The 274,429-nt window shown below is 38.9% G+C and overlaps 15 protein-coding genes and 2 non-coding genes across 24 annotated transcripts; 10 read left to right on the top strand and 7 right to left on the bottom strand.

Moving 5' to 3' along the window:
- Positions 1-2,817: 2,817 nt before the first annotated feature.
- hps6 (HPS6 biogenesis of lysosomal organelles complex 2 subunit 3) lies at positions 2,818-6,478 on the top strand. Its single transcript, XM_088351057.1, has one exon. The coding sequence runs from the start codon at positions 3,074-3,076 to the stop codon at positions 5,651-5,653; it is 2,580 nt and encodes an 859-aa protein (XP_088207183.1). The 5' UTR covers positions 2,818-3,073; the 3' UTR covers positions 5,654-6,478.
- Positions 6,479-7,193: 715 nt separating this feature from the next.
- On the bottom strand, positions 7,194-26,223 carry LOC148354247 (prominin-1-A-like). Its single transcript, XM_088351058.1, has 18 exons — positions 25,921-26,223; positions 23,569-23,813; positions 22,272-22,348; positions 21,599-21,804; positions 21,403-21,523; positions 19,746-19,809; positions 19,608-19,673; positions 17,914-18,068; positions 17,043-17,079; positions 16,832-16,973; positions 15,814-15,966; positions 14,210-14,333; positions 13,449-13,531; positions 13,262-13,346; positions 12,822-12,860; positions 12,374-12,463; positions 9,211-9,323; positions 7,194-9,089 (listed from the first exon to the last, which is right to left on the bottom strand). Exons 2-18 carry the CDS (start codon positions 23,771-23,773, stop codon positions 9,050-9,052), a joined length of 1,800 nt encoding a protein of 599 aa, XP_088207184.1. The 5' UTR covers positions 23,774-23,813; positions 25,921-26,223; the 3' UTR covers positions 7,194-9,049.
- A 1,402-nt stretch (positions 26,224-27,625) lies between these two features.
- Positions 27,626-64,085, bottom strand: ldb1a (LIM domain binding 1a). Of its 3 annotated transcripts, none has more exons than XM_088350791.1 (12): positions 63,843-64,071; positions 60,143-60,247; positions 40,260-40,362; positions 39,224-39,268; positions 38,948-39,023; positions 37,650-37,752; positions 35,980-36,152; positions 35,781-35,903; positions 35,630-35,707; positions 34,273-34,396; positions 34,044-34,186; positions 27,626-29,057 (listed from the first exon to the last, which is right to left on the bottom strand). In XM_088350791.1, the coding sequence occupies exons 2-12, from the start codon at positions 60,168-60,170 to the stop codon at positions 29,004-29,006; spliced, it is 1,050 nt and encodes a 349-aa protein (XP_088206917.1). In that variant the 5' UTR covers positions 60,171-60,247; positions 63,843-64,071; the 3' UTR covers positions 27,626-29,003. The 3 variants fall into 3 exon arrangements, with proteins under 3 accessions (XP_088206917.1, XP_088206918.1, XP_088206916.1); XM_088350790.1 differs by lacking the exon at positions 27,626-29,057 and adding an exon at positions 29,064-30,992 and having other exon boundaries at positions 63,843-64,085; XM_088350792.1 differs by lacking the exons at positions 60,143-60,247; positions 63,843-64,071 and adding an exon at positions 43,591-43,744.
- A 2,311-nt stretch (positions 64,086-66,396) lies between these two features.
- Positions 66,397-74,294, top strand: LOC148354244 (uncharacterized). The gene is made up of 14 exons (XM_088351947.1): positions 66,397-66,526; positions 68,046-68,138; positions 68,252-68,392; positions 68,552-68,620; positions 68,697-70,539; positions 70,631-70,684; positions 70,968-71,028; positions 71,254-71,315; positions 72,140-72,800; positions 72,868-73,059; positions 73,131-73,197; positions 73,276-73,397; positions 73,631-73,782; positions 73,870-74,294. The coding sequence occupies exons 1-14, from the start codon at positions 66,446-66,448 to the stop codon at positions 73,968-73,970; spliced, it is 3,699 nt and encodes a 1,232-aa protein (XP_088208073.1). The 5' UTR covers positions 66,397-66,445; the 3' UTR covers positions 73,971-74,294.
- LOC148354245 (small nucleolar RNA SNORA50) lies at positions 73,421-73,562 on the top strand. The gene has a single exon (XR_015852618.1). It is a non-coding gene; the product is annotated as a small nucleolar RNA SNORA50 (small nucleolar RNA).
- Positions 74,295-78,372: 4,078 nt separating the features above from the next.
- Positions 78,373-80,130, top strand: LOC148354243 (peroxisome proliferator-activated receptor gamma coactivator-related protein 1-like). Its single transcript, XM_088352021.1, has 7 exons — positions 78,373-78,470; positions 78,584-78,712; positions 78,782-78,973; positions 79,045-79,111; positions 79,190-79,311; positions 79,534-79,685; positions 79,773-80,130. The coding sequence occupies exons 1-7, from the start codon at positions 78,373-78,375 to the stop codon at positions 79,871-79,873; spliced, it is 861 nt and encodes a 286-aa protein (XP_088208147.1). The 3' UTR covers positions 79,874-80,130.
- Positions 80,131-83,490: 3,360 nt separating this feature from the next.
- Positions 83,491-96,240, top strand: oga (O-GlcNAcase). 2 transcript variants are annotated; one of them, XM_088351948.1, is made up of 19 exons: positions 83,491-84,012; positions 85,367-85,418; positions 85,489-85,586; positions 85,673-85,803; positions 86,156-86,327; positions 86,411-86,509; positions 86,590-86,874; positions 86,961-87,119; positions 87,199-87,383; positions 87,581-87,814; positions 87,920-88,123; positions 88,382-88,556; positions 90,544-90,597; positions 91,669-91,754; positions 92,759-92,863; positions 92,943-93,034; positions 93,818-94,010; positions 94,092-94,251; positions 94,416-96,240. In XM_088351948.1, exons 1-19 carry the CDS (start codon positions 83,844-83,846, stop codon positions 94,550-94,552), a joined length of 2,790 nt encoding a protein of 929 aa, XP_088208074.1. In that variant the 5' UTR covers positions 83,491-83,843; the 3' UTR covers positions 94,553-96,240. The 2 variants fall into 2 exon arrangements, with proteins under 2 accessions (XP_088208074.1, XP_088208075.1); XM_088351949.1 differs by lacking the exon at positions 90,544-90,597.
- Positions 96,241-97,659: 1,419 nt separating this feature from the next.
- On the top strand, positions 97,660-100,231 carry npm3 (nucleophosmin/nucleoplasmin, 3). Its single transcript, XM_088351308.1, has 5 exons — positions 97,660-97,851; positions 98,026-98,111; positions 98,191-98,310; positions 99,515-99,608; positions 99,770-100,231. Exons 1-5 carry the CDS (start codon positions 97,779-97,781, stop codon positions 99,880-99,882), a joined length of 486 nt encoding a protein of 161 aa, XP_088207434.1. The 5' UTR covers positions 97,660-97,778; the 3' UTR covers positions 99,883-100,231.
- A 2,652-nt stretch (positions 100,232-102,883) lies between these two features.
- LOC148354240 (E3 ubiquitin-protein ligase TRIM8-like) lies at positions 102,884-122,982 on the bottom strand. Its single transcript, XM_088351043.1, has 7 exons — positions 122,623-122,982; positions 119,041-119,659; positions 106,070-106,165; positions 105,760-105,993; positions 105,545-105,576; positions 104,721-104,833; positions 102,884-104,634 (listed from the first exon to the last, which is right to left on the bottom strand). Exons 2-7 carry the CDS (start codon positions 119,623-119,625, stop codon positions 104,063-104,065), a joined length of 1,632 nt encoding a protein of 543 aa, XP_088207169.1. The 5' UTR covers positions 119,626-119,659; positions 122,623-122,982; the 3' UTR covers positions 102,884-104,062.
- Positions 122,983-126,202: 3,220 nt separating this feature from the next.
- sufu (suppressor of fused homolog (Drosophila)) lies at positions 126,203-137,130 on the bottom strand. Of its 3 annotated transcripts, XM_088351703.1 has the most exons (12): positions 137,052-137,130; positions 136,766-136,934; positions 136,443-136,577; positions 134,635-134,771; positions 132,705-132,847; positions 132,554-132,639; positions 132,040-132,112; positions 130,642-130,895; positions 129,842-129,976; positions 129,615-129,753; positions 128,320-128,388; positions 126,203-128,248 (listed from the first exon to the last, which is right to left on the bottom strand). In XM_088351703.1, exons 2-12 carry the CDS (start codon positions 136,912-136,914, stop codon positions 128,159-128,161), a joined length of 1,410 nt encoding a protein of 469 aa, XP_088207829.1. In that variant the 5' UTR covers positions 136,915-136,934; positions 137,052-137,130; the 3' UTR covers positions 126,203-128,158. The 3 variants fall into 3 exon arrangements, with proteins under 3 accessions (XP_088207829.1, XP_088207828.1, XP_088207830.1); XM_088351702.1 differs by having other exon boundaries at positions 136,766-137,104; XM_088351704.1 differs by having other exon boundaries at positions 130,642-130,892; positions 136,766-137,104.
- An 11,015-nt stretch (positions 137,131-148,145) lies between these two features.
- Positions 148,146-152,400, bottom strand: mettl18 (methyltransferase 18, RPL3 N3-histidine). The gene is made up of 2 exons (XM_088351342.1): positions 152,224-152,400; positions 148,146-149,159 (listed from the first exon to the last, which is right to left on the bottom strand). The coding sequence occupies exons 1-2, from the start codon at positions 152,314-152,316 to the stop codon at positions 148,269-148,271; spliced, it is 984 nt and encodes a 327-aa protein (XP_088207468.1). The 5' UTR covers positions 152,317-152,400; the 3' UTR covers positions 148,146-148,268.
- A 231-nt stretch (positions 152,401-152,631) lies between these two features.
- Positions 152,632-161,552, top strand: zdhhc16a (zDHHC palmitoyltransferase 16a). 2 transcript variants are annotated; one of them, XM_088351223.1, is made up of 11 exons: positions 152,632-152,774; positions 155,021-155,284; positions 158,064-158,258; positions 158,333-158,421; positions 158,502-158,530; positions 158,878-159,011; positions 159,150-159,233; positions 159,317-159,402; positions 159,872-159,995; positions 160,089-160,159; positions 161,178-161,552. In XM_088351223.1, exons 2-11 carry the CDS (start codon positions 155,045-155,047, stop codon positions 161,278-161,280), a joined length of 1,155 nt encoding a protein of 384 aa, XP_088207349.1. In that variant the 5' UTR covers positions 152,632-152,774; positions 155,021-155,044; the 3' UTR covers positions 161,281-161,552. The 2 variants fall into 2 exon arrangements, with proteins under 2 accessions (XP_088207349.1, XP_088207350.1); XM_088351224.1 differs by lacking the exon at positions 159,150-159,233.
- Positions 161,553-162,923: 1,371 nt separating this feature from the next.
- ubtd1a (ubiquitin domain containing 1a) lies at positions 162,924-176,744 on the top strand. Of its 2 annotated transcripts, XM_088351075.1 has the most exons (5): positions 162,924-163,182; positions 163,526-163,612; positions 170,579-170,806; positions 172,765-172,950; positions 176,032-176,744. In XM_088351075.1, the coding sequence occupies exons 1-5, from the start codon at positions 163,131-163,133 to the stop codon at positions 176,253-176,255; spliced, it is 777 nt and encodes a 258-aa protein (XP_088207201.1). In that variant the 5' UTR covers positions 162,924-163,130; the 3' UTR covers positions 176,256-176,744. The 2 variants fall into 2 exon arrangements, with proteins under 2 accessions (XP_088207201.1, XP_088207202.1); XM_088351076.1 differs by lacking the exons at positions 162,924-163,182; positions 163,526-163,612 and adding an exon at positions 166,982-167,243.
- A 1,136-nt stretch (positions 176,745-177,880) lies between these two features.
- rrp12 (ribosomal RNA processing 12 homolog) lies at positions 177,881-203,310 on the top strand. Its single transcript, XM_088351738.1, has 34 exons — positions 177,881-178,087; positions 179,812-180,032; positions 180,101-180,184; positions 181,315-181,391; positions 181,466-181,571; positions 181,642-181,758; positions 181,827-181,965; positions 182,030-182,157; positions 182,919-183,017; positions 183,092-183,183; positions 183,251-183,362; positions 185,249-185,349; positions 185,437-185,551; positions 187,490-187,632; positions 187,707-187,828; positions 188,995-189,059; positions 189,123-189,285; positions 189,345-189,499; positions 189,577-189,644; positions 191,251-191,344; positions 191,425-191,583; positions 194,347-194,427; positions 194,528-194,633; positions 195,389-195,496; positions 195,610-195,767; positions 196,786-196,877; positions 197,767-197,922; positions 198,001-198,170; positions 200,332-200,439; positions 200,504-200,550; positions 200,643-200,712; positions 202,259-202,326; positions 202,416-202,498; positions 202,573-203,310. Exons 1-34 carry the CDS (start codon positions 177,949-177,951, stop codon positions 202,685-202,687), a joined length of 3,861 nt encoding a protein of 1,286 aa, XP_088207864.1. The 5' UTR covers positions 177,881-177,948; the 3' UTR covers positions 202,688-203,310.
- A 436-nt stretch (positions 203,311-203,746) lies between these two features.
- On the bottom strand, positions 203,747-203,818 carry trnae-cuc (transfer RNA glutamic acid (anticodon CUC)). Its single transcript has one exon. It is a non-coding gene; the product is annotated as a tRNA-Glu (tRNA).
- A 3,026-nt stretch (positions 203,819-206,844) lies between these two features.
- On the bottom strand, positions 206,845-259,091 carry antxr1d (ANTXR cell adhesion molecule 1d). The gene is made up of 18 exons (XM_088351251.1): positions 258,787-259,091; positions 251,501-251,572; positions 249,930-250,001; positions 247,459-247,540; positions 247,362-247,392; positions 247,211-247,284; positions 245,648-245,716; positions 245,480-245,560; positions 245,352-245,412; positions 231,510-231,608; positions 229,964-230,033; positions 222,608-222,686; positions 222,335-222,430; positions 222,211-222,249; positions 220,655-220,753; positions 219,376-219,540; positions 219,220-219,300; positions 206,845-207,547 (listed from the first exon to the last, which is right to left on the bottom strand). Exons 1-18 carry the CDS (start codon positions 258,942-258,944, stop codon positions 207,266-207,268), a joined length of 1,710 nt encoding a protein of 569 aa, XP_088207377.1. The 5' UTR covers positions 258,945-259,091; the 3' UTR covers positions 206,845-207,265.
- A 3,333-nt stretch (positions 259,092-262,424) lies between these two features.
- On the top strand, positions 262,425-271,943 carry znf488 (zinc finger protein 488). Its single transcript, XM_088351252.1, has 4 exons — positions 262,425-262,572; positions 264,253-264,472; positions 264,540-264,768; positions 268,540-271,943. The coding sequence occupies exons 1-4, from the start codon at positions 262,562-262,564 to the stop codon at positions 269,523-269,525; spliced, it is 1,446 nt and encodes a 481-aa protein (XP_088207378.1). The 5' UTR covers positions 262,425-262,561; the 3' UTR covers positions 269,526-271,943.
- The last annotated feature ends 2,486 nt before the right edge of the window (positions 271,944-274,429 follow it).

Here is a 274,429-nt window from a genome sequence, read left to right as displayed (position 1 = left end):
AGACACAATACTTTTTAAAAAAAAATCTCAAGGCACACCATGCATCGAAAAATATTTAATTTCAATTTTTTTTATTTTTTTTATTTTAATGTTGCCTAAATTGGTGATAAAACTTGTTTCTAGGATGGTCACCGTGGCTCAGTAAATCATATAGAGTATTCATGTTTTGTTAATAATTTTGCAGTAATTTGGGACTTTTAACAATATTTCTACCATGTTTTTCAAGTTTTACTATTTTTTTTATCTTGCTTTTCTAGAAAAATACTAAAATAATACCTAAAATGAACAAGTATTATAGCCCAATGAAACAAAAAAGATGTATTATTTGTCACTTTTTTCAAGTTTCTTTTGTAAAATAAAAAACAATAATGAAGATCACCAAAATCAAGTACAAGATGTTTGCTACCTTTATTCGTATTATTCTTTTTTTGCGACGCTATCTTAAATGGCTTCATATAACAAAAATTATCTGCTGGTTAAAAAAAAAGAATTGTGTTTTTGAGGGGCAAAGTAATAATAATAAGAAGAAGAATAGTAATAATAATAACGATAATAACAACAACAACAACAACAACAATAAAATCAGGTTGTGTTTTGTCAAATTAAATTATAATTGAAATTGGCAAAATTCCATGCAGTAATTTACACTATTTCATTATTTTCTGCAATTAAATGTTAAACAGATTCATAAAATGAGCAAAAATGATATGCCAATAGAACAAAAATAAATCCGTTTTTTTCTCTTTAGTTAAAAAAATAAAATAATAATTAGAATGAGTAAAATTATGAGCAACATTTTTTCTTAATCTGATTTTTTATATTATGTCTTGCAGCGCAATCTTAAACGGTTAAAATCAGCCAAACTATGTGCTTACGTTTTCTTTGATTTAATTTGATTTAATTTACTAGTGTTTCCAGTGCAATCTTAAACAGCTCCCTAAAACAAAATAAATTATGAAATATACTAAGCATGTAAAAAGAAAACAAATTTAATCTGCTGCCACTTACTGATATGGATGAATGTAAATTAATCAGCTGATCTCTGGAAGGGAACAAAATAGTGATCAATGTGCTTTCTTGCAAAGATAAAATTGGATAGATAAAATTCTCAGGAGCACACCAAGCAACAATCTTAGGGACATTGGTTGAAAAACACTGAAGTACAGTATTATTCATTGTTATGGATGGATTGAATTCATTTAGTGTGGAAAGAGTAGCGTTTTCAAATAAAAGTAAAAATAAACCTGTCATAAAATTACCTTCAGATTAAAGGTTTTTCCCAAAAGCTCACTCAGTATTAAAATACTGAACTGCAGTTTTAAAAACGCACACTAAAAAGGTAAGGTGGCCACCTACTGGATATATATCAAAATTCTCCACAAAAACTGGCCAAGTCGTATTGAGTTGACAGGACGAGGCAATAAACCTCCACCTAAAATCACGAGACAGTGTTGTGGTGAGTAATGTCAGAAGAACTTTCGTCTTGATGCAATTATGTTATTAGAATCACAAGAAATTGTATTCAAACCAACTCAATTAAAATAAAGTCCTAACAGATATCGCAGTTATCAGTAATTGAATTAATGTTAAGGAGCAATGAGTTGCTTTCATTGCAGGAAACTGAATAAATACATGCACACATGTTTACATGGACATCAAAAAAAGAGTCCATATATGTCTGAATGTAGAAGTTATGTCTATGACTAATTGTTTGATTTTTATATGAGTTTAAATTGTTTCCTGTGTCAATTGTTTTACAGATATAATGTATTTGGTAGTATTTTGAATTAACAGTGAATACATTTTATCGTTATTGGTAATGCAGATGCAAAAATGACCTTGAATAAACCACCACATTCCAGCACTGTACGTCTTCTGGACGTTGGATTAAGGGTTAATTCTGGTCAGGTCTGTTTTGGACCTAATTCAGACCAAAAATTAACATTCAACGTCCATTCACTGTAATTTAATTTTTGTCAAAGAAATTAGTGGTTGTTGGGTTTTCTTGTCTAATATACTCCAATATTAGCCTTCATATTAGTCTTTAACGTTTTTCTTAAACGTTCACTTTTCAACCAAATAAAGATGTATTAGGGGCTAAACCTACCAGTAGGTGTCTTTGTAGTGTTCTATATCGTTTCGGTGAAAAACTTTTCTGAAAATGAATGCAAGTAGAATAGAACTGGAAGAATTATTAAATACAAACACAGAATATAGGAAAGAAATGTTGTTTTTTGTTTTTTAAATGTGTAAAGTATCAACATGACTGGCTTACAAATGTATGCATCACATTACTTGGGTTTTTAAACCATTTTGGACGTAGAGTTGTTTTTTTTGTCATTGATAACAACGTAGTGAACATGGTTTACATGATTAGAGATCATGATGTTAGTCCTGCTGCAGTATCACCAGACTGCAATATCCTTGAGACTGGGCAAAGAGCAGCCTATCATTTTCTGGGCTGTATTAATGACCATCTGTAGAGTGCTCCTGTTTACAGCTATTTTGTCAGTGGTTTGAATATAGTTTGAGCTTAAAAGGAATAACATATTTTAACGATTGTGTTTGTATCTATGCATATGGGGTTCTGGGTTGTTGGGTGGGAGAGGGGGGGTATTGTTTTTATTCACTGCACATTCAGTGCTTTTATACAGCACTTAAAGTTGATTTATTATTATAAAATAAATTTTAAATTGGTAGATAATCTGAAAATGTATGTCACAATTTCTTCCAAAACAAAAAAAAACGCGTACTTACGTAGATACAGTATACGCGTGCGCACGGTAACTCCAATTACCGCCCCTTTATGCAAATGAGGCAGTGTGTCCGGAAATGAGGGATCCCGTGATGTCAGCTAGTTCAGTGTTAGCATCGGAATGTCCCCAACTCGGCTCGCCCTCCTCGTTTCTCTCCGACAAGTGACAAGCGGAGCGCTCCGTTTATCCATTGCCATTCCTTGAACCGGCAGCTTAACCATGCCGGAATTGAATTCCCTCTCTGGTGGACATTAAACGGCGAGGGAGGCAAGCTCACATGACCTACGTTGGCTAGCCGGGCTTGTCGCAGGGGAGCCATGTCGCGTTTTGTGCTGAGGCAGCTGTCAGATTTTGGAGACTATATTGGCAAGGATGAGCTATACGAGAATTTAAAGAACGAAGCCAACGTCAGATTTGATAACGTACGCCTGAGTCCAGATGGACGTCACGTTCATGTCATCCTCCACAAGCCGAAGGTGGGTCTTGTGACTCTGGACAAGTATGAAATACCTCAGCTGGTCCACGCTCGAAAGAGGCTGGATTTATGTTCCGTGCGAGGTGTTCCCATTTTGGATCTTTTGTATTTGGAGTCTTATAATAATAATGGCATCAACAGGGACTATCTGACTCTAGCTGTTATTTACGAGAACGGAAAAGCAGAGTTTTGGGAGTTTCGTGATGGCAAAGGAGGATGGAGTCTCCTGCATACTGCAGATTTGTGTAACAGTCCCCGAGCCAGAGTGGTGTCTGTGTGTGCCTGCTTGAATCGAATCGTCTGGTGTGAGGAGCGACCCCCTTCGGAGAGTTACCCCGTCCTCAGTTCGGTCAGAACTAAGCTGAGATATTGTATCTGCAGAAGAGACTATGAACTCAAAGATGAGGGTGTTGTTTTAGGGGGTGTCACGATCGCCCTCCACAACAACCCCCGATTTTCTCTCTTCACCTCAGGTCAGTACGTATACCTTCTTCCGGATGTCAAAGTCCAACCACTGAGTAAATTCTTCCTTTCGTGGAACCCTCGCCGGGACACCTTCCGGATCGGCACCACGTGCAAAGCCACCCCTTTGAAAAAACAATCGGCAAAGGAGTCGGACTTTAGGAAGCTGATCACTGACTGCTTGGGGTTTCTGTCAGCTGTTGACCCACCTGAGATCCTCAGAGTTTCGCCTTCATCCTGCGGGGGTTTGTTAATGCTCCTTGACACGGGCTGGGTGTGCCTCCTTCAAAGTGACGGGACATTGCGCCGTGTTTATAAAACAGTGGATGCTGCGATTAAACACGTTAGCCTTTGCACGCACCAGAACACCTTGATGCTAATCATAGGCCAACATCTTTTGATTATAGACTTAAATTGCGGCAGACAGATAGAAACAATAACACTAAACAAGGAGGGGATTTTATTTTCCGACAGGTGTGAAGAATCGCCTCACCTGTTTTCTGAAAATGGCCTTTTTACAGTTGTACACCAGGGAGAGGACAGTGTAAATGTAAAAATAAACATTCAGCCCGGGGCACGCCTGGTGGAAGCAGTTTTTGAAGAGGCATGTAAATATTACCAGCAGAGGAGCTTGAGTAGCACTAGACTCACGGTGGATGCCTTAAAGACAGGAGGGAGGTTCCAGTCGCCCATCACATTAGCGTCCATTCTTGGCGACTATCTCGAACGGAAAACTGAAGAGCAGTTCCACAATGGCAAAATTGAAGGTGACATAAGTGAAGCCAAGCTGAGAGTTTCGCTGGGGCCTGAGCTGAAGGCTTTGGTCGGCGTGGAGGAGTTGAAGGGGACCCTAGTTTGGGGCAACGCCAAAGAAGTGGAGTTACTTTGCGAGAAGCTTGTCGGGGAAGAAGTTACTCGGCTGCTATTGTCATCTGAACTGCATCCAGACGAGTTACTCTACCTGAACTCCATATTTGATGTTTTCCCCTGCCAAGCGTGGAGAGCATCGCAGGCCACTCTTCAGTTAGACTTCAATGGCGTCAGCTCCCTGTCCAGTTTGGCATCTGCCGACACGTGGAAAGCGGTTGTTGGGTCAGCGCCGGGTTTCCCTGGAATTCCCAATGGTGGGTCTAAGCCAAAGGCTGGTCACAACGCCAGTTGCCCGTCATCCGCTGCCCAGCCTGCCTTCGAACTCCTCTGCCGCTCAGTTCTACGCTTCCAACCCGCATGGCTGCCCCGCTTCCTGCAAGTCAGCCAGCAGCAGCAGGGCTCGGCTGGGCTTGGGCTGAGCTTGGCGGACCCTACCTGGGGAGGAGACAGCAACGAGAGTGGCGTCCCCCTTTATAAGCGTGTTCTGGGTGTCCTCTCAAGCATGCCGATGGATGGAGATCAGCGGCGGGAACTGGAGGTGGAAGTCCTCATGGTCAGCGGGCGGCCTAACGCCATCCTCCAGGCACTAAGAATTCTGATCAGAGGGCAGCAGTGGGAGAAGGTGACCCAGGTGGCTCAGAAGTTTTGCAAACAGAGCCCCCTGCTGAATAAGGAGATTTTTACCACGCTGCTGTTGGAAGTGACCCAGCACAGAGATCTAGACCCCTACCTGGACCTGCTGTGGACCCTGTGCCCCGAGGACCTTACTGTCACCACCATCCTGAACCTGGTGCTGAAGAACCTCCCTCCACCTAGTACCCCATCCCACTCCTCGCTTTCCCTTTCCTTTAGACCGTGTTCTTCCCCGGCTCCTTTTGCTGACCCACAAGGAGATCAGGTGACCATTGGTCTTCTCAAACCTCTGCTGAGAAAAGTTCTTCAACGAGAGACCAAACCCAGCCAGCACTACGCCGATATCCTCCAGTCCCCCTCTTTCTCACCTACAGCGCCCCCTAACCTTTCCACAGAGCCATCCAGAACCAAGACAGACTCACCCAGGGACTGCAGCGAGCTGCCTGGTTTTCGCTAACTAACCATACACAGTATGACCAAAAGACTGTACAGTATTTAATATTACCAGGAGACTACTCACAAACATTAGAAAGCCTTTATCGTGTTACCATGTAAATAATTATACTTTTAATGTGTACATAATTTACCAGCTTTAAGTGTTACTTGCATGTGCATGCCAAAATCAATATTGGCTTGTTGTGTTCCTAACAATATTTGGGTCAAATTGTTTATTATTTATAGATAAAATAAGTTAACAGCAAAATGTTATTTTATTTCGATTGGCGTGCGTTTGGCGACTATGACAACCAATCACAATGCAGCTTTAAAAAACGGTAACTCTTTGGCCTTACACTAACCTTTTTTGAGGATTTTGCGTTTGATTTGATGAAACTCCTCATGGAAGGAATCACATGGTCTCACACGTGGTTAAGGGTTTACATTTCCCTCAGTTTAATTAAAATCTCTGTCCAATCAACTGACATCTCAAAGGAAAGCTTGTCCCTGAATGCTCTACGCTATCATCTTGACCCCACCCCAAATGCGCTTCCCAGCTCACAAGACATTCCAGATAGAAATGCCAAAAAGGGACTAATAGTTGTGTCTTCAAAATTGAATTAGGGGGTAATTCCAGCCAGCTCAGCTGCGTACAATTCTTTGCTCTAAAAGCGATTGCTCATTTCAGTCATGCCGAAATGTATCGTGAAACGATTTGTAGGCCACAACTTTGGTATTTTTCTGATGGCAGTTGCCAACATGATGTTTTGGTTTGACCGCTATTCCTGTTACACATTTCATGCTGCAAGTATTTCTGACCGAATGTTATTAAACTGTGATAAAATGGTTTCGGTTCTTTATTTTTATCTATCAAATGATGGCCACGTAGTTGCCATGGTTCTAATTGTTTAAACTGGAAAAATAAACCCCAATGATGTGAAACATGAGACACTAGCGCCACGCACTGGCGAAAAAACACCAAACATAATAACTTAGTTAATTAATTGGATAATTTCATATGATTTGGAAGCGTACTTACCAGTAAAGGTTTCACAACAGTGGGTGGGTTCTGTATGATGATGTAAAGGATCACAAGTGCGGTCCAAATGTAGAACCAGGGAGCCATCGGGAACAGCTTGATGGAATTTTCCACCTTCATGTAAAACTTGGGGACAAATTATTAGGGGGCACCTGGGCTGCAAATGTTTAATAATGATGTGCAGAGTGGTATTTTGTAAATTTGCTTGACTTTTCTTTCCTATTTTTAAATCATAATGTGTAATACAGTTCTTTCCCAAAATAAATATAAATACAATTGTGTTTGTCATCGATAGCAAAGTATTTATCAAAATTCAATTTAATTAATAATTTAGAGGCTCAAGGGGTATGATGATATAAAAATATTTTCGATAAGTCATAATCTGAAGCAAGGTAACCCATGAAATTTCAACTCATGTTCAGTGAAAATGGAAACAGGGCGTTTGCAGAATGACACTGCCGCTTAGTGGTGTTTTGTAGGTGTCGCTGGAATAATGACGTGTCAGGTCATTCATCTACTACAATACTGTATACATTTTTAATGAAACTATTCACAGTACATATCGGTACAGCACTCAAGCAAAACTGCAACAAATCAACAACAATCTGTTTTTTTCTTCTTCCTAAGGAAGATTTGACAGGTAAATATAAAGAAGCCTGCTTGCTCTGAATATCGCTCCTCGTTTTAATTGTATTTACAAATTTTAAAGAGAAAATACGATGAGGTATTACACAAAAAAATAAAACACTCACCCAAAAAGCAGCGTAAATAATATACTAAAAGTGTGTATGGCCTAAAATGAGTTAAAATATAGTGTTGAATGTGTTAAATGAACATAAAAATAAGTTAAATATTTGATGGAGCAACTGACATGATTTCTTTTTTTCTTTGAAAAATCTATGGTTTTGCCTGTCGTAATTATGAAGTCACTACCTCGATGTAATTTAGGGTTCCTTTTTTTCAATTCAGAATGAAAAACAGATGCTTTTGTTCAGTTTTACAAACAGCCACTCACCTATTTTACAGACATACCTGAGTTAAACAATGTTCATGCTAGCGGCTGGGACAAAGCTAGTTGTATAAGCATTTGATACATCTATTTATGCCCCTGACACCTACGAGTGTTGCTTTTCAATTTACTAAGCGGTTATTTTTTAACTCTTATGCTAGCAGCCTTGTGAGCATTAGTGTTAGCCGCATGAGCTTCCTCCGCTTTCGGTGAATCGCTTTAAACACACAATATCAAGAAGTAAATATATAAGTATTTTGTTGATAACATGTAATTTCACTGATTAGTTCACAGTTAACAGTTTTATTGGCTAGCAACCTATGTATTTATGTTATATTTAGTAGCTCACTCAATACAAATACTAACCATTAATATAACCCTTAGCTTATGTATTTCTTTACTGGCTCGTTTGTTGGCTAGCTTGTTAGCTTAAAGAAAACATTTCATATAGGTTGTGTACTAAGTAAGACTTTTTAATATATTTTACATACATACTTGAGCTATAATGGTCCAAGTTGATAATGCAAGTTGCTGTAAAAAGGCTTGGCCGCATTTAAAACAACTATTAATGGCCCTCACACCTTCTGAGCTTTGTTGTTTTTTTTTTTGGAGCATTAGCATAAGCCGTATGAATTTCCGCCGCTTAAGTTGAATCGCCTTAAACAAACGATCACAAATTTGCCCATGAAAATAACATTTATTTTATAAGAAAAGGCATTACCTTTGCATCAAAAGTAAGATTTATTCTTATTAATGCCTCTAATTTAGCATGAAAGGGCTTAAACCAGGAGTCGGCAACAAGCAGCTCTGAAGACGCATGCGGCTTTTTGTTGCTCATTGGCACTTTATCAAAAATGTTTGATATTGGAAAATTATATTGTATCTGGAGAAGAACAAAAATGAGGCAAACATTCTAAACGTTTTCCAACGTATATATATATATATATATATATATATATATATATATATATATATATATATATATGTATAAAACTTACTTGTTTTTTTTTTTGCAGCTCTAAACATATGGTTTTCTTGGGGGCGTTTTTTTGGTCCAAAATGGCTCTTTTAACATTTTGGGTTGCCACCAGCTTTAACTCACAACATATGAGTCCTTTAAACTTTTTAGACCCACTGCTACTGCTAGGATCTCAATTTCTTTTTACTGGAAACATGAATACCTTAACATTTCATCTGCGATAAGATCCAAAACTGCAGTTATGTCTCCTGGGGTTGAATCTACAGCCAGCTACCAAACTGTTCCTACGAGGCCCCGACTGATTGGAATTGTATCTCTAGCCGGAGCCAGAACTGCTGCTAAGATCCGTCTGGTGTATGCGATTGAGTCTTAAGTGTCTGCGGCAGGATTCTCACGCCATCCTACAAGTCCTGGGACTCGGTCGGTTTTTCCTTTAAAAGAAAGTTCATAACTCTGTCGATATATATAAGAAATATTCTCTTTTATAGTGACTGTGCTAACCTAAAACAGAGGAAGAAGAAATACTTCGGAAACTACGGTGTAAGTACTCACATCATGTCATCATTGTATTTCATTCTCCTGAAGAACTTTGCTAGTTTTAGGGAGAGTATGATGTTGGGGATAAAGAAGGTTGTGCACCAGCCAAGGCTGAACCAGAAGGAATTCTAAAGGTAAACAAAAAAGAGGGTCAGCAACGATCACCCTGATGAGATTATTCTGCTTCCTTCTGGTTTCAACATTGAACACCTGCAAAGGAGATAGCATGGGATGCCAGGGGTGTTGATTATTTTGACTACCATGTACTGTTTACATCATTGTCACAATTGTCCAATAATGTTGCTGTTCTTTCATACAAACACCCTTTAGGGCGGATGTGCATTTTTCAACCTAGGCTAGGGGTGTCAAACTCATTTTAGTTTGGGGACAACATAGAACAAATATTCTCACGGGTGCCAGACTAGTAAATGAATGGCAAAATTGTCTCTTAGCTCGAGGGATGGATGTCTTTTCAAGGCTCACAATTAAATTATGATTCAGGAATGCAAAATTGAATTATAAAAGTTATTCGGGTTTTTTTTTCCTCAATTTTCTTTAACAAAAGATTTAATCTCTTTTAGTGTTTAACCTTTTCTTTATTATTTATAATATGTATAATATTTATTTTAGTGCATTTGTAAAAATAAAATGCAAAACAACATATTCAACAGTTTATTTTACTCAGGGAAATTTATGCAGACAGGAAAGTGACAAAATAGTATACAAAACTCTAAATTAAATGGTTGATTTAACAAATTAAAAGTTTTCTGCTTTGTTTTTTTAATGAAAATGTTTACCTGCATATGGGAACTTTCCCGTTAGATTTCATATCAACTATAGAAAGGATATGAAGCTTCTTAAATGTCATGATTTGCCAATTGCCCTCACCTACGCTAACTCGTTTAGCCCCAGCTGCCACTTGTTTCTTAATTAGTTCTCCTCCTAATTAAACACGTCATTCTCATTCACTCCTTGTCAGTCTGTCTGCAAACCCCTGCGCATGCAAAAGGCAAGCACTTTTGACTCTGGCTCCCGTTTTGATCCTGACCTGTTTCCTGTATCAATACCCGATCCAAGCTCCGTTTTCCTGTCCCGGCTACCCATATCTGATTCTGTTTCCTGTATCGATCCTTGATCCAAGCTCCGTTCTCCCGTCCCGGCTGCCCGACTTGTTCCGATCTCCGATCACGCTGCGTCTCCCGTGCCGGCTGCCAGACTTGTTCCAATCTCTGACCACGCTTCGTTCGCGAGGGCTTCCCGCTCCTACTGGCCAGCCAGCACCAGATCGCTGTCTTTTTCCTCTCGCCCTGACTTCCCCGATCCCTTAATAAAGCATTGTGTGAAACGTTAAGCATTTGGGACCCCTTTGTCCTTAAAAAGAGCCTTTATATATTTTTTTCCCACCGCGCCTAGCTTTTTCATCTTACTTTTATCTTCTGTGTCCCGGCTACTCAGCGCATTAAGCGGGACAAAAGTAGGCAGGCGACGGGGATGGAGGAGAGTAATTTCACGCTTGTACAGGTTGATGAAAATGGTGAAAGTAATACAAGGCCTGTATCAAATACTGTTCAAATACCGAACCAAATCCCCCAAAAGATGAAGATAGAGGTAGCCTAGATGGTAAGGCGCCCGCTTTGAGACTGGGAGGTCGGTGGTTCGCGCCCCGGCCGAGTCATTCCCAAGACTTAAAAAGTGGTCGGCGGCGCCCTCTGTTGGCTGCGGCTGCATCGGCTCGCTACAACGGGTCAGGTGCAATCGACATTTCGTTCTGTGTGCATTGTTACACAGAATGACAATACAAGGAAATTATTATTATTATTATTATTATTATTATCCAAGCACAAGAGAGACATGTGCACGTGGCACACAGGCAGCTTGACAGAGGCTACAATGATAATTTTAGCCAGAAGATGATGTCAGCAAGTAAAATATTTTTTAAGTTAGGGACACTAACTTTAAACTTCTGCAAATACACCCAGGTGCAATTTTTTTAATATTCTATTTTTCTTATTGCCTTTCACAGCACCTCTCTGACTTTTATTTCAAGCCTAATAACATCGGGTTGGGTTTCCCCAAAGATCTCTGGTTGAATAATGGTAGCAAATACAACTTCAATGGGTACTTTGCAAGTGGTGACTGGATTTGGCGACATCCAGTAGACATATTTAGTACTGCAGATCATTGTAGCACATTTTTCTCTTGTGCGTCTTTCAGGAGTGTCTAGCAGGCCACATGAAATGATGTGGCGAGCCATATTTGGCCCGCGGGCCTTAAGTTTGACACAAGTGACCTTGGAGATTTAATAAAAAGAATAGGCTCTTGGAAGACCTATAAAAAGAATGGGATTCTTGAGGGTTGTTTGCACAGTCTTCTCCTGTTCTCCTTTGCAAGTTCAAAACCCATTGTTGTCTTCTATCTATATTTTGAGTGTGTACTAAACTATAAACGTATCACCTCCTAGAGTAGCCCTTTGACCAATTCTGACAAAAGCTCATCGATGATGGGTCATTGCCACTTTCTAGGATATTTTATTTGAGTTTTTAAATGCATCTTTCTGAGGGCAGATGTTTTAGCAGTTGACTCAGCCCATTTTAACCCTAATAATAATTAAAACCTGGTAATAACATAATAATAACATAAGAAAAACATAGAAATAACTTAATACATATTACTAAAGTAAAGCATACCCAACTTGAGGCTTTGCGCTAATCAGTAACCTAAAAAGTAGCTCTCAGCTATAAAAATGTGGATGAAATGATAGAAGGTCCCAAATAGTTTTACTATGGAATTAAATTCCTAAAAATGTCTGTGCTATATCTGATATAATTTCAGTAAAAATGTGTTCTTACAGATTATTTGTAATGTTAAAGTTTCGTGGTAGTAATTCAAATCATGAAGCATCAATATTTTAATTGCAACTGTGATTGTTTCTTTTTTTCAATGATATACTTCCCTACCAACAAAGTAGCTCCCTAAGAACACTTGAGTAGCCCATCAGTTCTGAAATAGCTCACCAGTGATACGTCATTTGGATTTTCTAGGAAATTTGATTTTGAACTAGCGTGAGGAATGATCAGTGTTTTCAAATCTGTGATCAATTCTTCCAAAATTCTATGGAAATATCCCATAATTTAAACATGTAAATGACTGCCTGATTTTGCACCCTTTTTTTGCTCACCAGAGACGACACAAGGTAAAAGCACAGGATACTCCTAGCAGAATCCAAAACTCCAGCTACAGATCCGCAGTGGGCAAACTCCTCTGTAAGCTGACAAAACATACATTTGGAAATTGTTATCTTGGTTCATCATTTGTTTAGCATCTTATATTGTATTTGTTATCTCCCTTGTTCGTTGATTTACTTCATAGCTTCAGAGTTAGCAGTAAAATCATTTGGCGGTGTCCTAAAAATATATTTCCTAAAAATATATTATGCAACTAATAATAAATATTTTTTTTTAAAAAGTGAGAAACATTTTTAAAGTTGCCATTCAGTTTTTAAGGATAAAATACAAATTCAAAATTATATAGCAGGAGATATACTGACAAGCTTTTCAAATATTTCTATCTTTAATTATTTCACTGATTTGTTAGCTCCTTAAAAAAATTCTATTCATTAGTCTTACCTGCTTTTTGAAACACATTAAGGTGAGATCTGGCATCTCCTGTAGATAAAAATACACCAATAATAAAATGAAGTCAAGTTTTCTAGCATGAAATTGTAAAGACTGGAATCGTCCATTTCATATTGTTTTGCAATAATGGCCGTAGAGAAAAGGAAAATTAAGTGTAAAAACCTATTTGGAGAATAAAAGGCTGCTCGTTTCCTTGTTTGTAAAACAGGCATTTTGCAAGAATCAAAAAACTTAGTTCTTCTTAATTAACTAAATCATTACGGGAACAATCAAACAATTACATTTTTCTTTTGCATGATTTTCATTAAAATGTCTTTATATTGTCAAGTGTTTTTGTAGCATTCTCAACAAATTCACTAAGGCTGAAAGTATTAATATTTGTTATTAAAGACAACGAGATGTAACCAAATGCAAAGAGTGAAAAAACCTACCGTGGATTTGTCATGCGAGTTATCAATATCATATTTCTGATTTAAGTTGAGTGCTGACCACAGAGGAGAGTCATTCTGGCAGTCCCTGGATACAGACATCATTTCAACCTCATCTTTCTAGGTAATTAATTGCACATCCCTGAACTACTAATACAGAAAAGGCATTTGGACGTGTTAGTTCGTCTACCTGTATAATTCATAGAGAGTGACAGTCGACCCCGGGTCTAATAATTTTGCAATTTGCAATGATTCGCTGATATTCGGCGCATCCTGTCAGGAAGAACAGAAACGGCTCATTACTCATGAGCCTAAATATGGAGGTCCGATACCGCCAGATGTAAAATTAAAGGTACAAATATATAAAAAAACTACACCCCATCCAGTCTCTGCACCTCATTCTTACTAGGGTCATAGGAGCCAATCCCAGTTGTCTTCGAGTAGTGGGCAGGGGACACCCTGATCTAGTTCCCAGACAGTCGCAGAGCAAACAGAGACATACAACCATTCACATGCTCATCTATACTTAGGGAGCCTTTGCAGTCACCGATAAACCTTAGATGTTTTTTGAAAAGTGGGAGGAAACTGGAGGAAACCCACCCAGGCATGGGGAGAACTTGCAAACTCAGCACATGAAAGGTACCTGGTTTTGAACGCAGGACCTAAGAACTGCAGCGCAACCGCGCTAACCACTCAAGCTGCCGTGAAGCCCATAAAAATAAATGAACACATCAATAAATCATGTAATACCTAAATAATAAATGCAATTAATGCATTTTGACGTTTATTTACTTGGTACTTATTTTATCATTTATGTTGTCATGTATTTTGTTGTGTACTTTGTCACGACAAAGAGTTATTCAAATGAGGAGGCAGGTCAAACTGGCTGATCAGTCCTCCATACTTAACGCTTTCTGTTTTAATAAAATAGAATAATTAAAAACTTTTTACCTTCAGCAGTTCTCCGCTGATCCAAGGCGCGCACACTATCGTGTGAACGTTTCCACCCGCCAGGAAGAGCAATGTCACAAACAACATAAGCAACCATGAGAACACGAAGCTTAGATTTGCCCCGCTAAAGTAAAAAAATAAAATAATAATAATTACATTTGAGAAGCAATGAATTGTGTTTTAAATCTGTGAGCATTATCGACGTACAGTACGTTTTTCCATTTTAGCAAATTATTTGTTTCATGGTGTTAGGGTAATAATGTGAATAAACAAATAGTATGTAAGAAAAATGCATGTACAAAAATTGGAGTAAAATTAAACATAAAAATAAGAACATACTGTACATGTTTTTTTTAAATAATTGTAAATGAATGACTAAATGAAAAAAGGTCTAGTCCATAATTTGATTGCAGAGTTCCAACACTGCATACTTTCTCATCAAGAGGTTGCAGGTTTGATTCCCGGCTCCTCCGTGTTATATGTCGAAGTGTCCAAGACATTGAATCCCTAATGCCCCCAATAAGCAGGTCGGCGCCTTGCATGGCCGCTATTGGTGTGTGAGTGTGTGTGTGTGAATGGGTAAGTGTGAAGTACATTGTAAAGCGCTTTGGGAGGTCATTGGCTTGATAAGCGCTATATAAATGCAGGCCATTTACCATTTCTCTAATACTCAAGAATAAGTTAAGTTAACTGTGGTTGAAATAAACATTCGTGACGGATTTTTCTTCTGAACTATGTGATTTTCTTTTTCTTTGTGTGACAGTCTAATTTCTGTCATGCATTAAAAACTTAAAAGAGAAAAATAAAATAATGAATGGGCAAATGTTTAAAAAGAAGTGCCTAAATTGTAAGAGTATTTCTTATTCCAACGGGGGCGTGAAAAATACATTGAGAAGTGCCTTGGGGTGTCAAGAAGTGCAACTTTGTTGGCAATAGAAAGCATCTTGTTATGCCTTTTGGGCTCTGCCGCGGTCCCTCCATAGCATTTTGTTGACTTGATAGCTTTAAAAGAAATGTAATAAGATTTGCACGTCCGTAAAGTAGGTTCATAAAGTCAGTGTATGTGTGTTTTTAACCAGCCCTGTTAACGCTGAGCGGCATTAGCTCAGGAGGTAAAGCGCTCATCTTTGGATCAAGAGGTCGCAGGTTAGATTCCCAGCTCTTCTGTGTTGTATGTCGAAGTGTCCTTGGGCAGGATACTGAATTCCAAATGCCCCCAATAAGCAGGAAATTGCCTTGCATGGCTGACTCTGCTATCGGTGTGTGAGTGTGTGTGTGAATGGGTACGTGTGGAGCTCATTGTAAAGTTACTTGAAAACCGCTATATAAATAAGCCATTTGCTTGTGTTTCTGAAGTGTTTTTGCTGTGTTACTTGTTTTGCATTGTCTCTGTGCCTTTTGTGTGCTTCTTATTAAAAGTTTGAAAACTCTTCTGTTTTCTGTCTTTCCCTCTAAATGTCTTCACGGTTTAATATGGACACACGTGGCTTATTGTCAGGTGTGGGTTATGTATGTACAAAATGTTCTTAGGTGCGGCTTATAATCAGGTGAAGGTTTTTGTCCGTCAATTACGTTAGTATTTTTTTTAACTGAGGAGCACTCACATCATGAGGAGAAGTCCACCAATATTAGAAATATCTGAGCGCATTGTGGGTTCTTGAACCTGTCTGAGACCAAAGTGCCCCAGAAGAAGACCCAGGCTGTTACAAAGTACCACCATGAAGACCATAAAGTTCAAGCAGAGGGACACGCGCCACCTGATGAAAAAAAAACAACGGATTAAATCACGCCTTTTATTAGGGTCTGTACACCTTTTTCATAACCAAGGACTTTTTAAGGACTTTTAAAGACAATTTTCCAATTTCTCCAGTACAATTTGAATAAGAATTCCAGTGTGAATCATGTATTTTGCAGAGCCACAGATATATCTTCAATTTAAATATGTTATTTTTAATATTGTGTCTGGCATTTATCAAGACATTTGATTTTAAGATCTTGAGTAAATTGCAAATGTATTTTAAGAAGAATAACTCCCCATACAGGTGTTGGGTAAAAATTGACAATTATATGTTATAACATTACCGGTAAATAACTATTTACTATATTACTATTATATTAAATAGTAGTATGTAACTTACATTTTTGGTTGCAGGAAGTCATCCCATGGCAATTCACCACTGAGAAATGCTACATTAATTTTTTGCATGGCCCATAATAAATGTCCAAATTGATACGTAATCCTTGCACTAATACAGATTTATTAGTGCCCTGTTTAGATGTGGCATGCACCTGTCCTTTTGGACGCAACGCATAGGGGGGCAATGTTGCTTCATAGGACTATGGTGTACAAACTAATGCCAACTGCAGATAACCATGTGGGAGGAAGAAATGCAATGACAAAGGGAAGCCTCCAGAGAGCAGTGTTGGCGTCATTTTTAAGCAGACTTGTTGAAAAACATGGCAAGAATTTTAATCATTTACAAGCACTTGACCACAAATGTAAACACTTTTCAATCCTTTAAAACACAACATTACAATTCAAACATTTTCAAGAATTTCATGCACACATACGATCCCTATTTTATGCACCGTTGACGGTAGACACTCTAGGATTTTTTTTACCTGATATTGTCGGCACGCTCCAGTGTTGGCTCCCACCTCCTCACCTGTCCCCTTATATATTCCATTGGCTGAAGTAATTGTTCCCGATTAAATTGATCTGAAATTTCTTTGATCTTATTAGAGAGGTCCTTTTTGTCCTCAACTGAAGATAAAAGGGGACAAAATGAATCATTGAGTGTGTAACACGTAGCAAGAGGTGTTGATTACTCACGATTGTTGCTTCCCTCTTGATAGCTGGTGTGCTCCAACTGGTGACGTCAAAATGTACACGGTTATGTTTTGCCACTTTTATCACGCTTTCATTCATCTTACATTATTTGCATAAATATTCTATACTCCATACTAAGCTAAACAAATGTGAATAAGACTGAACCTTTCACCCATCTCTTCTTTAGAGGGACATTGTGTATTATATAGCGAAATAAAGAAATTTGTATTTATTTTACGTAACCTGCGGCTCACCTAGAGGGAGCAGACATGATTGTTTGCCATCTTGCACGTACGGGTACCCCAAAAACCAAAAACATTGTGAGAAATTGGGTAAAAAATGGTGCACTTTGCTAACTTCGAGTCTACATAGTTTGTATTCTTCCTGGTGTTTTTGTAGCACCCGTTTTCAGTGGCACTGCACAATACACCAGGTAATCAAAAATTACACACTGTCTTTTCAAGAGTCTGTATGCCTGCGAGACTCATATGAGGGCAAAAGTGATATTCAAAACAAACTATGGCAGAAACATACTTTACTTTATATTTAATGATTGTATTATTTTGATACTGAAATGGACATAATTACATATTTTCATTCAAAACCCTGTATACTAAACAGAACACTTATCTAAATTGACATTGAACAAAACCTAAACATGCATAAAATGTTATTTTTCAAAGTAGAACAAAATATCCCGTAATAAAGAAAAAGTCAATAAGTTATTTTTTTAAATGTATTGCATTTTTTTTAACTCAGGCTTTCATATGTAGTACCAAGAGTTGCTTTTAACTGAAATTCTTATTTAATTGGGCAAAGATCCTCTGTAAAAAACAGAATGGTTATACAGTTTTATGTTATTAGTCTTACTTACTTTTTCACCCTTTGTATCAATGGCCATTATATGTTTTTTCAAATCAGCATCTTGCAAAGTTTGGTTGATCCTTTCTGTAATTCCAGTTACCGGTTTGAACACGCTTTTTATTCCAGTTGTCGATTCATCTCCTAATGGTTCCAGTTCCCATACATCTATCAATGTAAAATACAAGGGAGTTGATGTATTGCAGGGGTGGGAAAACAACAATCAGTGGGCTGCAGATTTTTAATCCAGCCCGTCAAAAAAATGGGAAAAATACTATGTCGATTATACTAAATTGTCTTGATTGTCATTGATAACAACCTAGTAACATTATTTGCAACAAGATTAAGCATGGCACGCCAGGATAAACATGTTATAAGGGCTTAAAAATAGGAACATTTGATAAATATCATGTCAGGAAAAAATAGGCAAAGATATTTACAAAGTAGCGCTTGGACACTGGCCTAAATTGTTATCCTAGTGCAAAGGGAAATAGTGCATTTTAATAATAGTGCAATGTAAAATAGTGCAAAAACATTTAGCAGCAACAGAAATTCCCAAAAGTCGAAAAGTTAAATATGAATCCCCATTCTTCAATAAATATGGAAGATAAATATTTTTCACAGTTTTGTGCAATTTTTCTCCTTGTTTTAAGGGACCAGTAGCGCCTACCGGAAGGCAACAGGTCAAAGAGGTGGTGGCTGAGGTAAGAAGACTCCTTTATAATGATGATGGCACTGCTGTGGTCTCGCAAGCTGGCAATGTCCTCCAGACTGGGCTGAGAGCAGCCAATGATTTTTTGGGCTGTGTTGATCGCTTTCAGTTCTATATACATTTTAGTTTACTTACAATGGTAAAAAGTACTAATAGTTAATATATATTTTTAGTGCAACCCTTGTCCCTTCCTGTGTACTGTGCACAAAGCCAACGTGCAAATAACGTGCTTCAATTTTTCCGTACTTGCTATTTTGTTGGTAGTCTTTTTTTATTAAAAAAAGAAAAACACTTCTGAATTATTCCTATTGCATTTTGAGATATAATTAACGGATATTTCTGTAGTGCAGTGGTAAGCACATCTGCCTAACAAGTATAAAGTTCCTGGTTCAAGATTGGGTGAAAACATTTGTTGGCCTGGAGTAAGATGGTCGCCACCGGGCTCTACTTGCCAAAGACGCAGCACAGGAAATGGTGTCCTTAGCACCCTAATAGTTGAGGCTTTACACCAACCCACTGACCATTATCAAGTTAACGCTTGAAAAAAATACGTTACATGTATTTTTTTTTTTTCCGGATACTTCAAAAACAATTTGATGAAATGATCTGTTTATAAACAAATTTAACATATTCATGAAGATGTCTGCATGAATATTTCTTTAATAAATGCACATGACAAAAAAAATGCATGGGTCCGCATTATATATTTTTTTATGTATTACCGAGGTTTTGAATTCAAAACGTTATCTGCAAATTCAATCAATCAATCTTTTTTTGTTCTTCTTGCCCAGCACCCCAGCCAAATTTCTAAACTTGAGACTCAAAGTTTGCCCACCCCTATTTTACTGTCTAATATATGGTTGAAAGGGCTGCCGATGGAATTCAAATATTTCTATTTCTACAATTTTTAAGTATCTTTGTTATTCAGGTAGAGTGTAATGCACATGGCAGATTGGTCTCTGCTTTTTCAAATATTACAATCTTGCAAGCCTTACCCGTCCTCAGTTCATCCACACTATTAATATCCACATCTTTAAAGGCCATTTTCAGCAACTTCTTTCCTGTCAGACATATATATTAATACAATTCATAACCACAATGTCAAATATGAATACATTAAAAAAAAAATTTACCCATTCTGCTACTTGGAATCGTTTCGCCAAGCTTACTACTCTCGTTGCTCAAAAAATGTATTTGCTGTAAGCAAGAAAAAGCATTTTGATATAAGCATTTTGATATAAGGCAGTAACCTGTCTCCATTCATTAGAATGGGAAAGGACCAGAGAGGGCAATACCAGACTTCTATGGCTCTACTAAAATGCTCAAAATGAAACGAACTACAATATCTTATTTTACAATTCCAATCATGTTCAAATGCATTGTAGAAATAAATAAAGTAATTCAGTTGGTGACTGCTAACTAATTTTGTAAAACATTACATCGAAAGCTGCTTAACATTGAACATCATATTTTGGAATGGAAAATGAGATTTTTCAGATATTTTAATTGTTTTCGTAGTAGCATGTAAAAGCGCCGTGTTAAGGTCAAAAGTGGTTCTGAGAAAGGTGTAAACAGCCCATCAAACCCGTTACTGTATAAGTCCTGCAGATGGCACTAATGCGCCATAAAATTTAAATTAAAACAATTTAAAAAACGAAAAATCAACTTTGTCAATTAAAAAAATCATTGCTTGGTTCTTTTTTTTTGCCATTTTTTGTTTATTTAACACAAACTGCCTATTTCATAATATTTTATAGTCATTTCTGTACTTGGGTATCAGTTGGTTTCCAGGGAGCAGGATTTTTTCGATTATAAGTGACGATAGAGAAGGAAGACTTTTTGTGCATTTGTATTATTGAATATGAACCTTTATTATTATTATTATTATTATTATTATTATTACGTCTAGGCCTAAAGGACTGTCTTGGAAAATTTTAATATTTTGATATAATTCTTTATTTTCTGGAATGCAGTTAAAACAAACTCAAGTATTGCAAGAATTTGTTTTTAATATTGCTCATTATGGCTTACAGCCTACTAGTATACTTTTTTGTGATACAGTATTCTTATATTTCCAGATGTGATGTTTTGAGTTTTCAACACAAATAGGCTATATAACTTATCACAATATTCTACTTCTCTGAGACAGTACTGCATTTAATTAAATGTATTTTTTTCTATTACGGCCTAAAATCTTTCTTTTTGGTCTGTTTATATCTTTTTTTCCATTCCATTATCCGCATCTCTTATCCTCAGTGGGGTCGCTGAGGTGCTGGAGCCCATCCCAGCTGTCTACAAGCAGTGGGCAGGGAAGACCCTGAACTGGTTGCCAGCCAGTCGCAGGGCACACAGAGACAGATAACACATTTGTTTATTCAAACCTAGGGACAATTTGGACCGGCCAATTAACCTGACATGCATGTTTTTGGAATATGGGAGGAAACCAGAGTGCGCAGAGGAAACCCACGCAAGCAAAGGGAGAACATGCAAACTCCACACAGGATGGCTGGTAGCTGGATTTGATTCCATGACCTCAAAACTGTGCTAGGGATGCGCTAACCACACAGCCACTGGCCTGTTTAAATCCTATTTTTTCTTATTACTATATGTATTCCGATGTTTATATGTTTAATAAATTAAGCCAATCAATCAGAAGCATCAACACCACCACCTCAACAAAACAGAGCAAGAATAATTCATACCAGTATAAAAAAGGGCAGTTGCAATAAAAAAAAGATGTAACAAGGATATAACAAGCTTCCATCCACGATCAGCGATACTGCCAAGTACCTCAAGAAGGCTGTCAACAAATCCTTCATAATCGCCAATGGTTTTGTTGAGCTTAACTTGACTTTGTCTCAACCTCGCTGAGAATTCATCATTACTTCCGAACATGCACATGTTCCCCGCACTGCAGACACACTTAAAAATATTACCTCAGAAAATGAGACACTGTTATGTCATTATTTATTTAAAAATAACTTACAAGAGGAAGATTGTGAGGATGGCAGTGCTCATGAATATTTTTTTCCTTTCAGCGTATATGAGGGGTGTCTGTTTTTGGTACATTTCGCCGCCACACTTGCCACAGTGTCGACAGCAGGCCATCACAGAGCCGACGATGGGCATTAAAAGGATGTAGATGATGCCGAGGACCACAAACACCAAAAAGCCTGTCTCATAGGACAAGACCTAACCATGCAAAAATTGAAGTTCCAAGTTTTGCTTCTGTTATAACAACAAAAACACCTAATGCATTTTATCAGTATATACAGCATAGATAGGTAAGCGGGAGTTAGGTACGGTGGTAGCTCAGGATATGTTGAGCTAGCTGAAATGCTTAGCAGGTAGAGCTAGAGGGTTACATAAGTAAGGAGCTAGCAAGGTGGCTTTGTAAATAGTAAGGAAAGAGCTAAGTGGCTTCCATAAGCAGGGTATGTAGGTAGGTAGGTAGGTAGGTAGGTAGGTAGGTAGGTAGGTAGGTAGGTAGTTAAGTAGGTAGGTAGGTAGGTCGGCAGGTAGGTAGGTCGGTAGGTAGGCAAGTAGTAAGGTAGTTGGGTAGGTAGGTAGGTAGGTATGCAGGCAAGTAGTAAGGTCGGCGGGTAGGTAGGTTGACTTTTTTTAAAAACATTTTTAGGAGAAAAAAATAACACACTTACTTTTTGACGAAATGTTGTCCGGGTTAGTGCAGTGATATTACCTTTTTTCACAGCGTTTATTGCCTCAGAAATTATTTCTAGATCAAGGATTCAAGAATAACAGAACTGTGAATCCATCAATCAAATTCAGTGCACTTGAGTTATTCCAATTACAGTATGCTGTTTTACATTAAATAATGGGGTTTGTTGTCACTATTCCAATTTGTGTCGTTTATGTCATTTATTTGTCAGTGTTTTGCCAAAATTATCAGAGAGCTTCTAAGGCAGGGGTCAGGAAACCTTTTTGACCCAAAGAGTCAAAAAAGCATAAATATCTTGATTTTATTTTTGTAGCCACACCTTACATTTTAAGACTGTTTATATGTAGTTTCCCTCCCGCAGTTACTTAAGAGTTTTGAGGCCCATTTTGACTGTCATTTTTGTCCTAAACAGTTGTTTCAAAATAAGATACAAGCAAATTTTTTTTTTTAAATGTGGAAAAATACTTTAAACGAGAATACCAACGGATTTACCTTTGGTGCAGACGACACTAGGCAAGGGGAAGAAGCAATGTGCCCATTTCTACCGCTCACCCAATCAAATTGCCCTAGGAGCTTTGCTAAAAGTTCTGGGTGTTTGAAGTTTGTCTGTTTGTTTTTCATCATAAAGTATAAAAAATGAACATAAATGGTAGATAGTTTAATCAGCTTATTATCTAGCGATTTACAGCTAGAACAAGTTTTATTGGTGTGACACCTTGACTGAAAACTGTAGGTGAAAATTGTGTCCTATTTATACTATCTCAGAACAAGGTTCTTAAACACAACCTTCCAGTCTGTCTTCAGGAACAGATAACTTCTCATCCCTTCGTAGCAAATGTCATGTTCGCTCTTGCCCAGACACTCAAATTGATTGGGTTCAAAATGAACCGGCTGTTTATCTATGGTAATTATATTGAACTATAACTGTTTTTCTCTAGACATATTTGTCAAGGACATTCTTTCATCATAATTTACCATAGAATTAGGGTCAGAGAAACGTTGTTCACTACAATGGCTGCCTGCTTCGAAGCTGGCCTCACATGTTGTGCTAAAGCGATCTGCCATTTTGAAAGTGCTGTTACTTCAAGAGGTCACAGCTCTAGAGGAAACAAGCTAGATGGGTCAACTTTAAGACTCCATTTCTCAAGTTTCCCCATTGCGTGAATTATTTTGCAACATATTTGTATAATTGGGGGGAAGAAAACACACATTTTGTGCTTAATTGAAAAAAAAAATATTGGGGAATACCTCTAAGAGTCCTACATAGCAATACTGACCTTTGGGAAACCCATTGGGCTGCACCATACTAAGAAAGCCGTGGACCACACCACCCATGAAACTGCTGGTGCCATCATAGAAGTCTGCATATTTGCCACTACCCGCTGGCAGCTGCCAGCCTAAGATTTCCTTGCAATCTTGTGCTTCTGTGTAGGAGCCCAGGATCCAAAATCCTACGAACACTGCCATAATATTTTGCCACATCTTGTGAGCCTTCCTCCCTTGACTGGTGAAAGGCCTGGTCCTAAGAGTAGGGAGGAAAAAATGATGGCAAACTATCGATAAAATACTGTTTTAATACTAGGTTGGTGATCATTTACTGTGGAGAGAAATGCACAAATAAGGCAAGCTCTCATTAGATACAAAGTCACTCAGTGCTGAAGACATGTTTTCATGACATTTGCATTTTTTATGTGTGACATAGCTTAAGTGACAAGGAGGATGTCAACCGAACAATAAAAGCCCCTCGAGCTAATTTTTTTGGTTTTGAGTATAACATTTTCAAGTTCAATTACTAATTTTTTACAAGAGTTGTTGTTTTTATAATTATTTTTTACTGTGCTGATTTTTTTTAATGTTCATTTGGTTATATCTTGTATGTGTAACGATAGAACACATTTTTGGGGTCATGGAAAATCTGTGAGTTAAATATTTTATTTCAGGAATAAAAGGGTAGTCCTTATAGTCAGGTATTTTTATAGGAACAAAACTTTCTAGTTTTCATTAGGTAATTATATGTATACAGTAGACCCCCAGGACACGGCATCCTTACCTTAAGATGTTTTCACGAGACAAAGTGGAATAAGATGTTTTTTCGACAACAAATTTTTCCTGAGCTTAAAAAGCAAAATAAAAACTGTGTGGTGTGTGTGCTTATGAATATGAGTCGGGTCCTTAAGATGCTTGTCAGCTACTGGTTAAAATCATATAAGATACTGATTTGATATTGGTTTGCATCACAGCATCATGAAAATGTCAAAATACTATTAGATGAATTCCCTCCCACAATGCCGACCTCTCTCATCATTCAGCTTACAATCTTGTGTGCTTTGTAAAGACCTAGCTAGTTAATACAATCTAAAACAGTATTTTTTGTACTATATTTATTGAATATAGGTCCCAAGACTTGCAGTGATGCTAAAGGGAGGAGCCAAAGCACGATAACCATGGGAAGCTTGTGATTATCAAGAATTTTTTTTAAAAAGCACACGACTTGTTACCATAGCTAAGGATTTAATCCGTAAACAATCAACGATCGTGATGATCATAGTGAACAAGGAGGCCAATTAAACCAACAAATCTATAAGTAGTAATAACTGTATACTATCTTGCAGTGATGCTGAAGGGAGGAGGAAAAACATGAGAACCATAGAAAGCTTGTGACTATCAAGAAAAATGAAGAAAGCACATGACTTGTTACCCTAGCAAAGGATTATAGCCGAAACCAATCAACGATCATGATGATTATAAAGAACAAGGAGGCCAATTAAAGAAACAAATCTTCTATTAGTAGTACTCACTCTATACTAGTTTGCAGTGATGCTAAAGGGAGGAGCAACAACATGAGAATCATGGAAAGTTTGTGATTATCAAGAAAAATGAAGAAAGTGCACAGCTCGTTACCCTAGCTAAGAATCATAGCCGTAACCAATCAAAGATTATGATTATTATAAAGAACAAGGAGGCCAATTAAACAACAAATCTTCTATAAGTAGTTCTCACTGTATATGAAATGAAATGAAATGAAATGATTTGCATTTATTTAGCGCTTTTCAAGTCAATGACTTCCCAAAGCGCTTTACAATGTGCTCCACATTTCCCAATAACGGCCTTGCAGCCATGTAAGGCGCTAACCTGCTTATTGGGGGTATTAGGGGTTCAGTGTCTTACCCAAGGACACTTCGACTTGTAACACGGACGAGCCGGGATTCGAACTGGGATCCCAAGACGAGCGCGCTACCTCCTGAGCTACTGCCGTATACTATTTTTATTACTGTTTATTGTACATGTACAGTATTAATGTTTTTACCTTGTCTAATGAGGGTTGAAATGCATTAACTAGATCATTAATGTCGTTCTGGGGGTCTATTGTACTGCATATTTGTGACATAATTTGCACTGCAGCCCTGAGACTGATTAAAAACTACATTTAATGTATGTGATTTTTCTATCTGGGTACGTGTTTGGTGTTGGGTACTAATGTTAAAGGAAAAAAAGACACCATAAAGACCGCCTGAGAAAGACATTAGAAACTTCATTATAGCCCAAGTTGGGTCGACTAATAAAAAAGTACAGTAAATACAAATGAGCGAGAAGAATAAAGAATGTAGAATGTAGTTTGTGATACTCACAGTTACGGGCATTACATTTAGACATGCAATTTCATTCCTAAATCTCCTTTTATCGACTGTTCCCGTCCTCGAAGCCGTTTAAAAAAGTTAGCCAAAAGTTAGCTAAAGTTGTCCAAACATACATTAATAACAGGACTCCGCTAGTGACGTCACTCCACCGAGCTCCGGTCACTTTGAATATTAATTACATGAAATGAAAAATGTTCAATTTGTTACAATTGCATCGTTTCACTATTAAAGAGGGAAATAATTGACTCCAAATTAATTGAGTTGAAGGCTAACACGTATTTTTCGTCGTGGTTCCCCCACACACAAACGAGGGACATGTTACTGTCCTTCTTCATTATGACGTCATAGAAGACTGAGCTGTGTTAAATAAGGTCACGTGAATTAAAAACTGCGATAATGTGAAACTTATTATTTTAAAAAATGGGTCAGTTGAAATTGATTTAAAAAGTGTAATTAGCACTTTGTTATTAATTTGGTTCATAATAGCACTTAAAAGAATTTACAGGCTTAGTTTTACCACCCCACAAGCACACAAGACTTTGAGAAATAAAATCTTGCTTATTTATAGAAAAATGCCTATTCATAATTTATTTCTTTACTCTTATTAGTTATTTTCATTGCACTGTTTTTGCTGCACTAACAAACTAGCCCGGTCTACAAGCACTTATTTTGTGAATATTGCCTATCCATCCTAATATTCTTTATTTTCATCATATTTTTTTCTTTAAAATATTTTATTACATTTTTATTCCGGACTAATCGCGTTTTAATAAATGCACATGTTTAAAAGTAACGGTGTACATTATAATTCGATTAGATTCTATTAACAAATCTAGGCTATATCAATTATAATCAATCTCTTTATAAATGCATCCCAATTTCTGCTGTATATCTGATGGAATTTTGCTTGTATCTACTTTCTTTGAAAATTTAAAATGATATGTAAGGTGTTCCTTCATTGAAATTCTTTAGTGCGTTATCTTTAGTTGACTATTTTGATGTACAGTATTGTCTTCTGGTTGCTTAGTCTCTTTAGTGTTTTTGTTTTCAGTTTTTTTTTCTCTCACTCGTACATTGTCTGGTTCTTTTGTTAATTCTTGATATTGCCTCTTTGATTTGACGTTGTTACTGAATGTTTATTTCAAGTTCCAATAAGAAGGAAAATGTGTTTGACACCAAATATTTATAATTACAATAAATATTGCCAGTAGTTTACACAAGAACTATAAATTGGGATAGAAAATTATACTTTAATTGTATATTTATTTCAAAACCACAGAAGTTCAACTTTTTTTTTCAGCCCGGTACTAATATTCAACTATTGAGCAATGAGTAATCATCGATGGTGATACCAGGTACTGATCCCACTATACAATTAAAATAAAATAAAAAATCATGATTTCAAAACTTAAAATTTCGATATATTTTGTGCGTCATATTTATTAATAGGGACTGTGTCTTTTTAGTACGGACATCATCATAAAAAAATATTCACACTATGGTATATTAATCCTCCAATCTCTGGTTCCTGGTTATTAAACGGTTACTACAAATTGCAGAAACTGGCAAAAAGTAGCTTACAACATAAATATTTAAATAACTTGAATATATGAAAAATGGGTAGTGAACCAAATTCCCAGTGTTATGCAGTAGCCCACAAAGTAGGTATAAAAAAAGAAACATTGTTGACACACAATTTTACTCTTCATGATGCATTTTTACTGTATTCTTCTGAAAACATCGGTGAACATGAACAAAACAAAGTGGTCAGAAAATGTTCTGATGATTTTATTTGCACATCTGATACACAATTCAGATGGACTGGAAAACTACAACCGCAAATAGAAGCCATTTTGTTTGTGTGACTAATCAGGTTGTATTTGCTTGGTCGCTCCATGACAAAAAAAGAACTTCTTTTAGCATTTACTGACCCAGCAGCTCTTTTAAAAAAAACTCCACTGGTGATTCATCTGCAGGAAACTGGTGGATTGGACTGAAAACAGCATATCAGTACATAGAAAAATAAATAGTTTGTTAAACTGAGGCCAGAATTATTTTATCTGCAATTGTACCATTACAAATCACAATTTGAAAACAAAACTTAGAGGCTTTTATCTCTTTACATTAAATTGAGATATAATTCTAAGGAAAAGGGATACATAGAATAACTTTTACGGAAAGGACTAGCTAAAAATATACAAGCACGGACACAAACATGAGAAGTAAAGCCAACGTCATGATTTTTCATTCAAATCAATCATCATGGCGTCAGCAATATCGAAAGATTCTTTACATGGAGCTCCTTGGTCTGCAGCTTCCTTTAATCAGGTTTAAAAACAGTTCTGGGAAACTTAATACAAAACTTGTTTTCTTTTTATTTTACAATGGTGTCAAAATATTTGAGTAGCAAATTTGGGACGTTTTTCTAACTTATCATAATAAAAGATGACAACCAGACAATGCGCACAAAGCAAGCGTTGTTGTCATGTTGCAGGAGCGGGGAGCTTTTGCCGGTTTTTCCCCCAAAAAACTACACCAAAACTAAATTAAAAAAAAAACGTGCACATCAAAAGAAATGTGCATTTGTTTTTTTGATTAATAACAGCCAATTTGCCAAATGCTCCCCATTCCTGCCGTCCACTGTGTTAGCATAGCATTCAAATCACTGGCCTTGATTGACTGACAGAGTGACACAAATGGAGGATTCTATATCGATTCACATTATTACCATCACAAGAAGAAAGGTCTAACAGCAAATATTTATACATGAATATACTGCGAGGTTCAGATGGTGTACACTTCTTACATCAGCAATAAAGAGAAAAAGGAGAGGAGAAAAAAAAACAATCCAAAAATAGACTGGAGTTAATTGTGAAAACAGTGCAAAGAATATTTAGGGAGTATGTTGTTTTGTTTTTTTTTGTACATTAAGAAAAAAAGAAAATGAAAAACACTTTTGTCCACTCTTGCCCAGCGTACCACTTTTCTGCCGTAACCAAATGTTGCGTGCTGTCTCAAACAGAAATCTTGTGTGTTTGTGTGTGTTGGCGGTGTTCGAGAATGCGTAGTGGTTCTCAACTCCGGTCCTCAAGCTCCGGCACTGTACAGGTTTTTGTTCCAACCAGGTCCTACAAAAACAAATAATTTGAGTTTTATCAAAACGGATGAGTAATTTTGATACTAAAAAATAATGCATACTTTTTTTGCAGCCTGCAACACAAACAAACAAACATAAAACATTGTTTTTCTATGACATGAGCATAATAGATGCAGCGAAGAGGGAATGGGGAGGGAGGAGTTGTGCATTGGAGAGACCCAAGGTTGGAACAAGAACCCACAAAGTGGGCTGGCAGTGGCGAGCGCTTAAGGCACGATACAGGAAGTCTGTGTTTTCTTAATGAGAGCACACCGCCACCGCTTTATTCACCTGGGTGGACGAGGACTCGGCTTGAGCACCACTGAGCAAGCGCAACGATGCAACCGTCTGTAGTACAAGAGGCCCCCGGGATACGACGTCTCAGCCTTACATTTTCACTTAACAGTAGGAAATAAGATGTTTCTGTGACTCTACTTACGTCATGTTCCCCACTATACGACTTCGGCAACAAATTACTTTGCACAGCCATAAACACACAAAGTTCAAACTTTGTGGTGCTATTGCCTATGACGAGTTACACCTCTAAGTTTCCTGTCTGCAATTAGTCAAATACTGGTCTGCTATTGGTATGCGTCACAGCATCATTAAAATACAGGTATGCTATTGGCTAAACTACCTCACACAATACCTTTCTCTTCATTCAGAATCCTGTGTGTTTTATAAATAGGTCGAGTTTCGAGTTTCTTTAATTTTTTTTAGAATGAAAACAATAACCACATGTGCTACTTTTGCTACAACCTTATCAGGATATCATATTACATTTGGACTTATCATGCAAAACAAGATGATGAAAGAGCAATACATCTCATTTTATGTAAAGCAAAGAAAAAAATCTACCCCAAAAAAAAATTGTAAAATGTAAACCCACTTTTAAAATTTAAACAATGTTTTGGTTAAATATTTCAAATATAATACACATTTTCAATGTATTATAAAATATACTCAAGATCTCCTTGTGTCGAGGTAAACACAATTTGTGAATTTCCCGACGGTGTTGTAAATTTCCCTACGGGGATGAATAAAGTATCTATCTCTCTAAACATGTCATTATTATTATTATTTCTTTTTGCTTTATGTATTTATTTATTTATTTATTTATTTATTTGTATTTCTACAACATTTTGTTAACTTAGTTCAGTTGTTTGACTACATTATGGCAATTTTGTTTGAAAAGATGCAATGTCCAATAAAAAGCGTTAAAAAAGTTGGCAATATACTATATTAGTTTTTGTGATGATTCCCAAGTCTTGTGGTGATGCAAAAGGGAGAAACAAAAACATGATAACCATGGAAACAAAGATTGCGATTATCAAGAAATACAGAAGGCACACGCGTCGTTACACTCGCTAAGTTGCAGGGCCGTAAACAATCGACTATTAAAAAACGAGGACATTAGAGCAAGGAAATCTATGGGCATAACAATCCTTGCAAGAGTAAGTTTTGAAATCAGTTTCATTTTAAAACTGCCATTTCCTTATGCAATCAGCTTTTACTCCTTTCGACCAACTCAAGTCAGGTCAAACAAAGGTGAATAAAATTAAATTTTTCCTTTACATATATATTAATTTGTAATATTATTTGATCATATGCACGTATAGGTTTTGATCTCCCACTTAACGGCAATTTTCATTTTTCATCCCCACCTAAAAACAGATTAATGTCGTATCCCGGGGGCTACTGAAACCAAATTTTATATAGCCTGTAGGGGGTGCTAGCGGGGCGAGATGTCGTGCTAGCCCTCCTGGCTTGAGGGGGGCTTGCCGTTCCAAGGCGAGAGCGACCCGCCGAAACTGTCCTCATCATCCAGGCCGTTGGCCTCGGTGTTCTCCAGTCGAGTGATCAGACGCTGGTCCTGGCCACCACACTCCCCTCCCATCAGTGTGGGCTCCCCCACCATCATCACATCCTAAAAGGGAGAGTAAGGGCCGGAACATATTATCCCCTTTATAACGGGGGAGCGTTAGTTTTTTTTGGCCAATCCACCAAATGTGTTTTTCAGTGGCCTAATTCTTCTGGCAAAAGAGCTGTATTGTATAAGGGGGTCAAGGTTTCGTTCATCCATCTTTGATACCCCCACTTCTCATAGAGCCTGGAGCCAACTGACAATGGGCAAGAATCAGGGAAGGCCTAAAACGTCAAGGCCAGCAAAAGGCAGGGGACAAACGCCAGGGACCTAACAACAAATTCACACTTACGCATAACTGAGTCTATGATGAATCTAACTTGCGTTCCCAAGCTACCACATAGTATGCAAACGTCTAGCACCAAACCATAAGGACATTGGTGTCCAAACATTTCAAAAAAACAGGCCATATCTGGTCACCTGAAAATGTACGAGGGCTGACTATACAGCCAGGCATTCTTTGAACAGTCTTTAGTGAGTTCACTCTCCATGAAAGGTTTGCAGTGCTTGGTGATCAGCGTCACGACCTCATAGCTCGCCTCTGTAGCATTTTCATTTGACTCAGAGTCTTGTGAAAAAGGGGTGCTGTGCCGTTAAAAACAGCTTGCAGTTGTTCACGTGTTCACAGCTTTTGTTTTCAGTTAGCTTTTTCTAGTCAGCATGTTTTGTCTAGCACTGCCTCTTGATAACAGATTCTTTGAAAACAGCCAAAGTCTCTTGGGAAATCAGGTAAATGCAGTTGTTTCAGATTTAGGTGAAAAGAAATACTCTAATTTCCACTTATCCTGGAAGCGAGGGACCTCACAGTCAACTTCTCTTCTTTTTTTTTACACTCGCCATGTCGCTTGGCTACAATTCTCACAGAAAACTAAGGGCAAGGTGGTTAAAGGGCTACTGCCATCATCGGGTGGAATGGTGATATTTTATTTATTTATTTTGTCACAAATGTATTTTATTCTGATGTCTTCATTACACATATTATCAATTTTATGAAATAAAAAACGTGGGTCCGTAAAAATTTGATCATGGGCCGTCACTGGACATGCCTGTTCTATAAATACGGTAAATGTGACAACCAAAGGTCATTTTGTTATTAAATCAGGGGCTTGTGAGAAAGTCAGAAAGGCGCTTGATTTCTTCCCATTTGCATTTACAGGAAATTGTCAGTGAGACAATAGTGCCACAGACGTTTACCTGAATCATCTACAACAGTGTTTCTCAATTGGTAGCTTCCCAAAAGGGGGTCACGAACCTGTTTTAAGTTCCTTGGAAAAATAATGCTAAAAAACAAAAATAACTGGCGGTCAATTACACTACTAAAAGCTAGATGGTGATAATGCCCTGCAATTGCAAGTTGAAATTCGCCAATTGAGACCTCGGAATTAGACAGGTTAAGTTTGTTTACACCAGTTGGACATGGCAAAACCCAGATGCTATGCAGCAAAGAATATATGACATATGGATTGTATTACCTTATAACTGCACAGTCTTTCTACTCATTAATTTGGGATGTGTTTTTTTTTTTGCGTTGCTGCCGTTTTTTTCATTTAGATTTTTTTAAGGCACAGTACTAAAAATAGTATTTCAATTTTTATGACAGGTTATAATGCAACTTACTGGTAAGGTGACAATACCATCCATCCATTATCCACACTGTATATCCTCAGTAGGGTCACGGAGGTGCTGGAGCCCATCCCAGCTGTCTTCGGGCAGTGGGCAGGGGACACCCTGAACTGGTTGCCAGCCAGTCGCAGGGCACACAGGGACAGACAACTCACTCGCTCATTCACACCTAGGGACAATTTAGACCGTCCAATTAACCTGACATGCATGTTTTTGCAATGTGGGAGGAAACCAGAGTGCCCGGAGGAAACCTAGGCAAGCACGGGGAGAACATGCAAACTCCACACAGGAAGGTTCGATCTCATAACCTCAGAACTGTGCCGCACACACGCTAACAACTGCGCCGCCGTGGGTGACAATACCGTTTAAAGTTATTCTCTAATAGTCTTGAATACAAATCATAATTTGTGGTGGTACGGGTAAATAATCTTGGTAAATAATTTTGTTATAATCTTGTTAATTACCATTAAGTGAAAAAAATATACATTTTCCCCTGAAGTTGTTTGTTCATTATCTAAATTGTTCATCAGTGACTTATTAAAGAGTTATTTAAAGAGTTAATGTTTTTTAAATCTTTCAATAAGAAATATATTGTCGCTTTCATGTAAAAAAAAATATTTAAATTACGTTTTGGAGGTAATAACGGTGTTTCTTTCATCCTCCCGTAAAGAGATTCTTGGAGAGAGGTGTTATCCACATAAGATTAGCTTTTTTCTATATTATTTTGTTTTTATAGTTAAAAAACAGAAGTTAGCGATTTATTTCAGTATAAAATCAGCGGTAATCGTTACACTCAATATTCACGGAAACATTTTACTTATCCTACCACCTGTGCAGTAAATAAAGAAATAGCGATCTGCTGCCATCTACTGATATGGAAGAATTACTTACTCCCATAACTGCTGGTAGACAACTGCAAGAATTCTAAATGTAAATTTCTTGTCATCAATTATCTAAAATTGGAGAATTTCCTTCAGCACACCAAACAAGGGGACATTAGTGTGCTGCAGCACATTGGTTTAGAAATACTGAGCTAGAGAGGTTTAATCTCCAACTTCCTCCAGCATCAACAAAACGAAAAGCCTCACACCCAGCCATATTGCCGTTTATCAAATTACCATTTCTATTTAGCACTTTGTGAATACAAATTTTATATGAATAAGGGGTTTCATTCCAACTTGGGTCTCAACCAACCAAACAAACACAATGAGCGGCTCATTTACACAACTGAAGCTAAGTCAGTCAAGACAGAGAGACATTGCTTTTTTAAAAAAGGGAAAAGTACATAGCAGCCATAACAGCAAGTCTCTATCTCCCCCCAAGCTTACTAAAAAATACAGCCCAGTTTAAAATTAGCTCTATGATTCACGTCTTCAAATCCTTCAGCGAACCCTTTTAGCAGGGTAAGAAGAAATAAATGCCAACGAGTACCTGATTGGAGAGTGAGAAGCTGTTGGCTGGACTCTTCTTTTTGCTGTTGCTGTTGTTATTGCCGCCACCGCCGGAGCTGACAGTGCTGCCGCCTGATACTTTCCTTTTCCGTCGCTTGTTGGGCGCTTGTCTTGCAGGCTCAGCTAGAGGCAAAAAAGGAGATTTTAAGATTTTTCTTCTACTTTTGGTTCTAATCGAGCGTTTTGTTTGTATTATGTTCGTTTCTTACCTGGAGGTGCCACCATTCTCTGCCATTTTTGGAAAAGACAGGTCTTTAAGCAGTCTCGGGGGCTCAAACTGTATGTTTTGTGTCTTGACATTAGTTCTTGCATGGGCTCCAATATCACACAAAGCTAAGGAAGAGAATTTTGGGGACTTCTTTAATAACAGAAACATCATGGTCGGTCATTACAGCAGAGAAAATAATCGGGACTAGGTACTGCAGTGTGCGGTGCAGGACCACCAGGCTCCGCAATAGTCTAGTCCCCCTGGCCATTAGACTGTTAAATGGTCAATCTAACATATAGTTAACTTAAATCTAAACAGCTGCTAATCTGACTTTTTGCACTACTGGCAGTTTTTTAAAGCTTGCCACTCCTTGCACATTGCTCTCTGCACTATTGTAATTACAGCGTTATTGTTACAGTGTTAATGTTACTGTGTACCTGACTTGTTAACCTGACTGCCCATTTTGCACATCTGGTTAGCTACTCTTCTTGCACTATTGGCACTATGGTAAAATACTATACGTAGCCAAAATACAATACAACTTTATTTATATCTGTACATTCAAGGAAACTGTGGGGGTCAGATGCATCGACATTTCGTTCTGTATACACGTGTACTAGAATGACAATAAAGTAGATCTGAATCTCTGAATCTGAATCTGAATTACATGTAAAGCTGTGACCTGAGACGTCGGTTGGCGTCCAACACATTCCCCTATTTTGTTTTAAATATTGTTTAGTGCAGTTTATTTATTTTAGTTTGGTTAATTATTGCTATTTAAATACATATCCCACTTGAAATACTTGATTTCCTAACAGATGATAAATTAATACCATAAATTATAATAGTTAAGGGGTCGAATTGTGTACAGCACTGTTATTTGGTCAATTTTCAAATAATGCCCATTTTTCTTACTCATATTCATTTGCAGATTTCCAATATTTTGGTATTCATATAATAATTATGTCATAAATGCAGAACTCAAAAACACATTTTACTTAAAAATAGGGAACTAATTTGAATCTAAACATTTTGCCACAGGTCTGTACAGTTGAGAGCCCGATTTGTAAGCTTTAAAGATCTTACTTTACAGCACTATCACTGGCCATTAACGTAGCAGAGTCTGCAATGTTAACTGGTGGTTCTAGCGGTCAGGTTGGCAATGGTGTTAGTTTATATGTTTGTAACACTACCTGCTAATGCTAGCGACTAACATTTCGCTATAACCATGCTATTCCAGTGCTTAATAGAGGGGAGGGCAGAAGCTCTAGAAACTCAACGTCGGAGGCCAATGGACACTCTGGAAGTTCCACCATATTTATCTAGCATTGTGAGCACTACTGAAGGTAACTTCTTACACGGAGGTAGTTGAGTGTCGAGTTGGACAGCCCACATCTGGTGATATTTTTAGCCAACTGATCCAGCATCTGGGGATCCTGAGGACCAGATTGGACGAAATAAGACACGGAAAATAAACCCCAGAAGATTTTTTTTAGGCTGAGCACTCACATGCATGGCCAGGATGCTCCTAGGGAGGATCTCTCTGTGCTGTCTGATGCTGAAGTGCCACGTCTTGATCCTCATCATATCATCAAACATGAACTCTAGGTAAAGACGGCCCTCCACACAAACCTTAAAATGGATGTAAAAAAAAAAAAAGTTAATTTGAGAAGTTAACAAAAGTGGTAGGTCGAAAAATGGGCTGGACCTGTGTGAACATGGGTTTTCCATTCTGTGTAACCATGGTGCACTGGTCACAGTCAAGGGACACAAAATTACTGTGGAAGGATTCCTTTGGATGCTTTAAGTTGTAGAAGAGCTCTGTGGCACCGCCTTCAAAAATGCTTCGGAAATATCTGGGAATCAATGTCCGGCCAATGGCTGGAAGTAAAAAGAAAAAAGGATCAAGAATTGAGGGATAAAAATGTTAAGATAATTTGAGATAGAAATATTGAAAAATGTGGAATATAAAATTACGCAGTCATGAAATTCAAACATAGCCTCACATTAAAGAAAGTATACGGTATTTGAAAAAGAAGCTCATTTTTAAGACAAATTATGTCTTAGAATGAAAACTACCAGTACTTTGTGTCGATTTGTTGATTTATTTTTGAGAATCTTCTAAAGCCCTGCAAGTTATTATTTTTTTAGCCTTAATATATGCGATAGCAGGCTTTGTTATGCAAAAATAGGCTAGAAAATTCTATGATTTATTTTTTTGGAAAGCCATATTTGAGAAAGTATGTACCATACTACATAATAATGGAACCTCACACCTGCTATTTGGAAACTATAAAAACAGATATAAATCTATAATCATTAAATTAGACAGTTAAAGCACTTTTTCAAAGTAAAATCACAATTTTAGAGTACATTAACGACTAGTAAGTTGGGAAGCAGCTGATGAAATTGGAATGACCCAATTTTTCTCTTCAATTTAGATTCTAAAAATAATAGTAAAAGCTGAGCATTTCAAACAGGGAAAGCGAGCACATTATTTGGGTTGGTCTAGAAGCGCTTTTGTGTTTGAAGGCTTTTTTATGTGCGGAAAATGTGCAGTGCTAATAATTGGGCTGAATCCATAACTGCACTCACAGAGAGAATTTCCAGTCCCATCGCTCAACCCAAGTGATGTGCCACAACACCAGTTATTGGAAGTCATTAGGTGGCCAAACCCCCCAATTCCAACCCTTAATGCCGAGTACAAAGCAGGGAGCCAACGGGTACCAATGTTGTCTTAGGTATGACTGGGCCGGAGCTCGAGCCAACGACCTCCCGGTCTCGGGGCGGGTACCACAACCCCAAGGCCAGAGAGCCTTATATTTCTCAAAATTTTCTTTTATTTTGTTCAAATATCTGTCATGGTTATAGAAAACTTGTCCTTTGTTGGTGTGTCATATTTAAAATGTTTGATTCTGTTTTTGTTTTTTTTTAAATGGTGAAGGCTGAACAATGTGCCTTTTCTCTGAAGTGTGAATACAAAATGAACTAATTTGCAGTCTATTAAATATTGCATCATGTTGGTTGGATATTTTTTTTGTTAAAAAGAAACTCAATTCTATCTCTAATTACTTTTTCAATTAGTTCCTGCTTGTATTTGATGAGACACTTACATACAGGCTATTGAAATTAATCAAGAGACTAATTAATCCAAGGGGCGACCTATAACCACAATAGGTGATGGGATATTATCCATTACCAGTCATCCCTTTCCCATCTAAAGCAGGGAAAACAAATCTGTCTTGGACTTGATAAAAAAATGGCATTCTGGGTTGTCTACGACATGTTGCATCTCTGTTTAAATGTTATCTGAATAACCAAGTAAAACTAGTGACAGATTAATGGGCATATGTATTGTTCTGCAGTTCTTAATCTTACTGTATCGCTTGGGTCCATCTTCAAGGCAGAATGTTATGGTGAGCATTGCGTCATCCTCAAAAAACTCTGTGGTGAAGGCGTCCCACCACAAATTGTCACAATCCTGAAAGAACCAAAGACAACCCTCAATCCTTAGTTATCATATCTAATTTAGTTGCTGCAAGTCACCACAAATTTGAGAGGGAAAAAACAATCGCATTCCAAATGGACCTTTATAAATCAAAACCAAATTTTTAAAAAAGATCTATGGTTAACAGAGAAAATTAAAGTACACGGTGTACCACAAGTCATGAGCGCATTTTGACATTAAATATCTCTGAAAAGATCAAGGACATAAAAACACATCTGGTAAATTATGAAATCTTGGTATATTAATTATCTTCTAAAAGAAAACGCATGTTGTGAAATCTGGGTGGCCAGGACATAAGATTGTGATCATTCTGCCTAGACTGTCCAATCCATCAGTCTGGTAGTGTTATGTTCAGACACCGTCTCACCCCGAGGCTCCAGTGTGGTGCTGCCTTACGTGGTTGGAAAAAGAAGTCACCGGATTCTTTCTCACTCAATGTATTTATTGACCAGTTTTCCAGTGTGTAGAGGTATGTCTCACCATGTTTACTCTTTCAAAGAAGAATGATCCATGGTGGGCTTTCTTTGACATAGCACAAAAAAGTAAAGCATGAATAATGAAGGCTGTTGCAACCATTAACAATGCAACGCTGGGACGCGTTTGGCACAAATTTGACTATATGCTTGATGTGTGTCGTGTGACCAATGGTGTTCACGTTGAACATCTTTGAACATGTAAAAAGGGAGATTATAAGCTTTTTGAATGTATCAGATGTTTTCATATCCTAGATAGTTTCCGAGATATTCAATGTCAAAATGTGCCCAAGACTCTTGGAACCCCTTGTTCATTGCATCAAAAATCCTTCAGATGCAAAGAGATTCAATTTCATTTATGTGAGGCAACAGATGAAAAAAAAATGCACATTCTACAACTGCCAATTGAGCTGGGTGTCCGCTCAGGCATTTAAACAGTTGGCACTCCAATTACATTTTAACCAGGTTGATCAGATAATCCTATTACAGCCTGAATGTAAATGAAGTCGAGAGGGTTCAGGATTAATTTTGCTCTCCCATTTTGCCGCGGTAGGGCACAAATAAACCGCAGCTGGGAGGTAGATGTTAAAAACACAGCTCAGAATGATATTACAACTGCCTGATAAATTAAAAGAGCTGGTGTGTGTTTGTTGAATCTCTAAATCTCCCCAAAGAAATTGCGTGACATCTCTCACCTCTGTCCAATTCTGTAGCCTTTTGTTCAGCTCGTACATGCGATAGTCTGTCTGGTTTCCATACGGTGTGGGTCTCCTGGAGCAGGAAATGAGAAATTCAATACTCGGTAAGTAGTTCAAGCTGCACTGATGTTAAATCCCAAAGTACATACGCACGCAAATGTGTATGCCAAGTAATTACAGCAGATTTACAATCTTAGTCCTTGTTGACAAAATTGTTAAGCCTTGTTAAGGACGCTGTGAGTTCCTACTTGATTTGCAAGGCTCTGAACTCACCCCATTCCTGGTTCCATGTATGATGGAGGATACATGGGTGTAGGCCTGACAGTCAACACAGAAAATCAATCAGGATCAGAAAATGTCAATGCAGGAATGAAATCTGCTTTGTTTAAGACTGTCTCAGAATATTAGAACCTTTTTATGAAGTTATTTATTTTGTGCAATTAAAAAACAAAAGTTACTCACAGTCTACTTGTAGAATTTTTATAATATTGGAACATTTTGAGATAGAACGCCATAATAAGCAATATCAAGACAATAAAAATCTTGCAATACTTCAGTTGATTTGTAATAAATCCAGAAGGACATTGTTTTTTTTCAATTGCATTACAAAAAATAAAGAACTTTATCACTATATTCAAATTTTTTAAGATAGTCCTTTACTTGTGATGTTGAAAACATTAAATATAGCATTACATTATTATCAGTTTTAATGTTATTTTAATTATTTCCGGAATGTTTTTTGTATTCCCACTAATAATTATTGGAAAATCAGAATATTAAGTAAAATCACAAATTAAAAAAAATTGCATGGCCTCTGAGATGAAAAGGTTATCCCAAGACTTGATTCTAACATACAAAAATGTACCCTGGGCATGTTTGACTTTTTACAATACTTATTTAAAACATTGTTGCGGCAGTACGGGGAGCAGTTGCGATTGAAAAGTCAAAATGATTTTGCCTAACAAAACTGAATATGTTAAATTGCACCACTCTCCATTAAAATAAGCTTGATAAGAACAAAAGCATTATATTCTTGCATTGAATATAACATGATATTGCACTACTTTTCATTCCACTATTGTTACAATACACTATTGCACTATTATAACTTAGGCCAGTCTCTAAGCACTATTTTGTAAATATTTTTGCCTATTTAATCTGACAGTCGTATATCTTATTTCTCTCTTTAAAGTCTTTATTACATGTTTACCATTGATTGTCTAATCTTGTTGCATACTATGTTTCATCACGTTATTAATGACAATAAAGACAATTCAATCGATCATAAGTTTGGTTCATTGAGACTCACCCCACATCTCGGTCCAGCATAGCGCCTGGGTGAAAAGGGGGAAAGCTGCCGCCGTTGGGGGGTTCCTTGGGAGAGTACAGCTTGAATGACTTTGACGAACAGCCTGCGCAAAGACAGAGAAAAAGAGAGAGAGAGAGTAAGGGAGAGCAGGGAAGGGATGCGGGTAGAAGAGTTAAGATTTAGAGAAGATTGCTTCGATGAAGCTGCATCCAAAACACATCCTCCACAAGTAATCCAACTCTGACTGTTTTGTTCGGTTTCACTCCAATAAAAGTGAGCTGGGTGACATGTCATTTCATTCCCCTGAATCTCCCTCCCCTCCCCACCACTACTACTACCACCAAGCCTTCCAGGCTGCTTTCATTAGCTAATGCATCTTCAATCTGCTAAATGGGCAAGAAAAACAAACACGATCTGTCCGGTTCCTGCGGCATCCACACCGACCAGAGCCTATCGCCATCTGCACTGTGTGTACATCGCCCCCGCACTCAAGTTGCCTCCCAAACCCATCCCCCCTACTATCCACCCAACATGGCTGTTGTTAACCCTTGTCTGGACGGATAAGGCATTCATGGGAACATATTCATTCTATCAGACTTCACAAAGGCGGTGGTCCGTCCGACTAATGGTATCTTAAACTCTAGCAGACAGCGGCAGAGCGGGATAAAGGGTGGTGGGGTGGTTATTCCTTTGGAAACATGAGCCTGTCTGCCTCATTAGAGCCAGCCACTCGCTCCACACGTGCTTTCCTTAGACATTAATTATTGCTCCGCGACAGACTGTTGGATCATTGGAGCCTGCATGTTGGTGATGGTCTTATGTGGGGCATGAAAAAGCTCAGCCTGAGGTGGTGCATTGTTGATTTGATTTCACAATCCGTGTCTGAGCAGTCGTTAATGTCATCTTGCTGTTAGAAAGGTTCAGTGCCTTATAAAAACAAACACAAAATTGATTGCATTTAATCTTTTCAAGTCAAGTCATATTTATTTGTATAGCCCTTAATCACAAGCAGTCTCACGTATATGGCAACCAAGAACTTGTTTTTGAAGTCAGTCCAAAGTATATGATATCCTTGTTAGTAATAGATGTGTACATATTAATTATGTAAAGGTCATATGCTGACTCTCACTAATAAATGGGTTGAGATGTTAAGATTTTTGTGAGCTGCAACAACAGATGTACAAGCAGTTTCCACCCTTTGTTATCAGTAATTAATATGGGTCAATGAGCAGGATGTAATTATCAGAGTTGATGGGGGCAAAAACTTTTTGTGGTACATTTTAAACTAATATATTATCATCCATCACAAAGAAGTGCCCACCATTCACCAAATGCATCAGCAATTTCCGCAACTGCTTTGTGATGTGAAGCATCTTAAAACTGCACAAGCTTTCGGAGGAAAAGCTGTCCTATCCCCATCAACTTAAGTAAACATACTTCAGTCAGTGTTCATTGTCAATTTCATGTCGTACTGACTTATGCCTTCGATATAAACAACAATTTCCTAAAAGGTTCTGACAGCACCACATAATACAGTACATGAAACATATTGGTTTTGATTGATTGCCCTCTTATGATCTATTGATCAACCGCACAAAAGAAAAAATCTGCATGTGATCTATCAAACTGTGTTGATATCTATAAATTGATGTAGAATACTGGTGGTTAAGCATTACTTTCCAAGATTGAAATTCACATTTGTCCGAGATAAATAAATACATCAGATACTGCCCCATACATCCCTATTGAGAAATCATAATTCTTTAGTTTACTTGTCAAATGTGGTGAGTAGTTTAATTCAATTCATCTTTAAGAGTGATCAAAATATAGTTCTTATTTCATCCAAATTTAATCATTAGTTCCTTCATACAAATTGTACCAATTAAACCGGGATTAGTACAATTGAGAAAAAAATATATCTTACTGATGTTTTGTTTTTGGTAGATTTTGTATCTTTATGACATCTTATATTTAGGTTGAGAAACTCAAATTAAATCTTAATATTGTGATGTCACCAACTCTAGCATATTGTGCAGTTAAATTACAGTGGGAGAAAGTTATTTGTAAACAATCTGGGTATGGAAACGAAGTTATTTGGCATTTAAAGTAGATACTCATTTCAATTTATTTCAATTTAGCACATTTGTGGTTTGTTTAAAAAACAAATGCAAAAACAAAATATAAAACAGAGGAGTCACCAACATGGTGCCTGCAGGTAGGTAGCCCCTTGAGAACACCCAAGTGGCCCAAAAACCAGTTCTGAAAATAGCTCACCAATAATGGGTCATGTGATCTTTCTAGGAAATTAGATTTCAAACTGGGATGAGTAATCATTGACATGATCAATCATTCTATTTATTGTAGTTAGCCTATGATGTATGGGTGCTTAAAAAAGGCAAATTGGCTGAGCCTATTTTAACAATTATCTATGATCATTCAAACCTGGTAATAACATAGTGACAACATAGTGATAACATGGGCCTATTACAACCCTACTTCTAATAATTCCAACCTGATAACAATAATAGTAACATAGAAACAACATTGTAATACAATAATCTTATAGAGTGTTTGCAGATGTTTTAGTGGGTGACTGAGCCTACTTTACCCCTACTTTGAATAATTCTAACCTGGTAATAACATCATTTAGTAACAACACAGTAATTGCATCCATCCATCCAGGTCCTGCACCGCTTATCGTCACTAGGTGAAAATATCATTAGAAGTTGTAATTTTAGAACTGCATTCCAAACTGGTGGCCCTTCGAGCTAATCCGTAACAAAAAGTAGCTCTCAGCTTCTAAAAGGACGCTGACCCCAGAAATAATGCATCACTGGAACGATAATCAAATCTTATCTAAAAGCCTAAATCCGAGTAAACATACCCCAATAACACACTGACATAAGATGGTGTAAAATTCAAGTAATTAAAACACAATTGCATATTACATTATAGCTATATTAACATAATAGGCTAACGTGGTTATCCTCATTATCGATTCGCCCACCACTTTTGCAAACAATGGAGCTCCGTCCAAAAGCACGGACGCTCAAAGTGATCACACCAAGATGAAATATTTATAATAGCATTTAAAATTCATGAACAAGAACTCTCAATGGCAGTGTGTTACAGAAACACCAAGCCACACAAACACCGAGCCAAACACCGCTCATCCGCGTAAACGGAGCCGTAGGGCCGCATCCACGATCGGACGACGCTCGCCGTTGCTAAGCTATTGCTGTCGTCGTTAGATCGCTGTTAGCAACGTGATCCCTTCCCGATCGTAGCGGTGCTTTTTACCGATGAAATGCAAGCAATGGGCTGCAGTTACCTGCGGAGAAAAGACCACCGGAAGGCGGAGTTCCTAGCCAGCTAGCGTTGATGCTAGCCGGGCAGGCTGAACGGCGAAGTCGCCTGGGAGAGCACTTGGACGGTCCTGACACATAAGATGCCAACCGAAGGCGCGAACAAAAACTAACGAGCGACTAAAGGCAAGTATGAGGAAATATTTATATGTGCATACATATGCTGAAATAAGGTAATTTTAAATTAAAAAATAATTAACATACGTCTGCCGTGGTACTCTACTACCACCACTACTACTTCTGTATCCTTTGTTCCAGGCAGCCGTACGTCGATACTTGACGTAAAATAAAAAAGCCCCGCCCCTTTGTGACGGGATACTACCGCACGTCAATTGATAAAAAATACAGGTTCGCCTTTAATTATTAAGGGAAAACAATTCGACAAAATTGTGCAAATTTTAAGTTTCATCTACTTGAAAATTTTAAACATGAAAAACTAAAACTACACACGATCAACTTTAGTTATTTTTAAAAAAATACGTCAAACATATTGTACGCAAGAGTGTTGCATTTGCGTGAAAGAAAAAATACAGCCGTGCAACTATATTTATATAAAAAAAACCTTGTAAACATTTGTGTTGCATTCACTAGAATGATACATAAAAACTCAAAATGCAAACGTTCAACAATAAAAATTGGGAGAAAAATAAAAAATATTGTTTGAAAGTGTTGTTGCATTAACCCAAACATATCCATTCATTCACTATCTGCACCGCAGTAGGGTCGCAGGGGTGCTGGAGCCCATCATAGCTATTTTCGGGCAGTGGGCAGGGGACACCCTGAACTGGTTGCCAGCCAGTCGCAGGGCACACAGAGACAGACAACTCGCTCGCGCATTCACACCCAGGGACAATTCGGACTGGCCAATTAACCTGACATGTATGTTTTTGGATTGTTGGAGGAAACCGGAGTGCCCGGAGGAAACTCACACAAGCACAGGGAGAACATGCAAACTCCACACACGAAGGTTCAATCTCATGACCTCAGAACTGTGCCGCACACGCACTAACCACTGCTCCGCCGTGCTGCCCTACCCAAACATATATTTGAAATTAAAAATTATTAAAAAATAAATTGTACAAAAGTGTGTTAGATTTACTCAAAAAAATAACTTGTTTTTTTTCTGACAATATTTTAAAAGGGCTTGGTTTTTTTTTTAGGGGGCTGGGGGTCATTTTTATGCTCTTTTTTTCAGTTTATTGAATGTTTTTTGTCAGAACCAGAACAAATGGTTGACCCAATTGTGTAATGTTTACTCACAAGTTTGAGATATAGAGGAAAAACGCACGCCAGCGATCCGGTGCTCGCTGGACGAGGGAAGCAAGCCGTCCACAGGATCGGCGCGTGTTCGGAATGCGGAAGTGGGTCTTCCGGAGCGGGAGATCATAGCGTGGTCGGACGGGAAAACGGGTCGTTAGCCGGGACGAGAGTTTAGAACGTGGTCGGGGTCAAAAAACGTGTCGTAGCCGAGACAAACGGGGAAATCAGGAACAGACGAGTGGTATTTTTTTATTCAATGTCAAAATTTGCCCAAGACTTGCCACCCGAATCATTTGAACAAGCATTCATTCAGATTAATTTACAGTACAATTGAAAGTGTCTGCAAATTCCCCCCCAAGGATTCGAACAGAATAAAATAACTGTACGTAGTGTTTTTTTACAAGAATGCTGAACTTTTTATCGATATGATTCAAATTGTTCTTATCAAATCACACTTTAACACCAAGTAAGTAACTCTTTTCACCGGCCTCCACCTCTTTAACCCGTTGCCCTATGGTAGGCGCTACAGGTCCCTTAATACCAAGTCGAACCGGGTCAAAAAGTTTTTCCCCAGGACTATCACCACTCTAAAAAAGTGAGCATAACTGTGAAAATATGTAACTTGTGACTTATTTGGGCATTCTAGTTGCTGTGCCATATCTAATCTCATTGCATACAATGCTTCAAGTCAAGTCAAGTCATGCTTATTTGTTTATTTATAGCCTTTAATCACAAAAAGTCTCAAAGGGCTGCACAGACCACAAATTGCTGACCACAAACTATTATTCCACCATCCCCTGACCTAAAACCTACATGAGGGCAAGGAAAAACACAAAAACCTCAACATGAGGAAAATGAAGAAACCTTGAGAAGGGACCGCACATGAGGTCACTACAACAATGACAATTGAAACATTTTTTTAACTGTGGTCTTTTTTTCCCATATGAATGTTGATTTGAACAAAACAAAGTCATCCACACTTGATGTTCAATGAGGAAAACGTTCACATGAATTATAGCGCCTTATCATTTCATTTGTTCTGTCGGATGAATCAGGCAATGAAATCCATTTCCTTGGCCTTAATCATCATCCCCGCGTAATGAAAAGACAGCGGCGGTATTAATTTGTACTGTCCTGACCTTTTTTGTCTTATAACGTTTGGTTCCATCTCCATAGCGTCTGGAGCGTGATCAAGCCCTTCACACGGCGCGGTAATTCTACGCCAGTGATGAGTGTTAATAAGGCTAGTTAATTCAAAGCGTCTTTGTAAAGGCTTTTGGGAGGCAATTGACTCTCCTGATGGCTCAAATCCTTTTAGACTGCAGTTCTGATCCTTTTCCTTGCCTGGAATTATATAAGGATATAATCTACAGCCACACTTTTAATCAATAACCACTCTGATGTTTACAAGCAATAATAGATATGAAAGAGCAGAAAAGCCTTTGTGGTCTCTAAGTGCGTTTAAAGCTCAATTGGTTGAGGCTTTCGCTTAGTCAGTCATTGTAATTATATAAAACGAGAGAGCATATCAGCAAAGTTAAGCGGTCGGATTTATTAAAAGGCTGTAAGTAAATATATCGGAAGGCCACCAGAGACTCTTACTGGTATATCTGCACCTCACATGGCAGCATTTTCATACTGTTCAGTCTAAAGCAGTCATGTCAAACATAAGGGCCAGATCTGGCCTGAGGGATGATATTATCCAGCCCCTTGTAAATGTCTGAGTAGGTCAAAAAAGAAGCAAGTCTCTAGCTGATTTCTACCGAAAGTTATGATTTTTTTTTAAGTAAATACAACCCAAATGCTCCCACTTGCCGCTAGAGAGCAGGTGAGGTGTAAAACAGCTGACGTCAACCAAAGGTTATATCCATGTTTCGGACAATAGCACTTATCTTTGTGAACAAGTGTTCTTTGGGATTAATTGTAATAAAACAAAGCAACAAAGAAACCCTTGAATTACATTGTTGAATGTGCTGCTACTCAGCATTTGACATCTGATATTGATGCACTGGTAAAGGCAAAAAGCTGCAAATATTTAGGAGTCAACAGCAGCAAATAGACTGCAGGAGTGCAATGAAAGAAAGGGGAAAAGTTAAGTCAAGTCATGTTTATTTGTGATACCCTTAATCACAAGGAGTATCAAAGGGCTGTACAGACCAAACTACATACTATTATTACACCATCCCCTGATCTAAAACCTACATTAAAAGGTGTGATGGCACTACTTTTGTTTGCACTCATCGTGAGTGATATTGGCCTGGTTTAATAGGATGCAAAGGAGACTGCATAGGATGCCAGTTTGTTATCTACACTATCATTCCGCACTGTTGTGCGTTACTTTAACTATAATGCACTTTTTACATTAATGTCACTATTGGTGAAACATGTTGCTGTTCTCTGACCTTCACACACTTTAGGGCGGATCTGCTTTTCATAACCTAGGAGATCTAATTTTTAAAAAGGGATCAGGAAAGGGCCTTTAAAGCAGGTTGGAGTTTCTAATAGTATCTTTGGGTGAAATGAAATGAAAATGAAATGATCTGCATTTATATAGCGCTTTTCAAGTCAATGACTTCCCAAAGCGCTTTACATTGTGCTTCACATTTCCCAATAGCGGCCGTGATCTGTGCATCCATGTAAGGCGCTAACCTGCTTATTGGGGGTATTGGGGTTTCAGTGTCTTACCCAAGGACACTTCGGCATGTAACACGGACAAGCCGGGATTCGAACTGGGATCCCTTAATCCTAAAACGATCGCTCTACCTCCTGAGCTACTGCCGCCCCCGGGTGCTCTTCTATTCTCCTTGAAGGTTAAACAAACATTGATGTCTTCTCTCCTTAGTTTGCGTCTCTATGTACTATAAAGTTATCATCTCATTATTGGGATCAAATACTTCGAGAGAAAAATAGAAAAGAACACTTAGCCAGACCAGGGTTTCATCGGATATAGATCGTCAAGTCAATGTTATTTGTATAGCCCTTAATCACAAAGAGTCTCAAAGGGCTGTAGAGACTATTGTTTTAAGTTTTTGGGTAAAAAAACAAGCAAAAAAATAAAATGGTCTTAAAAACAATTTTAGAAGTCAAAATTTAAATTTAAAAAAACTTTTGAAGCTATTAACAATTTTTTTGTCACTGATTACCATGAACGGCTACCAGTTTGATATGCATTTAAAACACTCATGGCATGCATTTGTTTTGGTGACACAATATATGTCAGTGTAAATTATTTGGACGTGAATTTAAAGTGTGATAACTCAGTCTTTTGTTTTTGTTGTTTTGTTTTGTTTTCTGGTTGAGATGTATGCAAATAGATTTACGAGAAATGACAATTTATACATTTATATTTGATTTTATATGAAGTAAGTATATTCTTGGTAGTTGAGCTATTTCGTTTCCAATGAGAGATTTATTTTTAACAATGCTGATATACTGTATAGTACTGTTTTCCCCTTTTTTCTGATATCCTGGTATCTTCAGTCTGTTTCGTGAATACACTAATGTAAAAAGTGTTGCGATATTTGAGTATTCAAGATAAGCTTTGGCTTTTTCCCATCATCCCTTTCTTATTTCTGTTTTTATTTTGATTGTATTGTGAAGTTGAGGGTGTTCAATTGATTAGGCCTACATACTTGCCCTGGATGAACAGAGAGAAAGAAAATATCAACAAACAAAATGGCTGGTTTAAGCATTCAATTGTCATAGGTAAAAGGTTTGGAAATGTATTTTCTGAATGCATGTCCTCGCAATGTATTACGTAAAAGGTCTAAACTCACATTTTTTAATCTTCATCATAACCCACAGCCTTAACAACTTAAGAAACCTACATTATAATAATCAATGCAGGAAAAAAGGGAGACGAGATGGGGTAACTTTTTTGGGAATGCAATGTTTGAATGATGTTCCAGATAAACGTAATGAGCTACACTGTCCTCTGCTGGAGACTCTGATAGATGTAGCCTCCCAGATAGAGAGGTTTTCAAAACACAGTCTCATCATCATTATCAAGAAGAAAAAGTTGTAATAAAATCAATAATCCAACTATAATGAAAATGATTTTAGAAGCGGAGAATGCGTTTGCATTAACCAAAGCAATGTAGTATATGTCCAACAGCATACAAAATCATAATGCTTAAAATGGTTTTAATGATATAAAACAGATTACATAATAATATAATTTAATATTACAATTAGGGCAGCACGGCGGCGCAGTGGTTTGCGCGTGTGAGGCACAGTTCTGAGGTCATGAGATCGAACCTTCCTGTGTGGAGTTTGCATGTTCTCCTCGTGCTTACGTAGGTTTCCTCCGGGCACACCGGTTTCCTCCCACATTCCAAAAACATGCATGTCAGGTTAATTGACCGGTCCAAATTGGCCCTAGGTGTGAATGAGCGAGCAAATTGTCGGTCCCTGTGTGCCCTGCAACTGGCTGGCAACCAGTTAAGGGTGTCCCCTGCCCACTGTCCGAAGATAGCTAGGATGGGCTCCAGCACACCCGTAACCCTACTGAGGATAAGCGGTGCAGATAATGGATGGATGGATTACCATTAAAACACTATCATTTTATTGGAAATATAATAACAATAATAAGAAAAACAACAGACCAAAACGGCACATATCTTATTTCATTTAAATTCGTTATTTTGTGATATCATAAAACTAAAATTGTTATCATTATTATTATTACTATTCCTTTGAGCTTGCAGATGAATAAAACTCCCTCAAAAATCAAATTAAAGGGTTGAGGAAAATATTGACAAAATACAGAATTGTCTGCCAACTATACAGTGTATTGATATGAAGTACTTTCATTGTTTTTTTTTCTTCACTGGAAATAAACTTGGTGCAAAAGTAAAGGGGTCAGAGAGTAATCAGAGCTGTTGGAACAGTGGGTGATTAACGTGAGTAAGTTGGTAAGGGTGATGGAGGAATATTCGAGTAAAGGGAAATTGAATTTTTTTGCAAAATTATGGTCGAAAAATTCAGGGTGGGAATGTGTTATAGAAAGGTATTTATCAAAAATATAGGAACCTTTGGTTAACATATGTCTTGGTTTTATATTACGTCACCACAAATGTAGAATGACGTGTTCTTGGTGCAGAAAAGGTGTTTTCCCTGATCTCACTGCAACACTGTGTGTGGTGTATGCTTCTCTGCTGCTTAGCTAGCAGAGACAGATGGGAGCAGTACATCTAGTTATTTAAAGATTAACACAGGAGCTGTTCCACTAAATAATGAAACACCTATGGCACGGTACTCAATTTGACAAGAATATTAGCTTAGTTGATTTATAGGGTTGGCGCGTACGGACAAAGAAAATAGTCAATGTCACACCTCAAGAACAAATTTTCAAAGCCGACAGCCTTGGTTGCTAATGCAGAAGCAATGAATCAACATGGCCGCTGATATTTTAGTGACTCGGCTGCACAGCTCCGATGGTAAAATAGTACTTTGTAAAGCCCGTTTTATGGTGTGTGATTCTTTTAACAGCTCCCATCTGCTGGCATTTACCTTGATTTGCATTTGCTCCATCACGCCCACTGTGGACATTATTCAGGTTCGATCACTTGCCTGACAGGAAATAGACATTTATTAAGTCTTACAATAAGATTAAGAATCAGGGAGATTGTTTGTGTGTACAAAGCTGTGACAGTAAATTACGGAATACAGAGTGCACCTGTTTTAAAGCCGCACGTACAAATTTGACGTGGAAACTCAACTGGATTTTAAGCAGCAGGTTCAAACAGTCATGATAAGGAAACGCATTCATGTTCATTTCTTACGTTACAAAAATCACCGGGGAAATGTCTAGTACAGAAAAGTAACACATTGTGCCGCTATTAAGTCACTCGTTTTTGTGTCGGATGCTGTCAATCGCAACAAGCTAGCAAAGCAGTCGATATCAATTGAATTGGCACCAACATATACACAGGAGTGACACAAAAATCATTATACCGGTACATACATTTTTGAAATCCTTTTAAAGTAGTGTTGGTTAATTAAACATTGTGGCAGCAGCAGGTGACTATTTATAACATGATTTCATCCAGACGCCATAAATTTCCGAGTATATCAAAAAAAGAAGCAAGTCTCTAGGTATTACTATCCAAAGTTATGATTTTTAAATATATGCAAACCAAATGCTCTCACCAGCTGCTAGAGTGCAGTGTTGAATTTGCAGCAAGTTGAGATGGATCAGGTATAAAACTGCATTCACTCAACTGTTAAAGTCAAGTCATGTTTATTTGTATAACCTCATCTCATCTCATCAGCTACACCGCTTATCCTCAGTAGGGTCGCGTGGGTGCTGGAGCCCATCCCAGCAATCATCGGGCAGTGGGCAGGGGACACCCTGAACTGGTTGCCAGCCAATCGCAGGGCACATGGGGACAGACAACTCACTCGCTCATTCCGACCTAGGGACAATTTGGACCGGCCAATTCACCTGAAATGCATGTTTTTTTGGAATGTGGGAGGAAACCGGAGCGCCCGAAGGAAACCCACGCAAGCACGGGGAGAACATACAAACTCCGCACAGGAAGTCTGGAGCTGGATTTGAACCCACGCAGGAGGTTCCCAAGACATGAACTGCACATGCGGCACAGTTATCTTTGGATGGAAAACCCAATACTGGCACTCACTTTGCCTGGACCCTTACTCCGGCGGCAACCAAGGAAATTGAATTCGAGACACCTGATTTATACGGTCAACAGTTTGAGATGAGGTTGTATAACCATTATTTAAAAAGAATCTCAAAGGGCTGCACAGACCACAAACTACAGACTACTATTACACCTTTATTTCTCTAGCAGTATTTTTGTAGTATTTTTGTCGTAGTATTTCTGTAAAAGTATTTTGAAGTATTTCCATACCAGTATCATTGTAATATTTCATTAACATGTTTTACTATTACTGTAGTTGAATTTTTGTAGTATTTCTGTTTATATATCTTGGCCTGGAGATGGATGGGCGCCACCAGGCTATAAATGCCCTAGACACACCACAGAAACAGTTAACACATTTGATGCCAAACATAAAAATATTTTTCCCCATTGTTTCTGAATAAATGTGTTTTGTTCAGAAGGGATCTTGTCATCCTTGATCATAATACAAAGGGTAGGTTACTAATGTAGACTTAGTGAGCAAGTTTAATACTGGAAAGCACAGTGCAGAATTTGGAGTTGACATGATTTTACTGGTCTGCCTGATATCAGATTTTCAGGATCCAAGAGCAAAACTGATTTTGAAATCCATGAATTATCGGGTATATTTTTCAGACCAAAAACGATATTAGACTGTGAACAAACTGATAATTGTCAGCCCAATAGTTGTTGTGTACCCCTCCTTATTTAGTGTTGGCCTGCAGAAGGACTTTTTTTTTACTTAGTTGTAGCAATACTTGGTCTCCTCTCTATCACTCTGTCATGTGCGCAAGAGATTGGAGAGCTTAAGATCAGTTGCAAATAACAGTGAGCCGACTGGCTGTTATGATATTATAGGCTTCTGAATTTTTGTCAGCACATAACAGTACATTGAGTTTTGTTTTGAGAATGTTATTGTCGCACTCCTGCGTATATGTTAATGTCATTACAAATAATATTGACTGCTGTGCTAGTTGATTAAGATTGACAGCAAATGAGTGTCTATGTGCACTATGTGTTACTTTTCTGCACTAGACATTTCCCCGCTGATTCTGCCAAGATCGCCATTTCACCTAGTAGGGACAGTCGGAATCTCGTTCATCCATTCATGCGTGTCACTAATTCGATGACGGGGTATTTAGCTACCAAAAGGACTCAGAGTTACTCCCCCAGTTTACCTGTGCTTCAATGAAGTTCTTCACTTTGACATTCAGAGCACTTGGCACAAATCACATTTGGTCATCACCTGCTGCATGCCTTCGCAATGGTTCATTCAAGGGTTTGCACATTTTAGATTTTATGAATATATTTGTAGATCTAAACAATACATGTGTAAATCTTTTTGAGACAAATCTCTCCCCATATACAGGATGTCACAAAAGTGAGTACACCCCTCCAGATTTCATCGTTATGTTAAATTGAACAACACTGAAGAAACACTGCTTTAACACAATAAAATGTAGTATGTGTAAAGCTTATATTGCAAAGTAAATTTATTTTCCCCCCCAAAAAACCTAAAAACATGGGCATTAGGAGATAAAACCCTTGTAACAAATGTGAGTATACCCTAAAGTAAAAGTACCTGAAGTTCTATATTTTGTGTGGCAAATATGATTTTACAGAACCACTTTAATGCTCCTGGCCATGGATATCACCAGAGCCTCACAAATCGACACTGGATTGCTTTTCACTTCCTCCATGACAACATGACAGAGCTGGGGGTTATTTGAGATCTTGTGCTTTTCCACCTTCCTCTTGAAGATGCCCCAAAGATGTTCTGTTGGGTTTATATCTAGTAGCATACTTGGCCAGTTTATCCCCTTTAGTCATAGCCCCTTTAGAAAAGCCTTGGTCATCTTAGGTGTATGTGGAGGTATTGTCAGGCTGGATCATGCTTGAGTTTGTGTTTCCCTTAATGAAATGCAACTCCCCATTTCCAGGTGCACTCCTGCAGTCCCAAACCATGACATTCCCAATACCATGTTTGACTTTAGCCGCAACACAAACATGTTTGTACTCCTCGCCTGGTTGCCGCCTCACATGCTTTACACCATCTGAGCCCAAAAAAATAATCTATGTCTCATTAGACCAGAGAATATATTTCCAGAAAGCCATGGCCTTTGTAAAAAGACTGTGGCATATCGCTGTTTCTTCAGTGATGTTTTAGTAAACATTATAATTAAATCTCTGCAGAAATGTGAGGGGTGTACTCACTTTCGTGAGTTACTGTAGGTTTTGGGTAAAATGACGCCAAAATGTAGCTTACATTTTCAGTTGCAGGTAGTTCTTCCCATCACAATTTACCACTGGGAAACGGTACCTCAAGTTTTTGCATGGCTCATTAAAAATCTATGCAATTTATACGTAATCATGGAACTACTATACATTTCATACTGCCCTGTGTAGGTGTAGAATGCACCGGACTTCTTGGACGCAACCCATAGCGGGTGATGACGCCTCTTATGACAATGACGTACAAACTAAAGTCAGCTGCCTTTAATTACAAGGGAAGAAATGCAATGGCAAAGCAAAGCCACCTGAGAGCAGTGTTGGCATCATTTTTCCACAGACTTGTTGTGAATCACGGCAATAATTTCAAGTAGTGACAAGCTCTTCACCCAAAGTTTACCCACTTTTTAATAGTTAAAAATACAGCATTAGAATTCAATTATTTTCAAGTCAAGTCATGTTTACTTGTATAGCCCTTAATCAGAAAAAGTCTTAAAGGGCTGCAGAGACCACCATAACAACAGACCCTGATCTAAAACTTACATGAGGTCAAGGAAAAACTAAAAAAAACTCAAGCACTGGGGAAAATGAAGAAACCTAGAAAATGGGCCAGCATAGGAGCTAATCCCTCTTCCAGGATGACTAGGCTGCAATAGATGTTGCACAACAGATAAAACACCTTGTGATTTCAAGCACCCGTATAAACCCCGTTTAAACAAACATTCGGATTCTCCTGGTCTGCACCAGTGGCTTGAAGTCTGGAATTTACGTTAATTGATTGTAAAGAATAGAGCTGGAGATGTGCTCAATGATTTCCACAAAAAAAGTCATCGTCTCCTTCATTATGTTCCGTCCTCCTCCCCCGCTTAGGTTGGCACGTGCCAGCTTTGGGCCTGCAGCAGATGTGACATCACAGCAACCCATCTACATTCTGCAAACCCCCTCCTCCTTTTCCCTATGTCAGAATCCCCAACATCTCCCGCGCATTCCTCCTCCCCGCCTCTGCACACCGGCCATTTTGATCTCATTTACAGAAAAGGAGTGGAGAAAAAAACTATAAAGAAGGTTTTAAGCCGGCGTTGTTGTGTAATCAAAAGGAAGAAAAAAATAAGAGGTTGCCATCTTAGATCTGCTTGAAGTCACTTTTCTCCAGTCTAGGGGGCTTGAGGGGAGCCGGGGGGTTATGTGACTTTCTGCATGAGGTAACAGGGATGTTAGTGCAGAAAGGGGGGAGTGAAACAAGGGGGAAGAGTGAGAGGAATGGAAGGGGTGGGCGAGGGGGAGAGTGTGCAGGAGTGTGTGCGTTTGAGGGGGGGCATACATGCAATCTATTTTTACCATTGAGTCAGAACAAAGGATGTGATTGGCTCCGATGTGTTAGGGCTCAGAGAACAAAGCCTTTAAAAAAGAGGCAAAGTCACAGCAACAACAGAAGGTCGCCAGCGCACTTAAAGGCAGGCAGATGTGTGACATCATATAAGGCTTAACCAGAAAGGGGGGATGAAATGTCAGCAGAAAAAGAAAAATGTGTATTACTTAAGATCTGGAGTATTATTATAAAGGTACTGTTAAGAAAAATGACTACCTCAGTTTACACTAGGCAAGCCTTTTTCTGGCCCTGTTTGTCCCCCCCGGCTATGACCCGTTTTTGATCCTGACCACGACTACTCTCCTCTCCTGGCTTACAACTTGTTTCCGACCACGTGTTTTGCTCTCCTGTCCCGGCTACTGACCCGTTTTTACGTTTCTGACACTGCCATCGCTCGCCACAGGAGTCCCACTTCCGCATTCAGAACGACCTGCTTCCCGCGCCCAGCGATCCCCGGATCGTGGGTGCAACCCTTTCCCTTCTTACAAATTGTCTCCGTTCTGGTCCTGACAGTATTGTGTTATAGTTTACGTTTTTAATAAAAGATTTTAATCATGGCCGCACGTATTCAAAATTTGTCATTTACATTAGTTAGTTTGAGCTGGGGGAAAAATTAAACAAAAGGCAAGTGCGCGTTATATACAAATTATAAATATAATATCAATGCGCCAACCAAGTTCACTATTGTTACAGTAACATACTCACAGTATGTTGCAGTATCCAAAAAAATAAGATATAGAAGGTCTTAAACATTGATGCAGATCCTTTTTACCTAAAATATAGTTGATATTATTCTCAACTGTACGTCAGTTTCAGGACCAGAACGGAGACAGGACCCACTTGTGTGCGTTTCTCTTAGTTTTATTGGGAATAAGGAAAAGGATAGTATACACGATCCACAGATCGCTGGTCGCGGGGAGCAGTTTGCTCAGACGCGGAAGTGGTATTTCCATGGCGAACGATGGCGGTGTCGAGAGCGAAAAAAAACGGGTTAGTAGCCGGGACTGGGGAGCAAAAATCGTGGTTGAGATCAGAAAAAGGGTCAGAGCTGGGAAACAGACGGGAACCAGAACAGGCGAGAGTCTGGGTCGAAAAGCTTGCCCAGCGTAAGCTGAGGTTTGCAGACGGACTGACAACCGGTGACAGAAAGCCGCGGGTTTAAAAAGGGACAGGGAGCACATCAACGTCCGAGGCAGTTGGCGCCAAAGGAGCAGGCTCAGGTGCCTCGAATCAGTAATCATGACAGTCAGTCCGTTAAAAGACAATTCAATACGTGACACAACACAAGAGGTATGATACAATTCAAGAAAGGTAATAATTGAAAAGAGTCAAGAGTATGTAAGAGGTAAAAATCTCTCCAAAACACAAACTATGTGACGGAATTCAATAAAAAACAAAACATATCACAAATATTCCGATATAAAGCCACCAATTACACTGACTTATACTTCTTGTACATCTCTTTAAAGACACAATTTCATGAGTATGATTTCAATTTGATGATGTGAATTCAAAGAAATGCAATCTTGTCCCTTAATCTGTAAACGACGGGCTGCTACTTTGTAGAAAGGTTGCCAAAATTGGGTTTCCATCCATCAACGTAATATAATAACGAGCTCATTACAAACAGATTTTCTGCTGCTGACCAAGGGAAAATTGATGGATAATGATTTTACTAATGATGTGAACATTGACGGATATTTTACTGAAAAATGACGGATTGCTGACTTGTGACAATTGACAATGACGATGGCCAAATAACAAACTCTTAAGTTTCATCGGCACGTCTTTTTCATGTGTTACACTGCTGATATATAAATAACAAATAATAACTAATAATAATTAATATATATATATTAGATCATATGGCCAAACATTTGATCCGTACCTAAACACAGTTTATAAACTATACAGTTTAATTAAAAAATACTTTGTATTTAAAATTCTAGATATGTAAAATAAAGAGTTTGTTTAATAATTATTAATAATTACAATTGTATAGTCTAGATTAAAAGTACATTATTTTCTTTTTAATTTGGGGCGTCACAGGAAGCCCAACAATTATTTGTACTTTGCTAAAAGACAATAAAACACCTTTAGGATGAAAAACATATTGGGAATTGTCATATGTTACACATGTTTTTTAATATTAATAAGTCTTTATATTTTACGTCTACAGAAACAAATCATAGTTAATTAAACTTTCGTGGCAGCAATTCTTGAAATTGTTCCTTCTTTTGAAGTGGATGTTGCAAAAGACCTAGAAAAAGCCCAAAGATTTCAGGATTCTCCCTAAACTGAGATTTAGTAAAAAACTTGAGATCTCACAGATTTAGTTTACAATAATGTGCGCAACCCATAGGGGGCGACGCTTTGCAGGACAATGCAATACAAACTAATGCTAGCTGCCATTAATCACGAGGAAAGAAATGCAATGGCAAAGCGAAGCCACCAAAGAACAGTATGCTTATTGTAAAACATGGCAAAAATTTCAAGCGTCATCAAGAACTTGACCCAAAATGTAAGCATTTTTCAATCCTAGATAACACAACATAAAATTTAAGCATTTTCAAGGATTTTAAGCACCTGTATAAACCGTGACTATCCTACTTGTTTTTATATGAGAATATATGAAAAGAAGCTTTATAGAATATAAGTTATTATATGCAAAAGTAGTCATGCAGCTGAGGGTTTTTCCCAGGGATGCACCAGTCCTAACATGCCTCAGCAAGCTCATGTTCCTCTATGATGGGTGCTCAAGCACACGTATCCGATGATCACGTCCATCTACATTCACCTCCTCTTACACTCGCTAATTTTCCTTTCACAACATTTGTAACTGTACTGCAAATCCTCCCTGTGCACACTTTGCACACATATGCATGTCATTAAATGTTTTTGCCCTAAAGTGATGACAGTCAACAGAGCGGGGCGGGGGAGACTACGAGAGAGGGCCAGGAAATAGACCAGACCTAAAATGTTGACCTATTAAATGTTACATCTAATAGCTGGGGAATATTTAACTTAATTAGAAAAGTGGGGAGAAAGTAGCAAAAATCTGACAGATGGCAAGTAAATGAATAGGGATCATTTAAAACTATTATAAACATCCTAGTATCAAAGCATAAATAGACCAGAAGCAATAGTATTTACACCTAAACAGGCATTACAATATTTGTTCAACTTAACACTTTAGTACCCATGTAAAACCTGTGCAAGCAGTGGCAAAAATGTGCACCAGGCCAGAAATCAGATTCTTTTCTCAACATGATTCAAAACTATGGACCACATATGCTAACCACTATCGCTCTACGCTCTGGAAAAAACGAAACAGTTAGGCAATGAATAATAAATAATCTTAGGACCACCTACTATTCCACTGTTTTCAACCCTGGGTTTTTCTTATGTCGCAAACATACGATACATTTTAAAAACATTAATACTTTTTTTTCGAATGAAATGAGGAAAAGAAAATTGTTAATCAATTGTTAATCTATTTTTACTTGATTGCAAAATAACTGCAAAAAATATGGATCATTTGGCTGATTTTTTTTATTGTTATATAATCTTATTTATTCAATTTAATGGAAAAATAATATTAATATGGTGCAAAATCTTTGACTGGAAAATATTTCTTCGCAAAAATCACAAACTTGTGGATTATTTAACTAATTTTAAGTATATTTTTCCCGTTTTACTACATTTTATAACAAAAATAAATTTGAGAATAATATCAAAATGGAGCAAATTTATCTGCCGTATATAATTCAACTTTTTCATTTGGCTATAAAACAATTTTGCATAAAAATCCTATAATTGTGGATAATGCAGAACATGTATTTGGCGTATAACGTATTACATTCTGATTTGACCAGAAAAACAAAAAAAATCTGGATTATTCAGCTAAGTACTCTTATTTAGCTTAGAGGTTGTTGTTTTTTTTTATTTCTCTACCATATTTACTTTTTGTAATAAATGAGGAATATATCAAAACTGTGCAAAATGCATCTGTAGTATAACTTATTATATTCATATTTGACTAAAAAATGATTTTGTACAAAAATCATAACATTATAGATAATGTATCTAATTTTAAGTATTTTAATGGTTTTACCATATTTAATTAAAAAAAGAAAAATATTAAAATTTGAAAAAAATGTATTTATTTTTTTTACAGGCAGCAAACAGAGGATAGTATTAAACCTTCACACTTTTTAAATAACAAATTGGACTCAAATAAAAACAGGCAAAGCAATAATTACGTCAACTAATTAACAATAATCATGTGCTGTTTTTTTTTTTTTTTTTTTTTTTTTTTTTAATGGGCAGCACGGCGGCGCAGTGGTTAGCGCTTGTGCGGCACAGTTCATGTCATGGGAACCTGTCGTGGGTTCAAATCCAGCTCCAGACTTCCTGTGCGGAGTTTGTATGTTCTCCCCGTGCTTGCGTGGGTTTCCTCCGGGCACTCCGGTTTCCTCCCACGTTCCAAAAACATGCATTTCAGGTGAATTGGCCGGTCCAAATTGTCCCTAGGTGTGAATGAGCGAATGAGTTGTCTGTCCCTGTGTGCCCTGTGATTGGCTGGCAACCAGTTCAGGGTGTCCCCTGCCCACTGCCCGGAGATGGCTGGGATGGGCTCCAGCCCCCCCGCGACCCTAATGAGGATAAGCGGTACGGCTGATGAGATGAGATGAGATGTGCTGTTTTTAATCATGATTTCTCACACTAATCACTGATAATTACTTAGGAAGGTCTTTCTATCATCCTCAGCAAGTAAATACATCATAACTGATTAAATCAATGATTTTCTGAGAGAATGTTCCATCACTGGTGAAATATTTTAGGAAAGGTCTTGAAGGAAAAGGGTGCCATTTATTGGTGACCCCGACTAAACCTTTGCATGAGGGCCAAAACTTCCCCGCTTTGTATATCCTCTTTGAACGACACACATTTTTTGTGTTGTGAGTGACAAAAGCACGCAACAAAGAAAAGATAAGGACAAGCAAGCGATGCACTCACCAGGACAAGCGCAACCTCCAACAGACATCTTCTCACATGTTGGGTGCTCCGCTTTGAAGGAAACAGCAGCACTCGACCCTCACGTTGCTAGCATGTGCTGCGCTCCTGAAGAAAAACAACACAGACAGACAGAGGAGAGATAAGAAGAGGGAGTGGTACGATTCCGAAGAGGGGCCGCTGCACGCTCGCTCTGTCAGAGGCAGGAAGTTGGCAGGGGCTGCATCATTAACAGGCATGTTGCAACACAAGTGGGAGGGGAAACGCAACTGAGAGACTTGATTGCACAGCAGACGGAAAGACGTGACACAGAAAGGAGCTCAGTGCAGCTTTAGGAAGAAAGCGAGAGAGGCAATTAGCTGAAAAAGAAAGCTTGCGCGTATGTATCTGGCATTGATGCATTGTCTATTTTTGCTCCGCTGCTGTGGGAGATAAACATTCTCAGCGGGAGCCCCAGAAGGTCATTAATGCCACACAAATGCAGGCACCCCTGTCTCATATTTGACCGATTTCCATCTCAGGCGTGCGTTAATCAATGTAGACGGTATCAGTTAGAAATGCAGAGTCCACCTGAAGAGCAGAGACATGCACCCAGGGGCCCAGGGGAGTTGGATAGACATGAAGAACTTTCATATTCTGTAATCCCTTCCACTCTCCATGATATCCTCAGTAGCCTTAATTGTACGGCCACCCACTCTATTTCAATTCGGCATCTTTTTTGTGGCTTTACAAGCTAAAGGTCTGCATTTCCTCACAAATGTATTCTTTGTTGCTTTTTCAGAATTACACAACATTTCGCAATGCATTTCTGCAAAACCTGGAGAGGTGGATGGTGCACAGTTCCAAGGAAAATAAATACACGATTCCAATGACACTACAGTGAACACTCCCTTTAAGGTGGTTCACTTTTAACGGTCTTGCTATTTCACTGATTTGCATCGTGTATTGTGCTTTGCATTCTGATTTGCTTGACAGTCTCTCTGCTTTCAGTTGAAGTTGATGATTAAAATTATTATCTGACAGTACAGTTGTTATTTGAGTAAAAATGGTTCATACAGCACTTTTATTTGTTAAACAAATGTTTAGGTGTGTAAAAAGGGTTCTCTGGTTTCAGTGTGTATAGGGTATCTAATTGTATGATTGTAAAAACAAAAATCAAGAAGGTTTCTATGCCACGGATTTTGTCTAGCACTGGCTCTTGAATGAAGCAAATAACACATTCCCATTAAGGCAATTTTCAGGAAAAAATATTATTTTGCGATTAAACATCCATCCATCCATTATCTGCACCATTTATCCTCAGTAGGGTCGCGAGGGTTCTGGAGCCCATCCCAGCTATCTTCAGGCAGTGGACAGGGGACACCCTGAACTGGTTGCCAGCTAGTCGCAGGGCTCACACAGACAGACAACTCACTCGCTCATTCACACCTAGGGACAATTTGGACCGGCCAATTAACCTGACATGCATGTTTTTGGAATGTGGGGGGATTGTATGATTGTAAAAACAAAAATCAAGAAGGTTTCTATGCCACGGATTTTGTCTAGCACTGGCTCTTGAATGAAGCAAATAACACATTCCCATTAAGGCAATTTTCAGGAAAAAATATTATTTTGCGATTAAACATCCATCCATCCATTATCTGCACCATTTATCCTCAGTAGGGTCGCGAGGGTTCTGGAGCCCATCCCAGCTATCTTCAGGCAGTGGACAGGGGACACCCTGAACTGGTTGCCAGCTAGTCGCAGGGCTCACACAGACAGACAACTCACTCGCTCATTCACACCTAGGGACAATTTGGACCGGCCAATTAACCTGACATGCATGTTTTTGGAATGTGGGGGGAGTGCCCAGATGAAACCCACTCAAGCACTGGGAGGACATGCAAACTCCACATGGGTAGGCGGCGGTAGCTGGACTTAAACCCTGAACCTCTGCACCCTGGGGCTGTGTGCTCGCCACCCAGCGATTAAACATATTAGTTTGAATTTGAATAGTGTGGGTTTTTTTTGTTTTTTGGTTCTAGCGTGTGTTTATTTTGTTTGATAGTTCATGTTTTGTCATATTATCGTTATTGTTGCCAGTTTAAGTTGCATACATTTATATGTGCTGACACTGCTTTCCGATATGTTTTTATTAATAGAAAATCAAGTACTTCCCCTAGCAAACTGCCTTTGAATACTATAGTTAAAATGTCATTACATCACTTCCAACTTTTGTGATCGTTTGATTGATTGATCGACAATTTTATTTATTTCCACTGATCATCATATACAAGGTAACAATGTGTTCGAATTCAACTCCTTTTATAAACCATTGACAAAACAGCTGACAGGAAAAAACGCCGGCGCCTTTTAGTTCCTGTCCCCTTGACAATCAAAACCCTTTTTAAATTTATCATGTCATGTAAACAGATTTTTATAACAATGCATTTTATGGAACATAAATAAAATTTCATCATCACACAAGAGATTTTTAACCTTTCCTCTTTTGTGTCTCTGCAGTTATACACTTTTAACAAAGGTTTCGGTTTTTTATGTATATATGCAACATAATATATTTATGTGTATATCCTGAACATTTACATTTTTTTTGTGGGGTTTTTTGTATTATACGGTCCGGTGAATCAATCAACACTCAAGGAGTTGAAATAATCAATGGTCCAATTCAAAGGATATTATTTTATTTTTTGGTGACTATTTTTTGATTTGACAATACTAAGCAAACCAGCTTATGTTGAACCTCTCTTTTATTGTTTGTTTGTTCATCAGTGTTTATAAGCCTCCCTCGAGTCCCTTCCCTCACATGGTAAGTCTGTACCTTGCCAACGTGTTTATATTTCTTTTTTTATGTATTTATTTATGTAATTTCTTATCATTTTTGTGTGTTTCTGTGTAATTGAAGTTCCGAGATGATGGTTGAAGAGAAAGGTGGGATTTTTCTTATGGTACATTAAATGTTTTATATGGCACTTTGAGTTGCATTTCATTTTTCATGGAATATTGGCCTCTGAAAAGACCGATTTTGACTGTTGACTGTCTCGGCTGCAATATAACATCTGACAACTCAGCTGTCAGACAAAAAAGTCTCCACATATGGATCTCACAACGCTACTGAAGACCCCATCAAGCGCCGTTGACAAAAGCTCACATCCCTGAAGTCTGTCACTCAGCGCAGCAACAAAGAGCAAATATGAGTCAGCCCAGCAACCGGAGCTGACAGGCATATTGGCTTCACACCACTAAACAGGCAGCCGCATCACAGTTAAATGTCACACACCATGTCAGACAATGTTCCCAGACACAATGAACATCCCCTGGGCCCCCCTCTTTTTCCTGTCACTACCTGCTGCCACATGTTGTTTTTTTAAGTATGGTTGCAAGGTTGGGAGCAAACAAAGGCAGGCTGCAAGTCTGTGATTCAAAAAATGGCTTCCAGGAGCAATTAAAGCTGTTGTGCACTCTCAAGCGTACTCTCTCTCCTTCCTCTCACACATACAGATGCCCGCACTGTGTCGACATGTCAACAACAAACCCTGGTCCGAGAATAAAGAAGTTCTTACATCGCCATTTGTGGTATACTTGAACAGCCGCCCACGTTGTGACAACACATGGCTCTAAAATATTAAGTGAACATTTCAAAAAGCTCCTGACATTCACGCCATCACTGTGTATCTGCAACGCTTTCCTTCATCTCAGCGCTTACCTTTCTTTTCTTTCGCCCACGCTCGCCAGTAAAAGTCCACCCTGGGTCAGGCAACACGTCGGAAGCCAAGCCAGCAGGCGAAGAAAGCGAGACAGCGGAGGAGGAAAAAGTGTGATGAGCAGATGCTGATATAGGACACAATTGAAAGGATAGGGAGGGGAGGTGAATCAAGCAAAGTGCAAATTGGATGATGAGGAAGGTGGGAATGAGGGAAGCAAAGAGGAGGTGAAGAAGCGGAAGGGAGGGGGGATCTCTCCGCTGCACTGGTATGACGCAGCCACATCTCCTCTCTCCTCTACAGCTCCATCCTTGCATGCCTACTAGAAAATAGAGGGGGCTGTATCCATGGTAACGGCAGAGCAGAGTTACTTAGGAGTTAGTGGCAGAGTACAGTGATTAGATGTGCAACTTGCAGCTTCTAGAAAAAGAAAATAAATTAGGACGACTTGCAATAAGAAAAAGACTGGTCCGACTCGTTGCCCACTGGAGGAGCGAGCGGATGAACAGGATGCACAGGTTATCGTGCTCACCTCAATGGAGAATGCAGGAGCAGAATGACAACTTGGGAAATTACAAGATGAAGAAACAAAAGATTTTAAGGACCGTACATTCTACTGATGCAAAAAAAGGTGGTTACAACCAAGAAGAAACACACCCATACAGGAGTGTGGATCACTTCTCCAATGATAGATGATTGTCTGTTGGCATTTTTTAATGCAGGGGTGGAAAAGAAATTTGAGGCAAACAGCCAGGAAGAAAAAAATGACTGATTGTGTCAGCAGATTAAAGGTGGGGTGTCGTTTGGGGTGTTCTTAAGTTTAAAGTTAAATATCATCTCTGATAAGTATGTGTTAACAATGCCCAAGTGAGTTTAAATTGCCCTTATGCTTAATTTTCCACTGCGCTAGAGGTAAGACCTCAAGCCCGAGCCTGCCCCCAGCCCGACACGAAATGTCAATCATTACATTCAGGTTAGGGATGGGCTTCTTTCTCGCTGACTTTTCATTATCCATCTAACATTGTTCCTTGTTTCTTTTTCTTTGTGGAGGATCCAGGCAATGGATTCTGTCCCCATCCTGTGCAGCACAGCCCGCGCCGTTTAGAGAGCTCATCGGCACGCTTCTCCGGGCGGGTGGGTTATGTTGGCCAAAATCACCCCTCTGCCTTCCGAGTCCTCACAAATACAATACAAAAATTCAGGTTTGCTTCGGGCTTGGTCCCCCAAATCCGGTTAAATAGTCGGCCTCTGGCTGGTTCGGGCTTTAAAAATAATTAAGCTCGATCTTACCTCTACACTGGACTTAACTGCTTTTATCTTACTTTTCGCAAAACTGTTTGGGGCATAACACATTAATAAGGAGAAATGGAAAGGAGGGGGTGCTGGTGAGTGACGTTAATAAAGTTTCCAAATCCGTACAGCTCTTTTAAAGTGAAAGTGTTTGGATTTAGCAGATCATGTTCACATATTTTATTGAAAATTTTCTTTTTATTCCATCCCAATGATCATTTGGGAAAAAAATCACTGATGCACTTACAAACTAGGACAATCTCCAAGCACTACCTAGTAAATACTTTGCCCATTTAACCATGGCATTCTTTTTATCTTATTTTTCTATTATAAATCTTTATTATTTGTTTATCTTTGAGTGCCATGCCAAATCTTGTTGTAAACAATGTTCACTGCATTGATGTTAAAAAAGACAACCAATTCTAACTATATTGTAATGGGCATGGTGTCTCATGTAAAACATATTTTAATTGATGAGCAACATTACATTTGATGGCATTGTTAATTGATTTTAGCAAATTAGTTATTCCAAATGAAATTAAAACAAGCACTGGATAAACAGGTTGAATCAAGCACTTTTTACACCAACATTATTCCAGTTCACATTGAATTGAAAAAAAAATGTACTTTAACGCCAAAATTGACAGTTTTATGGTACAGTACATGTGAATTAGGACTATTTAACCGGAGATTTGATGGCATTTATTGCACTTTCTATGTACTGATGGTTTTCAAAGTGAGCTAAAAAATAGGTATCTAATGTTGAATTAAATTGTCTATTCTCATTGATAACAACGTATTCGTTGTTTACAATGACACTAAGACATGGAACTCCAGTATAAACACCTACTAAAGATTTAAAGGAGAACATTAATATAAAATAATTTCAGGATACAATTGACTGGCCTAGGTTGTAATAGTGCAATGAAAAATGGTGCATCGTAACAATAGAGCAGTAAAAGTAGTGCAATAATATTTAGCAGCAAAGAAAATTTCAAAATAAGTCGTTAAAAGAGACATAAGCAGATACCAATTTTCAAAGCAACTTGGGAAGGTCCTTATTTTAGATGTGTTAATGTAAATCCCATTGCGGTGATTTTTGTTTCTAAAAGGACTTCAAAGTTTATTTACATTGCAAAGGAAAACTCGATCAAAGAGAAAAAACTACAAATCCCATAGCTTACCTTTGACCCCTTGTTTCCCATGCTTTACCGGGAACTTCTGCGCATGCGTCTTCTACCGGCTCAATTTGAAGCTTTTTTATTGGCCAAATTTCGTCCCACGTTTCTGCTAGTAAAGGGAGTAAACTTGCAAGATGGCGGTCCGGTGGTGCGCAAGCGAGGACAGTTTAACAACGTGTAATATGGATTTTTTACCCATGGAAACATTTGGCATGGTAAGGAATTAATTCACTGTTTCTTATCACTTAATAACGATTTTATTGTTAAGGATTTCAAGCTTTATTTGTGCGCGATGCAGAGCACAAATGGAACATTGCGCATGCCGAAGTGACACGTGGATGCTATCCATGTCTATCCACGCCGATTTTTAGAATGAAAAACCGTCAGGATTGTCTTGTAATTTCTATACATGCCGTGTGTTTTATCTAAATACTACTTAGAATATTTATTATGTATGTAATACCCTTCGCAAAGATCTAGTGCAATTATGCCGGTTCCTCAACATCTCTACTACATTAAAAATATCCAGAAAGTCGATCAATGATCATGACAGTCGTGCTTTTTAATAGATTACAAATGTTTATTGCATATATGCAATGTATTTGTGAGTTTCAATTTAACTAGGTGTTATCTACCGGAACTTCATTCATTCACACGTGTTGACAGGACGATAACGTGCTAGCATAATGGCTAACTTGCTAGCTCATGTATTCACTTTGCTAAAACAAATTTGATTCGGTTAGTTTATACCTCATTTAATATCTGATTCTGTAGTGGGTGCATTGTTCGGGTTTTACCAGCTTTCTATGTCGTGTCGTAATTTCAACTACACCGAGGTTGTTGTACACTTTTATTTACACTGTAATGAAGACTATGTGTAACCACAAGAATCCAGTCCAAAATTTAAACAAGGGTGCTTAACACGTGGTTGCGCGACTTTTGCTATGTGGACCGAGAGTGGGGAGGAACAAACGTGTCTTTACTGTGCATTAGTGGACGCTAACACGTGGGCAAATCCATGCAAACGTTTACTGTATAAGTGTGCATGAACCTTTTGTGTTGTGAGCGTGCATCGAATTGAATTACTTGAAATACATTTTCCCCAATCAAGTTTGTTTTGCTGGTTCATTTGGCCGAGTTAACAAAATTGCACCTAATTAGGTTTCACAACGTGCATGCTATCAAGCTTCTAGTTGCATATGGACACCCATGCATCACGTGCATGCTAACAAGCTACTACAGGCATATGGACAACCATAAACCTTTTGGTTTTAAATCAACCACCAGAGATACTTCAGACATGAGTCTAGATTAAATAAAAACTATAGAGCCCAGTTGAATGGTCTGGAATCGCTAACTTAAGGACAGTGTGATGTATTAACACATTGTCAAGTCAAGTCAAATTTATTTATATAGCCCTTAATCACAAAAAATGTCTCAAAGGACTGCACAGGATTACAGTTACAAAATTACACAATTACCTGATCTTAAACCAGCATGCGGGCAAGGAAAAACTCAAAAACCTCAGTGTGAGGAGAAAAGAGAAACCTTGAGAAAGGACCTCGCATGTGGTAATCCCCCAATGCTGCATAGAAATAATGCAATTTTGAAGCTTTAGTCTTTATTGGAAATTAAACCGAATTTTACCTGTCAGTAACTGGCAGTCTATTTATAATCACAGTGTCTTGTAGGTTACTTAAAATTGTTAGTTTATGTTTTCTGTTTCTCTTCTAGGCCGCTGAATTGTGCTCCGGAGAAATGGAGGCAGATCTTCAAAGCTGCTTGGATCCCAACATCCTTTCCATTTTTGACACACCATCTGTAGAGGCAAGTGGATGTGATCAAAGAACGTTTACTACGTCCCATAGCATGGTCAACTTGTCACTTGGTAATTTTAATCTCAATATGTGTTGGTCTTAAAATGCTCTCCTTTTGTTCAGTTAAAAGACGAGGACAGCGAAGCCACATTGTTAACTGCTCTGGCAGATATACTGGACAATATGGATGATGAAAACCTGTCCCCATTTGACACGCTTCCCGAGTCGGACATACTCACGAATCGGGGCAAGCAACACTCGCCAGTAAGTGCGCAGCTGCCGTGCTAGTATTTTCAATGAGTATTATAAGACCATAACTTTGGCAGTTCTTAATCAGATTAAATGTCACATGAAAAGTTTAAACGATGAATTTGTGGCTATAGAATTAAAAAAAACATGTACGTTTTCCTCTCACCTGTGTAGCCGAGATCGCGTTGTCTAACCCGGTCCACTCCTGCAAAAGAATCATTTTGTTCAAGATCAACTGGAAAGGTAGCTTCCACTTCCATTTGCTACATAGTATATTACATACACTGTCATATTTAAATCAACTTTATCCTGCATTCAGAATCTCCGCATGATGAGGGAGTCATTGCAAAGAAGCGACGGGGAGGATGATGATGCTGGTCCTCTCACATTGAGCCCACTAAGACTCTGTTTACCATCTGATTGCACTTTAGAAGACTCGGGGGATCCAGCTGTTCCATTTCCTGTCATTCTTGAGCAGGGGGGTGGTGACGGCCATTCGGTTGATCTGGGTGACTTTGTTAAACACATGCATCCATATTGCATGACAATTAGCATGGAGGATGATGAGGGAGTGCAGGTGTTGCCCGCAGGAGGAATCTTGCTGGAAGTTGTTGATCAGGGAGAAAATGGAGAGCCTATCCTGGCTATCCAAGACCTCATAACTCCTCTGCCAGTGAATGAGTCTACAGAGAAGCCGAGGGCAGAAGATGAAGAAGGGGTTGTTTCTGATGGTTCTGAGCATATTATTGTTGATGATGATGATGATGACGACTATAAAGCATGTCAGCTTCTTGGAAGAAATCTAGGTTTGTGTTCAGGTGGGAAAGATGAACATAAACTAAAAAATCAGAAGAAAGAAAACATGGCAAGAAGGCCTTCCCGAAGGAAAAAGAAAAAGAAATGCAACAGTCTTCCAGTTGAGACAAGAGTCCTTAGGAGCACTGCATTGAAAAATCAAGCGTCACCTCCCAGGTCTGAAAAAACGCTACTCAGGGAGCAAAAGAAACGCATAGTGCCAGAAGCTGCAAAGGTGTCTGTACCCGCTTCTTTAGAACCCAAAGATCCACATAAAAAAGAATTACAAGCAGAATCCCCCACTATGACCCAAAAATCTACAGCAAAGCCTGTTCTGGCATCTGTGTCACGACCTGCTACAGAACTGTTAGCGGTCAATGTTCCTGAAAGTCCCATAGAATCATCACAGCAACCACTTAATGTGTCCCAGCATTTGCCCCCGAATTCCGATGGGTTCTCGCATAAACATGTACTGCCTTCCAACAGCCCCGCAACTGCTGTAGAGGAGCCAGTCCATCATCAGACTCCTGCAGCCCAGGAGCCAAAGCCCAAATCCCTGAGTCTCGCCGAGTACCGACGACTGCGACAACAGAAGAAGCCTGTCAGTTTAGATAAAGAAGGTGACAACAGTACCAAGTGGCCCAGTCTTCCGGAGCCACCAAAAGAATTGCCACCTATTCCTTGTTTGCCTCAACCCAGCCCCAGGGATCCTCGGTGGCCTGTCCTTCAGGCTGCAAAGAAGGTGGTCGATGTCAAAACAGTCTGGCAACCCCGGGGGACGTGTGCCCCAGCCACGCCAAAGGCATTGCTTGCACCTCCCGCCTATATGACCGCCTCAACCAACAAGGCTGCTAATTCTGTGCCCTCACAATCAAAAGTGAATAAAGACAACGCTACTTCAGAACCAAATGTGTTCTTAAAACCAACAGCTGATGAGTCTAAAGATGACACCAATCCAAAGCCAAATGTTTCTCAAAATCCTATACCTGGTGATTCTGTGAACCAATCAACAAACAAATGTACAAAATTGTCAAAAGACGGGACTGGAGTCATTGAGAGGCCTCTTCAATTTGCTAAAACCACTTTAGAGACAATTAGGAGCAACTCCCCTGTTCTTAAACACGAGACCCCAGTGTGCCAGAATGTGGTAAACGAGTTACCTTCCTCCACTCCATCCTTAAACATCCAAAACACATCTGCCAAGGTCCAGACGACAATTGCCAAATCCTGTTCTACTCCCAATCCCCTGACACCATTACAGCTCAAATCGAAACCTGTGGTGTTAAAACCAAAACCGGTACAAACAGATGGTCCAAAGACGAAGAGCCCAACACAGGAGTTGATTGAGTCTTTCACTGTTGAAATGGGTGAGCTTGCATATTGCATACCACTATTTGGGTATATTCCGTTGACAATGGCAACTCACTTTTTTTTAATTCACAAAACCATTGATCCTAGGTATTGAGGCAGCTGATCTGACAAGCCTGTTGGAGCAGTTTGAGGAAACACAAGGTGAGCAAACTGGCCACTTAGCAAGTCCGTAGTACTACTTCTACATTTTGTGGGGTTAGTGAAGCTGCTTTATGCTGTGGAATTCTGCCCAGGCTGCAATTCCATTTAACTCTCGCTACGCTCCCATTGTTGTGGTTGTAAAACCCAACATTGGGTGCGGTACAGTCTGTCTAATAGCATCTGTGCTATATTGAGCCTGTCAGTTCCTCAGTGACTTGCACCGGCATTTCTATCAACTAATACAGTTCTTCTCTGACTTCCCCCCTATCTGATTTCTCTTCAGCCAAAGAGCAACAAAGAAAGACGGAGGTCTGTGGTAGAGCAGCAGCTGTAGGAAACTCCAGGTGAGTTACCCTACAGCCGTACCGCTGCTCACTGAGTGATGAAGTCAAATGTGTACACATGGGTGCAGTGATTACACATTGCCAAGGCCTGCCGCTGAAGTCAAAAGTCTATCATGCCTTTGAAACAGGCTTTGATGCTTTGATTGCAGTCAAACTTAAAGACTTATGACATTTCATACTCCAGGAAATAGATGAACAAGTCTTAACAAGTTCTGTTCTTTTTAGTGTTGAAACGCCACGTGAGCGAATTCTTGTGGAACGCACCAGTGATCTCACAAGTCCTGCAGGTAATATTTGAGTATAAGTAGTTAACAAAACAGGCGGGTTTGCAAAAGCATCAACAATTAACATAAACAATTTTTTTCTGCTAGCCATCTGTACAATATAATACAACAAGAAATCAAATGCCTACTTCCATTATATTTGTTGGCCACACTCCTTCAAAATCAAAACAAAGCCTCACCCCCAAAAAAATACATTCCTTGTCTGCAATTGAATATAGCTATATATGTATAAAGTTTTTCTTTAGCGTATTTGTTGAAAAATACTCGTGGTATATATTAATGAAAATAAAGGACATTTTTAAGGTGATCGATCATTTAAAAAATTCCACAAGCAAACCACAGTTGGGACTCTGCACCAGTTTCCAACCTGATTTTAGCACGCCAACCCTGGTCTGTCTTCACCCATATTCTTATCAAATATCAGAAACTGATGACCTGGTCTACAATAGTCTTTTTTTTTGTTTTTTTTTTTCTCAACGTTTGTCAATACCATATTCGTTTTAGAGCAGACAAGCCAACTGGACCCTAATCACTTATAATATTGTCCAAAAGTACTTGGGCAAAGTTGGTCTTTCTTTTTTTTTTTTTTTTTTTTTTTTTTTTTTTTTTAAATAGTAGACTTTTACATTTTTAACTTCCCTTTGGAAAGTCGTTTTTTCTGTCCAAAGCACCCATTTTATTATTTTGTTGTACACTGACATCTAGCAATTTAATGGCTGTTAAGTCTGACTGAGAACTTGACAATTTAGGTATCTGGACCACCATATTGCTAGATTTGCAACTATCATTGTCTGCTCCAATAATGTTGCAACATTTTCATTTCTCAGCTCTTACTCCTCCTGCCACTCCTCCACATCAGATGTGGAAACCTCTGGCCCCTGTTACTGTACTAGGAAAGACCAAGGCCAAAGAGCCTTCCAAAACAAACCCCACCAAGGCCATTCAGATAGAAGCTCGCCCTTTAACCTCTGTCAGATTCCGTGCCAAGCCCACTGCCGTCGCTACTGTGCCTTACAGTGTTGTTTGCATGGATCACGACTACTGCCTCCCCGAGCATAAGTCTTCTCCTGGAGAAGCAGACGAGCGCTGCAATGCCAAGCAGAAGATCACGATTAAACCCATAAGTCACCCCGCTCTAACCACTACAACACCCCCATGCGTCCCTGGGACCACTTATAATCCCAATCCACAAGTTGGTCCTGCAGCTCCAAAGGCTTTGAATAACTGCATCAAGGGGATGGCAGAATCTTCTGTGTTGGAGACTCCTGAAGCCTCTCCAACACATCAGGAGAGCGAATTAACGGAAAGAACTGTAAAGAAGAGGGCGTCTGAGAGGTCATATCGTCGGCATACTGCTTCTTGTAGTCCCAGCCCCGAACGGAGGGGGCGAAAAAGATCCCAACGTTCGCCATCACGGTCCAGCAGCTCTCAGTATGATTCTGACTCATCTCGGTCTAGATCAAGGTCCCGCTTGCCATCCAAGAAAAGGTTAGTTGCATCTGCATTATAACCAGTTTTTTTTGTCATCTTACATGCAGTGCCTTTTTCTCTGTAGGTTTCGCCACTCTCGTAGCAGATCTAGATCTTACTCCCATTCGTCTTCACGTTCTTCAGTATCTAGATCTCCCCCCAGGAGGAGAAAATACTCTTATTCCTCCTCTCGCTCTGGTTCTTGGAGTCGCTCCCGATCACGGTCTCCGTCTCCCCAAAGACAAACACAATGCAGGAAATCTAGATCAGTTTATAGGTAAGTTGTAGGAATAGCAAGTTTCGCTTCTGCTTTGCTGAATTTAGCTAAAGTTGTCTTCTTCCCTTTAGTCCTTCATATCAGAGAACTTATGGGTACACTCCAGAGGAGGTTCAGTCTCGCAAAGACAAAGCCATTGTAAGCTTGTTAAACTACACAGCTGGTGTATTGTGAAGTTTTTGACATGATGACAAATATTTGGAAAATATTTCACAGGAGGAGAGGCGGGTTGTTTACATTGGTCGAATTCGGGACACAATGACCCAAAAAGAGCTCAGAGAGCGTTTCTCCTACTTTGGCGAGGTTGAGGATTGCACTCTGCACTTTAGGGAACAAGGGTAAGCGTCACTTCTTTTCTTATTTGCATTGTTACTCTGAAGCCCTTTGGTCTCCTTTGTGACATAAAGGGTCAAGCTGCAATGCTAAAGCATATGCCGGCCTGTTCATAACTGGGGCCTCTTGGTTTGCCTCCCAGGTGGCTCTTTTAAAAGCAAGCCACAACTTTAAATGACGATCATGAAGTGAAGCAGTCTTTTTTCCCAATAAATACTAATACTTAAAACTATTACAGGGACAACTACGGGTTTGTGACTTACTATAACACCAATGATGCATTCACTGCGATTGAGAAGGGAAGCAAGCTACGCAAGGCTGACGAGCTGCCTTTTGATCTGTGCTTTGGCGGAAGGAGGCAGTTCTGCAAAACCACTTATGCTGATTTAGGTAATAACTATGGTGGATTTATGCTTACAATGCGTTCATCTCATTATTTTAAAGTGTATTTACCCTGCTCCTCATCTTATTTATCAGATTCGAACAGAGACTATGACCCATCATCTGCAAAAACAAAGCTGAAAACACTTGACTTTGACACTTTATTGAAGCAGGCCCAGCGTAGTCTGAAGAGGTAACAGGAAGCCTGCTGCACAGAACAGCAAACATTACCTCAAGATTTAAAAAATGTCTTTTCAGTTTGTTGTTGCAATCGTTTCAGTTTTTTATTTTTTTGGGGGGGGTTGCCCAAGTCTTATACCTTCTATTGAAGAGACGATTTATAATTAAAGTAAAATAAGTTGCAAAAAAAATCGATTGTGAACATTTTTAAATGTTTATTTAATATTGTAAAAAATCCAAATAAAGTGTATGGAAGGATTCATTGATAAAGAGAACTAAATGTGGCTCTAAATGTGTTGGGGAATGATGGCAAATGTGAAATTAAAAAAATGAAACCTTGAGTGTCTTGTCATAGTAATATGCCTTAGCACACAAGCCAATGATCCGTTCTAATAAATCCCACTATGGAGGTAAAAAAAACATTTAAACATAATTCTGTACTTGATGACCACAATTGCACTGAAGAAAAAAAACACACTGGACTCGGTTCTGACTCTGAGTTTCAACCTCAAATGTGACTGTTAAAGTGTACTGACGTTATTTCTCATCACTATTTATTTACATTTGAGGGGCTGGTCAAATGTTGTATTAAAGAAACTAAAGGAATTGGTTGCCGCAAGTTCTCCCCGTGCTTGCGTGGGTTTCCTCCGGGCACTCCGGTTTCCTCCCATGTTCCAAAAACATGCATTTCAGGTGAATTGGCCGGTCCAAATTGTCCGTAGGTGTGAATGAGCGAATGAATTGTCTGTCCCTGTGTGCCCTGCGATTGGCTGGCAACCAGTTCAGGGTGTCCACTGCCCGGAGGTGGCTGGGATGGGCTCCAGCCCCCCCGCGACCCTAATGAGGATAAGCGGTATGGCTGATGAGATGAGAAGATTTGCAATGGTACAGTTTCTAAGCTCTCTGATACTCTTTCAGGAGTAGTTGTGTCATTTCCTTTATATAAAAGCTCTATTGACTCACTCATGATTTTAATGCGACTGCCTTGTATCCTGGATTCTGTGGCGCCCCTGCAGTTAAAATCACAACCCACAAGACGCACACCTTGGTTTACAGATATAACAAAATGGCTTAAACAAGACTGCAGGATATCTAAGCGAAAATGGCGCGCTACCAAGCTTGAGGATTTCCGTCAGACCTGGTGTGACCCCATGTTAAAATATAAAGCAGCCTTTGCCTCTGCAAAATCAGCCTATTTTTCGAAGGGGAGAGTGGCACAAAATAACCCCAAAATCTTCAACACTGAAGCATCGCTAATGAGGCAATAATTATTCCAGGTGGTTCTACTTATTCAGCCCATAACTTAATGGCAGTCTTTACTAAAAAGATTCAACGCATACAGGAAGAGATTTCCAAATACGAATGTGAATACGTCACATATCAAAGGTCTTAAAATATAGATGCGCGTAGTGGTGGTTGTCCAGGGATTTTTTTTTTCCAGATTTAGTGTCAATTGATTATCTTAAACAGGTGGTGATTACACCGTAATAGACTACTTACCTCTTAAACCCGCTTCTGGGTTTGCTGATTAAAGGTCTTTTTGGGGTTCTTGGACATTCAGTTCTAAATATTATTAACATATCACTCTACTCAGGTGTAGTTCCAGTGGCTTTTAAGTCAGCTGTCATTAAACCTACTCTGCAACAACCAAACCTTGATCCAGAAAGCTTATGTAATTATAGACGTGTGTCAAACCTACCGTTTCTAAAGTACTTGAAAACGTTTTGGCACAGCAGCTGAATGATTTTATATCCGAGAATAATCTTTTTGAATCCATGCAACTGAAATTCAGGGCTAATCACTACTGTGACCGCTCTAGTTAAGGTAACCAAAAAACTACTGGCATTGGACTCTGGCACATCATCACTCCTGCTGCTGCTGGACCTTGGTCCTGCCATTTACTGCAACATCCCCATCAAAATGTTTTGGGACTCTTCCTTACCCCAGCCATCACGTCTTTGACCTGTTGCCATCTGACAGGTGCTCGGGGTCCCTTTAAACAAGGACAAACAGGCTATGAGACTGTTTCTTCCCCAGGCCATCACCACTCTAAACACGTGCGCAACTACGGACTGGCTGACCTTGTCCTCGAGAGCCACATTTCCTGCATGTTTTGTGAGTTTTTCAATACAAGTGACAGCAAACACCAGGAGTGTTAAGCTTTAGAACAGCTTGCTAACAAGCTGGACATTAGTTGAACAGAAACTCTAAAAACATGCGGTTCTTGAGGAGAGTGTTTGCCAACCCTACGCTATTACGATGCATTATTCTTTCATTGCACTACTAAACAGTACTGAAACTTGGGTCAGTCTGTAAGCACTACATACTACCCTGACGGTTTCCAATCTTATTTTTGTCTTTTTCATGTTTAATCGCGTTGCATATAATGTTTCACAATGTTGAAATGAGTGACAATATAAAAGTTCAATTCAATAATGGGCTACACTCCCAAATGCAAACCGTTACCCACATGTACCATAACATTAGATTTGACAAATACCTTTTATGTTGCACATTATACACAGAACTAATGTATAACACTCAAAAATCTTGCACAACCGCTTTGCATTTAGTCAAGTCATGTTTATTTGTATAGCCCTTAATCACAGAATCTCAAAGGGCTGCTCAGATTTCAGTGCTGTATTGCAATCTATTGTTACTATTATTACACCATCCCCTGATCCAAAGCCTACATGAGGGCAAGGAAAAACTCAAAACAGCATGAGGAAAATGAAGAAACCTTGAGAAGGGACTGCACATGAGGTACCCCCCCTTCCAGGATGACCAGGCTGCAATGGATGTTGCAATAACAAATAATACAGATATAGGTCATTCATAAGCTATAGAAGTGTTTTTTTAAGCTTGGATTTAAACATTTCCTAAGAGGTTGCAGATCGAATCTCCGGGGGAAGAGCAATCCACAGCATCGGGCCTGAATGGTGAAAGCTCTCGAACCTGCGGATCTCTTTTTGGGATCACTAGTAGACCAGCATTTTCAGAGCAAAGGCTACGGACCGGAACATAGGGGGAAATTAAAATAAATGAGGGACCAAGTCCATGCATGATTTGGTATACTACCAACAGAACCTTTAAGTCACATCATAAGCTAACAGGGAGCCAATGCAGGTTAGCTAAAATCACGGTAATGTTATCAAACTTTCTTGTCTTAGTTAAAATCATCGCTGCAGCATTTTGTACCAGCTGCAGGCTCTTGATTTTGGACTTTGGGAGACCGGAGAGTAGTGCATTACAGTGATCGAGACGGGAGGTAACAAACGCATTAATTATAATCTCCGCATCCGACTGAGACAGCATAAAGCGAATTTTAGCAATGTTGCGAAGATGGAAAAAAGCTGTTCTTAACATGTGTTTGGAAGGGCAGATAGGGATCAAATGTGACACCTAATTTTTGCCTGAGTCACTCTGGGTGATATTACATTTGTCAATGTTCAGAGCAGTTTTTGAGAACATATAATCAAGCATTTAGATGGACCAATAACTAACATTTGGATCTTCTCAGAATTAAGGCGCAAGAAGTTGAGTGACATCCATTCTTTTATCAACCCATTGTCACCAAGAGATTATCTGCATGTGAGAGAATACATGTTTTTACTTTTGTTTTCTTCTTGGGAAAAAAAAGAAACCACTGCAAAAAGTAAAACTGCACTAACAACAAATCTAGGCCAAGTTACCAAAGATGATGAAAACGTCCAAGATAGTGACCTCCAACGCGAATATGTAACGCATTTTTATTATTGTTTAAATGCCCCCAAAGACACTAACGCATTTGGGTCGCGTCACGATTTTGATTTTTACATATCTTCACTGCTAATGTCTTCAGCGTACCATTACCAACGCCATTACCAACAGAAATATTGTACTAAATAATGTGAGGTAACGATTGGTGTTCGACGCTCGCTAGTGCGGCCGCGAACTCTCTTGACAGCTGAAGTGCAATTGTGTTGTATTGTTGGTAGGATCTGGCTTTGACTGGTTCAAACTAGTCTATTGAACATGCGCACTGGGTGTAAACAGGAAGAGCTGAGGGGGGAACGGTCCAAATCTTAGGAGAGGAACGGACACTTCAATTAAACAAAAATGTATTGTGGGTCCTTTTGTATTCATATTAAGACGTTATCCTGTTAAATACATTTGGATTCGAGAGAAGTCAGTTGCGAATAGGTTTCCGAATTTTTTTGCTACGGCTGCTTAGGAAAAAACGCCAGACCTGCTCCCCGCCTTGTTAGACTTCCTCGACATTCCGTTAAAACCATGCAGAAGCAGAAGATCACGATTAAACCTATAAGTCACCTCGCTCTAACCACTACAACACCCCCATGCGTCCTTGGGACCACTTATAATCCCAATCCACAAGTTGGTCCTGCAGCTCCAAAGGCTTTGAATAACTGCATCAGGGGGATGGCGGAATATTCTGTGTTGGAGACTCCTGCAGCCTCTCCAACACATCAGGAGAGCGAATTAACGGAAAGAACTGTAAAGAAGAGAGCGTCTGAGAGGTCATATCGTCGGCATACTGTTTCTTGTAGTCCCAGCCCCGAACGAAGGGGGCGAAAAAGTCAAGTCAAGTCAAGTCAAGTCATTTATTTTTGTATAGCCCTAAATCACGAAGAGTCTCAAATCACGAAGAGTCTCAAAGGGGAAAAAGATCCCAACGTTCTCCATCACGGTCCAGCAGCTCTCAGTATGATTCTGACTCATCTCGGTCCAGATCAAGGTCCCGCTTGCCATCCAAGAAAAGGTTAGTTTCAACTGCATCATAACCTGTTTTTTTTTGTCATCTTACACGTAGTGCCTTTTTTCTCTGTAGGTTTCGCCACTCTCGTAGCAGATCTAGATCTTACTCCCATTCGTCTTCACGTTCTTCAGTATCTAGATCTCCCTCCAGGAGGAGAAAATACTCTTATCCCTCCTCTTGCTCTGGTTCTTGGAGTCGCTCCCGGTCACGGTCTCTGTCTCCCCAAAGACGAACACAATGCAGGAAATCTACATCAGTTTATAGGTAAGTTGTAGGAATAGCAAGTTTCGCTTCTGCTTTGCTGAATTTAGCTAAAGTTGTCTTCTTCCCTTTAGTCCTTCATATCAGAGAACTTATGGGTACGCTCCAGAGGAGGTTAAGTCCCGCAAAGACAAAGCCATTGTAAGCTTGTTAAACTACACAGCTGGTGTATTGTGAAGCGTTTGACATGATGACAAATATTTGGAAAATATTTCACAGCAGGAGAGGCGGGTTGTTCACATTGGTCGAATTCGGGGCACAATGACCCAAAAAGAGCTCAGAGAGCGTTTCTCCTACTTTGGCGAGATTGAGGATTGCACTCTGCACTTTAGGGAACAAGGGTAAGCGTCATTTCTTTTCTTATTTGCATTGTTACTCTGAAGCCCTTTGGTCTTCTTTGTGACATAAAGGTTCAAGCTGCAATGCTAAAGCATATGCCGGCCTGTTCATCACTGGGCCCTCTTGGTTTGGCTCTTTTAAAAGCAATCCACAATTTTAAATGACGATCATGAAGTGAAGCAGTCTTTTTTCCCAATAGATACTAATACTTAAAACTATTACAGGGACAACTATGGGTTTGTGACTTACTATAACACCAATGATGCATTCACTGCGGTTGAGAAGGGAAGCAAGCTACGCAAGGCTGACGAGCTGCCTTTTGATCTGTGCTTTGGCGGAAGGAGGCAGTTCTGCAAAGCCACTTATGCTGATTTAGGTAATAACCATGGTGGATTTATGCTTACAATGCATTCATCTCATTATTTTAAAGTGTATTTACCCTGCTCCTCATCTTGTTTATCAGATTCGAACAGAGACTATGACCCATCATCTGCAAAAACAAAGCTGAAAACACTTGACTTTGACACTTTATTGAAGCAGGCCCAGCGTTGTCTGAAGAGGTAACAGGAAGCCTGCTGCACAGAACAGCAAACATTACCTCAAGATTTAAAAAAATGTCTTTTCAGTTTGTTGTGGCAATCGTTTCAGTTTCGTTTTATTTTTATTTTTTGGGGGGAGGGTTGCCCAAGTCTTATACCTTCTATTGAAGAGACGATTTATAATTAAAGTAAAATAAGTTGCAAAAAAAAATCGATTTTGAACATCGATTGTGTTGGGGAATGATGGCAAACGTGAAATTAAAAAAAAAAATGAAACCTTGAGTGTCTTGTCATAGTAATGTACTTTGTCGTCCCTTTTGCCTTAGCACACAAGCCAATGATCCGTTCTAATAAATCCCACTATGGAGGTAAAAAAAACATTTAAACATAATTCTGTACTTGATGACCACAATTGCACTGAAGAAGAAAAAAAACACACTGGACTTGGTTCTGACTCTGAGTTTCAACCTCAAATGTGACTGTAAAGTGTACTGACGTTATTTCTCATTATTTAGTTACATTTGTGGGGCTGGTCAAATGTTGTATTAAAGAAACTAAAGGAATTAGTTGCCGCAAGATTTGCAATGGTACAGTTTCTAAGCTCTCTGATCTTCTTTCAGGGGTAGTTGTGTCATTTCCTTTATATAAAAGCTCTATTGACTCATGATTTGATTGCGACTGCCTTGTGTCCTGGATTCTGTGGCGCCCCTACAGTTATAATCACAACCCACAAGACGCACACCTTGGTTTATAGATATAACTAGATCGCTTAAACAAGACTGCAGGATATCTAAGCGAAAATGGCGCGCTACCAAGCTTGAGGTTTTCCGTCAGACCTGGTGTGACCGCATGTTAAAGTACAAAGCAGCCTTTGCCTCTGCAAAATCAGCCTACTTTTCGAAGGAGATAGTGGCACAAAATCTTCAACACTGTAGCAGTGCTAACGATGCAATAGATTATTCCAGATAGTTCTACTTATTCAGCCCATGACTTAATGGCCGTCTTCAATAAAAAGATTCAACGCATACAGGAAGAGATTTCCAAATACGAATATGAATACGTCACATATCAAAGGTCTTAAAATATAGATGCGCGAAGCGGTGGTTGTCCAGGGATTTTTTTTTTTCCAGATTTAGTGTCAATTGATTATCTTAAACAGGTGGTGATTACACCGTAATAGACTACTTACCTCTTAAACCCGCTTCTGGGTTTGCTGATTAAAGGTCTTTTTGGGGTTCTTGGACATTCAGTTCTAAATATTATTAACATATCACTCTACTCAGATGTAGTTCCAGCGGCTTTTAAGTCAGCTGTCATTAAACCTACACTACAACGACCAAACCTTGATCCAGAAAGTTAATGTAATTTATAAACCTGTGTCAAACCTACCGTTTCTAAAGTACTTGAAAACGTTTTGGCACAGCAGCTGAATGATTTCAGCCTAAATCAATGCAACTGGAATTCAGGGCTAATCACTCTACTGTGACAGCTCTAGTTAAGGTAACCAAAGAACTACTGGCATTGGACTCTGGCACATCATCACTCCTGCTGCTGGACCTTAGTGCTGCCATTTACTGCAACAGCGTCATCAAAAATTTTAGGACTCTTTTTACCCCAGCCATCACCTCTTTGACCTGTTGCCATCTGACAGGTGCTTGGGGTCCCTTAAAACAAGGACAAACAGGCTATGAGACTGTTTCTTCCCCAGGCCATCACCACTCTAAACACATGCTCAACTACGGACTGGCTGACCTTGTCCTCGAGAGCCTCATTTCCTGCATGTTTTTGAGTTTCTCTTCAATACAAGTGACACCAAACACCAGGAGTGTTAAGCTTTCGCACAGCTTGCTAACAAGCTGAACATTTGTTGAACAGAAACTAAAAACATGCGCCTCTTGAGGAGAGTGTTTGCCAACCCTACGCTATTACGATGCATTATTCTTTCATTGCGCTACTAAACAGTACTGAAACTTGGGTCAGTCTGTAAGCACTACATACTACCCTGACGGTTTCCAATCTTATTTTTGTCTTTTTCATGTTTAATCGCGTTGCATACAATGTTTCACAATGTTGATCTGAGTGACCATATAAAAGTTCAATTCAATAATGGGCTACACTCCCAAATGCAAACAGTTACTCACATGTACCATAAGATTAGATTTGACAAATACCTTTTATGTTGCACATTATACACAGAACTAATGGATAACACCCAAAAGTCTTGCACAACCGCTTTGCATTTAGTCAAGTCATGTTTATTTGTATAGCCCTTAATCACAGAATCTCAAAGGGCTGCACAGACTTCAGTGCTGTATTGCAATCTATTGTTACTATTATTACACCATCCCCTGATCCAAAGTTTACATGAGGGCAAGGAAAAACTCAAAACAACATGAGGAAAATGCAGAAATCTTGAGAAGGGACTGCACATGAGGTACCCCCCCTCCAGGATGACCAGGCTGCAATGGATGTTGCAATAACAAATAATCCACAGATATAGGTCATTCATAAGCTATAGAAGTGTTTTTTAAGCATAGATTTAAACATTTCCTCTGAGGTTGCAGATCGAATCTCCTGGGGAAGAGCAATCCACAGCATCGGGGCCTGGATGGAGAAAGCTCTCGAACCTGCGGATCTCTTCTTGGGATCACTAGTAGGCCAGTATTTTCAGAGCGAAGAATAAACATAGGGGGAAATTAAAAGAAATGAGGGAGAAAGTCCATGCATGATCTTGTACACTACCAACAGAACCTTAAAGTCACATCATAAAATAACAGGGAGCCAATGCAGGTTAGCTAAAATCAAGGTAATGTGATTAAACTTTCTTGTCTTAGTTAAAATCATCGCTGCAGCATTTTGTACCAGCTGCAGGCTCTTGATTTTGGACTTTGGGAGACCGGAGAGTAGTGCATTACAGTGATCGAGACGGGAGGTAACAAACGCATTAATTATAATCTCCGCATCCGACTGAGACAGCATAAAGCGAATTTTAGCAATGTTGCGAAGATGGAAAAAAGCTGTTCTTAACATGTGTTTGGAAGGGCAGATAGGGATCAAATGTGACACCTAATTTTTGCCTGAGTCACTCTGGGTGATATTACATTTGTCAATGTTCAGAGCAGTTTTTGAGAACATATAATCAAGCATTTAGATGGACCAATAACTAACATTTGGATCTTCTCAGAATTAAGGCGCAAAAAGTTGAGTGACATCCATTCTTTTATCAACCCATTGTCACCAAGAGATTATCTGCATGTGAGAGAATACATGTTTTTACTTTTGTTTTCTTCTTGGGAAAAAAAAGAAACCACTGCAAAAAGTAAAACTGCACCAACAACAAATCTAGGCCAAATTACCAAAGATGACAAAAACGTTCAAGATAGAGACTTCCAACGCGAATATGTAACGCCTTTTTATCATTGTTTAAATGCCCCCAAAGACACTAACGCAAATGGGTCGCATCACGATTTTAATTTTTACATATCTTCAATGCTAATGTCTTCAGCGTACCATTACCAACGCCATTACCAACAGAAACATTGTACTAAATAATGTGAGGTAACGATTGGCGTTCGACGCTCGCTAATGCGGCTGCGAACTCTCTTGACAGCTGAAGTGCATTTGTGCTGTATTGTTGGTAGGATCTGGCTTTGACTGGTTCAAACTAGTCTACTGAACATGCGCACTGGGTGTAAACAGGAAGAGCTGAGGGGGGAAACGGTCCAAATCTTAGGAGAGGAACGGACACTTCAATTAAACAAAAATGTATTGTGGGTCATTTTGTATTCATATTAAGACGTTATCCTGTTAAATACATTTGGATTCGAGTGAAGTCAGTTGCGAATAGGTTTCTGATTTTTTTTTGCTACGGCTGCTTAGGAAAAAAACGCCAGACCTGCTCTCCGCCTTGTTAGACTTCTTCGACATTCGCTTGAAACCAACAGCATTTTTCCTGGATTTCACTCCTCCTTTGTGGAGGTTGCACCATTTTAAAAATGGTCCAAAATGATAAGACACTGGAGAGAACACCGGTAGAAAGTGAACCGATCCCCAGTCCAGTCTCGACAGAGGCTTGTGCTGCGAGTCCCGGCCTGTGTGAAGAATCCGCAGGAATCTGCGTTGAAGCGACGGGCCATAGAAAATTCATCAGCGGAGTGGTGGAAGGTAATTTGGATTAATAGCGTTTTGTAATTGCAAATAAAAGATAAATTGGTGCACCGTTTATTGTCAACAAATAATTTGTATCCAGGGAATAAAATTGTCTTTTTGACATTGATAACAACCTAATGAACCTTGTTTACAACGAGATTAGACGTGTCACTCCAGGATAAACATGAAATCTCGGGCTCTAAAGAGAAAATACGTGCGTGTGCGGCACAGTTCTGAGGTCATGAGATCGAACCTTCCTGTATGGAGTTTGCCTGTTCTCCCCGTGCTTGCGTGGGTTTCCTCCCGGCTCTCCGGATTCCTCCTACAGTCGTGCGTTTCAGGTTAATTGGCTGGTCCAAAATGTCCCTAGGTGTGAATGAGCGAGTGACTTGTCTGTCTATGTGTGCCCTGAGACTGGCTGGCAACCAGTTCAGGGTGTCCACTGCCCGAATATAGCTGAAATGGGCTCCAGCTTTCCCGCGACCCTACAGAGGATAAGCAGTGCAGTTAATGGATGGATATAAGAGACTGGCCCAAGTCATAAGTGCATCAGAACAAGAGTAGAATAAAAAAAAGTGCATCGATATCAACATATTTCCAAAGTAAAAAATATGAAGACTCGTTTTTCATACATGGGTAAAGTATATATTTTCCACACATATGCACTTGTATAAGGTAACAAGTTTGGGAAGAAGCTGTCTCTGAGCCTCTTTGTTTTTGTTTTAAGGGACCATTTAGCTTCTGCCTCAGGGCAGTAGGTCAAAGAGGTGGTTGCCCAGTGATAGGAATCTTTTATAATGTTGGCTTTGCTATTGTATTGCTAGCCAGCAATGTCCTCCAGACTGGGTATGGAGCATCTGATGATTTTCTGGGCTGTGTTGCTGACCTCCCCCCTTGTTTGTAGGTCTGCAGCCATTCCCTCACCATACATACCACACCGTCTAGGAAGGACACTCTAAAATAAACGTCAAATAAATGACTTTAAAGAAGAAAAAAATATTGGGAATTTCTACTGTCTTAACACGTAATCGCTTCAGAAAATAGCGCAATGATATGTAGAAGCAACATTGTGCAAAAATAAGAGTAAAGAATTTAAATATAAATGCTCTTTTTTTCTATCCCCAGCATTTTTTCCTCTCACATTCTTTTTTTTGAGGGGTGGGTGGGTGAAGAATGTTTTAATTCCTTGTGGTATGTCTCAGTCATTGCTTTGGTTATCAAGTATGTACCACCGATGAAAATAGCATCCTTACTAAAACATTAGTCGAGTATCAATAATTTAGTTGTAATTTTTCAACAAAATATGTGTTTTTAAAAAGTAGACTTCCAAGGATTGAGCATTTAAAAAGGTTGCATTTTTTTCTTGCAGGGTTTTATGGACGGCCATGGACGATGGAACAGAGGAAAGAATTGTTTAGGAGGTAAAATATATCGACCTATATTGAATAGATTGTGTTTGTGCATTTAATTTCATAAGTTTTTGTTTTATAGACAGCAAAAATGGGGACTAAACACGTACCTCTACGCACCCAAGGATGACTACAAACATCGAATGTTCTGGAGGGAGTTGTACTCAGTGGAGGAAGCAGGTGATTGTTTAAAGAAGATGGGGAAATGTTCTGTTTTACACGGCTCATATAAGTCATTCAAAACACTTTCCCCCCTCAATTCCCAGAACAACTAATGACTCTCATTGGAGCAGCCAAAGAGTACAACACTGAGTTCATCTATGCTATTTCTCCTGGCCTTGACATTACTTTTTCTAATCAGAAAGAGGTCACAGCACTCAAGAGGAAACTGGACCAGGTATAACAACATATATATTTATTTCAATGTGTCCAATCTTCAAAGTGTATTTTTTAATTTCTCACATGTGCTTAACATACAAGTAAAGGAAATTTCATTACACACTCTCCCATGCACAAACATTAACCTTCGTGTCAACCACAATACTTGGCCCATAGTGACCGAGTTAATATCAGTATAAAGGATGTGTATTACGAATATGTCGATCTAAGAACTTGTAGATACACTGAAGAGAGTTTGATGTTTCGAATACAACATTTTGGTAAAACTGCACACTGAATGACGCATGGATCTATTAGTGCCACTCTATTTAATAGGGTATTTTTTAACGGGGTCCACATCTGTTCACTAGGTGACACACTTTGGTTGCAAATCATTTGCCTTACTTTTTGACGACATCGATCACAATATGTGCCCTGCCGACAAAGAGGTGTTCAGCTCGTTTGCACATGCTCAGGTGTCCATCACTAATGAAATCTATCAATACCTTGGAGAGCCGGAAACTTTCCTCTTTTGTCCCACAGGTATGATTTTTAACCACCATAAATCTCATGTTAGTTCTTTTGTAAATTCATTATTTATTACATAATCAATATTTGTTTGCCAGAATACTGCGGAACCTTTTGCTACCCAAACGTGTCTCAGTCTCCCTACCTTCACACAGTGGGAGAGAAGCTTTTGCCTGGCATCGATATTTTGTGGACAGGTATGTTTGATGCATGTCCTCAAAAGCATCATTGTCGCTGCTTTTTTAATCTTATACTCATATGACTTTGCTGTTGTCAGGGCCCAAAGTGGTATCCAAGGACATCACAGTTGAGTCAATAGAGGAAGTGTCAAAGATATTGAGAAGAGCTCCAGTGATCTGGGACAACATTCACGCCAATGACTATGACCAGAAGAGACTTTTCTTGGGTCCTTACAAAGGGCGCTCCACAGAACTCATCCCCAGGTTAAAGGGAGTCCTCACCAACCCCAATTGCGAGTTTGAATCCAATTTTGTTGCCATCCACACCTTGGCAACTTGGTATAAGTCCAACATGAACGGTGTGCGCAAGGATGTGGTCATGAGTACGTCTGATCTATTTCTGGAAAATATTTTTTTTTTTTACAATACTGCATCATTAACGCATTTGAATCTACTTGCCTCTTATCAGCGGATGGTGAAGAAAGCACCGTCTCCATTCAAATTAAATTGGAGAATGAGGGTAGTGACGAAGAACTTGAGACAGACATGCTTTACAGCCCGCAGCTCGCGCTTAAACTGGCTCTCACCGAGTGGCTTGGAGACTTTGTTGAGCCTCATCAATACAACAGTAAGAGGAAACCCGACAAATCATTATTTTCTCTTTGGTGGGTTAAAGCACCATAACCAAAATGTTTCAATTGCTCCAGGCCGACAGGTGCCTCAGTGCATGGCCAAAAATGCATTAATCGATGTATCCTCCATGGCCCCCCCAACACTTTGCTCCGATACCACAGTGACCACTGTGTTCCAGCAGCCTATAATGTCTCCCGCCATGCCCCCTCATCTATTGGAACCTCACACTGTGGTTGAAACAGCTGAGCAGGAAGAGGAGGTAGTGGTTTGCTTTTGCTTCAATTAAAAAGGACCATGCTTACTCAAGTAATAGTTTCTGATTTACAAGCCTTGTCCTTTGATGCATGATTACATTAATAATTTATTTTTTAAGTTTTAGTTTAACTAGATACATATGCATATGAGGAAATGCAGAGGGGCTTTCTTTATTTTTGAACTGTACTAATGCCTGTTAAGGTGGAAAAGAAAGAATCTGATGAAGAACCTATGGAAATGGTGGTGGAGAAGCTGGAAGAGACGGGTACAGAAGCTAAACTTGACGCCCCTGTCTTGCCTGATAAAGTGGAAGATTTAAAGCCTATGGATACAGACAAGGAGAGCTTGGCAGAGTCCAAGTCTTCAGAAGAGTCCATACTGGAGGATTCTGGGAGCGATATTGCCCCAATGCAGACAGATGATCAACTCAAACAGGTACATAATGACATATCACATCTACTTTAAGATTGGCCAATGAACATATTTGTAGTATTCTCATATCTTATCCAAGAGTATTTTCTTAAACTTTGTTTCCTCCAGGAATTATTTGCACCAGGTCCAGATGAGAAGCCCCTCTTCACAGTGGAGCCGCTCTCCATCGATGACCTGTGCCTCTTGGCCGAACTCTTCTACCTGCCTTATGAGCATGGGCCCAAGGCCATGCAAATGTTGAAAGAGTTCAACTGGCTGCGAGCCAATAGCAGCGTGGTCAGCGTCAACTGCAAGACCAAAGAAGACGAGAAGGTCCGTGGCAATCATCACTTCTTTTCAACAGAATTTGCCCGTGATAGAATACAAAATGGTGGCTGTGTACTACACGTATTGTCCATCAGGTGGTGTAGCATGAAATTGAAATAGATATGTACTACCTATATTGTCCTTCAGGTGGTGGTAGCATCAACTGGAGATGAAATGGATTTATGATAAAAAGCATTGAATTGAAGATTTGGGAATAAAACGAAACTAGTTTAGTAATAGCCAATGCATCATTCCGTTTTTCAGGTTACAGAATGGCAGTTGAGAGCAGAGAAGTTCGAGGACATGTGCTGCTCTGTCATCCACATGTTCACACGTCTGTCCAATTCGGCCAACCGCACTATCCTGTATGACCTCTACCCTTACATCTGGGACATCAAGAGCATCATTTCTATGGTCAAATCTTTTGTCCAGTGGCTAGGTGTGTACAAGACAAACAAAACTGCTTCTTTTTCCCTGCAGGCACAGCATTCATTTTAGCTATAAATCCTCAGCAGGCATATTTGCATCATTTAATGTGTCACATTGGTGATACAACACACATGACTTTTATGCACAAAAGGGCTGTGGCCTATGATTAGTTTGTTTCTTGGATTATTTTGGTCTTAAACGAACCAACAACAAAAAAATCATGGCCTGCATAGAGAAAGCATGGTCGTTATAATTTCTAATATTTTGAGCATTAAATTAGATTATGCTCTTAGTTTAATACACATATATTACAATCTGACTAAATGCTGGTTGCGCCGCTAGCATTTTTCTGATGTAATAGATAAATCCAAACCAAATTAAAGTGGCAAACAACCCATCAAGGGCTACTGCTGCTTGCTGTGTATCCAGTAACATCACAACATCACTCTTACGGGGAGGAACTCACTTCCATCTCTGTCTGTGGGGATGGGCGCCCGTGGGCATCCTCGTCCTCCACGCCGTAGCGCATGCGAACTTGAACAGCAATTTGATTCATTAACTATGAAAGGCCATTCTGCTGCGGAACACAGACAAACATGTTCTAAAATTGACTTCCTTTAGACTAAACCTCTGTTACTGTGACATCAATTCCCTTGAAAAATACAATTATTTATTTCCTGAGTGGCATCTATTTTTTTCTCAACTTGAAGCCCTCCGAATGATCACCATTAACTTACCTCTTTTGAGGTCATAGTAAAGATTTGCTCAACGTAATGAATCTTGGGGCAATATCAGTGACATGAAAATGCATACCTTCACGTCTCTTTTGGGTTCTGCTTTGATCATCAGCGAGAGTGAGGCAATAAACATTATCTTTTGAGGGATCATGCATACAGTGGGATAGAAACTTCACTCATGCATGGTTGCACTCCAGAAATCCACTCTCAGGTCAAAGCGTGACAGATGTTTGCCAGCAGTATGCGCAGCTTAGAATTTTTTTTTTTCAGCAATAACTGAGTACATTTTCCTGAATAAAGACACTTTGGCAAAACCATTTATGATGTCAACATATAGTAGCTTAACTTGGCCGGCATTGTGAGGTTTACCATCTTGTCCGTCGTTCCTACACTAGTTGCTACGTCATGTCAAAACCCTTATTTACACTATTGTACAGCAGCTGGAGTGTCTTCATTAATCATCCTGTATTTCTGGAAAATGTCTCCATCTAAAAATGACCATGGATGGTATTTTCTGTCCATTACTTAATCAACCAACAACAAGTGTTGGAAGGGCTTATCATCCCTCTACATAAATCTTGGATGTGCCCTATAATAAAAGTAATACATTACTCAATATGACATCTTTGATTTTTTTGTAAAGAAAGCAAAACTGCCAGAAAATTTGCATATGCTAAATTGTGTACCTCAAACTGCCAGAAAATGTGCAAATGCTAAATTGTCTACCTCAGTCATAACCCAGGAAAACTCAAGTTATTTATCAAAAAAGAGCAACGCCCCAAGTCATTCTTCACAGCAGTGCATCCATTGGAGTTAAGGCCACTGATTAAGAAAAACAAATATTTATGTCACAAGGTCTGCACTTTATCAGTTAAGTCACACTAATTGAAATGAATTTGTGTTGTCTGTAGATTGAAGCACCAGCATGGCCTGTAGGTTACTCCCAGTAACCCAGTTTCATTCACAGGTTTCTATCCTATATGGTAAAGCTGAGGATTCCAGTACACAGCAGGCAGCAAAACCCATGTTGGTTAAACCAAAACCTAAAATGATTTGTGCTTTTACTAAAATGTGTTACAGAAAAGAGATCCTTTCACATTCAGATTATCATGTCTAATAACTGCATTGTCATGTGCATAATTTCTGGTCGCCATGCTGCAAGCTGTGAAGCCGGCACTTAGTCGCAAACTCCTTGCTTTTTGTACTAAGTGCAACTACTAATGGAGATTCTCTACTGTTTTCTCCCTTCATTATGTACAGATGGACGAATCCACAGTACAAGTTTCTACTGCTATTGGATCGACAGTGGCCGATGTATGTGCGATGCAGGCTAAACGGATTCATGCCTTTTTCTTAAATGCGACTGATAAATGTGCTAGTTGAAAAGGAGTGAAGGAAGCTGTGCCATCCCCCGGATGAAGTCACATTTTTGCGCAGCGATTTTGAGTTTTGAGTGTTAACTCCTAAATGTTCTCTTTTTTTCTGGCAGCTTCTCTAACATATGCTTTTGTTTTTATTTTCTGTTATTAGGCTTGAATAAGTGGTTTAGACCAGCCTGATGCACCTGCTTAAGGGAATTTTACCCCTGATCATACACAAACTTACCTGTGCAATTCTGATCTTTTTGGACCAAGTGGTGGTTCTTGATACCTGTGTAATGATTTAATGTGGGCAAAGCAATCAGAGAAGCTTTTCTTCATGTTGGGACACTAAATTAAATAAAAGCCATTTCACTGTTCTTCCCCGTGGGTGCATCCGCTTGCTGTGTCAGAAGCGCATTGCGCATGATCATCAGATGTTTTAGAGAGCCATGCTGGGGTCATGTGGGCGCACTCCCACTTTTTCATATGCTCTCACCTTATCTTGTTTGAATCTGGTCAAGAGTGCCATGACTCGCGTGTGGTTTTGCTTTGAGTCGTGCTCCCCAGTTATGTCACACGGCAGATGAGAAGGGAATGTGACTTCACACCGGGTGATGCGATCAGCAGGGTGAAGACAACTGAAGCTTACATAAATTCAATATGGTGCTGTTTGATTGAGAGTCTCACGGCTAGGAAATCCAGCCTTATTTATATTTTGCGGGGTGTGCAACATGTTTCTGCGAGTTGTACATATATTTTGGTCTGCCTGCATAATGTTTTGACCTGGCTGCCATGGAAATTATATTGCTCTCGTTGTAGTCACGTAAGCTTTAGTTGTTCGAGCTCCTTTTCCTCTTTAAATAATCCAAAACAAGCACTCTCGTTTTATTTTAATGCGTGAATCGTGATACAATTATGCTTCAGGAAACTGATAATCGCCCTCCCTCCTTCCCCGACAATTTCTGCCCGCACGTGAGAGCCCCATGCTTTGGTAACACTCTTCGCTTGGCTCTGCTCCTAACAGGGTGTCGTAGTCAGTCCTCAGCACAATTCCCTAAAGGAGACCAAGAACCGTGGGCCTTTAGGGGAGGTCTAGCAGGAGAGTTCCAGGTATCTAATGTACTAAATTTGCCATCAAATAGAAAAAAACGTTTTGTAAGCAAAGAAGACATGATAAGTGTGTGCAGGTATGAAGGGATTTGGTCTGTCAAAGGTGAGCCGATAGTTAAACATTGTTTGCACCCTCACTTCTCTCAAGGACATTTTGGGTGTGAGGCAGTAGTTTAATTCACAATGTCAAAAATCACTTAAAACTTTTTACATTCTGATTTTTTTTTCCCAATGGGATTGATTTCAGCAACTGCCCAAGGAGATGCTGCTCTTCCCTCAGCGCAGGCGGCGCATGCGAGCCCAGCAAGCGTTCTTATCTTTGATTTTCATGACATCTCATTTCTCTGCAGGAAGCGCACTAAATTCCCACGCCAGTTGTTTGCGAGCGCCCGCGAAAGCATTGCAGCGCAAGCGAGTTTGCATGAACATTTGCAAATGGAGGGGAGAACTCCAGGTCACAAGATAAGTCTAGATTAAAGGAACATTGCTGTCCTTGGAAAGGAATGAAAAGCCCAATTAAAAGCAAACCTACAATTGGCATACAATTCAAACATGTACGCGTTTTTACCAGCCCCCCCGCCCCTTGGAGTTCTCTCAGTGCAAGCATCATTTTTTTCTCGACAGGGAGGTTGCGCAGCGAAATATTGCAATGTCTTACCCGAGGGAAGGGCGCATCTCCTACAGCAAGTAAAACCTTTGGGCAGACCAAATGTCTTATATTTTTTTAACTCTGTGTCCAACACAGATGCGCCTGCTATGTTCTGCTTCAAACCACAATGACTTTGCGATGATGTTTGCTCCAGTGGTCCACTGTCAGACCAACAAGGGATTGTAGCTGTTATGGCTGCACAAATAGTGACCTTTTTTGAGTGTTTTTCCTAATCTTGCTCAGCCTCTTGGTTTAACAGTGGTTTCAGTGTAGCAAATGCATAGCAAGGCCATTGGCCACTGCACAAACTCTCATATTGGAGCATAACTGAACCGGTTTCTCTTGACATTTGCAGAGACTATTGCCAATAGAAGGAGCAAACGATCTTTTCTACCAGCCTCCGCCGTCACTGCCTACCTCCAAAATCTATTCAATAAGGCCCTACTTTGCCAAAGATGAGGTAAGGTGTTTTTGAGTGAACTGATTTTGGCCTTGAGAAATTTGAATAGTCAAGTATATTTTTTAATTGTATTTTGCAGGCTTCAGTGTACAAAATCTGTAAAGAAATGTACTATGAAGGAATGGAGGATGCACCTTCCTCTGAGCAGGAGTCTGACCTCATTGGTGATAAGTAAGACACATTTCTTTATCTTCATTAGGCACCAGTGGTTTTCCAGGAGTTAGGGGGATTCAAATGTTTTCTGCACTAATCATGTGATTTTTATGACACTGTAAAATAACTTTATGATTAAATGTGTTGGGGATCTTTTTTATCAGTGTGTTGTTACATCAATTTGTACAATAAAGTTATTTTTGATCGCTACTTCCAGATTTTTTTTTTTTAATTGTAAAATCACCCATTTTAACCTTAAATAGCGCTCAAAGACTACTCCGGAAAAATTTCTAAATCAGAAATTTCTTTTTATGCATTCTGAAATATGATTTTATGAAATGTGGCAGCTCTGATAACCTTAGTTGTTACTGGGAGTGAATCAGGAGTTTGTTATCAAAGTTGCTAGCTTTCTGATAGTGGGAAAAAGACCTGTGCTGGTTGACCAACTGAAAATTAGGTGCACTAGTCTAGTGATATGAAACGGGCAATAAGCCATTAAAAGTTATCAAGCAAATACCGTATCCCGAGCATACGTTTGACTACCTATTTGTTTTTAACACAAAGTCGACTGAAATGAAACAGGAAAAATGCAAAGACATTTTTTTCAATTGTCTATTTTTGCTTTCCTTGTGGAAACCTTTAGGAATTATTTATTTCTGTGTTTGTTTTTAAACATTAAAGTGTCTCCTATCAGAAAGCAAATGTGTAAAATGCCCATGTCCACTAGATGATGAACGACAAATCACAACAGTTTTATCATTAGCTTGGAGTCCTCTGACACATTTTGACTTGATGTGACAGGTTGGTCGGAGGTCTCCTCTCTTTGAGCCCAGACTACGGTTTTGTGCTGGAAGACGATGACGGTATCTGTGGCTACGCAGTCGGTACCGTTGACGTCAAACCTTTCATCAAAAAATGTGAAATGAGCTGGATTCCTTTTATGCAAGAGAAGTACCACAAACCTGATGGTGAAAAGGACCTCACAGAGGCTGAGGTAACTCCTTGTTCTCATGGCTTTTTGTTATCATGCCATTGTGATCTTTAATTGCTCACTTTTGTGCCTGTGTTTCTGTAGAAGATGATTTTGAGTTTCCACGAGGAAGAGGAAGGACTTCCGGAATCGTTCCTGTCCAATTTCCCATCCCTGATCAAGGTGGACATCCATGCAAAAGTCACTGATCCCAGTGTAGCCAAAAGCATGATGGGATGTCTTTTATCGTCCCTTAAGGCCAATGGTAGGTGGTCACCACTTTTACTCTGGGAATATGACTGAACCGATTTCTTGCTATAGTTTGATTCAAGTTTTCAATGCAAATGTCTAATTCCGTGTTTCAACATTTTTTGACCATTCGTTTTTATCTTCTAACACAAGCCGTTCGTTTTGTCTGTCATCGTCCAGGCTCCCAAGGTGCTTTCTGTAAAGTTCGTCAGACTGACAAGAGAATGTTGGACTTCTATGGCAAACTGGGATGCTTTGAAGTGGCCAAGATGGAGGGCTTTCCCAAAGACATCATAATCATGGGGCGAAGCTTATGAAGAAATGTAATCATTTCAGACTGAAAGCAAGCGGGCAAGCTGTTGTCGACACAAACCTTCATGAAACCCGACTTCCTCCATGGTTACCAAGCGAAATGAACGCCTGTGCTAGCCAAGGCACTGTTGTTTTTGAAGCACTGCAGAATCCTCTGCGACACTGTTCAAATGACCGCACAACAAGGCCAAGAAGTAGTCTGTTAAGATAAGGTAACCTGAGAGAGAACATGTAATATTGGAAAGTGCAGGTCTTTTGAAGTGAAGTGCGTTTCCATGATGCCTGCGGTCTTGACTCTGGTTTACAGCACATCTTGCTGCGATGTTATACGCTTTGGTAGGTCGTTTAAAAAGAGCGATGTCTTTTTGGTTTCGGTCGACTCCAGCACCTATCGCATTGATGTGACACACTTGCCCCAGTGTCGGCATCACAAACACACTTGCAACTGTGAAATGAGGAAAGCATGTTTACTCGGACACAGTTCAGAATGTCATGTTCCTACCGCTGCAATGTGGTGCCACAACTTCTTCACGGTTGATCTTTTTTTTTTTGTAGAAAAAAAGTGATGGATCACATGCTTATTTTACATTGAAAAGATTTGCACACCGTAGATCTGCTAGGTGGGCTTCTTTTTGAAGCAATAGATTTATGTTTAACATTTGGCTGTTTTTGTTGTTTTTTTATAATTATTTTTGCCTTTCAGTTCTTTGCCTTTTGGGTGTTAAGGTTTGTGGTGTGGATTTTCTTTTCACCAAGTCACGCCGATTTAAGTCAAGGGTAGGGAACATTTTTAGAAGTCCATATATTCATTATGAGCATTTTTAGGTGAAATAAAACAAATCTGAGCCTGCCCGTATCAAAGTTTAGGCAGTTTGGCTTTGCAGGTTGGCTTTGCTACATTACACAGCAAGCAGTATACAAAGCAATCTCAATTTCCCCGCCTTTGTTTTTAAATACCAAATAAACCACGGGACCAAATATCTTTAACGTTCCAACCTTCTTTTTGGGGGAGAGAGAAAAAAAATCATGTGCTGTGTTTTACATCGGATTCCTACCGTGCGACTTAATCAGCACCCGCTGTGCACATCAGAGAATAATTTGTGTTGCAGGATACCAGCTTTTTTCCTCCTGATGGGCTTTCTTGGTCAGCACTGTTTTTTTCTTGATGCTCAGCACCTATTATTGCTTTTTTTATTCCATGCTGTCACTTAAGGACTTTTTTTCAGTTTCTTGTGGTTGGCATTGTTTTGTGTTACCCATTTTTATTGTAGAAATGTATACAGTTGATCAAGGAAGCACTTTTTTGAGAGAAAAAAAGAAATGATTAAGCCTGGTGTGATTTGAGATTGCCACAGGTAGATATAAGATGCTTGCGGCTTGCCTCAGAGGGGCAAGACTGAACTGACATTATTTTGTATACTTTTACATGAAAGCATCAAACATTATTTTCTGCCTGAATGAAGGATTTCGTGAGCAGTCCTTTTCCTCCACAGGTACTCCGATATTATCACAAAAATGGTCATACTTTCCATGCTTGTCACATGGTCTTTTCTTTCCAATAATGGGCTGTGCCTGAGCGAAAGAGCTCGCTCAAATTGTATTGTACATATTGAACATTGAAGGGCAGTTTACATGTAAAATTTGTATGTAAGATTCATAAAGTTGGAAATAAAACCTTATACATGACATTAAAGATGTGGTGTGTTTAGGGTGTCCTTGAAAAGTTGAAAGGAGAATATTTTTTCTTAGTATTTGTTAATACCCCAACATTTTTTTCCACTGTGGCTATTCACTTGCACCTTCCATTTAGTAAATCTGTTCGGGGCATAACACATTCAATAAGAGGAATCAGAAATGGAGGGTGGGTGGAGAGTGGTTTCACGTTTGTCTGCGACTTTATATATATATATATATATATATATATATATATATATATATATATATATATATATATATATATATGATACAGTTGTTAGTGTAGCATGAAAATAGTCAAAGAAAAGGCATGCTTCAAGTACAGTTCAAACACAGATCCTACCCCTAACAAGATGAAAGATTTTATTCGAGCGTGTCTACTTGCACTCGCAACAGAAGAAGCTGGACAGAGGTTACAATGATAACAAGCCAGAAGATTGCGCTAGGGAGCAGAAAAGTTACTTACAGTACAGCACCTTTAAGCTATGTAGTTTCCCTATATGCAACATTTAAGCACTATCAAGTGTACAATTTGTTTTGCATTCACGAGATAAAGGCCACAATTGTTCTCATTAGGAAACAGTCATTTTGGACTGAATGTGGTTTATAGTGAACCCTCTTTTGTTGCGGGGGTTACATTACCCCCCAAAATAACCCGTAATAGGTTAAATCTATGAAGTACAATTAAATAGTATATTATACACTGAAACTAAAGAACAAACCATCTTTACAGGCTCAGAATTTGTTCAAGTAATAATAGCGCTGTATTTTTCGAACAAATAATTACTGTCCTGGGGCAGCACGGCGGCGCAGTGGTTAGTGCGTGTGCGGCAAAGTTCTGAGGTCATGAGATCGAACCTCCTGTGTGGAATTTGCATGGTTTCCCCGTGCTTGCGTGGGTTTCCTCCAGGCACTCCGGTTCCTCCCACATTCACAAAACATGCATGTCAGGTTAATTGGCCCATCCAAATTGTCCCTAGGTGTGAAGAAGCGAGCGAATATACGAATATACAATTGCGAATTGTCACATTGTCTGTTCCTATGTGCCCTGCGATTGGCTGGCAACCAGTTCAGGGTGTCCCCAGCCCACTGCCCGAAGATAGCTGGGATGGGCTCCAGCACCCCACTGAGGATAAGCGGTGCAGATGAATTACTGTACTGTCAAATAATAAGCAAATCAGAATACAGAACTCAACGCACTAAGCAATGTAGTGCAGTAATGACACTGAGAAGATCGGGTTTCGGTGTACAATATTTCACAGGAAGTAATGATGAAATAATATTTTTCAAATTAAAGATCTAAAAAAATGAAGCAAACATATCGTATGAACATTTTAATCAAAAATGTAAGAAAAAAAAAACATTTCACGTTTTTTAAGGTTGTCATGAAGGTTGATTGACAGTCGGGTGGCGACGCAGATCTAATGACGTCCCCTGACGTAATAATCCAGCGACTCTTTTTATTTTAACCCGCGGAAGAAAAATTTAAAATCAGCCTGTTGTCATCAAACTTATACGCCGCTTTCATCACCAAAAATGTCTCTCTTGGACAACAATGGCTCCGCTTATGGCTACGGGGGTGAACCTATGATGGAAAGCAGCCTATTCAGTGAGAAATTTCAGTTCACTCAGAACACAGAATTTCGCTTGCTAGCTTATGTACCGGTGCACACGTGGGCTTGGGTTAGGCGTATATTTGAAAATAGACCTCATTAAATTGGCTTCATATCGCCTTTATAAACGTTGTGAAGGTTTGTGTTTTATGTATTCGTGTGTTTTATAGGTTGTGAACTCTCTTCCAAAGTCCCGTTCTTCTCCCTCCAGGGAGATGAAGACGACGAAATGGAGCACTTTTTTGATTTGAGAACGGTAAGGATGACACCTTTTTCACCCCCCAAATAAACCACAAGCGCCTTGTCATCTAAATATTTTCTTTTTAATTCATAAGGTTTGTTTGGCGGAAGGTGCCCTGGAGGAAAGTAATGTGGTGGAGGTGACTGCCTTAAACCACCAAGGGAAGATAACTTCAGTGCCCATTGCTAACCTTCACATTGGCTGTTTACCAATGGTAAAATCGAATCAAGTATTTTTCCTAAATGTCTGCTGCACTCCAAAAATGTTTATATGCCACCGATTTACAGCGAAAGTGACATTGAGGATGTTTAAATCCAGGCAATAATTCCATTGGAAATGGAATCTTGCATTTTTTTTAGCTATCTAAATGCATGCCGAGAGAAAAACTGTATACATGGCACGTGTCTCTACTTACAAATTCAACTCGTTATGTGAGTACCTTCGTAACCTGAAAACTTTGTCGAGTAGATCCTCATTTTGAATGTAAATGCACTAATCAGTTCCAAGCACTGTATGTATTTTTAATAAATTATAAGTTAATCAGAGCATGAAACAAATACATATTTAAATGATATTTCCATACAAACATAAAACGAGAGGCACATAACGTAGAAACGCATATGTTAAGGAGTAATTAAAAAATATTAATTTGCTTCTTGAAAAACTGATGACGTCTGATTTTGCTGGCTTTTGACAATCTGTCAGAAATGCGCAAGTCGTCTTGTCAAAACTTAACGGGTGATTCCTTTTCTCAAATTCCGAGACATCATGGAATTTTGCTAAAGTGTCCTTAATTTGGGCTAATAAAATGATGGCTGCGCCGGCCGCTGCGCTATGTTGCTGTAACCCCTCCCCCTCATCAACTTTGAATTGTGATGGTGAGATAAAGAGCATGCTGGAAGCCTGCATGCGCACTGGGTTGCCAGGCGGATTTTAAGCGATAGCCAGTTTGCCTACTTTCGGGAAACACTGGGAGCAGATAAATGCAGTACTGTATATTTGACTTTATCGTGAAACGCCTTCGGAACTAGAGGCAATATTAACTGTTTACGTACAGACGCAGCCCTCAGAACTTTGACGTTTTTACTGTTTAAAATCTTGTGCATCCATTCAATATGGTTGGTGTAAAGTGTAAGGAAGAGGCAAGCCATTTCTTTAGAAAGGAAAGTGCAATAAGAAAGCTTTATGCAGTCAAGAAAATGGTCGGAACGCTTTTTTTTTCCCCGGCCAACCAAAAGGCATGTTTTGTACAGAAATGTGACATATTTTCAACCAGTGGGATAGTTGTACCCGAACTGACTTGTAAGCATTCTTGTCTTTTTCCAAGTTCGTCTTCTTCCTGGCGCTAACAAAAAATAGAATAATAGGGCTATGTGCTCAACATTGAAAGGTTAAACGTTTGGGTTTTTTTCCCCCAGGTGAGCTTGGGTGAGTTTGAGCTCAAAGCACCAGTGACTGTCCGCCTAAAGGCCGGCTCAGGACCAGTTATCGTCAGTGGTTTGCACCTTACTGGTAGAGTAACTTTATTTTTTGATTGAATAACACTTTGTTTGAATGCCCAGTTTTTCAAAGCTTTGATTACGAAATGCCCCTGTTAAATCCTAGCTGCACCTTAGTCTGAGTATTATTGGACGAGTGAGACGGGAGCGGTAAAACCTTCGTCTTGTTTTCAGTGTCTGAGGTTGACGAGTCAGACTCTGAGGAAGAAGACGAGGAGGAAGAAGAAGTGGAGGAAGAATTCAGCCCTATCAAACCAGCAAAGAAAAAGAGCAAGCACATGCAGTAGGTCACATATCATTTGAGGTTTTCTTCCTCCCTCGCTAAGTTTTTGTAAAGAATTCACGGACACTGTCGGCCTGTCTGGCAAAGGACATCCTCACACACGTTGGTTCTATTCCTGATGGCAGCCTAACTTGGTGCTGAGGTGAATCACCCTTATTTTTTCCCAAGCACTTATTGACAAGCTCAGGATTGAACTGTGGATATGAACAGGTATATCTGTTGTAGCCAGATACTTATTTACATTGCTAGTTATTGCCTGGTTTGGAAAAATACAGGATCAGTGACCTTTTTACATCCACAAAAACATTTTGTAGTCTGAAAATGTTCAATATAAAATGCTAAAACACATACAACTTGAGACAAATGTCTTTTTTTCCATTCTCATCCTGTTTAGCACCTCTTATTGTAGAATCTAATTGAATTTTGTAGTAGGGCTTATTTGGTACACACCCGCACCACATGAGCTGCATGTTTTTCCCATTTTATTTGCATGTGCATTACTTTTAATGTAAATTTAACCTCCAGTACTCTGTACATTTGCCACACCCAACCCAAAAGTGCAAGGACGCTGTTGCACACTTGAGAGTTTTGCTTTATATTCCATTCATGATAGAGAATTCTCCTTGGAGCTACAAGCACTCTGAAAAAACACGAAAAAAATTAGCAGATTAGAAAACCGCAATTTGAAATCATAGTAAAATACTTGAAACTGATGGTCATTTGATTGGGAATGTGTAATTTTACAAGGTGCATGTCAGTAAGGGTAGAATAATTCAGGTATCTGTAGTACTTGCAGTGTTCATTTTACCTCTGAAAAGTGGCGAGTCCCATGCTCAAAAATGTATGGGTCCCAACAGAGATCTATGGGTCCCCAAAATTTAGTCTTATCGAGGTTGAAATTGTAAATCGGTGACATATATAATAGAAATCTATATATTCATTCAGTTTTAATCATCAAATTATTGTTGGTAATATACCGATTAAAGGGATAACCACAAACCTGTCTTTTTTTTCATCTTCTCCTTTTATACTTCCTTTTTTTCTTAACTTCTTTGTACAACATAATATATTGCATCAAAGCAAGTGAGCCGTTTGAGAGCCGGCTCTCTTGAATGAGTTGATTTTGTGTCAAAAAAGTTGCGTCCCGGGGATGCACGTTGATTTGAGACTATGCGTCCCCAGCAAAAATGATGCGTCCGGGACGCGGGCAAATGAGAACACTGTACCTGTATGGAATTATTTTCACTTAATAATTGGCGCACACATACGTGTACTGTACATCAATGCACTTCAAACAAGAGCTCAGGTCTTGAGTTAAAACACATGAAGTAGTTGTATTGGTACTTGCAGTAATAAGTGTATTTTGAAGTAATTGCTGTACTGAGGAATCTGGGAACTACTTAACCGTCCAACATGTCCACGTTATAGAGTCTAGGAAACCACTGAATTTGTTGCTATTAGCCTCACTGTCTATTATATAGTATGTTTTGTTTTCTGGGGCAGTATTCTACCCCAAAAGTACAATAGTACAATTCTGTAGCGGCAAAAGTACAAATCAATAAGTCCGATTTTAAGAGAATCAACTAATTTGAATGTTCAGCAATTACTTCATAGCGTGTCGGAATAAAATAGATTTATGTCCAGCACCAAAAATGGTTCGTTGTAAAATATTTTCTTGGGTTATTTTTGTTTGTACAAAGCATCACGTGGGGGAAGGGTCACTACATGGCATCAGGAAGAAAACAAGGAATTCCCTTCCATGCAGACCCCATTAGCTTTCAGCTGTTCAAGAGGAAGGGAAAGAATCATGGACCATCCAAGCCTCAATGTTGGAATGTGCCAAGCTTCCTCACCAAGGGGCTAGGGCCCTGGACTTCACCCTACTTTGTCCCCATTGTCCAAGGGGGCAAAGGTCAGCCAGTGCCCCCCTTTGGGCCTCTGCCCTGGAAGCAAAAGCAGAGAAATAAAGAGGGAGCTGCTCTTTTAAATGAAATGAAATGATCTGCATTTATATAGCGCTTTTCAAGTCAATGACTTCCCAAAGCGCTTTACAATGTGCTCCACATTTCCCAATAGCAGCCTTGCAGCCATGTAAGGCGCTAACCTGCTTATTGGGGGTATTAGGGGTTCAGTGTCTTACCCAAGGACACTTCGACATGTAACACGGACGAGCCGGGATTCGAACTACCTCCTGAGCTACTGCCGCCCCAAAATGCTGAGGTTAAGTCACCAGAGGCGTGCCCTGTGACCGGTCGAAGTTTCCTGTTAATGTTTTTCTAAATAAAGTTCTCCAATTGTCTGGTTAATAGGTGAAATTTTAATCGACGATGCAACAAAATAAATTTCTGGCATGAATCATGATGACATACATAAGCAGTTAATTCATCCTTTTATTACAAATGAACACTCTGGGGGTTCACGCCTTTATTATACATCTGGAGGGTCTGTTCAAGTGGTGTAGCAGAAAGGTATGTCTGTCCGTGAGCACAGGTGTAGCATGCTTTTGTGTGCACTTTTGGAAAATAGGAAATGTGAACGAATTGTGGGTCTTTTTTGAGGCTCTTCCTTGCTTTTGTTAGGAATCCGCTAGGAGAAAATGTATTTGTAGCTGGGTACCCTACGCAAATCTTTGATTTTACGCTCTGGGAATTTTGCACAATTTCAGTTATTATTATTGATGTAGACCATATTTTGTCTATTAGTGCCCACTTGACATCCATTGCAGCCTGGTTGTCCTGAAAGGGGATGATTACCCCATGGGTGGTCCCTTCTCAGATTTCTCAAGATTTTTCCTTATGCTGGGTGTTTTTTTTTCTTAATGTTTTTTGTTTTCCCTCTTGTAAGTATGTAGGATTGATGTAGGCGTTATAGCTACCATACAAGTTGTGTGCCTGTGTAAAGCTTTAAGACTCTGATCAAGTGCGTTACAAATAAATCAACCAGAAGTGAAATGTGCCAAGAAGTGGACAGGAACTGAATTGTCTAGTACAGAAAAAACAATCCTCCACCAAGCAATATGTTTATTAATGTTTTGCATATTTTTTTAAAACAGCACTCTTTGTAATGCATTGCAGTTTTACACAACTGTAAACCACTATAACAGATACATTGCATTATTTAGTAGTGTGCATTATCATCATTGTTTAAGCAGCTCTTTTATTGGATATCATTCGGTTTTTGCATAAATACCTAATGTTTGAGGCTAATGTACGGTAATAAAAGAAAACTGTAGCGTGTGTTGATTACAGTGGTAACTCTTTATACAAGCACCTCTAAACACGAGAATTTCAGTATACGGTGTTTTGTTTGTTTTTGACAAATATCTACACAACCTCTCTAAGAAGAAAAATCCGGTTTATTAGCAGTCCCAGAAGCTACCACTCGAAATCGCTCACGATTGCTAACCGCCAGCATGAGCTTGTCCAGTCTGCACATGCAAAACACCACAGGCTGAAATAAAAACTTGTACGTTCATTTACCGTTACAATAATTTTCATTTTCTGTGAACCGTAAGTGCTTATTGATCAACATTCTCTCAATCTCATACCTGCAAATTCCATGTTAAACAATAATAAACCTTACTAACACAACATGGCACCTGTTTACCTACAACAAGCCAGACTATGTAGAATGCCGCAACAACCTTAACACTATGATGGCGTTGTCATCTGCTACCAGTTAACAGATAATCCGAATTCAAGGAAAAATGGAAAAGATTAGATCAGTCTATAAAAAAAAAACCATAAAAGTTGTTTGATGGTGTTCACACTGTTTAAATCACGTGCAAAATAGGGGAAATACTTGTTAAAGTATGTGATCACTATCATTCTTCCTTGAATTCTCTTATTATGAATAGTGATACATTTTAATTGCTGATTCGAGTTTATTGAAAAATAGCTTGTGTTGTACACGATTAGGGCGATGTGAATCAGTCGTGCGCACATGTGCTTCTGTGTAGGATTTTTTGAACCGCGATGCCATAGATATTGGTATTTGGAAGAGGTTTCGTAGCTTTTTATAGTTCACTTTGATGCTTTTGAGAGGTCCGGAATGAGCCATTTAGTTGCAATGATTTTATATCGTCAGAATTCACTCGGTACACAAGCAATTTAAGCTACGAACATGGTCCCTGGAACGAATTAAGCTCGTATGAAGAGGTACCACTGTATACAGTTTTGATTTCATTACTTGGTTCCGTAATGCTTGGTGGAAGACTGACCATATAGGCCAAAATAGTCCGAGCGTCTGGACGTTTGTGAGGCTTCCATCAGTCCCCTCATGGGTAAATGCTGCAAGGGTTGGTTGCCAGGCACGTGGCTGAACTCCTGGGAACTGATCGGGGCGAAAGAGTCATGCGTTGGGTATAGGGCTCGTGCGGCCGAGGCCCTGGCACACATCAGGACTTTTCGCCCTTCGTACATGGCCTGTTGTGTTGTGCTACCGCGGAGGTGCGGTGGGAAAACCACTCCCGGTCGTTGGTGATCCGGGTTGTCCAAGAAGCGACTGTGGCCTGGACCAGGCGAAGGGTTCTGGCCCAGTCCGTCAGAGAACACGTTTGAGTCGCGCTGGTTCGCTTCAGTCAGAAGAGGCATTTTGTTGGGGTAGAGCAAAGGCGAAGGATGCTGGGAAGCTGAGTTTTCCGCGCTAGAATCCAGGAAGGCCATTCCATATTTCCTCTTATTTGATCCTGAGCAAGAGCCGGCAGAGTTTAAATGCGTCTGGACCAGCTCGAGGATTGAAGACTCGTTGATGGGTTCTGAGAAAATTTAAATGCACTTGTTACCAACGCCTCTCAATCTCAACTCAATTTATGCTCAGTACCCAGTTTGTTATTGAGCCTACCTTCCAGGATTTTGCGCATGTTTTTCTCCTGTGTTGTCAGGCCTGAGAAAAACTGAGCACTGATTTGACCCACTGAGAGTGGAGGGATAGAATTGCTCAGTTGCAAATTGGACCTGAAAAAGGATAAATGGATCATTTCAATTGAAACACTCAAAACTAATTCAATAGACCTTTTGAGATTTCACATTAAAATGAGGAGTGGACATCAATGGGAAATGGAAACCATACATGTGTTCTTTGTATTTTTTTACTATCTCAAGCTTTGTTTCCATTGTTGTCTTGCTTCTTAATTTAGCATCACAAATCTAGGGGCCCATGTCTGATCAAATTAAAGTTGGATTGTTTTTGTTTTATTTTGTTTTTTTACAACAAGTTTCAAAAGAGGAAGCATTGTGGGAGGGAGTTCAGCCACTGGCATATTGGCATATTAGAACCAATGGCAGACAAGAACCTTATATAACGTCGACCAATAGCAGACAGGTATTTCTGAGATTACAAGGCGCGACTCAGTCATGCGCACAAATACCGCAAATTTTGCATGGATGTAGTCATGCTTTCTTGTACAGCCCTTCATTACAAGAAATCTCAAAGGGCTGTACGGACTACAATGACACCATCCCCTGATCTAAAAGCTACATGAAGGCAGGGAATAACTCAAAAAAACCAGCATGAAATTAAACTTTGAGAAGTGGTCACACATGAGGTAGGCATGCAAAATATTTTCTTCATTTACAATGGTAGGAAGAATGCCACATTATAACGTGAAAACGTCATACTCCCGGGGTATGAAGAAGTATCGATTGTGGGAGAATTGGAACGCTTACCTGTCAATTAATAGTTGGTAAGGTTTTGTGTTCTGGAAAGGAATAGTAAAAAATGTCATTAGGAATAAAAATGTATATTGACAAGATTAAGTCACCTTAGCAACAGTATTCCTAAATACCTGAATAATACAAACTTGTACTTCACATAGTAAACACAAACATCATAGATCTGTCTTGTTTGAAGTTTTTTATGGAACAAAAGAAGTGAGAAGAACCTTCATGACGTTGATGCTGTCCGCTCGTTGGAAAAAAGCTCGCACCGAGCTCAGGAGTTTCTCAGCTTGTTGCCGCCTCTCGTCCAGCTGCAAAACCTGCTGGGAGTTCTTCCTCCTGTACGAGCTGTACGCTCTAACTAGCATCTGCATGCTTTCGCACTGTTTTGCCTCCAGCAAGCTATGCATCCTCTGGTACTGATCCCTGATGCGGTCCTTTAGGTCTAAAACTGCATCCTAGGAAGAGTTGGGGAATTGTGGATTCATGCAAGTCAGTTTACACGGCATGGTGTTGACATTTTTTGTAGTGTACCTTCATTAGCATCTTGTCGGATTCCAGCTTGGCGACATGCTCGTCTATGTTCTGCACACGACCTTCCAAGCGGTCTTGTTGCCTCATTAGCGCAGCCTGTAGAGATAATCAAGGAATAGAGAAGAGTCTCTTAATCCGACAAACCGCAAACCAAATAAGACAAAAGAACCCGTTTTCAAGGAAGCTCACGGCTATGCTAGCCTTTGGTGCAAAGCAGTATCCTTGCTTTTGTAGCTTAAATGGACAAAGCCTGTTTTTGCTTAGTGATTTATGACATTAAGTCAAGTCAAGTCAAGTCATGTTTATTTGTATAGCCCTTAATCACAAAGAGTCTCAAAGGGCTGCACAGATTAAAGACTATTGCAAACTATTATTACAGACTATTAACCTACATGAGGGCAAATGATACACATATTATCAACATAAAGTATCCTGTCTTTTTGTTTCATTTTAAAGAGAAAGCATGTAGCAATCTCTTAATTTCAATATAATTCATCAATTTTAAAAAAAAGATTTTTGCACTGCTTACCCTAGATAAGGTCGCGGGGCACATTATACATTAGTTCTCCAATTAAAAGACACTCCTAGTTTAGGGCTCAGAATAGCTGATGCTTTCTTTTGGGGCATGATAATAGGACCCTGGTTTTCAGGATAAAGGAAGACGGTATATCTGAATACAACATTAGCTTTGATTGCAAAATAAGACAATGCTAGGTTTCGGCTTCAGATAACGTTAGTTTTTGACGTAGGAGACCAGCAATGCCACACTTGGGTGCATAACAAAAAACTATGTTTTTGGATAACGGAATATTACAGTATTCCATTTAAAAGACGACGACTCTAGTTTATAGTTTATAAGTTGTTAATGCTAGATATTGGACGGGGGGGAAAATGAGACGCCAGTTTTCAGAAGGAAAACAACACTGATTTTTGGTTGAAGGCAATGACGCTAGTTTATAGAGGAGAAGGAGCCAATGCTAGATTTAAATGCAAATGCATAGATGCAGATGTTATCTTTTGGTCCATGAAAAGACTACCCTGCTTTCCAGTTTAGACGAGGACGGCGCTAGGTTTTCATTCAGACAGACTACATTGGAGAATGGAGTTGAAAATAAAAACGGCGCTGTCAGTTTTTGGCATGAGTGAAAACGACAGATTTTTTTTTTTTTTTTTGATGATAGTTTTTTTTGTGCAGAAGATCACGCTAGTTTTGGGTGCAGTGAAACCAATGAGTGCAACACAAACACATGCAAAAAATGTGAATAGGGAGTTTTGATGCCAACTTTTTAAAACCAATATAAATTATCAGATTTTGAGTAGTACACTAGTACAATACAATTACTTCATGAAATGTTGCAATGTTGAAATTATTTAACCCCTTAATGTTCCTGTAATAGTCGCCTAAAATCCCAATCCAAGACTTACACAAAAAAAAAATGAATGCTAGTCTTGAACCGTTTAGGGAATGAGGATGGTTTTGGTGTCTTGAACGGTAACACTTTGAAGTTTTGTCCCAAGCTGATTAAATCACTGACGGTGTTACGACCATTGAATAATCTAAATTCAAATTTGACGTTTCTCTAAAGATATTTCAAAGCGTTTTCTAAAATGGCCAATTGGAGACTAGCAGTTTACAGAGCTATAAACATTGCAACTGTGTATTTTACCTTGGCCATTTTTTTAAACATTGTGAAAGAGTTGTAAATGTTTGACTTTCCAGAAGTCAATCATTGATCGTGCACTTTGTGCGTGATAGTCCCGCATGAAAATGAATCCCGGGTTGCATTTATGCACGCTTATTTTTAGTTCCAATTTCAATACAGCACTTAAAATTGCATAAAATAACATCGGGAATTTTATTGGCAAACTAATGTCTCAATCAATCTTTGAATCAGTCACGATTTGCTAGATGTTTTTCTTTTCAATTTCAAGCCCTCATAGGCTGTCACAGGCTAAGGACCGTGAAACAAAGCTTGCAATTGGCCGAGAGTGGTGTCAATCAAGAAGTCAGAGGCCAACGCTCATATTGGAATTTATCTGATCAGTTTAATTTTAAAGGAGAGTTTTTGAACGAAACGAACAGATTGTCAAGTGATGCAGGTATGCTCTTAGATTTTCATTTTCTGTCTGCATTATCCTGTGTTTTGGGGTAAATATTTGACACTGTTTGATTCACTCGACTCTCGTGATTGTAACCAGACAATGTTTGCGGAGAATTGTGTCATGAGTGGAATATTACAGCACTTATGGGTGAGTTATACCGGCTTTATAGTGTCCGGGTATCTTGTTTTAGCCTGATTGCGATGTTTCTCTAAAGAGTATATTTTAAAACAGTCATAATAGCTTGAATCCCAAGAGTTTGAGCTTTCCAATTATATGTGGCATGACATTTCAGTGAGTTGTGACATCGTGAAGACGTAACCTAATCAACAATCTGACGGCAGTACGTTAAGGGCAATCTACCATTCCTTTTAATTCCAGGTTCTTGATTGTTGAATGGCCACTGAAGGGCAGTTGGTACCGTTAGCGCCGATGGATTTGACAAAACATGCGTGTCATGGTACTCCAGTGTTCTCGTTTGCCCGCGTCCTAGACGCATCATTTTTGCTGGGGACGCATAGTCTCAAATCAACGTGCGTCCCAGGGACGCAACCTTTTTGCCACCAAATTGTCATTATTACCCGATTACTTTTTTTTAACAAAGATTTACTGCACTCCAAACTTTTCTTCAGGCAGATCCGCCATTGTTGTTTTGGTCTCGCGGTTCAAGTTTTCGTCTGCACGCCGATCTCTGACAACGAGATCTCGTTGTGTAGTGAAAGGAAGTCTCTCTTTTTTTTAGAGAACCGGCTTTTTTGGCCCAACTCATTAAAAAGAGCCGGCTCTCAAACGGCTCACTTGCTTTGATGATTGATATTACGAATTACGTTGTATAAAGAAGTTAAAAAAAAAAAAGGAAGTATAAAAGGAGAAAATAAAAAAGGACAGGTTTGTGGTCATCCCTTTAATCGGTATATTACCAACAATAATTTGATGCAGAAAATGAATTAATAATTTGATGATTAAAACTGAAATACGTAGATTTTTATTATATATTTGTCACCGCTATACGATTTCAACCTCGATAACACAAAATTTTGGGGACCCATAGATCTCTGTTGGGACCCATAGATTTTTGAGCATGCGAGTCCCCGGGACCCATCACTTTTCAGAGGTAAAATGAACACTGGTACTCCCTAAAACAAATGCTTGTATTGACACAAATATTTATTGTATGAGTAATTGCCCATGTATAATTTCACATTAATCCCTCCAACTTTGCCCAGTACAAGAAGAAAGTTGTATAAATCAGCTCCTGCCTGCAAAATCTTGAGTTGAAAGAGGAAGTAACTGCTGGCAGGCACAACAGCAAACATTGTGCTGAGAACTGTTGACAAGTGCGTCAATCCACCTGACCTCGGGTGTCCACTGTTGGGAACTTCCCGTGTGCAACATACAGAGCTTCCCACAGGGCTCTTTGAACCACAAGAGAATCTTTCTTTCTTTAGCGCTGCACGTGGAAATCAATGTACAGTCCGGCGCTGATTGATGACACTCTTTAATGAGATTGCTAGTGCATAGAAAAGCCACTTGCACACCCCACATAAGAGTGTAACAAAGCCAGCTGGATTATATTGAATGTGCATGTGGGGGAGAAGAAGCTCTCCGCTCCTCCTCTCCGAGCTTCCTCCACTGGAATTTAAATGTGAGAAACGAGAAAAGCCCCATATCCACCACATAACCCAATCAACAGTGCAGCTCAAGAACTCCTGGACCATTGACTCAAATTTCCAAATGCTGCAAGTTCCTTGTTTGGATGTTTACTACGCAGTTCTCGATAAATTATTAAAATTAGTTGAATGACATACGATTTAAGATGTAGTACTCCTCCTGTCCAGTAGGTGGTAGTAATTGCCAAGTGAGAGGTTGTGTATCTTTTACGTCGGGCAGACAACTTACAAAACATCTCTGCTAGGGTGCCCGACAATTTTACAAGAAAAACACAACACAAATAAAACGTTTTATCCCGATTTCGAAATCTTCGTTCGTTTTGGAAATTTCGATTGGCAATCTGCATACTCGGCAGCCAATCATAAGCCTGCATCGAATAACTTCATGCTTCCGGACTTTTCCGAGCGTTATAAGGTTGTGCATTTGCATATCATTTTCCAAAGTAGGCGCACAGAGAACACAAGAAAATGGATAAGTGGTTAGAAATTGTTAAGATTTGTCAATTCAATAGCGCTCTTACTCGTGGTATTGCGGTAAGACGTTTTCCATTGTGTGACGTCATTACGCACGCACCATTTTTCGTTTTGCTATTGTTGATTGCTAGGTTGTATTAAATGGAGCCGTGTTCTTGTTTTGCTTGCTGTTGAGGAATAAATATGCTTTAAGGCTGAACCACAATGTCCTGCTTATCTTAAGCATGAGGAAACTGCACACTGACATATCCTTATCAGGAATCAAGCCAAAACCTCCGCCCCAGAAGATTCAAAAGAAGCTAACAAAACTGATGACGCTACAAAATATAAACGTTCATTAAAAGCATCGGGGAAAGAGGAGTTCACGTGGCTCGTAGCAGACGACGCAATGCAAACATTGCATGAATGAAGATGAGTAACTAGGTACATAGCGATGTCATATACATGCAATGAATGTGATGAGTAGATTCATAATAAACTTAATTTTAAAGTGTTGTTCTGTTATATATTCTGATTATCAATCCTTAATACTTTGCAACAACGGGTTTTGGCGATGAGTCGTCTCATTGTGTTTCAAGTTGTGAAAAATGGGGCAGGCAACTTTATGGCTTGTGCTGTAACTTTTCCGCATGAGTTTCACACACTGCAAGGACATCAAGGAGAGTATAATTACAAGTTGGATGGTATTTGTAAAATATTGTGATTATTAAAAGCTCTAAGGTGCAACCATTTGGACTAATTCACCTGAAAACATATTTTTTTTACTCTTGTATGTATCTGGTGCAAATAAAGAAAACCGGACTGACTTGCTGAAATGCCAAAAATAGCTAGTTGCGGTTGGATACTGTTACCAACGTCACGTCATTCAAATGTACAGGGATCAGAATTTTCCGCGGATCCGCGGATTTCCGCTGTTTTTGAACCCCAAAGGCATTCCGACTTTTTCACTTTTTCTCTTGCGTAGTAAACAAATTCAAAATCCGACTGTCTCACTCTTTCCTTTATTGCTCTGGCGCACCCTGGCGGCCGTTAGAAAAATTGGCCGCATTGTCGCACAAGCTGCAGGGACTGAACTGCAATTGAACTTATCTTGCAGTATTTACAAAAAAATCAGTTATGTGGGCAAATTATTTTAATCTTCTAAAAATGTTACTTAAATGATAAATATAAGCATGGTTTTGGACAAGTAAATTGCCTAAAACCCAGGTTTTTTTTGGGGGGGTGGGGGGTGGGGGGGTATCCGCCCTGGTTTATTCCTGGACGCTGGCTATTTCAACTGAAAATGAAAATCTCCATTCTGATCCCTGAATGTAACTAATAAATTTCAACCCTCTATTTCACAAGTTGTCTAATGGTATAATGAAGAATTATCTGACTTATTGCCCTGTGTCGGACTAAAATGTACAACTTAGCTTAATGCTAACATATCATGCAAAATGTTTTGGACAAGCTAATAATTAGCAACAATAGTTCTGGCTAACCTCACTGTTCTTACGACTTTTAATAATTGGATAAAAACTTAATTTTTGACATATATAACAAGGCTGTTTTTGTTTTTATCAAGTAAGGTATTGTAGAGGTATTTTTACAAGTTTTCAAACAAATACTTGTTGGTGATTCCAGGTATTTCTAGATAGATAGATAGATAGATAGATACTTTTTTCATCCCCGAAGGGAAATTCACATTTCCAGCAGCATCCCTGAGCTGAGAACAATCGAGAACAATCGAAAATAACACGGGAGCTGCTGGAGTGGCTGCCATTCGTGACGGCGCCGGAAGAAAAGATTCAATTTGAATCATGTACAAACAAACAAACAATTGAATCATGTACAAACAAACAAACAAAATATTCTATCGATATTTGTACAAGAAATTTGATAGCGAATACTAATTTATTTGACATCCCAAGCCATTTTATTTTGCGTAAACTATAATATTTTGTCCCCGTCATGAAAATTAAAATAAATACCGAAAATTTTGTTTATTGTCTAAATTGGTCCTCAATGGTTTATTAAGGGGGCAGCACGGCAGCGCAGTGTTTAGCGCGTGCGCGGTACAGTTCTGAGGTCATGAGCTCGAATCTTCCTGTGTGGAGTTTGCATGTTCTCCCCGTGTTTCCCCCTTCCTCCGGTTTCCTCCCACATCCCAAAAACATGCATTTCAGGTTAATTGGCCGATCCAAATTGTCCCTAGGTGTGAATGAGCAAGTGAGTTGTCTGTCTCTGTGTTCCCTGTGACTGGCTGGCAATCAGATCAGGGTGTCCCGTGCCCACTGCCCGAAGATAGCTGGGATGGGCCCCAGCCCCCTGCAACCCTACTGAGGATAAGCGGTGCAGATAGTGGATGGATGGATGGTTTGTTCAGGTTTTTTGCAGGAGTAATTGATTTCTAGATCAGTCTATAATTTGACTATATATTAAATGTAGTTTATGAATTATGCTTGAAATGAGTAAAATGCTCTATACAGAATCCACATACTGATACTAGAAGTAAATACAATTCCCTTTTCCTGCGAAAAAAAAAAATAATCTCAGAAAAAATAGTTAATATTGCATCCATTTATTTATTGGCAATTTACTATTCCTTTACTTTAAAAGACTTAAACGGAATGTGTAACTTTTCCCCTCTGCTGCCATCTACTGGCTTGTGACATCATTGCAGCCTCTCACCTCATTTATGATGCGCGTGCAAGAATTTGCCATTCTTAAACACGCTCCAATAAACTAATTTTTTAATTTATTTTTATTCTTTTTGGGCTTCGGGTTGGCGTTTGTACTTAAAGTTCTACTTTCTTTTCTACCATAACAAATACATACAAAAAAAACTGGGACGAGCCCAATGTCAATCACCAGCACTCCCACCACCCACCATTTCTCCCTAATGGTGTGTTCGACCCAGAACATTTTTTTTTCTAAAAGTAAGATAAAAATAGGCGCAGCGGGAATGAAAACCATTGAGGCTTTCTATATTCAGTTGGGCATTGTTTACAAACAGAATAGAAAATGATTTAATATCATGTTGAAGGACACTTCAACCTTTACCATTGCATTTCTTCCTTCCCCGTGACTTACAGCAGCTGGCGTGTATAGCGGTATCATGTAAAGGGTCACTGTCCCCTACGTGTTGCGTCCAAAGAGGACAGGTGGGTAAGGCAAAGATGCAGGGAGGCTGCCGTTTAAATCACATGTGTCAAACTCCCGGCCCGCGGGCCACGTCCGGCCCGCCGTGTAATCATATCCGGCCCGCAAGACCATTTTACATTATTGTTATTAATGGCCCGTTAATATGAGCAACGCCGTCTCATCCCTAGACATCATATTCTGACGTTTTAGTCACTGTACTTATTCCTTCATATATGACGTATATACCAGGGTTCGGGTTATTTGATTGGGCCATATATGGCTCTTTCTATGAGTACCTATGGCATAGAGACTAATGTAATTGCATGCAAATTTTTTCTCCATCTCGTTCACAACTTGAACTATTAATCCACGCAAAGCCAAACCAACACGCAAAGCCAAACCAACACTAAATTACTAAATGGTACTTCGCAGTTTTCACTACGATTTACAGTCAAGGTGTCACACAAAAAAAAAACTCATTTTGGCTGTACAACGCTAAAGAATCCTTTATATAAAAGCTCACTATATAATCTGTGTTTAGTGTTCAGATACTTTCTGATGAATCCACGGAACAAATTGTAAATACGCCAAAACACCGGAAGAGAATTTAAAGTTATTTGATTGGGTGAGTGGCAGGGATGGGTGGAGCTATGCAAAAAGTGCAAGCACTCCCTCCCATCTCTCGCCCTACTCCGTCTGCGCCAAAGGTAAGCGCATCAGGCTCCCTGTTTGCAGAATGTTGTGACATTTTTACAAAATAACTGCTTGCATCTGGTTTTGAAACCAATATGTATGAATAAAAAGGGTCAAAATGAGTTTGACCGATCTTGAGTAATAATTAAGTTAATATATACATTGACATAGGAGCAAAGGAATTTGAATGTTATTTTAATGTTAAGTTGTTTAAGTTAAGTTCTAAGTTGTATAGTTTAACAAGATATTTTTATTTAGAGCAAAATAATAAATACTGTAATTTAAGGTTTAAATTTAATATTCTTGTCTGTTTTTATTCATATTTATGTTCCAAAAACATTCAGTTTAAGTGTGTTCAATAAATGTTTATCCTGGTTGGCCTGCGACCTTAAGTGTGTTTTGAATTTTGGCCCCTTGTGCAATTGAGTTTGACATCCCTGGTTTAAATGAACCTTAGCTATAAAACGGAAAGTACAAAGGCTAAAACGAGGGGAAAGAATCTACGCAGAGTATAGAAACGGCAGCTGTTATTAGTTTGTATGGTGTGGGAAGCGTCATTGCCCCTTACGCATTGCAACCAAGAGCACAGGGGAAGAGACCATGATCCTGGGTACTGGAGAAATTAGAAAATTGGCTCTGGAAGTGCTTGAATTTGGTTATGAAAAAGCAGTATGAACCCTGTATAATAGAGGTAACAGAGCTGCTTTCGTGAAAAGTTGGCAACACTAAATGGGAACAGCTATTTGCGGTTTTTCCCTTTTGTCTAGTGCCTGCAACCGTGGACAAGAGCCACTTGGTCGATAAGGGGGAAAAGCCCACCTTTATCAAGATTAAATTCCACGATTGCCACTTTCCCCGCCGTGCTATTTAAGCATCGGCCTTGAAGCAAAACGCACAGTGAACAGTCTCTTTCACCATCTAGACAGCTGATGTCAACCAACACACCAATTCGTTTTTGGCGAATAATCAAGATAGCGGCGGTGGGGGCGAGATCCGTTTCCTGCTGAGAAAAGCAAGGTGAGGTTTGCGTGGGAGCTCTCCTCCCTCATCAGTCCCAGGGATGACATCAGTCTTTTATTACTCGGCCTTTCCTCTCTTAAGTCTCCTTCGAGAGCCACTGACTCAAAGATAACCAACCGGATGAAAGTCGGTATTTCCATCTTTGTTTATACCAAAAGCAACGAGACCGCTGCTGAGGGAATTTTAATGTTTTTCTCCGTAGGAACCGTAGGATCTTTTTTCCGCTGATCTTAGGTTTTATACCAGAGATCACCAACGTGGTGAATACCTGAGTAGCCCACGGACAGGTTCTTAATAAAGCTCACCATTGTGATTTTCTAGGAAATTTGATTTCTAGCCGACATGAGGAATCATTGACGTGATCATTGTCTTTTAATACATGACTAATTTTTCCCAATGTATTTGAAAATTAGCCTTTAAAATTATATATGTGGATTCCTGATACAACGTTTTAGTGGTGTAATGAACCTATATTATCCCTGCTAACAAAAACTTCTTATAACGTAGTAACAACTTAGTACTTTAATCTATGCTACTTCGCGGCCTCAGTGCATTGCAGGTGGAAATATACTCCGTAGTGAATTATCCTTGATCACATAATGCTGCGAGCGAGTAAAGGCAGATTGGAATTTTGTCCAGGCCTGGCCGCTGTTTTTTTTGTTCTGTCTACGAAAAATGAAACTGCACTCGTGTGGCCGTAATCCATTGTCCCCAAGCACAATTAGCCGAGAGTGGAAACTGGCAGAGTGCACTTTTGTCGGGCCTTGCAACTTTTTTGACATTATTTAAGTCCAAACTCAAGTTCTCTAGCGCAGCCACGATCTATTATCTGCAATCCCATATTGCTGCGAGCGGGCACTGTCAGAAGGCATATTTATAGAGGCATGCCATTGTGGCCGATCTAAAATAAAATTCATGGGTTTAGCCATGATCATTCATTCTCGACTATTCCTGAGAGGAAGGGCCGGCACGGGACTTTTTTTTTTTCGGGGGTGGTTGTCGGGCTGCTGCAATATGACGTTGTGGTCCACCTAAAATGAACCACACTGATTTGGCCGTGATCCGTTATTCCCAGTCAACTTTTGCTAAGAAGTGGGGCTGCCACAGTGCAAATGTTATGGGGCGTTTTGGCTGCTGAAGTGTGTCATTGTAGCCTGCCTAAAATGAACTGCACTGATTTGACCATGATCCATTATTCCTAGTCGACTTTTGTCAGGAGCTTGGGCTACCACAGTGCAAGTTTTTTTCGGTTGGGGCTGCTAAAGCGTGGCATTGTAGCCTGCCTATAGTGAGATATACACTGTTTTGGCTGTTATCCATTAGCTGCAGTCAACTATTGCGTGGCGTGTGTTTATTTATACAGTTCTTTCCGCCTTAATTGAACAGCACCTGAGTGGCCACAATCCATTCTTACCGGCTGTTCTATTAATTTGGGTGAGGATGTTAGAACGAATGATAAAAATGTGGCAGCTCTCCCTTTGTTTAGGTGTTACTTTTAGAACTCCTCAAACTTGTAGCCCTTTGCGCAAACTAGTAACCAAAAAAAGTAGCTCTCAGTTTCAAAAAGGTTGCCGAACCCCTTTTTACACCTTCCTCTCGGTGGACTTTACATGTACATACACTCCTGCTACTTGAGAACTTGATCCAAGTTAAAAAATGTTTTTAAAAATCCAAACATCAAGTTCCCATATGAGGTGGACAATGTGAATGCAGGGAGAAACAAATTGTGGACAGATCAGTTTACAGTTTTGCCGTACAGCTGTGAGAGGATAACTGCCGGTGGGTGTGTGCACATTCATGAGTGCTGAGCAGCTGTGCAAAGCCATGAACAGACATCTTTTGTCTTAATAATAACTCAGTGCTAAAAATGTATTTTTTTTTGCAGGGGGGAGTCACAGAGTGTTAAGTCGTATTTATATACTACTCCGGTATTTCTTTTGAACTATTGCTGTTAAGTTTTGGTAGGTATTCTTCACATTTGAGATTTCCAGAGGCTGCAAAGCGGTCTTGGAACACACCCTATAATACTGCAGTGGGTAAATCCAACATGTTCATTCTGTACATTCCGGCTTTCAAGTTTTATTTCTCACTCAGGTGATTTCTTTTTTCCCCTCTCACAAAAGTAAGCTCTGCAGATGCACTGCTAAAAGGTCTTTCTATTCTTACTCCATTGGGAAATTTTCCTCTTTTAAGCACCATTTCCCTTATTTCATTATATTATTTTGACTAGAATCTAAAATGTTATATTTAAAATAATTTAAAAATAATAAGCAAAACACATTCTAGCAGGTTATAGAACTTTTTGCTCATTTAAGTATTTATTTTTAATCCCGGTAGAAAATGTTAACCAAAACAGGCAATATTTTCTAGCAATTTGTGCAATTGTTTTTTTAAATTGTTTTGTATATTTATTTACATGATGCAATAACAGTTTGCCCCCAATGGTAGAAAATGTCAATTTTGAAGTATATTTTTTTGTTTTAAAATGTTTGTTTCTGGAATAGAACAAGAAAAAACAATCTTACAATTGCCAAACTGATTTCTTTAAGAGATGGTAGATTTTTGTTTTGAAAGATGCTTAGTATTTTTGTGAAAGACATAACTAGTTAAAAAAATAGATAATTTTAAGAACAAGCTAGATGAAAACATTACGCTTAATTTTGTTGTACTGTTGGAGGATTTTTATCATTCTTTTTTTTTCTCAATTTATAATGAAAAAAAAAACCTAAAAAGCAAGACTAGAATATAATTTTGTGCATATTATAATAGAATAAAAGATCTACCAAATATGCTGGATAAGAACATGTTTCTTAATTTCTGTTTACATTCTCTATTTTACTAGAAAAACAACATGAAAAAAACTGATTTTTTTCAACTAAATGCATATTTTCTGCCAATGGAGTAACAATTGGTTTAATTATTTGAAATTACAGAAATTTGCCCATTTAAGGAAATTTTTTTTTTAATTTTGCAGGGGGAACTAGACGAGCAAAATGCTCATTTTTTACTAGAAAATCAACATTATATAAAACTTAAAATAAGAACTAAGGTTTAAAAATCCAGTCAACGGCAAGAGAATTTATTTTTAGCGGTCTGCGTTTTTTTTTATTGCCAGTATTTAAAATTGGGTTGATATTTTATTTTCTTTTAAAAGTACCTAGAATTGTCAAACTGACTGATAATAAAAAAATGGCTTGTAACAAAGGTCAGGAACCTATGACTCACAACCCAAATAAGACTTTTAATGAGCACATATGGCTCAGAGATAAAGTTCCAGGCATGCAAATTTTTCTGTGGCATTTCAATTTTAATAAAGGTAAAGTCGACACAACACTGGTACTTTGAGTAACTTGGTTCAATATATAAAGGCACAGTCCCAACTACAGTTTACAGTCAAGGCGTCACATCAAAAGACCCTGTTTTGGCTATGCGTCAATAAGGAATCCATATGGAAGCTCATTAAAAATATGTTCACCGTATTCTTTTTTTTTTTTTTTGGGCGCCTTACAGTCGCGAAAATATGGTTCTTTGGACTATAGGAAAGTGTACATTTAATGAGCAGAGGCTATAATATATAAATATATAAATAATGGTCCGACCAATGTTTTTGTCCATAATTAAAAGTGGTGCCAGGTAATGTGTACAAGGCACACTGTATTGTGTGTAAGAAAGATTTGTGTTTTTGTTTTGTTTAATTGTGGTCTTAAATTTGATTTAGAAAGGCATTAAAAAGTCTTAAATTTAACCTGCCTTAAACTGTAACTGGTAACATGCTTCAAACTAGGTGGGGCAATATTTTCGGAAGGCAGTGCACACTTTCCTCATTGATCCCCCGATCAGCAATTTCCTATCTACCACAATCGTCGTCAACTCATTCAAGTCCAGGTTTACCTGAATATGCACACGTTGCGTGTCCACATCGCAGACGGTATGTCTCTGCGCGCTGCAGTGGGCGATGCAGCAGAACGGGCAGAGCGCCACCTGCTCCTCCTGGCAATGGAGCAGCCGGTATTCGTCGTGGCTGGGGCACGTCCACGCGCTCAGCTCCTCGGCGTCGACCAGGAGGTGACCCGGAGGTACGCACGGTTGCTGCAAGTGGGTATGCACGTGCGCCTGACAGCAGGGCTCCTTGCAACGCAAACACACCTTCCTCACGGGCATGGGCGGGCCACGCCTGCACAGAACGCAATGCAAGGCCCCCGGGGTCTTCCCCGAGTCCAGAACGTTGAAACGCTTGACGATGTTTGCCAATTTGAAGTTCTTTTCGAGCGAGGGCTTCTGCTCGTAGTCCCGGTTGCACTCGGGGCAGCGGACGCCGGTCCCGGTGGCGCACTTGGCCCAGGCCTCGGAGATGCAACCCTTGCAGAAGTTGTGTTTGCACGGCAGTTGAATGGGCTCTTCGAACACGTTGAGGCAGATGGGACACAGGAGCTCCTCCTCGAAGCAATTCCTCCAGCTGGCGTCCACGACAGCCATCACTACAAACGGCGGATGAGGTATTTAGAATGTTCTGCAAAGAACAGGAAAAAAAGACAATTTGTAACAAGTAGTAAAATATAAGGAGGCAATATAAGCAAACAAATAGCAAAGTCTGGTGTTAATCACTCGGGGCCCATTTTTTATTACGCACCCTTTGTAATCAATCCAAATATTGATGTTATCGGTACCAAACAAATACTTGGATCGGGTCAATACTACTGTCCTGGGATCGATATTTCAAAATCAGTTTCACTCAAAAGCTGTCTCCACCCCCTCTGCATCCACCCACTAACTTCACCGTATCAGCTCAAGTCATGTCACACCAAAGTTAAACAATATTTAATCTTTTATTTACATCCATCCATCCATTATCTGTACCGCTTATCCTCAGTAGGGTCGCGGGGTTGCTGGAGCCCATCCCAGCCATCTTCGGGCATTGGGCAGGGGACATCCTGAACTGGTTGCCAGACAGTCGCAGTCACACAGAGACAGACAATTCGCTCGCTCATTCACACCTAGGGACAATTCGGACCGGCCAATTAACCTGACATGCATGTTTTTGGAATGTGGGAGGAAACCCACGCAAGCACGGGGAGAACATGCAAACTCCGCACAGGAAGGTTGGTAGCTGGATTTGAACCCATGACCTCAGAACTGTGCCGCACACGCGCTAACCACTGCGCCGCCGTGCTGCCCATTTTATAATCATATACATGTATATTAAATCTTAATAGTACTAACGACATACTATATTGTTGCTAATGATCCATATTTATATACATTTTTAATATTTTGACCAAGGAAACTGGAGGGTTTGGAACACATTGGATAATTACCATAGGTTACTATCTCCCGCAATACAAGAATTTCACCTTAAAACAGATTTCTGTACGCTGGGGATTTATCATTCAAAGAATATCAGTGCTAAGAAGTACTACGAATATTACATAGTTTATTAATTTAGTTTATAGCAAATTAAAAAATATGCATTTTTTATGAAAACTACCAAAAAGGAGAAGGGGGGAAAACAAGAAAAGCTTGTCTTTCTATTAACAATGTTGACTGTTCCCTAGTCTTTGACGGTGCATTAGTACCATCTGCTGGACAGTTGCAATAACATCAGGTTTGATGTACGGTTTCTAACATTGTCCAAGAAGCTCTTTCGACTTTAAAATGGCGCTCACAAACGCTATTACGAAAAAGAAGCCTGAAAAGTATTTTACCAACATAAAATATAAACTCTGATTTATTTAACAAAATTGTTGCTTTTTGGTTAATATATTTATTCGCAAATACTGTAGCCTCTGAAAAATGATCACTGGGTCACAAATGGTCCTTAGGCCATAACTCGCATACCCTTGATGTTGTATGTATTCAAATATAACTAATGCAAATGATTTTTTTTAGAACTCCAGGCAAATTGTTTTTTTGCATATCGGCCTGCATTACAAGTACACTTACAAAAAAATTAGATTAGATATTAATTTAAATAATTCAACTACAATTTGTCTCATTATAGTGTCTCAATTGTTTTATATATATATATATATATATATATATATATATATATATATATATATATATATTAAAAGAGTCAAATGCTCTTTTTTCTCATTGTGGGTCTATTGTTGAATGCTAATCCAATTTTAATATTTTTACTTGAGTACAAATATTTCATATAAATCAGAAAAGCAGTATGTTAATCTGGGCTTCAAACCTTTTGAGGCTGAGAACTACGTTTTGTTTCTGAGTACTGGCAAAGAGCTACCTGTTTGATATGGATTTGTAAAATGCAACTTATGTCATTAATATGTTGTTACCAGGTTGTAAATATTAGAAGTAGGGTTAAAATGGGCCGGAGATCAGCAACAGGTGTTTCTGGCGCCCTGTTTTTTTTTCCCAAAAATGTTTGATAATGGAAAAATGATATGGTTTCTGTAGGAGGGCAAATATGACACACCAATTTCATGTTTTCCAACGAATATTGATGTATATGTACAGTGTATCTTCAATATGTGTCTCTGTCCTTATAAAGTTTATATACATATTTTAATTTTTTGTGGCTCCAAATGTTTTTTTTCTGTAAAGATCCACGATTGCCTGCACAATGAAATTCATACTTTGCTCTCCACAAAGCTGCCAGCATAATAAAACTAGGAAACTATAAACATGTATACATCAAAGAATATTACGAATATTAAAAAGATAAAAACACAAGGGGCAGCACGACGGCGCAGTGGTTAGCGCGTGTGCGGCACAGTTCTGAGGTCATGAGAGGTTTGCATGTTCTCCCCGTGCTTGCGTGGGTTTCCTTCCACATTCCCAAAAACATGCATGTTAGGTGTGTCCCTGTGTGCCCTGCGACCAGCTGGCAACCAGTTCAAGGTGTCCCCTGCCCACTGCCTGAAGATAGCTGGGATGGGCTCCAGCACCCCCGCGACCCTGCTGAGGATAAGCGGTGCAGATAATGGATGGATGGATAAAAATACAAGATGAGTTCATATGGCTCTTTCAACATTTTGGGTTGCCCATCCCCAAAGGCTATGTTAACCATTTAGGCATCATGTCGGTTGGAAAACAAACCCCCCCACAGAAAAATCACAATGACCCATCTATGAGAGCTATTTTCAGGGTTAGTCTGCGAGCTACTCAGGTGTTCTTAAGGGTTTACCTGGGGCTCGCGGGCACCACGTTGAGGACAACGGCTCTATCGTTAAATATGTATTATTACAATTGCAACAAAGCCACGTCTGAGAGAGAGTAATCAGGATGCATAAAGTTTCACTTTTGTACAAGTATTAGTTTGATGTGTTTTATCGAAAAGAAAAACGAAAAACCGGGGGCGGGTATCGCATTCCGAAATGACACCGCCGAGCAACGTTGACGTTTTTTCTATTTGTTATTTCAACGCCACATCCTGTCAGCTTAAAAGCGGCACTGGAAATGTCGCTTGAGGAGAAAAACAGATAAATTTATTAAAAAAAGGCGACGTACCAACTATTCTCTTTCCATGTCCTCCGTCCCCGGCGCACCTTCACGTCTTCTTCCGTCGTCCGAACCGAGCTCTTCGGATCTGCTCGCCCACCGAACCGCAGCGAGCTTTTGTTTGTTCTCTTGGCGAAAAAACGAAACCCGATCGTCGCGCTCTTCGACGACGCTTAACTGTTGCGTTCTATCGTCGAAGGAGAATTTTAAATGACGAAATCAAACGAAAGGGCCATTTTTTATTTTTTGGGAGGTCGTAATCGGAGCTTCTTGAGACCGTCTTGCTAATGTGACCCGTCAGAGTTGATAGGAAGACGGTGGTGGTGCGTCGTTTGCGAACGAGCTGGCTTTGTGAACCGGCTCTTTGGAGTGACGATCCGGAGTCGGCGACGCGCCAATCAAGACGCTATTTTTTTTCTATCGTGATGAGTCATTTATCGCCACGGATTTCTTACTGTTGGCTTTAAATTAGTTGTTTGAATTGAGCAGGAAACAAATAAAATATTACAAGGAACGATCAAAATGGAACATATAAAATTGTCCACATAAAAATACATTTGACCCAATAAATCCAATACAAATTATACAAAAAGTAAAACAATAACTGACCCAGAAAACAAACAAAACTTGACCAGGAAGTGACAAAAAAAATTGAAACAACCAAAAAATGACATAATAGAAACAAAAAACGATAAAAAAAAATAGACCAAAAAAGGTAGATTTAAAAAAATTAACAAATATTGACCGAAATGTTTTAAAAAATTACCAGGAATTTACCAAAATATGAAAAAAACGATCGAAAGGGAGAACAAAAGTAAAATTAAGGACAATTGACCAGGAACTGATGAAAACAAAGGACAGTTGACCAGAAAATGACCAAAAGCGACAACAACAACCCAAAAAGAGAACAACAACAATAAACAAAGAAAACGCACAAAACGGACCCAAAAGAAACAACAAAAATTGACAAAAACTCGGACCAAATTTGACCAATAAACCACCATAATACGACAAGAATGTACTAAAATGTTTTAAAAACATACTCCAAAAACAAATAGAAATTGACCCGAAAATGAACCAAAATCGACCCTGAAACGATCAGAAAAATAATATGACCCCAAAACAGACCACAGATTATTGCAAACCACTGTCTATTATGACACCATCCCCTGATCTAAAACCTACATGAGGGCAGGGAAACATTCAAAAACCTCAACATGTTGAAAATTAAGAAACATTTAGAAGGTACTGCACATGAGCTCATTCCAAATGTTTACCAATTTTACATGCATTTTTAGAAGAGAACAACTGCCACCTACTGTTGTGGATGTATGATTACCAAGCTGCAATGGTTGTTGCAATACCAAATAATACACCAAGAAACATCCAAAATATGAAAAGAATCAGCCAAAAATTCTGTCAAAAACAGTCAAAATTGGCCCAAAAAAAACAAAAACATATTAACCCAAAAATAAATCGACCAGAAAATTACCAAAATATGACAAACAACACACAAACACAAGCAAGAACAAAAAAATAACATCCTAAAAAACAAATTTGACCCCCAAAACCAAACAAAGGGACCAGGAAAAAAAGAACAAAATTGATCAAAAACAAAGAAACTTGACCATGAAATAACCAAAATACAACACTAAATGACAAAACAAACATTAAAAGCATTCAAAACTGACCAAAAAAAAAAACAAAAAAAAAATGGCCAGGACATGATCAAAATATGACAAACGACCCCAAACTAAAAAAATAAACAACTAGAAATGACCCAGAAAACAAGCAACAAACTAAAATTGTCACAAAAACAAATGAAAAATGATTAAAAGACCTAAAAAAATGACTATTTTCATCTTCTTTTGTAATCTATGTTCTCCTCCCCCCACTCTTCGATCCTAAAGTCATTTTCTTCAAATTGTTACATAACAATTGTTAATATATGGATTAAAGCAACAAAAACAATCTGAAGAGTCGTTTGGGCACTGAAAGAGTCGGCTCTCTTTAGTAAGTTGAGCCGAAAAAGCCGTTCCTCTAAGAGCCGGAATTCCTTTCGCTTGAACACACACCGGAACCAAAAAGGGGGAGGAGCCTCTGAGAGGGGGCGGGTAAAGCTATCTTGGAGAGTCAGCAGCAATTACCTTTGTGGGGCCCCCGGGCCCCACAATGAAATATTAACAATACATTTATAATAACATCGGAAGTACTTTTTATGAGAGTCATATTTTAAAATGAGTGATTATTGTCATTTACTCGCAGCGTCATGGTGTCATCAATCGACGGTAGTGGTTTGTTTTGTTCACGGATCCCTTAACCACACGAGTCGTTGGGGCACCACTTCCTGTGGTGTGTCTTGGGCGAGTACAGCCTGGCGGCACCCATACCTCTCCAGGCCGTTTTTTTTTGTGGTAGGGGTTTGCTAACCAACACTTGTATCTAGTTAAAACGAAAATATAAATTACTTCTATTAAAATGTGTGATTTAGTAATTGAATTAAATGCTCACAACCGGGGAAATGTGCTTTTTAGAAAATGCTACTTACAGTTAAAATAGCTTTTTTATGCTATGCTATTATACATTAATAACAGTAGGTAGCGATGTGGCAGGGGTTCATTTTTACGGCTGGTGAACATTTTATTTTAAAACTTCAGTAAATATTACTTATAGTTAGTTAAATGCAATTATACAGCCACGAATGTAGGTGGCAGTGTAGTTGCTGTTTCTTTTATAATTCATGAAAAATGGTTCAAAATTAGGCAGCATTATTAGAATACTAGTTACTGTGGAAACATCAACTGTTCAAAATAATAGCAGTGCAATGTGACTAACCGGAATATCCGTTTTTTGTGCTTTTTATTGTTACACACTAGACAAGTTAAAAGTAGATACAGTAGATTCTCAGAAAACAAACAAGACCCATAATTCATAATAGGCATGCTCCGAAGGCTGTGCGGTTGGGCAAATAGTTCAAAGGGGTGTGTTCAAAAATATAGCAGCGTGCCAACCAATCGCTGACTTAATACATTTTCCGGAAGAAAAAATAAGACAAAAACAGGTGTGAATCAGTTCGCGCCTATTTAAGGATGACGAAGCCAGCACAGGTTGAACATGCATTTGAGGAAAATGGGTCCTTCAAGACGCTGCACTGAAAAAGGGTGGTTTTTCATAAAAAAGTTAATTAGAGTGAAGAACCGATAAGGAAGTGCAAAGAATTGTTGGCTGTTCCGCTGAAATGATTTTCAATTCCTTAAAACGGGTAAAAAACAGACACACATGGAAGAAAACTCAAGACAGCCATTAAATGGACCGGAGAATAACCAAGATGGCAAAGGCTCAACCAATGATCAGCTCCAGGACCATGAAACACAGTCTGCAGTTACCTGTAAGTGCTGTAACAAGACATCTAGTCTAGTCATGTTTATTTGTATAGACCCTTAATCACAAGAAGTCTCAAAAGGCTGTACAGAAAATACACAGGCAAACGCAATTCATGTGTGTGAATATTGGTTACAAAACCAGGTGCGAGCAGAGTCCTATTGTAAAAATGTCACTAAATACTGCAAACCAGAAGAGTACAAGTGCATTTACATCTGCGTGGAGCAAATTTATTTTCAAGAATCCCACGCAAAGTCACTCTGTTTGAAAAAGACATGTGCAGGAGAGGTTACAATTCGCCAAGAACACATGAACTGGCCTAAAGAAAATTAGAGAAACATTTTGTGGACTGATGAAAATAAAATTCTCCTTTTGGGGTATAGGGGGCCACAGACCATGAGTGAGAAGACCCCCACACTCTGAATTCAAACCTTAGTACACATTGAAGACAGCAAAGCATGGTGGTGCGAGTAGCATTGTCTGGGCATGTTTCTCCTACTCTGGTGTTGGGCTCATTTATCGCATACCAGGGCTAATAGATCAGTTTGTGTATGTCAAGATACTTGAAGAGGTTATGTTGCCTCATGCCCTTGAAATGGGTGTTTCAACAAGACAATGACCCTAAACACACCAGTAGGCAAGTTTTTGGTCCCAAACCAAAAAAAATAATTTTATGGAGTGGCCAGCCCAATTCCCAGATCTCAATCCAATCGAGATCTTGTGTGTGATAAAAAAATGCTGTTTGTGAAGCCAAACCAAGAAATGTAAATTAATTGTGGAATGTTGTCAGGCTATCGTGGAGTGAAATAATTTTAAGGTGCCATACATTTGTTGGGTCTATGCCACACAGATCTGAAGCAGTTATAAAAAACTCTTATCATGCAACTAAATATTAGGACTGATAAATCCATCCTTTTTTGGGAAATACAAAATAGTTTTGAGTTAATCCAGTCAACAGCAGACACTGGTATCTTTTTAACACATCCCTTTGAACTATTTACCCAATTGCTCAGACTTCAGAGCGTGCCTATTATAAATGCTGGGTCTTGTTTGCTTTGGGAGAATCTACTGGTAACTTGTTTGGCATGTAACAATAAAAAAGATACTAAAACCTGAGATTCTGGTTAGTCACATTGCACTGAACAGCACAATAACAGTAATGAATCAGGTCAATTGGAAGACTTTATACAAAAAGGAAACAGCCTGTCAAATTATAAGCGACGCGAGACGCGGGTTCAATCCCATTCTCTGACAGAGAATTTAAGTCTTAAGCAATCTACATTACAAGTGCCCCAGACATTTTGTTGAACCATTTTCATACACTGTACATGCGTTTGAATCACATGTGCATTGTTTTTGATAAAATATAGCTGAATTTGATCGTCTGCCTCGTGTCCCGATTGGTTTAAAACAAGATCTTACACATTACAGCAGTTTTCAGATCACAAGTTGAACTGTACACTGTGTGCAGTGCTTAAAAAACAGATATTAATTTCATTAGCCATAGATTAATAAATTAAAATATACCGGCAAACTACCTACACATTTTCAGCTCAATGGAACTTGTACACCCAAGAAGCGATGTATTGTCCAGCCTATATTTGCCAGGCAAAATATTTTATTTGAGGTGATACATACTCTCTAATGCACTTAGGATTATAATCAAGTTCAGTCAAAATTGCAAGTAACAAAGACAATCTGCATCCCTCAGAATGTAGAATGTAACAGTACACATCACTCTAAAAGCCAATAGAGTAAAACGTCTTTTCAGTCTTGGTGAGATTATAATAAAATCCATTTGATTGGTGACACATAACAGTCAATGTCAGAGTAAACGTTATTTAAAAGTGGAAATTATACAAAAATAGAATACACAACTAGGGGTGTGGGCAGCTAATGTCGTTAGCTTCCTCTGCTCAGTCAAAGCCCTTTCACTGAATGCTCAACATAACCTTTGGCATTGTAACACGAAAAAAATGTCCAGCATTTGTTAAATGCACACAAGAAGGCAATATTGAAACAGTGAGATTTTGTTGTATGGCCCCAGGAATAAATAAAACACAAACTATTGCTTGCGAAGTGACAATCTGGCGTTTGATATACTCGAGTGAGGACACACCCACGTCACTGTGTCCTCCGAGTTTGTAGATCTGTTTTTCTAGCATCACTGTAGAAGGTTATCAAACACAGAGTCCGGGAGGATGGAGATCTTCAGCTTTTTCTCCGGCCAACTGAATTCTTTTGGTAGTTTGCTCTATAAGATGGGGAAAAAAGGTCGAACAAATCCAAGGTGAAAAGTGTAGAATATCTTTACATTGTACTTACATCCTCACAAGTGTTGAGATCGTGTAAATCCCCGAGCATCTGGTCCACAAACTCTTCAGTCAGCAATATCTGTGTAGGGTACACAGAAAGCCATTGGATTGAGTGTAGTAGATGAACCGGAAAATGGCTTAGGTAAGTAAAAAATCCCCAGTGCATGTTGTGGAAGCTTGGAAAGGATCTGAATCATGTGCATTGGAAGAAGCTCGAAAAAAAATAAAATTCAAAAACCTACTTCCTCATGTTTCTCAAGTGAGCTAGGATGTACACAGCTAGCAACAGGACATGAAAGCTGGTCTTAACCCTTGCAAGCGACCACAAAAGACTAAACAAGCTGGATACACCCTGAGCAGCTGAAAAGAGCCAATACCTGGAGTCAGAGCTGATGTCGGTTAATAACTTAAATGGCTATCGAGTGAAGCTACTGAAAAGGCCGGTAAAATAATTTGATTTATGAGGGGATTTTATTTTCTCAATGTACATAAAATATTTTTATACAGCGCTTTGAGCTGCAATTTGTTGCCGGAAAATCGCAATGCAAAAAAAAAGATCGATTGAAGAATAAAATTGTCAAATGTTGGCACCCTGAATAACAAAATCTGCTACGTTCACTCGAACGAACAAATGTGGAAGGCATACGACACTAAAGGATGAAGCAAGCTCTATTTACAAGGAGCAGCTAACAATACTAGCGGAAAGCCATAGCCTGCAGCCAAGTGGCTAGAAAAGGAAACAGGAGGGGAAAAAGTATGCCTGATTCAGCAACCACCACATGAAGGGCCCAACTGAGAAAGGTAAGTAGCTGGTAATTACTAAAAGCACCACCAGGACAAGCTTACTTCACAAAATAGGTCTTCTGTAGTAGTAAGATGGCACCCAAACATGTCGGCATCTTCAAAGGGTGTCTCAAGTTATTCAACGAAATCAATTTTAACCTTGCAGGTCCTTAAAAATAGTACATGTGTCTTTGCTTATTTGAATCAATAAATAATCTTTACACCACTAAGCTTGCTACAAAATACACACTGGGGCTTTTACAGAAGTTCTTGCTGGACTGCCATCTCTTTACACATGACTGCCACTTCTGGTCATAAGAGTTACTGCAACCGATGTCAAACTTTATATTGTGAGGAAAAACTTACAAGTACCCTGTAACAAACAGCTTGACAGAGGCCGCAAATGATGACAAGTCAGGACATGGCGGCATCAAGTAAAAGTTCCAAACTTCGTACAGCTCTTTTTGGTAAGTGATGTAGAGTGACGATTGTTTTGATTCTCTGTGGTGTTTGTAAGATTACCTGCAGCCAGGGTCCATGGGCTGCATATGGATGCTCTTCTGTAGCGAAGGCTCCTTCCACCCCAGTTGATACGAATGTAATGGCCGTGTCGCCGTTGATGCTGTTGAAAGTAAAATGCCGGCCGTGCAGCAGGCGCCCCCTGGAAGGCATCAATCAAATTCGATCTTGGTCTTTTCTACGAAATAAACGACTCCGAATGCCATTTCCCTAAGCATTATGTGTGGTACCGTAAGCAGAGGGGAAGCAGCGTGCCGGACTCTTGATTAAATTTCAAATGAACGCTTTCCAGTTGCCTCGTTCGCACCAACTCGTGCGGGACGATGGCTGTGGACGTTTCGCTTTCCAAGCTGTCCTTTCGACTTCTGGAAAGACGGAAAAAGGGAAGTATTGAGGAAATGCTGTGACGCGTTATTCATCAAATGTTATTACTACATAGTGTGTTACTGCGTTATTCCGCTACACATAATACATTTGTATGCTGAATTTCTCCTCATGGAGATATCTTCCCAAACGTGTACACTAGAAACCAAGCGTAATTTAAAAGTATTACGCAAAATACTCAAATCGGGGGGTCAGTCTACGCACACATATCTTTTTTGTGTGTCACCAGTAGCAAAAAGTAGGTAGTGTGTGGGGAAGGGGCGTGGCTTACACAGGAAAAACAAAGTCAATGGGGCAAACGGTAGCACAGAATTTACAGTAAACACCTGCTGAATTTTGGTCTTTTTATTTGAAAAATTATTTTTGCAATTAACTGTGCCTTGAACTGCAACCAGAAAAGGAGCCAAGAGACAACATGGATATGGAGTGTCTCGACTAAGTGTTTACTTCTACAGGTTTGTGTACACGTTTTCTATTTCTTTTGTCATAAAGCAGTTTTAGGGAGTAGTCTTCTATGCGAGTAAATACAGTAATTTGTACCTACTTTTCAGTAATCTAGTAACGGAGTTACTTCTTAAATTAGGTAACTAAAACAAATTAATCTTTTTTTCAGTAATGCATTCCACACTGGTATGTGCATACTCACTGAGGTCTGTCATGCCTGTGGCTGTTGATAGGGGGCAGTGGCGCTTTGGTGCTAAACTCCAAGCCTTTCCTCAAAGTCTCTCTGATCTGTTCAGTGTCTTTGTTGGAGAGTCTCCGAGGCTGAGATGTGACGCAAATGGAGCGACTGTCCTCGTCGTCCTCTGGTGGTCTGCTCAAATCGTCCCAGACGCATTTAGCACTGACACCGCTCAAGTTGGAACCTTCCGTCTCGATGCCTTGGTCCACTCGCTCCTGCTTGGAAGAGCAAGAAAAACGCAATCGTCAAGATATCAGCCCGCCGAAGTGCCATAGGGGGCGCCATATACTCTTGAACAGTAGACCCCCGAGATACGTCGTCGTCGCCTAGGGACGTTTTCACGTAACAGTGTGGAACCAGATGTTTTTTTCAGCCCAGTATTATGGGCATTTCCCCACTATATGACATCAGCAAAAATTATTTTGCATGCCAAAAAATAAAGATGCCCGTCCAGATCTATGAGGTAAAAATGCAACGGTGTCAGATATTTTGTTTACTTAAAGGATTTGGGAGCAAATCTATAAATAGAAAGACGGTAGGTTTATTAGCTATAAGTGCCAAGGCTTGGAGTAATGCTAATGGGAGAAGTAAAAACAAGGGTTGTATTGATAAAGAATGATCTGAAATGATCTGCATTTATATAGCGCTTTTCAAGTCAATGACTTCCCAAAGCGACATGTAACACGGACAAGCCGGGATTCGAACTGGGATCCCTTAATCCTAAAACGATCGCTCTACCTCCTGAGCTACTGCCGCCTAGGGACATCTTTACCCTTCCTAAGGAATATGGCCATTACAGATAGACAATCAGGACCATAATTGGAAATAAGGAGGCGATGAAGCAAAGGCAATCTTCACAAGTGGAAGTTTTAAAATCAGTTTCATTTTTAATTCCCCGTCTTCTCCCTCCTTTGCATTCACCTGCTACGCCATTTACCAGCTCAAGTAGCGTCACATAAAGGGTGAATAAAATGTAATTTTTCCTTTACTTGTATATTGATAATGTTTATTTAGTCATATATATGTACATTACGCATAAGTAGTACTTATTGAAATTTCCTTATCTGGGGTACTGTGGGTTTGGAAGGCATTAGCTTATCAAAGGTTTGTATACCCCACCATATGTCAATTTCACTTTGTGATCCCCACTTTAGAACAGATAAGTCGTATCCAGGGGGTCTAAGGTACGAGGTAAACCTTATTATCTCGGTTTTAACATATTCGATTATGTGATGATCTGATGGATTGACTGATAGATTATTCAGAATGAACTACCAATAATGATAAACATTTTAAAAGGAATTCCCCACATGATCTTATTTACACTAGAGAATTCCTTTTTCAAATGACCTTCAGCCTTACTTGTAGATGTGGATCAATGTCAAAGATGGTTTCCCCTCGCCTCATGTCAGTAATCAGCCAGGGACCGCCGGCGCTACAGGCACAAGAGCGGTCATTAGACCAAAAATTTTATTCACAGAGAAGTTTTATGGAGTCATTCTATAGGAATTCATATTGCAATTATCAAATATGAATAAAACGGATAGATCGACTGGTTTTTCACCCACTTAGATTAGTCATCTCATTCCAGACTCTTAGGCTTGCAATAGCAAAAATAAAAACTGTTGAAATAATTCATTGCTTCTTACTGAATATCTAAACAACCTCATTGCTGCACCGTGAGACGTTGAAAACAAGTAGGAAAGTATTTGCAAAAATTAGACGATACTGCATTGTTTTTCCTCAGGTCGGAAATTCTGTGATCAATATAGAACTACAATTTCCATTTACAACCACTAGGATAGCTTTAACTATACTTGTATTTTTTTCACTGTGTTCAATAGCACATTATAAGCTGCCTTTGTGTTAAACTCACACTGGAAGCCCCCGCATCAATTCCAAGATGCCTTGGCCATTCCACTGCTGGGCCGCCTGCAACTCCTCCGTACAAACGCCCACAATCTGCAGGCCACAAAACTGAGATCCATTCCATGTCCTCTTTTAAGGTGTGTAACATGCGAAAATACCTGCAAGAAGCTGACAGCGCCAAAGGGAGTTTGAATGGGATTCATTTGAGGGTCTTCTGTGAGCAACATATGCTGGATGCGAGATTCGCTGTTGTCTAGGGGATTGTGCCATGAGATGTGGTCGCCGCTGCAAAATGTATTTTCTGCAAGGTACATCATAAAGGAAAGAATTAGAATTCCTCATTTGTTTTAATTCGCGCTTGATACAATTGGAGCAGCTTAAAAGAGCAAGTAGCTGAAGTTGGTCAAAGCTGGAGTAATTGGCGAACTATAGCAACGAGTGGGAGAAGCTAATAAGACAGTAAAAAAATTGCAAGAGCAGAATTTGTCAAGCATTGGTGGAAGACCATTGGGAGGGGATTGAAAACGCATGAATTACAAGATTTGGGCAAAATTTGTCAAGCATCGGGACTCTGAATCACTAAACTTAGCGACATTAGCTTGCATGAACAGAAGTGGAAGGTGAATTACAATGAAGAATGAAGCGGCACTTCTAATAAGAACATTAGCGGTGAGCCATAGCCAGCAGCTAATTCGCTAACATGAGTGGCAAGAGAAAGAAACAGTGGGTAGAAAGTAAAATATGCATGAATCACAAAACTTGGGCACTATCACGTGCAAAGCTCAGCTGTGGAAAGTAAGTCATAGTTAAGTGCTAAAAGCACCACCGGGACAAGAAACCATCACAAAATGGTCATTCGAGCTTGTGTAGTAGTAAAATAATAGCTAAAAATGTTTAGTTCTTCAAAAAGCATCTTAAGTTCTGTAATAGTATAATTACAAAGGTCTAAACCTATGACTCTTAAAAAAAAATCATGGTCATGAGATGGCAAAAACAAATGTACCTTTTATATGAATGTATTGATACAAAATGTAAACGAATGAAGTATTTTAACCCCACTGGAGCTCACTATATATTACACACTGGGACTTTAATATTTCCATATGCTTGAGAGGTGGCATGCACAAGTTATAGGTTGGGTGTTTGACTAAATGTGTGTGGTCCGGGGCAGCCCGGGATTTGCTGTGCTCAGACACCAAGCCCCCCCCACAAACTAATGGATTCCAGCTGAAAGAGAGGGAAAAAAATGGCGAAACTGGAGAGCTTGGGTTTCTTCTAAAAATTATTACAACTAATATACTAATTTTAGAAGGATGCTGCCATGGTGTGAGCCATTTTCACAATGGGACTTTTAAAGCAATAGTTTTAAAACTCCAACACGGGCAAAAATAGCTTGAACACAGTTTACTGTCCCATGGAATTGTATAGCAATACAAAGGAAGGGGAGGCTGGAGGCGAGGAAGCTGGGACATCGGATGCTTCCTGTTTGTATTTTCCAAGTGTTTAAATTAAATAGAACGATGTCTGATTATTTTTGTTGTTCTGTCTTTCTAGATCATTATATTAATGGACTAAAGTAACAAAATGCTAAGAAAATTATTTATCTGATAAAACTGGTATCAATTATAATTTGTCATTCACTATCTTTTGATGTGTGTCAGTTTTTTTTTTCAATCACGTCAGAAAAGTAGCTTAAATATTCAAACAAACACATGCAAAAAAAAAAACCACGATAAAACAAAGGAAGTACAGTAATAAACCAGACCTTCTGTTGGCAGTCTCACTCTGGAAAGAATGATCCCAAAATTTTGAAATATTTGGAAAAATGCATTAAAACTAGCTTTCCTTTTCATGCTTGAAAGTAAAAATTAATCGGAAATGTTTCAGTAGCCAACTTGAGTTTTAACGATTTTTGCAAGCATGACCATGAAATAACCTTGATGATTGGGTATTGAGATCTTTACATGCTAGGGATATTTCGGAACCAAGATTTGGAAGACAAGTGCCAAAACATTTGAACTTCCGCTGTATTATTTCTATACAAATTCAAAAACATACACAACATCATCTGTGTGCTTTTCTTCTCACCCGATTGAAACACGTATCGAGCCAAGCCTTGCATGAGTTCAGCAGGCCAGGTCGGCGGCGCCGTCTCGCCCGTCTCTCTTTTCAGTCTAAAGGTAAGCTCAAAACCAAAGCCGCTGGGTTTGTCCGTTCCTGTGAATCTGACAAGAAAGCGGGTATGTTTTACATTTTTTGTATTTTACAACTTTAATTTTTCAACTATTATGGGATTATTAGGTGGAATACAGGATGCTTTGTGAAATGCCAAATTGGCAAACTATAAACCTGGTAAACAAAGTAACATGCAGACATGACCCAAGTAAAATCAGTTTAAATATATGCCAAATTTCTATCAAATCACGTCTTTACAGTACACCCCTAATACGACATGAATCCGTTCTAAGGGGAGAATCACAAAGTAAAATTGCCGTATAGCAAGGGGATAGTACCCTATAGTAATATGCAAATACATTTTGAACCCACAACATTAATGTTTAATTTACATATATTTGAAAAAATATATATACATGTAAAGGAAAATGATTGTATACGTTTATATGCATGTTTGTCAGTGTATAGATATGCATATATTTATATTTGTTTTGTAAAGGGGTGAGAGCTAATAAGATTTGCTGCTTCTTCTTTCTATGTCTTTTGTTTTCTATTACTTCGTTTTGTGGTTTATGTAGCTTCCTCATTCTTCTGTTTTCCATTTTTACATGTTTTCATTTCCCAAATTGTTTTGACAATGATCAAAGCCTTGCACTGCTTGTGATGTATATTCAGAATAAAGAAATTACAACATTTTTTGTAACTTTGGTGTGAATGTGACTTGATCTGGTTGAGTGGAGTATCAGGTGGACACAGGGGGGGGGGGAACATCACAGTATAAATAAAACTGATTTTAATACTTCTACTTGTAATGAATGTCGTTATTATCACCTCTTTATTTTTATTGAATAGGCCCCATTGTTGATTGTTCCACACATGCAACTTAGTGAGGGTAGCAATTCCTGCGCCCTCTTCACATTTCTTGATCATCACAAGATTCGGATCCGTGGTTATCATGATTTTGCGTCCTTCTTTGGCATTAATGCAAGCACAAATAACAATAATAAATACAGTACAAAAAGTACAGTATTGTTTTGCAAAATTGCAAAGTCTATATGAATCACACAAGATTGCGAATTGAATGAGGAGAAAAGCATTGTGGGAGTGAGTTCAGCCAATATCAGACTTTTTATGGGACAAAGAGAAGGCAGGCATAATAGAAACGTAAAAGATTTGTTGTTGATTGAATTTATCGAAGTTGAGAAACATTGCATGCGACGAGATTAGGTACGGCATTGATGAGATATTGAGAGAAAAATACTATAAAGAAGGGCCGAAAACGTATTCCACACTATTATGTGTAAATGTCGTAAGTTAAAAAGGACGATAAAAACTCATAATGTTGGGATATGATATATTGAAATTGTGTGTTTAATTGCTGTTAAAAATGTCGAAAAAAATGGTTAAAACGTCGTTTTGTCAGATATAACAAAATTGTGAATATGCTTAATTGCTGTTAAGATTGTCGAGAAAAATTGTTCAAACCTCAGTTTATTTGCTGTTAATAGTGTCAATAAAATTGTTCAAACCTTAGTAGGAAAATAAACATCTCTTTTAAAAATATGTCACGTTTGATGGTTAAATTAGGAAAACGTTGAAAATATTCAGTCTGTATGGACTCAAATTGGTTAACGTATAATCGGCCAAACACAACCCAGTTCAAACGTCTATTTTATGACTAAATGGAGTCTGAAACGGACCAGATTTTGATGAATACTTACTCGTGAACTCTGTTGTCTCCGTAAAGGTCGCTGAGTCCAAAACTGATGTAGTGCCAATGCTCCTGGACGTCCTGGGCTGGACAGCCCGGATTTCGGTACATACTAATATAATCTAACGGGTCGGGACCACCTAACCTGCAATGGCGTACAAAAAAACGTTATTTTTTTTAGCCGTGAAGGTTTGTAAAAAGGAAAAGTTCTACGTTCGATACAAACGCGTAGCTACATTGTTAGCTTGGAAGCTAACTTTTGTACTTTCACAACTGCTAAGCGAATTTGAGAAAAATGAACGAGTAAACAACGAAATGAAGAGTTTTACCCACCAATATTTGACAATAGCTGTAACTTGAAGCGGGTTCGCTTGGTTGGGATACAGTCGCCGACATTCCCCGTAGATAGCCTGCAGTCCTTGGGGGAAAAGGGAAGGGAGACCGTGCGCTTGGGCACCGCTGTTAGGCCGTACTTCATCCATGCCACGGCCGTTAAACAAGCCTTATTTGACGGAAAACAAGGACTTAATGACAAATATTTTACACTTCTTCAGAAAAAATAAACTTTTAACTAAAATGATAATGTTTTTGGCCCTAAGCTGCTCTGAAAGAAGCTCACCGCTTCAGCCGGATGGGGCCCAGCCTGTTGCGCATCCCCTTCGAAAACGATAGTGATTGGTTGGTGGCATGTAGTGACGTTGATGATTGACGTCCTTGATAACCAATGAAATGACTTGTTGCGTTTTTACAATACAGCGGAAACTCGGTTATCGACCATAATCCGTTCCAGAACCCTATTCGAAAACCGATTTGGTCGATCACCGAAAATCGTTTTTCCCATTAAAAGTAATGTAAAATCGTTTTAATCCGTTCCAACACCCTGAATGTTTAACATGAACGTAAACATGAAGCTAACCCAGGCTAATCGTACGTTCGCGTTAGCGTAATCTTCCGTACGAAATATTACGCTAACATGAACGAGTAAAAATAAAAAAAGGGATTATGAATAGGATTTCTTACCTTTGTGGTGGACGGTGGGCAGAGAAAAATCCTCAAAAGTTTTTCAACCTCTTCCAAAACTTGCGGCAGTTGCTTGCTTATAGCGCTAACTTCCTTGGCCGCATCACTCGATTTCACAGCCTCCTTATTCTTTACTATCGTACTGATAGTAGATTTAGCCATCCTGTATTCACTAGCAAGATCGGAAATTCGTACACCTCTTTCATAATCAGTTATTATGTCTTTCTTAAAGGCAATAGTTGGACGAACAACTTGTCTTTTTTCACCTGTCCTGCTTGCACCGACCTTTTTCGGAGGCATAATTAGAGGCTAAAACACCCATACGCCGCTCAGCATCGCACCCTAGCGTACCGGCGTTCGAACTCCGATTTTTTTGACCTAACAGCAAAGCAAGAATTTCTCAAAATTTTTGGTCGAACACCGATTTGTCCGAACTGAGAGGCGTTCGAAAACCGAGGTTCCACTGTACATCCCTCCATTATCTGCACCGCTTATCCTCAGTAGGGTCGTGGGGGTGCTGGTGCTCCCAGCTGTCTTCGGGCAGTGGGCAGGGGACACCCTGAACTGGTTGCCAGCCAGTCGCAAGGCACACAGGGACAGACGATTCGCTCGCTCATTCACACCTATGGACAATTTGGACCGGCAGACGTGCGTTTTTGGAAACTGAAGTGCCCGGAGAAAACCCACGCATTCAAACTCCACACGGGGAGACTGCGGTAGCTGGACTTTAACCATGAACCTCTGCACCGTGGGTCTGCGCGCTAACCACCCATCCGTCGTGCCGCCATTTTACAATACAGAAATGTATTATTAAAGAAAAACATTCCCTCCATTGTTGCATATTATGATTTCAACGTCCCTACCAACGAATGATAAACATTAGTAGTTTTTTTGCTGTGGTAATATTTGACTGCGAGATAACACTGCACTGTCTAATCCAAAGGAAAACCAGTACTAAGAGCGCAGCATAGCAGCAAGATGGCAGACAACCATGGCGGCCACATTTAGGATAGGGATTCCACTATTTAAGGGAAATTCAAATTTCACAACGTATGATGTTTTTGTTTCTTCCTAAAAATTAACATTGGTATGATAGTTTATGTATTTTTACCTAGAATTCAAATCAGTGTTGTTTTTTTTACTAAATGAAAGATTTTTTTGTACCACCAGGAGGCACTAAAATTACGCACTACATTGTTTATTTAAAATTTGAGGTGTTATTTACAGGCTCAGATAAATAAACAAATAAACATTAAAATACATCAATACATTTTACATCACTGTTACCGATATGGAAGCCCAAACGTGCCAAAATTCACTTAAAAAAAATACTTACACTGTTATCATAATTAGATATTTAATATTTTTTTTACATTGAAGTATGGAAGCCAAAACGCAATAAAATTAAAATGAAATCTAAACACATTTTTGCAAAATAACAGGCAGTTATATCATATGGCTATCCATTTTCAAATTGGGTGTCATCGTTATGTACTTAATATTCTTTAAAATGTATTAATCAAAATGTTCATCTTAATCATTCATTCATTTTTTTCATTCTCCAAACCGCTCACCCTCATTACTGTCACGGAGTCATCATAATGAAATATTTCATCATTTTATAATTGATTTAGGAAAACTATACTTTGTTAATTGTGTTTTTTTTTTTTAATTAATTTAAGTTGTTCAAAGAAATCGAAAACGTTTTTAGCAAAGTCTGAAATAAAATTGATATTGTGGAAAAATAAATCAAAATAAAAAAAAATTATGGGACGAAAAAAATGTTTCTTTATCATGAAACCATTAAAATAAAATACATTATGTCATGATTACTGATGGAAATCACTCATTTGGCGCCAACCGCCGCGGATTTTGATTGGCTCCCTGTCACTATTTGAACCCAGTCCTGTCAGTCCTCTGTTGTCAGTCTGTCTGCGGACCTCGGTGTATACTAGGCAAGCCTTTTTCGATCCTGACTTCCGCCTGTCCCGTTTTTTCTCCCGTTTGTCTCCGGCTACGACCTGTTTTGATCCTGACCACGTCCGCTCTCCCGTCCCGGCTTACGATCCATTTTTTATACCGCCTACGTCTACTCTCCCGTCCTGGCTTACGACTTGTTTCCGACCCCAACCACGCTTTGCTCTCCCAGTCCCGGCTACCAACCAGTTTTTCCGTCCCTGACACCACCATCGCTCGCTACGGAAGATCCACTTCCGTGTTTTGATCACTATCCGAGTACGAGAGCGACTTGCTTCCCCGCATCCAGCGAACACCGCATCGTGGGCGCAGCACTTCCTCTTTCTTTCAATAAAACTTGTGGTAAAAGTCACGCGATTGGGTCCTGTTTCTGTTCAGGTCCTGAAACATTATTAAGAAAGTGTTATATTAAAACTTTCTGAAAACTACATTGTTGGTTGTAGGTATGACACCCGATTCTATCGGTGGATAGAAATTGACTGCGTGTAGAAACCATTTCAATCCATGTACTGTAATTTGACTTTCCCCCTATATTTTGAATTGAATCCAATAAAGGAGACAATAAAACATAGATAACACAATGACTTTTATTATACCTTGACATCAATGTCAACCAGATTAATACATTACATATTTATCTCGTACAATACCATACCTCTGTGGTGTATTTCCGTTCTCTGTTGCTGTGTCGTCATTAATACCATGCCAAAAGAACTGAGCCCATAGACGACACTTGAAGATGGTTCCATCTATGGAATTCAGTTCTCATAGCAGAGCACATTTGAAAAGGAAGTTCTCGTAAAATGTGGAGAGCATACTGGTATACAGTACGGAATCACAGTGTAGTTATCCAGGTAAACAAGAGTAGACAAGAAAACCTCCCAGACTGTCATCAACACAACCCAGAAAATTATCAGCTGCTCTCTGCTTAGTCTGAAAATACATTAAACATGAAAAAAGAGACAGTTCTATTCTATTTTAATTCTATTCTATGTAACAGAGTCCTGCAAAATCAAGGTTATAAGAGATTTATAAGGTATAACGTCAAAGATTCAAAAGGTTATCACATCGATAAAATACAAGCAAATATATAATAAACCGACTAGATCAGGGATAACCAATATTTTTAAGCTCCTTTTATTTGTCACTGATTAGCGGGATACACATTTTCTAAATTACAAGCAGAGTTTGCATGTACTCCCTGTGCTTGCGTGGGTTTCTTCTGGGCACTTTGGTTTTCTCCATCATTCCTAAAACATGCTTGTTAGCTTATTTGGACGGTCCAAATTGTCCCTAGGTCTGAATGGATGTATGTCTTTGTGTGCCCAGCAACTGGCTAGCAACCGGTTCAGGGTGCCCCCTCCCCACTGCCAGAAGATGGCTGGGATGGGCTCCAGCACCCCTGCAACCCTAGTGAGGATAAGCGGTGCAGAAAATGGATGGATTATTTGTTATTTGTATATTTTAAGTTTTTTTAATACATGTTTGTCCTGGAATGGCATGTTTAAACTCATAAACAATGTACACTATGTTGGGATCAATGACAATAAAGCGTTTTCTATTCTATTCTATTCTATTCTATTCTTTTTTAATAACTTTTTATTTCTCACACACAATTAGACAGAGTATTCAGTCACCCACCATAAAGCAACACAAACAAAAAATATATACAGTTGACATTCCCGTAAATAACAAAGGAAACAACAAAAAAAATGTTAATAAAATAAATACAATTAAAAGGTGAGGTGTTTAATTCATGTAGTCTCAGTTAAAGTCAGTGATTTTTTTCCATAATGTACATTTGCTTTAATTTATCTCCCCATTGTTTTTCTATTCTATTCTATTCTATTCTATTCTATACTATACTATACTATACTATACTATACTAAACTGTAATATTCTATTCTATTTTAATTGTAAAGCATTGCCAAAAGAATCTATCAAAGCCAATACAAATCTGACTTACTGAATCAATGTTTAATAAATTGTTCCAGAGTGTACTGCAAAGGCAAACAAACATTTAGCGTAAAATGAAAGTGAAATCAAACCTCTGCCACGTCATTTATGGTTCAATCGATCACGCTGGATCTTTATTCCTATAAAGGGTTTACGACCCAAGGAAAGGAGAATAGAATAGAATAGAATAGTAATCCATCATCTATCAAGGTTTACTGGGACCAGAACCTCCGCGATATGCAAAAATACAGTTATTGATGTGGCATTTCATGATAACATAATATAGGACTTAAAATACACAAGTAAGATATTTAAAAAAAGATAGACAGGTAATATTACTCAGTCAACATGAGTGATGGGCCTCAAAAGTTATCCAAGCGACTTGATAAGAGTCATCACAATTCAATCCATTTTCAACGAAAGGTTTCCGTCTTCCTTCTTACATCCTTGGCTGCACTTCCTGATGAGATACGATTCACTCCGTCAGAAAACTGAATTCGCAAAAAGAAAGGCCACACCTGAGCATTGCCAGGAAATGACAGTTATTCCCAGCACCAGTCACAAACAACCGGTTCAACAGCTTACATCTACTGAAGATATCAACTGGTGATGTGTCAATACGAACTCATGGGGATAAAGGTCAGGTAAGGCGTACCTTTACTTTAAATAGTTTTCAACCTTAATACTTGCCTCTCTTGGTATAAAACATCTCGGAAAGTCAAAAACAAGATCTCAGAAAGGAATGACAGTCCTTCTCCGGCGTCAGCTCCAGGTACAAAGTACAACGTTTTGACTCCACATCCTGCTCCGACCTTAAATACCGTTTCACATCATGACCTTCCTTGCACCCGCCCTCCTGGTAATGGTTCATTCACTTACTCCCTCCGTTCGGTAAGCTTACCAGTCACTTCCCAGTAAGAAGGAAAGCGTAGGAGTAGCCAGAACGCCCCCACACAGTGAATCAACACATAAGAGTTTCTGAGGAAAGCCATCCCACTGGCCGATGTGCTCATAAAGAGAAGGGGAAAGGCTTTAGCCAGGAATTCCCCCACAGGCTTACGTACAGCTGTCGACCTGTGACGAAGCCATGACGACGCAGGCACGTTGCAGAAATGAAAATGGAGATTTGTACTAGGAAATAGTATGCTCATTTTAAGTAAGAGCCCGCCCAGCAAAAAAAAGATCTTGAAAAGACCATAAAAAGACATCACGGTTTGGTTCAAAGCATGTTTTTATTTGATTGATATAGGAGGGTTGAAACCTTTTGGGGGACTGAATTTGTACCACATTGGACAAATATTTCCTTTTTTTTGGACCACTTTGATTGGTTCTAAAACAACTCAATATTGGGTGATTTTTGGATTTATCCTAGATCCAAAAGCGTCTGGTGCTGTGTGGGATTGTTGTAGTTTTATTACATATTTTTTCAAGTAAAATAGGAAAAATTGTCTTTAACCATTAAGTGGTATTAGGGTTTCCAGTGACGCATTTTAAGGTTATAAAATGTAATTATTGCTATATCTCAGGGCCCATAAAAATACATTAGGAATGTATGGTTCAATGCATGTGTCAGGAACCAGAACAGGATCAGGACCCAACCGCGTGACATTCTCATACAAGCCTTTTATTTTACGGGAAATGGGGAGTCATACACGTTAGGCAGCGGTCTGGCGCAGAAAGACAGGAAGCCAGAGACCGACGAGATCGATTCCATTGCCCGAGCAGATATTGGACAGGACGGGACAAACAGGATTCATAATGAAACAGATATCGAAAATAAAAAGGACAAACAAGACGGGAACAAAAACTGGAGAGAAAAATAAACAGGACAAAAATAGACGGGAACGAAACTGGAAACCGATATTAAACAGGACAAAATAAACGGGGACAATACCGGACAGGAAATATCAACAGGAAAACAGTCAGAACCCATGTCTCGCGGGGCAGAGGTTCGTTGACGGACTGACAAAAGAAAAATGAGAGCACTGAGCTTAAAAGGACAGAAAGCCAATCTGTCAATGAGCCGCAGCTGATGCCACACAGGCGGGGCCAATTGGCCGCCATGGCAACCGTGACAGCATGGGTCAAAATTGACCTGCTAACAATGGTTAGTGGTGCTAATTCACATAGCATGAGGGTTAAAATTGTTATGGTATGGTACGTGGCAATTTTTCCTAAAATGAGAAAAATGACATTTATGGATTAAAACATAAAAATCATGTTAAATATAGAAATGTAAATGTAATAAAAACATATCAACTAGATAAAATTTGCATGATTTTGTATAACAGCAACGTTCTGTCCAAAGCTTGGTTGAAAAAGGAAGGTTGGGAAAAACTTTTTAAAGACATTGAAAAGACAACATTTTTTTCTTTTAATTTTACTACATATTTTGAACATGCATAGTTTTTCAGTAACATGGGAAAAACTGCCTCTAAAATTAGAAAAATTATATGGTCTGGTAGGTCCCAATTTTAACTAAAACAAGAACAATGAATAGATGTGTGCTAGAAAATAAATACAAAAATCAAGTCAAGTCAAGTCATGTTTATTTGTATAGCCCTTAATCATAAGGAGTCTGAAAGGGCTCCACAGATCAAAGACTATTGCAAACTACGGACTATTATGACACCATCCCCTAATCTAAAACCTACATGAGGGCAAGGAAAAACTCAAAAACCTCAATATGAAGAAAATGAAGAAACCTTGAGAAAGGACCGCACATGAGGTAATCCCCCTTCCAGGATGGACAGGCTGCAATGGATGTTGTAATAACAAATAATACACACATTCAAAAAAATGTAAAAGTAAAATCAACACAGTATAGACATTAATAACATAAGAACTGTCATGATTACCGATTGGTATCACCTGTGCCCGCTTATTTGGCGCCAGCCGCTGCGGGCTAACTGATTGGTTCCCTGTCCTTTTTTTAAGCCCAGTCCTTTAACTCTCCGGTTGTCAGTCCGTCAGCGAACCTCAGTTGTTACAAGGCAAGCATTTTGTCCCTGACTCCTGCCAGTCCCGTTATTGCACCCGTCCGTTCCTGATCTCCCCGTTTGTCTCTGGCTCCGACCTGTTTTTAATCCCGACCAGGTTTGCTCTCCCGTCCCGGCTTACGACCCCTTTTTGATCCCGACCAAGTTTTTGCTATCCTGTCCCGGCTATCGACCTGTTTTTCCGTCCTTGACACCGCCATCTCCCGCTACGGAAGATCCGGATAGTGGCGAGCCCTAGCCTGCAGCAAGTGGCTAAAGAAGGAAACATCGGGGGGAAAAAGCCACACATGTCTGAATCACAGGATTCAGGGATCATCATATGAAGGGCTCAGCTGTGTGACGAAAGTGGCCATTAAGTGCTAAAATCACAAGGTACTAAAACTGTCTTCTGGGCCTCCGTAGTCGTAAGATGCCAGCCAAATATGCTAGCTTCTTCAAGATGTGTTATTGAGTTACTTAAGCGTTTTTATAAAGAAATCCTGTCAGTTTTGCTTTTCTACACCACTAGGGTTCGATATATAATAAACACCAGGCCTGTAAATGTGGTAATGTTTTTATAGAAATAATTTTTCAAAAATCCTTACAAGACCAGTTTTGATACATATTTCTAAAAAAACTCCCCAACAGGTGACTTTGCTGCATTTCCTGGATGTCTATTTACATTTTCCAGGATGTGTCACATCAAATGACTTTTCAACAAACCACACCCAAGAAAAGAGATAAAAAATTGTAATCCTGCGCTTATTTCCTCCGTAGAAGCAGATGACAAAAACAGTGATGCTTTTCCAGAAACGTTCCTACAGACTGACCACTGACGTACCGTGAAAGCCCGAATCCATTTCAAGCAACGTCCTGGGCTAGCCGGGTAAGTTGCAATTGACATTTTGTGTCGGACTTTGGAAACAAACCTCGTCTTTCATGCTGCCGTTTGAGCACAGAGGAAATCAGTCGCAAAGGTCACTGAGCCCATTTCCTTTTCTTTCCTGCCCATACGTTTAAATAGACCTGGAAGTTGGAACCGTCTCTTTTCAACTGTTCCTCACTTACTGGAAATTGTATTGGGAGGAAGTATTGAGGGGTGGGGGCATTATTCCTGCATGAGACAGCGTTTATTTAATAATCAGTGCAATCACAAGTTTTTGGTGCATCATATAATCTTGAGGAAATGCTGTAAAACCAGTGGTGTCAAACTGGTGGCCCGCAGGCCCACATTAGGCCCGCTAGGGGATTGAATCCGGCTGAAAGACACCACTCAGAGAAGCGCCAGGGAAAAACGAGCTGCTGGTTGATATATGTCCATTTGATGTTGCAAAGCCAGGTGCCTCTCACAATGATGCTTTAGTTGTATTTCTTTCTCTCTCTCTCTTTCCCTCCCTTTTTCTCTTACTCTGTGTCTCTTTTTCTCTTTCTTTGTATCTTTCTCTTTGTGTCTTTTTACCTTTCGCTCTCGCTTCCTTTTCTCTCTTGCTTTCCCCCTCTCTATTTCTCTTCTCTTTCAATTTTCTTTGGATTTCTTTCTTTCTTTCTCTTTCTTTGCCCCTCTCTCACCATTTCTCTTTTAATCTCCTTTGTTTCTCACGTTCTCTCTCACCCTCTCTCTTTCTCCCTTTTTCTCTTTCTTTGTCCCACCCTCTCTCTTTCTCTCCCTTTTTTCTTTTATTTCTTTGCCTCTCACTGACTAGTCCAGCCCCCGAGAGAATGTTTGTTCTATAGTGTGGCCCCTCGAGTTAAAATGAGTTTGACACCCCTGCTGTAGACCGTTAAAAAACTACCAGTGGGTGACAAATGGGCCCTAGTCCATAACTTGCAAACCCCTGATGCTGTAAAATGCCCTCACTTAATACGAAAAAGGTCCCCGGTTCGAGACCGGGTGAAAAAATAGATAGATAGATAGATAGATACTTTATTCATCCCCGAAGGGAAATTCACATTTCCAGCAGCATCCCTGAGCTGAGAACAATACAATAATAAAGCAAAAATAATACAATATACAAATACCCAGTGTGACGTGCAAATGCCCACTGTTGCGTGTTATATAGAATAACTAAATAGTGCTACACAGAATACATATTGCAATAAAATTCGGTAATATGCAATGTAGGTGGTGGTGTGGTTTACTGAGGGCTTTTACTCTGCCGGGTAGAGTTAAAGAGCCACATGGCATGAGGAAGAAAAGATCTCTTCAGTCTGTCCGTAGTACAAGACAGTGACAGCAGTCTGTCGCTGAAACTGCTCTTCTGTCTGGAGATAATGCTGTGTAGTGGCCTGGAGAGGAATGGGTGCCACCAGGATGTACTTGCCCAGGACACACAACAGGAAATGGTGCCCGTACGAGTTTTTAAGGGATATAACCAACCAATTTATTATTAACTAAAACATTCACTTCATTGTTGCGTATTATGAGATCCAAACAATTATAATTAATTATAATTAAAGGGATGGTGTATTATTTGACCACTAGATGTAGATGGGGCAGCACGGCGGCGCAGTGGTTAGCGCTTGTGCGGCACAGTTCATGTCATGGGAACCTGTTGTGGGTTCAAATCCAGCTCCAGACTTCCTGTGCGGAGTTTGTATGTTCTCCCCGTGCTTGCGTGGGTTTCCTCCGGGGACTCCGGTTTCCTCCCACGTTCCAAAAACATGCATTTCAGGTGGATTGGCCGGTCCAAATTGTCCCTAGGTGTGAATGAGCGAATGAGTTGTCTGTCCCTCTGTGCCCTGCGATTGGCTGGCAACCAATTCAGGGTGTCCCCTGCCCACTGCCCGGAGATGGCTGGGATGGGCTCCAGCCCCCCCGCGACCCTAATGAGGATAAGCGGTACAGCTAATGAGATGAGATGAGATGTAGATGTCGCTGTACTGTAGTGTAAAAATCATCATACACAAGTGTTTGTATTCTTTCTAACAAGTAGAGTCGGCTGATTTATTATTTTACAGTGGCAGCTTGTGACTAATTATAGGGTATATTTTTACTATCGGGCCGAAAACTATGATGGCATATTATGCTGTTATAGGTCTGATAACTGTCAGCCCAATAATTATCATGTACCCCTCCTTAGTTGGTAATTTGTGTCAGCATGTGCTTGTACTTGTATAACGATTTTTTTAGTAGTAGCAATACTTGGTCTCCTATCGATCACTAGGTCACGTGCGCAAGGGAGGGGAGGGATTCAGATCAGTCGCATGGCACAGGAACTGTACAGGCATTTGTGATCACGTACAGGCTTCTGAATTTTAGATAGTGTAGCGTAGTCAATATAACAGAGATAAACCACCAAATACGGACTGTGACCCAGGGGGTGTGTTGATGAGACTTTAATTCCCTTCTCTGAATGTTGAAAACTGCAACAATGCAATATATTGCATCAAGGCCATGCGCCAATATAACCATCCGCCTCACGAAAAAGATAAAAATACACCACATTGTCATTAAAGCCGCAGTGTCAAAATGTGGGAAAAAAGTAGCGCCTTGTAGTCTGTAATTTACGGTAATTCATTAGTGGTGAAACCAGATGTCATAATGTTATTTTATGTTCTATGAAATTAATTCATTTTAATGTATTTATTTTTTGTTTATGGAACCCTAACGCTTACTGTAGTTTTAATTCCATGCCCCTTATAGTCGAGTGCGCCCTTTATAGGAAAATATATCACAAAGGCTATTTTGGGGGAGTTCTTTTAAGTATCCGGTGAGCATTGTTGTGCAGAATTTTTTTTATCATATACGTGTGGTAATGCAACTGTTATATTTGTGACTCGAATAAGTAATAAAATCAGATTTATTTTACATGCCATTTAATTACATTTACTTACATCAAGCTCGTGAGGATAGACAATAGAAGTGTCCCTCAGTGAAAATGGCACACCGTTTTGCAATAGAACAGCTAAACCTGTAATTCTTTTTTAAAACGCAGGACAACAACATGTCTCTGTAGCCCGTCTACACTATCCCACAGGTGATCCATGACGAAAATCCCCCTTTCTGCCACAAAAGTCTCAAATAGGTGCAGACCACCCCCCACACCGAAGTAGTGAGACTTGGTGGCCACGTAGACAAGTCCGTTTGGTGCCAAAAGTTTGTGGAAGACTTTATGTAGAGCAGGGTAATAGCTCGTGTTGTAGATTGTTTCCGAAGTCAATATCATGTCATATTTAAATGGCGGGTTCTGACTTAAGGCTAGGGTAAGAAAGGAGCGCCAGTCACCAGAGAAGAACCGGCACCTTGGTAGTAACAGATCTCTTCTGCCACGTTTCGGTTTACATGCTTCTTCGCTTGCTGTTCCCATCCCATCCCCATCTTCATTTTCATCATCTTGGCAATTGAGAACGACATTAGACACAGTAAGCTGCTCCACAACAGTACTGTTGTAGTCCTGGAAGTGGACTTCCTTGGCTCTCCTCTTCAGAGCCAGAATCCCCAAGAGGCCGGCGCCACAACCCAGATCCAAAACAGCCTTCCCGCTGAACGTTTCGCCTTCCTTCTCGAGGACCTCCAAGAGGTCGTACGTGCACTCCCACACCTTCAGTCCGCCCTCGTACACTCCCGAGATGAGGTCGGACCTCTTCTCGGCCGTGCGGGACAGAATGTTCTCCGCGTCCTCCCTCTCGTCGGCCGTCTTCTCAAAAACGGTTTCATTTAGGAAGAGCAGTGGGGGAAGGGCGCCAACGGCGAGGGTTTCATAAATAGCATCGTCGAGTAAGGGATGAGGGTCGGAAGGGGGAACGTGCTCTTTGGCTTCTTTGATCGACTCTGCTGAACTCTTACTTCCGGATACCTAAAAAATATGGGGTTCCATTAGTGCCAAAATTCTGTCGATGCGCATATGATGTGACTTGCAGTGAGCATATGACAGATGTCTTTGCTGATGTTTATGTATATATCAGTGTCTGAAATAACGCCTGCCCGGACGCCCAGGGCTTGCATCTTTTACGTCGGGTGTACAACTTACACAACGTCTCTGCCGACAACTTTTTATTTTTTTATTTTTCAAATCAAACATTTGCTTTATTCCGATCTCGAATTCTTCGTTCGGTTTGGAAATTTCTGAATTTCGGTTCGTTAGGTAATTTGCATACTCAGCAACCAATCAGAAGCCTGCATCAAATAACTTTGTGCTTCCGGACTTTCCCGAGCGTTATAAGGCGGTACGTTTGCATATCATTTTCTAAAGTAGATGTACAGAGAAGACAAGAAAATGGAGAAGTGGTTTGAAATCAAGCCAAAACCTTAGCCCCAGAAGAAGTATTCAAAAGAAGCTAACAAAATTGATGGCGCTACAAAACGTAAATGTACCTATAAACCATCGTTGAAAGAGGAGTTCACGTGCATAAATGAAGATGAGTAAATACAGGTACATGCTGATGGCAGATGGAAAACAGCGATGTTATATACATGCAATGAATGCTATAAGTAGATTTATAATAAACCTAAATGTAAAGTGTTGTTCTGTTATTTATTCTGATTATCAATCCTTAACACTTTGCAACAAAGGTTTTTTTTTGCGATTAGTCGTCTTATTGCATTTTGATTTGTGAAAAATGGGGCAGGCAACTTTATTGCTGGGCAGGCAACTTTTCAGAGTTGTCTGCCCTGGTGTCTGGTAACTTTTTCGCATGAGTTTCAGACACTGGTATATATACAACACTGGCTCAGAAAATTACAATATCTTGATAAACTCCTTTATTTTCTTTAATGTAATGAATAAACAATTTCATATGCGGTCAGGTTTTACACCTTTTATTGTTTTTTGATTATTGTTTTTAGGGAGTAGGGAAGAAAAAGCCGGGAATGAAAAAAAAAACAGAAACTGTCAAATATATTTTGTGATTATTTCTAAATTGACAAACAAATGATTGTTATAGTGATGTCAGATATGATAATTTCTTTGAACTTTTGATAGAAGAAGCGTCGAAAGTTGTTTTGGGGACAGGTCTTTTGAAAGCTTTTGGCTGTAACTTGTCATCCCTTTTTTCTTTTCCCGGGGATTCTTTCATTTCGTGTTTGTTGGAACATGTTTTAAAAAGAAAAAAATAAACAATAAAGACAAATAGAAGTTTCCAAACATTACTGTATTTCTTTAAAATGCAACTAAAAACTTTATGTGAAAATACAGTCGTATTTTGTTGAGAATTTTTTATATATATATATATATATATATATATATATATGAATATGGAGAGAGAGAGAAAGAGAAAGAGAGATAGATAGATAGATAGATAGATAGATAGATAGATAGATAGATAGATAGATAGATAGATAGATAGATAGATAGATAGATAGATAGATAGATAGATAGATAGATAGATAGATAGATATATTCCCCTACTTACGACCATTCGACTTACGAAAGACAGGAGATACAATAATTTCTTTGAGGATGATGAAAAATATCCGGACATTGCTGTATGTTAGATTTTGTATTGTGTGAACCTTTTTCCAAGTAGAGGACATTACTGTAGTCCTTCTTTCCGCCGCTACCGGCGTGTTGTGGCACTGTGAAAGGTCACCCAGCATCCACCCAGAAGAAAAAACATTGTGCGTCCTCTTCCTAGTTCGTATGTAAACACTTTATACTGTATCTCCAGCGCTAAGAAATTTGACATTTGTATTATTGGTGTAAAGTGTAAAGAATAGGCGAGCTGTTTGTTTTGAAATGAAAGTCGATTATGGAAGCTTGATGCAGTTGAGAAAATGGTTGGATTGCTTTTTTTCGGCCACTCCAACACGGAGGAGGAAGTCGCCGAACTCTTGAAGCTCATCTTCCAAAAGTAAGTTACACTTAACTTTATTTATTATCATGCAGCATATTATTTTGTTAAATGTTTATTTTCCAGTACAAAACAATACAGGTTACTTATACGAGCCTTAAACATACTTATACAAACCTTAAACACACAAAATATAGCACTGAAGCCACTTACGAACAAATTCAACCTACGAACGACCGTTTCGTTCGTAAGTACGGCAGTGTCTGTAGTCTGTGAGACACTACTGAAAATGTATATAATCCTGTATTGAAAGAGTTACATTTCACCAGACTTTACATACAAGGTGTATGTGTTATATAGATTACTTTTCAAAGAACTGCTTCCTAGCATTCAAGCATTACTGTATTTCTTTAAAAAAAACGACAAACTATGTTAAAATACAATCGGATTTTGTCGAGAAAACATTACCTACCTACATACCTACCTAAATGTTTAATGGTAAATGGTCTGCATTTATATGGCGCTTTTTAAGTCACTGAAGACTTCCCAAAGCGCTTTACAATATGCTTCACACTTACCCATTCACACACACACACCAATAGCGGCCGGCCAAAATGCTAACTAGGAACAAACATTAACAAAAGATAAAAACAAATTAACTAAAAACTCAAATAATTTAATCAGATATGTTTTTAATACTATCCGCTTACTTTTCAGGAGTACATTCAATGTTCTCCCTTAAATTTATTATGAAATGCAGTTATTTTAGAAAAAAAATGTGTATAACTCCTGGTTATATTATTATTTTTAACTACGGCATTCTTCTTGAAATAAAACAACTATTTCTGTATATTTATTTTAGCATTTTGGTAAAGACATGTCATGTTTTTGTAAGATTTCTTTACTCTTTATTTTTCCCCATTTTGTGTGTGTGACTCTTTGTATTTGTCGCGGACGCACTCTAGTGGATGCAAATGAAAATCTTAGATCTAAATATAATATTTTTAGCACTGGCATTTCAACTTCATCTTGCAAATTTTCCATTGGATTTAGTTGACAAATGCAATGACATTTTCGCAGCCACTTCGAAGCTAAACAACATTAGCAGAAACTAGTTTTGTTTAAACTTACAGCTTTCGCATCACGAACGATCTTGTTAGTATCACCCAGCACTTCCTCCGACTTTGTTGTTGCACTTACGTCAAAATTGAAACAAAAAGACATATTGATTTCCAAGTTATAGTTGGTTTGAAGCGCGTTACTAGCTCGCTGCACATGCCTTGCTGCGCAAATGCAAGCATTGGCACTACAATTCCCATAATTCCTTGAGAGAAACTTTACTGATGTCATATGTGCATCCATACATTTTTAACTTAAATCGCTAGGCAGTATACATACAATATTATAGATATATTTTTTAGGTTCATTAGGTTCAGACACGCTGACATTGGAGCAAAACATAACTAAAACAATACATTCGGACTTCAATACCCAAAATGCTTTACGGTGCGCCCACGCGCATGCGCTTTAACTCTCAGAACCGACCTAAAGCTCAACTGTCACACGAACTGCCCTTTATCAGGCGACTCTTCGCTTTTGATGTCAAAGTAATCCAGATTTTATCTCCCTTTTGAAAATGTCGAATGGAGGATTTATTTTTCTGGGTTTTCTTACATGATTAAGTGAGTACCCTTTCACGAATGTGTGTCGCTCGCGAGACTAATGATGCTCACCCACGAATATGTCAACACATGAATGAAATAGGATTAGTAATGTCTTTATTGTCATTGGTAACAACGTATTTACATTGTTTACAGCGAGATTGGAAATAGCACTCGAGCATAAACTCGTTATAATGACCTACAAGGGAAAAATAGGATAAAAGCAATAATGGATAAAGAGGCAAAAATATATACGTGCAAGGTAGTAACATCTATTATGGGGAAACCCAGTTTGAGGAGCGGAGCATTGCTGCAAAATACCTGCAGTAATCGCTGCAAAAATGCATTGGAGTATAGATTACGAGCAAAGATAAACCGTCTCCTAATAACTGTCCAAGTCTTAAAATGTGTATATTTTTTTCTTGTGCAAATGTCAGCTTTTCAGACAATTAAGTTTAAAAAAAAACACTCAAAACACTCGGTCTCCACCCTATCTGGAATGCAGTTAAACATGATTATGTCTTTGACAGAGTATTGTTTGTGTCATTAATCATCTTGCTGTTCTACGGCTATGTTGCATTTAAGAATTAAACTTGTTTGTATACCAGCAAATAAATAATGCAATTCGTTTGTCCATTTACCTTAAAAAACCATACAAAATAGAATAAAACACTGCCTGGTTGATAATCAGTCATTTGTAATAGTGTGTTTACGTCCGAGTAATGTCTGTTAGTTGGGGTGCAGTATTTTTTAAGTATTTTAAAGACTCCTCGTAGGGTTTGACGAGATTAACTGGCATTGTTTTGAAAATCCACTTCTTGTCATTAGCTCTAACCCCCTCTTGTCTGTGTAGCAGTTTATTTAAGACATTTTTCAACTGGTCTCAAGGTTGTCAGGTTCTCAGGAGTTCAAGATAAACACTAGCATAAAGAGTTTATTGTACAGACAGACACTGGATACGTTTACATGCAGGCTGTATTCTGATTGGAAACGGAATATTGCCACTACTGTATTCGGATTATGCAAACCCAGGTAAATGCCCACAATACACTAATTTCAATGGGTTGGGTTAGTCCTTTAATTTCCCATTCATCATGCATTTATACATTTTGAGTAATCAGGTTGCTGGTGCACAAGCCATTTCCCCCCTCATCTGGAAGGTTTTCATGCCCCAAAGCACTGTGGCAAATGCAAATTCTGTCTTAATCACTAAAAAAGCTTCATGTGTATTGATTGTTTCTCCAGGACATATCCATTTTATTTTATGCCCTGAATGCGAATGTGACACAGATGTATCCATCTGTAATTGTCATAGTTGTATCCATCCATCTTTAGTGTACGTCTAGCCACTTACCATCTCATGTAGTAAATACACTGGAGGCAGCAATGGAGCACACTATTGAAGAAAACAAGCACGGTACTTTCTTGATTTCGGTCAATGACATGGATGAAATTATCCTTTATTTAATGCAAAAGTTATATGCCGAAGTATCTTTTTGTATCGGCATTTAAGGTAACATTTTGCCCTTGTAATTGCAATACTCCCATACCATCACAATGTTACTCGTTTTTCTGTAGGCATTGCTCCACGAATCCAATATTTCATTTCCAATTCGGATGATTGGCTACTTGTAAACTTAAATAAGTCAAGTCAAGTCTGAAGTATTTGTATAGCCCTTAATTACAAGAAGTCTCAAAGCACTGTACAGACTAAACAGCACTATTACACCATCCCCTGATCTAAAACCTACATGAGGGCAAGGAAAAACTCAAAAACCTTTGCATGAGGAAATGAAGAAACCCTGTGAAGGGTTCGCACATGAAGTAAACCAATAGTAATGTTATAATAATAATAATGATAATAATAATACTAATCCACTTTGTAATATTTTTCACACAATTACGTACACTTGTTTGAATTGTTGTTGGCATGTCTTAGCTTAGGTTAGAAAGTATCTGTATAGTTCACCAGCTAATAGGACGTTATGTACTTTTTGATTCTTTTCTGTTCTTTTGGATATTTTTCATTATTTTAAACATTTATTAACACTTTTGGTATTTTTTTCATACTTTTCAGTACATTATTTCACATTTTTACAATCCGATACTCAAAAAAAGCTAAACTTATACATAGCTTTTTTACTTGAAAGATATTTCTACCACATGATGTTTACAAATTATATTGCTGACTCTGAAGCTCTGTAATGTCTACAATTGCACCAGTGACATTATAATGTCATCAGTCATTTTGTGTTCTTTCCATGCAGGTGATTGTCTGTTTCAAGCATAAAATGCGGCGGTGGTTCTGTCCGGGTCCTGCTGGGCACCTGTCTCGCTGCATCCTAGTGCGGGTGTGTCCCAGGAGGCGAGGATGCCGATCGCCGCTGTGGATGTCCAAAACGCAGGCCTACATGAAGCTTGTACTGCACTCACTTTTCTATAACACCCTCACCGATTGGGATGTGGTTTTCGACGCCATGTTCGAGCCGGTGCTTTGGGCTGTGGATTATGTGACACGACGGTTTGGATTGGTAAGTGTGTTATTTGGTTGTATCCTGTAAGAAAAAATAAATAAATTGTATTTAAGGTCAACCCAGTCCAAACAATACATTTTGATCAGTATTATGTATGTAAATATGAGTAACGAAGCAGAAAACAGCCAATCACGGCTTGCCTGTATTCTGAAGTAAAGTCGTCATTGTTCTATAACCAAGCCAGTGGTTTTCAACCACTGTGCCGCGACACACTAGTGTGCCGTGAGAAATTATCCAATGTCACTTTTTAAGATTTAAAACTTTATAAAACAATTATGAATCTTTTTCTGCAAATATTATGTTATTGTCTAGTGTCTGTGCTGTAAAAACTGGGGGTATTATAAATTATATTGTAATTAAACATCCTGTTCAATGTCATTTTATAAAATCTTTGGTTATTGGTGTGCCGCAAAATGTTTCCAATGTAAAAAACATGTCCTGGCTCAAAAAAGGTTGAAAAACACTGAACTAAGCAACTGTGATGTAATCTTTCCTCAAAAGGTCCATCCCCGTAGATTTATGGATCAGTTGGATTTTGCTACTGGATTGATTTTCCATAGAGCACTGAAATTATGTACAGAAAAATATTTACCTATGCTTTTCTTAAATATGTAGTATTTGTTTATTATTATTTTTATTTCAATTTCCATTGCTTTTGATACAAAAAATGTCCTCCTTGTTTTTAATGAACAATTTTAATACATTTTTAAAACAACGTCAATGTATACTGTATATATTTATGCCATATATATTTTTTCTATTTACATAACAGCTTTTTTCAGCAAAATCACTTGGCCACGGTGTGCTTTGTCCTCCAATAAAAAACATGAATTGTGTTTCCACGTGTTTACAAATCAACTGAAATGAAATGGCTATCCAATATATATGTTTTTAAATTCGAAATTTAATATATTTAAATGTTGGCCATTTTGGTGTGGAGGAAAAATCCTGAATTATTTAAAAGAAAATTAGAACACAGTTAAAATGTAATTTAAAATATGAACATAAATAAGAAACAAGATTACAATAATATAAAAATACATGTGGTCATAAATAAAACATAATTGTGTAAATACAACTAAATGAAAATGAAAGACAAAATAAAAAAAGGATGAATTGTGTTTGCAGGTGCATAAAGTCAAGTAAAAAAGAAGGCTACAGTGGTTGTTGTTTTTCAAGTCAAGTCAATTCAAGTCAAGTAATGTTTGATTTGTATAGCCCTGAATCACTAAAATTCTCAAAGACTTGAACAGACAATGCTCAGACATCATCAACATGAAATATAGGTAATTACAAAATGCCCGTTTGACAGCTTCCTGAGGTCATCAAAATAGAAAGAATTCATTTAACAGCCAACAGAAAACCTGTTAGGTCACCAAAAAAGTTAAAAATGTTTTAACTTTGTATCCCCTCTGTTGGAGGAGAAGGAGTTCCGGTTCCGCTGCACGATTCCCTCAATATGCACCCCCATGCCAGAAACACATTGCATTTGCATCAGTCATAATGACATTGCCCCTGACGGGTTATGGTCTGTCAATCGGTGCTGTTACTTATAACCTATTTAAGGGGTGAAAACCTGCCTCTGTTGGTGCTTGGTTTAGCAGTTATTTGATATTTCCCATCATTCGCGAGCAAAAGGGGCATCACTGACTTGTTGACAGACCTATAACTATCTGACAGAATGCCTACACCTCTGGAAACCTTTAGTTTGGAAATTTAAATTTTAAAACATTTAGTACAAGTGTTTGGCAGGAACACAAAAGTCTGAATTATTAGAAAAAGAAAAACATGAGTGAAATTGGAATTTAAAAGATTTAAATTAATAAATGTTGAAATAAATACAAATATACTGTATAAACACAACTCAATAAATGCGCTCTGTTGCTAAGTTCAATTATTTAACATTATTTGCAAAAAATGTCCAAATCAGGCACGGAGGCTGGGTGGTTAGAGCGCAGTCCCACGGAGTGGAGGTTTAGGGTTCAAGTCCAACTACCGGAACCTCCCTGTGTGGAGTTTGCATGTTCTCCCCGTGCCTGCGTGGGTTTCCTCCAGGCATTCCGGTTTCCTCCCACGTCCCAAACACATGCGTGTCGGATTAATTGACCGATCCAAATGTTCTAGGGTTGTGATTGAGCGAGTGAGTTTTCTGTCTATGTGTGCCCTGCGACTGGCTGGCAACCAGTTCAGGGTGTCCCTTGCCCACTGCCCAAAGATGGCTGGAATGGGCTCCAGCACCCCCGCGACCCTACTGAGGATAAGCGGTGCAACTAATGAGATGAGATGAGATCATTTCATTTTTAACTACATGTTTTATATTGATTAATTTATTAATTTTTTGTCCCATCAATTATTTTTTAGATATAGTTCTGTCATCTTTGTTCCCTATTATAAAATAGTACGTGTACCCCAATATCAAAGGGACATTGTGAATTATACAGTGCCCCCTAGAGGTAAAAAAAAAACCTTGATTCATCAAAAAAAAAAAACAATAAGCTATCATATAAACGTGCTATTTTTAACTACTCTTCAGCCAAGAAATTTATTTATTTTATACAACCCGAGACTCACCTTTAAAAAACTGAAATGATTGACTGCTGTCTTGCTCTTAAGGGTACTGCAAAAAAATGTTGTGAAAAGATGGTCAAAAAAAGAGATGTATTCTCTCTTGTGCTTTGTAACTCTTCGTAGCACGACACAATACAACTACATCTAGCGTTCAAATTTCACACAGTGTCCTTATATGATGTTTTCGCTCTGTGTTTTTGCCTACAAGGTGTTTGTGTGGATGGTGGTGGTCCTGACCAGCTCCATTTTGGCAGTGGCCTATATTGTCCTTTTGCCCAACGCACTCAGAACATATACCACACCGTGGCTGGTTTGGCATCTCTGCTACGGACACTGGAACCTCGTCATGATTGTCTTTCATTACTACAAGGCCGTCAAGACCGGTCCGGGTCATCCTCCTTCTGTAAGACAATCAACTCTTCCTGCGTAATGAATTGCAGAATCAGCGTTATTCTGATGGTCTTGTGTTCCTTCCAGGAAAAAAATGACATTCCGTTTGTATCCGTCTGCAAAAAATGCGTACTTCCTAAACCAGCCAGAGCGCATCATTGTAGCATCTGCAACAGGTGAATCATCTGTGCACATTTTTTTACAATATATTTTTATTTTACGCATTTAATTCAGACCGACTTCTTTCCTTCTATAGGTGCATTCTAAAAATGGACCATCACTGCCGTATCCCTTCAAATCAGATCTAATTTATTTGTATAATAATAATAATAATAATTTCCTTTGTATTGTCATTCTTTGTAACAATGTACACAGAACGAAATGTCGATACACCTGACCAGTTGTAGCGAGTCGATGCAGCCGCAGCCAGAGGGCGCCGCCATTATACCAATTAGGTATGTCTCGGTCGAGGCGCGAACCAGCGACCTCCCAGTCTCAAAGCGGGCACACTACCATCTAGGCTACTGAGCTGGTCAGTGGGGTCACCAATGTGGCCCACTCAGAACACCTGAGTACCCCACACAATGTTCTGAATCTCATGTGCAGTTTTCATCCTTAATATCTTGCATCAGCTTGGTTAAACAATTGCGTGGGTCACCTGAACCACCGTTATTTCTTCTCCTTCTGCGTCTTCATGACATTGGGCTGCATCTATTGCAGCGTGAGCGGCAGAATCCGTTTCCTGGCCGCGTACAACGCCCTAGAGGTGAGAGGACGACACAGCAATTTCGCCGTTTTTCACCCTGCTTGGAGCTTGTGACTATGTGCGGTTTTCCTTTTGTGTTTTTGACGCCTTTCTACTTGGTGTCTTTCACTGCTGGGCTTGGTGTTGGTGCTGCTTTAGCGGTATAAGCATATGGGAATGGAAAAATCTGGGGTTCCTGTTACTGGCATGGGACCTTTGATAGGGCTTCTCCCCAGTGGTCAGGTATTAACAAAAAGAATCTGGTAATGCTGAGTATGTTTGCCCTTGATTGTTTAATAATTTTTCATTTTTTTGTCTTTGTCAAGACTGACTACGTGACACCGGCCCCTCCATATTATTTAAAAGAAAGGATTATGGATAAGGGCATTATCTACATGTGGGTGCTCACCAGGTAAAGACTTTATACCCAAAAAGCACCTTCACATCGCGGATGTAAGAATATGCTTTTTTTTCTCACCTATTTTTGATGAAAGTCAAAAAAGATAAAAATGGAAAAGAATAAAAAGAGAAAAAAGAGAAGAAGAGAAGATAAAATTGAAAAATAGGGGGAAAAGGAATGCAAGGATATGCTTTGTTGATATCACGATATTGTGAGGTTGCCAATGATAAAGAAAATTGAATTTCAACATAAAAATACCATAATAGTGCCCAACATCACTATGGCCAAAATGTTCCTGTTTAAAAAGAAACTGCAAGATTCTACTAGCCACCAATGGGTGCTGGATCCCCCGTAAATAGAATATGACTTGTCCCTTATAACAGATGAGCAGCTTTTAATATGGTGATGCAATAATATCGTTACACGGATAGGATTGGATTACATTGTTCACAAATGTATGTATGGTTTTGTGTAATCGTAGCACGGTTGCAGTGGTCTTAGGAGCACTGACCACGTGGCACGCGCATCTCATATCCCGAGGTGAAACCAGCATAGAAAGGCACACCAACTCGAAAGAAAAGAGCAGAATGGAAAGCATTGGACAGGTGATTGGCTGCTTAGTCGTTTACATTTTTTTTTCAATTAAATATTTTTAGTAGAGTAATCTTTTACTTTTAATACTTCACTCTATGTGTTAGGTATACAAAAACCCATTCAACTATGGCAAGCTGCATAACTGGAAAGTCTTCCTCGGTGTGGAGAAAAGAAGGTTTGGTTTTTCTTTTAATTATTTCCATTACTTTCTGTATTTCTGAGTGCCTTTACCATACCACCATACCGTTCACGACTTTTCATTACTTTTCAGTGCTTTTCCCATACCTTTTCCATACTTTTCATTGTTTTGACCACTTTTCATCAATTGGAATATATTGACTTACTATTCAATATATATCATAATTTATAAGTACTTATTCCTTTCACCATTCACTCTACTTTCCACTTTTCCCAAACTTTTCACCACAGTATTTTTACTTACTTTTAATTGCATTTCCATAATTGTCAGTATTTTTTCCATACCTTTCACTCTTTTTTACTACTTTTCTGTAGTTTTTAAAAAAATAATTTTCACTATTTGTACTACTTTTTCTGTACTTTTTCCATACCTTCCTCTTTTTTCACTACTTTCCTGTACATTACTGTACTTTTCAGTACCCTTTTATTATTTTCACTACCTTTAATTATTATTTCCATAATTTTTACTATTTCTCACAACCTTTCAGTACCTCTTCCATATGTTTTACTACTTTTCACTGCAGTGCAGTTCTTTACAGTACTTTTCAATACTTTTTCATCCTTTTCAGTACCCTTTCCACACATTTTACTTTATTTCACTGCTTTTCAATACTTTTCCCATACTTTTCTCTATTTTTCATTGTTTTCCAAAATCTTCCACTATTGTTCACTTCTTCCACTTTTTTTAGTGCTCATTCCTATTTATTCAGCGCTGTTCCCAATACATAAACGAAATGTTCTTTTTATCTTTTCGGTACTTTTTCCATGCGTTTCACTATTTTTTTACTATTTTTCAGTCCGTTATCACTCTTCATTACTCATTCTCATTCATCCCTGTCCAATTCTTCCCACAGAATACTTTTTCCGTCTTTGCATCTTTACACCCAATTTCCAGAAATTGCCCATTTCTAGTTTTCGGGACTTTCTAGTGTCTCAATTTTCTTTTTAATTTGTTCAATTGCCGATCTGATTTTTACCTTTTTGTCGCTTTTCAGTCACTGGCTCACGCGTGTGCTGCTGCCTTCCGCCCACTCCCCATTTGGTGACGGTCTGACTTGGGACAGTTTCCCCGCCAAAAAGGAGCCAATAGAAGTTTAAAGTGTCCATTGGCTGACCTTACATCAAGTGGCTCAAACTAAGCATTTTCAAACATATCGAGCAACTTTAAGGGAGGATTCAAGATGGATCCTTATGGAAGTGAAGAAAATTGGATCAAAGCAACCTCCAATACCTCAAAACTGTGGAATTTGCATAGTAATGTGTTTTATTGGTCGTTTTGATTGAAAAGAATGATTAAAGGACTTGATGAGCCGTATAAACACCTAGTAAAAACAAACTATTATTTATTTGTATTTTTTTATTTGTTTAATTTAATAAAACCTGTTTGAATAACTTTGCACAATCATTTTTATTGTGCCTAGCATGTTATCATCTCATTTCAGGTATTACATCACAATGTTTGGGCACACTGAACATGCACGCATGCCACAGTTGAGTGGGATTAAGTCAGATTTCATCTTTATTTGACCACATGAGGCAAATCCAATACTGGTTGGGGAGATATACGATGATAATGATATGTTTTGTCTCTAGTAAAATGTTTACTTGAAAGGAATTCTGAATCTGCCTTATTTTTGTCGTCACTGTTCCTAAAAATAATTACTTTTCAATGCAGTGACAGGATAATAATATTAAATGTATTATTGAAAAAATGCACATCTCATCCCAAATCATGAATGCATCGATCACTTTTATTATGAACACACTCTTAAGGGTATTAAACTGATAAATAAAAATCACTAAAATTATCACAGAAATTTAATGACATTATTACAGTGTTATTAAACGCTTTAATTTTCCTTTTTTTGGGGATTGTGTTCTGCATTCTGGCTAAATATTGTTGATAATTATTATTTGACAGTACAGTAGTCATTTAGAGAAGAAAATAATGTTTATCAATCCATCCGTTTCCTGCGCTGCTTACCCTTGCAAGGGTCGCAGGGGTGCTAGAGCCCATCCCAGACATCTTTGGGCAGTGGGCAGGGGACACCCTGAACTGATTGCCAACCAGTCGCAGGGCACACAGAGACAGACAATCATTCACTCATTCACAATTTTTACTGGCCAATTCACTTGACATGCATGTTTTTTGAATGTGGGAGGAAACTGGACTGCCTGGCTGAAAGGGGGTGGCCTTGGAAGCTGGAATTGAACCCTGGACCTCTGCACTGTGAGGCTGAGCACAAAACACCCATCCGCCGTACTGCCCATGCGGGACTTGTATTTGTCAACTAAATGCATGAAGTTGGGTTTCAATGTATAATGGATTATTTAAATGTATGATAATTTTTAAAAAGCGTGTATTTTTACTACAGGGATTGAGTAAATCACTGTTTTTACGGAACTGGTATATTTTGAAAATACATTTTCAGATAAAATAGCGTACTCAAGAGTATTATGCAGAAATGTCAAATGCCAAGTAATTAGCAACATGCAACTCTTGCAAAATAAAACATCCGGTTTACGGTTATAATCTGACTAAAATGACAGTTTTGCGTATCATCACGATTTATATTTGGAGGAATGTTTTGATTTTGTTTCCTTAAAATCGCCATGCTTTCGATGCAATATTCAGTTTGATACAAAGTACATGTAAACGGTCAGTTTTATGTTGAAAAGCTTCCTGCTTGTACTTCAGTAACGTTTTCTTGATCGTGTCGTTATGGCGCATGCGCGAACTCAAATCGGGCTTTATTCCTAATCGAACCTCTTAAACCTCATATAGCCTTTCTTTTTGGGTGCCAGGAATACTTATTTTCGATTTTTTTCTATTTTACTTTATTTCCACTCTGTTTTGTGAATAGCACTCGACCTCACTGAAGGATTCTGTTACAGAACCTGACTTTTTGTAAACATTTTTCGTGTTTTTGAAACAATTTATAGTTTGGATGTGGCAAGCGAACTGCAGAAGAATGCATAATTTGACAGACTGGATTTCAGGTACGTAAATAATAACTTTCAACTCTTTTAAAAAAACGATAAATAACTATGTTTACGGTCAATGAGTGCAATCTATACATTGCATCATAAAATATTGTTAATTAAAAGGTATGTGTTAACAATAGTGTAAAATAAGAACTATAGTGGCGCGTGAACTTGACGCGTGCTTGGTCAGCTGGCAGTACACGTGACGTAAACATGGCAGAGCAAGGCGAAGCAAGCTGAGATGTTTAAATTCCCTCGCCATGCTTTATTGCACATAGAAATAACACAGATGTGTTTATCAAATTTAAAACCATAGTTTTATGGCACGTGAACGTCATCAGTGCATTGCTTTCTGCAGGTAGCGTGATGGGTGGCTGCGTAGGGAGGACCAGGAGCGAAGGGCATGGGAGCGTCCGGAGCTTTACTAGGAGCAAAAAACGCGGAGGTAAGCAATTATATTTATAGAATGGACGAGTTGCAAGAACCGTGGCACGACTGCTTCACGGTTTGTCTTCAAATCTTAGTCCAGTTCCCCCAGTGACGACTCCGCGTAATGACTGCTGATGTCACTTATAAATGTAACGAAATGTAATTAAATGGTACGTAAAATAAAGGTAACTACTCCCTAATGAAAAAACTATCTATCTACCCTGGTCGTATCCCTCAAGAGGGGTGACCGACAGCAAGACAAACACAAACTAAATCAAAGAAAATAAAAAAGGGATAAAGTAGCAAAAAACACACACAATTTTTTGGGGATCACGGCCAACCCAAATGCCCAAACACCCAAACAAGTTAAGCCCCTCGGCACCCAAGTCGGTCATGCTTTCGTCCCTCCAGATAAAACGGGACACAAGAAAGCGGCCGTGTCACTTGGATCAGGGTGACACAACACACTCTTCTGTTCAACAGCAGAGCCCAACAGCTTTCACTGGTTTACCCCTGCCGCATCATACGGGTGCCCTGCCCATCTATTAGAACGCATCTAAACATCCCACTATCCTTTTACAACACCTCTCCACTCATTCCTGTGTTATGACTGATTCAAGTCAAAAACATTGCAGCATTGAAAAAAATTGTAGCTACACATATGTAATATACACCGTAACCAAATAACAAAATGTTCTCGGACATTTTAGGGATAATTTACACTTCAAATCCACTTATTGGCGTTAATATGGAAACTTTGTCGAGCAATGTTCCCTCCTAGCTTTCAGGGTCTGGGGAATCAGTCAAAGTCTGTAAGCATTACTTGGAACAATGGTGAGCAAAATCATTCCTACGTGTGGCAACCAAATCACGAAACATATCCAAAACATGACTTCAAATCAATCTACGTTTCCCGGCAATGGTGAATGGTTGTTTTTACAATAACTTTTGCATTAAAAAAAATATTTTATTACATAATACTAACATTTTGTGGATTAATTTAGTTGGTTACACAATACTGAACTGTATTTAATCACACTTATAAATAAATAGTCTGTGTAATATAGTGTAATGATCTATGAAGCCCTTTGAGACTCTTCGTGATTTAGGGCTATACAAATAAAAATGACTTGACTTGACTTGACTTGACACTTTTCTAGTGGAAGTAGTGTTGGCAAATAGTTGACTTGATGTACTTATTATTTAAACGTAACAGCAGATATTTTCAGCAATCTATATTAAGAAAAAAAGTGAACATTTTTCATGTAAATCCAAACAGTCAGACTCCTGCCACGTTTGACAACCTAACAGGAGCAAAAAATGTCAAGTTGTTTTATTTAACATGGTCAAGCAGAAAGAAACACCTTTAACACACTGTGGAAAGGTAGAAACTTACCGAAAGTTATGTACAAAGCACATCCACCAGTTATTAAGTGGGGGTGATCTCCTCCATTACCCCCTCCCTTCCCCTGCCTCTCTAGTCCTCCACCTTTCTCTCCACAGCTCCAGTTTATATGCTTGCTTACTTTTGTTTACTCAATCTCGTGTTAATATTGACTGCAAAATACTACGTTTAAAACACACAGAGGGAACCCGCATCGTTCTCACCCGCCTGCATAAACTGACGTTTAAGTATTCGGATGAATCAGTATTTGCATTCTTCCATTTTTGCTTTTAATCGAATATTGCTGCCACTTAAAAAACACATCCCAAAGACGGTTGGTGTAATTTGTGTAGTCTGCCTCCAGTTCAGGATTTACTGAATTAAAATTGTCTTTATTGTCATTGATAATACTGTAGTGAAAATTGTTTACAACATTAGACTGGCACTTAAGGATAAGCATGTACCTTATTTTCACCACTATAAGGCACACTTTGTGAAAGGGCACAGTCTCCATTGCTCGTTCTATATCAGAATTCAACACTACTGGAGGCGCACCCGCCCATTAAGCACGGGTTTCCTCGGCTTCAATTACATTTTTCCTCTCGCGCATATAAGGTGCAAATGCTCCCCGATTTACTGTTCCATTACGTTTTCTCAAAAATTAGATACGAAGATGATTTACTAACGTTAACGCTGCGAGCTGGGACATTTTCATGGAGGGGGGTGGTTGGGTCATTTTTCGGCACAACAGACATATCGGCGCTGCTCCATTTTTTACAATTTCATTTCTAAAACATTTACGTTGTAATACATTAAAATTTCAATGAATACAAAAAAAGGCAGTGACGATATATTAGTTTACGTCTATTTTACCTTGCGAGGCAATGCTAAAATGCATCAAAAATATGAAAGAAAAATGCTCAATTCTTCACAATTCCACTTAGTATTTTTTTTTACCTCAAAATGTTTTTTAAACAATATTAATTTCTGATTTGACCCAAAGAAACAAGCTTAGTTTCGCGAACCTGAGGCAATTTCACTTGCTAACCATAACAGGAGCACCTACCAAGTCTTCCGTTTCTTTGCTAAGACAAAATGAAACAAAGAAAAGTAATTGAGCATATTTATTTCAATAATAGTTTTCATCCACCGTGCCGCCGGATGAGTTGTTAGCGCGTCCGCAACACAGTTCTGAGGTCATGGGATCAAATCCAGCTACCAGCCTTCCTGTGCGGAGTTTGCATGTTCTCCCCGTGTTTGTGTGGGTTTTTTTCCGGGCACTCAGTTTTCCTCCCACGTTCCAAAAAACATGTATGTCAGGTTAATTGGCCGGTTCAGATTGTCCCTAGGTGTGAATGAGCGAGTGAGTTGTCTGTCCCTGTGTGCCCTGCGACTGGCTGGCAACCAGTTCAGGGTGTCCCCTGCCCACTGCCCGAAGATAGGTGGGATGGGCTCCAGCATCCCCGTGACCCTACTGAGGATAAGCGGGGCAGATAATGGATAGATGTATAGTTGTCGTCCTTAACTCTCCAACCGTTCCCCTTGCTATCTTTTGACAGATATGCATCAAATCAAATAAACCAAATAAGTAAATATACCATATCTGTAGATCCCGGTAGAATATTTTCAACAACTACAAAATTAATCTAAAGGCTTGATTTTTCTGGCATTTTTATAAATATAACAAATATATTGTGAACATGTCACTCATAATAATTTTCTGATACAGCTGGTGCTTTTTTTTTTATTATATCCGAAGCCACTCATTAAGTGTGTTGTATTTATTGGAGACAATTGCGAAAGTTAGCATACGGCAAGTGAATACCATATATTCACAGAATGTTGGCCTAAGGAACGTCCAACTGTCACTTATTGACCGTTAAGAGGTTTGGCATGCTCGAGTGGGACATTTTTATCCTTCCAAATGGGAGTGATAGGATTAAGCCTCCTGTGCAGAAATGCAACCTTCAGAACTATGGCAGGACGCTGATCTTACTCTCCCCGACTTGAACTCTTGTTCCATGAAAAGCAGTCGGGAAGATATTTCTGGTTTGCTATTTCAACACACATAAGTGGAGGCGGGCGGGGATTTAGGTGCAGATGGTCCATTTAAGCAGACGGCCCCACTTCTCCCTGTGCTTTTTGAGCAACTTTGAACTGTGGATGTGTATGAGTAAGTAAGAAACGGTGATGGGAGTTCCCAACTCCAGGGAGTGCGACTACTACCACTCTCCAAATCCGCCTTTGAGAATACTACTGACAAGTAAGTTATGATGGGTCGGTTAGGGGACTGAATGATTGATTAACAGATAAGAAAGCTGATTCGTGGGTCACAATCTAAAAACATAATTTTTTTCCTTAGAATTAGTATTGACTTTATTGTCATGGTTACAGCATAGTCTACATTGTTTATATGGAGATTAGATGTGACATTCCAGGATAAACATGTAAAAAAATACATTAAAGAGAAAAACAAAAATGAAAATATAATATTAGGATAGAGTTGGCCATAATTACAAGGAAGCACTTGTAGACTGTTAATGAATCATTAAAATAGTGCAAAAAATAGTGCCTTACAATTGGGCAGAGAGACGCTGATGATTTTCAGGGCTGTGTTGATGACCCTCTCCTGTCTGCTGCTGTGCACCTTTAATTGTAGTCAATAGTTTAATGAGATAAAAAATTGACTACATGAATGAAAAAAATAAATATGACATTTCTTTCTTTTCACTAATCATAATAACTGACATCAGCAAACCTTTTTCACCTTCCAAATTTTCTTTTCCTAATCAAATTATTTTGTTCATCTAGCTAGTTGCTTGTCAGCACCTTGAATGCACCATTTTTCTCATATAGCTTTAGCTTCTAGCATGCCATATAAGTATGATACCGATGTCTTATTTATAAACTTGGTTTTGGAAATTTTCATGCTGCTAATTGTATGGATATAATCGTCCAAATATTTATTTTCTCCCATAAAATGATGTTTTGACAGTTCCTTGAATGCACCATTTAGCTGACATAGCATTAGTAACCATCACGTAATGAACATAATTCTTTTGTTGTATTTATCGTCTTAGTTCGGAATGTTTTTGCTGCCTAATGTATGCTTATTATCATCGAAATTTTTATTTTCTTCCTTACAATGTAATAAAAAAAACAAACATAAAGTTATTGTTATTTTTTGACAGTACCTTGAATGCATTATTTGGCTGGCATAGTATTAGTAACTACCAAGTAACATGATTCTGTTGTCTAATTTATCGACTTATTTGGGAATTTTTGTTGCCACAAAATGTTATTGCACTACTTTTCATTGCACTATACTTACAAATAAAGCCAGTCTAAAAGCAGTACCTGGTGAATATTTTTTGCCTATTTTCCCCGACATTAATTATCTTATTTTTCTCTTTTAAGTCTTTAATAAAAGTTTATCCAGGAGTTCCATATCTAATCTACCGGTAGTTGCAAACAATATTCACCACATTGTTATCAGTGACAATAAAGTCAATTCTATTTAATTAAATTTCAAAAATGTTTCATGACACCCATTCGGAATTTACTGTAAAACTAAACTCCTAATACCTAATGTTACACTTTGTTTTTGCATATGTTTTTAAGTAATCATCAAATTGAACACCCGTCTCTTTTTTTTCTCCCCTCAAACCTTTTTATTTTAGATTTTCGTGTCCTTGTGTCCTCTAAGTTTACCAGTGGCCTTTTTGTGCACTTACCCTTAGTAACTAATTTACTTATTCAATGCAAAATGAAGGTTTGATGTCCATAGTTGTTAATAGAATTTAATGTGTTTTAATTGAGAAATGAAGGCTAATTTCACATTATTACACTTAGCCTTTTTGTATCTATATGATAAAAACAGGATGATAAAAGTTAGATTGTAATATTCGTACTACCGATTTTATTTGGAATTGATTTTATATCGGAATAAACCTTGATTTGATTGACAGTATCAAAATATGATGAGATCACTTCAAAATCATCTGAGACTAAGCAGCATGTGTGCAGATGACTACTGTCATTGGCCAAGGCTGGCTCCTCTGGCCGGCCAATGCCCTTCGAAGATAGCTGCAGAGAGCTAAATCCCGTTATGTGGCACCTGATTACGCATATAATCCATCGCCATCCACTCGTGCACGGCTCACATGTGCTCGTTGTATGCCTCACTCCTCTAATCACATACACTAGATTGAATTGATAACTTATTTACAGCCATTATCTATGTGTAAGTAATTGAAATGAACATTGTTCGAATGCTCACAGAGTAGGCTATTTCCTAAATCATATGCTAATGCAAGGTTCAGCGACCAATAAAGTTGAAGGAGCCACAATGGACCAAGGAAAACAAAAACACATATGTCTGTTGCCGCAGAAAATATATTAATATAAATATCTAAATTTATTTTAGGATTAAAACCAAGAGGGGATTCGTACTTAAAAGCTAGCCATTTAATATTTATTCCGAATGTATTATGACCTTTGGAAACTGTTAACAGTATTAGTGTCATATATTATTTTATCAGATAGCACATAAAGAATTATCATTAAGAAGGAAAAATAATACTTTAAATGAGCGTATTTTTTACTGGTAAAATAAATCACAAATATATTTGAATAAAGATAAAGATACTTCAAATAAGCACATTTATCAGATAATTTTCTAATAGGTATTTTATATATTTGGTGTTATTTTACTATGTTTTTATTTATACTTATTTTATATGAAAATATTGATTGTTAAAATTAGGCCAAGTATTCCATAACTCTAAGGTTTTTTTCATTTTTGTATTACATTTGAAAATATATATTTTCCATTAGAATACTAATTTTAAATATTAATTTGCTTATTTTATCAATAAGCACATTAAAAAGAAAATAATATTGAAAAAAAAAGTTGCAAATGCATGAAGATACTTAATAAAACCAGAAGGAGTTTGTTTTTTGTTATTGTACTAAACTTTACGATATAATTTTCATTTCGATATATTATATTATTTTTCTTATTTTACCAAAAAATACATTCTTAATATCTGTAAAAATACTGTACATTAGGCGTTTTTGCCAGACAAATACAAATGTATTAAAATTACAAAAAAATACCAGATAATGTAGAACAAGTAATTTCAAATACTGCATTTTGTTCTCGTTTTATTATATTTTTACACTCGGTTTTGTTATGTTCAAGACACCTTCTGTAAATAATTTGCCCAAAATGTTTCTTATTGTCCTCCTGAACTACCCATTATCAATTTCAGTCGAAAAAAATGAAATAATGTCTGTCTTTTTCCACAACAGATGTACTTTTTGCCAATTAATCATTAGCGATAAAAAACAATGCATAGGTTTATCAATCTTATTTTCCAACAAAACTTGGAGTGTTGATTGAGTGTCATTGATGTATTTGTTTAATTATTTGTATATTAGTACAGCCTGGTGGCACCCATATATATATATATATATATATTTAAAACCACAAGGCTCATTTTATTTTATTGTTTGACTAGGGCAGTACACAAAAAGGTACTGAGCATTTCTCAAACACCAACGAATTGACTCAAGCATCTCACATATTCCCCACAGGACGTAACGAACCCCTCAAGAAGGATCGTCCCAAGTGGAAGAGCGAATACCCGATGACGGAGGGCCAGCTGAGAAGCAAGCGTGACGAGTTCTGGGACACGGCGCCGGCTTTTGACGGACGCAAAGAGATTTGGGACGCTCTCCGGGCGGCCGCCCTTGCAGCAGAAGTCAATGACTTGGAGCTGGCGCAGGCCATCGTGGATGGGGCCTGCATCACTCTGCCCCACGGTACACGCCGCAACCTCCCCACAAACACACAGAAATTGCTAAATGAGTTAGGTTTTTCTGCACGAGAGCAAACGTCTCTTCTCATAATCCTTGAAATATCAGAGGGCAGTTTGCAGACGAGCGTGCATCAGTTGTTTAGAGATTACGGCGGTAATAGATATTACATAATCGTCCTTCATGACCATGACACCGGATTGGTGCACACAGACACATGGAGGGAAAACACGCGCGCAGACGCTAACATTTAGTGTGCGTACTTGTATACACAGAAAGATTTATAAAATACTGCAATCAATAAAAAATAATGTATAATTTTATCCTGCCTTTTATGTTGTGCACCTGCTATACTTCAATGTACTTAGGCAGAGAGATCTCTGTAATATTCAGATTGTATAATACTTGTATAAAGTTTTAAAAATCCAAATTGTTTTTTTAAAGTGTTTTGACTATTGGAATTAGTATGAATTAATTTTATTTCTCGTACTCTTCATTGGCCTAAACCAGGGGTGGGCAAACGTTTTGAGTCGTGAGTTACATAGAGTTTATAAAATAGGCCAGGAGGAAAAAAAATGATTAATCAATTTGATTTTCTGGATCCGCCATAACAGGGTCCCGATCCGATACCTTCGGAATGCATGAGGAAAAACATATCTATTTTTCCAAGATCTATATATTAAAAAATATATACATGCAGCTGTATATATCATGATTACCGATGTGAATCACCTGTGCCCACTCATTTGGCGCCAACTGCCGTGGGTTCTGATTGGCTCCATGTCAGTATTTGAACCGAGTCCTGTCAATCCCCTGTTGTCAGTCCGTCTTCGAATCTCTGTGTGTATTAGGCAAGCCTTTTTCGACCCTGACTCCAACCTGTCCCGTTTTTGCTCCTGTTTGTCTCCGGCTGCAACCCGTTTTGATCTGATCATGTCTGCTCTTCCCTCCCGGTTTACGACCCCTTTTTGTTCCTGAATTCGTCTACTCTCCCGTTCTGGTTTACGGCTCGTTTCCGACCCCGTCTTGCTCTCCCAGTCCCGGCTACCGACCAGTTTTCCGCCCCTGACACCGCCATCGCTTGCTTCAGAAGATCCACTTCCGTGTTCGGATAACAATCCGAGTACGAGAGCGATTTGCTTCCCGCGCCCAGCGAACACCGGATTGTGGGCGCAGCCCTTCCTCTCTCTTTCAATAAAACTTGTGATAAATGTCACGCAAGTGGGTCCTGTTTACGTTCTGGTCCTGACAATATTTGGGGTTTTTCATAGGACCATTTCATCAAAATGGTTTTGAAACTCTTTGATTCAAAGTAAAGTCATTTTAGGCACTAATTTGCTAATATGCACAAGTGTTTTATTTTGCATGCAATATGATAAATATCTTGATGAATAAAATGAATACATGATAAAAATTTACAAAGACAGAAAAAGGCACAATTTTGAAAATGACAATTACATTATTTAAATGTACATATTGAAGTACTTAATGTTTTCTGAAAAGTAGATTTTTGCGCCAAAGGTAGCCACAAATGGATACTGGGGACAAAAGTGGAACCCAAACAAAATATTCCTAAATTACTTTAGTAATTTAGCAGTACTTTAAAAAAAACTTTTGCTTAGCCGGCCAGATTAAAAAGCCTGACATGCTGTGTGTGGCCTGCGAATTTTAGTTTGCTTTCTGAAACAAAACTGTGCCAGCGATGGTATTCAATGAATAACACTTTTTCTCTCTATTCATCCAAAATCAACAAATTTATGGAACAATTGAGAAAACTGAAAGAAAACAAGGGCTGATGGGAAAGAGCCAGAATTTAAAATCTAAATAATATTCGTCAAACATGAAATATTTTTTGACTTGTAAGAGCCTATTTAACATAATATTGTCTCAATTACTGCAATTGGTGGATTTGATGACTGTCATATAGAACATTTTACTCGAGCGTGTGATTTTCATGCTCGCAGGCTCCCTGATGGAGAGTTACGACGAGTTGGGCAACCGTTACCAGCTGCCGGCGTACACTTTGGTGCCGCCTGTCAACCTCATCAACGAAACTTGCAACGAGAGCAATGTTTGCGAATCTGCACCAAAACAAGCCCAGCCTCCGCCCTGCAGGCAAGAGTTCCAGCTGCGAGTCCGACTGTCCTCAGGTGAGAGTATAGGATAAAATACTGTTAGTGTCGTTGATTACAATTTGGCGTGGCACTCCAATATGTAATAAATGATTTTACAGAAACAGTGTGTATTATTTAGGTCCTTCTAGTGGTAGAGGTAAAATCGAGCTTAAAAAATAGGGCCCGACCCAGTCTGTTGGTATATAAGCCCGAACCCGCCCAAACCAGACTTGATTTGAGGGACCGAGCCTGAAGTAAGCCCGAAGCTATACTTAGGCGCTTAAGTAGATTCTTTGGCAGTTGTACCCAGCTTCTGGTTATTTCGGGCTGAGTCCCTCAAATCAAGTGTGAACTCCGATATAAACACTTCGGCGCCGAAGTGCTAATTTTGGCAAAGTGCAACGAAATGAAATTTAACAAAAATGGCCTCGAAAAACAAATCATATTTTGTGCATTACAAGATGCAAATGGCCGAAGAGCAGAAGGAAAGTTTGTAAAAATTGTAAGCTATTGGTGAGAAGCGTAAATGACGTCCGACGTAAGCCATGTGGAGGTGGAAAGAGGAAGCGGTGCATTCTCTATCGTGACACCGAGGATGAAAATTTCTTTGGATTTAGTGATTCAGAGTTAAACTGATAGTCATCCTACTTAGGAAGTAATATTGCAGCGGCGCATAAAATATCCTCTTCGCCAAAGCACACCCCTCGTGGAGTCAGGGAGGAGTTTCGTTATGATTATTTTATTTTGCACATGCGCAGTAGGATTTATACTCTCATTCACACTGGTGGTCATTTAATATATTGACACTGCAATCACACATTAACAAAAATAACATGTCCAACATTCTTTATGATGAGTTATCTGAATAATATAATTTCGGCGCCAAACTGCAGCACGGAAGTGTGTTACTCAAGTATTGTTACTTCAGAAAAATATTACTCAACTACAAGTAAAAAGCAGTCATGTAAATAATTACTTGAGTAAAAGTAAGTGCATGCTGTGCAGATCATCCACGGAGGTAGACTAAAAAAATAAAAATAAAAAACAACCACGGAGAAGCCCGCCTGGCCCGACTAAATGATTGACATTTTAAGCCAGAACTGATTTGGGTCTGGGCCCAAGATCCTACCTCTACCTAGTGATGTAAAAACGTCATTCATAAAAAATATATATTGATCTGAATCAGGAGTGTCAAACTCATTTTAGCTCAGCGGCATTATGGTAGAAGGGGGCCAGACTAGTAAATGAATGGCATTAAATGTGTGCCTCAGCTGTAGGGTTGGTTTAAGAGGCTCAAAATTAAATTATGATTTTGGGATTTATGACTTCCTTATTCAGATTCAGATTCAGATTCAGATTCAGATCTACTTTATTGTCATTCTAGTACACGTGTATACAGAACGAAATGTCGATGCATCTGACCCCCACAGTTTCCTTGAATGTACAGATATAAATAATGTTGTATTGTATTTTGGCTACGTATAGTATTTTACCATAGTGCCGATAGTGCAAGAAGAGTAGCTAACCAGATGTGCAAAATGGGCAGTCAGGTTAACAAGTCAGGTACACAGTAACATTAACACTGTAACAATAACGCTGTAATTACAATAGTGCAGAGAGCAATGTGCAAGGAGTGGCAAGCTATAAAAAAAAACTGCCAGTAGTGCAAAAAGTCAGATTAGCAGCCGTTTAGATTTAAGTTAACTATATGTTAGATTGATCATTTAACAGTCTAATGGCCAGGGGGACTAGACTATTGCGGAGCCTGGTGGTCCTGCACCGCACACTGCAGTACCTCTTCCCAGAGGCTAGCAGAGTGAACAGTCCATGATGGGGGTGAGAGGGGTCCCCGGTAATGTTTTTAGCATGGGATAGGCAGTGTATTTATATTATATATGTATATATAGTGTATATTATAACATGATTAATGAGACTTTTTTGTCTCTAAGATCTAATCTCTTGTAATGTTTATCAACTGTGCATTTGTAAGTCTTTTCCACTTTAACTCGAAAACTCATGCAAAATGGGAAGTGACAAAAATAGCACACAAACACTGATTTCAGTGATTTAAATGAATGACTTTGTGATTTAAAAGTATTTCTGCTTTCAATGTATTTAAATTGAATGAAAATGTTGACCTGAACTTGGCCACTTCACTGGTAGATTTCATAACTATGATAGAAAGGAGCTAAATCTTCTTTAAACTTCTGCAAAGACACCCAGTTGCTATTTTTTACCTGTATTTTATATCCAGGTGCTAACTTACAATTTTCAATTACTAGGGATAAAAAGATTAGTTTAGTAGAGTTGTGGTTAAGAAAGGCATCCTCGAGTGCAATTGTATTGCCTTAAACTGACATGATTACTCATTACACACACCGGTGCCCGCTCGTTTGGCGCCAGCTGCTGCTGGTTACCTGATTGGTTCCCCCATTTAAGCTCAGCGCTTTCACTAATCCTTTGTCAGTCCGTCAGTGAACCTCTGTTTACATAAGGCAAGCACTTTGACTCTGACTCCCGTCGGTCCCGTTTTTTCATCCGTATCCCACTCGTTTGTCCCTGATTCCCCGTTTCTCTCCGGCTACGACCCGTTTGACCATCGACCATGTTCTGATCCCCCGCTCCGGCTTCCGACACATTTTTCCCGTTTGAGCATGCTACAATCTCCCGCTCGGGGAGATCCACTTCCGCATTCCATACACGCTCCGATCCCGTTCCGATCCCGTGAGCGGCTTGCTTCCCTCGTCCAGCGAGCACCGGATCGCTGGCTTTTTTTTTTTCCTTTCTATTCTAATAAACTTGTGAGTAAATGTTACTCGATTGGGTCTACCATTTGTTCTGGTTCTGACATAAACAGCGCGTTTAAAACTTTGATTTCAAGTAAAATAACATGAAATGGAGGTATCCTCAAATTTTCTCTGGTTGATAAATGGTAGTAAAGAAAATGCAGCTGCAGTGGGTGCTTTGCAAGTGGCGCCTGGCTTTGCCGATACTGTATATTTAAAATTTATCATTGTCTGAGCTCTTGTGGCTCTCTTGTGCCAATATGCTCTCAATTGTATCTCCATGGTGAAATGCACGGGAAACGAAACAGTAGTGACTTTCTTGCAATTTCAGGTGAAGATGTACGTCTGACCGCCAGTTTGGCCGACACAATCGGCGAGCTGAAGAAGCAACTACAACGACAAGAAGCCATCGACGTCTCCCGCCAGCGCTGGTTTTTCTCCGGGAAACTGCTCACCGACAAGACTCGTTTGCAGGACGCTAAAATCCAGAAAGACTTTGTCGTCCAAGTTATTGTCAACACTGTTATAGCTGATGGGGAGGGCTGCAAAAATTGACTGAGAGGGAATGAAGGAAATGAGATGAGCTTCAAACGTTTGAATTTTCTGGAAAAGTTTCTATATTATAATTGATTTTCTAAGGTTCCTTTTTGTATTTTTTCTCCCCATTTCCCCAAATAATACTTAAAGCACTCAAACACTTTAGAGCAGGGGTGGAAAACCTTTGTGCTGTACAGTATACAAAGACAACCTCTGAGGTTTGCATTGGATGCAAATTCAATTTCAAAATCCTGTTTTTACCCTCGCTAAACCTTTTTGACTTTCACCACTTTCTTTGTTTTCTGTGTTTGTCCTCCATGCTCAATAATGTTTGCTCGGGCATCCCAAAATAGAAAAATCCCATTCACTGTTTTAGTGGGTCTATTTTAAGAGGAGACAGGAAGATAAATGTAAATATTTGCAGTGTGTGTGTTGTTTGGTCATTTGCCTTTGTGCTCAGTCATTGCCCTTGGCTGTATTCAAAATAAATATGTATACCATCTTGTATTGATTGGTTTTCCTTTTACAGTAATTGCTCTGATTCTGCAGTTAATCCACACTGTAACCACCTGCCTGAAGTGAATTTTGCAAAGTAGGGACTGTACATACATTGTTCATATTTATATATTTACATGTAGGGTGGCATCCTTATTAGGGTCGCATGGGTGCTGGAGCCCATCCCAGCCATTTTCGGGCAGTGGGCAGGGGACACCCTGAACTGGTTGCCAGCCAGTCGCAGGGCACACAGAGACAGACAACCCACTCGCTCATCCACACCTAGGGACAATTTTAATTTTAAAGTGGCCAATAAACCTGACATGCATGTTTTTGGAATGTGGGAAGAAATCAGAGTGCCCGGAGGAAACCCACACAGGCAGGGGGGGAACATTCAAACTCCACATGAGGAGGCCGCGGTAGCACCTTGGGGCTGCGCGCTAGCCACCCATCCGCCGTGCCACCCACACTGAAACAAAATTTGTTAAAGTAAAAAAAAAAGAAAAAAAGGCTACTTTTTCGATATTGCCAGCTTTCCAAATATTTGATGTAAACCCATTTATGTGTGCACGATAATCAGATAAAGGTTTTAGTCCGACTGTGGTTTTCCGACTACAGTAGTTGGCTTAGTCATTTCTTTTTCGGATTACTCATGCATGTATACGTATTCAAGTAATCTGATTGCTTGTGCACACCGGCAGTTTGGTAAATTTATCTGGGATATTTACGTTTATCTAATAAATTGTTTTATATTTTATTTTTTATTTTATTTTTTGTTAATCCAACATCCATTGCAGCCTGGTCCTCCTGGAAGAGGGATAACCTCATGTGGTTCCTTAAGTTTCCACATGTTGAGAGGTCTTTGAGTTTTTCCTTGCCCTCATGTAGGTTTTAGATCAGGGGATGGTGCAATGATAATCTGTAGTTTGTAATAGTCTGTGCTCTGTGCAGTCCTTTGAGACTCTTTGTGATTAAGGGCTATTCAAATAAACATGACTTGACTATCAAAAGTTAAATGTGGAAACGTGGTCTAGTTGGTAACAAATTTGAACCACGAAATGGAGAGGAAATTCTGTGAAATTAATTAACCCTTTATTTTAATGTAAACAGCGCCTTCTGCGGGGCTAAAAAGACATTACTCTTGTGACGTCATCAGATGAGCGACAGAGTCATCTGTGTTGTGTGAACCAGGGAACACACAGCAAACAGCGTGAAAATGGTCAAAACGGGAAAACTTCGGTCCGGGACGGGCTCAAAACTTAAAAGATGGAAGAAAGGACACAGCAGCGACTCCAACCCGCAGACGAGTCGATATCGCCACGCCGCAAAAAGTCGCTTCTTCAGTCGACCCTCCGGTAAAGCTCTCTTTTTAACACGTGCTGAAAAGGCAATGCTAACTTTAGCCGGTGCTTTGTCACATTTGGATACCCTTATTTTTAATTTATTTTCTAACAATGTCCCCACTGTGAAACATACATTTTGCCAAGTTCCCCTCGGTGGGACGCAAAGTATATTTGTTGAATTACGCACGGCGGCTGTAACATCATTTTCTGATCGATCAAACTTTGGAACTTGATCTGCACAGGGTTCTGTCACTTAAAATTTTGCATAACAAAATTAAGAGTGGGAGAGGGGGTGATCATCATAATTTAAGATTTTTGATCATAAAAAAATTCTCATTCAAATGTCCTTTGAAGTCTTAAAGGTATGCTGTCAAAAATAAACAACATCTAAAACAGATCTCTATATTTGACGGATTTTCAATTTCTATATCTATATATTATAAGCTCTAAATAACTTGGTCAGATGATTTTTGTTAATTAAGTATTTTCACAGTTCCACTATATATTTCAATTTACTATTGTAGCCCCCAAAATGTCAGTACTCAGAAGTATAGGGATTATCAAATGGCTCAGGAGCGCTCGTCTTGGGATCAAGAGGTCGCAGGTTCGATTCCCGGTTCTTCCGTGTTGTATGTCGAAGTGTCCTTTGGCAAGACACTGAATGCCTAATGCCCCCAATAAGCAGGTTGGCACCTTGCATGGCTGACTCCCTATTGGTGCGTTAGTGTGTGTGTGAATGGGTAAGTGTGAAGCACATTGTGAAGCGCTTTGGCAGGTCTTCATTGACTTGAAAAGTGCTTTATAAATGCAAACCATTTACCATTAATTTAGGTCATTTTATGATACTATTGGGGGCAAAATAAGGGAAATAATGATAAATTTAACCTTTAAAAAAATTACCGCTTGCCTGCAATCTTCAAATAATTGCAATAGTTGTTTTTTCTGTGTACATTTTCCCTAAAACATGTACGTTTACCTTTTCTTGTGGATGAATCACACAAGTTATTTCAATACTAGTCTATGATACTATTTGAGCTGGATGTTACTGTGAAATATTTATTGAAATATTTCTATAATCATACTTGTCAACCTCATTCAAGTGATAATAAACCTTTCAAACACAATTTGGCACATATTAACTCCCAGACATTAAGACTGACTATATATATTACAAACAAGGATAATTTGTGTAAACCAACAACCCATTTTTTTCTGCAGCTTTCTTAGTTATTTCCCCACCTGCTGTATATTCAGACTTGTCTATTATACTCAGCAATATATATATATATATATACATACGCACGCACACAAAATTTTTCACTTTACTGTCTTTCACAATTTTGAATGATGAGAAAAATGTATAAAATGACAGATATGCATAGGTTATAGTTAATTTTGAGATTATGACGTGAATGCTGTTTTTTAATTCATTTGAAGTAATTATTTATATATTTTTTTATTTCATGTCCACCCAGAGGTGCTTCTACCCTAATTTGAAAGCAAAACAAAATTATCATGAAAATAACCATTCAAAATAGTATATTTGTCACAAGCCATGATTATATGTCAGGCATTTGATCAGTGAAAATATTTACTGGTGCAGCCAAAATATAGCTAGCAAGAAAGAAAATAAACCCTGCATATGAAAAATGGAGAAAAATGTGAATTACAAATAAATTCAGTTCCGTTGACTTTCTTTTGGCTGCATGGAAATGACATGCATTTTTTTGTGACAGGAAAAAGTGATCTGACAGTTGATGCACTCAAGCTCCACAATGAGCTGCAGGCGGGTCCACTTGAGATCAAAACAAGGAGCCAAAAAGATGCCAACATGGAAGAAGAAACCATGTCGGAGAGAACTTCCGCAACTTTCCTCAGCGGCCTCTCTGACTGCTCCAATTTGACTTTCCGGAAAGTGCAGCGTTACTGGGAATCAAACTCTGCTGCTCACAAAGAGGTAAAGAAAGGAGGAACAATTTGATGTTTATGTGATCAGTAAATCATATTTTGCAAATATGTTTTCAGATATGCGCTGTGTTGGCAGCTGTAACGGAGGTGATCCGCAGCAAGGGAGGGAAGGAAACCGAAACAGAATACTTTGCTGCTCTGGTAATTTCAGATTACATAGACAAATACTAGGTGCCCCTTTTCACCTTTATAAGACATCAACAACGAATTATTTTGCGTGCCTAAAAAAATTTCACTTTTCCAATTTTGCAAAATTTTGACTGCGTTGTTAGCGTGAGTATAACTAATTAGATCTCTAGGATTCCTGATAATATTAGTCAGCGTCATATGATATGTTAGTCTGCTAATGGTTTTCATCTCAGCATCATGAAAATGCCATTATTTAATTAGCCAAACTACTTCCCAAAATGCAATTCCCTTCATTTAGTTCAGAATCTCGTGTGCTTCTTAAATACTTTGCGGGTTGGTGGCAAAATATTGTAATTTTTGTACTGTATTGATAGGCTATGGGTCCCAACATTTGGATTGATGCTAAAGGGGATGCACAGCTTTTGATTGTCAAGAAATTAGAAACATGTGCTCAAATTGTTACCTTAGCTTAGTTGCATGTTCATAACCAATCAACGATCGTGACTATTATTGAAAACGAGGTGATTAAAGCAAAGAGATCTTTGGAGTTCAGTACAATCCTCGCAAGTGGAAGGTTTAAAATCTGTTTTATTTTTAATCTGCTGTCTCTGTCTGCATCCACCCGCTACTCCACTGTGCTACGTCAAGTCACATCACACCAAATTTAAACTTTTCCTTTACATGTTTATTTATAATATATATATATATATATATATATATATATATATATATATATATATATATATTAATCCCTAATGCCCGCGATAAGCGGTAAGTTTCCTTGCATGGTTGACGATGCTGTCGGTGTGTGAGTGTGTCTAAATGATTAAGTGTGAAGCACATTGTAAAGCGCATCGACTTAACACGCTATATAAATGCATTTACAATTAAAATACTTAAGAATCTGCACACACATTATATCTAAGTAGAACTTATTAAGATATTTTTTTCTGGCGTACCTGGGGTTTTAAAAACATTACCTATGGTTTCTATCCCCTGCTAAAGGGAAATTTCACTTTGCCTTTCCTACTTCATATCTCTAGATCTAATGTATAAAAGATATAGCAGTCGATGGCATGGACTGCATTATATTTTGTTGCAGGATTTAAAAACTGTTCTTTGTATATCTGATGTGCGTGTAGATGACCACTCTGGAGGTGGTGGACTCAGAAGAATCGCTCGCTGCTGTGGCGTACCTCCTCAACCTCACCTTGAAAAGGTTTGCCCTCACTGATATGGACCCTCACAAATAATAACAGACTGATATCCTTAAATGTGATTCTTTGCATTTAGGGTACCCGCCCCCGTGCTGAGGTCCAAATTCTCAGACACTTCCAAGGCTTTTATGGACATCATGTCCAAGCAGGCCTCGTCCGAAAACCCCTCGTCTTACAGATGGGTGAATATATCAATTCACATTTGTTGGTTGTTCTGCCACGTCAAATTGATGGTCTAGTTGCTCCCTTTAGATCGTGTCCTGCTTGGCTACACTGTTGAGGAGACAGGAGGCGAGTGTCTGGGCTTACTCGTCCACTCTCCAGGCGTACTCTGGGCTGCTCAGCTTTACCGTGCATAGCCGACCAAAGGTCAGCTCACTTTTTGTGTGTGTGTGTGTGTTGGAAATATCCTAAATTGTTCTCAAATTTTCATGTAGTTGCGAAAAGCGGCACAAGAAGGCGTATGCTCAATAATGCGAGGAAGCGACTTCCTGTTCGGAGACAACGCGCTCGCCCATCACCCCGCATCCACGGCCACAGCCAGGTTCTGCATCAAGGAGATTGAGCAGGCGGGAGGTAGCCTCATTTTTCAGCTGCTTGTTATGAAACAAGTCCGTGACATGTCTTTCCTGGCCTGCAGGTAGCAAAGAGGACACCACCGTGTTGCACATACTGGGCCTATTGAAGGAGCTGATTGTCTTGATGCCGCTGGCGGTCGTGAAGTCGTGTTGTGAGACGTTATTACGGGTCATGACGCTCAGTCATGTGGTGAGAACACTATGAAAATACCAAATAAAATGCTCATTTTGAGTAGTATTGCTTAACTAAATAAGGAAAATAACTTAAATTATAACAAATCTGAACTATTTTCATTCCAAACATAAGGGTAGGTGCTAAAGCTACAGCTCTATATTTTTTAATGTAACACACCAATGAAAATATCTTGGACAAAAGTCATTTTAAGGATTAAATGATTATGAAAAGCTATTATAAAACCGTGGTGCGCACGGAATGACATAGGGAGGTGCTAGAAGTATTTTCCGAAGTATTTTTAATTTTTTTTTTTTTTTTAAATATTGGCGCAATCGATAATTACTTCCCCAATTAAATGGCACTTTTTTTAAAAGAAAAGTGACATATTCACACAACTGGGTATTTTTTTGGGGTTATGTGTTTTAAGATGCGTTTAATAAAATATTTGTGCAAGGATGGACACTAGGACCTGCTTCAACTATTGCCCTAAACATATTTTACAAAGAATATTGGCACAATTTTTAAATTATGCCACGATAAAAAACATCCTAAACAAGATTTTACAGGAAAAGTCGATATATTTTCAGGATTGTTTACTCATCTCTTTTTTTAATCTTGAATCATGTACTTTCAACACTAATTTGCAATAGGAACTAGAACCATCAACTGCTTTTTTGTTCATAGTATATCATTAAAAACTACTATCATCATTTTAATGTTTTTTTTATGTAGTTTGCGTTGTTTCAACAACATGAATATTATTTTTATGTGTGAAGTTGGTGACTGCCTGCGCCATGCAGACCTTCCATAATCTTTTCAGCGGGAAACCCATCACCTCCAACCTGTCACCTGAACTCAACGCACAAATCATTACGGTAACATTCGACAACCTTTCACGCAAGCATTTTCAAAACATGAAAAGTTATGTCAAAGATCTTTTTGTTTGCAGGCGTTGTACGATTACCAGCCGAGCGACAACGACTTGCAGCCGATGCTGGCCTGGCTCGCTGTCATGGAGAAAGCGCACATCCATTTGGCGTGGTAAAGATTTGACCCTGGAGATTTTCAAAATGTTAAGTTCATCTTAGCGATTGCATCTTTGGTGCAGTTTGCAGAATTCGCCGAGTCTGGGTCACCTGCCTCGACTCTTTTCCGTCACGATGTCCTGTTTGTTGTCACCTCACACGAAGGTTGTCTCTGCGGCTGCTGCCATGCTCAAGGTAAAGTGCCGTAAAATTCGGACTATACGCCTCGACTTTTTCCCAAAACCTTCAACCGATGCGGCCAATTGAAACATTTTTTCTAATGGCCATTTTTGAACGTCTTTAAAATGTGAACACATTAATAAGATTTGTATTTGTTTTAACTAAAAAGATTTAACAACATTTATTAAGTCTTATTATTATTTTTTTAATAGTTCACTGATTTACATTTGGGGCAACAGGGCGTGACCACAAAAATGAAACTGTCAAAACGGTGATTGTGTTTCAGTCGGGGCTTTCAGAGCTGAAAAATGTCTTGGGTATTATGCACAATACACATAGCAACTTTGGGCGGACACATTTACTTCTGGACCATGGGAAAGTCTACAGTTATTGTTTTTCCCCCATGGCTAAAAATTGTGCTTGGCAACGTGTTCGAGGCACCATGTGTGAGAAATATTTGTGTTTTTTTGTTTCGTTTGTTTCAATTGGGTGTTTTTGTTCAACTTGGTCTTAAATTTGATTTCAAAAGGCATTTAAAAAGTGTTAAGTCTTGAATTGAACTTTCCTTAAGCTGTAGGAACCTTGCGGAATATATGTGTTGATGAAGCCGAATTTTGTGTAACTTTGCATGAATAAAACTAGCATGAACAGACCCTCATCATTCAAAAGGTGTCAGTCGAAAGGTGAGGGCCGACTACCATATTGGGAATCATTTTACGAGTCTGTTTATTTATAAACGAAAATATTGTGGTGAAGCGAATGGATTACAAGAAGCAAGGTCCAACAAAGCAGGAATGTTTAAGGTGGATTCCTATTTATCTGTTGCATTATCGTGTGTTTTGGAGTAAATATTATACACAATTGGATTCTATGGATTCCACTTTATGTAGCCAAGCCATTTTCGCTGGCATTCAAAGAAGTAAATGACTGCCAGGGGACGTAATGGTGAGTTACCCCAGGTTCATAGTTTTCGGGTGATCTTTCTCTGATGAGTATATTTTGAAATGGTCATCATATCGTGAATCCCAAGAGTTTAAGCTTTCCAATGTTATGAAAGATTCAGCGCCGCCAGAGATACAAAGTCAAAATAACAATACAGTACCCTCCCACAAGTTTCCTGAACCTACAAACTGGCTATTGCTTTAAATCTACATCGCAACAGGTACGCATGCATGCTCCCAGCATGCTCTGCGTGTCACCGTCACAGTTCAGAGTTCAATCAGTCCGAATTAAAGACATTCTAGCAAAATTCCATGATGTCTTTGAATTTGTGAAAAGGAATCACCTGGAAAAACTGTTGACAAGTCAGGCTATCGCTATGTCTGCCTCGCAAATTTCCGAGGGCTCTTTTGGGATTAACTAAAAAACATCATATTGTACTTTTGCGGGGCTTGGAACGGATTAGCACATTTAAGTACAAACTGCGTCTCTACTTTTGAAGATTTCAAGTTACAAAGCTACTCCCAGAACGAATTACATTCACAAGTAGTACCACTTTATTTTGCTTGTTTGTTTTGTTTGTTTCAATCGTTGTTGTTTTTTTTGTCGTCCTTAGTCTTAAATTTGATTTCAAAAGGCATTAAAAAGTCTTGAATTATTCTTTTCTTGAACAGTAGGAACACTGTACTAACTTCCATGTCCTTTCACTGGCTGAAATATATTTCTTGCACTCACTTTAGCTCCTTTCTAAGCTACAACCAGCTCTCGTAGTGAATTATTACACACTGTCACTTAAAGCAAGATCACCAATGTGCGGCGTATGTCCATTCCAATAAACTAGTGTTTTTAAATGCCATTCAATTGCAATTTTCCTTTTTTTAAAAGAGAAAACATGAAATCAGACACCAAATATGCTCATACTGTTAAGAAATGTCCAATTTTTTTTCCTTGTAATATTTCAGACACTGTTGACTGAATGCGTGGGTCCGCGTATGGATGAAATCGGCCCGGTTTCCCCAATGGCCTCCGCAGGAAACCCCTCTTATGTCTGCAAAATGTTTCGGTATTAGAGCTGCTTGTGTCTTGAAACATTTTACAGTGAGTTTCGTGATTCTGATAGATGTGATGTTTTCACGTGTGTGTGTTTCAGTGTTGTTGAGGAAGGCTTGTCCTATCGCTTCCATGCTTCCTGGCCCTTTGTTTTGCAAGTTCTTGGCTGCTTCTACAAAGTTGCAGGGAAACATGCGCACTCTGTCATGACTAAGGTACAGTGAAAGGGGACATTTTACATTTACTTTTAAAAAAAAAAAAAAAAATTAAAAATTAAATCAATCCAAGATTTTTTGTTCTGCGTAATATGGACAATTATATTTTTCTGTAAATGCATTTTGCTCAATATATAAAATGTACGGAGGATGATTAGGGCCTGTGCAGAATTTAACGTGATTTATTTTTTACTTTTAACACAAAATATTTACTTTAAAATGAGAAATCAAATGGTGACTTTTTTTCAGAAGTTAGTATTAGAATCTTGACCTTTTTTCACAGTATTTTAAATTTAAAATGGAAATTCCAATATTAAAGTCAGTTGTCTGACTTAAAGGGATACCCAAATTCTAAAACCTACAAAATGGGAGAAACCTAGTTAATTATTTTTTGCATATTTATATATATATATGTCTTTGGTACATTCCAAATATTTTCCAAGATAATACATTTTCAAGATAGTCTGTTCCGTTTTTGACTTCGGGAGCTTTGATTTCATGTGAATATCAACCAGCCCCCTAGCAAGTCAGTCAGCAATATGGTTAACATTTTAATTAGTCAAAAACGTTTTCAGTGTTTTAAGTTTTTGGTAGTTTTGTAGAGAGTGCCTAGGCGTTGTGTCGCAGGTGGTTGCAGCAATGTTACAACAAATAGAAAGCAGCTAAAATGGAGTGAACTGGCAAAAATTACATTCAGAGAGCTACGGGCTAAACCAGCTGGGACGTGGCAAGCTAGCCGGCTACTAATAAAGGCTAACCGGAAGCGATAGGCGGAAAAAGGGGAGCTGGCCCAATAAAATAATGGCCAAGACAACAAACACAAACCCAGCTCGGAAAAAAATAAAGGTCACACAACAGGCTAGCCAGCTAGCGGGCTGCTAACGGGGCTGACCTGGACCAAACAACATTTGAAGACTTAGCTCCCCATTAGCGTCCAGGCTAACTGGACAATTTTATATTAATTTTAAGACATGTGGCAAAAAATGCAAATAAAAAGTCACAATCACATACCTATAAGGGGGCGAAGGCAAAAAAGGTACGCATGCTGTCTACGATGGCAGTTAAATTTGCCTCATGCAGCTTTTGATGATCGAAGAACACAAGAAGTCCCCCAGCGACACACTAAGCAAAGTTCCAATTACTCTGAGCAAAAATGAATTCTGCAATCACTGTTTAATACAATCGCTGTCTGTTTTCAACGGGTCCAGCTGGTGTTATGAGTCTTTGATGTCATCCAGTGATATCACAACTCTAGGGGATATGAGGTCAATCTGTCAACTCTGAGAATTCATTCCTCGAGTTCCATGGCGTGTGGAATGTTTTGGAACATATCTACGTGATTGTGGGGAGGAACACTAACCATTCTGTGTGTAAAAGAAAAAAAGGTCTTTTATAATCCCCTTAAAGTCAATATTCAAAGTAAAAAGTCAGGATTATGTCTTGAAATCATAATTCCAAAAGAAAGAGTTCTACGGAACAAATGTTAGGATTACCGCATCTGCATGAAAAGGGAAAAAATCGGAAATATTGACTTGAGAATAAGAATTCTGAGAAAAATGTTATTTCACTTCAAAGTGAGGAGAACAAAAATCTGAATTATTTATTGTAAAATGAAAATGATGAGAAAATTGTTAAATCAGAATTTAGGGGAAAATACGTCAAAATTATGACTTCTAAGAAAGAATTTCGATTTTAAAAAGTACTGCCATTGTATTTTTGAATTGGTGCCCCCAAACCTCATCTGGATAAACGGAATCTACCCCCAAAATAGATCAATCATTTAAAGAGGTTCAATTGGCCACCGCAACCCCTCCCGCCCCATCCCTCAAAAAAGGGAAAAATTCTGATTGTATTTTCAGCCGTTGCTCTTTTATCCTTGATAGTACATCTAAAAGAGGCTAAAACAAGATGACACATGTTGTTTTCCTTTGTTGGTAGTCTTTACAGTCTCTTGCTGACCTGCGAGCCACCCCGCATTTCCCATATTCTGGCGAACTGGACCTGGCAGTAGGGGGTGCTGTTCAGAGCATGGGCCCTGAAATTGTGTTGGGAGCAGTGCCTTTAAACATCACCGGTCATAAGTAGGTGCTCCATGCTTCTACATAATTCTACCAATAATGCATTTTGGGACGTAATTTCACTTTGTGTTCACCAGTGATGACATGGAGTTTCCACGGAGCTGGCTCATCCCTGTTATCAGGGATCACGTCAAGAACACTCATTTACGCTTCTTCATTTCTTATTTCCTCCCGCTGGCCACTACGCTCAAGCAGAAAGGTATGTCTGTCATAACATCAATTGATATATGACTGAGTATGTTTACTTTTGGGCAATCATTTGATTGGAAAACAGAAAATTGCCAGTATTGCGCTAGTGTAAAGCCACTATAGTATGATTAAGGTTCTTTGAACAATTTAACCCCAAACAAGCGCTAGCGTGCCAAGCACCTGCCCATGGAGTGTTAAGCCCAACAGTAAGAAACGCTCAACACAGTGTTTTCCAGCAGCTTTTCATTTCCATCCATCCATTATCTGCACCGCTTATCGCGGGGATGCTGGAGCCCATCCCAGCTTTCTTCGGGCAGTGGGCAGGGGACACCCTGAACTGGTTGCCAGACAGTCGCAGGGCACACAGGGACAGACAGTTTGCTCGCTCCTTCACACCTAGGGACAATTTGGACCGGCCAATTAACCTGAAATGCATGTTTTTGGAATGTGGGAGGAAACCGGAGTCCCCGGAAGAAACCCACGCAAGCACAGGGAGAACATGCAAACTCCACACACTAGGTTCGATCTCATGACCTCAGAACTGTGCTGCACACGCGCTAACCACTGCTCCACCGTGCTGCCCGCTTCTCATTTCATTTTGTCTATTTTGTCAACATTTTAAGACACTTTAGGACTTATTGCACATAAAATCTTTAACCTCTTTGTTGCTGAGTGTAAATCCAAATTTGTATATTATGGTTATTTAATTTGGGGCATAGCTGGTCTACTTCAGATTATGTGCAATGTTCTGCGTTTTGATTACCTAATTTTTTAAACTGCTGTTTTTCATATTTGTAAAATGCTGTGTAGCATTTTGTCATCATGCACCATTCTTCTGACATTAGAATTGGTGCAGCCCTTTGAGTCTCTTTGTGATTAAGGGCTATAAAAATGACTTGACTTGACTTAAGCATCTGGTTTTGTCTACCTTCACTCAGTGGCAAAAATTAGACGGAAAATGTGAAAGAAAAAAAGATGTGATATTTATCAATATCGACTAATAAGAAACTTTGTATCGTGATAACAAATTTTGTCATCGCCCAGGCCTACTCGCATGTATATGAAGTTATTGGTTTGTAGGCTTTGAAACAATTAATTCAATATTCCATCTCCAATCTTATTGCCACCATACCAACGAAGTCAATGACTCGTGTTTTAACTCTTGTTGTGTTCCAGCTGACGAGTTGGAGCAAGCGGGTCAGAAATTGGAAGCCAAAGTCTATCAGCTATTACAGCTTCAGGTAGGCGCTTGGTGATGTTCCAGCATTTGTTTACGTCTTAATAAACTGGGGCGTGTCTTCCAGATTTGGACCATGCTTCCGGGATTTTGCACATGTCCCGTGGACCTATTAGTGTCCTTTAAAGTTATCGCCCGCTCTCTGGGCTCGGCCATCAATGAGAGGCCCGACCTAAGGCTCATTGTCTGCCAGTCTCTGCGCACTGTCATCAATAAGAGTTGCACAACTGGTAGGATGTTGTCTCCTTTGGTGACACTGCCACCACTGATTGCATTTCCCCGTCCGCAGACCAAGAAAAAAACGAAGTTGGGCGCTTCTCAAAGAACTTCTTGCCCATCCTTTTCAACGTGTTCAGCCAGCAGCCTGCCGAAGGAGAGTCTGGAACCTACAGGATGGCAGTCTTGGACACCATCAAAGTCTACTTGACGGTTACCGAACCGCAGGTTTGTTAAAATTATGCTTGTGTAATTTTGTTAGTTTTTTGCACGTTAAAATTAATTAAAGCTTTAATCGTCTTCAGATGATCAACGCATTCCTGCAAAAAGTCACTGAGCGGTTGGCAAGCCCAGAAAACACAGAATTCATCAGGTAAGTTAAAGAAGTATAACTGTCTACTGTAGTTTCATTGTTTGTATAACATAAATTTTCTTATATGTACTTATGCAATACCCGGAGCAGTGTTTCTCAACCTTTTGTGAGACAAGGCACACTTTCTTTTCTGTTGAAAAAATCTTATGTCACACCGGCCATAGATCTGTGCTCCAGTTTATTTATTTTTGTACATTTAAATTGTCAAGACGGGCTTTATTGTAGTCAGAGTTTACAATACACTTTGTTCTTAACATGTTTTTCCCTTTTTAAATTTGATGTTTATTTTCTTGGTTTTTTATTATAATAAGAGATCATTTGTGGCAAAACTATATAACTTTTTTCCTATTTATTTGCAACCACATTTTTCTGGTTCTACCCTTTTTTCAACTTCTCTTCAAGTCATGTTTATTGTACTGTATAGTCCTTTAATCTCAAGAAGTATCTTAAGGATGTACAGACTATTATCACACCATCCTTTGATATTAAACCCTTCATGAGGGTGAGGAAAAACTTAAAACCTTAGCATGAGGAAATTAATAAACTTTGAAAAGGGGCCTCACATGAGGAAATCCCCCTTCCAGGACGACCAGGCTGCAATGGATATTGCAAGGGCATCAACAAACAATACACAGACATCATCAACATTAAATATAGGTCATTCATAAGCTTTAAAGTATGAGTTTGTTTTCGGCCTAGATTTAAACAGTTCCACTGAGGTTGCAGATCAATTTTCAGAGGGCAGAGCATTCCACAGCAGAGGAACCCGTATTGAGGAAGTTATCCAACCTGCGGCTTTCCCCTTGGGTCTTGGGATCACTAGTAGCCTAGCATTTTCAGAGCAGGAAAATAGGGTGTAATTAAATCTGAAAGATGAGGGGGCAAGTCCATTCATAATTTTGTATAATACCAAAATAACATAAAATCAATGCAGATCAGCCAAAACCGGAGTAGTGTGATCAGACTCATTGTGATTAAGGGCTATACGAATACACATGACTTAACTTGTCTTAGTTAAAATCCTCGTTGCAGCATTCTAGTTAAAAAAAAGATACATAAATGGGCAGTGGAGTTATTTTTAAACTATACATATTTTATACTACAATAATTATTTTAAAAATTAAAAAGAAGTCTTGTTCTATTAAACCAATTTGGGAACATCCCATCACAAGGTATTAGTAGAAATGTCAATCTGCTTCCATCTAGTGGTTACGAAAGACTATTTCAGTTTCTCTACGGATGACTGGTTTAACACATTTTAACATTTTAAAAATAATTATTAATTAGTTGTTAGTATTTAAAGGGTAATTGGACAATTCCTCTTGGCACACTGTTTAAAAACACTTGTATAGAGAATTAGTCCAAATGCAACTAGATGAACACATGGTCAAAGCATTTCTCCTGAAAATTCTCGATATTTGTTGTCTTTTTGGCTAGCAGAACAGTAGACTTTTCTCTATCTGTTTCAATTGCATCTGTGAAGTTTGTTACCTAGGGCATGGTTGGTTTATGTTCACTGGTTTTATAAGTAAGGACGGATATATTTAACTGTTCAAATGAGTGAAACAATTTTAGACCACCTAAGGAGCTTTCGCTATCTCCACAGGTTGTCGATGATGGACCTTGTGGTTACCATGGCGCCCTTTCTGGATCAGCTAACTATGACGAAGACGTTTGAGCAGATCAAACCATATTTAGAGGTTCGTTTGGACACCAAGTCAAAGTGGTCATAGCGTGCAACGCATTTTCTGGTCCTTCAAACATCTGTTTTGCCAAACAGGCTAAGCAACTGGGAATGCAGAAGAAGGCTTATCGCGTGCTGGAGGAAATGTGCGCAGGGGAGCGGGACGAGTGCCGCTCATTCGTTTTGGTCAACCTTGAGACACTGAAGGCCGTTTTGATGAACACTCTGAAATGCGCTGCATCGCCAGCAAAAAGGGTGAGAAGCGTGTGCGGTTATAACGATTAATAATTTTCATGAATGCACGATGACTGTTTTTTGCTACCCATACTGATCAAATTCTTCCATAAACCGATAGATTTCTTCAACAGTATGTTATCTTTATGTTTATAAAAACACACACAAAATCCAATTATTTTTATGTAATTCATTATTTATGTTTACAATTTCAATAATATTGAAAAGCTTCGGTAAACATGTCCAAAAGCAGTGAGCTCAAAGTATTTTCAGCGCACATATCTACCTTAATAAGAGCTGTTTGGTACTCGCAACACAATAGAAAGCAGAAAAGGGGAGATTGAGGTCAGAGACCTATTTTATGCTCGTGCTTACCGATTTCTGTTAGAAAACAATGCTGATAGTAGGAAAACAACTATTTCAAATGCAGTCCAAATACCAACCCGAACCCTCAAAAAGATGACAAAGGAAGCGTTTATCCGGGCGTATCTAAGAAGTGCATGTACTTGCCCGCGCCACACAAGCAGCTTGCCAAAGGCTATTATGAGGATTTAAGTCAAAAGATGGTGTCTGCAAGTAGAACAGTTTCAAATTCCAGATATCGACTTTAATGTCACATAAGCCTTGGCTAAATTATTATATAAAATTATTATTGAGACTCTTTGTGATTAAGGGCTATACAAATAAACATGACTTGACTATATATATATATATATGTATATATATATGTATATACCTGTCAACCTCCATGGCTCCATGCCCGTACAAACTGTCGTATTTTCCCGTACAAAATACAAAATAATCGTACACCATTTTTTTTTCTCTGAATGATGCATGATGGGAAATCTACAGGCGGCAGAACGTTTGACAAATTTGCTTTTTTCCGTACAGATTTGCTTGTACATTGTACTCGTCTTAAAGTGCATAAAAACGTACTTTGTACGGCAAAACCGGACAGGTTGACGGGTATGTACATATAAAATGATACATTACTCTCTTTTATCCAGCAGCAGTATCTTCGTTGTCCACATTATAATCTTTAAAGAATACAAAAAAAACTATATAAATGCTGGTGCATAGAGAGTAAAATACTTGGAGCCAATTTAATGTTTGGCCAATTAAGGCTTTGAAAGTCTAATTTATGGCAGTGATTATTTGTTAAAGGGATGATAAACCATTAAAATATTTAAGGTAAACTTTGAATATTTGGTTGTGAAAAGTAACACTTTGCGTCACAATTAAAACCCTTGTTTGCAGACTTTGTGGGGCAGTTCTCAATCTTTATTGACAACCTCCACCAAGCTGTCAATTTTTATTAACCCCCCCGAGCCTATAAAAATCCCCTAAAATCCTAGACTTACCCAAAGTAAATTCCATGTTGTTGTTGAACGGTTTGGTGATTCTGTACGTTTTTGGTCCGTCTTGAAAGGTAGCACTCTGAGGTCTTGTCCTTAACTGAAATAATCACTGCAAGTGCTACTAACATTGAGTTATCAAAATTGGAACACATGAATAGAAGACTAAGTAGCATGGGTATCTTAGCCGGAAAACAGCTAGGACAATAGTGTGAAGCCTTAGCTGGTCTCAGGTAAAAGTTGATCACAATATGAAAAACTAAACATTTGTGTTTTACACATTTTTCTAAAGGTATGTCTAGGCGTTTCTAAAAGTAGCCATCTGGAGATTCTAAAAGGACTACTCTAAAACCTCTTCATCTTTATGAATTATTTTTTAAGGGTTTTAAATGTTTGAGTTCTCTTTTCACGGCTCTTCAACTGATTTTGCACACTAGCGTGTGATAAACGTTCTTAAAAATGGATCGCAAGTGGCATTTATGTTGGGGTCTAAATTAAATACACCCCGAACATGCATATATTTTCAGAATTTCATCGGCTCACCAATGTGTCAGTCATCTGAATCGGTCACTATTAGCCAAAGGTATTTCGAGCTAAAATAATTCATGCCCGTTGTTTTTTTCTTCTCAATACAGGCCCTGAAAAGGGCTATAGCAGGCTGTTGATTGTGGAAAAAAAGCTTGCAGTTGGTTGAGAGTGGTGTCAAAAAAACTGTCACAGGTCACGGGCATATTTGAAATAATTTCACGAGTTTACTTGGAAAGAGGAATTTTGAGGCAAAACGGACAGATTACATCAACAAGTGTGAAACAATACTGAAATGCTTTAAGGCATTTTTTTCAATATGTTGGAATCATCGCGTGTTTTGGCGTCAATATTTTACACGGTTGGATTCACTGGGCTGTCATGACTGTATCGAGAACGTGAATGTGGAGAATCGTTTCATCAGCTGTCTACCAGGACTCATTTTGGGTATCCTGTCTCCAACTGAGTGTTTGTTTATGCGATGAGTACAATTGAGAGTTAAAGCTTTCCAATGATACGTGGCATGATATATTTTAGTGACTGGTTACATCATACAGACACGTCTTTGCTTCTCAACAGTATGAGGGCTCATCGGCAGAATGTCAAGGGGTAAAATCGTCCTTCGTGCATAGACATACGCAGGTGTGCAAACAATAGTCTATAAACAATACAAAATGAACTGTAATCGCAACAGCGCTGCGAATATCCTATGCCATGCGACAGGTGACTGATAAGCTCTCCAGTGCCTCGTGCAAATCATGGTGAGGTAGAGAGGCGACACGACCAGGTTCTGCTACTACTTCGATAGAAAATTCAAAGATCATTTGGATCGTAAATGCATCTTTCTAACTGGCTCTAGTCTTTTTGTCCAACCCTAATAATTTTCCAATATCATCATCCTCAGCCACGCCTCAAGTGCCTGACCCACATCATAAAAAGAATCGATAAAGAGCACCAGGACTTCATCACCATGCTTCTTCCAGAGGTACCCAAATATATGCTAACAATGCTAATGCTAATAAGGATTGTACAGAAGACAAGGAAGTGATTTGTGACCCCCTAAATATAATTACCATTGTCTTCAGGTGATCATATGCACCAAAGAAACGTCATTGGGTGCTCGAAAAACCGCATTCGTCCTGCTGGTGGAAATAGGAAAGGCGTTTGTTCGCTTCTACGGTGATGCTAAGGGTAAACGAACCCGGTCTTTTTTTGCGTAGATAATGAAATAAGTTTACAGTAGTTCAAAGAATATTTTGATTTAATGAAATCAAACCATTAATGAACTAATATAATTTGTGAATAGACTACTAACTCGGCAACAGGCTCTTAGGCGCTCTCTGGCACTTTTTCAAAAATGTTTGATAATGGGAAATTATATGGTTCCTATAGGAGTGCAAACAGTAAACATACAGATTGAATGCTTTCCAATGAATACTTACATATATACTATGCGTATATCAAGGTTTTTTTTTTTTTTTTTTTTTTTTTTTTTGTGGCTCCAAACATGTTTTTTGTGTTTGGTCCAACATGGCTCTTTCAATATTATGAGTGACTATTCCCTGGGTTAGGAATTGCTTTAAAAACTATATAATGAATTTGATAGATTCATTTTAATTAAATGCTTGCTCAATTCTTCCATTTTTTTAAAAATAAGCCTATAACTTATATATATTTGTCTCACTCAGTGCCCTTATGCAAGTGTATATTTTAACTCTACTTTTAATAACTTCAACCTGGTAATAACATACTAACAACATAGTAATAGCATGATAATTTGCTATTTTAGAAATGCATGGTAAGACACCCCTTTTGCGCTGATCAGGGCCATAAAAAAACCTTCCAAAAGGTTGGTGACTCCTGATTTAGTTCCTAAAGTCAAAATGGTTCCGATAAAAGTCTTTGACTCTGTAAAGGTCTAATTATCGAGCGTGTCTGTTTTTCAGATGGGATCAATCAGTATTTGTTGTTGGTGTACGCTGGCCTCACAGGCTCCATCACCATGGTGACCTGCACCGTTTTGGCACTCACAGTGTTGGTGTATGAGTTCAGAGGTATGAGGTTTGATATATAAACTTGCTATTAACCCGTGTTTTAAAAGTAGAAGCACCCTTGGAAATGTGAAAATGAAACCCTTCTCTTACGTTGATGACATTTACCTTGTTAGACTCTATCGAGGTGTCCACCATGAAGCAGCTTTTGGACAACGTGTGCCTGCTCCTAAAGTCTCGCACCAGAGAAGTGATCAAGGCCGCGCTGGGCTTCATCAAAGTCATTCTTTTCGTTATGGACAACAAGACATTGGCATCTCACGTCCAGGTTATGGTACGTCTACAGCACACAATGAAAAGCACATTGAGAATAAAGTGAGGCAGTGTTGGGCAAACTACAGGCCCGCCAACCAATTTAATTCGGCCTGCTAGACAAACTTAGAGAAGTACTAAAGAAAATTGAGGCTCCATTGCGTCAAACAATGACATGCAGCTATGTGCATGTCCACTAGACGTCGCCAAAGCCAAGTCCACTCCCAAAGCTTGTATTTGCTGATCACCATTTATCAACCAGAGAACATCTGAGGAGACAAACCCTCCCGATGTTTTTTGACTTCAAATACATGAACCCACTGTTTAAGGCAATACAATTGCACTCACTTGGATTAAAAAAAAACTATTCAAAAATAGTACCCGGGTGTTTGCACAAGTTTAAAGAAGCTTTTGCTCCTTCCTATAATAGATATGAAATTCAACAGTGTAATTCACAAATATCGGTGAACATTCTCATAAAAAGCAGAAAAAAAGTCATTAAATCAATCATTGACTCAGGCGTTATAACCCCGCCTGCCAAATTAAAATGACAAAAATCTAATAAATGTAATAAAAAAAGTTCTATGTGTTGATATTTTGGTGTTTTCATCCCGGGTTAATCAATTTTATTTATCAAGATATTAAAGCCCAATTGCATTGAGTTTTTCCCCAAGTTTTTCATATGTAATGCTTAAAAAGGGAGATATTACTTTGCTATTACTTTAAATTAAAAGTTTTTGATTTTGTATATTTTGAGTGTTTCAAAACAATTATGGATGAAATTGTTCATTTATAAAAAAAAATACAGAATGAAACATAACTTACACAGGTATACGATAACAAGAAAAAATGGATTGGCCTGTGCTATATTTTTTCCTCATGTATTGCTGAGTTATTGGATTTTTTTTTTTCTTAATTGAATGCATCAATCAGCCATTTTTTTCCACGTGCAAATATTTCCAAACCAATACAACACACGACTCGAAAGGTTTGCTGAGCTGACGTAGTGAGTCGAGAATAAATATTGGTCTTGGTGGCAGATGGACGGCATCGCTAATATGCCGGATGATGCGAGGAGACACTTCAGAACACATCTCAAGAACATCTTCACCAAGTGTCTCAGGAAGTTCGGGTAAGTCATAGAAGATTTATTTGTTTTTTTGCATATAGAAATGTAAGAGCTACTAAAATGCAATGGAATTATTTTTGTCTGTTCTGGTTGTCACTTTAACACTGGCAGAGATTGTTGGAAAATCTTTGCGGGTTATTTGTAAATGTATTTAAAAAGTCAGTATGTCTTTAGTATAAAGTGCAATGCAGGATAATTGCCTTCACTTAAACAGCCCTTTCATTTAGAAAAATATTATTTTCTTGAGTATTTATTGTTAAATCTTTATTTTCCTGGATATTCGTTTAGATTTTTTTGATGTCATTATTTTACTATTACTATGTTTTGGAATGAATGGGTTTGGGCCTTTCCCACATGCTTTTCTAGAATATTTTCCTCCCTGTGTTTGATTTAAATCCATTCTTGTATTCTTCTGTACAATTTATTTTTAATTTTGTGGATGTATTATATAGTGACCCCTTGTGGCTGCAAAATACTTCTTTCATTTAAATAAAACACTTATTAATTCAGATAAGAAAAAATACATCCATCTCATTAAATATCCCATACCGACACTTTGAAAAATCAGATGTTTAACATCTCGGGTATTATATTTGTTTTTTATGATTTGTATAAGTCATTTTTCTGGTTGTCGCAAAAATATTTTGGGAAATAATTTTGGGGGGTTTCTGAATAATTTTTTCAGATTTTTAAAAAGTAAATTCTCAATTTATATCGTATCTTTTTCACATGACAACTAAATGCACTCTCTTTTAACTGTTTGTCCATTTTCTTGATTTTCTTTGAGAAAAAAAAACACAGGAGAAAATTAGCCTTGAAAAGGCTGGTTAAGGCAAGGATGCCTTATAAATACATATACTCCCAAATTGCGTTTTTCTTCTGTGGTGTGCAGGTTTGAGCTCGTGAAAAGCATGTTACCTCCTGAGCACCACAAGGTTTTGGCCAACCTCCGTAAGCTGGAAGCCCGCAACAAGAGAAAGAAGCAAGTGGGGGAGGAAGCAGAAGATTCAGAAAGTGAGGAGGAGGGTCCCAAAGCCAGCAAAGACACGTACGAGCCCTCTCGGTCCACACGCAGCGCTTTAACTGTGAACTTTAGTCTGAAACCTCATCGGTTTTGTCTTCTCAGTATTGAGGACATCTTGGCGGGGTCGGACGACGAGCCGTCAGATGATGAAAGCAAGGCTGGGAAGAAGAAGAAAGGCGCCAAGCAGCAAAAGGGTCGAGCCTGGCTCAAAGAAGGAGAGGGAGACGACCCGCTCAACTTCTTGGACCCCACAGTGTCACAAAGGGTGCTTGGTAAGAGAAAGAGTGGTGCTTTAAAGACTTGAAAATGCTTGAATTTTAATGTTGTGTTTTCAATGATTGAAAAGTGCTTGAATTTTGGGTTGAAGTGCTTGTCAATGCTTGAAATTGTTGCCATGTTTCTCAACAAGTCTGCTTAAAAATGACACCGACACGGCTCTCTGGAGGCTTCGCTTTGCCATAGCATTCCTTCCCTTATGATTAACAGTATGTGACATTAGTGTGTTTGGCATTGTCCTGTAAAGCGTCTTCGCCCCCTATGGGTTGTGCCCAAGAGGACAGGTGCATTCTACGCATAAACAAGGGCACTATGAAATGTGTTGCAGTGCAAGGACTACGTAATAATTTGGGACATTTATTATGTTATGTGCAAGAAATGAAGGTAGTGTTTCCCAGTATTAAGTTGTATTGAGAAAAACTTCCCGCAATTGAAAATGTAAGCTACATATTACCACATTTTACCCAACACCTACTGTATAAGGGGAAGAGATTTGTTATTATTTTGTTTTTTATTTACCCGAAGATCTAAAAATCATATATCTTGATAATGCAGACACAAAATTAAAAATAACACGTCAATTGCAGATGTATTTGTGGATCTGTGAAATACATGATTCGCACCAAATTTTCTCTTTTTAATGGTCCTGAAAAATTGAAAATTTCACTTTGAAAGTCCTTGAAAAGTGTCATGTCAAGTCATATTTATTTGTATAGACCTTTATCACAAGGTGTCTCAAAGGGCTGCACAGACCGCAGACAATTGCAAACTACTGACTATTGGTGTAATTTAGTCTACTGAGTATATTACACCATCCCCTGATCTAAAACCTACATGAGGGCAATGAAAAACTCAAAAACCTCAACAAGAGGAAAATGAAAAAACCTTGAAAAGGGACCGCAAATGAGGTAATCCCCCTTCCAGGATGACCAGGCTGCAACGGATGTTGCCATAACAAATGATACACAGATGTCGTCAACATTTAATATAGGTAATTCATAAGCTATAGAATAGAAGTGTGTTTTAAGCCTAGATTTAAACGGTTCCACTGGGGTTGCAGATTGAATCTCAGTGGGCAGAGCTTTCAACAGTACCTGGGCCCGAACGGAGTACGCTCTCGAACATGCTGATCTCTTCTTGGCTCTTGGGATCGCTAGTAGACCAGCATTTTCAGAGCGAAGGCTCCGGACCGGAATATAGGGGGAAATTATATCTGAAAGATAAGGAGGAGCAAGTCCATGCATGGTTTTGTATAATTCCAACAGAACCTTAAAATCACATCTTAAGCTAACAAGGAGCCAATGCAGGTTAGCTAAAATCGGGGTAATGTGATCAAACTGCTTGAATTTACCATGAAAAAAGGGGTACGAACCCTGAATGCAGTAGTCAATATATTTTGGTAACGTAATATAACATTTAATGTACAATAGGGGTATGACAATAATCTGTTCTGAAGTATGGGTTGTTGCGCTTTCCATGTGCGAATGTCATACACAATTTAGCAGGAATTTAGCTCCTCTTAGGGGGGAGACGGGGCATCACAATAAAAATTTTGTTTAAAACATTAAACCCATTTGAGAGTATTGTCAGTATGATTGTTACTTTTTTTTATTGGATCATCACAAAAAATCAATAAAACCTTTTTGGTAAATTTCTTTAATAAATGTTAACTTTGAGACTCCTCACGATTAAGGACTAATACAAATAAACATTACTTATTTTTTGTACCATGGAATTCCGCTTGCTCCAGGTAGCCTCCTTATAACACTCAAGTAGCCTGTAGACCAGTTCTGAAAATAGCTCCTCATTGATGGGTTATTGTGATTTTCTTGGAAACCGGATTCTAATTGACCTGACATAAAATGACATGAACGTTGTCTTTAAATACATGATTGATTCTTTCAAAATTCTTTACGTACAGACACCACACAATTTTTGGGTATGCGAAAGAAGTTGTTATGGATCTCTTATGGGGGGTAAAATGCCGTAAAGTGGGGCTGAAGGAATATCGTGTTCCACATCATTAAGTAAAACTATTGTAAGCTATGGATGCCATAGCCCGGGGTCTACTGCATAATAACTGTTTTGCCCTAATATTAAACTCACATCCACATGATAGACCGTTTTTATATTTGTTTTAACATTCGACCTGGGCAGCCACCAACCCAGAGAAGAAGAAGAGCGTGAGGTCGGAGCACGGTTTCAAGATGACGTCAGATGGGCGGCTTATAATACAAGAAGAGGATGACGTAGAGGACAAGAAAGGTAAGTCACCTTTATAATCCTTTTCGAAGCACGCCGAAATTTTCCATTATCTCGCTTCTTTTAGATGACGATGAGATTGATGATATTTTGGAGGAGGCTGGTGTGAAGAGCGTGAGTTTTCTTATGGGAATGATGCATGCCATATGTTGTGCATTATTTAAAGTTTGTATCACATTTCTTCCATTTTTTATTTTATTTTAAAGAAACAGAAGAAGAAACTTCGAGATGACATCTTTGATGATATGGACACGGAATCTAATCTTAATTATAAAGGTACTCACAACTGGAATTAACATATGAGGAATTAGTTTAATTATGTTGTTCTTATTTTACTTAGCTATTTCATTCCCTTCCAAATTTAGTTTAACTGAAATGAAAACAACAAACACTAACAAATGGCCAAAAAATAAATAAAACTTACACAACATTCTTGTTGCGTTGGCATGGATTTTTTTTCGTAAATATTTGCTTTTTTTTTTTTTTTTTTTTAATTAGTTAGAAATATCGATTATATATCTTTTTTTTTACTATAGTGAAAATATATGAATATTTTTATTATTACTTTTTTAAAATCATTACTTTAAAATCATATTCTGTTGGCAGGGAATTGTGGCAAGTCATTTCTTATTTTACTAAAAATTGTTAAAATATGGATCGTTGACTTTTCTGATTTTATTAGTTTATTAGTGTATGAAGAGAAATATATTTAAATATTACCTTTTTCATTATTACCTTTAAAAAAAAAGTATTTTCTTATTACTCGAACCAAATGTTAAATGAATTGGAGACATTTTACAAATTTGAAGTATTTTTGTAAAATAAAAGTTAAATATAATAAAAATGTCACCTAACGACTCCCATCACATCAGTTGGGTGTGGCGAGGGGGCTGGGAATCCCCTCCTCTGTATCACTCTCCCAGAAAGAGTCAGAAATGTGAATGTGTTCTTGACTTGAGCCACCTCTCACTAGGGGGATATGGCTCCTGTATGTATATATATATATATATATATATATATATATATATATATATAATAAAGTATATATAAGGTAAAACTTCAGATGTACCCGCCAACAGAACTAAATGTTTTAAAATAACAACAACAAAAAAGGATGTCTTATACTATAATATTGGTAATAAAACTAAATTATCTGCCAACAAAACAGTATCGTTTTTACTATATCGTATTTTTCAATTTTTTTAATAAACATAAATGCCCTGAGTCATACCTAAGACTTATAACATTGGTAAAATGGCGGCGCCCTCTGTTGGCTGCGGCTGCATCGGCTCGCTACAACGGGTCAGGTGTATCGACATTTCGTTCTGTGTACATTGTTACAAAGAATGACAATACAAAGGAAATTATTATTATTATTATTAAAAAAGCAAAATGTATCCTACAGAGAAGACAGATAATTTTAATAATTACTTGAAAAATAAAGATATTGAAAATAAAATTAAACTCAAAAAGAAAAATCAAGAAATTTATGTTCAAACTAAAGAAAATTATATGTAATTATTTTGTTATGTTTTTTTATGTAATTTTAGGAAAGCTAGATACAATTTATATTAAAATATTGAATCAAGTGTTGTTTAAAATAAGGCTTTCTTTAAAAATATTGACAATATTGAGAATTGAAATTCCAGAAAATTAGATCAATCTAGTAAATTATAATTCAAGTTATTTCGCTACATAATTGCAATTGGTCTTTTAATGCAATCTGAGAAAATGTAGTGTTTTCTTATGAATCTTTATGAAATGAATGCCTACTATTTGAAGAATGTTTATAAATGACATTTTTCATTGTTTGTGTTCTCAGCCGGTGGCTCAGGCATCCACAGACCAATAGGAGGCAGTAAAGACTTTGGATCAGAGTACAAGTCTAAGGTGAAGCAAGCCAAAAAAACCCACATTTAATTCATGAATAAATACACGTGTATATATATATAAAAACATTGTTATTTTTTTATCTACAGAAAGGAAAAGGGGATATAAAGAAAGTAGGTAAACTGGACCCTCATGCTTACATCCCTCTCAGGAAGGCGCAGCTAAATCGACGGTATGAAGGCAATTTTTCTTTTAAACCAAACTGATGATCTCATTGAAATTGTGTTATGCACTCTCCTCCAATAGAAAACGGGCCAAGTTGCAAGGCCAGTTTAAGGGCATGGTGAGAGGAGCCAAGAAGGGGGCGCTAGCAGGTAGAAAAATGCAGAAGAACAAGAGGAAAAAAGCCTCCAAGTCATGAATGAAAAATATTCGAGTGTGTGTTTATAATTGAGTTCATGGATGGCTTGTATGCATGTGGAGGGCAGGGCTGAGTATAGTTTGTTTAAAACTGCCAATATTATCACAAATTATGCTCTTCACATTGAGATAATATATGGAGCATGTAATTTGTACTTTCTATCATGGCCACGAGAGAAGTGTTGGCTGGGTTTGTTGATTAAAACACGTGAAAAAGTGTGAATTTGTCAAAAATATGTCTGCCTAACTTAATATGTTTATCTGTATCCAACAAGTACAAATTTGCACCTTTAACACACCCCGCTCCTGATTTTTATTAAAGTGACAGTGCATAATAATAAACCAATAGTGGTTGTTGTAGCATGGAATGGAGCTAAAGAGGACGCATTACATACCGATATCGCTTCTCAAAATTCCGAAGCTTTCTCACCTATACAGTGGCTTGCGAAACTATTTGCCCCCCTTGAACTTTGTGACCTTTTGCCACATTTCAGACTTCAAACATCAAGATATAAAACTGTAATTTCTTGTGAAGCATCAACAGTAAGTGGGACACAATCATGAAGTGGAACTCACTTTATTGGATGTTTTGAACTTTTTTAATGAATAAAAAACGAAAAAGTGGGTGTGCAATATTATTCAGCCCCTTTACTCCGAGTGCAGCAAACCTTGTCCAGAAGTTCAGTGAGGATTTCTGAATGATTCAATGTTGATCTAAATATGAAATGATCTGCTTTTTATATAGCGCTTTTCAAGTCAATGACTTCCCAAAGCGCTTTACAGTGTACTTCACATTTCCCAATAGCGGCTGCGCGCCATGTAAGGTGCTAACCTGCTTAATGGGGGCATTAGGGGTTCAGTGTCTTACCTAAGGACACTTCGACATGTAACACGGAGGAGCCGGGATTCGAACTGCGATCTCTTAATCCCAAGACGAGCGCTTTACCTCCTGAGCCACTGCCGCCCCAAAGCAGAACTCCCCGTCGGGCAATTGAACCCCGGTCTCCAGCGTGACAGACGGGGATACTGACCACTATACTAACGAGGACTGTAAAAGCTGTTCCCTGACCGGGAATCGAACCCGGGCCGCGGCGGTGAGAGCGCCATATCCTAACCACTAGACCACCAGGGACCTAATGATGATAAATGGAATCCACCTGTGTGTAATCAAGTCTCTGTTGTAAGGGCACCTGCACTGTGATGGTCTCAGAGGTCTGTTTAAAGCTCAGAGAGCATCATGAAGAACGAGGAACACACCAGGCAGGTCCGAGATACTGTAGTGGAGACGTTTAAAGCTGGATTTGGATACAAAAAGATTTCCCAAGCTTTAAAAAAAAAACATCCCAAGGAGCACTGTGCAAGCAATAATATTGAAATGGAAGGAGTATCCGACCACCCTAAACTTTCAGCTCAAACCCCCGAGCAAAGACAAAAGCCGAACAGGCTATCTACACTCTGAGTGTCTGAAAAGAGTCAATGACCGAAGTTGGTCAGAGTTTGCATAAAACAGTAACCCTGGAAGCTAGCGTAAGAAGCTACTAAAGAAGTCAGTAAAAGATCGCAAGAGCAAACCAGAATTTTTCAAGACCCTGAAGAGATCCATTGCCTGCAACTGAGTGGCTTGAGAAGGAAAAAAGGAAACAATCATGGGATTTCGCAATAATCACTTGCTTGGCTCTGCTTTGGGAGGAAAGTGGCTGTTGAGTGCCAAAAGCGCCACCGGGACGAAAGCTAACTCCACTGATTCATCTTATGGGCCTCCGTAGTAGCAAGTTGGCTGCCAAAATTGTCATTTTCTTCATAAAGTGTCTCAATTACAAATTTCTAAACCAATGAATTTGGTTTATGAGCCTTGATTTAAGGTGTTTTATTATTGAAAGTATTTTTGCACTACGATCGCTCACTATTTAATGTTCACCTGGGCTTTAAACTTGATGTGTGACTTTGAACACACCTCAAAATAATAATAATCATAAAAAAGATTCCTTAGATTTTCCATCGACTCCATAAATGTCACCAATGGATTATGAGTGTCCTGACAGCCATTAAAATCCAATTTGTTAATTTCTGGGAAAAGTGCCGAAGCACTAAATGTCAGATAACATCCTGCAAGCAGATTTCTGCAATAGATAGATATATATCAAAGGAATAGATCACTTTTATTAGAAGAAAAAGGTGACTCATAGAAAAAACCCAAATTAGTTTATTGAAATTGTTAATACAGAAATAATGCGAAATGATCATTTCAGTCGGTTAACCAAGGGATAAGCAAAAGGCAATCTTTGGCACGATAGCTTGTAAAAAAAAAAGACAGTCTTAAAAAGGTTTTCTTGCTTGAATAAACTTTAAAAAAAATTATCCTAGTGTTGATCTCAGCAGAGTATATAAAATAAATAAAATCTTTAAAAACTGCCCTGCAGTTGCAACAACAAATTTGAGCCGTTTGGAAAAATGGATAAAAACAATCAAATAAAAACAACCCGCCAAATTAAAAGCACCTCTGAGGGTAGTTTACATTGAAAGCATCTTTTCACTTACTATCCATTACAACATTCTTGTTCCTATAAAATATCTTCTGTAATAAAACATTCTACACCAGGGGTCACCAACGTGGTGCTCGCGAGCACAAAGTAGCTCCTGGAGAGTAGCCTGCAGACCGGTTGTGAAAATGGCTCAGCAGTGATGAGTGATTGTGACTTTCTAGTAAATTTTTTTTCTAACTGGCATGATGTTTTAGTGGTTGACTGGGCCTCTTAACCTTTCCTTTAATAATAACAACATAGTAATTTAGGACTCCATATGAAACTGGTAGCCCTTTGCACACGTCAGTAACAAAGTAGCTCTCAGCTTCAAAAAGGTTGGTGACCCCTGATTCAAACCAACTTTCAAATTACTATCCATTACAACATTCTTGCTTCTATAAAAAAATCTATTAAACCAAACTAATACTCATAGATCATTTTACACCAAGGGTCACCAACGTGGTGTTTGTGAGCACTAAGTAGCTCCCAAAGAGCACCCGAGTAGCTCACGAACGGATTCTAAAATAGCTCACAGGTTATAAACTCGTGATTTTCTAGGAAATTCGATTTCTTACTGGTGTGGCGTTTTAGTGGTATACTGAGCCCATAAAAGCCCGACTTTGAATAATTGCAATGTCGTAATAACATAGTAATAACGTATTAATCACACATTCATTTTAGAAATGTGTATCAAACTGATATCCCTTTTCACAAATGGGTAACAAAAAAGAAGCGGTGAGCTTCAAAAAGTTGGTGACCCCTGATTCAAAGCAACTCTGTGCTTACATTTTATCTCAACATCCTTTTTTTCTGTTCAAAACCTCCTGTATTAAAACCTTACTCATTCTACACATTCCAGAAAGGGCAGGGAACATTTCTCCTATGACAAAATACACAATGGAACTGTTTATTATCTTGCGGTTAGCACATCTGCCTCTCACTTTCGGTATCTCCTGCATCTGGGGTCTCAAACTCAATTTACTTGCCATAGCTAGCCTAAACAAAGCTGATCAAGAAAATTCCTCTGTTCTCCAATATTTAATTTTTCATATTTTCCTACACAACAAAAAAAAATATAAACATTAAGAATTAATATGAAAACCACTCAGTAAAAATGAATCCACAATCTTCATGGGCTGCAATTTAAAGGACAGTGTGTATTACTATGTAGCGCCTCCTAGTGTTAAATAAACTATACCCATTAGAAAAACAATATTGAATGTAATAATAGGCAAAAATACACGAACTATCATATAAGTGTGCAAAAAAACAGCAAAAAATAACCTAAAAAAATGCGAAGAAAAATGGTGCTTTATGGTACCGTTGAGTCTCTAGTTTTTTTTGTTCTGTCTGCTTTTTGCATTTGTTTACAGTTGCGCTACTTAATACAATGACATCTAAAGGTGAAAAACCAGGGTTGGGTAGGGTTACTTTAACTGGATTACTTTCAATTACTTTTGGATTACTCCAATACCAAAAATGCTAATAAAAGACAAAAGAAACTAAATATGAATAAAATGACTAAATTTTGTGCAGGCTTGGGGAGTAACGGAATACATGGAACGGCAAAAATGATGTTGGCAAGCTGTTTGTTTTTTTTTAAATTTTGTTTCTATCGCATTTTATGTCAGTTTTGCCGGAGATCAAAGAGATCAAAGCCAGGAGAGAAAGCTTACCACGTGTTGTGAGTCATCATTTTATTCATATTTAGTTTCTTTTGTCTTTTATTAGCATATTTGGTATTGGAGTAATCCAAAAGTAATTGAAAGTAATCCAGTTAAAGTAACCCTACCCTACCCTGAGAAAAACACACCGTCCATCTTACATATAAAGGCGGGGGCATCAAATGACTATCCTGGGGGCTGCAATTGACCAGAAGGCCGTGAGTTTGAGACTCCTGGCCCGGATTTTGAAAACATGCATATCAGGTTCACTAAAGAATCAAACATTCATATGAATCCTAAAACATGGATCCTAAAACTTCTAACCTCACTACATTTTTGCTGTCCAGCAACAAAGCCGCAGGCTTGCAGGAATGGGACCACTTGTTATCATCATCACAGCCTGGGTGGGGGCCTGGATGGCGGGGGCCCCGGGGGAGCCCGGGACGGGGGAGGCCCCGCAGGAAGGGTGCGTGACGGGGGCGTGGTGCGGGGCCCTCTGGACGGGGGCTTGGCGCGAGGCACCGAGTTGGAGACAAGGGGACGCTCCTCAGTAGGGGAGGGAGGAAGGGGAGGAAGAGGAGTGGTGGGAAGGGGCGAGGCCGGGCGGGGGGAGGCTGGCCGGGCGTAGGCGGCCGCTTCGGCTCCTTTGACCCTCTGGAAGCTTATGCAGCGTCCCTGGAAAGACACGAAAGAAATGAGAATATGTTTTTGCAGTTCAGGAAACAATCGGGATTGACCAGTTGAATTGCATCACCACCAGGGGGCAGTATAGAACCAACTCCTCTGAGTTCATCAGTACGGCACTGATTACAATACCAATTGGTACTTGCTATTCCCTATCAATAAGACAACAAATTTGTATTGCTGTGGTTTGTTTCTCCGTTTGTTTGGAATATTCCCTAAAAACACACTTAATTATTATTTCTGAAGTGTGATATTGCCTAAAAATGAGTTAAAAAAGAAAGAAAATAAGAAAAAAATACATATTAAGTATATTTTTTTATTATACTGCATAAAGGAAAAATGAGAATTGTAAAAAGCCTCTTAATCTAATTCTAGAAAAAGAAAATACAACTTTTGTCTTTTTTAAGTAGAAGGAAAATTATGAAAAACCATTTCAAATATTTTTCTTCACTTCAAAATAAAAGAAATACAATATTTTTCAAATATATGTCTGAAACTCATGACAAAAAGTTACAGGACACCAGGGCAGACAACTCTCAAAAGTTGCCTGCCCATCAGTAAAGTTGCCTGCCCCATATTTCACAACTTGAAACACAATAAGACGACTAATCGCAAAAAAACACCGTTGCAAAGTATTTAGGATTGATAATCAGAATATATAACAGAACAACACTTTCGAATTAAGTTTATTATAAATCTACTTATAACATTCATTGCATGTATATGACATTGCTGTTTTCCATATGCCATCAGTATGTACCTGTATTTACTCATCTTCATTCATGCAATGTTTGCGTTGCGTCGTCTGCTAAAAGCCACGTGAACTCCTCTTTCCACCATGCTTTTAATGTACGTTTACGTTTTGTAGCGTCATCAATTTTGTTAGCTTCTTTTGAATTTTTCTTCTGGGGCTGAGGTTTTGGCTTGATTCCTAACCACTTATCCATTTTTCTTGTGTTCTCTCTGCGTCTACTTTGGAAAATGATATGCAAATGCACACCTTTATAACATTCGGGAGAGTCCGGAAGCACAGAGTTATTCGATGCAGGCTTCTGATTCGCTGCCGAATATGCAAATTGCCGAATGAACCGAAATTCCGAAATTTCCAAACCGAACGAAGATGTCGAAATCGGAACAAAGCCAACGCTTGATTTGGAAAATAAATAAATAAAAAAAAACGAAAGAGACGTTTTGTCAGTTGTATGCCGGACGTATAAGATGCACGTCCCAAGCGTCCGGGCAGACGTTACTTCGGACACTGTGCAAGGTTCACATAGTGAAAATTATCGAGCATTTTGAAAGAGTTTTAAAAATGCGATCATGCAATCCTTTTTGGGGGTGCTGCACACCCCAAAAGGGGCTGGTTACGCCCATGTTCACACCTATTGTACGGCAGTTCTAAGATCCGGCGCAACCGAAAAAGACGGTACGATCGGTGTCCGTCGACAGAGCCGAGTCTGTTCCGTGGGTACAGAGACCATCCTGTCTCCCCTTTGCACCTGCACCACAATAGCTTGCAAAAATGAGCTGCACACTTATGCGGTCCCCCCCACCTCCTCGATTCCCCCTCTTTGCCCTGACACCCAACAGAAAGTGCTTTATGTCCTCTGATGTCTTTGCGCAGAAAGAAATACTTCACAGAGGGCGCTCATGGTGATTTACAAGGCAGCTCCGAGTGCGACGCTTCTCTTATTGTCTTCATTTATGACCGCTTGTTGTGAGGGATGGAAAAAAGCGGGGACGGAGAGGGGGTCCCTGTGTCCTTGGTGGTCTGATTATAACACCTTATTAAACAGAGAGGCCCTAAAGTCACATAGGGGCCATTGAGATGGCTGGAGCAGCGCTAGCTTTGTGACTCGAGGGTCAGCATTGTTCGGGGTCATGTCTAAGAGGGGCTCGGTAATTGATTGGGGTCAGCCCGTTCGGGGTCCGGGGAGGCCCGAGGTTGACCGCCGGGGGTCTTGTCACCGGGTTGCCGAGAAGGTATAGCGGTGCGACACCAGCGAGAGCATATGTGCACAATGAGAACACAAGCTCATGAATATATGCGAGGGTGTGTGCAATTTCCAACGCCGCCGCCGCAACATATGGCCTGAATGGAAGCGCTGGCTCATGAATGAGAAGAAACAGGAAGGTTAGAGAGGAGGCTGTAAAAAGGACATCGAAACAAAAGAAGGTCGGGAAAAAAAACAATAATTTAAAGGTGAGGTACGTTGTTTGAGGTGTGGAGTATTTTCTCTATCAAGTATGTTAACAGTCCCCAACTGAATTCAGAGTACCGTATTTTCCGCACTATAAGGCGCACCGGGTTATAGGGCGCACCCCGAAATAATAGTTTTTGGTCCTATATTTGACATACATAAGACGCACCGGATTATAAGGCGCTACAATGGGAACGTCGACAAAACAGTCAGATAGTTCAGTCCAACTTATTACCCCCTTAACATTCCCAAAGCTTGCAAAGAAGCAAATACGTGTCGAGAACACGTGCGGATGCGGTGTCCGTACGATGTCACTCAAATGCATCGTTCCAAATATCATTCGGAAGGTTAAAGTCTTGGGATTCAAGAAATGCCAACCATTCCATAGTTTCTATTTTCTTTTTTCGCTCGCAACTTTACGGTGCATATGACAATAAACACTTGGAATTGAGTTTAATTTAAAAATAGACACTCCATTCCATCCATTATCTGCACCGCTTGTCACAGAAACATCGAGTTCAGTCTGAAACAAGATACTGGGAAAATATATAGCCAGAGTAGCTCACCAAAGTCGTTGTGTTCAATAATAATGTGCAATCATGGTCCTCTTATATCCGTGAGTGTAGTACATCCAGGAGAGTAAAATATTTACAAATACAGTACAGAATGGGAAAATACTGTTTTCTCTATGCCGTCAACCCAACGTGCTATTCACATTCATCTTTTTCGGCCAATTGCAGGCTTTGTTTTGCCGCTTAAGCCTATGCGAGCCTGTAAATGATAAAAAGGATCCGCCCCCTTTACCCCCAAATAACTTTAGCCAATAGCGATCGATTTAACTGATTGACACATCTTTTTCGGCCAATTGCAGGCTTTGTTTTGCCGCTTTAGCCTATGCCAGCCTGTAAATGATAAAAAGGATCCGCCCCCTTTACCTCAGAATAACTTTAGCCAATAGTGATCGATTCAAGTGATGATTGACACATTGGTTAGCCAATGAAACGCCGGTAAATAAATCCCAGCATACACCGCGGACTACTTGGCGTTGGGGGAAAATCTAGTCGGCGGCTGCTGCATTAGTTGCAAGACTTCGCGACTTAATATTGATCCATAAATAAGGCGCACTGTATTAAAAGGCGCATGGTCAGCTTTTGAAAAAAATAAAGGCTTTTAGGTGAGCCTTATAGTGCGGAAAATACGGTAGTCTTATAATCTTTTGTCCCACTGCGCCTATCTGCTTTTATCTTACATTTAGTAGAGCTGTTCGGGGTGGAACGCATTAGGTAGGAGGGACAGGTGTGGGGTGTAGAGGGACATCATGCCTGTCCCTGCATTTATTTGTTATCGTAGCATGAAACTTATAAGAGAAATCCTCTGTTTCAAGTAAGGGGGATTTTAGGTTGAGAACTTGGCAACCCATATGACCCATACTATGGTAATAATAATAATAATAAATATACTAATGCTATTAAAAAGTGTTTGTTTGTGCCAGTTGTCCCCTTTATCACTTTGTGTGTCTGCAACAAGAATACTACAAAAATACCACAAAATTACTCAAAACTAAATATCAAATTTAGTGCTTAAAACAGGGTCTAACATGTTATTTTGTCTTCCTACAGATTTGAAAAAAAATATATTTTTATATTTATATTATTTTTAATTCCAATCTCATTTTTGGTAGATTTTATGCCAAAATATGAGAAAAAACCTGAGACAGAGAGTTCATTTACTTATTCCTCCCTATTCTGTCACTTTTTTTAACGGAAACCCCATAAATCTTCGGGTTGTTTTAGTTATAACACTCATCTGTGTGATCTTCACAAAGATCCAATCTCATTTTTAGTTAATTCTATGCCAGAATGTGAGAAATCACCTGAGGCAGAGGGGTCATTAACTTATTCCTCCCTCTTCTGTCATCTTTTTATTTTTATGGAAACCCCATAAATGTACGGGTTGTATTAGTTAAAAAAGTCATCTGTGTGATCTTGACAAAGATCGAATCTCATTTTTGGTTGATTTTAAGCCATAATTTGAGAAATTACCTGAGGCAGGAGGTTCATTTACTTATTCCTCCCTCTTCTGTCATTTTTCTTACCTGGTATTTCCGTGAAAATATGGAAACCCATAAATGTTTGACTGGTTTTAGTTGAAGTAGACACTGTTTTACCATCTGTGTGATTTAGACAAAAATAATATTTGATTTTATGCGAAATGCGAGAAATTAACCGAGGCAGAGAGTTGATTTACTTATTTCTCCCTCTTCTGTCATTTTTTAAAATGGAATTTCATAAACATTTGGTTTGTTTTACGTATTTAAAACAGTCATCTGTGTGATCCTGACAAAGATCCAATCTCACCTTTGGTAGATTTTATGCCAAAATATGAGAAATGACCTGAGACAGAGAGTTCATTTACTTATTCCTCCCCATTCTGTCACTTTTTTTTACGGAAACCCCATAAATCTTCGGGTTGTTTTAGTTAAAACACTCATCTGTGTGATCTTCACAAAGATCCAATCTCATTTTTAGTTGATTCTATGCCAGAATGTGAGAAATTACCTGAGCGAGAGGGTTCATTTACTCATTCCTCCCACTTATGTCATTTCTTAATTGGAAACCCCATAAATGTACGGGTTGTATTAGTTAAAACAGTCATCTGTCTGATTTTTACATAGATACAATCTCATTTTTGGCTGATTTTATGCCAGAATTTGAGAAATTACCTGAGGAAGTTCATTTACTTATTCCTCCCTCTTCTTTCATTTTTCTTACCTGGTATTTCCATGAAAATATGGAAACCCATAAATGTTTGACTGGTTTTAGTTGAAGTAGACACTGTTTTATCATCTGTGTGATTTAGACAAAAATAATATCCAATTTTTGGAGGGATTTTATGCGAAATGCGAGAAATTAACCGAGGCAGAGAGTTGATTTACTTATTTCTCCCTCTTCTGTCATTTTTTAAAATGGAACTTTCATAAACATTTGGTTTGTTTTACGTATTTAAAACAGTCATCTGTGTGATCTTGACAAAGATCCAATCTCACCTTTGGTTGATTTTATGCCAAAATATGAGAAATGACCTGAGACAGAGAGTTCATTTACTTATTCCTCCCTTTCCGTCACTTTTTTTTCGGAAACCCCATAAATCTTCGGGTTGTTTTGGTTAAAACACTCATCCGTGTGATCTTCACAAAGATCCAATCTCATTTTTAGTTGATTCTATGCCAGAATGTGAGAAATTACCCGAGGCAGAGGGTTCATCTACTCATTCCTCCCACTTATGTCATTTCTTAATTGGAAACCCCATAAATGTTTGCGTTGTTTTAGTTAAAACAGTCATCTGTGTTATCTTCACCAAGATCCAATCACATATTTGGTTGATTTTATACCAGAATGTGAGAAATTACCCGTGGCAGAGGATTCATTTACTTATTCCTCCCTATTCTGTCTTTTTTTTTCATTATTATGGAAACCCCATAAATGTACGGGTTGTATTTGTTAAAACAGTCTTCTGCGTGATCTTGACAAAGATCCAATCTAATTTTTGGTTGATTTGATGCCAGAATGTGAGAAATTACCCACAGCAGAGGGTTCATTTACTCATTCCTCAGTATTCTGTCATTTTTTTAAATGGACACCCCATAAATGTTCATGTTGTTTTAGTTAAAACAGTCATCTGTGTGATCTTCAAAAAGATCCAATCTCATTTTTGGTTGATTTCATGCCAGAATTTGAGAAATTACCTGAGGCAGAGGGTTCAATTAGTTATTCCTCCCTTAAATGTTTGACTGGTTTTAGTTGAAGTAGACACTGTTTTGTCATCTGTGTGATTTAGACAAAAATAATATCCCATTTTTGGAGGGATTTTATGCCGAAATGCGAGAAATTAACCGAGGCAGAGAGTTGATTTACTTATTCCTCCCTCCTCTGTCATTTTTTTTAATGGAACTTTTATAAACATTTGTTTTGTTTTACGTAGTTAAAAAAGTCATCTGTGTGATCTTGACAAAGATCCAATCTCATCTTTGGATGATTTTATTGAAAAATGTGAGAAATCCCAAAAGCTTCACATACTATTTTCCTACCAATGTACTCGGACGGATCGGCGTGCCAAGCAGTTTCCCGGACGAGATAAACGACGTACGGACGGATTCTTCGGACGTGTGGCAGACATGAAAAGTCGAGCCCTAAACGCTGCACGGGCTGAGTGATGAAATGTGTTGGATGAAATTAGGACGAAGTGAGGCTTAAAAGTGACGGACGGGCTCGGTTGGGGGCATTTGAGGGGGGGCGGGGTGCGTTCCCCTCTGGTCTGTGCCGTCCTGTGTGACGGAGCATCGGTGCCATCAGCTGTAGGGACAAAAGAAGGGAATCTCTTGTGTCACAATATGGCTCTCGGCCTTTAAACTGCCCATCTGCTTGTGTGACGCTCACTCCAGGGTGCTGACACGCAACTCGGAGTGACAAACGCGCACAAACACGTCACAAAATGCAGAGACGGTATGTGGCAGGAAAGTGGCCCTTTGCAGATGAGGCGAGGTATAAGTAATACTGGGAGAAAGCGAACCGATCGCTTCTCCTCTGAATGAATGCTTGCTAATTCTCGTGTTGCTTGCTAAAAAAAAACCCACAGAGTTCAAGTACAGCGTCTTGAAATATTTGCTGCAAGAAATATGTCTGTCGTCGTGGGCGGAGAGTTTTTTCGACTCATTTACAAATTTGGTCAAATTAAAATGACAATGCAATATGAATGTCATCTTTTTTCGACTTCTCAGTGCATCGCAGGGGATTTTCTATTAACAGGTTACTGTGAAGGATGGTTAGGTATGACTTATATCAACGCATATGACGTGGTGGGGGTAAACCAGTGTATGCTGTCGTGGTGGGCTTAATGTTAGGTGTCAGGTTGGGAAGAGCGAAGTGGATGAATGTTTGGTGACTGTAAGTATTTTTTTGACCCTAGCCACCTCCCACTGGGGGATATATCTTCGGTAGATTGGTAGGTAGGTAGGTAAGTAGGTAGGTAGGTGGGTTGGGCGGGTTGTTTGACTGGGTGGTTTTAGGTAGGTAGGTAGGTAGGTAGATAGATAGATGGATAGAAAAGTGCTATAGTTGTATCCAACCATTCATAGAGTAAGTCCATGCTTTAGGCAAGTGTGATAATGAGATAAATGACATTTCACATGGCACCTTCAGTGGTGTAGTGGTTAGGTTTCGGCATTTGACAAAAAACTATTTCATGTGCCGTATAGTGTGGAAAATACGGTACATATTTATCCACATCTCCACATCTAATTCCATCAATCAATCTGACTATCTGTCTGTCTGTCTATCTCTTTATCTCCCTATGTCTCTATCTATCGATCGATCAATCGATCTATCTCTCTATCTATCGATCTATCTATGTCTTTATTTCTCTATCTATCTATCTATCTATCTATCTATCTATCTATCTATCTATCTATCTATCTATCTATCTATCTATCTGTCTGTCTGTCTGTCTGTCTGTCTGTCTGTCTGTCTGTCTGTCTGTCTGTCTGTCTGTCTGTCTGTCTGTCTGTCTGTCTGTCTGTCTGTCTGTCTGTCTGTCTGTCTGTCTGTCTGTCTGTCTGTCTATCTATCTATCTATCTATCTATCTATCTATCTATCTATCTATCTATCTATCTATCTATCTATCTATCTATCTATCTATCTATCTGTCTGTCTGTCTGTCTGTCTGTCTGTCTGTCTGTCTGTCTGTCTGTCTGTCTGTCTGTCTGTCTGTCTGTCTGTCTGTCTGTCTGTCTGTCTGTCTGTCTGTCTGTCTGTCTGTCTGTCTGTCTGTCTATGTCTTTATCTCTCTCATCCCTCTATCTATCTATGTTTTTATCTCTCTATCACTCTATGTTTTTATCTCTCTATCTCTATATCTCTATGTATATCTTTATATTTCTATCTCTTCATCTCTTCACCTCTTTAGCTCTCTATCTATATATCTCTATGTCTCTCTCTCTACCTTCTCTCTCTCTGTCTTTCTATTTCTCTATTTTGTTTTCTATATCCCTCTCTCTCTTTCTCTATCCCTCTCTATTTTTCACTCTATATCCCTCTCTCTCTTTCTCTATCCCTCTCTATTTTTCACTCTATTTCTCTCTCTCTCTTTCTCTATCCCTCTCTATTTTTCACTCTCTCTCTCTCTCTCTCTCTCTCTCTCTCTCTCTCTCTCTCTCTCTCTCTCTCTCTCTCTCTCTCTCTCTCTCTCTCTCTCTCTCTCTCTCTCTCTCTCTCTCTCTCTCTCTCTCTCTCTCTCTCTCTCTCTCTCTCTCTCTCTCCCTCTCTCTCTATATATATATATATTTCTCTCACTCTCTTTCTCTTTTTCTCTCTATTTCTCACTCTCTATTTCTCTTTCTCTTGCTCACTCTATTTTTCTCTCTCTCCCTCTATCTATTTCCCCTTTTCTCTCTCTGTCTCTCTCTCTGTCTTTCTCTCTCTCTCTCTTTCTCTCAAGTATTTACCAAACAATATTTTTAACACAAATTAGCATTTAATTGTCTTTGTCTTTCTGCTTAAGTTTGACTATTTGCCGACTGTGTTACCAATGCTCCATTGTTTAATTTTTCTGCACAAATCCTCATCCTTTCTTGAATCCGAACCTTCAATTTCACGCGTTGACAGTCTGTCACTCCTCGAAGCCGGACTGACGGCGGCCCTTTGACGAGACGTCATCGCCGTCTTTTATGTCCGCGATTCCTTTCAACGGAATCCTGTTCTCACTTGCTGCAGAACTACGCCCCCCTGTTCCCTTCCTCCTCCTTTTGTATATATGTGAAGAGTAGTTTCATTTTTCTCAGTTAATGGGGCATGAAGGCATTTGTGGTCATTGTTGGGGCAATTCTTAGAAGTGACTGAGGGAAAAAAAAACTCACAAAGATGAATTGTGCCATTCGTAAAAAGAAGGGAAGCTACAAAACGGGCATGAATGCGTCGATGGTGACTTCTTTTATTGAATATAAACGAATACTGTTAGAAAAAGATGCTGCGCTGCACTGGGGACAAATTGATACATTTTCCAAACGGGACAATGGCACCATTGACAAGTGCAGATGTTTTGCCATGGCAACCAGTACAATGATGAAAACATGTCGGAAGGGTTGTAGGTCGTCCGTTTTGGGTCCGAGGTTAGAAAACGGGGTGTGCTTTGCTCTGGTTGTGTCATACCGAAAAGTTGAATAAAAACAGGATCATACTGATCAGCCTATTTTTAACCTTTTTTTTACCCATCTAAACCCTTCCTGTTAAAAAAAAGGAAATAACGTGAATATGTGTCTTCTAAGTCTGAACACATGGGCAGCCTTTTTAAACTTTTTGAGCCAAGGGACAATTTTTGTGTTGAAAATTCTTGAAAATATTTAAAGATTCAATTTCTGGCTCAATTTTTGTAGTTTTTTTTTCATTTGTTTAGCTTGTCAGGAAAGGCTTTAATGTAGCATAAATTGTCAGCGAGATATGTTCTGTCTGTCTGTCTACGGATCTAGCTATCTATGTGTCTACGTATCTATGTGCTTACAAATCTGTTGACTATCATTCTTCGCATCTATGTATCTACCCATCTATCTTTCTGTCTGTGCATTATCTACATATAGTTATATCTATCGTCTCTAAATATCTACCCATCTAGGTATGTACCTATCTAAATATCTCACGATCTATCTACCTATGTATGTGTCTATGTATAGATTCACGCATTTATCCATCTTTGCATCTATGTATCAACCCATCTATCTCTGTCCGTGTACGTATCTACATATCTTCATATCTATCGTATCTAGATATCTACTCATCTAGATATCTACCAATCAACAAAACTACATATCCACCCATCTATGTAAGTTTTTATGTGCTTATGTATTCATCAATACACATACCCATCTTTGCATCTCTCTATCTACCCTATCTCTGTCTATGTACCCATCTACAATCCTTCATATCTAACGTATAGATGTCTGTCTACTATCTCCAAAAAACTACATATCTACTCATGTACTGTACATATCTATGTATCTAACCATCTACATAGGAACATATTTACCTCTCTACGTATCTACATATCCACCCATTTACCTACGTATCTATGTGCCGACGTATCTACCTGCGAATCCATCCATCTTTACATCTGCGTATGTACCTATCTATATCTCTGTCTGTGTAAGTATCTACATATCTTAATATCTACAATAGATATCTGCCTACGTACGAATCATACGTATCTACCTATACGTGGACTAAGCAATTAGGGAAAAAACCCTGGACCGTGTGTACAGTAAGATCAAACATCTAGTTGGATCCACCCATCTCTGTCTGTCCCTCACCCCCTCATACACCCCCCTTCACAAACAAACAAACAAAGCCTATACAACAAGGACAGTACAAACATCTTCTTTGTTCCTTTATCTCTTTGTTTTCCTTATCCTCACTGTAAAATGTGGAACTGGAGTGCCACGTCCAATTTCGTTGTCACAATATATCCCATGTTGCAACAATGACAATAAAGGTATAATCTATTCTATTCTATTTATTTATCTAAAATCCGTGTAGGTATCTACTCATATGTCTACGTATCTATTCCTCTACCTATCTATGCATCTATGCATCTGGTATTCTCTATCTATCTATCTATCTATCTATCTATCTATCTATCTATCTATCTATCTATCTATCTATCTATCTATCTATCTATCTATCTATCTATCTATCTATCTATCTATCTATCTATCTATCTATCTATCTGTCTGTCTGTCTGTCTGTCTGTCTGTCTGTCTGTCTGTCTGTCTGTCTGTCTGTCTGTCTGTCTGTCTGTCTGTCTGTCTGTCTGTCTGTCTGTCTGTCTGTCTGTCTGTCTGTCCATCTATCTATCTGTCCGTCTATCTGTCTGTCCATCTGTCCACGTATCGATTTGTCTTCGCATCAACGTATTTACCTATGCGTCTGTCTATATTCCATCCATCCATTATCTGCACAGGTTATCCTCAGTAGAGTGGTGGGGGTGCTGGAACCTTTCCCAGCTTATTTCGGGCAGTGGGCAGGGGGAACCCTGAATTGGTTGCCAGCCAGTCGCAGGGCGCACAGAGACAGACGACTCACTCTCTCGACCACACCTAGGGACAATTTGGACCGGCCAATTAACCTGACATGCATGATTTTGGAATGTGGGAGGAAACCGGGGTGCCAGGAGGAAACCCACGCATGCATGGGAAGAACATGCAAACTCCATACAGGAGTTCCGATTTCATGACCTCAGAACTGTGCTGCACACGCGCTAACCACTGCGCCGCCGTGTTGTTGTTACCAATCAGATTAAAATGGTCAATTTCTTGCAGCAAGGTCTCATTCTATACCAGCTAAGAAACCTCTCACTTCAGTCACAAAGTTGATTTTGTGTGGCATGCTAAATGGAGAGAAATTCAATGCAGCTCTCACCTCGTCTCCAGGCTGAGGCCTCATCAAAGACACTTGATCGTAGCCTCTTCTAAAGAGAGCCCACAGAGCATCCAGCTTCCCCTGGGGAGCACACATACCAGTCATAAGAATATTTGTCTTACTGATATAGAGTAGATGCATTATTAGAAGACTAACCTGAATGGGGGTGTACCACCTCCTCCGCTGGGTGGGCCGGCGGTAGGTTTTGCGAGGCTTGGGTTCGTAAGGTTCAAATTCCTGCTCGGGCATCTTGACGACTGCGTTTTTGGGTTTGTCCAGTTTGGCACCTTCCTCGGTGGAGCCCTTCTCCCCCCAGCGAACCTTGCATGAAACGAACCAATATAAGTGATAAAACGTATACTGTATTTATTCGTGTATAGCGCAGACCCCTAATTTATGGTATCATATTTTACTTCACTTTTTCTCAGCTCAAACTAAGCATTGTAAGTGGCAAGCATGTTAACCAAGAGCGGCCATGATCAAAATCATTTTCTGACAACTTAAAGTATGCAATACCATAATACCCAATACCATAAAAGATTTTTCACTTTTGTATTTTGGTTTTTCTCCATTATCCAACATTCGACTAAAATATTGTGATAATGAGAGATTATTTTAATGCCTTTTCATATGTCACCTAGAACACTGGTGATCTAGTGGTTAGGATTCGACGCGATCACAGAGGTTCACCGGGTTCAATTCCCGTGGCATCCAATGTTTGCGATTGTGGACTTAATATATCTTGATTAATCAATCATAGCACTGATATGTTAATATAGTAAACCATGTGTATAGCACACACCCAAACTTTCACTTATTTTTTAAGTGTCACGGTTGCCATGGCACCCAATTGGCCACGCCCGTGTGGCACCAGCTGCGGCTTATTGACCGATTGGCTTTCCGTTTATTTAAGCTCAGTGCTCTCATTCTTCCTTCGTCAGCCCGTCAAAGAACCTCTGCCCCGCAAGACGTAGGTTCTGACTCCTGTTTCCTGTTGGTATTTCCTGTCAGGTATTGTTCCTGTTTATTTTGTCCTGTTTAATATCGGTTTCCAGTTTTGTTCCCGTCTATTTTTGTCCTGTTTATTATTCTCTCCAGTTTTCGTTCCTGTCTAGTTTGTCCGATTTCATCTCGATATCCTGTTTCAATATCAATACTGTCTGTCCCGTCCTGTCCGGTTTCGACCCCATCTGTCCCATATCTGCTCGGGCAATTGGTGTCGATCTCGTCGGTCTCTGGCTTCCTGTCTTTCCACGCCAGACCGCTGCCTAACGTGCATGACTCCCCATTTCCCGTAAAATAAAATGCTTGTGTGAGAAACGTCACGCATTTGGGTCCTGATCCTGTTCTGGTTCTTGACATTAGGTTAAAAGAAAACGTAAGCAGGTTATACATATATTAATAGGGCGCGTGTGTTTTTGTGGGGTTTTCTTACCTCCATGCGTTTAATTCCTCCCACTCCTCGTCCTCCGTAGTAAGATGCATCCACTGTTGGCCACCTCTTCTTCGGCATTCCATCTTCATCATCCGATTCCTTTGAGAGCAAAACCATATTTATTTATTCCATACATTCAGTCTCAAATGTAATCAAATATGCCAAATTGCGCCAGAGATGTTGTGCGTGACAAACGCAACAAACAAGCGGACAATTTAGATCAGTTTGAGTATTGTTTTGGGGATTTTAACATTTATATTAAATACATAATTTTAGTCTTATTTTAGTATGTTGTGATACATATGTTTCCTAAAGGACAGTTTAACTGATTTAAAGAACCGGTATTAGTTTTCTTTCTGTACCTTTTTGACTTTTTTTCTTAGTGTACTAAATTTTCACATTGTTTTCTTGGGCACAATTTACCTCAGTTTAAGAATGATTTTCCTTTAACAGTTTGCAGTAAAAATTTTTACTAATGAAACTGTGTTTTACGATTTTTTTATTTTGTTTCCTAGTAAAATAAGAAAAATTGTTAGGCTTGATACCATTTTTCTTTTCTACCGCTAGCAATCATTTACTGATTTTTTTATTTTTGTTAACCCAAACAGTTAAACGGGTCTTTTCAAAAAAATTAATACCGGACATAATATCGTATTATTTTTTTTATTACATTATGTTTCACCTCACTTTTCCTTCAGAGTAAGCAAAATTGCCTATATTATTCTATACTTAACTATGCTATACTACACTGCACTCTAGTATACACGAGTTATACTACAAATGAGCTAAATGATCTCGTATTGTTTTGAGTGCACATTTTTGTTCAAGTATTTTTTACTTCTTTTTTTATAATTAAATGTAAACCAATTTAAATTTAAATATTATTTTATTCTTAAATTTTAGTTATTAAAATAAATCGATAATGAATATATAATAAGAAAAACAATATTTAATATGAGAAGAATTATCTGCTAGTGGAACCAATCAATTGTAATTTTTTTCGATTTAAATTAAAAAAATACTTTTTGTATGTGAGCTTTTTGAAGTAAGGCAAGTGAAATGAGTCTTATGCCTTAAAAAGGTCTTGAGTGATTGTGTAATAATTGCATTTTTGTTTTGAATACAGTTTATTTTGTGTATTTATCAGCATATATTTACAGTATATAGAAAAATCGAGGAATTCACCTTCAGTTTAAATGTAAAGTTAAGAAGCCTGCATAATCACAATAGCCAGCAGATATCCTGAGCCAGAGGAGACACGACCAAGATTGCTACTACATCAATCACAAAATCTAAATATATTTTAATGAATAACCTAAATACAATCTTTCTACAATTAGTGCTGGCTGATGAATATTTTAATTTGCTTTTAAGTGATTTATGGCAAGCTCATATTTTACTGTTATCTGTAATCATAGGGCATTCCTGGTTTAAATTATATTTTATTACAGCTTGAAAATATTGTCTTTAAAGTTAAAATTTGTGTTTTATTATTACAGTAGTTAAATCCTTTCTGCACATTTTAGGTATAGAAAGACAATTTTGTACGTACTTACCGGTTCTGGTGGAGGTGGAGGGGGAGGTTCTCTAATAACCTAAATCACGAAATAAAGAAATCCTATTAATGTAATGGGCCCAGAGGATTTATATGCACATAAAATGAAAACACTGACAACTTACCACAGTGCAGCAGAGAGGCCAAAACCACCACATGAGCATCAAGCCCAGCAGCAAAAACACCACCAACAGCGAAATCAGCACGATGGTGCCGTCAAACTGCAAACACGCCACACAAAATTAGACGTGGAGGAATAAAACGTAGGAAAAAGTGGGGGTGAATAAAGTACTCACGGCCCCCCTCAGAGGAGACGCCAGAAAGAGGAAAATCCACAAGATGTTTGGAAAGGAAAAGAGGAGTTTTTGAGTTTAGAAGTCGAGAGAAGTCGTACTCACACATTCAGTAGTCGTGATGTGAACCGAGCTGGTGATGTAGGAGATGCCCTCGTTCATGCTCACCTGCAAGAAAATCACCCTGAAAGACACAAAATCAACAAAAAAGGTTGAAGGAGTTCACAGTGGGATCCAAACCTCAATTACTTTGGCTCAGTCCGCCCACATGTGAAATAAAAAGACAGAAGTCTGAGTTCGGATGGAAGTGAGACTCTTATTTTCTTCTTGCAAGAAGGACACCGGCCGAATGTGTGTTAGTCACTGTTTGTTCCACCTTTTTATGCAATTCCAGTCGTGAGAGTTCACTGCCTTCAAGATTAAATCATCGGTGACCAGCAATCCATTATCTCTTACTGTATGTACTCCTGGAATCTGCAGTATATCTGTATTGGTTACTACTCAGTAGTATCAGTATCAGTCTGAAAAAACTCAAACATATCAAACATTCTTAAATTCTGCAAAGATATAAAAATTCCGACCTTAAACATTTTTGTCATCACCTGCAAGCAAAGTAAAGGTGGTGATAAGGTTTTCTTGGGATAAAAGTATGTAAGTACAGTATTCCCTCGGTTATCACCGCGAAGTAGCGACGCCCCTTCAAAAATGCTTGAAAAAATTAAAATAATAATATATATATATATTTTTAAAATTATTTTATTTTATTATTATTATTTTTTAGACCCGCGAAGCTCTGAACCCGCGAACGTGGAACCGCGAAGTAGCGAGGTCCCACTGTATGTATTAATTTGTCTGTTTCCCTGTTTGTCCATTTTTGTGTCTGTCCACACTACAAAAGGGGAATGAATTTAGATATGACCACCATTTTTCAAAGGCAGTCAGCTAGGTTACCCCAGATGTGAAAACTACCAAAATACCCAACTTGGCATTGTTGGTGTTGCTGACTCAGCAAGGGAAATTCGAACCAAAAATGGTTTTGTGTCTCACCTACTTTTCTTTTATTATGAACAACATGCTACAGGGGTTAGGGACCTTTTTGACCCAAAGAGTCATAAAAGCAAAAATATCAAAACACCTTTTTTAGAGAGAGCCACACCATATATTTTATGACAAAAGTCAACAAAACCGCCAAACCCCCGCTCTAGACGTAACCATATTCGTGAGCAAATTTTTTTTCCCTGTGTGTCTTTTAATGATTTGATCAAATATGGGAAATAATAATGATTCCAGAGCCATATCCCCATTTCCATGTCCCATATCAACACAAATATACCACTTAAAATTTGTCTACCGCCCTCAGTTACTTGAGGTTCATTTTGATAATCATTTTTGTCCTACATAGGCAGCACGGCCGCGCAGTGGTTAGCGCGTGTGCGGCACAGTTCTAAGGTCTTGGGAACCTCCTGTCTGGGTTCAAATCCAGCTACGGGACTTACTGTGCGGAGTTTGTATGTTTTCCCAGTGCTTACGTGGGTTTCCTCCGGGCAGTGCAGTTTCCTCCCACATTCCAAAGACATGCATTTCAGGTAAATTGGCCGGTCCAAATTGTCCCTAGGTGTGAATGAGCGAGCGTGTTGTCTGTCCCTGTATGGGGTGTCCCCTGCCCACTGCCCGATGATTGCTGGGATGGGCTCCAGCACCCCCGCGACCCTACTGAGGACAAGCGGTGCAGCTGATGAGATGAGAGATGAGATTTTTGTCCTATACGAGAGAGAGTTCCTTGAGCTATTTGCAGAGATCCGCCAATCTCTATCGCTCACCCAATTAAATTGCTCTGAATGGTTTTCTGGTGTTTCCATTTATTCACAGTTTGATCAATGGGTTTTCATAATAAAGTATCTCAAAAGTGAACATACATAGTTTAATGAGCTTCCATTTAAAGGGTTTCTTAGCGATCTACTGTTGGTGTTACACCCTGTAAATTGTAGTTTAGAATGTGACCTATATAAACTGGAATTGAACCATGTAGTTAGTGTTACTTCGGCTTCGCATGTATCAAAATCGGGATAAAATCACTACACTCTGGAACGCCACGGTGAAACGTGCAATAGATAAATTCACTTTAAAAACAAATCTGATTTCCCTTGAAATTGAATGGAGAGCTTTATGCTAGGAAGCATGGACCAAAATAAACAATCTTGACCTGACTTGTTTAGCTGTCATTGACCAAAACAAAAGACGCTAGCAGCCAAAGTCGCGAAGGAGGCAGCTGCGGATGTAGTTCTTGGTTTAGGGGGTAGAAAATAGCGGAGAAAGGCTTCTTGTGCTTATGGTTTGGGGGACACACACAAGGGGGGCATTGAGCTTTTGGGTGCGCTATTGAGGAGAAGGCGGTGATAGGGGGGAGGTCACTGCAAGGTGGGGTACGAATGGAGAATGTTAGGGGGGATGGGATGAAGAAGACCTTTTCTGTCTCAAATCCCTTCAGCACTATCACTAAAGGATGTAAGGATAGACCCGAGTATCGATATTAATTGATACTGAGCGAGTATTTGGATCGGATCGATACTATCCTCTCGACTTAACTTTAACTTTCACTGTAATAATGTTGTTAGTGTGTCCTAAGATTATACATACATTATAATTGTCAAGTTAAATCCAATTGTGATAACACTTTGATCACACTAATCATTTTATTTTTTAAATATTGTGCAATGAAAGGTATTTACCAGACTATAAGGCGCACCTGATTATAAGACGCACCTTCAAAAAAACCTCCCCGTGAAATATTAGAATATATAGACTATTTAAAACATATTTTGTTGAACATTAATATTAGGGAATGTGGTTTCACAACTAAAATAAATCGATTTATTTATAAGTGGTTACTGCATGTAGTAGCATTTCCAATTTTTTTTTTACTGTATTTCCGACTCTATAAAGGCATACTGGATTTTAACGCACGCTGTCCCTTGGAAATTTGGGGTTTTTAGGTGTGCCTTATAGTCCGAAAATATGGTATTATAGTCGTCTTTTTGATATTGTTGTACAGTATTTGTATTTTTGTTACATTGCTGCTTTTTTGCTTTGACTCTCTGTCAGGACCAGAACGGACACAGGACCCAATTGTGTTACGTTTCTCACAAGTTTTATTAAAGGAAAGAGGAAGGGCTGCGCCCACGATCCGGCGTTCGCTAGGCGCAGGGAGCAAGTCGCTCTCGTACTCGGATTGTGATCTGAACACGGGAGTGGGTCTTCCGTAGCGAGCGATGGCGGTGTCAGGGATGGAAAAACAGGTCGATAGCCGGGACAGGAGAGTAAAAACGTGGTCGGGGTTAGAAACGGGTCGTAAGCCGGGACGGGAGAGAAGACATGGTCGGGATCAAAAAGAGGTCGAAAGCTGGGACGGGAGAGCAGACATGGTCAGGATCAAAAACGGGTCGAAGCCGGGGGACAGACGGGAGCAAAAAACAGGTGGGAGTCAGGGTCGAAAAAAGGCTTGCCTAGTGTTAACTGAGGTTCGCAGACGGACTGACAAAAGGGGACAGATACGAGTGGGTTTAAATTGGGACAGGGAGGCAATCAGAGTCCGAGGCAGTTGGCGCCAAAAGAGCAGGCACGGGTGATTCACATCGGTAATCATGACACTCTCTTGAATATTGTATGAATACCTTTTACAGTATTATACACTGTATTGTTTACACTATTTGGACTTTGACCTTATTTTCAAAATATTGTCCAATGGAAGGTGTTAGATTTGTTATGTGGACTCATATTTGTATTTTTGATACGTTGCTGTTTTTCGGGGGGTTTAACTCTTTCAACTTTTGTTCTGAAACAGTTGTAATAGAGCTATTTTGATCTGTATCATAGCTGTAGCTGCAGTAAATGTTAGTGAGGTTAGGGTTGATTGAGACATTTCTCTCTTTCACATGCAGTCAGGTAGGTTACCTCAGACATAAAAAATGCCCCCAAAGAGCTGACTCAGCACTTTTGGTTTTGTTGACTCAGCATTTTCCCTAGAAAGACATTCTACTCTTCAAGACCAGAATGACATTGAATATCAACACCATATTTTACAGGAAGTGAAGTAAGTTACCCTAGATGTGAAAAATGCCCCCAAAAATCTGACTCGGCATTTAGTCTGTGGTCTGTGCATCCCTTTGAGACTTCTTGTGATTAAGGGCTATACAGATAAATATGACTTGACCTGACCGTTAAAGGTGCTGTCCGTAATTTGAAACATTTTTACTCTCTACCGCCATCTTTTGACTGATGATCGCAGCCTCGGTATGTCTGCCCCTTATCAAGTATGTGCATTTCTTAGACGTGCTGTCATAAACTCTTCTTTTTTCATCTTTCAGGGAGTTTGGGTTGAAGTTTGAACTGTATTTGAAACAGGCCTTTTCTTACTTTTACCATTTTCATGCTACACTAACAAAACAACTTTAATGACGAGCATAAAGTCCTGATTAGATTCCCCGACCCCCTTTCCTCCTTGCTAATGCGAATCTCGTACCTAACAGCTCTGTCAAAAGCAGATAGGCGCATTGGAATTTTTAAAACTATAGGCTCTTCAAACTCAGTTGGCCTTTATTTAATAAACAATAAATAATGTCTAAGCAAGGGGGAGGGGGTCAATTATTCCAAGATCATGAGATTTCCAAGCAAAAAGTATCGGCCTCGGATCGGTATCGATCGATACTACCCTGCATTTACTTGGATTGGATCAATACCAAAAATCTCAGTTTTTCCCACCCCTATCATTCCCTTCCGAGTCTCGTGAGACCCCCTCCTCTGTATATCTCCCCTTGCATATTCTTCAGCAATGCAGGTGCCGATCTGAGATCCCCTCATCGTACAATCGGGGGAGATGCTGCTATCAATCTCTATCAATCATCATCTTCCCACTATGAGTATCGTCTTTGTGTATTTGTGTGTGTCTGTGTGGTGGCATCCGGAAGGATTTCAGTCAACACAAATTTATGTGAAGCCGCCATCAATGACTTCATTCTAAGAGACAAGGGGTGGGCTACAAGGTCTGTTTGGCAGTCTAAAGAACTTCTCAAGCGAGGTGCCCCTTTTTCCGTTTCCTGTCGAGGAAATGAGCTCATTGTTTGAGCGCTAGGTGCGTTTTAGCATAAGCTTTCAGGCATACAGTCGGCCTCCTATTGGGGTCCTTCAGCAGCTGACTTTCTCTTTGCAAGGTTGTTTAAAAGTGCTGACTGTGCACTAATGGGATTCTGCTACGGGGATAAATGAACTCCTTCAGGCACTGCGTGGTCATGGTGCACCACATTTTGACTGACTGGCAGATTGTGAAATAATTAAATGTATCATCTTAAAGAGACAGTTATAGCCACAATCTTCTCTGGCAATGTTTCTCAACAGGTGGGATGGGACTCAAAATTGGGTCGCGGGTCTTTTTCAGTTGGTTGTGGGCCTTTACCCGCAAAATAATGCTAAGAAGAAGCAAACAACGGAGAGTCAATTACACAGTAGATGGCGATAATTCCCTGCTCAATCTCTTCTTCCTGTTCAGTCAATTGGAGTGTTTGAGTGGGACGACATTTAATTTTATTGTGATTTAGTTGGTTTTATTTCCTTTTTCTTCCCGTAATAATGCATCCTAAGAAAGTTGGCCATAAGAGGAAGAAAAAGTAGAAAACAGTGACAACAAAGATCGAGTTAGAGAAAGAAATGATTGGGAAATATGAAAATATTGTACGAATGTCTGCCATTAAAGCATTGCTTGAAGGTACAGTACATGGATTATGTTATTTATATGTTATTGTTATCTTTTTTTTATCAGTAGATAGATCTCTATGATCTACACTAGTAAATCTCATTGTTTAGGTACACAATCTTTAAAATGTTGGGTACGAATTTCTTTTAATATGAGGTTATTTTAAATCAGTTTTAGAGGGTCGCTTATACGTTATGTAGGCTTATACGTGTTTATATACAGTACTTGAAGTCGCTTTGGTTTTGTCGGTCATTTTGTTTTTAGAAAAAAAGGTGTATAATTATATACTACTATTTCGGTTTCACACTGCAAAATCCTATCATTCAATACATCTTAAAAGTGGATTTTTTTTCTTGATTCGGGTCGCTGTTTGTCATTAGGATGTAACGGCGGGTCCTCAAGTCAAACCAGTTCGGAACCGCAATCCTCACAGGAAAGTTTTGAAATCAATTTTATTTTCAAGCTGTAATTTCCTCCCCCTCCGCATCCACCCAGGAACTCCACTGTACCCCCCCAAACATTAGTTTAGTCAATTAAAGTACAGTAGATTGTGCTTGGAAACATCTATTACATTTTTACATTTCTTAGGAACTGTTAACTATTCAGAATACAGAAAACAAAGCATTATGAAAATCCGTGAAGCAGTGAGACAGTGAAAGGTGAATCGTGTTACAGGTAGGGATTACGGTATACTATTTTGTTCAAATTTTGTTCCACTTTTTTCGAAACCTCAGCCTCGTTCTTTTATGTTAAATGTTCATTGTACTAGAAAAAAGATCCAGGAGACTGCATCTTCTCGTTTAATTATTTATGGATTGCCAGAAAGATTGAATACACAGTGGTGGAGCCTTTTTCAGCACGAAGTGGAAGAAGTTTGTCTTATCTAAAATAATGCCTAGTCTTATAGTGTCTTAGCCACCCACCCACGCATGTCTCAACCTCACAGTAGTGTAAATGTGAGACCTGGTGGTCTTAACTTGTTCAAACTGGATAATGTGTGCTTTCAAATAGTAATACACCGAATCAAGGAACGGTTCACGGCAACCTAGCAACTCAGCTCAAGTCTATCTAGTATTTGAGAGGCCAAATCTACAAGCCAATCCATGCAGACTTCTTTCAAAGTGGATTCATCACCTACTCAATAGTTAGCACATGCCAAAGTGTCTTCGGGATCTGTGTGAGGAACGTTCCCCTGTACTTTGCAGGTCATTCAAACCGCATCAGAAATCTGAGTGACAGCACCAAGACAGACCATGACTGGGAGGTGTCTGAAGCCGCAGGGCGGTACTTTATAATTATGCACAAGACTCCGAGGCCCCGGGGCCCCGGGAAAGCTGCCGGGCCTTGGTCCACTTGGAGCTCAGCCCATAGAGGCTCTAAAAATTTCCCCTCGTGGTCACCGAGGGCACGGTTGCAAACGCTTGAAGGAAACTTTCTTGTAAAGTGTCAGCCACGGATTTGGATAGCACACAAATTTCGTATTTACACACAAACAAAAACGGAGGGGGGGTGGTGGGTTCTCATTAAGTGGCGTTCCTAGGCTCGCCTCCTGTGATTGGTGTCCGCCTTCGTTAGCGGTGACAAACTGTGATTGATCGCACGCGCTCGGTGACTTTGGTTTTCAAGGACGCTGGAATCACGCATGCAACCGGCTAATATTAGGGTGGGAGAAAAAACGGCCCAGAAAAAAAAAAAAGAAATGGTGCACGACTCACCTCCCGACTTCTTCGATAACAGGGGCTGGACAGAGGAGGAAGGTATCTTGTATTCCGGTTGGTCTCTCGTCTGCAGGAAAAAGTCTATCTTATTTTAATTTTAATTTTTTGCTTGCTTTTCAGTAAACAAGTCTAAAGTTGGAGGCCCTAATGATGCACAATATTCATTTTAAAAGCATTTGGGTGAAAAGAAATAAACAAACAAAAACTAAATATGTTTTAAAATCATGTACACCTGATAAAATATTTTTTTTACAGCCAAGTATTCAGGTCTATATTTTTTGTACATGGGTTATTCGTTTATTTTTGGGGGCAGGTAAAATGATCATTTTAAGTATTTTTTTCTTACTTTAATATCTAAATCTTCATTTTCGAAAAAATATTTTTTTAAAAGATTTTAAACTTTCTTTTTTATTATTAGTAGTGTTTTTAATCGTGGTTTAAACGGTTGTTTAATATAATCTATTCATTTTTGTTTTATTTTATCATAATTTAACTCATTTAAGCCATAATAAACAGTATCCAAATACATAAAGTTAAATTATACTATACTATATTTTAGTTATTTTTTAAATGTCACTATAATATTAATAAAATTGTAACGATTTTTTGGAAATATAGTAAAAATAAATATATTTTCTTGTATTTTTAAGGGATTCATAAACATAATAGAAGAAAATAAAGTTAAAAATATACTTAATTTTTGTTTTAAAATAATGTCACTATAATATTACTATAATCTTCTCATTATACTTCTGTTTTTTCTTTTATATTTTTAACTCATTTTCTAAGGAATTAAGAAAAATAGTCCAAGAAAACAAGTCAGAAATAAACTATATATTTTTTTAAAAAAGATCAGTTCATTATTATATAGACCTATACTAAACTACAGTATGTCCTTAACTTTAAGTTTATTTTTCATTTTATTATATGTCTAATTTGTAATTTTCAATTAAAAAAGGAAAAAAAATACAAGAAAATAAAATTGAAATATAATAAAATAAGATACAAAATATCAGCAAATTATCCATTGCCTCCCTGCTTGGTGATTATGGGTTGGAATTGAGGTTTGGTCGACTAATGACTCCCAGCAAAAGGTGTTACAGACATCGGTTGGGTTGAGAGAGGGGGCTGGGAACCCCCTCCTTTGTATCAATCTCCCAATGAGAGTCAAGAATGTCAATGTGTTCTTGACTCTAGCTACATATATGGCTCTGGAATATACGTTCAATTAAATATTCATCTTTTTAATTGTATTAATTATTTATTTTAATTGAGCTAAAATTATCTGCCATATATGATTGCATTAATTTGCTTATTTTAAGGATTATTTCTTTTATTTTACCAGATAAACAAGTTAAAAAACCATCATGCCAAGAGGTCAATAAACGTTTACTTTGATTTTGCATTTTATACTCCTTTTTGAGATACAGTACATTTTGGATCATAAGAATCCTTAATTATAGATGGACCCTAGTTACTTGAAAAAAAAAAATCTCCTCAAATATTTGTCACAAAAAATGTAGTTTTCCGAAACTCGACTTACCGACAGTATGTGTGTCATTCAGTTTGAAGCTACAGCGCACTTGGTCGATATTTCTGGCATGGAGAAAGCCATTTCCTCTCACCACCACCTGAAAGCTTTCTGAGACAGGAAAAACACAATTCTGTCACTCTAAGTCTGGGGTGGACATATTCCGGTTAGAGGGCCATATTTTTCAACCCAAATGCAGCGAATCAAAAATGATCCAACCCCTGCTCTATTTTATACACACCAACACCACTTTACTGAGTGCTACCATTCATTTTTTACATGCTTCATTACGGGACGGTATATTAATATGCTTTTATGTATACATGTATACTGTCAGGACCAGAACGGAGACAGGACCCACTCGCGTAACGTTTCTCACGGTTTTATTGGGAAGAAGGGAAAGGAGCGCACACATGATCCGGAAATCGCTGGTCGCAGGGAGTAGGTTGCTCAGACGCGGAAGTGGAACGTCCGTGGCGAGCGATGGCGGTGTCAGGAAAATAAAGAAGGAGACAGAGCTACTGCACGTAAACTTTACTTTGCGAGCGTGTTGTTTGCGTGTTTTTGAGTAAGGGAGCGTGGGACGACGTCTATATGACAAAGTGTCTTTCCCATACTGGGGAAGACGACTTTGATGACTTCACTTATAAGGAGGAAGATTGGGATGGTTTACCGAGTTTTCTACAAGCACGGTATGTTTTTTTTTTTAACAGAACCGTTAGCTGATTTGCGAGCGTGTTGCTCGTAGCGTTTTGCTACCCTTCAAAGGCACGGTTTGGGATGAAAGTTATAATATTATTATCAAAGCTTTGAAAACTCTCTCGATGTACCGTCTTTCTTTGTAAATATGTGTAACCATGTATAATATGTATTTTCAACTGTATATTTTTGTAATGTATTTATTTTAGAGACTTATTCTGATATGTTTTCCACGGGCGAATCAAAAAGAAGGGGCGAAAACAACGGGGGCTGACGGGAAGTGGAGTAAAAGTGAGACGTGTTTGTGGACGCAGCGGACAATAGTGGATATATATTTTTCCCACCCTTACCTTTGGAAATATACATTTTTTTCCCCTTGGATTATTTTCAACGGGACCTGGACTCTGCAGGTCTGCATCAAACCTTAAGTACCGGTATCATTTCCCATTTATTTTGACGGCTGTGGTTTTTGAACTGTGTACTTTATATTCAATTACTATTGTGGGACTCAAAGTCGGGTTTGGGTTAATTTTGTGATTGTGTTACATGTTTTAATGTGGGCGCATGCGGCTTATATACAGATGCGGCTTGTGTAAGTACAAAAGCGGTTATTCTCTTAAAATGTGGTGGATGCGGCTTATAATCAGGTGCGCTCTATAGTCCGGTGTTTACGGTACCTTTGGGACCAGACCCACCAGTTTAAAACCACTTCTTTAGAGTGGATCTGCTTTTGGAACCTAGGAGATTCAATAAAAAGAAAAGGCTCAAGGGAAGGGTAGGTTGGAGATTCTTATCTGAGGTTTTGGACTCTTTCATGTTCCCTTGCATGTCCAAAATCCATTGATGTCTCGTCTCCTTATTTTGGTTGTCTACTAAACTATAAACCTAGCAGTACTCTCGCCACACGCGTGCACACGGACGACCTTTACTTCCCCTGGGGCGCCGTTAAAGTGCAGTGACAGGGCCTGGGCAGCATATGCCGCAGTGTCTATGTGGCCGCTTCTCAGCATATGCTGGCGAGCGGGAAGAAAACACTGGCTTCCAAAACATGCCTGCGGGGCTGACAACAGCAAGGCGCTGTCAAACAGGCTCTGACCTTACCTATGGCATAACACATGACGTGTTTGTGTGCCTGCACGAGTATACGAGCGCCCACTGACTGTGCACCTCTCGCAAGCTCCGGGCTAATAGAAAGGAACATCGGTCGCACCTTTAACATTTAAAAGCGCCGGCGTGAAGATCACTGCATTAAAACACGGCAGGGTGTTGGCGAATCAGTGACACTCCTTTTGCGAAAGGTCACACCAGCCACGACACAAACGCGAGCAATAAGTTGAAATGTTAATGGTTCATGCTTTATCACTGTTCTGCTGCTGGACCTTAGTGCTGCCTTTGACACTGTGGACCATAATATCTTACCAAACCGGTAGGCAAATGGATTGGTCTCTCAGGAACTGTGCTCTTATGGTTCAGGTCCTACCTCTCGGATGGGACACATTGTGTTAAATATGGTGAAATGAAAATCATGCATGGACTTGCTCCCTCATATCTTTCCGATTTAATTTCCCCCTATGTTCCGGTCCAGAGCCTTCGCTCCGAAAATGTCGATCTACTAGTAATCACTAGTAAAATGGGAACAAGCACATTTTTACAAACTATAGACCGGTATCTCTGCTTCCTCAGTTCTCTAAAATATTAGAGAGACTTTACAATAATAGACTAGAACAATTTGTAGATAAACATAAATTGATTAATGAAAGTCAATATGGTTTTAGAGCAAACAGATCAGCAACAATGGCAATTATTGATGCAGTAGAAGAAATCACCCACAGTATAGAAAAGAAGAGATACGCAGTCGGGGTATTTATTGACTTAAAAAAAGCATTTGATACCATTAATCATAATATACTATTAAAAAAACTGGAAAGATATGGCATCAGGGGCGTGGCTTTGAGTTTGAGTTATTTGACGGGGAGGAAGCAATATGTAAAAATGGGAGAGTTTTCATCTGAATATTTGGACATCTGTTGTGGAGTACCACAGGGTTCTATCCTGGGACCAAAGCTATTTAATTTATATGTTAACGATATTTTTAATGTTTCAAAACTATTGAAAATAGTAGTATTTGAAGACGACACTAACATTTTCTATTCAAATGATAACTATATGGATTTGGTAACCTGTATTAATCGTGAACTAATTAACCTAAAAATATGGATGGATATAAATAAATTATCTTTAAATTTAAATAAAACCAAAGTAATATTCTTTGGTAATCGAAAGGCAAATCAAGATTTAGAAGTAAAAATGGATGGTGTCACAATAGACATTGTATCAGAAATTAAGTTTTTAGGGGTCATAATAGACAATAAATTAAGTTGGAAAACACACATCAGACACATACAAAGGTATCTAAAAGCATTTCAATAATTAATAAAACCAAAGTTCTTTTACATTATAATGCATTGTATTTATTATATTGTTCTCTCGTTCTGCCATATTTAACATATGGTGCAGAAGTCTGGGGCAATAATTACAAAAGTTCACTACAGCCCCTTTTTATCCTTCAAAAACGTGCAATAAGAACCATACACAGGGTAGGATATCGGGATCATACCAATATTTTATTCATGCAGTCCAATTTATTGAAATTGGATGATTTAATAATTTTTTTCACTTCACAACTGTTATTTAAGGTCAACAAAAACATAGTGCCAGAAAACATACAAAGATTATTCACTCGGAAAGAGGGAAATTATAACTTGAGGGGCTGTGGTGAATTCAAAATCCCAAAGGTGAGAACCACCAGGAGAAGTATGTGTGTGTCTGTGTGTGGAGTCAGACTTTGGAATAATTTGCAAAATGAAATCAAACAATGTCCAAATATCCATGTGTTCAAATTTAAATACAAAAAAGCATTACTGGCGAAATACAGAGATGAAGAAAATGGGATATGACGGAGACTGGAAATACTGCACTTCAAACTATGGCTAACTTGTTGTTATTGTGCTATTTTCACATCAGAACTGTTATAAGTATTGTGTTTATTTTTATTGATATTATCACTGGTGCCGCAGTGACATTATGCGCATTATGACGTTGAGGGATGGGTATTGCGTAGATTAGTGTATAAAATATGTGATTATTGTAACTATTATAATTATTGATATCTGACCTATGTAATAAGTATATCCATGAGATTTTGTTGTATTGGACACAAGAGGAGCTATCTATAAAATGTATTTAATAGGGAAGATAAAGGGGTAGGAAAAATAAGCATCTGCTTCTGACTACCCCTTTTCGATCATGTTGTGTGACATTATTTCGTTGTTGACTCATTGTTTTTGTCCTGTTTTTATTTTTATGTTCGAAATAAAGTTTTCATTCATTCATTCATTCAATCCCAAGAGCCAAGAAGCGAACCACAGGTTTGAGAGCGTTCTCCGTTCGGGCCACGGCGTCGTGGAATGCTCTTCTCCCTGAGATTCGATCTGCAACCTCAGTGGAACTGTTTAAATCTAAGCCTAAAACACACTTTTATTCTATAGTTTATGAATGACCTACAGGTATATTTTATGTTGACAATATCTGTATATTGTTTGTTATTGTAACATCTGTTGCAGCCTGGTCATCCTGGACGGAGGATTACCTCATGTGCGGTCCCTTCTCAAGGTTTCTTCAGTTTCCTCATGTTGAGGTTTTTGAGTTTTTCCTTGCCCTCATGTAGGTTTTAGATCAGGGGATGGTGTAATAATAGTCTGTAGTCTGTAATATTATGTGGTCTGTGCAGCCCTTAGACACACCTTGTGATTAAGGACTATACGAATAAACATGACTTGACCATATTTTTTTCATAAGAAAACAAAAAAATTGTATGATATCCTACTCTGATGTATAGGCAAGGTCACAATAAATAATTGCTACACATTGTCTGGTTGGTTAATTGGGTTGTTGGTTGGTGGGATCCCTTAACCAATTGGGTCGTAGGGGCACCATTTTCCTGTGGTGTGTCTTGGGCAAGTACAGCCTGGTGGCACCCATCCCTCTCTAGGCCAACATATGTTTTCCTAAAAGTAAACAAGAACGTGCTAAAAATGTTTATTCCACTGGCAGATAATCTGTGCTTTTTTTTAAAGTATTTTTCAACCCATATCAACAAGAATACCGATTTAAACTTGTCTCCTTCCTGCAATTACTTAAGATCGTCTAGGCTCATTTTGTCCCTCTTTTTTTTCGAGAAACAAATGTTTCATAACAAGGTGCAAGCAGAGTTGTTTTGTAAAAATGTCACAAAATACCGCAAAAAAGGATACTGACATATTTACCTTCGGTGTAGACGGTGCTGGGCAGACAAAAGTGCCCACCCTACCGCATACCCAGTTAAATTCCTCTGTGTGCTTGGTTGGCGTTTCTGGATGATTACAGTTTTTCTGAGGGTTTTTATCATCAAGTGTCTCAACCATGAACCTAAATTGTTAAATTAGCTTCCATATAAAGAATTTCTTAGCAACTTAGAACCAAAACTGAGTCTGTTGATGTGACACCTCGACTGTAAACTGTAGTGGAGAGTGTGCTCTTTAAATACTGGACTAAATTGCAATTAGTGCTATGTCAGCTATGCTTGCAATAGACTTGACGCTGTGCTCATCATATTTGCGACACTATTAATGAGATATGCAGCAGTATAATTTTGGGACCGCACATTAGGTAATCTCCCCTTCTCACAAGCCATAGGTTCCCGACCACTGTTCTACACCATGAATTAAAGTTCTCTAGTTCAATTGTATATTTGCTAAAGGTCAGTGTAATATACATTGTTTTTCTGCAACATTAAAGTTATTTTCATCAATGGCTAGAAGTTGTGGGTGGCACAGCGGCTTGGTGGTTAGCGCGTCTGTGGCACAGTTCTGAGGACATGGGTTCAAAACCAGCTACCAGCCTGTGTGGAGTTTGCATGTTCTCCCCATGCCTGAGTGGGTATCTTCCGGGCACAGATTAATTGGTGACTCAAAATTGTTCCTAAGTTTGAATGAAACAGTGGATTGTCTGTCTCTGTGTGCCCTGTGACTGGCTGGCAAGCGGTTCAGGGTGTCCCCTGCCACTGCCGGAGGACAGCTGAGATGTGCTCCAGCACCTACGTGACCCTAGTGTGGAAAAACGGTGCAGATAATGGATGGAGGGCATAAAACTTGTATCCGAAAGCAAGAAAAAAGTTGGTATTTTTCTTGTACCCATTCGAAGACTATTTTAGAAAGGTAGCAGTTTTACAAATGGTGCCTTAAATAAGGTGCATTAGCTTAGTTCCCTGCGTTATCACATTGCGATGATATGAGCATCCACAAACACTCTCTGTCACATACAGTGGCAGGCTAAAAGGTTAACGCTGTCACAATGGTTGCAGACCAAGACTGGTGGCGCCCTGCTAAGTTGCAACATACATATTTTGCTGCCTGCCACACTGACCACGTCCATTTAAATCTTCACCTCAATGTTTGAATAACATGACTGTCCACATGTGACAGGACATGCAGGATTTTTTTAATGCTATGCCGCCACACATGCACGGCGTAAAAGTGGGGTAAGGCTTGTCCGAATGCCGGCCCTTCAATCACGTTAGTGCGACGGGACAGCGAAGGGCAGGGCGGGGGGCCACGCAAGAAGGAATGACGGGTAGGAAAGGGTCAGACGCTAATGAAAGCAGCAATCTCTGCTGTCATTTTAGATTTCAGGTTCAAGATTTTCTTGGTGTGTGTGCGCAATCGGGGCTGTCACGTCTGATAGTGCGGCCCACTGTTCACTGTCCAGTCTGATGGCCTGTTTGCGGGCAGCTAAGCCTGGTCACTTCACATCAGTGTGAGGGACTCTGTGTGTGGATGTGTGTGTGCCATTAAAACAACCGTTCATGTTCAAAAACCTGACTCATACACGGTATGTCACAAATGGGAGGACACCCCTCACATTTCTGCAGAGGTTTCACTGGTATTTAGTAGAACAACACTGAAGATACATCACTTTGACACAATTAAATGTAGTCTGTGTAAAGCTTTTAGAGCAGTGTACATTTATTTTAACCATCCAAAAAACTCAAAATTTAGCCATCAATAACCAAACCCCTTTGCAACAAAAAGTAAGTACACCTTAAACCGAAAGTCCCTGAAGTTGATGGTTTGAGTACTTCCAGGCTGACCCTCCACCTCTTCGATCTCTGCAGCAATGCTGACAGCACTCTTTCTTAGATGGCATTTGGATGTTACACTGTGCATGTTCACCGAGCTTCTTTGGACATCGAACACAAGCCCTGTTGTGAGTGCATCCTGATTTTTTTAAAACGCTGGAGGATCTTGGCCACTGTATTGCAGCTCAACTTAGGGGTGTTGGCAATTATCTCGTAGCCTTGGGCAGCCTTATGTAGTGCCACAATTCATTTTTTAAGGTCCCCAGAGAATTCCTTGCCATGGTGTGTCATATTGGGAGTTTCAATGACCAGTACGACAGAGTGTACTACAAATGGAACACACCTGCTCCCTAATCATACCTGAGACCGAGTTAGAGTAACAAGTCACTTGTTATTTTGCAGGGATAATGACAAGCAGTGCTTTGTTTGGACATATGGGGGTGTAGTGTCTTTGGGGTGTCGTCACTTTTGTAGCCAGGGGTATGGTTTGTTTGTTATAAATAGAAAAATAGAAAATATAACTCTTTTATTTTTAAAAATGTATCTACTATTTTTCTTTAAAAAACTAACATTTCTGTATTTTTTTTCCCCATCCATTCTTTGCACTGCTTATCCTCAGCAGGGTTGCGGGGGTGCTGGAGCAGTGGACAGGGGACACTCTGATTAGCAGCCAGTCGCAGGCCACAGAGAGACAGACAACTCACTCGCTTATCCACACATAGGGACAATTTGGACCGGCCAATTTACGTTACATGGATAGTTTTTGGAATGTGGGAGAAACCCATGCCAGCACAGGGAGAACATGCAAACTCTGCACAGGGTGATAGCTGGATTTGATCCCATGACATCAGAACTGTTCCACGGACGCTCTAACCACTCACCTGCCATTATTTGATTTATGTATTTGTTTTTCCCCAATATTTTCTACTTTATATTTGACGTTCCAGAATGTTGGGTGGGAAGAAAGTGAGCAATTTGTCTTATAAAAAGAGCCTAAATATGACAAATAATAACGTAGCAACATAGTACCAACATAGTAACAACATAAAGTATACTTTTGAAATTCATATCAAACAAATAAGTATCTCTCAGCTTCAAAATGGTCAGCGACCCTTTCACTACAGCAGGTAGCCCCCTCAGTAGAATATGGACCTAAAAATAGCCCTACTCCGAATCATAAGAACCTAGTCACAACATGATAATAACATAGTAACAACATAGTAATAACATAAGTTATTTTTTTTCTAAATGAATATCAAGAGAATATGTAGCTCAGCTTCAAAATCGTTTGTGACCCCTTCATAGTAGCAGGTAGCCCCCTTAGTAGACTACGGACCCTCAAATAGCCCCAGGCCCAGTCATAAGCACCTAGCAATAACACGATGATTACATAGTAACAACATAGTAATAACATAACAGTTAATTTTAAAACTCCATATAACAATAAGTAAGTAGTTCACAGCTTTAAAATGGTTGGTGACCATTTCACTACAGCAGGTAGCCCTCTGAGTAGACTACAGACCCAAAAATAGCCCCACGCCCAATCATAAGCACCTAGCGATAACACGATGATAACATAGTAACACAATTTCAATAACATAACAGTTATTTTAAGATGCATATAATAATGAAAAATAAGGATCTCTCAGCTTCAAAATTGTTGGTGACCCATTCGCTACAGAATATGGCGGCTAGGAACAACCTGCGGACCTGAAAATAGCCCGACTACAAATCATAAGCACCTAGTAATAACATGATAATAACATAGTAACAACATAGTAATAACACAACAGTTATTTTTCAAATGCATATCAAATAAGTGGCTTCCAGCTTCAGACCGGTTTTCAACCCCTACGCTAGAGCAATCACATGTGCATAAAGCACACATACTGTGATTCTTTCTACATGGCTTGATTTAATAAGAAAGGATGCACACTGGAGTAATAAGATCAGCGTACTGTAGCGGCTGTCCTTAGTTAATTAGGCCAAATTCAAGATTTTGGTTGCAGCGACTTTCTTAGTTCACTGCCCATTAGGCTGCTCATCAATCGAATAACAAATGAGGCTGTTGGGAAACATTTGCAGAAACGTCGGCTGAAACCTTGCAAACAAAACGGAGATGAATAGCACACGAGGACACTGATTACTGTCCTTCTTTTTGCTTTAATTATCAGTTACTCCGCCTGTCTTTTCTTCTTCATTTAGCCGTTACTGTACAGCAGGGAAAGCGTTAATTGTATGTTTTTTCTTTGTCACTTTTTACATAAAACATTTTTGAATTATTTGTACCCTTTACCCTAACCGGTGCTTCACAGAGGGTCTTTGATATTGTACACGTTCCCACTTCTTGTAATACCTCAAAGAGCTATATTCTAAAAATGTGACACGATTTTTAAATCGTGCGATTACTTAACGTTTGCCCTACTATATTTCGAACTTTCTTACATTTAAAATCAGAAAAATAAAACATAAAATTGTCCTGTGTGACAGATGGGTTTGCTCCTTTCAAGTATTATTTATAAGAAATGTATTTATTTTTCGTATTTTTCCTTTAAAAAAATCGAAAACATATATTGACATTTTTCTTAAAAAAATAGGAAAAAACACTGTAAAATAACACCAATATCCCTGAACTAAGGAAGATTTCTTGACAATTTGAGGATTCTTTTTCTGTTAATATAACGATTATCAATTATTGTCATGGTTGCCATAGCGCCCAATTGGTCCCGCCCATGTGGCGCCGGCTGCGGCTCGTTGACAGATTGACTTCTCTTCTATTTAAGCTCAGTGCTCTCATTCTTCCTTTGTCAGTCCGTCAACGAACTTCTGCCCCGCAAGACGTGGGTTTTGACTCTGTCTGGTTTCCTGCTGGTTTCCTGTCCGGTATTGTTCCCGTCCATTTTGTCCTGTTTAATAGCGATCTCCAGTTTCGTTCCTGTCTAGTTTGTCCTGTTTAATTTCGATATGCAGTTTTTATATCAATCCTGGCTGTCCCGCCCTGTCCGGTATCGCTCCATCTGTCCGATATCTGCTCGAGCAATTGGTATAGATCTCGTCGGCCTCTGGATTCCGGTCATTCCACGCCAGACTGCTGCCTTAAGTTTTCTGCCCAACGATCGCCGAATCACTAGCGTTTGGGTTAACGTGCATGACTTCCCCATTTCCCGTAAAATAAAAGCTTGTGTGAGAAACGTCACGCATTTGGGTTCTCCTCCTGTTCCGGTTCATGAGAATTATAGTAAAAACGGAAAAAATCTCCTGTACCATTCGACTCATTCAAATGTTATTTTTGAGGTAAAACAAGATAAAAAAAACTATAAGAAATATGAAAAAATATGCTTAAAATTAGCAGGATTTTCAGAATATTTTACTTGTTTAAGGATGATTGCTTTTCTCAAATAAAATCAATTGTTTATTTTAAAATGAGAAAAATATCGTTATACTAAACAAGAACTTTTGACGGTTTGGCTCGTTTTAGGATAACTTTTCTAGTAAAATAAAATCATGAAAAAATATTAAAAATAAGCAAGATATTCAGAATATTTGGTTTATTAAGGGATTGATTTTCTGGTAAAATCGAAAAGATTGTTAAAAAAATAATTAAAAATACCCTTAAGATATACAAGATTTTCTGATGATTTAGATTAATTTGAGGATTTTTTTGTTGGAGTAGGACCAATAAATTATAATAAAATTTGAAAAAAATATTTGAGAAAAAATAAAAAGAAAGAAAATATATGTTTGAAATATTTACAATTTAGCTCATTAAAGGATTTTTTTTCTGGCAAAATATCGTAAAAAAAAAAAAAAAAAATACTGTACTTTAAAAAAGCTTAGAAAAATGACAATCGTGGTTTTATAAAGATACTTTTTCTGGTCAAATAAAATCAATAAATATTATAAAATATTTAGTACAGTTTAACTATGAAAAATACATAAAAATATATATAACAATATAAACAAAATAATCCTTATTTTACAAATGCATCTGCCCATAATTTGTGAATTTTTCACATTTGACTTTTTTCAATATTTATCTTGTCTAAATCTAGAACAACTATTTGAAGCGGTTGGTGAAAGTTAAGGATACAAAGTCAAAATTATAGAACAGTACCCTCCCAGTGCTTTCCCAAACATACACAAACTGGCTATCTGCCTGGCAACCCAATGCGCATGCGTGCTCCCAGCATGCTCTTTGTGTCACCGTCACAGTTCAGAGTTCGAGACGACAAGAAGGAAGGGTTCCAGCAAGATAGCCGGGAAAATGACGTGCTCATCATTCAATTGGCCCAAATTACAGACATTTTAGTAAAGATCCATGAAGTCTCAGAATTTGTGGGAGGGAATCAACCGGAAAATGTGTTGACAGTTTGGGCTATCGCTACATCTGCCTCTAGCATTTCCGACGGATTGTCAAAAGTAGACGTCGTTGGATCAGTTTTCCAAGAAACGAAATGCCAAAACGTAAATGAATATTTTTATTATTTCTTTTATCCTTTTTTTTTTTTTTTTTTTTACATTACGTGCCGTTTTATGTTATTGTGCGGTAATGTAATTTTAACATGTATTTAATCATTCCTGAAGCTCTTAAATAGTTTCGTACTGTATATTTGCGGGGCTTGGAACGGATTGGCGCATTTACATTCATAATGCGTTTCTACTTACAACGTTTTCAGGTTACAAAGCTATTCCCAGAACGAAATTAATACGTAAATAGAGGTACCGTTGTATATGGCAGTGGATCGAAGCAGCTTTTGAAGAAAATCTCTCCCAAAATCTCAAGTACCCCTTTAAGTGGTATTAAGAACCTTGAGAGGTACTACTCCCCTATTTGAGAACCAATTCAAAAGCAACTCATAGCGGATGAATCACCCTCCATTGGTCATCCTGGCAGCAAGGTCGCCAATGCTCTCTCGTAATCTCTCTCATAAGTGATTCGCAAAAAGTTCATGTCAAAGCTCATCCATCCCCTGGACACACACGGAGGCTCATTTGCGGGGTTTTTTCCCCCGTCCCCTCATAACGAGTCCATTGAAGGAGGCAACATGGCTACTCAGCATAAATGATTAGACAAACTAGGCCAAGGAGGAAGCCATGCTTAAAGAGTCAAGGCTGATTCTCCCCTCCTCTTTCTCTTTTGGCCCCTATGCTAGGACCAAGCAGCTATGCTAATCTGTGTCGGCCCAGAACGACAATACGCTGCCTGTCATAAGGGGCAATGTTTTTTCTCGACTTCCGATGTCACAATGGCACGATACCGTAAATTCTTGGCTATATGTAAAATGGATACATGAATTAATACCTACGAATATGTGCTGTATAAACAAATTGATGGATAGATGAACCAAGTGAGATCAAAATATATGACATAAAGGCAATTTATGAATTAATTCATTTATTTATTTTGGTATTTGTTTTGTCGTGTGTTTTGTTGTGTATTTTGTTACGTATTTTGTTTTCAGTGTATTTTTTAATGTATTTTGATACGTATATCGTCGTGTATTTTGTTGCGTATGTAGTTATGTGTTTTGTTACATATTTTGTTTTCTAATGTATTTTGTTTTGTATTTTGTCATGTTTTTTTGTGTGTTTTTTTTCAAATATAAAAATATTTTGCGTATATTGTAATGTGTTTTTGTGTATTTTGCCATGTCTTTTGTCGCGTATTTTGTTGTGTATTTTCTAATGTATTTTGTTTTGTATTTTGTCATGTGTTTTTTGTGCATTTTATCATATTTTTGTTGTGTATTTTTCCATGTCTTTTATAGTGCATTTTCTCATGTATTTTGTTGTGTATATTGTCTTTTTGTGTACTTTGTCATATGTTTTATTGTGTATTTTATCATATATTTTGTTGTGTATTTTGCCATGTCTATTATAGTGCATTTTGTTATGTATTTTGTTGTGTACTTTGTCATGGGTTTCATTGGGTATTTGGTTGTGTATTTAGTTGAGTATTTTGTTATGTGTTTTGTACTTTGTAATATGTTTTTTTTTTAAATATTTTTTTTGTGTATATTGGAATGTATTTTGTTGTGTACTTTGTCATGTGTTTTATTGTGTATTTTTATCATATATTTTGCTGTGTATCTTTTAATAGTCTCATCTCATCTCATTAGCTGCACCGCCTATCCTCAGTAGGGTCGCGGGGGTGCTGGAGCCCATCCCAGCAATCCTCGGGCAGTGGGCAGGGGACACCCTGGACTGGTTGCCAGCGAATCGCAGGGCACACGATTGTGTATTTTGTTGTGGATTTTGTTGCGGAGTTTGTCTTGTATTTTCTTGTGTACTTTGTCATGTGTTTTATCGTGTATTTTTTCATGTATTTTGTTGTGTATTTTGCCATGTCTTTTATCGTGTATTTTTTATGTATTTTGTCATGTGTTTTTTGTGTATAATGTGTATTTTTTATGTATTTTGTTACGTATTTTGTCGTGTATGTTGTTGTGTATTTTCTAACATATTTTGTTGTGTATTTTGTCGCGTTTTTTGTCCTGTATTTCAATATGGCTTTTGTTTTGTATTTTGTTGTATTTTATTAGAAATCTTGTCAGTTATTTATTTCAGGTTTTCATTTAAGGGACGGTCGTTCACCAAAGAGATGGATGCCAACTGCCGGGAAACTCGAAGAAGAAAAAGGTTTTATTTTTGTCGGGTATTTTTTGTGCATTTTGTCATTTTTTTTGTCATATACAGTATTTTGTTGTATAATTTGTCGTTGTCGTGAATTTGTTTTTTTATATAGTAATTTATTTTGTCGTGTACTTTGCCATGTGTTTTATTGTGTATTTTTAGATATATTTGTGTTTTTTGCCATGTCTTTTATAGTGTATTTTGTTATTTATATATGTTCATTTTATTATATGGCATATATTTTTGGTTATTTATGTACTTATACATGTATTTCTACATATGGCAGGATCCCTCCTCCACACTTGGGTGTGTTCACTGAGGAACCTTTCTCACCGCTCGGCCCTTACCTCCCGCGCAAACGCTGGACGGCTCGGCAGCCAGGATCTCAATGCAGGATTTCTTGATAATCTAAAACCAAATCCATATTTTTAGGATAACATCGTTTCAAGTTTTTCTTTGTGTGTTTGTGTGTTACCGAGTCGATGATCCCCCTGAGGGCTTGGAAGCCCCCCCACACGGGAAACACATGTTCCATAGTGTCGGCGATGGTGGCCAGCTAAAAAAAAACAAAAAAAAACGTATTGTGTTGTATTTTCTTTGTCGTGTGTTTATGTCCGCACGTTTTGCTTCTGTGCCCCCCTACCTGGGTCTGGTTAAACTCTTTCACCCCCACACAGTAAACAATGGCCCCCATGGACCGGGCCCTTTGAGCCTGCAAAAATGAACGAAATACAGTCAAAATTAAATGTTAAAAAAAATGCAGGGAAGCCAAAAGGGTCGCCAGCTGTGTTGCTGCTGGAAAAGTCATCACAACCTAAAAGCTAAAAAAAAAACAGAAAAAAGCCCAGAAAGGGTGGTTGCCGTGATTGTATAAATATATAAAAGGGAAAAAGCTGGATGTCATTCTTTGAGTAACTAAAGCAAAAAAAAAAAAGGAATAAGAAAACTAGCATAATGCATGACATTTCCAGATAATAATAAGTAATGATAATTTAAAGCTATTTAAAGTTTTTTTTAAACTGTTTACCTGAACTGTATAATAGTTTTGTAATTTTAAACTAAATAAAAGAAATACATAATAACAATTACTCTATCTTCTGTATGTTGATTTAATTTTTTCCCCTACAATGCGCTAAAATCATTTTAATACATATCATTTATTGCTATAACGACATTCTTAAGATGATACATATGAATAAATACGTGAAAGTCTTTGATTTTTATGTGTTAGTCTTCAAAGTTTACTCGCGAAGTAAACTAAAAAGAAAACTATTGCTTTTCAAACTGGAAAAACATTTAAAGATATTGTAAAACGATAAAAGTAATAAGTGTACTTTAACTAGAAAAAACATGTAAAATAAAATGAAACAATTAATAATAGAAATGAAAGAAAAATAGAAAAAACGTTATGAGAATACAGCAGTATAATAAAAAAATAATTCTTTTAATATTAATATAGTAGAGAGAAAAAAAATGTAACTAGAAAATATACGTGAATAAGAAAATGATGCAATAAATTACTTTTCAACTGCATTTTCAAGACACTAAAATAACAAAAGTATAATACTTTTTAACTGGAATAACAAATATATAGTACACTACGTAAAATTACACTTTTTAACTAGAATTTCTTTAACGTTGTAAAAAAAGAAACAAATACAATTTAAATACAAAAAAATATATTAAAAAATTCTGTAAATCGCAACAAAAAATATTTAATTTTTTAACTAAATTTTTTAGATAATAGAAGAAAAATGTAAAAAAAATATTGTTGAGTAAGATAAGTAAATACTTTTTAGCTATAACTTTTTAGATATAATAAAATAACGAAAAAAATATTTTAACTAGGGGGAAAAATAGGAAAAATAGAGTGGAATAAGAAAAATAATACTATAAGCACAATGATCTACAAAAGGGGAATGACTGGGAAAGCTGGGTAGTATCTGTGGGGAAATATTTTTTTTGTGTTTCTTTAATTTTGACTTTTTCACCCGAACGGAATTTTATATCGTGGTTTTGCATTTCATTCATGTTACATAAAACAAAATGTGGCCAACCGACTGATAAAAGCAGCGTATTAGTTTTCGTGACTTTCATAAAAGATCCTCAACTCTTGGTTCGGACTACAAGAGCAAAATGCTGAAATCATATATAGATTTGAAAAAGGAAAGATTTAGCATTAGAGATCGTCTTGGTTTAATCTGACCTCTCTTTGAGCCGTATCGAACTGCCACTCGTTGAGTTCCCCGTCCGTCAGCGCGATGATAACGCTTGCGGTTCCTGTCAAGCACGCAAAATTTCAAGGCCCGTGAAAAAACGCACCCGAATGCAACACACATTCCAAGTGGATGCCTTACCTTGATTTTCCTGATATATCTGCGCGTTTGCCTGCCAAAACAAACAAAAAAAATCGTTGTGATATTTGCTGGTTGTGTGATAATTGTTTGATTTTACCATCTCCAGGCCGAGGTTCATAAACGTGTCTCCTCCGGCGATGACGCTTTTCAGGGCTCTGAGGCCTCCGGTGATGGCCTCCCTGAGAAATAAAGAAATGTTTAAGGTTATTTTTGTGTGGGTGGATCCCTTGATGACTAGAGTTATAGAGGCACCATTTCCTGTGGTGTGTCATGGACAAGTACAGCCTGGTGGGGCCCATCCGTCTCCAACCACCAAATGTTTTCACCCGGTCTCAAAACGGGGACCTTTCTCGTGTTAGGTGAATGTGCAAACCACTGCACTACGGAAACACAAACTATCTCTAGTCGGTGGATGCCCTAACCACTAAGGTCGTAGGAGCACCATTTCCTGTGGTGTGTCTTGGGCAAGTACAGCCTGGTGGAGCCCATCCCTCTCTAGGCCACCAAATGTTTCCACCCAATCTCAAGCTGGGGACCTTTCTTGTGTTAGGTGAATGTCCAAACCACTATACTAGGGAAACACAAAATATCTCTCGTGGGTGGATCCCTTAACCACTACAGTCGTAGGGGCACCGTTTTCTGTGGTGGGTCTTGGGCAAGTACAGCCTGGTGGGGCCATCCCTCTTCAACCACCAAATGTTTCCACCCTGTCTCAAACTGGGGACCTTTCATATGTTAGGTAAATGTGCTAACCACTGTACTACTTTTTCTGTGACAGTCAGGAGAAAAGGGAGCAAGTGGTCACTTCACTTTGGAGAGGGATGGGTGCCACCAGGCTGTACTTGCCCAAGACACATCTCTGAAAATGATGCCCCTACGACTCTTAGTGGTTAAAGGATCCATGCTGTGAAAAGCTTGTATGAGGATAGTAGAGCTTGTTGTGAGAGTGGGGAGTGAATTGAGCGAGTGGTCACTTCATTTTGGAGAGGGATGGGCGCCACCAGGCTGTACTTGTCCAAGACACACCACAGGAAATGGTGCCCCTATGACCTTAGTGGTTAAGGGATCCACCAACATGCTGTGCAAAGCTTGTATGTGAATAGCAGAGCTTGTGTAAGAGTGGGGAGTGAAGTCAGCGAATGGTTTCTGGTAAGAGTGGGTTCGAGACAAGGGTGTGTCGTGTTACCTTGGCTATTCAATTTGTATATGAATGGAATGGTGCGTGAGGTGCGCGAAACAGATGACACTGCTTTGGTGGCTGACTCTGCAGCAGGACTGAGTAACTTGGTAGTGGAGTTTAATAGAGTGTGTAAGAGAAGGAAATTTAAGGTGAATGCAGACAAGAGTAAGGTAATGAGGTGTCCAAGGGGTGGTGAGGTAGGTGGATTAGCGATTTTGTTGAATGGTGTAAAGTTGCAGGAGGTACACCGTATTTGGCAGCAGGTGGTGGTTTGGAAGAGAATGTGAAGAGGAGGGTGGGTAAAGGGTGCAAGGCAATGGGTGTGCTGAACGGATTGTTTAGATGTAGAGATTTACAAATGGATGCAAAGCGAGGATTGTATGAAGGTGTGGTGGTACCAACAGTGATGTATGGCTCAGAGGTGTGGGGTTTGAGAGTAAATGTGGATATATAAGTTGAATGTCTTTGAAATGAGATGTTTGCGTAGTATGTGTGGAGTGACACGACTAGATAGGTTAGGGAATGATGAATGTCTCTTGTTTCTTTTCCTTCCATGTTTTGTTCAGTTAAACCCAGGTCGTGTCTCAGCATCCATGGTCCGCTCGTCATAGCACTCTAGTTGTTTTGTAGATGTCTAAGAATGTCTCTTGTCTTTCTTTCGTGTTTTTTTTTGTATTGGAGCTAGTTGGTATCCCAACATATCCTGCATTGTCACCGTACAAGTTTTGTTCCCTGTGATTTAGTCTGTGCTCCAACATACCCTGTGTACTCCCTGTCATGTTTTGTTCATTTAGATCTAGTTAGTATTTTAATAGTATGTAGCAGGGATTTCTAGCTTTGATGTCTTTGGATTCTGAGGATCCTAGAAAACATTGTTGCTCTGTTTATTTACACTATCTGACAAAAATGTATTTTCTGTTAATAAACTCTTTTCTATAATCTGATTTTGTGTCTACTTTTGTTTATCCAACCATTCAGGATCATGACAATTTGTTCTTATTATTAAATACGCTTGGCAGAAAATAAGGCCCTTTTGGGGCTTTATTGTGAGAAAAAGCTTTGTCAGTGTCATGACAGAAAAAAAAATTGGATGAAGACTAAAACGTGCGGTCAAGAAGAGAATGACTTCAGCAGAAACAGGACGTGGCGCACTCCAGCCTGCGAGCATTCCATCCGCTAAAAACCCGAGAGTGGAGGGGAAAAATATAGATAAAACAGGAGGAAATGTATTTAAGATCTAGAAAGTAATAGATTCTGAATTCAGGACTACATGTTACATTTCATTTTTATATTTTCCCTTTACAACTTTATAAACAAATACTAAAGCATGACCTCGTGGGACGGAGGTAAAGCTAAACATAGAATACAGATGTGCGCAGCAGTCTTACCTGTTTTCAGTTAACTTCATGATGATTTTGCCATGAGTGGAGAAGACGATGAAGGACATCCTCAACATGGGACTACGATAGAAAACCATTGTTGACATTCACACTCTGATACTGAATTACACACACTAAAACCAAATTTGTTATCAATATTATGTAATGTTGACTTTCTCCCTCACATCTTTCAGATTTAATTCCCCCCTATGTTCCTGCTGGGAGCCTTGGCTCGGAAAATACTGGTCTGCTAGTGTTACCAAGAGCCAAGAAGAAATCCACAGGTTCTAGAGCGTTCTCCATTCGGGCCCCGGTGGTGTGGAATGCTCTGTCCTCTGAGATTTGATTTGAAACCTCAGTGGAACTGTTTAAATCTACGCTTAAAACACACTTATATTCTAAATCTTATGAATGACCTATATTTCATGTTGACAATATCTGTGTATTATTTGTTATTGCAACATCTGTTGCAGCCTGGTCATCCTGGAAGGAGGATTACCTCATGTGCGGCCCCTTCTCAAGTTTTCTTGATTTCCTCATGCTGAGGTTTTGAGTTTTTCCTTGCCCTCATGTAGGTTTTAGATCAGGGGATGGTGTAATAATAGTCTGTAATAGTCTGTGATCTGTGCAGCCCTTTGAGACTTCTTGTGATTAATGACTACAAATAACGGTGACTTGACTTGACTTAACGTCTGCTACTTTTATTGCTGTTGTTTGTGTTCACGCATGGCCCCTTTAAGGAAAGACGTATTGCGAGGGAGGCGACAGATGCAGGAGCTTGGTGCTTGTAAGTCAGTCAGTGTGTGCACACGAACGGTGTGAGTTGCGACCAACAGTAAATGTTATACAGGCTGTTATTTTGTTATCAAATTGGCAAAAAGACCTAATCAGCAACTGGGTGCATCATAGATCAAGCCGATTACAATTACAAGTTTTGAAACAATTAAACTGAATGTGTTGTTTAGTACTGCAATATCTTTTTTATCATATAATTAAACGCTTTGGTAATTTCGTCGATCAATCAGTCAATTAGATAACCTATTAATGTTTTCATTCCAATCAGAGTACAGTAAACAGAACATTTTATGAATATACTATTGTGAAACAAATTTGAGATAATTTGACCTATTCTGTGCCAGAAAATGGGCAGATTTGATGACCATTGTCGATACAATATGAGGCCAAAATCATTCGCTTCAGACTTATACACAAACCAAAAACTTTCGATAATGTAAAAAATACTTTGGAAAAAAAAAGATTAAAAATATTTTTTATAAAAGAAAATTAGATAAAAACAACATGAATGTAATGTTGGGGAGCTAAATTTAGATGGTTTGGTGATTTTATTACTCCAAATAGAAAAAAAATTAGGGGAAATTATTCTTATAATGTGTTATTAGTATATAAATAATTATCTTATTTCTAACTCAATAAATATATTTCAATTCATTTCCAAAAAGTATAGAAAATATTTATCCTTCATCATCGTTTTTTTATTTATTTCTACGGAGTTTGAAAAGGAAAATAATTTTAAAATGTTGCACTCCTTGATAAATTGTAACATTAATGATCGATCGTACCTGATAAATTTCTCCGCTAGCTGTTCGACAAACGAGTAAATCTCAATCCAGTGATGCTTCACACTTCCGGATCTGTAAAATAGAAAATACAACGTTGTCAAAAAGATCTGTTTGCTTAAGAAAACTTAAGAGCAAATTTATAAATAGTTGGTAGAGTTTGCATGTTGTTATTCTGCATACCAGGGGTTTCCAACCTTTTCCAAGCTGAGAGCAACTTTTTGCTACTAATTAGCGTCAAGGGCACCCAGTTTGATATGTATTTCTAAAATAGCAACTTTACTTGATGGCTTGCTAAACGGCTCAAAAGGTAGCTTGATAGTTAGCTAGGTAAAAAACTAAAAGGGAGCTAGATAGCTAGCTAAAAGAGTAAAGGCCAACTAAACAGATAGACAGGAAACTAAAAAAAAGCTAGATAGCTAGCTAGAAAGGAGGCCCAAATTTAGCTTGATAACTAGCAAAAAGAAGATAAAATGTTGGCTAGCTAGCATGCAAAAAAACGTTAAAAAACTAGCGAGATAGCTTATAAAATAGTTAAAAAGGCAGCTATAAAGTTAAAATGCCAGATAGCAAGCTCAAAAAAATTGCATTTTTATGCACACAGTTTGTTGTATTTCCTGTATTGCCTTTCTCTTCAGTCAGTTCAGATTCTCATGTGTTTAGTAAAGACCGCGTGTTGGATATGCAATATTGTTTTTTTGTATTGTATTTATTTATTACATGTACCAAACGTTTTAAGTGATGTTAAAAGTGGAAGCAAAAGCATGATATCCATGGAAACAAAGGTTGCGACAATTAAGAAATACATAGAAGGCTCACCAAATGCTACTGGAACAATTGGCAATCCAGCAATTAGGAAGAAATTTAAGCAAGAACATTTTCTAAAGGCGAGGTAATCCTTGCATCCACCCACTGACTTCACTGTGCCAGCTCATACCAAAGGTACATAAAATCCCCTATATTTATCTGTGATGTTATTTAATCACATACACACATTTTTATTTTCATTTTAATGTTTTTATCCAGGGTACCAGAGATCGAATCAGCTATACTACTTCACTTAATTGTACTTCACAGATTTTTTTTCCTTTTTTTTGGTTTGTTTTTGGAGCATAACCCCAACAATAAAGAAAGCTTCGCTGTAATGCAACAGCAGTAATGTCTTCAATTTGTTTCTCTGTTTACATTCCATTACGTTGCACTGTAGCCTTTTAGCCCCCAACACATTTCCCCTGATTACACCAGCATCTCCTTAATGAAGCCCAGTCCCAGGGGGTCCCCGCTAATGAGGGGCTAATTGCAGTAGGGCCAGAGGGTGAAGGTTAGCCCGGGACAGATGCAAGCAACATGGGGCAGCTGGTCCCGTGAAAACGCTCGTGTGTGGCAGAGGGGGAACAGATGGTGATGAGCACGGGCAGCAACACAACAGGTTGAGAAGAGAAAAAAGACCTGGGGGTGGGGGGCGCACCAATAACGCTCAATAGGGGGGCTCGCAATGCCATCAATTAGCAAAGTGTGGCGGTCTGAGGAGTACCTCAGGTTTGTAAAAGCAAAGAAAGTCGGAGCTGTTTACATTCAGCGGGGCTATTCTTTAGTTACACCCGTTTAGCAAGTCATTTCCTGCACAGATTACAGAGACAGGAGGACACGATAAAGAATCTGAGGAGGGGATCTGCTCTCTTTGTGATACCATATAAGGGCTTCAAAGAGCTCTTTCAGATTACGATTAGCTGGAATAAACAAAGAGGGTTTCGAGGAAACTATCTCTTCTGGATAACACCGTTATTGTGAAGCTAAAGCTAACCGTTACTCGGGTAATGTGGTTAATCCAATGCTCATTATTTTCTGCCACACCGCACTCAGAAGAAGAAATCCCCTTGCCATATTGTACTTCGGCAAAAAATGAACGGCACTTTTGCGGCTGCGATCCATTATCCCCAATCCCCTATTAGTAGTGAACGGCAGGAGGCATTTTTGTTGGGAGGCCTGACATATAATGAAATGCACGGTTGAGGCCGTGATTTATTATCCCCGGTCGACTATTCCTGAAAGCAGGGGCAGGTAGAACAAATTTGTGTCATGCACGGCCGCTCTTTTTTACCATTCATTCCGCCTAGAATGAATTGCACCCATAGTGCCGTGGTCCTTTATCCACAATCACATATTGCTGCAAGCGGGAGTCAACAGAACGCCTTTTGTCATGTCTGGTGGATCTTTTTTGCTGTTCTGACCAACAAAAAGTGAAATGCACTCGCGTGGCTGCGATCTATTACCCCCGATCACAAATTGCAGCGAGCAGTGGCCGGCACAGCTCCCTTTTGTTGGCCAGCTCTTTTTTTTTTGCCGTTACAGTAGTTCCGTCTAAAATTACCCACGCATGTGCGGATAGATTCATTATTCCCAATCGCATATAGGTGCAAGTGGATCAATGCATTGCATCTGCCCCAATCTTTTATCCTCAGTCGAATATAGCTGAAAGTGGGCTCCGGGAAGGACCAGCAGAGGCACTTTTGTCGGGAGGCATGCTGTCTGACCTTGCAAAAATCAAATGCACAGTTGAGGCCATGATTTGTTATCCCTGGTCCACTTTTCCTGAAAGTAGTGGCAGAAAGAGCAAATTCGTATCGTACCATTCATTCCGCCTGAAATGATTTCCACCCATTGTGCCGTGAACCTTTAATTGCAATCGCATACTCTTGCAAGCAGGGGCCAGCAAAATTTTGCGGCTATTTTTTGCCCTTCTGTCCAACAAAAAGTGAAATGCACTCGTGTGGCTGTGATCCATTATCCCCAATCACTTATTGCTGTGAGCAGGGGCCGGCAAAGTGCACTTTTTGGGGGCTGGTGCATCTTTTTTTACAGTTACAGTAGTTCCATCTAAAATGAACCACACTTGTGCAGATAGATCCATTATCCCCAATACCATATTGGTTCGAGTGGGAATCAGCAGAATGCACTTTTGTCAGCCCCAATCCATTATCCTCATTCGACTTAGCTGAAAGTGGGGTCCGTGAAGGCAAATTTTTCACCATGCCATGGCTGTTTTTCCGTTCTTTCTGCTTAAGATAAACAGCTGTGTGGTCGCGACCCAATATCCACAGTGGATCTTAACTCTTCTACATTACTGTGTGCTTTTTCCAGCACAGGACTTCTCCAGTCCACACACATTGCGGGTTAGAAAGGAAATAGTCAGCCTGCTTTCTGGTGTAGGTCAGACAGCGAGTGTTGGAATGCTTTGCTCGGATGAGCCTTTTTTTTCATTCTGTCCATCTCGATCTATTTTCTCAACTCAACATGCTGAGCGCCAGAAATCTCTCCCACTGAGGTGCTTCTGAATGGGGTCACCGTGTGGCATTCAAGATGGGGGGAGAAAAGGCAAATATGTTGGTTTGAGGGGAGAAAAAGAGAAAAAGAGAAAAAGAAAGAACAACGGCTTGCTGGAGGCCTCTGGAAACATCCTAACACTGGGAGAGCTGGCCATGCATGACGCGCACTCCTCGGGCTCCTCTTAAACTTTCAGAAGCAAAGGGTAAAGAGTGAAGAGCGGCTGACAGATGTTGCCGTGGTTACCCTAAAGAGTGATATGTCATATAAAGTGTTGACTGCACAACTCCTAGTGCAAACTGAGGACATAAATAACTAACTTCGAACAGAAACGGGCATAACAGTTTATCAGGTCCCTTCGTTTAAGCTAGTAGCACGTTTGGACTTGTCTAATCTCTCTGCAGCCGTGAACATCGTTTTGCAGCCGGAGTCTAAAAATGACAAAAATGTCAATTATCGTGTCTGAGCAGCTCCCAGTGTCCACACTGACAAAAACACTTTTCTACTGTAAATTCCAGACTGCGTGCAGTTGTGCCAATGCAGACCTTACTGTATATAGCTTGCTTGCCCTGAAAGCGCCTGAAAGGAAATTTGATTTTAGACTGGCTTGAACCAGGTCAAAATAGTGGCCTAAGATAGAATATTGTGTCATGATTTCTGATTCGGGGCACCTGCGGCTGCCCCGTTGGCGCTAACAGCCCTGATCGCTGATTTGTCCCCTGACTCTTTTTAAACCCCCGTCTTCCAAGAGGAAGCTGTCAGACCGTCTGCAAACCTATGCTTCCAGCTAGGCAAGCTCTGTACCTTCCGACATTTTCCTGCCCTGTTTTCTCCTGCCTGATACCTGTTGCCGACCTGTTTCTGGACCCGTTTCTGCCCTGCTCTTCCGTCCCGGCCATCGATCTGGTTTGCCCTGTTTCCTGCCTGATACCTGTTGCCGACCCCTTTTCTGGACTCGTTCCCGCCCTTGCTCTTCCGTCCCGGCTTTCGACCGGTTTTCCCGCTGCCTACGACTATCTTCGCTCGACACGGAAGTGCCACTTCGGCGTTCCTGCCATCAGCTACCAGTGTCCGACGATCATCGGATCGTGGAAGCAAGCACTGCTCTCTTTCTCAATAAAACTGAGTAAAAACGAACGCTATTGGGTCCTGTCTCCATTTCTGGCTTGTGACATATTGTGAGTTAGGTGGACCCTTAGACGAGCAGATCGATGGATTCTGGGCTCAGTGAACATGTAAAGCTTATTTATTACCATTTATGAAGTTTGTTGCACTAGGGAAGGGGCGAGGACAATCACATATATGGCCTAGTAAATACTACAGGGTTTAGTGATAGGTGGTGAAGACTATAATACCTGATGTTTATATCAGCGCCAAAATCAGCCTTTTTTTGGTATCGGTGTCACGGTTGCCATGGCGCCCAATTGGTGCCGGCTGCGTCTCGTTGACAGAGTGGCTTCCCTTCTATTTAAGCTCAGTACTCTCAATCACCCTTTGTCAGTCCGTCAATGAACCAACGAACCAAGAAGTGGGTTTTGATCCTGTCCGGTATCGATCCCGTCTGTTTCATCTGGTTTTAATTTCGGTCTCCGGTCTCCAGTGTCTGGTATCGTGCCCGTCATTCTCGTTCTGTCTAATATCTGTCTCCAGTCTCTTATATCTGTTATCAATCCTTTCAATCCCGTTCTGTCCGGTATCGACATCATCTGTCCGGTATCGGCTCGTGTAACTGGTATCGATCTCGTTGGTCTCTTGCTTTCTGTTGTTCCACGCCCGACCTATGTCTTTCTTCTTTCGCCCAGTGATCACCGAATCATTGGCGTTTTGTGATAACGTGCATGACTGCCCCGTTTCCCGTAAAATAAAAGCTTGTGTGAGAAACGTCACGCATTTGGGTTCTCCTCCTGTTCCGGTTCTTGACAATCGGTACTCAGCACTGGATACCAGCATTGAAACTTGAAATTATATGGGTGGTAAATTGCCGTTATTAATAATTAATAATTGCAATATTAAGAAAAATGTGTGATTAAAGGTATAATGTTTTTTATTTTATTATATTGAGATCAACATTATATTAATTGCGAACATTTTTCTTAATACCGTGATAAGCTTAGTACTTTTTAATATTGGACACCTGTATAGGTATTTGCATAGGATGCCAGTTCGTTATTGTTACTATTATACCTCACTGTTTTTCGTTGCTCGGACTATTATAAACTGTCATTGTTACTATTTGCCAATCATGTTGCTGTTCTTTGATAACCGCACCCTTTACATCGAATCTACCTTTGTAACGTAGGAGATTTAATAAATAGGAATGGGCTCAAAGAAGGGCTTTAAGAACAAGTTGGAATTACTCATCTGAGGATTTGGTCCTCTCCTGCTAACCTTGCCAGTTTGAAATCTATTGATGTCTTGTCTCCTTATTTTGAATGTCTGTTAAACTGTAAACTTATTGTTTATTGTGTGTCTCTTGTTAAAAGCTGAATTAATTAATTCGTGAAAAATGAGTTACTGTTTTTTGGGGTAATTGTTATTTTTTAGTGCACAAGTGGGTGTTATTTATTCCTGTTTTTAATTTCAAAATATTTTCGTGTCTTTTCTTTAAAGTGTTAATTTTCAAGGTAAATGAATCCGGGCCGATGACACCTATTTGACTATTTTTTGACGATAACAATCAACTTATTTGCCTATTTTGTGACACAAAAATGTAATAAACTCATCATTTATAAGTTTTCTACAGCATTGAATTGAATAAATGCTCTGTTTTTTATATGTTAATTGCAATTAAACAATATATTCAACGATTATTAGAAATAATTGTTTCTTGTTGCCCTGCAGACAAGTTTGACTCAAGTCTGCAGGATATAAAGTGATTATGCCTGTCAAGTTTTATTTTTTCCTCGGATTTCATATATTTTGTTTTAATCAATTCTAATTACGTATGTGGTATAAAAAATGTGTGCAAGACTTTTTCTTTAAAACTCTTTTTTTGCGTGAGACCTGTCCATTTTGGCTCTAATCTGGATTCTTTCGGTCACTGGTAGAAGATGTTGTCATAAATTGCTGATATTGTCGCAATACACGAGCAAATCTTATCCTCAATCAAGCATTTATTTTTCACGCGTATTGAGGCCTTATCGATTAATCACACGCGTAAGGTTATATCTGTTTTGAGAAATGTTGAGGTCAGGCTTTTGTTTTATCATCAAAATCAACCGGTTACAATTGAGAAAGCATGAAGGAACTGACAAGTATATAGGTTGGTTATTAGGAGGAATTTAGAATAAGGGAGAACATTGGCTGAGGTTAACAGGTATGTGAATTAAATGAGCCACTTCGAATTGCCGGGCATCAAGTGTTTACACTCACATTTTATAAATTTGTTCAACTGTGATTTGGACATTGTGATTTTCTGGATCATGGCGAAATTTTGCCAGTCAAATCTACAACCCCTCACCCATCCTCCTCTCATGTAAAAAAAATCATCTTGATAGCCTGCAGCTAAACGCATGGAAGGCTGATGGAATTTGCAGATTTGAGCAGAACTTGCATGTGGCTGCAGCTGCAGCTGTGTCCGCCATGCAGGCAGGAAAGCGTCATCGGTTTGAAACTCAATCCCTGTTTGGCCCTGCCCACATCCCGTAGCTCCGCTTGCTTCGCTGATATTTAAAAGCAACAAAAAAAGACAACAATAGGAGGAGAGAATACAAAGACGCACGTTAAGTTTGTGCAAGAATGCGTTTTTGAAAGGGTCACTCGGGTCCGTGTTAACTGCATATGCGATCTTTGTCATCGTTTATGGATGAACGAGGGGGATTTCCAAGTCTGCTTCTTAAACAAAATAAAGAGATAGGGGTCGTGAAACGACGCACCAAGACGATGCGCCACGCGTTAAAATCCAAAAGTGTGGGCGGTGCGCGTGAGAAAGTGGACAAAAGCCATAAATAAGAAGCGACACTCACTTGTCCAGAACAAAGTAGAGGTCGAAAGCGCCCTGGCAGGACCTTTCCTCCTCCTCCTCCTCATTCCCCTCTTGTTGTTGTCCTTGCACCGAAGCATGGAGGAGCAAAAGTCCGAGAAGAAGCCAAGCGAGGAGCGTTTGGATGTGCGTCCTCGCCATCTTTCTCCGGCGGATCTTCACATGGTCCTTCTGACGTTTTGGTTCTGCAGAAAAAGAGATCGGGTCGCCCCGCGCAGGCGTTGACTGGAAAGCCGGCCTCCCGAAATCTTGCTGGGGTGGGGGAAAAAAAGAAAAAAGTCTTGGACAGGATGGAGGAGAGGAGCGACACCCGAGGAGAAATTCCAAACTCCACTCTTTGCCTTTGCAGGGGAAGAACGATCGTCATTTAAAACATCTCCGATCGCTGTCATTAGGGATTTTTTCAGTGAGTCAATCCAGTGACAGGAAAGCAACACGTGTAAACATTGAAAGTGAATAAATTGCTTTAAAAGAAAGGTACATTTATAGCATAATTTTACCATTTAAGACGTCAACAATATGCATTACTTGTAATCATGACAATAAATACCATTCCATTCTATTCTATTCTATTCTATTTTATTTTTTCTCTATTTTATTTCATTTTATTTTATTTTGTTCTATTCTAGTCTAGTCTAGTCTAGTCTAAATCAGTGTTTCTGAACCAGTGTGTCATAGAAAAAGTCCATTTTCACAAAATTAGACATGTTCTATCTTCCAGTGAAGGAAGGCAGATACCAAGGAAGGAAGGGATACAGGAAAGGAGGGAAGGCTGTAGGGAGGGATATAGGAAGTCGGGAGGGCAACAAGGAAGGAGGGAAGAAAGGGAGGAAAGAAGAAAGGAAGGAAAGAAGGGAGGAAGGAAGGAAGGGAGGAAGGAAAGAAGGAATGTAAAGAAGGAGGGAGGGTGACAAGGAAGGAAGAAAGGAAGGAAGGAATATAGGGAAGGCGGGAGGGGGACAAGGAAGGAAGGAAAAGATCCAAGGAAGGTGGGTGGTATGGAGGGATATCAGGAAGGAGGAAAGACGGTCGGTAGTAGGGAAGCAGGGAGGACTACAAGGAAGGAAGGGACGAAAGAAGGAAGGAAGAAAAGAAGGAAGGGAGGAAGGAACAAAGCAACGAATGAAGGAAAGCATCATAATAATAGAGTGTCCGAGCAACTTCAATATTCGAAAATGAGGCTAGGGTAAGAAATCAATCAGCATAAACGTTCCCAATTTTTTTTTTGTATCCCTGGTACTCATGGAATATCTAATTTAATTGTGATGCAGTAAAATGCAATGGCCTTATGTGCATGTTGAGTTTAAAACTGCTGTGATCCGGCATAACCGAAAAAGCGGATCCCATAAATATGGACTAAAAATAAAATAAAAAAAATAAAAAAATGTACTTGGTTTTTCAGAAACCAAAGATTATTCTAACGAAGCCTTGACTACATATCCCTGCTACAAAACCTGGAAAAACGACAATGCAAGATATGTTTGAATACCAACCGGGTCTAACTTAACAATACACGAAAGAACGAGGACATAGAAAATACAATCTTGCATGGAACTACACAATGTTCAAACACAAGCCAGCTTCAGGAAAGGAAAAACTTGAAAGACAACACAGGAAAAAAATACTACACATTGGATACGTTGGAACACAAATTAACTCTAACTGAACAAAACATAAAAGGGGACAACGCAGGATGTGTCGGAATACCACCTATTGTAAAAAAATAAAAATGAAAGGAAGACAACACAAGAAATTCAGAAAGAAAAACTAAATGATCACTAAATCTAATGCTGCAACACTTACTAACTATAAGTGAACATAACATTAACCATAAACCGTTTCCTCTGGTGTGTCTTGAGCAAGTACAGTCTGGCGTCACCATCTCTCTCCAGGCTAACATACTGTATGTTTCCACCTGTCCAGGGACCTTTTGTTAGTTAGGCCAATGTGCTAACCACTGCACTACGGAACACAAATATAGTTGGTTGGTTTGATCACTTAACCACTAGTGTTGTAGAGACACAATTTATTGTGGTGTGTCTTGGGAAAGTTCAGCCTGTTGTTACCCATTCCTCTCCATGTTTCCACCTGTCTGGAACCAGGGACCTTTTGCGTGTTAGGCGATTGTGCTATCCATTGCACTACAGAACACAAATATAGTTGGTTGGATCCCTTAACCACCAGGGTCGTAGAAGCACCATTTCCTGGAGTGTGTCTTGGGCAATTACAGTCTGATGTCGCCCATCCCTCTCCAAGCCAACATATGGTTCAACCTGTCTTTAACCACCTTTCGCTAGTTAGGGGAATGTGCTTACCATTGCACTACAGAACACAAATATAGTTGGTTGGATCCCTTAACCACCAGGGTCGTAGAAGCACCATTTCCTGGAGTGTGTCTTGGGCAATTACAGTCTGATGTCGCCCATCCCTCTCCAAGCCAACATATGGTTCAACCTGTCTTTAACCATCTTTCGCTAGTTAGGGGAATGTGCTAACCATTGCACTACAGAACACAAGTAAGGTTGGTTGGTTGGATTCTTTAACCACTAGGGTCGTAGAAGCACCATTGTTTGTGGTGTGTCTTGGGCAAGTACAGCCTGTGGCACCCATCCCTCTCCGGGCCAACATATGTTTCCACCTGTCTCGAACCATGAGGAACCTTTCGTGTGCTAGGCGATTGTCATAACCACTGCACTACGGACTTATTTAACAAAATAAAAATGACAATCCCGAAGTTTTCAAAGAGCAAAATCTTACTGAAATGTCAGGACCAGAACGGAAACCGGACCCACATGCGTGACGTTTACCACTAGTTTTATTGAAAGAGAGAGGAAGGGCTGCGCCCACGGTCCGGTGTTCGCTGGGTGCGGGAAGCACATCGCTCTCCTACTCAGAATGTAATCCGAACGCGGAAGTGGATCTTCCGTGGCGAAAAATGGCGGTGTCAGGGGCGGAAAACTGGTTGGTAGCTGGGACTGGGAGAGCAAGCCGTGGTTTGGGTTGGAAACGAGTTGTAAGCCGGGACAGGAGAGCAGACGTGGTCGGGATCAAATCAGGTCATAGCGGGAGACAAACAGGAGCATAAAACGGCGCAGGGGTGAGTCAGGGTCAAATAAGGCTTGCCTAGTATACACAGAGATTCTCAGACGGACTGACCACAGGGGATTGACAGGACAGGGTTAAAATAGTGACAGGGAGCCAATCGGAACCCGCGGCGGTTGGCGCCAAATAAGTGGGCACAGGTGATTCCCATCAGTAATCATGACACTGAAAGCACCAAAACACAGAACATGACAGTACGGAAGATACAGAACATAAAAGTCAGGAGCTAAACAAACAGTATATGTTATTCTCCAATAATTTGATCCAATTTTGGTAGAGTTATATGACGCCGGTGCTTAAAGTTAAATATTATTTAGATGAATTAACCATTTTTAGAAATATGTTTGCCGCTTTTTCATTCGGCGGTGCGTAAAGTCTGTAAGGCTGAGCCAACATCCCCGCTCACAATCCACTTGCCACTTGTCTCCTCCTCCTGTGATGACACACAAACCAATCAGTAGCTAATTTGGACGTGGTGGCTGTAGTGAAACCGTCTGCGCGTTATTTTGCATCATTGCGCCACGCACCAGCGGGTGTCCTGACCATAAGTGGGAGTGGAACCTCGGAGGGGGTTTCAGTGCGCCACCCAACACTCATTCGGATAATCTACTCGTTTTGGGACCACCAGTCTGCACATTTGCAACCCCACCAACATCATGTCCAGCAGGTGAGCCCACGCACCATCTGCACGCGCTTTTTCGGGACTTTTTCCCGATAATCAATATAGAGAAAATGGACAGTGGTTTGCAACTCCATCTCCTATTTTTACCCTATGATCTTGCCCTCTTTTTGGATCCATACATATTTATTTTGCCTTTAAACCGATGCGCGCACGGAGGAGACAGTTAATGCCAGATGGAGGAAACAAAAGGAGAAACCGGGTGAAAAAAATAGAGACAAAGGGCGTTAGTAGTGAATCATTTTCGTCTGCGGAGCGCTTGACTCAAATGTTGACACGCTACAGCGACGTTGCACAATTATGAGATCATCAACGGGAGGTTGAACATCGCTAATGTAAGCCAGACGCGCGCTAAATCATCTCAATTTAAACGTTTTTTGATCATTTCATATTGCATAACAATTTTTATAGGGGAAAAATAAATATATTGCTGCGTATAATGAGCGACACTATGCTGCACGTGGGAAGGAACTAATAAAGATGTTGAAATAAATGTTTGAGTTGTAAATCAAATAAACGCGTTTACACGAATTATAATTTTTCTTACTCCACAAAGTCTGACCTTCTGTGAGTAAACAGGCGCTGTTTTGTGTTTTTGTGGTTTATTAAGGAGAACTGCAATGGATAAGTGAGTGGAGCAACAGTAGCTGAGGTTAACTTCTTCCGTTTGCGATTGTGAATTAAAACGCACGTTACATTTTGAATTGAATCGCTCAAGATTGTATGGAACGAGATTAGACATGGCACTCCAGGGTAAACGTGTAATAAAGACTTTAAAAGAGAAAAACAGGCAAACACGTTTACAAAGTATAGTTCTTAAGGATTGACCTAAGTTATAATGCAAGTGCAACGAAATAATAGTGCATAGTAACATAATGAAAAGAAGTGCATTGACATTAACAGCAATAGAAAAATCCCAAATAAGCCGCAAGATATCCCTGTTTTCAGTTGTGCGCGCTTCTTTATGGTGGTGATGGCCCCTGAAAATAAACTGTTTCTGAGCCTGTTAGTCATGTTTTGTTGTGAGTAAATAGGTGCCGCGTTGCGTTTGTGTTTTTATTGCTTTCTAAAGGGAATTGAAATAATTAATATGGGGCAACCATAGCTGCGGTTCACAGGTATGCGCTAAATCGTTGTAAAAATCACTGTAAATACACCTTCTTCAGTAAGGAATTGCGCTTTTATTTCAAATGCGCAGCACGTTTTCAATCTTTACACAAAATTTGGGCATTTATTTGCAGTTAAACGGTGTTGTGAGTGAATAGTTTGTAAGGTTTATTATCGCTTTATAAGTGGAGTTGCGTTCATTAATATGAGGAGCAACTGGCTAAGGGTGACAGGTATGCGCCAAATCGCTGTAAAATCATTTTAAATACAGCTTCTTCAGTAAGGAATTGCGCTTTAATTAAGAACGCACGGCAATTTTTCAACCTGTACGCATAGTTTGGGTCATTTCTTTGCAGTTTAACAATGCCGTGAGTGAATAGGTGCGTCGTTGTGAAAGTAAGGTTTATTCTTGCGTAACGAGGAGAATCACAATCATTAATAAGGGGAGCAACTATACCTGCGGTTGTCAGGTATGCGCAAAACTTTATTTAATTTAATCACTTTATTTAAAAACGCCCGGCAATTTTCAACATTGACGCACAATTTGATCATTTTTCGCAGTTTAACAATGGATCCCCCCTTCCCGGTTCGTTCCCTGTGGCCGTGCGACGCAAAATTGTTGCAGCATCCCGCCGAGCTCCACACCAGCGTGGTGGTGACGCGCAGCATCCCTGCAGGAACCACTTTCGGTCCGTGCGTCCTCCAGCACACTTTTTACGACACCATCGCTTTCATTGCGCAGAAATCCAATGACACAAGACCCAAACCCTGCGTGTTCAGAGTGAGTTGGTTGTAAAACCGAACCAGGTGCAAATTTCGGCCGTGCGTAAAATTGATGTTGTGGGCAGGTGGACCCGGAGGCCATGCGTAATTCCGCTTTGGTGCTGTCTTGGTTGCGGCTGGTGCAGGCTGCGCGCAACGCGGAGGAGCAGAACACGGAGGCCTTTTTGAAAGGGGGGCAACTGTATGTGAGGACCACCAGGGACGTTCAGCAGGAGGAGGAACTCCTGGTTTGGTACGACATGGAGCTCTGTCACCTTCTCGGTTTTACAGAAACAGGCAGCGGCTCCAGTGAAGGTAAGAATTAATCTACTGTATCTATATCTATACCTAGAGTATGTGTATATGTATTTATGTATCCGTCTGTCTGTCTAACTCTCTCTCTCTCTCTCTCTCTCTCTCTCTCTCTCTCTCTCTCTCTCTCTCTCTCTCTCTCTCTCTCTCTCTCTCTCTCTCTCTCTTTTTTTATATCTATCTATCTATCTATCTATCTATCTATCTATCTATCTATCTATCTATCTATCTATCTATCTATCTATCTATCTATCTATCTATCTATCTATCTATCTATCTATCTATCTATCTATCTATCAGCCCACCTACCCAACCTTCACACCCATCCATTCTTCCTTGATTTATTTTCTTTAGTTATGTATTTATTCCTTTTTTGTATCTAATTTTGTATTCATTCATGTATTTTAGTTTTTTGGGTGTATTGATTATTGTAATTATTTATTTTTGCAATTATTTTATGTATATATTTATGTATTTTTTGACTTTTGCGCTTTTGTATTTATTTTTGTATTTATTTAAAAATATTGTTATTATCATTTCCTTTCCGCCCCAGTCGAATTTAGTTATAGTTTACAGCGAAAAATATGGTCGTCAGGTGAAAAGTGTCCACAATCTTAAAGGGACAGCGTGTTGAATTAAGAACCATTCTGTGGTTAACTATTCGTTAGTTAATTTAAAAAAAAAAAATATTGTTATTATCATTCACTCCCCGTTGAATTGATTATAGTTTACAGCTGACTACATCTTCATATATGAAAAGAGTCCAGAATCTTAAAGGGACAACGTGTTGAATATGCATATGCAGCTAGCCGTCACCCTTAAACAAATGCACAGAACTGTAAAAAATATATCTTGCAAAAATTGCTTTATTATTTTGCCTATTCACCCCGATAATCTTTTATCTTTTGTTTTGTCTTCAAAGCCATTATATCACATGTTTTACCCTGGAGTGCCATATCTAATCTCGTTGCATACAAAGTTTCACAACGTGGATTAAATGATAATAAAGACAATTCTAATTATTTTTAATTTTAATTCTAAATAGTATAAAGGCAATATATACTTGTCCACCAGAGGGCAGTAATGCTAAAGGGAAAAAAGTAATGAAACTCGTTTTGTGTCGTTGGGTTCGGAAAAAGGAGGTTTTTTTTTTATTTTATATTGAATTTTGAAGACTTGTGTAGTGAACTTTGAATTGGAATTTTTTGCCTGCAAATACATTTTGATTGATTGACAATGTTTAAACAAAACGTTGATGCAAAATATAAGTACACAAAAAGAGCAACGATATTTATTTTATAAAACGAAATACTTTTGCCTGTTCAATTTAAAAAAGCATTTCAAAAATATGTATTGCTTTATTCTTTCGTATGTAGTAAACTAGTACACTACTAAAATACATTTTCGCCTAATATGCTTTTTTATTTACTCTATTATTCAGGTATTTAATCTTCCTATTTTTCAGATTTTTAGAGCAAAATGATCAACTACCTTGTAGTTTTGTAGATAGGACATTTTGTTTTACAAGAAATACTATTTAAATATCTATAAACTAGAAATATGACACTTAAAAAGGAACAATTTTTTGACAAATGCATCGTATTTAAGAGATAAAATCTCACTCCATTGTCGTAATATTATAATCTATTGTTTATATTTGTTCTAGTTGTATCGTGTATCTTGAAAAAAATTAACTAGTAGTATCATTTATCTTTTCTTGTCACAAAATATGAAAAATTGACCTAAAACGTACAAAACAATCTACCAGCTTCTAAATTAGATGAAGTCAAATGTCACCAACGTGTTACCTGCAAGCACCAGGTAGGCACTTGGGGCTAGTGATATGCCATTGTGATTTTTTAGGAGAATTTGAGTTCTAACTGGAATGGATTTTTGAATACCTGTTGCATTCCCAGATGTTACTTTAAAATGCCAGGCTTGTTCTCTTTGTGTTCCCTGTTTGCATCATTCTGTCAGGCTCGAGGAAGCCAACCATGTGGATTTTTCTTGATTTCCCCACTTTTTAGGGTTGGTCTACTTTAGTTAACCTAGACGTTACTTCTTAGCTCCCAGGTCGTTCTATTTGTAGTTGCTGTTTGAATCATTTTGTTGGTCCCCAATCATGATTGTGTTGATGTTCCTTGGGTTCTCCATCAGTTAGGGTTGGTGTACTTCCTGTAACTTACATGCTACTTTTTGATGGCAAAGTTGTTCTATTTTAATGACTGTTTGGATCATTTTGTTGGTCCCCACTCATGATTGTGTGGTGAGCCCAACTGTGTTGATGTTCCTTGAGTTCTCCATCCTTTAGGGTTGGTGTACTTCCTGTAACCTAGACGCTACTTATTAATGGCAAGGTTGTTCTATTTTTAATGACTGTTTGGATCATTTTGTTGGTCCCCACCAATGATTGTGCGGTGAGGCTAACTATGTTGATGTTCCTTGACTTCTCCATTCTTTTGGGTTAGTGTACATCCTGTAACCTAGATGCTTCTTTTTAATGGCAAAGTGTTTCCATTTTTAATAACTGTTCATTTGTGTTAGTCTACACTCCTGATGGTGCTGGGAGGCCAATCACAGTAATTTTACTTTATTTCCACAACCATTGCGGTTGATCTACTTTTTTTAAAGTAGGTGTTACTTCTTAACAACTAGGTTGTTCTTTTTGTAATACCTGTTTGCATCATTTTGTTGGTCACCACCCATCAAGCCAACTTTGTTTATATTATTGAGTTCTCCACCTTTAGGGTTGGTGTACTTTATATAACCTTGACGCTACTTATTAATTTTAAGGTTTTTCTATTTTTAATCACTGATTTCATTATTGTCTTATTCTACACCCATAATTGTGCAGGGAGGTCAACTGTGTTGATGTTCCTTTATTTCCACACCTTTTGGGGTTGGTCTACTTCATTTAACCTATGTGTTACTTCTTAACATCTAGGTTGTTCTATTTTTAATCGCTGTTTGCGTCATTGTGTTAATCTACACCCATTATTGTGCAGGGAGGCCAACCACATTAATGTCCCTTTATTTCCACACCCTTTAGAGTTGGTCTACTTAAATGAACCTAGACTTTACTAATTAACACCTAGATTGTTCTTTTTGTCATCACCATTTGCATCATTTTGTTGGTCTCCACCCATGATTGTGCGGTAAAGCCCACCGTGTAAAGTTCTTGAGTTCTCCACCCTTTAAGGTCGGTGTACTTTATATAACCTTGACGCTACTTATTAATGTTAAGGTTGTTCTATTTTTAATCACTGTTTTCATTATTGTGTTACTCTACACCCGTGATTGTGCAGGGAGGTCAACTGTGTTGAGGTTGCTTTATTTCCACACCTTTTGGGGTTGCTCTACTTCATTCAACCTAGGTGTTACTTCTTAACATATAGGTTGTTCTATTTTCAATTACTGTTTGCATCATTGTGTTAGTCTACACCCATGATTGTGCAGGGAGGCTAACTGTGTTAATGTTCTTGAGTTCTCCACCGTTTAGATTTGCTTTACTTCATGGAATCTAGAAGCTATTTGTTAAGGCCCAGGTTGTTCTATTCGTAATCAGCCCGTGGGGCCTTTAGGACAATCTAGAGGGTTTGATCAGTCCTCCCTGTTCTCCTTGCAAGCTCATAAATTATTCTTGGTGAATTCTCTCCTTATTCCAATTATCTGTTTAACAGTAAACTTAAAATGTTTCAATAAGATAACAATTCTGAAGAGTTTGTTAGTTGCACTTGAATAATTTGAAATCTTTGTCTATTTTCCTGTTTGCAGAGTTCAAGTGCGTGAAGTGCGAGCAGGTGTTCAAGAACGAATATCCCTTCCTGGCTCACTGCCGCTTCCTGTGCAAGCAAATCTCCAACCGCGACATCGGCGACCACAAACCCCCCGAAGTCAAGCGGCAGAGACGCGTTACCGATTTCCACAACATCGCCCGAGATCTGGAACGCAAAAACGCAGATAACGATTCTCCCAAACGGAAATACCCGGACACTTTCTGCTCCAAAGCCCGGAAAACCGTCCTTTTGGAAAAACACAACATCTCAAATCACGACAACATCACCCAGCTGGTAAAAATCCAGGATGTCGCTGAGGGAGATGTTCCTGACTCCCCTTTCAAAATAAAAGTGGATCATTTGGGATGTAAAAACGACATTTTTGAGAAGACCGAAGGACTGAGGATTGTTCTGCAGGACGGTTTTAAGGACTCCTTGACGGGGGAGAGCTCCGGGTTGCGTCCTACCGCGGGGAGCGCTTTCTCTTTAGTCCGATCGGAACAGAGAAGCGCTTTTTGCAAACCGGTGAAAAAGATCTCCGGTGAAAAACCGAATAGCGCGACTATAACACCTTGCCCGGAGGAGATAAGGGGGGGCTTTGCTCCCAGAACCGGATATCATCTCCTAGCTCCTAGCATCCTCACTGACGTTCACCCACTTCCTCCCCAGGCGACTTTAAACCCGGCTTACCATTACGAGCACTGGTCAAGAACCTCCCGGGTCCAGTCTACTCAAGGTCTTACTGTTCTACCGCCCACGTTTACCTCTTTCGGGGTTTCGGTGCAAAACTGGTGCGCCAAGTGCAATTTATCTTTCCGTATGACTTCCGATTTGGTCTTCCACATGCGCTCGCACCACAAAAAAGAGTTTGCGGCCGAGTCTCAGGTGAGAAGGAGACGGGAGGAGAAGCTCACCTGTCCCATCTGCCACGAATATTTCAGAGAACGACATCATTTGTCTCGGCATATGACGTCGCACAACTGAAACCTTGCTCGGAAAAATGTATTTATATTTGGTTTTGTATTTAATGGATTTAGTAACAAGGACTGTGATCCCACTGAGCATTTTGGAGTCTAAAATATGTCTAAAGCAGGCCTAACCAAGTGAGATGTTATTACTATGTTATTATCGTGTTATTACTAGGTTTTAATGTTGAAACGAGGGTCTATTTTTTGGAACTGGCCCAAAGGCTCCTCAGGTAAACTTCGGGGCCCAGTTGTGAAGCATGCTGCTCGCGGGCCAGATCAGGCCCGCCAAGGTTATGAATCTGGCCGACGAGGCAACACCTAGAGAAGCACGAGAGAAAAATCAGGTGTATTTTGAAATATGTCCACTTGATGTTGACAAAGCCAGGCACAACTTGCAAAGCAACAGGAGCTATATTACTTTGTCTTTCTTCATCTCTCTCTCTCTGTTTTACTGTTTTTCAAATAATGTCTCTTGTTCTTTCTCTCTTTGTCTCTCTTTTCAGTTTTTCACTCACTCTTTTTTCTATATATCTCTCTTGTTTGTTCTCTCTTTCTCTTTTTACTTTTCACTCTCCTCTCTTTCGATCTCTCGTTCCCTACCTTTGTCTCTCATTTTCTTCTTCTTTTCTCTATTTCACCTCTCTCTGTCTTGTCCTTTCCTTTTTTCCTCTTTCACTGTCTCCCTCTTTTCCCTCTCTCTTCTTCTTTTTCACTCTCTCATTTCTCTCATTCTTTTTTATGTCTCTCTTTCTTTGAGTCTTTTTGTCTTTCTCTCTTTGCACTCTCTTTTCCCTCTTTTATTTCCCTTCCTTGCTCTCTTTCTTACTGTTTCTTTCTTCTCTCAAGTTCTCTGTTCTCTCTTTCTCTGTCTCTCTTTCCTTCAAATTCTCTTTCTTTCTTATTTTTATTTTTCTTCTCTTTTACTTTCTCTCTCTCTTGTTCTCTTCCCTCATATTCTCTGTTCTCTCTTTCTCTGTTCTCTGTCTGTCTTTCATGTTCTCTTGTTCCCGTTCTCTTTCTTTCCTATTTTCTTTCTGTCTTTATTTTTCTCTTGTTTCCTTTCTCTCTTCAATCTACTAGTCTGGCCCCCGTGAGAGTTTTTTTTCTGACTATGTGGCCCCCAAACTAGAATGAGTTTGAGACCCCTGCTTTGGGGCTACCTGCTTTTTCAAGGGTCTCAAACTCATTCACTGCCGTGAGGAAGGTTTGAGGCCCCCACCTTAACCCTCCTCTTGTCTTAGATTTCAGGTAATTTGCCTCGTAGAAGCGGGTCAGTGGCGTCCTGTGTCTTAAATAAGCGGTGAAAAACGATAATTTGGTGATATAGTTGCGCGATAATTGGGCAACTACAGCCTGGCAGTGCCCATCCCTCTCTGAACTGTAGAGTAGTGGTTTGATCCTCCGCATATAACGGTACTGGTTTCCATGGTTACCAGTAGCAGAAGAAGCCTCCTCATCTGACTCAGATGCAGCACCTTCATTTCTGGTCACCATTGTTCTTCTCTTGGTTAGCTTGTTAGGCTTCCTTCTCCATGAAAATATTATTTTTTTCTATTTCAATGTGGGTCTTTGTTTCTTCCAGGGTACCCTTCAATTTCAAAAAAATGGTGAATGACCCTAAAAATGATTATAAAAATACATAAATACAATATATTTCTCTTATCTGCCTTTGTCTAAGGGGTATTATAACGTATAATAATGATTATTATTTTTTCCCTATTTTAATATCATTAACTGTAATAAAATCTATGGTATTGTGGATTGCAAAACCAGAATCCTCTTAAGCTCAGATGAGCTGCCTGTCACCGTGTTGAAATTCAGTTTTTGTAGCTGGGTTGAAAACTAACTATACAAATGTAACAATTTCAATTAAATTATTTAATAATGAAGTGAAAATACATGATTTACCTTGTTTTGTTGAAATAGACATACCTGCCACAGTCAATAAGTCTTGATGCAATAAATACATGTTTTAGTGGTCGATATAGTCTATTTTAACCCTACTTTTAATACCAACCTGGTAATAACATAGTAATAACATAGTAATAACACAATATGTTGTTATTCCACAAATCCATATCAAATTTTTACTATTTGTGCTAACCAGTTTTAAAAATAGATCTCAGCTTCGTAAAAGTTGGCGACCCCAACTAAAACGAGACGTCAAAATGCTCAGTGCGATGTTAAAAGTGAATGTACATAGCCGTCACGACAGCCTTGTGCACCAGGGGGCGTCAGAGATGCGCGTACGATGACCTCCAAGGCTGGTGCGTGTCCTTGAGGCTTGTGTCTTTGATATTCTGCTGATGCCTTGGTGCCTTAAGCAGCTCAGGATGAAAAATAGATGAGTGAAAGACGGAAGAGGACAGCTCACGATTGTCACGCATGTCTCCAAGCGCTTCTCTATTTAGTATTATTTATCCATCTGCTGTGTACATGCAATGTGTGTGTTTGCACCTTTGAAATCTTAAAAGTGTGGAAAGGAAATATGTTGTCTGGAGTGTTCTTTGATTCTATAGTTTGGGGTTCGAACCCTTAGCAGTTTTTCTGTTTTTTTGAACTACAAATATGACAAATGAATCAAAGACTGGGAATAAAGGGTTCTTGCAAAATAGCGTACTTAAAGTATACCAGTAAGTTGTTGAAATGTGCTCACAACAGAAGACCTCAGGATACGACGTGAATACGTTCTGAGGGTGGGAATTGCAAAGGGAAACCGTCGTATGGTGGGGAATAAAAAAACATATGCTAATTAGCGAATGCGTTTCAAACCCCCAGTTTATATATGTGTATACAAATGAAAGAGTTGGAACAAATTAGAATATAGTAAGTACTACTTATACGTTATATACTTGTATATGATTAAATCATATCTAAATAGATATACATGCGACGTGACTTGAGCTGGTACAGTGTTGTAGCGGGTGGATGCAGGGGGGAGGTATGGCAAAAGCTGATTAAAAGCAAACATTTTTAAATGATAATATTAATAATAATAATAATAATTCCACACGCAAGGATTGCTGTGCTCTTATTTATTTATTTATTTTGCTTTTTGCCTTTCTTATTCTCTATCAGCAATTGGTTAAGGCCATACTTTTTAAGCAAGAGTAACAATACAACGATTCAAAATCCTTTATCATCTCAAACTTTGTTTCCGTCATCTTCTTGCTTCTCCCTCTAGCATCACTGCAAGTCTCGAGACTTATAGCAAAAAAATAAATAAATAAGGTTTGTTTCACAAAATCCTGAACTGAACAAAGAGAGTGAAGGGCATTGTGGGAGGGAGTTCAGCCAATAGCGTATTTATTTTGATGACGCCATGAGGCAAACCAATAGCAGACCAGCATCTAATATGTCGTCGACCAATAGCAGACAAGTATCTTAAGAGATAAAACTAGCAATGTAATATGCATGGAATGAAGATTTTGTCGTTTAACTGTATGGTGGGGAAAATACCGTAACCAGGGGCAGAAAATAAAATCATTATTTTTCGCATTGTATTGTTAAAAAAAAGTAAGAACACGATTAACCAGGGGTCTACTTGAAATGAGCTATATCATTCGTATGATGTACTCAATCAAATAAATAGAGCTCTTCCATCTGTTGAAACTTGAAGAAGAGAGAGAAGAATTAGAGACATTGAGAGAGAAAGAGAAGAGAAAAGATATGGATAGACAGGGAGGGAGAGAAAGAAAGAGAGGAAATAGAGAGAAAGAGAGAGCTTTATGACAAGGTGACCAACCTCATCCGAAATTGTTGAATAGTGTAACTTTTGTTGTCGTTGTCCCCCTCGTTGTCACTCAACTCGGAACTGTGATGGTGACACGAAGAGCATGCTGGGAGCACGCATGTGCACTGGGTTGCCAGGCAGGTTTCAAGCTATAGCCAGTTCGTTCACGTTCGGGAAACTGGGAATGCACTGTACTGTAATGTTGACTTCGTATCCTGAAACGCCTTTGTAACTCGAGGCCATATTTTCCTACTTAGAGGAACTACTGGATTTAAATCCGAATGTTCTTTAGCGATAAGTAGCTTTTATCAATTCTAAATGGAGTCAGAGGTTTTCGCAATTAATTGCTGTGGCTAAGCGACCATGTGAGGAATTAACATCGGAGCCCAGAGGGAAAATCCTCTGCGGTTCAACAACGGCTTTATTCCACTTGTGTTAATTGAGCTTTCATCTTGGGGGAAAACAAATACTTTGCTTTTTGCTTTCTAGCTCTTTTCTCCGATTTGGTGGTCTCCAATGCGAGTTTGTGGGCTGGAACTGACCCGTGTTAGTTTTCCCCTGGGACTCGAATTGTGGTTGGAGTCAAGTATAAAAGTCTGATTAATGAAGTCTGGTCTTGCCGTGATCCTCATATTTAAAGCCTCAGTGTGTATTATATAGCGACCCCTGGTGGTGATAATGTACTTCATTCGTTTCAGTAAAAAATTGTTGATTCAAATTATAAGCAAAAACACATCTTTTAAACATTGTACGTTTAGGAATTTGTAATTATATCTCACTACACGAGTCGCATTTTTAGGAAGCTGACATGTTTGACCGCCATTATACTTCCACGGAAGCCCTGATGAAAATTTTGTGGAGGTATTTTGTCCCGGTTGTTTTTAGCACCTCCACAACTGAGCCCTGAGTGTCATGGTTGCTAAGTCCCAGGATTCAGGCATCTTTGAATTTTTCCCCACTGTTTCCTTTTCTAGCCACTTTCACAAGCCACTTAGCTGCCGGCAATGGCTCACCGCTATTGGTAGCTGACTTGTATAAATAAAGCTTCATTATCAGTCGCCTTCCACAGTTCTGTGATTGACAAACTCTGCTACTAGCCTTCTTGGTAGCTTCTCTCGCTACTTGCTAAAGTTCGTCGCTTACACCAGCTCTGACCAACTGGAGTTAGGTATTTTTAGAAATCAGTT

The sequence above is a fragment of the Urocampus carinirostris genome, chromosome 13 (assembly GCF_059441175.1).
Source record: "Urocampus carinirostris isolate Australia breed hairy pipefish chromosome 13, RoL_Ucar_1.0, whole genome shotgun sequence".
Lineage (NCBI taxonomy): Eukaryota > Metazoa > Chordata > Actinopteri > Syngnathiformes > Syngnathidae > Urocampus > Urocampus carinirostris.
Note: the sequence above shows the minus strand (reverse complement) of the source record. Positions and strands in the feature narration are given on the sequence as shown.

Excerpts from the sequence above, each read along its gene's own strand:
- znf488 (XM_088351252.1), top strand. Across the intron at positions 264,473-264,539 it reads CCAAACCCTGCGTGTTCAGA|GTGGACCCGGAGGCCATGCG; the intron begins GTGAGTTGGTTG and ends TGTTGTGGGCAG. Across the intron at positions 264,769-268,539 it reads AGGCAGCGGCTCCAGTGAAG|AGTTCAAGTGCGTGAAGTGC; the intron begins GTAAGAATTAAT and ends TCCTGTTTGCAG.
- rrp12 (XM_088351738.1), top strand. The coding sequence starts at position 177,949 with ATGGTCAAAACGGGAAAACTTCGGTCCGGGACGGGCTCAAAACTTAAA. Across the intron at positions 178,088-179,811 it reads CTTCTTCAGTCGACCCTCCG|GAAAAAGTGATCTGACAGTT; the intron begins GTAAAGCTCTCT and ends TTTTTGTGACAG. Across the intron at positions 200,713-202,258 it reads ATCTAATCTTAATTATAAAG|CCGGTGGCTCAGGCATCCAC; the intron begins GTACTCACAACT and ends TTGTGTTCTCAG.
- mettl18 (XM_088351342.1), bottom strand. The coding sequence starts at position 152,316 with ATGTCTTTTTGTTTCAATTTTGACGTAAGTGCAACAACAAAGTCGGAG. Across the intron at positions 149,160-152,223 it reads TCGTTCGTGATGCGAAAGCT|GTATCCGGAAGTAAGAGTTC; the intron begins GTAAGTTTAAAC and ends CATATTTTTTAG.
- ldb1a (XM_088350790.1), bottom strand. The coding sequence starts at position 60,170 with ATGTCTGTTGGAGGTTGCGCTTGTCCTG. Across the intron at positions 39,269-40,259 it reads ATGCTGGACCGAGATGTGGG|GCCTACACCCATGTATCCTC; the intron begins GTGAGTCTCAAT and ends GTTGACTGTCAG. Across the intron at positions 35,708-35,780 it reads GGAGCATCCTGGCCATGCAT|GATCCCCAGATGCTGGATCA; the intron begins GTGAGTGCTCAG and ends TCTGGTCCTCAG.
- ubtd1a (XM_088351075.1), top strand. The coding sequence starts at position 163,131 with ATGTGGCAAGCGAACTGCAGAAGAATGCATAATTTGACAGACTGGATT. Across the intron at positions 163,183-163,525 it reads TTTGACAGACTGGATTTCAG|GTAGCGTGATGGGTGGCTGC; the intron begins GTACGTAAATAA and ends TGCTTTCTGCAG. Across the intron at positions 170,807-172,764 it reads CTGCATCACTCTGCCCCACG|GCTCCCTGATGGAGAGTTAC; the intron begins GTACACGCCGCA and ends TCATGCTCGCAG.
- oga (XM_088351948.1), top strand. The coding sequence starts at position 83,844 with ATGGTCCAAAATGATAAGACACTGGAGAGAACACCGGTAGAAAGTGAA. Across the intron at positions 88,557-90,543 it reads ATCTTTTGTCCAGTGGCTAG|ATGGACGAATCCACAGTACA; the intron begins GTGTGTACAAGA and ends CATTATGTACAG. Across the intron at positions 91,755-92,758 it reads GTCTAGCAGGAGAGTTCCAG|AGACTATTGCCAATAGAAGG; the intron begins GTATCTAATGTA and ends TGACATTTGCAG.
- LOC148354244 (XM_088351947.1), top strand. The coding sequence starts at position 66,446 with ATGGCGGTCCGGTGGTGCGCAAGCGAGGACAGTTTAACAACGTGTAAT. Across the intron at positions 70,540-70,630 it reads GTCTTTCACTGTTGAAATGG|GTATTGAGGCAGCTGATCTG; the intron begins GTGAGCTTGCAT and ends CATTGATCCTAG. Across the intron at positions 71,029-71,253 it reads GCAGCTGTAGGAAACTCCAG|TGTTGAAACGCCACGTGAGC; the intron begins GTGAGTTACCCT and ends TGTTCTTTTTAG.
- sufu (XM_088351703.1), bottom strand. The coding sequence starts at position 136,914 with ATGGATGAAGTACGGCCTAACAGCGGTGCCCAAGCGCACGGTCTCCCT. Across the intron at positions 132,848-134,634 it reads TCGATACGTGTTTCAATCGG|AAAATACATTTTGCAGCGGC; the intron begins GTGAGAAGAAAA and ends TGTACCTTGCAG. Across the intron at positions 129,977-130,641 it reads CACAGGCATGACAGACCTCA|AAGTCGAAAGGACAGCTTGG; the intron begins GTGAGTATGCAC and ends CCGTCTTTCCAG.
- LOC148354243 (XM_088352021.1), top strand. The coding sequence starts at position 78,373 with ATGGCGGAATATTCTGTGTTGGAGACTCCTGCAGCCTCTCCAACACAT. Across the intron at positions 78,471-78,583 it reads AAGAAGAGAGCGTCTGAGAG|AGTCTCAAATCACGAAGAGT; the intron begins GTCATATCGTCG and ends TAAATCACGAAG. Across the intron at positions 78,713-78,781 it reads CGCTTGCCATCCAAGAAAAG|GTTTCGCCACTCTCGTAGCA; the intron begins GTTAGTTTCAAC and ends TTTTCTCTGTAG.
- npm3 (XM_088351308.1), top strand. The coding sequence starts at position 97,779 with ATGTCTCTCTTGGACAACAATGGCTCCGCTTATGGCTACGGGGGTGAA. Across the intron at positions 97,852-98,025 it reads GATGGAAAGCAGCCTATTCA|GTTGTGAACTCTCTTCCAAA; the intron begins GTGAGAAATTTC and ends TGTGTTTTATAG. Across the intron at positions 98,311-99,514 it reads ACATTGGCTGTTTACCAATG|GTGAGCTTGGGTGAGTTTGA; the intron begins GTAAAATCGAAT and ends TTTTTCCCCCAG.
- antxr1d (XM_088351251.1), bottom strand. The coding sequence starts at position 258,944 with ATGGCGAGGACGCACATCCAAACGCTCCTCGCTTGGCTTCTTCTCGGA. Across the intron at positions 231,609-245,351 it reads GTCCAGCGTTTGCGCGGGAG|AAAGCTTTCAGGTGGTGGTG; the intron begins GTAAGGGCCGAG and ends TTCCTGTCTCAG. Across the intron at positions 207,548-219,219 it reads GGCCTCAGCCTGGAGACGAG|GGACGCTGCATAAGCTTCCA; the intron begins GTGAGAGCTGCA and ends GTGTCTTTCCAG.
- LOC148354240 (XM_088351043.1), bottom strand. The coding sequence starts at position 119,625 with ATGGCTGTCGTGGACGCCAGCTGGAGGAATTGCTTCGAGGAGGAGCTC. Across the intron at positions 106,166-119,040 it reads CGCAACGTGTGCATATTCAG|GCTGCGCTAATGAGGCAACA; the intron begins GTAAACCTGGAC and ends TTATCTCTACAG. Across the intron at positions 105,994-106,069 it reads CCGACAAGATGCTAATGAAG|GATGCAGTTTTAGACCTAAA; the intron begins GTACACTACAAA and ends AACTCTTCCTAG.
- LOC148354247 (XM_088351058.1), bottom strand. The coding sequence starts at position 23,773 with ATGTGGCAAAATATTATGGCAGTGTTCGTAGGATTTTGGATCCTGGGC. Across the intron at positions 21,805-22,271 it reads GGACAACATTTCGTCAAAAA|GTCTTGTCCTATGAGACAGG; the intron begins GTAAGTGTGTTA and ends TTGCATGGTTAG. Across the intron at positions 19,810-21,402 it reads TTGTTGACAGCCTTCTTGAG|CAAATACATTTTTTGAGCAA; the intron begins GTACTTGGCAGT and ends TCTTGCTTACAG.
- hps6 (XM_088351057.1), top strand. The coding sequence starts at position 3,074 with ATGTCGCGTTTTGTGCTGAGGCAGCTGTCAGATTTTGGAGACTATATT.
- zdhhc16a (XM_088351223.1), top strand. The coding sequence starts at position 155,045 with ATGCGGCGGTGGTTCTGTCCGGGTCCTGCTGGGCACCTGTCTCGCTGC. Across the intron at positions 155,285-158,063 it reads TGACACGACGGTTTGGATTG|GTGTTTGTGTGGATGGTGGT; the intron begins GTAAGTGTGTTA and ends TTTGCCTACAAG. Across the intron at positions 160,160-161,177 it reads CTCGGTGTGGAGAAAAGAAG|TCACTGGCTCACGCGTGTGC; the intron begins GTTTGGTTTTTC and ends GTCGCTTTTCAG.